General features: G+C 47.3%; 2 protein-coding genes across 2 annotated transcripts; one reads left to right on the top strand and one right to left on the bottom strand.

The window, feature by feature from the left end:
* The first annotated feature begins 38598 nt into the window (after nucleotides 1–38598).
* On the top strand, nucleotides 38599–40053 carry LOC134988148 (uncharacterized). Its single transcript, XM_063950526.1, has 2 exons — nucleotides 38599–39006; nucleotides 39086–40053. Exons 1-2 carry the CDS (start codon nucleotides 38599–38601, stop codon nucleotides 39674–39676), a joined length of 999 nt encoding a protein of 332 aa, XP_063806596.1. The 3' UTR covers nucleotides 39677–40053.
* A 105728-nt stretch (nucleotides 40054–145781) lies between these two features.
* Nucleotides 145782–281296, bottom strand: LOC135050308 (uncharacterized). Its single transcript, XM_063956710.1, has 6 exons — nucleotides 280881–281296; nucleotides 208187–208522; nucleotides 168797–168847; nucleotides 165865–166008; nucleotides 164711–164751; nucleotides 145782–148601 (listed from the first exon to the last, which is right to left on the bottom strand). The coding sequence occupies exons 1-6, from the start codon at nucleotides 280966–280968 to the stop codon at nucleotides 148326–148328; spliced, it is 936 nt and encodes a 311-aa protein (XP_063812780.1). The 5' UTR covers nucleotides 280969–281296; the 3' UTR covers nucleotides 145782–148325.
* Between the last annotated feature and the right edge of the window lie 7062 nt (nucleotides 281297–288358).

Raw genomic sequence — 288358 nt, 5'->3', positions numbered from 1 at the left:
ACCTCCATCACTATCCCATGTAAAGAAGGCGGCACTCAGAGACTTGAAGGCGCAAAAGAATATTTAGTAAGCTGCAGAGTTACATCAACGTTTTGGGTCGCGCAGCCCCTTCATCAGGATGATGAAGGGGCTGCGCGCCCCGAAACGTTGATGTAACTCTGCAGCTTGTTTACTAAATATTCTTTTGCACCTTCAAGTCTCTGAGTGCCGCCTTCTTTACATGGGATAGTGATGGAGGTGGAAACCTCATAGGATGGCACCTGAGCCAGAAAGCCCACGGAGGCCAGAGCCGGCTCGAAGGTTTTGAGCGCCCCGGGCAGGTGATGGGGGCGTGGCTTCATACAGGGGGCGTTGTCACTTACGCCCCCTGTACAGTAGTAGCGCCGATGAAATGATATGCGGTGCGCGATGATGTCGTGTCTAGTTCCCTTCGTGGAGAGGACCTTTGCTGTGCGGTGCGCGATGACGTCATCGCGCACCGCACAGTAAACGTCCTCTCCACGAAGGGAAGCGTCTAGTTCCCTTTACGGCAGGGGACAGCGGCAGCAGGCAGCGGGGGGCGCACGGCACATCAGCAGCGGATCTTGCCATGGTGCGGCGCCCTCCGGAAGGCAGCGCCTCGGGCAAAAGTCCTGCTTGCCTGTGGCAAGATCCGCTACTGACGGAGGCCTTCCAAGTGCCGGCTACTACAAGGGTATCTATCTATCTATCTATCTATCTATCTATCTATCTATCTATCTATCTATATATATACACACACACATACATAAACACATATACATAGCATATTAAACATGCATACATACATACATATATATATATATATATATATATATACACATACAGTACACATATATATACTAGAGATGAGCGCCTGAAATTTTTCGGGTTTTGTGTTTTGGTTTTGGGTTCGGTTCCGCGGCCGTGTTTTGGGTTCGAACGCGTTTTGGCAAAACCTCACCGAATTTTTTTTGTCGGATTCGGGTGTGTTTTGGATTCGGGTGTTTTTTTCAAAAAACACTAAAAAACAGCTTAAATCATAGAATTTGGGGGTCATTTTGATCCCAAAGTATTATTAACCTCAAAAACCATAATTTACACTCATTTTCAGTCTATTCTGAATACCTCACACCTCACAATATTATTTTTAGTCCTAAAATTTGCACCGAGGTCGCTGTGTGAGTAAGATTAGCGACCCTAGTGGCCGACACAAACACCGGGCCCATCTAGGAGTGGCACTGCAGTGTCACACAGGATGGCCCTTCCAAAAAACCCTCCCCAAACAGCACATGACGCAAAGAAAAAAAGAGGCGCAATGAGGTAGCTGTGTGAGTAAGATTAGCGACCCTAGTGGCCGACACAAACACCGGGCCCATCTAGGAGTGGCACTGCAGTGTCACGCAGGATGTCCCTTCCAAAAAACCCTCCCCAAACAGCACATGACGCAAAGAAAAAAAGAGGCTTTTTACTGATATTTGGTGTTTTGGATTTGACATGCTCTGTACTATGACATTGGGCATCGGCCTTGGCAGACGACGTTGCTGGCATTTCATCGTCTCGGCCATGACTAGTGGCAGCAGCTTCAGCACGAGGTGGAAGTGGATCTTGATCTTTCCCTAATTTTGGAACCTCAACATTTTTGTTCTCCATATTTTAATAGGCACAACTAAAAGGCACCTCAGGTAAACAATGGAGATGGATGGATTGGATACTAGTATACAATTATGGACGGGCTGCCGAGTGCCGACACAGAGGTAGCCACAGCCGTGAACTACCGCACTGTACTGTGTCTGCTGCTAATATATAGACTGGTTGATAAAGAGATAGTATACTCGTAACTAGTATGTATGTATAAAGAAAGAAAAAAAAACCACGGTTAGGTCACTGGTATATACAATTATGGACGGGCTGCCGAGTGCCGACACAGAGGTAGCCACAGCCGTGAACTACCGCACTGTACTGTGTCTGCTGCTAATATATAGACTGGTTGATAAAGAGATAGTATACTCGTAACTAGTATGTATGTATAAAGAAAGAAAAAAAAACCACGGTTAGGTGGTATATACAATTATGGACGGGCTGCCGAGTGCCGACACAGAGGTAGCCACAGCCGTGAACTACCGCACTGTACTGTGTCTGCTGCTAATATATAGACTGGTTGATAAAGAGATAGTATACTCGTAACTAGTATGTATGTATAAAGAAAGAAAAAAAAACCACGGTTAGGTGGTATATACAATTATGGACGGGCTGCCGAGTGCCGACACAGAGGTAGCCACAGCCGTGAACTACCGCACTGTACTGTGTCTGCTGCTAATATATAGACTGGTTGATAAAGAGATAGTATACTCGTAACTAGTATGTATGTATAAAGAAAGAAAAAAAAACCACGGTTAGGTGGTATATACAATTATGGACGGGCTGCCGAGTGCCGACACAGAGGTAGCCACAGCCGTGAACTACCGCACTGTACTGTGTCTGCTGCTAATATATAGACTGGTTGATAAAGAGATAGTATACTCGTAACTAGTATGTATGTATAAAGAAAGAAAAAAAAACCACGGTTAGGTGGTATATACAATTATGGACGGGCTGCCGAGTGCCGACACAGAGGTAGCCACAGCCGTGAACTACCGCACTGAACTGTGTCTGCTGCTAATATATAGACTGGTTGATAAAGAGATAGTATACTCGTAACTAGTATGTATGTATAAAGAAAGAAAAAAAAACCACGGTTAGGTGGTATATACAATTATGGACGGGCTGCCGAGTGCCGACACAGAGGTAGCCACAGCCGTGAACTACCGCACTGTACTGTGTCTGCTGCTAATATATAGACTGGTTGATAAAGAGATAGTATACTCGTAACTAGTATGTATGTATAAAGAAAGAAAAAAAAACCACGGTTAGGTCACTGGTATATACAATTATGGACGGGCTGCCGAGTGCCGACACAGAGGTAGCCACAGCCGTGAACTACCGCACTGTACTGTGTCTGCTGCTAATATAGACTGGTTGATAAAGAGATAGTATACTACTAATATTATATACTGGTGGTCAGGTCACTGGTCACTAGTCACACTGGCAGTGGCACTCCTGCAGCAAAAGTGTGCACTGTTTAATTTTAATATAATATTATGTACTCCTGGCTCCTGCTATAACCTATAACTGGCACTGCAGTAGTGCTCCCCAGTCTCCCCCACAATTATAAGCTGTGTGAGCTGAGCAGTCAGACAGATATATAATATATATAGATGATGCAGCACACTGGCCTGAGCCTGAGCAGTGCACACAGATATGGTATGTGACTGAGTCACTGTGTGCTGTGTATCGCTTTTTTCAGGCAGAGAACGGATTATAAATAAAAGTGGTGGTCACTGGTCACTATCAGCAAAACTCTGCACTGTACACTACTGAGTACTCCTAATGCTCCCCAAAATTAGTAAATCAAGTGTCTCTCTAATCTATTCTAATTCTAAACGGAGAGGACGCCAGCCACGTCCTCTCCCTATCAATCTCAATGCACGTGTGAAAATGGCGGCGACGCGCGGCTCCTTATATAGAATCCGAGTCTCGCGATAGAATCCGAGCCTCGCGAGAATCCGACAGCGTCATGATGACGTTCGGGCGCGCTCGGGTTAACCGAGCAAGGCGGGAAGATCCGAGTCGCTCGGACCCGTGAAAAAAAACATGAAGTTCTGGCGGGTTCGGATTCAGAGAAACCGAACCCACTCATCTCTAATATATACACATGTATATATCATATGTGTGTGTGTGTTTATATGTATGCATGTATATACATGTGTATATATGTATGCACATGGATTTATATGTACTATAATTAAAATAAAGTAAACTTTTACAGCACTTACAAGTGCCACCAGGAAGACAGCAGGCTGCAGAGGACGCTAGACAGCCATTAATAATACTTATGCAGCTAAGGGGAGGGGGGTTTCTGGGTGCTCGGAAACCCCCCTGGGTGCGCCACTGCTCATCCTTTGAAGAATGTTTCCCTCCTGAACTTTGTTAAAACTCTTGGTATATTTGAAATTTTCAATCATGTTCCCCCTTTCCCTTCTCTCCTCCAAACTATACATGTTATGATCTTTTAGCCTTTCTGGGTAAGTTTTGTGATGTAGGCCATGCCTCATTTTAGTTGTTCTTCTTTGTACACTCTCTAATGTATTTATATCCTTCTGGAGATATGGTCTCCAGAACTGGACACAGTAGTCAAGATGAGGCCGTACCAATGACGTATACAGTGGCATTATTACTTCTTTTTTCCTGCTACTCAGAGCCGGCCCTAAACAATATGATGACCTAGGCAAGATTTTGGCTGGTGCCCCCTAGCACCACCGCTGGTTCTGCCTCTGACCTTGCACCTCTTTCCCAGCACCATTACCCTTCACCCATAGCAGTCTTTGTACCCCCTATATTTTAAATAGGAACAGTTCGCACATTTGACGCACAGCCCAAAAAGGGGCTTCTTCTTGCTGGGAAGGGGCATGGCCACACAATAGTAACCCCACTTCCAATTCCACACAGTAATGCCCCTTACACATATGAAACACATTAATGTCCTTATAAACATAATGCACCTTACACATTATGACAACCTTTATTAATGCCCTTTTACACATAATGTCCCTTACACATATGTCGCACATTATTAATGCCCTTATACACAAAATGACACACATAGTGCCCCCTACACATTTGCTGCACATTACTAGTGTCCCTATACACATAATGACACACATACAGTAGTACCCTGTTACACATATGCTGCACATTATTAATGCCCTTATACACATAATGACACACATAGTGGCCCTTTACACATATGTTGCACATTATTAATGCATTTTTACATGACACACATAATGCTCCTTACACATATTCCGAACACTACTGCACAACCAACCCACTCACATGCACACAGCACTCACACTTCCACTAACACTGTGACCACTGCCTCTGCTTGGATACAGATGTGTCCTCACAAATCTTGCATTAATGCTAACGTTGGGCACCTTTTTTTTAATGAAAATGCATCTTATTTGCATTGCTATGTGGATAGGATGCACAAGCAGCTTCTGCTGATTAAACTGATATGCAGCATGCCTATATACTGTGTGAGACTGTTGCTGTATCTGCATGTGAAATGCTACATACAGAATATAGGCATACTGCATATCATTTTAATCAGCAGAATCTGCTGATGCCCCTAGGCATATCAAATGCCCTAGGCAATTGCCTAGTTGCCTATGCCCGGCTCTGCTGCTACTGATTCCTCTCCCAATGCAGCCAAGCATCTGACTTGCCTTTCTCATTGCTTTGTTACATTGCTTTCCTGCCTTTAAGTCACTTGAAATAGTGACTCCTAAATCCCTTTCCTCCTCAGTAGTTTCCATTATAGTACCCTTGATACTATATTTAGCCTTTGGGTTTTTGAGACCCAAGTGCATGATTTTGCATTTTTTAGCATTAAACTGTAGTTGCCACGTTCTTGACCATTTCTCAAGCCTAGCTAGGTCATCAATCATTTGTTTTACCTAGTGATGAGCGGGTTCGGTTCCTCGGGATCCGAACCCCTCCAAACTTCACCCATTTTACACGGTTCCGAGGCAGACATGAATCTTCCCGCCTTGCTCGGTTAATCCAAGCACGCCCGAACGTCATCATCCCGCTGTCGGATTCTCGCGAGATTGGTATTCTATATAAGGAGCCGAGTGCCGCCGCCATTTTCACTCATGCTTTGGAGATGATAGCGAGAGGACGTGGCTGCGTTCTCTCAGTTTCTGTGTTCAGTGTACTGCAAATATCTGTGTTCAGTGTGCTGCAAATATCTGTGCTCAGTGTGCTGCAAATATCTGTGCTCAGTGTGCTGAAAATATCTACGTTCTCTGCCTGAAAAACGCTCCATATCTGTGCTGCACTGTAGTATATAGTAGGAGGACAGTGCAGAATGTTGCTGTGACCACCAGTATATATGTAGCAGTACGGTACAGTAGTCCACTGCTCTACCTCTGTGTCATCAAGTATACTATGCATCCATACCTATGCTGCATTTTAGTTGTGCGCAGTATATAGTAGGAGGGGACAGTGCAGAATGTTGCTGTGATCACCAGTATATATATATAGAAGTACGGTACAGTAGTCCACTGCTGTACCTCTGTGTCGTCAAGTATACTATGCATCCATACCTGTGCTGCATTTTAGTTGTGCGCAGTATATAGTAGGAGGGGACAGTGCAGAATGTTGCTGTGACCACCAGTATATATATAGCAGTACGGTACAGTAGTCCATTGCTCTACCTCTATGTCGTCAAGTATACTTCAAAAGTTCAGTAAAATTACCCAAAAATTAAAATTAAAAACGTCTGATGAGAAGCGTAAACTTGCCAATATGCCATTTACGACACGGAGTGGCAAGGAACGGCTGAGACCCTGGCCTATGTTCATGGCTAGTGGTTCAGATTCACATGAGGATGGTAGCACTCATCCTCTCTCTAGAAAACTGCAGTGCCACTCCTAGATGGGCCAGGTGTTTGTATCGGCCACTTGGGTCGCTTAGCTTAGCCACACAGCTACCTCATTGCACCTCTTTTTTTGTTTGCATCATGTGCTGTTTGGGGACTATTTTTTAAATCTGCCATCCTGTCTGACACTGCAGTGCCACTCCTAGATGGGCCAGGTGTTTGTGTCGGCCACTTGGGTTGCTTAGCTTAGTCACACAGCTACCTCATTGCACCTCTTTTTTTCTTTGCATCATGTGCTATTTGGAGACAATTTTTTAAATCTGCCATCCTGTCTGACACTGCAGTGCCACTCTTAGATGGGCCAGGTGTTTGTGTCGGCCACTTGTGTCGCTTAGCTTAGTCACACAGCCACCTCATTGCACCTCTTTTTTTGTTTGCATCATGTGCTGTTTGGGGACTATTTTTTAAATCTGCCATCCAGTCTGACACTACAGTGCCACTCCTAGATGGGCCAGGTGTTTGTGTCGGCCACTTGGGTCGCTTAGCTTAGTCACAAAGCTACCTCATTGCACCTCTTTTTTTCTTTGCATCATGTGCTGTTTGGTGACTATTATTTAAATCTGCCATCCTGTCTGACACTGCAGTGCCACTCCTAGATGGGCCAGGTATTTGTGTCGGCCACTTGGGTTGCTTAGCTTAGTCACACAGCTACCTCATTGCACCTCTTTTATTCTTTGCATCATGTGCTGTTTGGGGACTATTATTTAAATCTGCCATCCTGTCTGACACTGCAGTGCCACTCCTAGATGGGCCAGGTGTTTTTGTCGGCCACTTGGGTCGCTTAGCTTAGTCACACAGCTACCTCATTGCACCTCTTTTTTTGTTTGGATCATGTGCTGTTTGGGGACTATTTTTTAAATCTGCCATCCAGTCTGACACTGCAGTGCCACTCCTAGATGGGCCAGGTGTTTGTGTCGGCCACTTGGGTCGCTTAGCTTAGTCACACAGCTACCTCATTGCACCTCTTTTTTTGTTTGGATCATGTGCTGTTTGGGGACTATTTTTTAAATCTGCCATCCAGTCTGACACTGCAGTGCCACTCCTAGATGGGCCAGGTGTTTGTGTCGGCCACTTGGGTCGCTTAGCTTAGTCACACAGCTACCTCATTGCACCTCTTTTTTTGTTTGGATCATGTGCTGTTTGGGGACTATTTTTTAAATCTGCCATCCAGTCTGACACTGCAGTGCCACTCCTAGATGGGCCAGGTGTTTGTGTCGGCCACTTGGGTCGCTTAGCTTAGCCATCCAGATTTAAGATATTCCACAACTCTTTCTTTTAATACTTTTTCCATTACTTTCCCTACTACTGAGGTAAGGCTTACTGGTCTGTAGTTACTTGCTTCTTCCTTGCTTCCACTTTTGTACAGTGGAACTACTTTCGCTCTTTTCCAGTCCTCTGGAATGGCACCTGTATTTAGTGACTGGTTAAATAATTCTGTTAAAGGTGCCACCAGCACATTTTTTAGCTCTTTTAGTATCCTTGGGTGTATCCCATCTGGCCCCATTGATTTTTCCACTTTTAGTTTTGAAAGTTTTGTTGTGTCGGGGTGGGATCCTACAAATCCCTCTCCTGGAACTTTTTGCAATATGTAGCCCATAGGCTACAATGGCTAATGCCATCTTTGGGTGGATTTAGCTACCCTAATTCATCATACTAATAAATGCAATCAATCCTCCAAAAACTGTTTTCAGAGGCTGCTGCATTTTATAGTACATCAGGACCATTTACCTCTTAGCGATTGCAAAATCAGTCCCCATGCGGTGTAAAAGGTCTATTTAGCAAGCTACAAAAAGCTTTGATTTGAATGTCTAAGCCTTTGTAGCCTGTGAGGTAGAGCAGGCATTCCCAAGCACGGTCCTCAAGGCACACCAACAGTGCAGGTTTTAGTGATATCCAGGCTGCAGCACAGATGGTTACATCAAACTGAGCTACTAATTAAGTGACCTGTGCTGAAGCCTGGATATCACTAAAACCTGCACCGTTGGTGTGCCTTGAGGACCGTGGTTGGGAATGCCTGAGGTAGAGTATGGCAACTTCACATTCCTCTCTGGCAAATTCCGTTTGCCCATGCATTGTAGCCATGACGTCACATGTCATGGCCGGCCCTGGCTGGGCAAATTATCACCCTGCTATGGCTCTGACACGATATGTATTTTGCTATGAGCGGAAGATGTTGTGGAGATGGGATAACCCTAAAGGGTAAATTTACTAAAGCATCTAAAGCTGTTTTCCTTAGCAACCAATCAGATGCTGTCTGGTTGGTTGCTCATGGTTGGTCAATTTCTAAAACGCAATAGACAGCATCTGATTGGTTGGTTGCTATGGGCAACATCACCAATTCTCTATTTTAGAAGCTTTAGTAAATGGTCCCTATTTTTTACTGTGGTGGGTGGATTTTCACCAAGCAAATGGCCTTGGTTTCACTTGCCTGAAGGTCACACTAACCCCTGTTATGGTTGCACTTTCCATATCTCCTGCCAGCTGACATATCACGCCCTTATGAAAAGAAACATTTAGGTAATTGTCTTCAATATTAGCATAAAGTATATGCAGGGCCAGATTAAGGTTTGTGACGTGCCAGGGGCAAAGCTAGAGAGGAGGAGGCCCGTGTGCAGATTCCGTCAGGGACCCCTACTCTCTTGCCGGCAGCGATGTAGACTCTGGGCACTAGAGTCACTAGGGGACCCTAGCGCTGTCCCAGAGTCTAGTGCGCATGTACAGATCTCTGGGAAAATGGCGCTTGGCTATTTTCTAAGTGACTTCCATAGTGCACATGCATGAAACGGTGGGAAAACGTCCATCGCGCCTTTTCTTGGCGATTTCTGTAGCACTGCTACTGCCGACACAGGACTCCGGATGGTAAGTATTGAAAAAAATGGGTGCAGTATGTGCGGTGTGGGTCCCCCCTGCACTGCACATACTGCACCCATTATATATACGCCACTGCGGGACACTGCTGATGCGGCTATGGCACTGAGCATACACTGAGCCCCTCACTACATCTGCCGGTCAGGTGAGGCTGAGGTTACAACAGCGACTGAAATCTGTATAAGACTTATCACTGTTACGGGTATGGATTAGTAATTCTCATACATTACCTCACATGCAGAACCATCAGTGCACATTTGGGTGTGGTTGTGACCGCGCGCTGGGTGTAACGGATGTAGATAAGGGCAGAATGTGAGGTCATTCATTTGGGGACATTTGCCTGTCGGTGACACCCCATTGGGCACTGGAACAGACGTTATGTGATAAAGTGTGATCATTACAGGGTTCTTTATATTACGATTGATGTTCTTATGTTTATCATCAGCCGCAGAACAATGGCTTATCAGTCGCCCGCAGCCAGGAAGGTGTAAATCCACTTCTGAATATAAAGATACCCTATCCCTAACCTAATAGTTTATACAACCTGTGCCCGCTTTCCGGAAATCACAGAACAAAGGACGTGAAGCATGTGAGGACCTGATAGAAGAAAACTGTACGGTTGGCGCTAGCAGGAATGGAAAAGAAAATACCCAACTGGATATCCCAACCTACAATATACCAGCTGTACAATGATGGGGACGGGAAATAAAATCACATTAGGAATGTCAGTGGAATGAAGGGCTGTGACCAAGGGGCCTGATCTTTTGATATTGGGGGTCATTCTGAGTTGATCGCTAGCTGAATTTGTTCGCAGAACAGCGTTCAGGCTAAAAATCGGCAGTTCTGCGCATGCGTATGCGGCGCAATGCGCACGCGTGACGTACGGGCACAACGAACGATGTAGTTTCACACAGGGTCTAGCAAAGCATTTCAGTCGCACTGGTGGCCGCAGAGTGATTGGCAGGAAGAGGACGTTTCTGGGTGACAACTGACCGTTTTCAGGGAGTGTGCGGAAAAACGCAGGCGTGCCAGGAAAAACGCAGGCGTGGCTTGGCAAACGCTGGGCGGGTTTGTGATGTCAAATCCGGAACTGAATAGTCTGAAATGATCGCAAGCGCTGAGTAGGTTTTGAGCTACTCTGAAACTACAGAAAAATATTTTGTAGCCGCTCTGCGATCCTTTCGTTCGCACTTCTGCTAAGCTAAAATACACTCCCAGTGGGCGGCGGCATAGCGTTTACACGGCTGCTAAAACCAGCTAGCGAGCGATCAACTCTGAATGACCACCATTATACGCAGTGGAGCCTTTTCTGCCCTTGCGTATGTGCCGCAATGGTCTTGTGACTGCGGATTTATTTGCAAAGTGATTGACAGTCAGGGACCATTTGTGGAGGTAATGGGGGAATGGCGACTCAAACGCAGGCGTGTTGCGACCATTTTCAGGGGCGTGTCACAGCTTGCAACTGCAATCCTGTACGCAGTTACAATGGCAGGGGCAGATTACTGCCAGTGCCGTGTTGCGCAAACATACAGCTACTCACAAGGTGGATGTTTGAATGATGTGTGATGTGCGTCCGATAGTTGCATCTTTGTAGCAGATCAGAGACGCGGCCAGTGAGCTTCTCAATACAAATCCTACGACACAGTATACTGTACATATATTCTCACAGCCGCAGCGTACACACGCATAGGTGTGATGGCAGTATCGTACAGCTCTGAATAAGGCCAAAGTTCCATTTATCTGTCACAAGTTGCATAGAGCACAAAAAGGCTCAAACTATTAAAAAGACTTCAAAAAATGATCTGCTATCTAAATGAGGTGTCATTCGTCAGCGCAGTATTCTCCCCACGGCCTTTTTGAAGGGCCAGCTGGGGATGCCATGGACAGCGGATTTGCTCACTGCAGTGGCGGATCTAGACTTAACTTTTAGGGGGGGCGGTTTAAGAATGATGACAACCCCCTAATCATAGCCCCTCCCACTTAGTAATGCCCTTCCCGTTCGCTTCTAAAATTTCCTATTGTTGCCATTACTAATAAAATGTTGCCAGTTAGTGGAGAGAACCCTGCGCACTGGTGATACAGACTGGCGAATCGCCATTCCTTCCATCAGGGGTGGTAGAGGCTAAGACAGTGGAGCAATTTAAACATGCATGGGATAGACATAAGGATCTCCTTACAAAGAAATAAGGATCAAATAAGGTTAGAGATAAAAATAATGTAAAAAAAAAAGGGGCAGACTAGATGGGCCAAGTGGTTCTTATCTGCCGACAAATTCTATGTTTCTATAGCACACAGAATGAGCCGAAATTCACATTATAGCACACTGAATGAGCCGAAATTCACATTGTAGTACACTGAATGAGCCAAAATTCACATTGTAGCACACTGAAAAAGCCGAAATTCACATTAAAGCACACTGAATGAGCCGAAATTCACATTATAGCACACTGTATGAGCCGAAATTCACATTATAGCACGCAGAATGAGCCGAAATTCACATTACAGCACGCAGAATGAGCCGAAATTCACATTATAGCACACTGTATGAGCTAAAATAATGCAGGCACTGGGGGCAAGGGGAAACCTACCCCCTTATTAACTTACACTGGGGCAGCGAGGAAAAAAAACACAGGGGGGAGGGAGGGAAACGTGGCACACACACACTTTAGCTAGGAGGGGGGACATATCATACACTTTAGTTAGGAGAAGAGGGGGGAGAAATGGCACACAGACACTTTAGTTAGGAGGGGAGACATGGCACACACACTTTAGCTAGGAGGAGAAGGGGGTGGAAGATATGGCACACACACACACACACACTTTAGCTTGGAGGGGAGGAGACATGGCATACATTGACACCTACTCGAATTTTGGAGTCCGACTCTGCAGCAGCATGAGGAGTCGGGATGGATGCCGGGTCCGGTGTTGGGAACGGGGTGGAGAGCGGTCCAGCGCGGCGGGGGAAGGGGAGAGAGAGAGCGTCCTGACGCGCGTACAGGGAGGAGGGGGCGTGGTCAGAATTTCGGCTCATTCAGTGTGCTATAATGTGAATTTCGGCTCATTCAGTGTGCTACAATGTGAATTTTGGCTCATTCAGTGTGCTATAATGTGAATTTTGGCTCATTCAGTGTGCTATAATGTGAATTTTGGCTCATTCGGTGTGCTATAATGTGAATTTCGGCTCATTCAGTGTGCTACAATGTGAATTTCAGCTCATACAGTGTGCTACAATGTGAATTTTGGCTCATTCAGTGTGCTACAATGTGAATTTCAGCTCATACAGTGTGCTATAATGTGAATTTCGGCTCATACAGTGTGCTATAATGTGAATTTCGGCTCATACAGTGTGCTATAATGTGAATTTCGGCTCATACAGTGTGCTATAATGTGAATTTCAGCTCATACAGTGTGCTATAATGTGAATTTCGGCTCATACAGTGTGCTATAATGTGAATTTCGGCTCATACAGTGTGCTATAATGTGAATTTCGGCTCATACAGTGTGCTATAATGTGAATTTCGGCTCATACAGTGTGCTATAATGTGAATTTCGGCTCATTCAGTGTGCTATAATGTGAATTTCGGCTCATACAGTGTGCTATAATGTGAACTCTCTCTGCACATGTTATATATGCCTCCCCTGCAGTGCACATGGGCCCTCATTCCGAGTTGTTCGCTCTGTAATTTTCTTCGCATCGCAGCTATTTTCCGCAAATTGCGCATGCGCAATGTTCGCACTGCGCCAAGTAAATTTGCTAAGAAGTTTGGTATTTTACTCACGGCATTACGAGGTTTTTTCATCGTTCTGGTGATCGTAGTGTGATTGACAGGAAGTGGGTGTTTCTGGGCGGAAACTGACCGTTTTATTGGAGTGTGTGAAAAAACGCTACCGTTTCTGGGAAAAACACGGGAGTGGCTGGAGAAACGGGGGAGTGTCTGGGCGAACGCTGGGTGTGTTTGTGACGTCAAACCAGGAACGACAAGCACTGAACTGATCGCACTGGAAGAGTAAGTCTCGAGCTACTCAGAAACTGCACAGAGAAGTCTTTTCGCAATATTGCGAATCTTTCGTTCGCAATTCTGCTAAGCTAAGATACACTCCCAGAGGGCGGCGGCTTAGCGTGTGCAATGCTGCTAAAAGCAGCTTGCGAGCGAACAACTCAGAATGAGGGCCATGGTTTTGCCCAACTGCTAAAAAAAATCCTGCTGCGATCAACTCAGAATTACCCCCATAGTCCTGTGCAGTCTAATGTAACATATGTACAATTCAAGTGCACAGTCTTGAACCTGATCCCTATAGGAGGAGGTGGGACCCCAGGCAGTGGGGCCTACCGGGGCTTTCCCCTGTACCCCGGTGGGCCAGTCCAACTCTGCCCTTACCTAACTAACTGACACCCTGTAGATGAGACAGACCCGTTACTTGGGGGCAGGAACAGACAGCCTTGGCTTTACCCACTATTTACACCCCCTTAACTTGTCAGCCACAACTAGGGAACGGAGGAGCCTGTGACTACTGCAACCCTCCATAGCCTATCCCTATACGAAGGCATTAGCCCCAAGCAGTAGCTAGCAGCACTGATAGTCAGACACTAGTTTCAGCAAGTCTGACCCGATAAGACTTATGCCAGATAATGACAGACTGATTCCTGGTTATTCAGTTTCCAGTCAGCTAGTCACTGAGGCACCATCGTCAGCCAGTCACTGAGGCATCATCGTCAGCCAGTCACTGAGGCATCATCGTCAGCCAGTCACTGAGGCATCATCGTCAGTCACACAGCCCGCTGCCTCGTAGAGAGACATTACTGAGGGCTGACTGAAGTGCTCAGTCGAGTCATATTAGTATTAAGGTGTGTACACACGGTGAGATATTGACTATCTCCAATTTTGACTATGCGAGTTCCCTTGAACTCCCCCAGAGCCCAGAAGCACCGATTATGACTATCTGTACTTTCCATTTTGACTATGTGCAATTTTGACTCTACTTAGTACTACACAGAACACTATATCGTCAAGACTGACTTGCCTGCACAGTGTATCTAGCCTTGCGATACCGACCCCGCAGGAGTGCGCATCGCTATCACATCGGAATCGCAGCTGGCTAAAGACAGTGCGATTTGCACTAACTTTCTGTTATGCACACCAGTGCCTGCAGGAATGTACTGGTGTCAGAACTGTTATGCACTCCAGTGCCTGCAGGAATGTACTGGTGTTTGAACTGTTATGCACACCAGTGCCTGCAGGAATGTACTGGTGTCTGAACGGATAGGTATGCAAAACAAATGAACTCACAGACAGACTGGGGAATATGACATTACGTACACAGAAGGTGATAGGGTAACAAAATACACACAAAGTGAACAGAGAAGCCCAGAGGCTAAGGAACTGGGTGTCTCCCTAGTATTAGTAATGCTCAGATGGGAAAAGCAAGATGTTGTGTTTTAATACGTAGAGAACCCGAAATGCTGTTGCTAAGGGCAACAGCAAAACCCTAAAGGGTTACCAACGGGTGTGGCAGTAAACTCCTTGGTCAGAGATGGAATGATAGACACAAGGAGAGTCTCCACAATCCTAATTCTCACTTGCAGTGCACAGGTTCAGCTTACTGCCACTAAACTGACACCTGACACCTTGCACAGTGAGACAGGATTTAGGCAGGCAAGTCTTAGAATACAGCCGCAAACTTGCTAAGTTCACAGAGTAGTAAAAGAACCCCAGCAAGCTAAATGACTGACTCCAGTCTTACTGCTAGGTCTGGATTGGCAGAGTGTAGTACCAAATCCCCAGGCCTATTTGCAGTAAGCAACAACAAATACAAAGCTACACAGTACTGGCTAACTTTCAGGAACTGACTAACCAACAAAGATTCAGCAGCATCTGCTTAACCTGAGAAGAGGCCTTATAAAGCAGGTGCTGTCCACGCCCCACTCAGACCTCACAGACTGTGAGCACAAAAACCAGCACCGGATCCCCTGCCGTGCACAGAGCCTGTAACCACTGCACAGCAAAAGACCCGAACCGGAGTATCAGCTGCGCTCAGGTTACTCCGCTAGCACTTGTCTCCCGGTTGCCATGACGACGTGGCAGCACAGGGCAGGAGACCCTAACAGTACCCCCCCTCTGACGAGGGGTCAAAGAACCCCTACCACCGGGTTTATCGGGGAACTGCGAGAAGAAAGAGCGTATCAGTCTGGGGGCATGAAGATCACAACTGCGCACCCACGACCGCTCCTCCGGGCCATACCCCTTCCAGTGCACCAAAAATGACAGCCGACCCCGAACCATCTTGGAGTCAAGAATCCTTTCAACAACAAACTCCCTCTGGCCACGTATCAGAAGAGGGGAAGGTCTTCCACTGGAAGAAGGATTACTAATCGCCCGTTTTAAAAGGGAACAATTAAATGTTTTATTGATACCCCAAGAACGGGGCAGATCTAACTGAAATGCCACCGGATTGATAACCCTGGTGATCTTATAAGGGCCGATGAACCGGGGGCCTAACTTATGAGATGGCTGTCTCAACTTCAAATTCTTGGTAGACAACCAGACGAAGTCTCCTAATTTGAAGCTGCAGGGTCTTTTCCGCTTATCAAAAACCCTTTTGGTCACTAATGACACAGACACAAGGGCTTTCTTCACTTTCCGCCAAATACCTCTAAGGACCGAAACCACAGAGGAACCACCAGGCGTGGAGTCCAGGGGGTCAAAAGAATTGGCCTTAGGATGATGCCCATACACACAAAGGAAGGGAGAGATCCCTGTAGCTGAGTGAGCCGCGTTGTTATAGGCAAACTCCGCCATGGACAGATGAGCAACCCAGTCAGTCTGACACTTGGAGACATAACACCTGAGGAACTGCTCCAAGGACTGGTTCACCCTTTCAGTCTGCCCATTAGACTGCGGATGGTAGCCTGACGACAAGCTGACAGAAATCTGGAGATCGGAACAAAATGCCCTCCAGAATTTGGCCACAAACTGGGATCCGCGGTCAGAGACCACATCAAGTGGCCACCCGTGGAGACGCACAACATGCAGCATAAATAATTCAGACAGGCGTCTGGCCGATGGCAGCCCAACCAGTGGAACGAAGTGCGCCATCTTCGAAAACCTATCAACGACAACCCAGATGGCTGTCATCCCCGAGGATTTGGGCAAGTCCACCACAAAATCCATTGAAGTGTGGGTCCATGACTTAGATGGGATAGAGAGTGGATGTAATGGGCCAACAGGAACCCCTCTAGGAGTCTTATTTCGGGCACAGATGTCACATGCCCGAACCCACTGATCCACATCCTTAGCCACCGAGGGCCACCACACCGCCCTAGATAGCAACTCCCGAGTTCTGGCAATACCCGGGTGACCTGCCGACTTCTTGGCATGGAATTCCAGGAACACTCGCTGTCTTAACCTAGGAGGCACAAACAAAAGACCTACCGGAAGGTCTGGAGGAGCCTGCTCCTGTGCTCTAAGGACTAATGATAAGAGGTCCTGGGTAATGCCCACTTTAATACATGATGGGGACACAATGGGCAACGGCTCCTCGGTGGTCTCCTGGATTGGAGCAAAACTCCGCGAGAGCGCATCAGCCTTGATGTTTTTTGACCCAGGGCGATATGTTATCAAAAAATTAAAGCGAGCAAAAAACATAGCCCATCGTGCCTGCCTGGCATTGAGACGCTTCGCTGACTCTAAATATGCCAGATTCTTATGGTCGGTGAGAATTGAGACCACAAACTTAGCCCCCTCAAGCCAGTGTCTCCACTCCTCGAGTGCATCCTTAATAGCCAACAATTCCCGGTTACCCACGTCATAATTCATCTCGGCAGGCGAAAATTTACGGGAAAAGTAAGCACAGGGATGAAGGCGATTATCAGACACTCTCATCTGAGAAAGCACTGCCCCAATACCCATCTCAGAGGCATCCACCTCCACCACAAAAGGACGCTCTGGATCTGGGTGTCGCAGCACCTTGGCCGATACAAATGCCCTTTTGAGACGGGCAAAAGCAGCTTTAGCCTCACAAGACCAGTGAGCAACATCCGCCCCTTTCTTAGTGAGTGCCACCAAGGGCGCCACTATAGACGAAAATCCAGCGATAAATCGTCTATAAAAATTCGCAAAGCCCAGGAAACGCTGAAGCGCCTTCAAACTAGTGGGCTGCACCCAATCCAGGACTGCCTGTACCTTGGAACCCTCCATTTGGAAACCTTCTGGGGAGATAATATATCCTAGAAATGCGATTTGCTGAACTTCAAATTCGCACTTCTCCAGCTTCGCCCCAAGCCGGTGGTCTCTGAGTTTCTGGAGGACTAAGCGTACATGCTTCCGATGTTCCTCCAGGAAATGGGAGAAGATTAGGATGTCATCTAAGTATACAACTAAGAATCTATCCAAATATTCCCTGAGCACATCATTCATGAAATCCTGGAAGACTGCCGGGGCATTACAGAGCCCAAAAGGCATCACCAAATATTCATAATGCCCTGAGTGGGTATTAAAGGCAGTCTTCCATTCATCCCCCTCTCTTATTCGGATTAGATTGTACGCACCGCGTAGGTCAATCTTAGAAAAAATGGTGGCAGTACGAAGCTGGTCAAACAAGACCGAAATGAGAGGCAGTGGGTATGAGTTTTTAATCGTGATACGGTTCAATTCCCTGAAGTCGATGCAGCAACACCAATGGGGCAAAAGTACAGACAGTCACATAAAAGGACAATTTTTCAGAGTGTGTGGCTCCAATAAACAAAGAAATCTGGCTAGTGCAAGAGGTAATTTTACCTTGGGATAATGGTTCCCCGTTTAACCCACAAATCTCAATTTCCGATGCCAAGGGTACTAAGGGAACAGAGTGTTTCAGGGCGAATTGGCGGTCCATAAAAACCCCGTCGGCCCCACTGTCCACAAAGGCCTCAGTCTTGACAGTTTGACCGAGGATCTTCAAGGTCACCGGAATGATAAAAGTCTTCTTGGGAAATTCTGACTTCTGGTCTGACAGGATATTTCCCATCACCCTCAGGCCCTGAAGTTTTCCGGCTTTTCTGGGCATGATACTACCACATGACCTTTATTCCCACAGTACAAACACAACCCCTGCTGTCTCCTCCGCGTCTTCTCACGCGAGGAGAGGCGGGTAGCCCCAATCTGCATAGGCTACTCGGAAAATTCCTCAGAGTCTGAGGTTCCCTTGGGAAAGAAGGAAACCTCAGTCTCCCTTTCAAGCCTACGCTCTCTCAGCCGTCTATCCACCCGGATGGATAACTGCATGAGCTGATCCAAGCTATCAGGCAAGGGATATTGTACCAGTTGGTCCTTTATCTGGTTAGAAAGACCTCTTCGGTACTGGTGTCTCAGGGCTGGGTCATTCCACTGGGTATCATGGGCCAACCTCCGAAACTCCGTACAGTAAACCTCAACTGGCCTTCGCCCTTGCTTTAAGGATCGAAATCTGAGCCTCGGCTGAGGCCGTCTTGTCAGGGTCATCATACAACATGCCCAGTGCCGTAAAAAAAGCATCAACACTTTTAAGCGACGGACAGTCAGGCTGCAACCCATATGCCCAGACCTGTGGGTCTCCTTGTAGCAAGGAAATCACTATGCCCACCCGCTGAATCTCCGACCCAGAAGACTGAGGCCTAAGCCGGAAGTATAGCTTGCAGCTCTCCTTGAAACAAAAGAACTGCGAGCGATCTCCAGAAAAACGATCCGGGAGATTTACTTTCGGCTCCTTAACCCCTGAAGGTGCTGCTGCTTCGGGAGCTCCGCCAGCGGCCTGGGAGGTGTGCATTTTAATGGACAAATCATTAAATTGTCGAGTCAGGACCTGCACCTGATCGACCACCTGTTGCAACTTATTTTGAGGGGTATGCTCCATATTCCCACAAAATTTCAACAGGAGTATTTGGCTGCTGAATATGTTATGCACACCAGTGCCTGCAGGAATGTACTGGTGTCAGAACTGTTATGCACTCCAGTGCCTGCAGGAATGTACTGGTGTTTGAACTGTTATGCACACCAGTGCCTGCAGGAATGTATTGGTGTCTGAACGGATAGGTATGCAAAACAAATGAACTCACAGACAGACTGGGGAATATGACATTACGTACACAGAAGGTGATAGGGTAACAAAATACACACAAAGTGAACAGAGAAGCCCAGAGGCTAAGGAACTGGGTGTCTCCCTAGTATTAGTAATGCTCAGATGGGAAAAGCAAGATGTTGTGTTTTAATACGTAGAGAACCCGAAATGCTGTTGCTAAGGGCAACAGCAAAACCCTAAAGGGTTACCAACGGGTGTGGCAGTAAACTCCTTGGTCAGAGATGGAATGATAGACACAAGGAGAGTCTCCACAATCCTAATTCTCACTTGCAGTGCACAGGTTCAGTTTACTGCCACTAAACTGACACCTGACACCTTGCACAGTGAGACAGGATTTAGGCAGGCAAGTCTTAGAATACAGCCGCAAACTTGCTAAGTTCACAGAGCAGTAAAAGAACCCCAGCAAGCTAAACGACTGACTCCAGTCTTACTGCTAGGTCTGGATTGGCAGAGTGTAGTACCAAATCCCCAGGCCTATTTGCAGTAAGCAACAACAAATACAAAGCTACACAGTACTGGCTAACTTTCAGGAACTGACTAACCAACAAAGATTCAGCAGCATCTGCTTAACCTGAGAAGAGGCCTTATAAAGCAGGTGCTGTCCACGCCCCACTCAGACCTCACAGACTGTGAGCACAAAAACCAGCACCGGATCCCCTGCCGTGCACAGAGCCTGTAACCACTGCACAGCAAAAGACCCGAACCGGAGTATCAGCTGCGCTCAGGTTACTCCGCTAGCACTTGTCTCCCGGTTGCCATGATGACGTGGCAGCACAGGGCAGGAGACCCTAACACTTTCCTTGCGATTTTGACTATCGGGACAGCCCGAGACAGTGACCCATGAGCCGCGTCTGTTGATGGTGTGGTGGTGTGGCAGCACGCTGTCACTGTCCATGCTGCAGCGTCCAGGTAAGACGCTGTGGTGCAGTGTGTGTGTGTGCTCATGAATTACTATCACTAGTACTAGTGGGGGCCCCCACAAATTCATTGCCCCTGGGCCCCCACCAGACTTAATCCAGCCCTGCGTATAGATGCTGCACTGCTGGCCTGCCATCGGTGTACTGCTTCTATTTGTAGAAATTACTCAGTAGTCACTGGTCAGTAGACTGCTAGTAGGCAACACTGTCCTGGTAACGGTTCCACTGCTGTGCTGCCTCAGGGGCGGGGTGTCTGCAGCAGTGCTGTGCTGCCTCAGGGGTGTGGTGTCGGCAGCAGTGCTGTGCTGGCTCAGGGGTGGGGTCTCTGCAGTAGTGCTGTGCTGCCTCAGGGGTGGGATGTCTGCAGGAGTGCTGTGCTGCCTCAGGGGTGGGGTGTCGGCAGCAGTGCTGTGCTGGCTCAGGGGTGGGGTCTCTGCAGCAGTGCTGTGCTGCCTCAGGGGCGGGGTGTCTGCAGGAGTGCTGTGCTGCCTCAGGGGTGGGGTGTCTGCAGCAGTGCTGTGCTGCCTCAGGGGTGGGGTGTCTGCAGCAGTGCTGTGCTGCTTCAGGGGCAGGGTGTTTGCAGCAGTGCTGTGCTGCCTCAGGGGCGGAGTGTCTGCAGCAGTGCTGTGCTGCCTCAGGGATGGGGTGTCTGCAGCAGTGCTGTGCTGCCTCAGGGGCGGGGTGTCTGCAGGAGTGCTGTGCTGCCTCAGGGGTGGGGTGTCTGCAGCAGTGCTGTGCTGCCTCAGGGGTGGGGTGTCTGCAGCAGTGCTGTGCTGCTTCAGGGGCCGGGTGTTTGCAGCAGTGTTGTGCTGCCTCAGGGGCGGAGTGTCTGCAGCAGTGCTGTGCTGCCTCAGGGATGGGGTGTCTGCAGCAGTGCTGTGCTGCCTCAGGGGCGGGGTGTCTGCAGGAGTGCTGTGCTGCCTCAGGGGTGGGGTGTCTGCAGCAGTGCTGTGCTGCCTCAGGGATGGGGTGTCTGCAGCAGTGCTGTTCTGCCTCAGGGGTGGGGTGTCTGCAGCAGTGCTGTGCTGCCTCAGGGTGGGGTGTCTGCAGCAGTGCTGTGCCTCCTCAGGGGTGGGGTATCTGCAGCAGTACTGTGCTGCCTCAAGAACGGGGTGTCTGCAGCAGTGCTGTGCTACCTCAGGGGAGGGGTGTCTGCAGCAGTGCTGTGCTGCCCCAGGGGTGGGGTGTCTGCAGCAGTGTTGTGCAAGCTGCACAGAGCAGTCAGGGGCAAAGCATGGGTGGAGCTCATTCTCCGGGTGCTCGCACTGACGGAGGGCGCCAACTGCAGTGATTTTAAATTATTTCCATAGCTTTACATAGGATGCTAGGCTATGCCCCAATGGAACAGCACAAAAATTACGGGGACATCTTTCTGTCCCTGTCTCTTTCTGTCCCATCATAATGCTTCCCACTCTGTTGCACTGCGCTGTAGTTCCTCCAGAAACACTTCTCACTGGACCACTGCATCGGGATTAGTATAAAATACGGTACCTACAATCAAAATCCCGACGGTCAAAATACTGACAACAATTGACCGACGGTCAAAATGCAGACATTTAAAATACAGACAAGGTCAAAATACTGACATTTAAAAAGTCGACATGTCAAAAAAAGTCGACATAGGGTTTTACATTTTTGTGTATGTCGACATAGGTCGACATGGACACCGTATAAGTGTACCGCGTCCCCTCGCATGGTTCGCTGCGCTCGGCATGCTTTGGGCACTCTATTATATTCCTCCTTTAGGTCCACTGGGATGGTAGAGTATGAACAAGTCACTTTCAATGAAAAAAACATGAAAAACTCATGTCGACTTTTTGACCTGTTGACATTTTAAATGTCGGCATTTTGACCTTGTCTGTATTTTAAATGTTAGTATTTTGACCATGTCTGGATTTTGACCTTCTCGGGACTTTGACCGTCAGTCAATGGTTGTCGGGATTTTGACCGTCGGGATTTTGATTGTAGGTAAATTGACCGCATCCGCACTGCACCATATACAGCTGGTTGTGAGCTGCAGCATCTTTGAACTCTGCATGGCTTTGTTTTCCTGGGCTGCCAGGAGACTTCCTTCCCGCCAGCCAGAAATGAATGTGTGCAGGAGTGGAGCAGAGCATTGTGGGAGATGGGGGAGCTGGGAGGGGGCGGAGCATACAGTTGGCGGCGGTGCATAGACAGTAAATTGCGGGTTGATGCGGATGGTTCTCTGGCCCTGTTGTTGCCCTATAGAAGCCTATGGACTTGTTTTCATGTTTCCCCCCTGAGAGGGATCCAGTCAGGTCCCTTCCAGCACCCCAAGCGGTGTGTGCATCACTTGACGTATGCACAGTACTCCCAGGTCATAAACCTGATGGTCCGTCTATCGCCAAGACAGCTCTTACCGGCACAGCTGTCCTTTGCAATTTTCTTCAAGCGTACAGCGTTAATAAACGCCATTATACTTGGGATGACGCATGCAAAATGCAATGCGTCATGCGTCCTGCCCCTAGAGTCTAAAAAAAGAGAGTAGTAACAAGACAGGAAAGGTCAGATCAGGAGGGAACATTAGAGTGAGACATCGGCAGAAGTATAAAATGCGTACATTGCAAAATGGAAAAATGAAGAGGAAGAAGAGATAGCATCAGGAAAACAAGAGTAAAAAAAAGTTTAGAAAAATAAGAAAATGAATGAGAAATAGAAAGTGAGAAAATTAAGTAAAAATAAAATGAAAAAGAAGAAAGAAAAACGAAAGTGAAAAAAAGTAAAGAAACTAACAGCAAGAAAAACAGAGTGAAAAGCAGAGAACTGTATAAAAAATGGAGAGATAATGAAAGTAATAGAAAAAGAGGGGGGGGGGGGTAAAAAACTAAAATTACCCCCCCCCCCCCCCCCCCCCCTTCCCATGCACACTTTCACTTTCTCAAATATGCCCATTTCCCTCGGATTGGGAAGGGAGTTTGGCACTGAATGACGTGTCATTGGGAGACGTTGGGGGAGCAGCCAGAGCCGTCTTAACAGCAGTGTAGGCCCCTGGGCACAGCAATGCACTGGGCCCCTACCCACCCATCAGCGGTAGGGGTGGGGGGTGCTATCAGTGGCAGCTTTGATATTACGCGGGCGGTAGGGGGGGGGTTCTATCTTTCGCTCAGCATGTAGGACCTGGAGAAATAATTTCTGCTAATTACTCCTTTACTGCACAGATGGGGCAGGAAGGAGAAAGCTAAACTGTAGAAGGGGGCATTGTGCTGAATGAAGGGGCCCTAGTACATGACTTCCAGGGTGGTAGGGGGTGTTTAATACACAAGGGAGGGGTGAATAGTGGAGTGGGCTTAATATTCACCATTTTCTGGGGTCAGGGCAGCTTGCTTTACTGCAGATATCTCCAGTTCCTGGAAATAGATATCTTAGCTTCAATGGGATAACAAAAACTAGAGAGTCCCACCTTTCAGGAGGTGCTGGGGACTTGGGGATCAGAGTTCAGGAGCCAGAGCAATCCACCAACAAATATATAAAACTACATATTAGGCGTGTGGAGCTGGAGCAGGGACCAGCTGCTTGAAGGCTGATATCTCTGGTTCTGGGCATAGTAGAGACAAGCTGCCAGTGTCAACTGAAAGGAGAGAGTCCCAGCTTTTGGAGTATACCCTCAGAAAAACTATAAGTCAGACAGAACCCGAGATATCTGGCTGGTAAAAACAATTAACAGGCTTGGATGGGGACCACTGCTTTGAATTCGGATATCTCCAGTTCCCCAGGTCCGATTTTAAAGAATCTGGTACCCCTGGAAAGAGGGGACCCTCAGCTATCAGCCTATGGCCCTTTTACTCCTGGGGCCCTTGGGCAAGAGCCCATTGAGACCATACTAAAAGACGGCTCTGGGAGCAGCTTCTGCCGCAGTCTCGTCCGATGTCTGTACTGGTGCTTGGAGCGGCGCTGACAGCCTGTGTTACCAGTTCAGGTGTTCTGAAGGCTGATTCACAACAACAGGCTGTAGCAAGGTGCGGACTGGGGGAGATTTGCCTGCACCGGCCTCATCCGCTTTAATTGCTGTATCTGGAATCACATCCTAAATTCATCAATCCCCATTTCCTTATTGTGTCTACTCCTGTTACTTCCACATATAGAACCTTTTGCTTCAACATCCTGTCACACTTGTTCTTCACTTGTGCGTCTGTTGCGCCATCTAGTGGCCGCATCCTTCTTCATTCTAAATACCCTGCTAGAATTTTCATTGTCACGGTTTGGTTTAGTTTACATGGTGCTGATGGGGGTGAGGGAGGACCTCTGTGAGTGTGGGTATAATGAATGGGGAGAAAAATCAAATCTATAAACTGATCCATTAACATCATCATCATCATCACCATCATCTGTTTTCTGATCTTTACCCAAACGTCAATAAGCACCTTCTGTCCTGTCTCCCCGTTCACTGACGTGGGAGATGGATTTCCGCTACGACAGCTGAATGTAACAGATAAGGAGCCGCAACAACTGGAGTTTGATTGCAACACTTTTATTTTATTTTTATCAATAATGTCTCTCAGCAGTTATTTTATTGGTGTCTGTATTTAATCACACATGGGGCTAAATGTAATAGCCTGTGAGGAGCCACAGGTGCTGGACTTTGTGTAAGAATATCTGTGTTTTTAAAGCGCCAATCACTGACAAGACAAAAACAAACTGGTAAAGGATTGCCGCTTTAAAAATACAGGCATTCTCGCACAAAGGTGGTCATTCCGAGTTGTTCGCTCGCAAGCTGCTTTTAGCAGCATTGCACACGCTAAGCCACCGCCTGCTGGGAGTGAATCTTAGCTTAGCAAAATTGCGAACGAAAGATACGCAATATTGCGAAAAGATTTATCTATGCAGTTTCTGAGTAGCTCGAGACTTACTCTTCCAGTGCGATCAGTTCAGTGCTTGTCGTTCCTGGTTTGACGTCACAAACACACCAAGCGTTCGCCCAGACACTCCTCCGTTTCTCCGGCCACTCCCGCGTTTTTCCCAGAAACGGTAGCATTTTTTTGCACACACCCATAAAACGCCCAGTTTCCGCCCAGAAACACCCACTTCCTGTCAATCACACTCCGATCACCAGAACGAAGAAAAAACCTTGTAATGCCGTGAGTAAAATACCTAACTGCATAGCAAATTTACTTGGCGCAGCCGCAGTGCGAACATTGCGCATGCGCATTAGCGACTAATCGCTCCGTTGTGAAAAAAAATAAAGAGCGATCAACTCGGAATGACCACCAAAGTCCCAAACTTCCGGCTTCTCGCAGGCTATTACCTTTAGGGCCTAATTCAGACCTGATCGCTATGCTGTAATTTTGCAGAGGGCTGCGTTCAGATAGCCGTCGTCCAGACAGAGTAAAAACCCACCCCGTGCAAGTGTGCGAATGCATGTGTACGCCGTGCAAAACTTTCGCCAGTCAGTTACTCCTACAGTGCGATAGAAACAGACTGATCGGGGCTGAAGCTGACGTTGCACACCCTCCCTGAAAACGCTTGGGAACGCCTGCATTTTTCCTTACACTCACAGTTTTTCCTCCCAGAAAACGGACAGTTACCACCCATAAACGTCCGCTTGCTGTCAGTCAACTTGCGTACGCCTAGTGATCTAAAATTTACGCAAAATTCTATTGCTGTTTGGGCTCGTGCATGCGCATTGCGGTCTGTACGCATGCGCAGTCGATCGACAATCGTCCGTCATGCGAAAACGCACAACAGTGATTGGGTCGGAATTGGGCCCTTAGCCCACTGTCTCAGTTTTAGAATATTTATTTAATATTTTATTATTTGCTAACACAGCAAACCAGAGCACTGCATTGCACAAGTACTCATTTCTGATCCTTAGGAGATGCCGCAAAACAAGTATATGGTATTGGCACAGTATACAATAGGTGTGAATAATAACCAGCATAGTGTAGTAACTCCATTCTAGTACTGTACATTAAATAAAGGTCACATTGTATGACTTGCAGATTAGAGATGAGCGGGTTCGGTTCCTCGGGATCCGAACCCCCCTGAACTTCACCCATTTTACACGGTTCCGAGGCAGCCTCGGATCTTCCCGCCTTGCTCGGTTAACCAGAACGCGCCCGAACGTCATCATCCCGCTGTCAGATTCTCACGAGATTCGTATTCTATATAAGGAGTCGTGCGTCGTCGCTATTTTCACTCATGCATTGGAGATTGAACAGAGAGGACGTGGCAGCGTTCTCTCCCTGAAAAGCTCTGTAATCTGTGCTCAGTGTGCTGCAAATATCTGTGCTCAGTGTGCTGCAAAAATCTGTGCTCAGTGTGCTTCAAACATCTGTGCTCAGTGTGCTGAAAATATCTACGTTCTCTGCCTGAAAACGCTCCATATCTGTGCTCAATGTGCTGCAAAGATTTGTGCTCAGTGTGCTGCATACTGGGGACCACCAGTATTATAGTAGTACAGTACAGTAGGCCATTGCTGTGTATCTTGTATCTCTGTGTCAAGTATACTATCTCTGTGCTGCATTATTGTGACCAGTATGTAGTATACTGTACTGTGCGACGTGTGTTTTACACCTGGTGATTTTATACATCCTGTAATCTGTACTGAGCGATAATGAGACATACACCTGGGGATAATACAACCTACATTATTATTATTTATTTATATGGCACCACAAGGGTTCCACAGCGCCCAATTACAGAGTACATAAATAATCAAACAGGAAAACAGCAATTTACAGTTGATGACAGTATAGGAAAAGTACAGGGTAAATAAACATAGTTATAAACATAGTTATCAGCAGATGACACTGGAATAAGTATCAGGTGGCAGAAGGCTGCTGGATGTGGTACAGTTGAAGATTAGGACATGAGGTAAGAGGGCCCTGCTCGTGAGAGCTTACAATCTAAAGGAGAGGGGTAGACAGACATGGGTGACACAGACGGGGTACATAGAGAACGTGGAACAGAGGGTTAGGAATCAGGATGAGATTTGGCTGGGTTTGGTGAAGAAGTGGACCCCCAGAAGGCACAAGTCAATACTTAACATTGCAACATTTCACTGGGCTATGCAGGAGAAAATTAAAAATAGGGGGGGGGGGGAAGAATCGATAACTTCTACCGCTTTCAAAAAGGTCAATGGAAGCTGAAATAATGGACAACTACCTCATGGAAGCCAGATACAGTATACCAAACAGTACTTAGCAGAGTTAGGAATGAGTGCTTATGAAATACAGTAACATTTTGCCATAATATTTCAGAAACTGCATGGCTGATCTCTTGCACTCTTTTGCTCTAATACACCACCTGCTTTAGGATTTATATTCAAAAACATTATGTCTCCATAATCCCAAAAACGTCAGTCTTCTTGGAAAGTGGTTTGTTCCTTTGTAAGGGAAAGAGAACAAACGTTCTCAAACAACGGTTTCTCAATTTCTTTTCCCTCTGGGAAGGGATTGTGGATTCGCAGGAATATCTGAGCATTTCTGTTATCAGAAAGCAGGCACTTTCTACAAATGTGACTAAGCTAAGCGACCCAAGTGGCCGACACAAACACCTGGCCCATCTAGGAGTGGCACTGCAGTGTCAGGAAGGATGGCACTTCAAAAAAATTGTCCCCAAACAGCACATGATGCAAAGAAAAATGAAAGAAAAACGAGGTGCAAGATGGAATTGTCCTTGGGCCCTCCCACCCACCCTTATGTTGTATAAACAGGACATGCACACTTTAACCAACCCTTAATTTCAGCGACAGGGTCTGCCACACGACTGTGACTGAAATGACTGGTTGGTTTGGGCCCCCACCAAAAAAAGAAGCAATCAATCTCTCCTTGCACAAATTGGCTCTACAGAGGCAAGATGTCCACCTCATCATCATCCTCCGATTCCTCACCCCTTTCACTGTGTACATCCCCCTCCTCACAGATTATTAATTCATCCCCACTGGAATCCACCATCTCAGGTCCCTGTGTACTTTCTGGAGGCAATTGCTGCTGGAGGAATTGATTATAATTCATTTTAATGAACATCATATTCTCCACATTTTCTGGAAGTAACCTCGTACGCCGATTGCTGACAAGGTGAGCGGCGGCACTAAACACTCTTTCGGAGTACACACTGGAGGGAGGGCAACTTAGGTAGAATAAAGCCAGTTTCTGCAAGGGCCTCCAAATTGCCTCTTTTTCCTGCCAGTATACGTACGGACTGTCTGACGTGCCTACTTGGATGCGGTCACTCATATAATCCTCCACCATTCTTTCAATGGTGAGAGAATCATATGCAGTGACAGTAGACGACATGTCATTAATCGTTGGCAGGTCCTTCAGTCCGGACCAGATGTCAGCACTCACTCCAGACTGCCCTGCATCACCGCAAGCGGGTCGGCTTGGAATTCTTAGCCTTTTCCTCGCACCCCCAGTTGCGGGAGAATGAGAAGGAGGAGATGTTGACGGGTCACGTTCCGCTTGACTTGACAATTTTCTCACCAGCAGGTCTTTGAACCTCTGCAGACTTGTGTCTGCCGGAAAGAGAGATACAACGTAGGTTTTAAATCTAGGATCGAGCACGGTGGCCAAAATGTAGTGCTTTGATTTCAACAGATTGACCACCCGTGAATCCTGGTTAAGCGAATTAAGGGCTCCATCCAAAAGTCCCACATACCTAACGGAATCGCTCTGTTTTAGCTCCTTCTTCAATGTCTCCAGCTTCTTCTGCAAAAGCCTGATGAGGGGAATGACCTGACTCAGGCTGGCAGTGTCTGAACTGACTTCACGTGTGGAAAGTTCAAAGGGTTGCAGAACCTTGCACAACGTTGAAATCATTCTCCACTGCGCTTGAGTCAGGTGAATTCCCCCTCCTTTGCCTATATCGTGGGCAGATGTATAGGCTTGAATGGCCTTTTGCTGCTCCTCCATCCTCTGAAGCATATAGAGGGTTGAATTCCACCTCGTTACCACCTCTTGCTTCAGATGATGGCAGGGCAGGTTCAGGAATGTTTGGTGGTGCTCCAGTCTTCGGCACGCGGTGGCTGAATGCCGAAAGTGGCCCGCAATTCTTCGGGCCACCGACAGCATCTCTTGCACACCCCTGACGTTTTTTAAATAATTCTGCACCACCAAATTCAATGTATGTGCAAAACATGGGACGTACTGGAATTTGCCCAGATGTAATGCACGCACAATATTGGTGGCGTTGTCCGATGTCACATATCCCCAGTAGAGTCCAATTGGGGTACGCCATTTTGCGATGATGTTCCTCAGTTTCCGTAAGAGGTTGTCAGCTGTGTGCCTCTTCTGGAAAGCGGTGATACAAAGCGTAGCCTGCCTAGGAACGAGTTGGCGTTTGCGAGATGCTGCTACTGGTGCCACCGCTGCTGTTCTTGCTGCGGGAGGCAATACATCTACCCAGAATCCTCCTTGTCAATTTCCTCTTCAACAGTGACATCTTCAATTTGACTATCAGGAACTGGACTGCAGGTGCTCCTTCCAGCACTTGCAGGGGCGTGCAAATGGTGGAAGGCGCAAGCTCTTCCCGTCTAGTGTTGGGAAGGTCAGGCATCGCAACCGACACAATTGGACTCTCCTTGGGGATTTGTGATTTAGAAGAACGCACAGTTCTTTGCTGTGCTTTTGCCAGCTTAAGTCTTTTCATTTTTCTAGCGAGAGGATGAGTGCTTCCATCCTCATGTGAATCTGAACCACTAGCCATGAACATAGGCCAGGGCCTCAGCCGTTCCTTGTCACTTCGTGTCGTAAATGGCATATTGGCAAGTTTATGCTTCTCATCAGACGCTTTCAATTTAGATTTTTGGGTCATTTTACTGAACTTTTGTGTTTTGGATTTTACATGCTCTCTACTATGACATTGGGCATCGGCCTTGGCAGACGACGTTGATGGCATTTCATTGTCTCGGCCATGACTAGTGGCAGCAGCTTCAGCACGAGGTGGAAGTGGATCTTGATCTTTCCCTATTTTAACCTCCACATTTTTGTTCTCCATTTTTTAATGTGTGGAATTATATGCCAGTATCAATAGCAATGGCCTACTACTATATATACTGCGCACAACTGAAATGCACCACAGGTATGGATGGATAGTATACTTGACGACACAGAGGTAGGTACAGCAGTGGCCTACTGTACCGTAATGCTATATATTATATACTGGTGGTCAGCAAACTGTGCAAAAATGAAATGCACCACAGGTACGGATGGATAGTATACTTGACGACACAGAGGTAGGTAGAGCAGTGGCCTACTGTACCGTAATGCTATATATTATATACTGGTGGTCAGAAAACTGTGCAAAAATGAAATACACCACAGGTATGGATGGATAGTATACTTGACGACACAGAGGAAGGTACAGCAGTGGCCTACTGTACCGTAATGCTATATATTATATACTGGTGGTCAGCAAACTGTGCAAAAATGAAATGTACCACAGGTATGGATGGATAGTATACTTGACGACACAATGGTAGGTACAGCAGTGGCCTACTGTACCGTAATGCTATATATTATATACTGGTGGTCAGCAAACTGTGCAAAAATGAAATGCACCACAGGTATGGATGGATAGTATACTTGACGACACAGAGGTAGGTACAGCAGTTGCCTACGGTACCGTAATGCTATATATTATATACTGGTGGTCAGCAAACTGTGCAAAACTGAAATGCACCACAGGTATGGATGGATAGTATACTTGACGACACAGAGGTAGGTACAGCAGTGGCTTTCTGTACCGTACTCCCATATATTATATAATGGTGGTCAGCAAAATTATGCACTGTACTCCTACTACATACCTCCCAACTTTGGCCGCCTCGAAAAAAGGGGCATGGCCTATGAAAGGGGCGTGGCTTCTGAGAAGACCCGCTATCGCGAGCCACGCCCCGATTTCGTCACTGAGGGGGCATGCCCAGCGCTCCGTGAGCCCTCTCCCTCTGTCTACAATGAATAGATGCTGTGCGCATGCGCACAGCGTCTATTCACCGCTGCTCTGCTAAGCAGGGCAGCGAGAGACTGAGCCTCCCAACTGCCCCCCCACCGCGGGACACTACGGCCCGCGGGTGGGACAGCGGGACAGACCCAAAAAAACGGGACTGTCCCGCGAAAATCGGGACAGTTGGGAGGTATGCTACTATATACTGTCTACAATGCAGCACAGATATGCAGTGTTTTTCAGGCAGACAACGTATACTGATGGTCACTGGTCAGCAAAACTCTCCACTGTACTCCTCCTATATATATATTGTACTGGTGGTTCCCAGTCCCCACAATAAAGCAGCACACTGAGCACAGATATGGAGTGTTTTTCAGGCAGACAACGTATACTGGTGGTCACTGTCAGCAAAACTCTGCACTGTACTCCTGCTATATAATACAGCTGCTCCCCAGTCCCCACAATTAAGCAGTGTGAGCACAGATATATGCAGCACACTGAGCACAGATATGGAGTGTTTTTCAGGCAGACAACGTGTAATACTGGTGGTCACTGGTCAGCAAAACTCTGCACTGTACTCCTCCTATATTATACAGCTGCTCCCCAGTCCTCCCCACAATTAAGCAATAAAGCACAATCAAGTTCAACAATAAACGGAGAGGACGCCAGCCACGTCCTCTCCCTAACATTTCCAATGCACGAGTGAAAATGGCGGCGACGCGCGGCTGCTTATATAGAATCCGAATCTCGTGAGAATCTAACAGCGGGATGATGACGTTTGGGCGCGCTCGGGTTAACCGAGCCATACGGGAGAATCCGAGTATGCCTCGGACCCGTGTAAAATGGGTGAAGTTCGGGTGGGTTCGGTTTCCGAGGAACCGAACCCGCTCATCACTAGTTGTAATGAACATCCTCCTACAATGGAGACAAGATCTGGAAGAGATGAAAACACTGTATTATGTACATTAGTCATTTGTTTGCTTAACAAGGTAACATAAGTAGTCATATCTCCATAATTACATCACTACTGCTGGGGAAAATGACATCCTGTCTTAGATGCAGTCTTGAATAACACTTCATATGGTGTCAGTTTGTGTTTCTTATTGGGTGTGGTTCTAACTGAGTATAGGGCTATAGGTAGACACTATAACCATATTTTCTTTGGTTCTGCCATTATTTCCTCTATCTTTTTTAATTTAAGGGGGTGCTGTTTCAGGTGTTCTACCCTGCCACTCACCTCCGACCTGTGGAGGGGGTGTGTGAAATGCCTAACTGATACCAAAGGCCTACATTATGTGTTGCATTAGTTCTCCTATAAAATGAGTTCCTCTGTCTGATCAATTGTTTCTGGAACGCCATATCTGCAGACCACATCTTCCATCAGTTTCTTAGCTGTTTGGTTTTCCACTATTATACATGCTGTTTAAAGTGCATTTAGTTCAGCTTCTTGCGCAGAAAAGTGTGGTTGGAGTTCTTGGACCAGGACTTCATCCATTGTTGTTACTGCATAAACTGTACATGGTGACCATTCATGATAATACCTGGATCCATCCACAAACAGGGTAAGGTCTGCATTGTCCAATACCATTTCAATAACATTATCAAGAGGATACGTCTCTGATCTCATAAGTTCAAAACAAACATGATGAAAAAAAATTGTTTTGTTGTGTATTTCCAGAGTTTGCTGTATCTTCTTCTGTCATCATATAGTTCATCAGATAATGTGTACTTTCTCCCCTCTTTTGAATCCTCTACTGGTAACAATGTAGCAGGATTCAATACCGTACAACGTGAAATGGTGACATTCGTAGGAATCAACAGCACTACTTCGTATTTGGTTACTCTAGCTGCTGACAGATGCTTGGTTCTTGCTTGATTCAGAATTTCTATAACTGCATGCAGTACCTGTATTGTTAAGGGGTGGTTAATCACAATATCTGAAGTCTTCTCTTTAAGTTTCAGGTGGACAGGTTGTACTGTCAATAATCCAACATCTGTCTTTCCTTTGGACTAGAGTTTATGGTACCTGGTTTAGCCATTCTGGAAATTGATCACCTTGAGGCTTCTGTGCTTCCATCAACATTATAGCAGCTAGTACAGCTTGTTGAAGCTTGTCGCTTGTTATTGTGGATAATATTATTTCTTCATTTGTATGCTGTATTGTGGCTTGAATAGCTGATAACACATTGGTTTCAAATAAATTGACTTGACAGTCTTCAGAGATGAGGAACTGCCCAGGTACTAAAATGACTTCTTGTCCCACACTGATTTTGCAGGATTGCTTTTCTTTAGAGGGACCGTTGTACTTGCCATTCCTGTTCCCAATATAGTTTATTTTGCTTGCAGTTTTGTTGGTACCTCCTGTTATCTTAATATAGTTCATCTTGCTCTGGTATCTATAATACAGTCCAATTGTTCCCCTCCCGGTAGGGTAATTGTGGTTGTAACTTTGGGTCCAGGAGAGTCAATTACTTGGACCGAAAGGTACAGTTCTGGAGCGCCTGTTTCCTATGGGCTGGCCTCAGAGGCCGCCCTGTTCTGAGCCCATGTCTTGTATTTGGAACATTCCTTCCTCGTATGTCCTTGTTCATTACTGAAGAAACACAAACCCTTCATCTTAGCTTCTTTTAAAGAGACTTTCCTTTGGGGCTTCTTTCCTGTGTTTCTGGACATCTGTTACTTGGATCTTGTTCCTGTTTCTTGCATTACATGGACAGTTATTCTGGGTACAGAGCTCTTTTCTTTCTGTTTTCTTTTCTTCTCTTCTTGCCTTTCTTCTATGGCCTCTAAGACTTGTAGGAGTGATTCCATGGTTAAGGTAGAGGCTTCTGGTCTAACCTGGAACAATTCCCTCAGGGCTTCTGTGAGACCATTTAAGAAATGTGTTTTCAAAAGCCTTTCATGTTGGGCATTGGCCACATCAAATCCTCCATCTATATGTCCTTGATGCACCATATCATGGTACTGTCTGACAGTCTGACCACTCTTCTGTTTAACATCTGGAAATGCAGGTACTCTGTCTCTTTGCTGGTTACACCAGTGTTCTAATCTGTGCATGTACTGTTCCCCGCTTATCTTTGTCTTTTGAGCATCTTCTGCTGGTGGAGCTTCTATGTTTGCAGCTGCTCCTGCTGGATATCCTCTTTTATTCATGGGCAAATTTAACACCAGTGATACCCAAATAATGCCTTGTAATTTCTTTAGGTAATTGTGGTCTGATGCGTGTGTTCCCTGACTAATATGGTCAGTGCATGTTGTGACTTTTTTATGTGGTTCTCTAATGTACACCCCTGGAGTTGTTCCTAGAAGCAGGATCCCCCGTAAGTGTGGGTATGGGATCTCCCTCTGTTTGGAATACTAAAACTCCTATACAATACACACAACTAAGATCACTAGACCCTTATTCCACCATTCAGTATTTTCCTAACACCTTGTACCCCCTGCCTAAGTTATCAAAGACAGTATAATATGACTAACAGCGCTTAGAGACACACTAAATTAATTATCCCAATTTCTGTGCCCTCATCCATCTAAAATCATAAAAAGAATGGGGAAATTGGAAACACTCTGCACCAGCTAACAATTCCTTTTATCATATCTATAAAAAGACCCTGACTAATATCCATCAATAAGTTATGAATCTACTACTGGATATTCGGGGGTGCATACAAAGACAAAATTAGTTGAACAGTAGAAGAGAAAATAATGTCTCTTTGTTGGTGCACGTATAATAGTTAAAAAATGTCCGATAACGAAATAAAAAATAATATAACAAGAATATATTTGTCATACATACTTGTCAGTGAATAAAGTGCTTAATAAAGTGAAATTTAAAAAAATCAAGGCTCGCTACCTGTATCATGTATTTATTCATTAAATAGTTTGAATATATTACTGTAGATCGGAGTCCAAATATCAATCTCTGATTGAACCGTTATGTGTGGAGAAAGAGGGTATTAACAACCATCACCTAAAGGTGTGTACACACGGTAAGATATTTTCTTCCGATTCTGACTATATAGTCAGAATCGGAAGAAAATATAGTGCAGATCGCAAGGTGACAGTCACCTTGCGATCTGTATCCGATCCCGATGCGCGTCCCCGCGCGGTCGGCATCGCAAGAAAAGATAGACCGAGCTGGCAAGTCAATCCTTGCTAGATCGGTGTCCTATCTAGTTCATATCGCAAGTGTTTCTAGTACCTTGCGATATGAGCTTGCGATGCCGATCAGCGTCATGTGGCCACTCCCCGCCGGTCTATTCTCTTCACAGCGCGGAGGAAGGAAGAAAGAAGAAGCAGCAGCAGCGGCAGCACGTGGAGGAGAAAATCCAAGGACACGTAAGTATATCCAGCGGGGTTGGGGGGCAGCACTGGGGACTGTGGGGCACTGGCACTGTGGGGCAATGTAACCTGGCACTGAGGGGCATATCTGGCACCGTGGGGCAATGTAACCTGGCACTGGGGGTCATATCTGGCACTGTGGGGCAAAACTGGCACTGAGGGGCATATCTGGCACCGTGGGGCAATGTAACCTGGCACTGGGGGTCATATCTGGCACTGTGGGGAAAACTGGCACTGAGGGGCATATCTGGCACCGTGGGGCAATGTAACCTGGCACTGGGGGTCATATCTGGCACTGTGGGTCAAAACTGGCACTGAGGGGCATATCTGGCACAGTGGGGCAATGTAACCTGGCACTGGGGGTCATATCTGGCACTGTGGGGCAAAACTGGCACTGGGGGGGCATATCTGGCACCGTGGGGCAATGTAACCTGGCACTGGGGGTCATATCTGGCACTGTGGGGCAAAACTGGCACTGGGGGGGCATATCTGGCACTGTGGGGCAATGTAACCTGGCACTGGGGGTCATATCTGGCACTGTGGGGCAAAACTGGCACTGGGGGGGCATATCTGGCACTGTGGGGCAATGTAACCTGGCACTGGGGGTCATATCTGGCACTGTGGGGCAAAACTGGCACTGGGGGGGCATATCTGGCACTGTGGGGCAATGTAACCTGGCACTGGGGGTCATATCTGGCACTGTGGGGCAAAACTGGCACTGGGGGGGCATATCTGGCACTGTGGGGCAATGTAACCTGGCACTGGGGGTCATATCTGGCACTGTGGGGCAAAACTGGCACTGAGGGGCATATCTGGCACTGTGGGGCAATTTTTCTGGCACTAGGGGGGCACCGTATCTGGCACTGGGGGGGCACCGTATCTGGCACCGTGGGGCAATGTATCTGGCACTGTGGGGGCTCTCCCACATGCGGCTCTCCCCCCTCCTCCGCCGGCTCCGTCCTCCCACTGACAGGAGCAGCGGCATGGCCCTGCAGTGTATGCGGCTCTCCCCAGCAGCAGCAGGTTAGTCTCTCTCTCTCTCTCTCTCTCTCTCTCTCTCTCCTGTGGATGTGTGATGTGTTAAGTTTTTTTTTGGATTTTTTTACAGGTACCCCTACCCTATTGGATTCTACTGGACAAGTGGACGTGACCGGCGTGGGATGTAGGTAAGTAATCTGTCTCTCATTTTTACAGGTACCCTATTGGATTCTACTGGACAAGTGGACGTGACCGGCGTGGGATGTAGGTAAGTATGTGTGACTGTGTAAGTGTGTTTTAATAAATTTTTACTGTCACGGTGTGCGAGTTGTGTTTTTATTTGGGTATTTTTTTTGTTGTAGACCTACAGGTACCAGCGAACCCGTTATTTCCCTGCATGCTGGTACTTGAGGTTCTCCAAGTACCAGCGAGCGGGGGAGGCTTGCTGGGCCTTGTAGTTCCACAACAAAAGACAATATTCTCTTCTTTAAACACATGACTATCAGCCTCCCATCCACCGCCCACGGATGGGGGGGACAGCCTCGGGCTTCACCCCTGGTCCTTGGGTGCCTGGAGGGGGGGTGACCCCTTGATTTAAGGGGTCCCCACTCCTCCAGGGAACCCCGGCCAGGGGTGACTAGTTGGGGGGGTAATGCCACGGCCGCAGGGACCTCCATAAATGTGTCCCCCGGCTGTGGCATTATGTCCCTGGCTAGTGGAGCCCGGTGCTGGTTTTAAAAATACGGGGGACCCCGACATCTTTTGTCCCCCGTATTTTTGGAACCAGGCCCGGACTAAGAGCCCGGTGCTGGTTGTCGAAATACGGGGAACCTCTGTCCATTTTTTCCCCAGTATTTTAACAACCAGGACTGGCTCAAAGAGCCCGAGGCTGGTTATACTTAGGAGGGGGGACCCCACGCATTTTTTTTTGAACTTTTTTAACACATTCAGACCCTTCTCCATTAAGTTAATGGAATCCCTGGACAACAAAATTGCATTCATGTCCTCCTCCCACTCCCTTCCAATACAGTAATTGTTATTGTTTCTATAAAAATGTACAATATATTACAAGTATGATGAGCAGGCAGGCCTGGAGATGCAAATTAGTGGCGGAGGGCTGGGTCAGTTGATGGTGGGCGACTTCGTAAGCCATTGGTGGTGGCAGCAGGCATTGGCTCATAGGCAGTAGTGGGCATTGGCTCGGCGGCGGTAGGGGTCATCTGCAGGATTCGTCGAACATTATGGCTGTAGTGCCTCACCAGCCACTGACCTCACCGCACGCCACTGGTAAAAAGTGGACTCTTGCCTGCCGTGATGTATAAAATGGGGACAATTGCCTGCAGTAATGTATAAAATGGGCATTCTGCCCTGATGTATAAAATGGGGACACGTGCCTGCCATAATGTGTAAAAAGGGGGACACTTGCCTGCAGTAATGTATAAAATGTGGACTCTTGCCTGCCATAATGTGTAAAATGCGGACTCTTGCCTGCCGTAATGTGGGGATTTCATGTATCAAGGGCATTGCGGAGTGTGGCTTAATATGGTGCAGGGGGCATTACTGTGTGGGGCTTAAGATGGTTGAATTTTTATTTCCCTATGGTGGGCGTGATCTGTTGGTACACGGTCAAATACTGGGGTTTGAGGTAGTTTTTTCAGATGAGGCACGCCCATTAAAATGAGGCCAGCACATTCAAATAATGAGGACACGAACCCTTGCCGGGGGGATGCTGGCGACACATTAAGGGATGCATTTTTGGGGTAGATAGATACATATATATATATATATATATATATATATAGAGAGAGAGAGAGAGAGCGAGAGAGATAGATATAGATATATAGAGATAGATATATAGAGATAGATAGATAGATAGATATATAAATAGTATTTTTAGGCTTTTTGTATGTGACGGTTGTATTTTGTCGGCTAATTGTGTTATTTTATTTTCAACCAGCAATGTCATCTGCGGAGTACCGCCAATTCTGGTCAGGATTCATTGATCTGTACCGTCAGAACGAGTGCCTGTGGCGTGTCAGGAGCCCGGACTATGCCAACAGAATCAAGCGGAATCGGGCATATCAGCAGCTTATTGAGTACAGTAGAGGCAAAAACTCTGATGTTGATGTCGATTGGGTGAAGAAAAAAATTTCAAATTTCCGAACAGTGTTCGTGAAGGAACGCAAGAAGGTGCAAGATTCACAGCGATCCGGAGCCGGGACTGATGAGGTCTATAAACCGACGCTGTGGTACTATGACCAAATTCAGTTCATTATAGAGCAAGAGGCGCGGGTAAGGTCACGGGACGCTCTAGATCCAGAGTCTCCAGTTCTTGTCGAAGAGGAGGCCCAGGAGAGTCTGGATCTGGTAAGTACACACACATTTGTTTCATATGCCACCCACCAATTTTGACATAGACCTAATTTTTGTTTTTCTTATATTGCAGGATGCTACCCCGGAGCTGGAGGTGGAGCCTACCACAGGCCAAGGGGCAGAAGTGGAGGAGCCGGTAGCGGAGCCGGTAGCGGAGCCGGTAGCACCCCCACAGGCGCGCCCAGGAAGACCGAGGCGCACGGCAAGGAGGACCACTTCTGCAGCCTATAGCACCCCCTCTGGCTCCAAGCAGTTTTTTCAACGCGCTGAGGAGGTTTTGCATAGGCCCCCGGATGCCGAACAACAATTTGGCAATTTTATTGCATCGGAAATGCGCCTGATGACGGATGATCAAAAATTCATCGTCCAACGGTTAGTCAATGAGATTGTCTCACGTGGCAGGCGCCAAACACTGGTGTCGGCGTGTGAGATAGTGCCAACTGACCCTTGGTATCACCCAAATTTGTCCCATCCCCCCTTCCCAAACAACCCCCCCATGGAGCATGCGCCGGTAAACCCCCCTCAGCAACCGTATTTTTTTCCGTCGGGAGCCACACAGCCCAGCTCCTCCCTCCAATCTAGCACCTCGTCCAGTGGCATGTACTCTGACATGCAGAGTACACAGTCCTCTGTGCTGGGCGACCCACGCTTTTTTCATTTATAATTAGTTTTTTGGACCCGGTTTTTTAGTTTTGTTAGAAAAATCTGCTGGTGACCTTATCCTACGCTCTTGCTCAAAGTGAACTGTATTGAGGTCATTAGTACTGCAGCGTCGGTTTTGTGTCCTCACTGTCCCGGACTACGGATCGTTGTAAAGACTGCACTTCTTGTGTTCCTTCCAGACTGTTTGGAAATTTGATGATGTTCTTCACCCAAGGCAAAATTGCACTGTTTACCTCTACTGTACTCGGATATGCCCGTTTCCTGTTCTGTTGGCATAGTCCCTGTCCAAAGGCACTCGTTCTCATGGTACAGCTTATGAATCCTGGCCAGAGTTGGCGTTGGCATTTAATATTTTTATAAATTTTACGAAAAAACAAACTGTGTGGTGTATTTTTTTTAAAAAAGGTAAAGGGGTTTATATTGTGTTATCGGCAGGTAGTAAAAACTACATGTCCCAGCAAGCCTCCCCACATGCTGGTACTTGGAGAACCACAAGTACCAGCATGTAGAGAATTAAAAGGCCTGCTGGTACCTATAGTTCCACAACAAAAGAAATACCCCAAGAAAGACAAAACACACACACCGTGAAGGTAAAAGTTTATTGACACACACACTAACACACTCGCACATACTTACCTAGTGTCCCACGCAGCCCCTCGGTCCTCTTGTCCATGTAGAATCCATAGGTTCACTGGAAAAAAATGTCAACAAAAATCAGCCACAGAGCAGAAATGCACTGTTTTAAAAATGGCTGACAGTCGAAAAAGACACTCCCCCCAACCCTGTAATGCCATCCCACTATTATAATGAGATAGTCAAAATCTCACATAAGCCGAAATCTCACATAAGCCAAAATCTTAAGCACACAAACACAGATCTCAAGAAAAGTTAGTCAAAATCTGTCCTATCTGGCCTCCGGGGAGTTCAAGGGAAATCTCAAGAAAAAATAGGACATAGCAAGGATCTCACCGTGTGTACACACCTTAAGTGTTCCATAATCACACCAAGAATAAATATTCAATGTTCACATATAATGTGTCAATATATATTGTAGTCTGCCTGGTGATTATTTACCTCCATTATACTGAGCTCATACATACATACATACATACATACATACATACATATAGATTGTTCATACTATATTGATCACATTCATGTAATCTCTAAATATGTCTGATGGTTTTATTATAAGGTATTTGACAGCTTCCCTCATTAATATAGTGAGAAAACCTTTCAATAGTGCAGCCTTATAAGTTCTCTACTGAATTCATACACATAAGTCATTCATGTTCAAAGAGTCTGTGCGTCTACTATTTCTGATACTCTGAACTTCAGGGTATCCTCTTAAAAAACAATGATTCCTACATACAGATGTATGTATATCTGATGTAACAGGTATATAGGGCTGGACTATAGGACACATACTATGTATCTATACAGAAATAAAACTTACTGAATAGTATGTGATCACCTTACACCAATCTTATCCTACAACTTGTGACAGATATTTTCTACTGAGATGTGTTCCTACAATTATTGATGCTGCAAAGACTGAACATTTAAGCAAAAACAAACAAATGCAGTTCTAACATAAATCTGTCAATCTAGACATATAACACAAATGTCATACAAGACACCCTCCAGCCTTAGGAGCCCCGTAGGGTCACCTAGAGGAACCGTGAAGGACCCTGACCTGGAATCGCGGGTACGTATCCGGACACCTTACATAAGAATGTCCACGTATCACTTCTTTCTCATGAGAGCCAAGGTCTATATGCAGAAAAGATCTCTGGACCCAGGGGCACCTATTCCCAAGAAGACAGGACAAGCCTTTAGGTTGCATTCAGGAAGGGGTAATCTTTGGTCCTCTGATTAATTTTGCCAGCCTTTTATATACATCTCATGTACCACTCATACAACACACTCATATCATGCAGTCATACACTGATAACGAGACAACTTATACTTTAAAGACAGAAGGTTACTGGATTCTTGGATCCTGCTAACCCGTCCCCACTGAGCCCCACCATACCTCAGGAAGAGCTGAAAGAGAGTAAGAAGGTGCCAAAGCACTTGTCTTTGCTTACCCCACTGTACAGATTTATTTCAGCTGGTTCCTGGGCATCAGCAGTTGGTCTGGTCAGTGACGGCAGGAATGTAGGGGAATCCCGGACAAGACCCCCAGGAAATGTTAGGGTAATAGGCTTACACCTCAACTATCAACGCCTTAGTAGCCCTTCTGTCTTGGAGATTCAAAGTACTGGATACAGCCGGCTGGAGAGCAAGAAGTCACACTACACAGTTGTATGTATAACACTGCTCTGTCCTGTGACAGAGAGAGCTTTTATTTATACCAAAAGAGAAGTGGGCTTTTACATGCCCTCCAATCACAGTGAAGTATAAAGTTAGCTAATCATATATATATATATAACAAGTTTCAGTGACATAGAAGGTAATATTCAGAAGACACAGTCCCAAACTATTCCTGGAGTCTGTCTTGTCAAAGAATGAGGCGATTGCTGAAGATCTCTATTTCTGTAATTCTCTGTCTCCTGGCTTCGCATTCTTATCTTGTAAAGTATTTTAAGGAAACCACCTGTTGTCTCACACATACAATACAAGCAACGATGACCTTATAATATATGTAAATGGACATATATACAGTCTTTAGAATATAGTGAAACATTAATACAGCAAAAGCAATTTAATCAATATTACTCTTACAGTTGTAATAGTACGCCGCACGAGCGCTTTGCGCTGCATACGCATGCGCAGAAGTGCAGAGTTTTTGCCTGATCGCTGCACAGCGAACTAATGCAGCTAGCAATCAACTGGGAATGACCCCCATAGGACTATGCTGTAAAAGGATGTTTTTTCCCCTATGTACAGCACAGAGACTTTCTGCAGATGTAGTGGCACACCCTCCAGATGGACCTTTTTGGCAGGTACAGTCCCTTTTTTATGGTCTTTACTGTTTTTTGACTCTCCAAGCTTCCATTGAAAGTATATGAAAAGGGGCGTGGCTACGGCGCTGTACCCGTGGCCATGCCCCCTTTTAGAATTTGCATCAATGTTTAAGTGTAAATTGTTGGAGGGTATGTTGCTGCAGATGCAGTGGACCTATTTTGGGGTGTGGGGGCTGGAGCTGGAGCTCCATCAGTCCCATTGCTAATCCTGCTCTGTGAAAACACAGCAGGCAAAGGGCAGAGCCTCCCATTGGATGTAACCTGTGTGGGAGGGCGATTCTCGCCCAATCAGCTGTGGACTGGGTGTGATAGACCTGCCACTAACCCAATGAGAGCTCCTAGCCACGCCCAGCATTAGAGCTCCAGGCACAGAGTCACAGGGCTATTATATAGGAGATATTAGCTATATTAGGCTCCATGTGCAGAGACGCATTATCACCGGTCACCAGGCTGTGTAGAACAGCTCGGAGCAGACATGCAGCGGGTACAGGTATATGAGGTCCCGTAGTCTGAGAGACTGATGCTGATCTGCTTGACAGCTCCGGAACAAGTCACCATAGAAGCAGAGAACATATATTAGTCTCCATGTAATACAATACTAAACATTAATATTTAGCAGAATATACTTTTAAATACAGGGTGATTCAAAAGTTGCAGTACAACCTATTGTTTCAAAAACGGTGCAGGAAATGGGAAACTGAATACTCCAGTAAGGTATGGGTGAAGTGGGCTATCTTTTAGGGTATGTACCGAACATGGGCGCCATCTTGAAATCGGCCATCTTGAATCTAAGTCAGTTTTTTTCAAATGGAAAGGGGGTCGTGTAACATATCAAACAACATCAGAATTTGCTAAAACGTTTATTACTGGAAACTGATTTCAAATCGCAGTTATGGTTCAAAAGTTACAACACTTTTTTTGTAGAATGTAACTGAAGATGGCTTTGACAAAAGAAGAGAGAATTGAGGTCATTTTGATGTCTGGAGAACAAAGTTCCCATGTCATAGCTGCAGATTTTAACAACCGGCACCCAGAAAGACCTCCAATTTCACATAGCACTGTCAGGAGCCTAATTTTCAAATTCCATGAAACTGGGACTGTGGCTGACAAGTCACGGAGTGGTGGACCAAAAAGTGCTACTAACGAGACAACCTCAACAATGGTTTTGGCATGACGATTGGATACAGTACCTTCAAATTTGTGTTGACCAAGAGGGACAAAATGTTTAACACATTAAATTATTGTCCTTTATGGAGTTCAGTTCAGCCTGTAATTCCAACAAAAAAAGTGTTGGAACGTTTGAACCATAACTGTGATTTGAAATCTGTTTGCAGCAACAAAGTTTTTGGAAAATTCTGATGTTGTTTGACATGTTATACGACCCTCTTTCTATTTGAAAAAACTGACTAAGATTCAAGATGGCCGATTTCAAGATGGCACCCATGTTCGGTACATACCCTAAAAGATAGCCCACCACACCCATACCTTACTGGAGTATTCAGTTTTCCCATTTCCTGCACAGTTTTTGAAACAAAAGGGTGTACTGCGACTTTTGAATCACCCTGTATATAAATTTAAATGTAAAATGAATATTGCTTTAAGACGGATGAAATAGCAAGAGAACAGCTGTAATCTCAAACTGGTTTTGTGTGGACACCGAGTAACTGGTGCTGAGCCAGAAGCTTAGTAAAGTGGAGTGTGGGAGAAATAAGCAGTGTGACATGGGAAGCAGCCGGGGCATGAGAGAGAGCGTGTTACTGCAGTACATATCAGTGTATTACAGCAGGACCCTCCCTGCTTCACATAAATATCTTACTCTGCTTTGTCCTTAATCAGAGAATTATTTTATCCGCAATGGGGATATATGCACGGCTGGATGTGTTTCGTGTAAATGGCACAGGCATGAAATGCTTTGTAAAACGCAGTTATTTGTGTACACGTCGTATAGGACGCATCTCAGCATGGGATTATAATCCCGGGGGGGGGGGGGGGGGGGGGGCTACGGCTACCCCCCGCTACCCTAGTGCCTAACCTTCCCTAGTGCCTAACCCCCCCTGGTGCCTAACCCCCTCCAACCGGGCCCTAACCCTAAGGCGAACTGCGATACTTATCTTCGGGATGTCGGCGTTTCGCCACCGGTCTCCTTAGTATTATCGGGATTCCGGCGTTGGTCACATGACTGCTGGCATCCCAACCGCTAGGATGCTAAACGCATCCCATCTATATATATGCCTATGGTGAGACTGCACAGCGTGGTAAAAAGTTCATGCACCTGTGTCTATGACCACTCTCCAAGTAATAACTTTTTACAGTTTTGGTCTCCTCCCCTGTCCCTTCCTCTATATAATGCAGCCTCCTGTACCCCTCCGCTCCATATGCACATCAAATAGGCAATTATCTGTTTAATCGTTACAGGATGACAGCTGCTGCCCCCTTGTGGTGGATACAGGAAAAGTGGCCACACAGTAATATCACGGGGGCCAATATTTACTAATATTCGTGTTTTGGCCGTTTTGAAGGGTGTTTGAACTCGAATGGTATCGGGTGCATTTTACTGCAACTTTTTGAATCCTGATACGATCATTCACTAAGCTGCCGAGTTTTGCACATTCGTAGTGTCTGTCAGGCAGCACACGGCAGTGATGCAATGTAGCGCCTATGCGCTCCATTATTCCCACCATTGGCTACAATGGAGCGCATAGGCTGACAGACACTACAGGAGCACACAGCCAATCAGGAGGGTGCCACGACGTGGCACCCCTAGGTACCCCTAGGATTCTACATGGAGAAGAGGACCGAGCCTCGTGGGAACATAGGTAAGTATGTGTGTATGTTGGTGTGCATGTATGTAATAAAGTTGTACTGTCACGGTGTGTGAGTCCTGTTTTTATTTGGGTATTTTTTTAGTAGTAGTACTACAGGTACCAGCGGGCCCGGTTTTCCACCGCATGCTGGTACTTGTGGTTCTACAAGTACCAGCTTTCGGGGGGAGGCTTGCTGGGACTTGTAGTACTGCTACTAAAAACAATATTCACAATTTCACACTCGGCTATCAGCCCCCCATCCGCCGCCCTTGGATGGGGGGACAGCCTCGGGCTTCACCCCTGGCCCTTGGGTGGCTGTAGGGGGGGACCCCTTGATTGAAGGAGTCCCCACTCCTCCAGGGTACCCCGGCCAGGGGTGACTAGTTGGGGTTTTAATGGCACGGCCGCAGGGACCGATATCAAAGTGTCCCCCGGCTGTGGCATTATCTCCCCAGCTAGTGGAGCCCGGTGCTGGTTTCAGAAATATGGGGGACCCCTACGCTTTTTGTCCCCCCATATTTTTGGAACCAGGACCAGGCGCGGAGCCCGGTGCTGGTTGATTAAATATGGGGGGACCCCTGTCATTTTCCCCCCCATATTTTTTCAACCAGGACCGGCTCAAAGACACCGAGGCTGGTTATGCTTAGGAGGGGGGACCCCACGCAATTTTTTTTCCCGTTTTTACCCTAAACAGACACTTTCCCATAGATAACCATGCACAGATCTCACTGATCCGTGCATGGTTATCCAAACTCGACTGGAAAAAGCAGGTCTATTTTATTGCTGCTTTTTTTAACTAATCGAAAAAAAACAGACCCGCACTTGAGCACTCAGAAACTAACACCCAAATATGAATGAATAGTGAATGCCCGTATTCTATGAAATAACAGCCGCGTTTGACCGATGGTCTATTCATTCGTATTTGTGAACGTTGTCATTCAAACCATTACAAATAGTCCAAACACTGCCGAGATTGGTGCTTAGTGAATTCCCGGATTGGGACCTAGAAAAAACCCCACAAATACTGGCCGGGGTGTAGTATGGTATGCCGGCGGCCGGGCTCCCGGCGACCAGCATACCGGCGCCGGGAGCCCGACCACCGGCACACCGACAGTGTGGCGAGCACAAAGGAGCCCCTTGCGGGCACGGTCGTGCGCTACGCATGCCACACTATTTATTCTCCCTCCAGGGGGGTCGTGGACCCCCACGAGGGAGAATAGCTGTCGGTATGCCGGGTGTCGGGATCCCGGCGCCGGTATACTGTGCGCCGGGATCCCGACATTCGGAATACTGAAGACCACCGATATCACGTTCACACATACATTTTTCAAAATCCAGACTTTTTTCCCAGTCCCAGCCAGACCCCCTTTCACACACAAAAGCAAATTACCAGGCCAAGCAACACAGGAATTAGGTGGCTGATTCGGATTTGGGAGCAAATAATTAGTGCCGTTTCTTGCGGCGGGCGAGGCGTGCCGTCGCGCGGGGCGCCCGCTGTGGCACTTTTGGCGGCTCCTGGTGCTTCCCCTCCTCCCCCTCATTACTACTCCGCTTTGGGGGCGCTGTTTCACGTAACTACGCATTTGCTTTGTGACACCACGACGCAACATGTCATTACGCTAAACTCTGCCCCCGAGCGGAGTACTAATGACGGGGAGGAGGGGGAGCACCAGGACTCAGGAACAACTGGCAGGCGGGAGGGAGGGGGGGTAGGAGGGAGATGCTGGCGGGCTGGCAGACTGGCGGGTGCTGTAAACACCCCTGACAATGAGTACTACACAGCCCTGGCAACTGGCATTACACAGCCCTGGCAACTGGCATTACACACCCCTGGCAACTGGCATTACACAGCCCTGGCAACTAGCATTACACAGCCCTGGCAACTATCAGTACACAGCCCTGGCAACTGGCATTACACAGCCATGGCAACTAGCATTACACAGCCCTGGCAACTAGCATTACACAGCCCTGGCAACTAGCATTACACACCCCTGGCAACTGGCATTACACAGACCTGGCAACTATCAGTACACAGCCCTGGCAACTGGCATTACACAGCCCTGGCAACTAGCATTACACAGCCCTGGCAACTAGCATTACACAGCCCTGGCAACTAGCATTACACACCCCTGGCAACTGGCATTACACAGCCCTGGCAACTAGCATTACACAGCCCTGGCAACTGGCATTACACAGCCCTGGCAACTGGCATTACACAGCCCTGGCAACTGGCATTACACAGCCTTGGCAACTAGCATTACACAGCCCTGGCAACTGGAATTACACAGCCCTGGCAACTGGCATTACACAGCCCTCGCAACTATCAGTACACAGCCCTGGCAACTGGCATTACACAGCCCTGGCAACTGGCATTACACAGCCCTGGCAACTGGCATTACACAGCCCTGGCAACTGGCATTACACAGCCCTGGCAACTGGAATTACACACCTCTGGCAACTAGCATTACACAGACCTGGCAACTGGCATTACACAGCCCTGGCAACTATCAGTACACAGCCCTGGCAACTAGCATTACACAGCCCTGGCAACTGGCATTACACAGCCCTGGCAACTGGCATTACACAGCCCTGGCAACTGGAATTACACAGCCCTGGCAACTGGCATTACACAGCCCTGGCAACTATCATTACACAGCCCTGGCAACTGGAATTACACACCTCTGGCAACTAGCATTACACACCTCTGGCAACTAGCATTACACAGACCTGGCAACTGGCATTACACAGCCCTGGCAACTAGCATTACACAGCCCTGGCAACTGGCATTACACAGCCCTGGCAACTGGAATTACACACCTCTGGCAACTACCATTACACAGCCCTGGCAACTGGAATTACACAGCCCTGGCAACTAGCATTACACACCTCTGGCAACTAGCATTACACAGCCCTGGCAACTGGCATTACACAGCCATGGCAACTAGCATTACACGCCCCTGACAACTGGCATTACAAAGCCCTGGCAACTATCAGTACACACCTCTGGCAACTAGCATTACACAGCCCTGGCAACTAGCATTACACACCTCTGGCAACTAGCATTACAAAGCCCTGGCAACTGGCATTACACAGCCCTGGCAACTAGCATTACACAGCCCTGGCAACTGGAATTACATACCTCTGGCAACTAGCATTACACAGCCCTGGCAACTAGCATTACACAGCCCTGGCAACTAGCATTACACAGCCCTGGCAACTGGAATTACATACCTCTGGCAACTAGCATTACACAGCCCTGGCAACTGGCATTACACAGCCCTGGCAACTGGCATTACACAGCCCTGGCAACTGGAATTACATACCTCTGGCAACTAGCATTACACAGCCCTGGCAACTGGCATTACACAGCCCTGGCAACTAGCATTACACAGCCCTGGCAACTGGAATTACATACCTCTGGCAACTAGCATTACACAGCTCTGGACACTAGCATTACACAGCCCTGGCAACTGGCATTACACAGCCCTGGCAACTAGCATTACACAGCCCTGGCAACTGGCATTACACAGCCCTGGCAACTAGCATTACACAGCCCTGGCAACTGGAATTACATACCTCTGGCAACTAGCATTACACAGCTCTGGACACTAGCATTACACAGCCCTGGCAACTGGCATTACACAGCTCTGGCAACTAGCATTACACAGCCCTGGCAACTGGCATTACACAGCCCTGGCAACTGGCATTACACAGCCCTGGCAACTAGCATTACACAGCCCTGGCAACTGGAATTACATACCTCTGGCAACTAGCATTACACACCACTGGCAACTATCAGTACACAGCCCTGGCAACTGGCATTATACAGCCCTGGCAACTAGCATTACACGCCCCTGACAACTAGCATTACACAGCCCTGGCAACTAGCATTACACAGCCCTGGCAACTATCAGTACACAGCCCTGGCAACTAGCATTACACAGCCCTGGCAACTGGAATTACACACCTCTGGCAACTGGAATTACTCAGCCCTGGCAACTATCATTACACAGACCTGGCAACTGGCATTACACAGACCTGGCAACTATCAGTACACAGCCCTGGCAACTGGCATTACACAGCCCTGGCAACTGGCATTACACAGCCCTGGCAACTAGCATTACACAGCCCTGGCAACTAGCATTACACAGCCCTGGCAACTAGCATTACACACCCCTGGCAACTGGCATTACACAGCCCTGGCAACTAGCATTACACGCCCCTGCCAACGAGCATTACAAAGCCCTGGCAACTATCAGTACACAGCCCTGGCAACTAGCATTACACAGCCCTGGCAACTGGCATTACACAGCCCTGGCAACTAGCATTACACACCCCTGGCAACTGGCATTACACAGCCCTGGCAACAAGCATTACACGCCCCTGCCAACGAGCATTACAAAGCCCTGGCAACTATCAGTACACAGCCCTGGCAACTAGCATTACACAGCCCTGGCAACTGGCATTACACAGCCCTGGCAACTGGAATTACACACCTCTGGCAACTGGCATTACACAGCTCTGGCAACTAGCATTACACGCCCCTGACAACTAGCATTACACAGCCCTGGCAACTATCAGTACACAGCCCTGGCAACTAGCATTACACAGCCCTGGCAACTGGAATTACACAGCCCTGGCAACTAGCATTACACAGCCCTGGCAACTGGAATTACACACCTCTGGCAACTAGCATTACACAGCCCTGGCAACTGGCATTACACAGCTCTGGCAACTGGCATTACACAGCCCTGGCAACTAGCATTACACGGCCCTGGAAACTAGCATTACACAGCCCTGGCAACTGGCATTACACAGCCCTGGCAACTGGAATTACACACCTCTGGCAACTAGCATTACACAGACCTGGCAACTAGCATTACACAGCCCTGGCAACTGGCATTACACAGCCCTGACAACTAGCATTACACAGCCCTGGCAACTGGAATTACATACCTCTGGCAACTAGCATTACACAGCCCTGGCAACTGGCATTACACAGCCCTGGCAACTGGCATTACACAGCCCTGGCAACTGGAATTACATACCTCTGGCAACTAGCATTACACAGCCCTGGCAACTGGCATTACACAGCCCTGGCAACTAGCATTACACAGCCCTGGCAACTGGAATTACATACCTCTGGCAACTAGCATTACACAGCTCTGGACACTAGCATTACACAGCCCTGGCAACTGGCATTACACAGCCCTGGCAACTAGCATTACACAGCCCTGGCAACTGGCATTACACAGCCCTGGCAACTAGCATTACACAGCCCTGGCAACTGGAATTACATACCTCTGGCAACTAGCATTACACAGCTCTGGACACTAGCATTACACAGCCCTGGCAACTGGCATTACACAGCTCTGGCAACTAGCATTACACAGCCCTGGCAACTGGCATTACACAGCCCTGGCAACTGGCATTACACAGCCCTGGCAACTAGCATTACACAGCCCTGGCAACTGGAATTACATACCTCTGGCAACTAGCATTACACACCACTGGCAACTATCAGTACACAGCCCTGGCAACTGGCATTATACAGCCCTGGCAACTAGCATTACACGCCCCTGACAACTAGCATTACACAGCCCTGGCAACTAGCATTACACAGCCCTGGCAACTAGCATTACACGGCCCTGGCAACTATCAGTACACAGCCCTGGCAACTAGCATTACACAGCCCTGGCAACTGGAATTACACACCTCTGGCAACTGGAATTACTCAGCCCTGGCAACTATCATTACACAGACCTGGCAACTGGCATTACACAGACCTGGCAACTATCAGTACACAGCCCTGGCAACTGGCATTACACAGCCCTGGCAACTGGCATTACACAGCCCTGGCAACTAGCATTACACAGCCCTGGCAACTAGCATTACACAGCCCTGGCAACTAGCATTACACACCCCTGGCAACTGGCATTACACAGCCCTGGCAACTAGCATTACACGCCCCTGCCAACGAGCATTACAAAGCCCTGGCAACTATCAGTACACAGCCCTGGCAACTAGCATTACACAGCCCTGGCAACTGGCATTACACAGCCCTGGCAACTAGCATTACACACCCCTGGAAACTGGCATTACACAGCCCTGGCAACTAGCATTACACACCCCTGCCAACGAGCATTACAAAGCCCTGGCAACTATCAGTACACAGCCCTGGCAACTAGCATTACACAGCCCTGGCAACTGGCATTACACAGCCCTGGCAACTGGAATTACACACCTCTGGCAACTGGCATTACACAGCTCTGGCAACTAGCATTACACGCCCCTGACAACTAGCATTACACAGCCCTGGCAACTATCAGTACACAGCCCTGGCAACTAGCATTACACAGCCCTGGCAACTGGCATTACACAGCTCTGGCAACTGGCATTACACAGCCCTGGCAACTAGCATTACACGCCCCTGACAACTAGCATTACACAGCCCTGGCAACTAGCATTACACAGCCCTGGCAACTGGAATTACACACCTCTGGCAACTAGCATTACACAGCCCTGGCAACTGGCATTACACAGCTCTGGCAACTGGCATTACACAGCCCTGGCAACTAGCATTACACGACCCTGGAAACTAGCATTACACAGCCCTGGCAACTGGCATTACACAGCCCTGGCAACTGGAATTACACACCTCTGGCAACTAGCATTACACAGACCTGGCAACTAGCATTACACAGCCCTGGCAACTGGCATTACACAGCCCTGACAACTAGCATTACACAGCCCTGGCAACTGGAATTACATACCTCTGGCAACTAGCATTACACAGCCCTGGCAACTGGCATTACACAGCCCTGGCAACTGGCATTACACAGCCCTGGCAACTAGCATTACACAGCCCTGGCAACTGGCATTACACAGCCCTGGCAACTGGCATTACACACAGCCCTGGAAACTGGAATTACACAGCCCTGGCAACTGGCATTACACAGCCCTGGCAACTGGCATTACACAGCCCTGGCAACTGGCATTACACAGCCCTGGAAACTGGAATTACATACCTCTGGCAACTGGCATTACACACCTCTGGCAACTAGCATTACACAGCCCTGGCAACTGGCATTACACAGCCCTGGCAATTGGAATTACATACCTCTGGCAACTAGCATTACACACCCCTGGCAACTATCAGTACACAGCCCTGGCAACTGGCATTACACAGCCCTGGCAACTGGAATTACACACCTCTGGCAATTAGCATTACACAGACCTGGCAACTGGAATTACACAGCTCTGGCAACTAGCATTACACGGCCCTGGCAACTAGCATTACACGGCCCTGGCAACTGGCATTACACAGCCCTGGCAACTAGCATTACACAGCCCTGGCAACTGGCATTACACGGCCCTGGCAACTAGCATTACACAGCCCTGGCAACTGGCATTACACAGCCCTGGCAACTGGCATTACACAGCCCTGGCAACTGGAATTACACAGCTCTGGCAACTAGCATTACACGGCCCTGGCAACTAGCATTACACAGCCCTGGCAACTGGCATTACACAGCCCTGGCAACTGGAATTACATACCTCTGGCAACTAGCATTACACAGCCCTGGCAACTAGCATTACACAGCCCTGGCAACTATTATTACACAGCCCTGGAAACTGGAATTACATACCTCTGGCAACTAGCATTACACAGCCCTGGCAATTGGCATTACACAGCCCTGGCAACTGGCATTACACAGCCCTGGCAACTGGAATTACACAGCCCTGGCAACTGGCATTACACGGCCCTGGCAACTAGCATTACACAGCCCTGGCAACTGGCATTACACAGCCCTGGCAACTGGCATTACACAGCCCTGGCAACTGGAATTACACAGCTCTGGCAACTAGCATTACACGGCCCTGGCAACTAGCATTACACAGCCCTGGCAACTGGCATTACACAGCCCTGGCAACTGGAATTACACACCTCTGGCAACTAGCATTACACAGACCTGGCAACTAGCATTACACAGCCCTGGCAACTGGCATTACACAGCCCTGACAACTAGCATTACACAGCCCTGGCAACTGGAATTACATACCTCTGGCAACTAGCATTACACAGACCTGGCAACTAGCATTACACAGCCCTGGCAACTGGCATTACACAGCCCTGGCAACTAGCATTACACAGCCCTGGCAACTGGCATTACACAGCTCTGGACACTAGCATTACACAGCCCTGGCAACTGGCATTACACAGCTCTGGCAACTAGCATTACACAGCCCTGGCAACTGGCATTACACAGCCCTGGCAACTGGCATTACACAGCCCTGGCAACTATTATTACACAGCCCTGGAAACTGGAATTACATACCTCTGGCAACTAGCATTACACAGCCCTGGCAACTGGCATTACACAGCCCTGGCAACTGGCATTACACAGCCCTGGCAACTATTATTACACAGCCCTGGAAACTGGAATTACATACCTCTGGCAACTGGCATTACACAGCCCTGGCAACTATTATTACAAAGCCCTGGAAACTGGAATTACATACCTCTGGCAACTATCAGTACACAGCCCTGGCAACTGGCATTATACAGCCCTGGCAACTGGCATTACACAGCCATGGCAACTGGCATTACACAGCCATGGCAACTAGCATTACACGCCCCTGACAACTAGCATTACAAAAACCTGGCAGCTAGCATTACACAGCCCTGGCAACTGGAATTACACCATACTTGCCCACTCTCCCGGAATGGCCGGGAGGCTCCCGAAAATCGTGTGTCCCTCCCGGCCCCACGGAAGAGCAGGCAAGTCTCCCGGAATCGGGGGTCCCCCTGCCCGTCCGCCCACTTTGTATGTAAAGTGGGCGGTCCGGGCTGTTGATGACGCGATTCTTGCAGAATCGCGTCATCAATCATAGCCACGCCCCATGCAGTGTAATGCAGGAGATCGCGGCATTACAGAGCGGGGGGCGTGGCTTAAAGCGGGCGTCAGCGAGACCCCGCCCTTGCTCCGCACCCGTCCCGCCCTTGCTCCGCCTCCGTCCCGCCTCCGGGCCACCTCCTCACCACATCCAGCCCTCCCCTGCCCACTTGCTGTGCTGACCTGGCTGCTCTCTCCCGCAGAGAGCAGCCAGAATGTCGGCAACTCTGGATTACACACCTCTGGCAACTAGCATTACACAGCCCTGGCAACTGGCATTACACAGCCCTGGCAACTAGCATTACAAATCCCTGGCAACTGGCATTACACAGCCCTGGCAACTGCCATTACACAGCCCTGGCAACTGGCATTACACAGCCCTGGCAACTGGCATTACACAGCCCTGGCAACTAGCATTACACATCCCTGGCAACTAGCATTACACGGCCCTGGCAACTAGCATTACACATCCCTGGCAACTGGCATTACACAGCCCTGGCAACTGGCATTACACAGCCCTGGCAACTGGCATTACACAGCCCTGGCAACTAGCATTACACAGCCCTGGCAACTGGAATTACATACCTCTGGCAACTAGCATTACACAGCCCTGGCAACTGGCATTATACAGCCCTGGCAAATGGCATTACACAGCACCGGCAACTGGCATTACACAGCCCTGGCAACTAGCATTACACGCCCCTGACAACTAGCATTACAAAGCCCTGGCAACTATCAGTACACAGCCCTGGCAACTAGCATTACACAGCCCTGACAACTGGCATTACACAGCCCTGGCAACTGGAATTACACACCTCTGGCAACTAGCATTACACAGACCTGGCAACTGGCATTACACAGCCCTGGCAACTAGCATTACACGGCCCTGGCAACTAGCATTACACAGCCCTGGCAACTGGCATTACACAGCCCTGGCAACTGGCATTACACAGCCCTGGCAACTGGCATTACACAGCCATGGCAACTAGCATTACACGCCCCTGACAACTAGCATTTCAAAGCCCTGGCAACTATCAGTACACAGCCCTGGCAGCTAGCATTACACAGCCCTGGCAACTGGCATTACACAGCCCTGGCAACTGGAATTACACACCTCTGGCAACTAGCATTACACAGCCCTGGCAACTGGCATTACAGAGCCCTGGCAACTAGCATTACTCAGCCCTGGCAACTGGCATTACACAGCCCTGGCAACTAGCATTACACAGCTCTGGCAACTGGCATTACACAGCCCTGGCAACTAGCATTACACAGCCCTGGCAACTGGCATTACACAGCCCTGGCAACTAGCATTACACATCCCTGGCAACTGGCATTACACAGCCCTGGCAACTGGCATTACACAGCCCTGGCAACTGGCATTACACAGCCCTGGCAACTGGCATTACACAGCCCTGGCAACTAGCATTACACATCCCTGGCAACTAGCATTACACGGCCCTGGCAACTAGCATTACACATCCCTGGCAACTGGCATTACACAGCCCTGGCAACTGGCATTACACAGCCCTGGCAACTGGCATTACACAGCCATGGCAACTGGCATTACACGCCCCTGACAACTAGCATTTCAAAGCCCTGGCAACTATCAGTACACAGCCCTGGCAGCTAGCATTACACAGCCCTGGCAACTGGCATTACACAGCCCTGGCAACTGGAATTACACACCTCTGGCAACTAGCATTACACAGCCCTGGCAACTGGCATTACAGAGCCCTGGCAACTAGCATTACTCAGCCCTGGCAACTGGCATTACACAGCCCTGGCAACTAGCATTACACAGCTCTGGCAACTGGCATTACACAGCCCTGGCAACTAGCATTACACAGCCCTGGCAACTGGCATTACACAGCTCTGGCAACTGGCATTACACAGCCCTGGCAACTGGCATTACACAGCCCTGGCAACTGGAATTACATACCTCTGGCAACTAGCATTACACAGCTCTGGCAACTGGCATTACACAGCCCTGGCAACTAGCATTACACAGCCCTGGCAACTGGCATTACACAGCCCTGGCAACTGGCATTACACAGCCCTGGCAACTGGCGTTACACAGCCCTGGCAACTAGCATTACACAGCCCTGGCAACTGGAATTACATACCTCTGGCAACTAGCATTACACAGCCCTGGCAACTGGCATTACACAGCCCTGGCCACTGGAATTACATACCTCTGGCAACTAGCATTACACAGCCGTGGCAACTAGCATTACACAGCCCTGGCAACTAGCATTACACAGCCCTGGCAACTGGCATTACACAGCCCTGGCAACTATCAGTACAAAGCCCTGGCAACTAGCATTACACACATCTAGCAACTAGCATTACACACCTCTGGCAACTAGCATTACAAAGCCCTGGCAACTATCAGTACACAGCCCTGGCAACTGGCATTACACAGCCCTGGCAACTGGAATTACACACCTCTGGCAACTAGCATTACACAGCCCTGGCAACTGGCATTACTCAGCCCTGGCAACTGGCATTACACAGCCCTGGCAACTAGCATTACACAGCCCTGGCAACTGGAATTACATACCTCTGGCAACTAGCATTACACAGCTCTGGCAACTGGCATTACACAGCCCTGGCAACTAGCATTACACAGCCCTGGCAACTGGCATTACACAGCCCTGGCAACTGGCATTACACAGCCCTGGCAACTGGCGTTACACAGCCCTGGCAACTAGCATTACACAGCCCTGGCAACTGGAATTACATACCTCTGGCAACTAGCATTACACAGCCCTGGCAACTGGCATTACACAGCCCTGGCAACTGGAATTACATACCTCTGGCAACTAGCATTACACAGCCGTGGCAACTAGCATTACACAGCCCTGGCAACTGTCATTACACAGCTCTGGCAACTAGCATTACACAGCCCTGGCAACTATCAGTACACAGCCCTGGCAACTAGCATTACACACATCTAGCAACTAGCATTACACACCTCTGGCAACTAGCATTACACACCTCTGGCAACTAGCACTACAAAGCCCTGGCAACTATCAGTACACAGCCCTGGCAACTAGCATTACACAGCCCTGGCAACTGGCATTACACAGCCCTGACAACTGGCATTACACAGCCCTGGCAACTGGAATTACACACCTCTGGCAACTAGCATTACACAGCCCTGGCAACTGGCATTAGACAGCCCTGGCAACTGGCATTACACAGCCATGGCAACTAGCATTACACAGCCCTGGCAACTGGCATTACACACCCCTGACAACTAGCATTACACAGCCCTGACAACTGGAATTACACACCTCTGGCAACTAGCATTACACAGCCCTGGCAACTGGCATTACACAGCCCTGACAACTGGAATTACACACCTCTGGCAACTAGCATTACACAGCCCTGGCAACTAGCATTACACAGCCCTGGCAACTATCAGTACACAGCCCTGGCAACTGGCATTACACAGCCCTGGCAACTGGCATTACACAGCCGTGGCAACTGGAATTACACACCTCTGGCAACTAGCATTACACAGCCCTGGCAACTGGCATTACACAGCCCTGGCAACTGGCATTACACAGCCCTGGCAACTGGCATTACACAGCCCTGGCAACTAGCATTACACAGCCCTGGCAACTGGCATTACACAGCCCTGGCAACTGGCATTACACAGCCATGGCAACTAGCATTACACGCCCCTGACAACTAGCATTACAAAACCCTGGCAACTATCAGTACACAGCCCTGGCAGCTAGCATTACACAGCCCTGGCAACTGGCATTACACAGCCCTGGCAACTGGCATTACACAGCCCTGGCAACTGGCATTACACAGCCATGGCAACTAGCATTACACAGCCCTGGCAACTGGAATTACACAGCCATGGCAACTAGCATTACACAGCCCTGACAACTAGAATTACAAAACCCTGGCAACTATCAGTACACAGCCCTGGCAGCTAGCATTACACAGCCCTGGCAACTGGCATTACACAGCCCTGGCAACTGGCATTACACAGCCCTGGCAACTGGCATTACACAGCCATGGCAACTGGCATTACACAGCCCTGGCAACTGGAATTACACAGCCATGGCAACTAGCATTACACGCCCCTGACAACTAGCATTACAAAGCCCCGGCAACTATCAGTACACAGCCCTGGCGACTGGCATTACACAGCCCTGGCAACTGGAATTACACACTTCTGGCAACTAGCATTACACAGCCCTGGCAACTAGCATTACACTCCCCTGACAACTAGCATTACAAAGCCCAGGCAACTATCAGTACACAGCCCTGGCGACTGGCATTACACAGCCCTGGCAACTGGAATTACACACTTCTGGCAACTAGCATTACACAGCCCTGGCAACTATCAGTACACAGCCCTGGCAACTAGCATTACACAGCCCTGGCAACTGGCATTACACAGCCCTGGCAACTGGAATTACACAGCTCTGGCAACTAGCATTACACAGCCCTGGCGACTGGCATTACACAGCTCTGGCCACTGGAATTACACACCTCTGGCAACTAGCATTACACAGCCCTGGCAACTATCAGTACACAGCCCTGGCAACTAGCATTACACAGCCCTGGCAACTGGCATTACACAGCCCTGGCAACTGGAATTACACAGCTCTGGCAACTAGCATTACACAGCCCTGGCAACTAGCATTACACAGCCCTGGCAACTGGCATTACACAGCCCTGGCAACTAGCACTACACAGCCCTGGCAACTATCAGTACACACCTCTGGCAACTAGCATTACACAGCCCTGGCAACTGGCATTACACAGCCCTGGCAACTGGCATTACACAGCTCTGGCAACTAGCATTACACGGCCCTGACAACTAGCATTACACAGCCCTGGCAACTAGCACTACACAGCCCTGGCAACTATCAGTACACACCTCTGGCAACTAGCATTACACAGCCCTGGCAACTGGCATTACACAGCCCTGGCAACTGGAATTACACACCTCTGGCAACTAGCATTACACAGCCCTGGCAACTAACATTACACAGCCCTGGCAACTGGAATTACACACCTCTGGCAACTAGCATTACACAGCCCTGGCAACTAGCATTACACAGCCCTGGCAACTGGCATTACACCATACCCTCCAACATGACCCGCCCCACTAGGTACAAAATGCTCTGTTTCTGGACTTCCCTCTTAATTTATTATTGCCATCACCTGTGTAGATACAGCTTTCTTATCATTTAACTAGTTCAACACAGGTGATGGAAATCATAAATTAAGAGGGAAGTCCAGGAACAGAGCATTTTGTACCCAGTGGGGCGGGTCATGTTGGAGGGTCTGTTACACAGCCCTGGCAACTAACATTACACAGCCCTGGCAACTAGCATTACACAGCCCTGGCAACTAGCATTACACGCCCCTGACAACTAGCATTACACAGCCCTGGCAACCAGCATTACACAGCCCTGGCAACTAGCATTACACAGCCCTGGCAACTGGCATTACACAGCCCTGGCAACCAGCATTACACAGCCCTGGCAACTAGAGATGAGCGCCGGAAATTTTTCGGGTTTTGTGTTTTGGTTTTGGGTTCGGTTCCGCGGCCGTGTTTTGGGTTCGACCGCGTTTTGGCAAAACCTCACCGAATTTTTTTTGTCGGATTCGGGTGTGTTTTGGATTCGGGTGTTTTTTTCAAAAAACCCTAAAAAACAGCTTAAATCATAGAATTTGGGGGTAATTTTGATCCCAAAGTATTATTAACCTCAAAAAACATAATTTACACTCATTTTCAGCCTATTCTGAACACATCACACCTCACAATATTATTTTTAGTCCTAAAATTTGCACCGAGGTCGCTGTGTGAGTAAGATAAGCGACCCTAGTGGCCGACACAAACACCGGGCCCATCTAGGAGTGGCACTGCAGTGTCACGCAGGATGTCCCTTCCAAAAAACCCTCCCCAAACAGCACATGACGCAAAGAAAAAAAGAGGCGCAATGAGGTAGCTGTGTGAGTAAGATTAGCGACCCTAGTGGCCGACACAAACACCGGGCCCATCTAGGAGTGGCACTGCAGTGTCACGCAGGATGTCCCTTCCAAAAAACCCTCCCCAATCAGCACATGATGCAAAGAAAAAGAAAAGAAAAAAGAGGTGCAAGATGGAATTATCCTTGGGCCCTCCCACCCACCCTTATGTTGTATAAACAAAACAGGACATGCACACTTTAACCAACCCATCATTTCAGTGACAGGGTCTGCCACACGACTGTGACTGATATGACGGGTTGGTTTGGACCCCCCCCAAAAAAGAAGCAATTAATCTCTCCTTGCACAAACTGGCTCTACAGAGGCAAGATGTCCACCTCATCTTCACCCTCCGATATATCACCGTGTACATCCCCCTCCTCACAGATTATCAATTCGTCCCCACTGGAATCCACCATCTCAGCTCCCTGTGTACTTTGTGGAGGCAATTGCTGCTGGTCAATGTCTCCGCGGAGGAATTGATTATAATTCATTTTAATGAACATCATCTTCTCCACATTTTCTGGATGTAACCTCGTACGCCGATTGCTGACAAGGTGAGCGGCGGCACTAAACACTCTTTCGGAGTACACACTTGTGGGAGGGCAACTTAGGTAGAATAAAGCCAGTTTGTGCAAGGGCCTCCAAATTGCCTCTTTTTCCTGCCAGTATAAGTACGGACTGTGTGACGTGCCTACTTGGATGCGGTCACTCATATAATCCTCCACCATTCTATCAATGTTGAGAGAATCATATGCAGTGACAGTAGACGACATGTCCGTAATCGTTGTCAGGTCCTTCAGTCCGGACCAGATGTCAGCATCAGCAGTCGCTCCAGACTGCCCTGCATCACCGCCAGCGGGTGGGCTCGGAATTCTGAGCCTTTTCCTCGCACCCCCAGTTGCGGGAGAATGTGAAGGAGGAGATGTTGACAGGTCGCGTTCCGCTTGACTTGACAATTTTGTCACCAGCAGGTCTTTCAACCCCAGCAGACCTGTGTCTGCCGGAAAGAGAGATCCAAGGTAGGCTTTAAATCTAGGATCGAGCACGGTGGCCAAAATGTAGTGCTCTGATTTCAACAGATTGACCACCCGTGAATCCTTGTTAAGCGAATTAAGGGCTGCATCCACAAGTCCCACATGCCTAGCGGAATCGCTCCGTGTTAGCTCCTTCTTCAATGCCTCCAGCTTCTTCTGCAAAAGCCTGATGAGGGGAATGACCTGACTCAGGCTGGCAGTGTCTGAACTGACTTCACGTGTGGCAAGTTCAAAGGGCATCAGAACCTTGCACAACGTTGAAATCATTCTCCACTGCACTTGAGACAGGTGCATTCCATCTCCTATATCGTGCTCAATTGTATAGGCTTGAATGGCCTTTTGCTGCTCCTCCAACCTCTGAAGCATATAGAGGGTTGAATTCCACCTCGTTACCACTTCTTGCTTCAGATGATGGCAGGGCAGGTTCAGTAGTTTTTGGTGGTGCTCCAGTCTTCTGTACGTGGTGCCTGTACGCCGAAAGTGTCCCGCAATTTTTCTGGCCACCGACAGCATCTCTTGCACGCCCCTGTCGTTTTTTAAAAAATTCTGCACCACCAAATTCAAGGTATGTGCAAAACATGGGACGTGCTGGAATTTGCCCATATTTAATGCACACACAATATTGCTGGCGTTGTCCGATGCCACAAATCCACAGGAGAGTCCAATTGGGGTAAGCCATTCCGCGATGATCTTCCTCAGTTGCCGTAAGAGGTTTTCAGCTGTGTGCGTATTCTGGAAAGCGGTGATACAAAGCGTAGCCTGCCTAGGAAAGAGTTGGCGTTTGCGAGATGCTGCTACTGGTGCCGCCGCTGCTGTTCTTGCGGCGGGAGTCCATACATCTACCCAGTGGGCTGTCACAGTCATATAGTCCTGACCCTGCCCTGCTCCACTTGTCCACATGTCCGTGGTTAAGTGGACATTGGGTACAACTGCATTTTTTAGGACACTTGTGAGTCTTTTTCTGACGTCCGTGTACATTCTCGGTATCGCCTGCCTAGAGAAGTGGAACCTAGATGGTATTTGGTAACGGGGGCACACTGCCTCAATAAATTGTCTAGTTCCCTGTGAACTAACGGCGGATACCGGACGCACGTCTAACACCAACATAGTTGTCAAGGACTCAGTTATCCGCTTTGCAGTAGGATGACTGCTGTGATATTTCATCTTCCTCGCAAAGGACTGTTGAACAGTCAATTGCTTACTGGAAGTAGTACAAGTGGGCTTACGACTTCCCCTCTGGGATGACCATCGACTCCCAGCGGCAACAACAGCAGCGCCAGCAGCAGTAGGCGTTACACGCAAGGATGCATCGGAGGAATCCCAGGCAGGAGAGGACTCGTCAGACTTGCCAGTGACATGGCCTGCAGGACTATTGGCATTCCTGGGGAAGGAGGAAATTGACACTGAGGGAGTTGGTGGGGTGGTTTGCGTGAGCTTGGTTACAAGAGGAAGGGATTTACTGGTCAGTGGACTGCTTCCGCTGTCACCCAAAGTTTTTGAACTTGTCACTGACTTATTATGAATGCGCTGCAGGTGACGTATAAGGGAGGATGTTCCGAGGTGGTTAACGTCCTTACCCCTACTTATTACAGCTTGACAAAGGGAACACACGGCTTGACACCTGTTGTCCGCATTTCTGGTGAAATACCTCCACACCGAAGAGCTGATTTTTTTGGTATTTTCACCTGGCATGTCAACGGCCATATTCCTCCCACGGACAACAGGTGTCTCCCCGGGTGCCTGACTTAAACAAACCACCTCACCATCAGAATCCTCCTGGTCAATTTCCTCCCCAGCGCCAGCAACACCCATATCCTCCTCATCCTGGTGTACTTCAACACTGACATCTTCAATCTGACTATCAGGAACTGGACTGCGGGTGCTCCTTCCAGCACTTGCAGGGGGCATGCAAATAGTGGAAGGCGCATGCTCTTCACGTCCAGTGTTGGGAAGGTCAGGCATCGCAAACGACACAATTGGACTCTCCTTGTGGATTTGGGATTTCAAAGAACGCACAGTTCTTTGCGGTGCTTTTGCCAGCTTGAGTCTTTTCAGTTTTCTAGCGAGAGGCTGAGTGCTTCCATCCTCATGTGAAGCTGAACCACTAGCCATGAACATAGGCCAGGGCCTCAGCCGTTCCTTGCCACTCCGTGTGGTAAATGGCATATTGGCAAGTTTACGCTTCTCCTACGACAATTTTATTTTAGGTTTTGGAGTCCTTTTTTTTCTGATATTTGGTGTTTTGGATTTGACATGCTCTGTACTATGACATTGGGCATCGGCCTTGGCAGACGACGTTGCTGGCATTTCATCGTCTCGGCCATGACTAGTGGCAGCAGCTTCAGCACGAGGTGGAAGTGGATCTTGATCTTTCCCTAATTTTGGAACCTCAACTTTTTTGTTCTCCATATTTTATAGGCAGAACTAAAAGGCACCTCAGGTAAACAATGGAGATGGATGGATTGGATACTAGTATACAATTATGGACGGACTGCCACGGTTAGGTGGTATAAAAAAACCACGGTTAGGTGGTATATATTATAATAATAATACAATTATGGATGGACGGACTGCCTGCCGACTGCCGACACAGAGGTAGCCACAGCCGTGAACTACCGCACTGTACACTGGTTGATAAAGAGATAGTAGTATACTCGTAACAACTAGTATGACACTATGACGACGGTATAAAGAATGAAAAAAAAACCACGGTTAGGTGGTATATATTATAATAATAATACAATTATGGATGGACGGACTGCCTGCCGACTGCCGACACAGAGGTAGCCACAGCCGTGAACTACCGCACTGTACACTGGTTGATAAAGAGATAGTAGTATACTCGTAACAACTAGTATGACACTATGACGACGGTATAAAGAATGAAAAAAAAACCACGGTTAGGTGGTATATATTATAATAATAATACAATTATGGATGGACGGACTGCCTGCCGACTGCCGACACAGAGGTAGCCACAGCCGTGAACTACCGCACTGTACACTGGTTGATAAAGAGATAGTAGTATACTCGTAACAACTAGTATGACACTATGACGACGGTATAAAGAATGAAAAAAAAACCACGGTTAGGTGGTATATATTATAATAATAATACAATTATGGATGGACGGACTGCCTGCCGACTGCCGACACAGAGGTAGCCACAGCCGTGAACTACCGCACTGTACACTGGTTGATAAAGAGATAGTAGTATACTCGTAACAACTAGTATGACACTATGACGACGGTATAAAGAATGAAAAAAAAACCACGGTTAGGTGGTATATATTATAATAATAATACAATTATGGATGGACGGACTGCCTGCCGACTGCCGACACAGAGGTAGCCACAGCCGTGAACTACCGCACTGTACACTGGTTGATAAAGAGATAGTAGTATACTCGTAACAACTAGTATGACACTATGACGACGGTATAAAGAATGAAAAAAAAACCACGGTTAGGTGGTATATATTATAATAATAATACAATTATGGATGGACGGACTGCCTGCCGACTGCCGACACAGAGGTAGCCACAGCCGTGAACTACCGCACTGTACACTGGTTGATAAAGAGATAGTAGTATACTCGTAACAACTAGTATGACACTATGACGACGGTATAAAGAAAGAAAAAAAAATACCACAGTTAGGTGGTATATATTATAATAATAATACAATTATGGATGGACGGACTGCCTGCCGACTGCCGACACAGAGGTAGCCACAGCCGTGAACTACCGCACTGTACACTGGTTGATAAAGAGATAGTAGTATACTCGTAACAACTAGTATGACACTATGACGACGGTATAAAGAATGAAAAAAAAACCACGGTTAGGTGGTATATATTATAATAATAATACAATTATGGATGGACGGACTGCCTGCCGACTGCCGACACAGAGGTAGCCACAGCCGTGAACTACCGCACTGTACACTGGTTGATAAAGAGATAGTAGTATACTCGTAACAACTAGTATGACACTATGACGACGGTATAAAGAATGAAAAAAAAACCACGGTTAGGTGGTATATATTATAATAATAATACAATTATGGATGGACGGACTGCCTGCCGACTGCCGACACAGAGGTAGCCACAGCCGTGAACTACCGCACTGTACACTGGTTGATAAAGAGATAGTAGTATACTCGTAACAACTAGTATGACACTATGACGACGGTATAAAGAAAGAAAAAAAAATACCACAGTTAGGTGGTATATATTATAATAATAATACAATTATGGATGGACGGACTGCCTGCCGACTGCCGACACAGAGGTAGCCACAGCCGTGAACTACCGCACTGTACACTGGTTGATAAAGAGATAGTAGTATACTCGTAACAACTAGTATGACACTATGACGACGGTATAAAGAAAGAAAAAAAAATACCACAGTTAGGTGGTATATATTATAATAATAATACAATTATGGATGGACGGACTGCCTGCCGACTGCCGACACAGAGGTAGCCACAGCCGTGAACTACCGCACTGTACACTGGTTGATAAAGAGATAGTAGTATACTCGTAACAACTAGTATGACACTATGACGACGGTATAAAGAATGAAAAAAAAACCACGGTTAGGTGGTATATATTATAATAATAATACAATTATGGATGGACGGACTGCCTGCCGACTGCCGACACAGAGGTAGCCACAGCCGTGAACTACCGCACTGTACACTGGTTGATAAAGAGATAGTAGTATACTCGTAACAACTAGTATGACACTATGACGACGGTATAAAGAATGAAAAAAAAACCACGGTTAGGTGGTATATATTATAATAATAATACAATTATGGATGGACGGACTGCCTGCCGACTGCCGACACAGAGGTAGCCACAGCCGTGAACTACCGCACTGTACACTGGTTGATAAAGAGATAGTAGTATACTCGTAACAACTAGTATGACACTATGACGACGGTATAAAGAATGAAAAAAAAACCACGGTTAGGTGGTATATATTATAATAATAATACAATTATGGATGGACGGACTGCCTGCCGACTGCCGACACAGAGGTAGCCACAGCCGTGAACTACCGCACTGTACACTGGTTGATAAAGAGATAGTAGTATACTCGTAACAACTAGTATGACACTATGACGGTATAAAGAATGAAAAAAAAACCACGGTTAGGTGGTATATATTATAATAATAATACAATTATGGATGGACGGACTGCCTGCCGACTGCCGACACAGAGGTAGCCACAGCCGTGAACTACCGCACTGTACACTGGTTGATAAAGAGATAGTAGTATACTCGTAACAACTAGTATGACACTATGACGACGGTATAAAGAAAGAAAAAAAAATACCACGGTTAGGTGGTATATATTGTAATACAATTATGGATGGACGGACTGCCTGCCGAGTTCCGACTGCCGACACAGAGGTAGCCACAGCCGTGAACTACCGCACTGTACTGTGTCTGCTGCTAATATAGACTGGTTGATAAAGAGATAGTATACAATACATACAACAATATACTACTATACTGGTGGTCAGGCACTGGTCACCACTAGTCACACTGGCAGTGGCACTCCTGCAGCAAAAGTGTGCACTGTTTAATTTTAAATTAATATAATATTATGTACTCCTGGGGGCTCCTGCTATAACAACCTGCAGTGCTCCCCAGTCTCCCCCACAATTATTATAAGCTTTGCCTTTTATACATTGATGTGCAGCACACTGGGCTGAGCTGAGTGCACACAGACTGAGTCACACTGTGTGACTGGCTGCTGCTGTGTATCGTTTTTTTTCAGGCAGAGAACGGATATAGCAGAGAACGGATATATTATATTAAAATAAATAAAAGTTAACTAACAACAACTGCACTGGTCACTGTGGTAAACTCTGTCTGACTCTGCACAATCTCTCTCTCTCTTCTAATCTAATTTCTAATGGAGAGGACGCCAGCCACGTCCTCTCCCTATCAATCTCAATGCACGTGTGAAAATGGCGGCGACGCGCGGCTCCTTATATAGAATCCGAGTCTCGCGAGAATCCGACAGCGTCATGATGACGTTCGGGCGCGCTCGGGTTAACCGAGCAAGGCGGGAAGATCCGAGTCGCTCGGACCCGTGAAAAAAAACATGAAGTTCGTGCGGGTTCGGATTCAGAGAAACCGAACCCGCTCATCTCTACTGGCAACTGGCATTACACAGCTCTGGCAACTAGCATTACACAGCCCTGGCAACCAGCATTACACAGCCCTGGCAACTGGCATTACACAGCTCTGGCAACTAGCATTACACAGCCCTGGCAACTGGAATTACACACCTCTGGCAACTAGCATTACACAGCCCTGGCAACTGGCATTACACAGCTCTGGCAACTAGCATTACACAGCCCTGGCAACTAGCATTACACGCCCCTGACAACTAGCATTACACAGCCCTGGCAACTGGCATTACACAGCCCTGGCAACTGGAATTACACAGCTCTGGCAACTAGCATTACACAGCCCTGGCAACTGGCATTACACGGCCCTGACAACTAGCATTACACAGCCCTGGCAACTAGCATTACACAGCCCTGGCAACTATCAGTACACACCTCTGGCAACTAGCATTACACAGCCCTGGCAACTGGCATTACACAGCCCTGGCAACTGGAATTACACACCTCTGGCAACTAGCATTACACAGCCCTGGCAACTGGCATTATACAGCCCTGGCAACCGGCATTACACAGCCCTGGTACTGGCATTACACAGCCATGGCTACTAGCATTACACAGCCCTGGCAACTAGCATTTCACAGCCCTGGCAACTGGCATTACACAGCCCTGGCAACTGGCATTACACAGCCCTGGCAACTGGCATTACACAGCCCTGGCAACTGGAATTACACACCTCTGGCAACTAGCATTACACAGCCCTGGCAACTGGCATTACACAGCCCTGACAACTAGCATTACACAGCCCTGGCAACTGGCATTACACAGCCCTGGCAACTGGCATTACACAGCCCTGGCAACTGGCATTACACAGCCCTGGCAACTGGAATTACACACCTCTGGCAACTAGCATTACACAGCCCTGGCAACTGGCATTACACAGCCCTGACAACTAGCATTACACAGCCCTAGCAACTAGCATTACACAGCCCTGGCAACTGGCATTACACAGCCCTGGCAACTGGCATTACACAGCCGTGGCAACTGGAATTACACACCTCTGGCAACTAGCATTACACAGCCCTGGCAACTGGCATTACACAGCCCTGACAACTAGCATTACACAGCCCTAGCAACTAGCATTACACAGCCCTGGCAACTGGCATTACACAGCCCTGCAACTAGCATTACACAGCCCTGGCAACTAGCATTACACGGCCCTGGCAACTAGCATTACACAGCCCTGGCAACTAGCATTACACAGCCCTGGCAACTAGCATTACATGCCCCTGACAACTAGCATTACACAGCCCTGGCAACTGGAATTACACCATACTTGCCTACTCTCCCGGAATGGCCGGGAGGCTCCCGAAAATCGGGTGTCCCTCCCGGCCCCACGGAAGAGCAGGCAAGTCTCCCGGAATCGGGGGTCCCCCTGACCGTCCGCCCACTTTGTGTGTAAAGTGGGCGTTCCGGGCAGTTGATGACGCGATTCTTGCAGAATCGCGTCATCATAGCTACGCCCCATGCAGTGTAATGCAGGAGATCGCGGCATTACAGAGCGGGGGGCGTGGCTTAAAGCGGGCGTCAGCGAGACCCGCCCTTGCTCCGCCCCCGTCCCGCCCTTGCTCCGCCTCCGGACCACCTCCTCACCACATTCAGCCCTCCCCTGCCCCCTTGCTGTGCTGACCTGGCTGCTCTCTCCCGCAGAGAGCAGCCAGAATGTCGGCAACTCTGGATTACACACCTCTGGCAACTAGCATTACACAGCCCTGGCAACTAGCATTACACAGCCCTGCCACCTGGCATTACACAGCCCTGGCAACTGGCATTACACAGCCCTGGCAACTGCCATTACACAGCCCTGGCAACTGCCATTACACAGCCCTGCATTACACAGCCCTGGCAACTGCCATTACACAGCCCTGCATTACACAGCCCTGGCAACTGCCATTACACAGCCCTGCATTACACAGCCCTGGCAACTGCCATTACACAGCCCTGGCAACTAGCATTACACAGCCCTGGCAACTGCCATTACACAGCCCTGGCAACTGGCATTACACAGCCCTGGCAACTGGAATTACACAGCCCTGGCAACTGGCATTACACAGCCCTGGCAACTGGCATTACACAGCTCTGGCAACTGGAATTACACACCTCTGGCAACTAGCATTACACAGCCCTGGCAACTGGCATTACACAGCTCTGGCAACTGGAATTACACAGCTCTGGCAACTGGCATTACACAGCCTTGGCAACTAGCATTACACAGCCCTGGCAACTAGCATTACACAGCCCTGGCAACTAGCATTACACAGCCCTGGCAACTGGAATTACACAGCCCTGGCAACTAACATTACACAGCCCTGGCAACTGGAATTACACACCTCTGGCAACTAGCATTACACAGCCCTGGCAACTGGCATTACACAGCCCTGGCAACTAACATTACACAGCCCTGGAAACTGGCATTACACAGCCCTGGCAACTAGCATTACACAGCCTTGGCAACTAGCATTACACAGCCCTGGCAACTGGAATTACACAGCCCTGGCAACTAACATTACACAGCCCTGGCAACTGGCATTACACAGCCCTGGCAACTAGCATTACACAGCCCTGGCAACTGGCATTACACAGCCCTGGCAACTAGCATTACACAGCCCTGGCAACTGGCATTACACAGCCCTGGCAACTAACATTACACAGCCCTGGCAACTAGCATTACACAGCCCTGGCAACTGGCATTACACAGCTCTGGCAACTAGCATTACACAGCCCTGGCAACTGGCATTACACAGCTCTGGCAACTAGCATTACACAGCCCTGGCAACTGGAATTACACACCTCTGGCAACTAGCATTACACAGCCCTGACAACTGGAATTACACACCTCTGGCAAGTGGCAACTAGCATTACACAGCCCTGGCAACTGGCATTACACAGCTCTGGCCACTGGAATTACACACCTCTGGCAACTAGCATTACACAGCCCTGACAACTAGCATTACAAAGCCCTGGCAACTATCAGTACACAGCCCTGGCAACTAGCATTACACAGCCCTGGCAACTGGCATTACACACCTCTGGCAACTAGCATTACACAGCCCTGGCAACTAGCATTACACAGCCCTGGCAACTAGCATTACACAGCCCTGGCAACTGGCATTACACAGCTCTGGCAACTAGCATTACACAGCCCTGACAACTAGCACTACACAGCCCTGGCAACTAGCATTACACAGCCCTGGCAACTGGCATTACACAGCCCTGGCAACTGGCATTACACAGCCCTGGCAACTAGCATTACACAGCCCTGGCAACTGGCATTACACAGCCCTGGCAACTGGCATTACACAGCCCTGGCAACTAGCATTACACAGCCCTGGCAACTAGCATTACACAGCCCTGGCAACTGGAATTACACAGCCCTGGCAACTAACATTACACAGCCCTGGCAACTGGCATTACACAGCTCTGGCAACTAGCATTACACAGCCCTGGCAACTGGCATTACACAGCTCTGGCAACTGGAATTACACACCTCTGGCAACTAGCATTACACAGCCCTGGCAACTGGCATTACACAGCCCTGGCAACTAACATTACACAGCCCTGGAAACTGGCATTACACAGCCCTGGCAACTAGCATTACACAGCCTTGGCAACTAGCATTACACAGCCCTGGCAACTGGAATTACACAGCCCTGGCAACTAACATTACACAGCCCTGGCAACTGGAATTACACACCTCTGGCAACTAGCATTACACAGCCCTGGCAACTGGCATTACACAGCTCTGGCAACCGGCATTATACAGCCCTGGCAACTGGAATTACACAGCCCTGGCAACTAACATTACACAGCCCTGGCAACTGGAATTACACAGCCCTGGCAACTAGCATTACACAGCCCTGGCAACTGGCATTACACAGCCCTGGCAACTAACATTACACAGCCCTGGCAACTAGCATTACACAGCTCTGGCAACTAACATTACACAGCCCTGGCAACTGGCATTACACAGCCCTGGCAACTAACATTACACAGCCCTGGCAACTGGAATTACACACCTCTGGCAACTAGTATTACACAGCCCTGGCAACTGGAATTACACACCTCTGGCAACTAGCATTACACAGCCCTGGCAACTGGCATTACACAGCTCTGGCAACTAGCATTACACAGCCCTGGCAACTAGCATTACACGCCCCTGACAACTAGCATTACACAGCCCTAGCAACTGGAATTACACACCTCTGGCAACTAGCATTACACAGCCCTGGCAACTGGCATTACACAGCTCTGGCAACTAGCATTACACAGCCCTGGCAACTAGCATTACACGCCCCTGACAACTAGCATTACAAAGCCCCGGCAACTATCAGTACACAGCCCTGGCGACTGGCATTACACAGCCCTGGCAACTGGAATTACACACTTCTGGCAACTAGCATTACACAGCCCTGACAACTGGAATTACACAGCCCTGGCAACTGGCATTACACGCCCCTGACAACTATCATTACACAGCCCTAGCAACTGGAATTACACACCTCTGGCAACTAGCATTACACAGCCCTGGCAACTGGCATTACACAGCTCTGGCAACTAGCATTACACAGCCCTGGCAACTATCAGTACACAGCGCTGGCAACTAGCATTACACAGCCCTGGCAACTGGCATTACACAGCCCTGGCAACTGGAATTACACAGCTCTGGCAACTAGCATTACACAGCCCTGGCAACTGGCATTACACAGCTCTGGCAACTAGCATTACACGGCCCTGACAACTAGCATTACAAAGCCCCGGCAACTATCAGTACACAGCCCTGGCGACTGGCATTACACAGCTCTGGCCACTGGAATTACACACCTCTGGCAACTAGCATTACACAGCCCTGGCAACTATCAGTACACAGCCCTGGCAACTAGCATTACACAGCCCTGGCAACTGGCATTACACAGCCCTGGCAACTGGAATTACACAGCTCTGGCAACTAGCATTACACAGCCCTGGCAACTGGCATTACACAGCTCTGGCAACTAGCATTACACGGCCCTGACAACTAGCATTACACAGCCCTGGCAACTAGCATTACACAGCCCTGGCAACTATCAGTACACACCTCTGGCAACTAGCATTACACAGCCCTGGCAACTGGCATTACACAGCCCTGGCAACTGGAATTACACACCTCTGGCAACTAGCATTACACAGCCCTGGCAACTGGCATTATACAGCCCTGGCAACCGGCATTTTACAGCCCTGGCAACCGGCATTACACAGCCCTGGTACTGGCATTACACAGCCATTGCTACTAGCATTACACAGCCCTGGCAACTATCAGTACACAGCCCTGGCAACTAGCATTTCACAGCCCTGGCAACTGGCATTACACAGCCCTGGCAACTGGCATTACACAGCCCTGGCAACTGGCATTACACAGCCCTGGCAACTGGAATTACACACCTCTGGCAACTAGCATTACACAGCCCTGGCAACTGGCATTACACAGCCCTGACAACTAGCATTACACAGCCCTGGCAACTAGCATTACACAGCCCTGGCAACTGGCATTACACACCTCTGGCAACTAGCATTACACAGCCCTGGCAACTAGCATTACACGCCCCTGACAACTAGCATTACACAGCCCTGGCAACTAGCATTACACGCCCCTGACAACTAGCATTACAAAACCCTGGCAACTAGCATTACACAGCCCTGGCAACTAGCATTACACGGCCCTGGCAACTAGCATTACACAGCCCTGGCAACTAGCATTACACAGCCCTGGCAACTAGCATTACACGCCCCTGACAACTAGCATTACACAGCCCTGGCAACTAGCATTACACGCCCCTGACAACTAGCATTACAAAACCCTGGCAACTATCAGTACACAGCCCTGGCAGCTAGCATTACACAGCCCTGGCAACTGGAATTACACCATACTTGCCTACTCTCCCGGAATGGCCGGGAGGCTCCCGAAAATCGGGTGTCCCTCCCGGCCCCACGGAAGAGCAGGCAAGTCTCCCGGAATCGGGGGTCCCCCTGACCGTCCGCCCACTTTGTGTGTAAAGTGGGCGTTCCGGGCAGTTGATGACGCGATTCTTGCAGAATCGCGTCATCATAGCTACGCCCCATGCAGTGTAATGCAGGAGATCGCGGCATTACAGAGCGGGGGGCGTGGCTTAAAGCGGGCGTCAGCTAGACCCGCCCTTGCTCCGCCCCCGTCCCGCCCTTGCTCCGCCTCCGGACCACCTCCTCACCACATTCAGCCCTCCCCTGCCCCCTTGCTGTGCTGACCTGGCTGCTCTCTCCCGCAGAGAGCAGCCAGAATGTCGGCAACTCTGGATTACACACCTCTGGCAACTAGCATTACACAGCCCTGGCAACTAGCATTACACAGCCCTGGCAACTGCCATTACACAGCCCTGCATTGCACAGCCCTGGCAACTGCCATTACACAGCCCTGCATTACACAGCCCTGGCAACTGCCATTACACAGCCCTGGCAACTAGCATTACACAGCCCTGGCAACTGCCATTACACAGCCCTGGCAACTGGAATTACACAGCCCTGGCAACTGCCATTACACAGCCCTGCATTACACAGCCCTGGCAACTGCCATTACACAGCCCTGCATTACACAGCCCTGGCAACTGCCATTACACAGCCCTGGCAACTAGCATTACACAGCCCTGGCAACTGCCATTACACAGCCCTGGCAACTGGAATTACACAGCCCTGGCAACTGGCATTACACAGCTCTGGCAACTGGAATTACACAGCCCTGGCAACTGCCATTACACAGCCCTGGCAACTGGAATTACACAGCCCTGGCAACTAGCATTACACAGCCCTGGCAACTGGAATTACACAGCCCTGGCAACTGGCATTACACAGCTCTGGCAACTGGAATTACACACCTCTGGCAACTAGCATTACACAGCCCTGGCAACTGGCATTACACAGCCTTGGCAACTAGCATTACACAGCCCTGGCAACTAGCATTACACAGCCCTGGCAACTGGAATTACACAGCCCTGGCAACTAACATTACACAGCCCTGGCAACTGGAATTACACACCTCTGGCAACTAGCATTACACAGCCCTGGCAACTGGCATTACACAGCCCTGGCAACTAACATTACACAGCCCTGGAAACTGGCATTACACAGCCCTGGCAACTAGCATTACACAGCCTTGGCAACTAGCATTACACAGCCCTGGCAACTGGAATTACACAGCCCTGGCAACTAACATTACACAGCCCTGGCAACTGGAATTACACACCTCTGGCAACTAGCATTACACAGCCCTGGCAATTGGCATTACACAGCCCTGGCAACTAACATTACACAGCCCTGGCAACTGGAATTACACACCTCTGGCAACTAGCATTACACAGCCCTGGCAACTGGCATTACACAGCCCTGGCAACTAGCATTACACAGCCCTGGCAACTGGCATTACACAGCCCTGGCAACTAACATTACACAGCCCTGGCAACTAGCATTACACAGCCCTGGCAACTGGCATTACACAGCTCTGGCAACTAGCATTACACAGCCCTGGCAACTGGAATTACACACCTCTGGCAACTAGCATTACACAGCCCTGACAACTGGAATTACACACCTCTGGCAACTAGCATTACACAGCCCTGACAACTGGAATTACACACCTCTGGCAACTAGCATTACACAGCCCTGGCAACTGGCATTACACAGCTCTGGCCACTGGAATTACACACCTCTGGCAACTAGCATTACACAGCCCTGACAACTAGCATTACAAAGCCCTGGCAACTATCAGTACACAGCCCTGGCAACTAGCATTACACAGCCCTGGCAACTGGCATTACACACCTCTGGCAACTAGCATTACACAGCCCTGGCAACTAGCATTACACAGCCCTGGCAACTAGCATTACACAGCCCTGGCAACTGGCATTACACAGCTCTGGCAACTAGCATTACACAGCCCTGACAACTAGCACTACACAGCCCTGGCAACTAGCATTACACAGCCCTGGCAACTGGCATTACACAGCCCTGGCAACTGGCATTACACAGCCCTGGCAACTAGCATTACACAGCCCTGGCAACTGGCATTACACAGCCCTGGCAACTGGCATTACACAGCCCTGGTACTGGAATTACACACCTCTGGCAACTAGCATTACACGGCCCTGACAACTAGCATTACACAGCCCTGGCAACTAGCACTACACAGCCCTGTCAACTATCAGTACACACCTCTGGCAACTAGCATTACACAGCCCTGGCAACTAGCATTACACAGCCCTGGCAACTGGCATTATACAGCCCTGGCAACCGGCATTATACAGCCCTGGCAACCGGCATTACACAGCCCTGGTACTGGCATTACACAGCCATGGCAACTAGCATTACACGCCCCTGACAACTAGCATTACAAAGCCCTGGCAACTATCAGTACACAGCCCTGGCAACTAGCATTTCACAGCCCTGGCAACTGGCATTACACAGCCCTGGCAACTGGCATTACACAGCCCTGGCAACTGGAATTACACACCTCTGGCAACTAGCATTACACAGCCCTGGCAACTGGCATTACACAGCCCTGCAGCTAGCATTACACAGCCCTGGCAACTAGCATTACACAGCCCTGGCAACTAGCATTACACAGCCCTGGCAACTGGCATTACACAGCCCTGCAACTAGCATTACACAGCCCTGGCAACTAGCATTACACAGCCCTGGCAACTGGCATTACACAGCCCAGGCAACTGGAATTACACACCTCTGGCAACTAGCATTACACAGCCCTGGCAACTGGCATTACACAGCCCTGGCAACTAGCATTACACAGCCCTGGCAACTGGAATTACACACCTCTGGCAACTAGCATTACACAGCCCTGGCAACTGGCATTACACAGCTCTGGCAACTAGCATTACACAGCCCTGGCAACTGGCATTACACAGCTCTGGCAACTGGCATTACACAGCTCTGGCAACTGGCATTACACAGCCCTGGCAACTTGCATTACACAGCCCTGGCAACTGGCATTACCCAGCCCTGGCAACTAGCATTACATAGCCCTGGCAACTGGAATTACACAGCCCTGGCAACTAGCATTACACGCCCCTGACAACTATCATTACACAGCTCTGGCAACTGGCATTACACAGCCCTGACACATAGTTACCTACTTTGCTGCCTCCTCCTCCGGGAGAAGGCAGCGTTGTAGGTGTAGGGGGGGCGTGGCCGGCAGCAGGATAGACGGTCCGGGGGAGTGGCCGGCAGCAGGATGGGCGGTCCGGCGGCGTTATACCAGGGTCGAGTCATCGTGACTCCGCCTCCCGCTGTGCTGTGCCGAGAAACGAGCCACTGCATAGCGGGGGGCGGAGCTACAATGACGCGATTCAGCGCGAATCGCGTCATCGGACCCCTCCGGCCGCCCGCTTGTTCTCTGCTGTGGGCGGCCGAGGGGGAAAGCGGGAGGCTTGCCCACCTTTCCGGGGGGCCGGGAGGGTCACCCGATTTTCGGGAGCCTCCCAGCCATTTCGGGAGGGTAGGCAAGTATGCCCTGGCAACTATCATTACACAGCCCTGGCAACTATCATTACACAGCCCTGGCAACTGGCATTACACAGCCCTGGCAACTGGCATTAAACAGCCCTGGCAACTGGCATTACACGCCCCTGACAACTAGCATTACACAGCCCTGGCAACTAGCATTACATAGCCCTGCAACTAGCATTACACACCCCTGGCAACTAGCATTACACAGCCCTGGCAACTGGCATTACACAGCCCTGGCAACTGGCATTACACAGCTCTGGCAACTGGCATTACACAGCCCTGGCAACTGGCATTACACAGCCCTGGCAACTAGCATTACACAGCCCTGGCAACTAGCATTACACAGCCCTGGCAACTGGCATTACACAGCCCTGGCAACTGGAATTACACAGCCCTGGCAACTATCATTACACAGCCCTGGCAACTGGAATTACACAGCCCTGGCAACTATCATTACACAGCCCTGACAACTGGAATTACTCAGCCCTGGCAACTATCATTACACAGCCCTGACAACTAGCATTACACAGCCCTGGCAACTGGAATTACATACCTCTGGCAACTAGCATTACACAGCCCTGGCAACTGGAATTACACAGCCCTGGCAACTATCATTCCACAGCCCTGACAACTAGCATTACACAGCCCTGGCAACTGGAATTACATACCTCTGGCAACTAGCATTACACAGCCCTGGCAACTGGAATTACATACCTCTGGCAACTAGCATTACACAGCCCTGGCAACTGGCATTACACAGCCCTGGCAACTGGAATTACATACCTCTGGCAACTAGCATTACACAGCCGTGGCAACTAGCATTACACAGCCCTGGCAACTAGCATTACACAGCCCTGGCAACTGGCATTACACAGCTCTGGCAACTAGCATTACACAGCCCTGGCAACTATCAGTACACAGCCCTGGCAACTAGCATTACACACCTGATGGTGTAGGAGCTTCCGCAGTATAGCAAATATATTGATTCACGCTTTTTTTGCATTGATTAAGATATTTACTGTTAATCACAAAATGAGTTCATGTTTCCTTAAAAATATTGGACAGATATATTCAGACTTTATACCTCGAATATCTTGTTCTAAAGCATGACGTGTTCAAGGACAAGGCAACGCCAGATGTATTCAAGGCTAATTGGAAAGAAGTTTATGTCCGAAAAACTGATAAACGAAGCACTAACCATTTTTCTAGAATGTTCTAATTGTTAATTATAATCTTGTATGACAATTGATGTATTACTGTTTTTGAGACATACATGGTGTATTCTGATTGGCTAAATATATTGGCACACATGAATCCTTTGTCCTCCAGCTATAAAATAAACCTTATACGGCCCCTAAGTCAGGTCAACTATGAACTGCTTAGGTTACACAATGATCCTGTGTCACCTTTTCATTCACTGATCTCCAACCGGTTGCAAAAGAAACAGAATTCTGACTGATGACTGCAGAGAGTTTATAGACCAGACCTGAATAGGTTAACATACCCTATCATTTTGGGAGCATCGTCCGGCATATTCCAGCATCTCCTCCACTGGCAATAAATCCTCTGATCTTTCAGGAACCGCTGATAACAAAAAACCGGTGAGATTTAATGTGTAGATTTCTACCTGCTCACTTGAAATCAGCGTTTCTTGAAATCTGGGGAAGTCCAGTCGGGAAGGTCAGAGAATATCTTAAAGAACCCAATGTCAGTCAGAAGAAATTTTTTAAAGGTACCATACATTTATGTTATATTGTTGAATTGTGGGTAAATATCTTCAGCTAATTTGCCACAAGTGTACAGGGGGAATTAATCAAATATCCAGAAAAATTTTACATTTTTAAAAGGTGGCGTATGGCCAAGGTGTATTCTAATGCTGATAAACAGTTTGAATTGATAAATAACCAAAGAGGTGTATGCAAATCTTGTACCTGTGTTGTTGTGTTAAGAAAATACAAAGGGTCCGTAGCACCGAGATTGGTGGCAATTACAAGCACTGAAGTCTCATTTGGTTATGTGGAAAATGATGATGAATTTTATTGTACAAAAGGTTGTCATTTTAAAAAGGGAATTGTTGGAACATTACATTGAGAATGATTGATCTAACATCATAACCTATTGGCCTAGGAACCACATAATCCCAGGTCTAAGACCCATGTGCCCGTGCAGCCTCAAACAGCTGCCGTGCACACAGATAACAGATATAGCATTTACTGTCATCCTTGTTTTTGTATCCTTGCACTGTTGTATGTACTCTGCCAATATGCTTTTGAAAAGGTGGGGGGGAGTCGGGTGTCTGCTGAATAATGAAACCAGTGTCAGTAACTAGATTCTGCTGCACACATTGTACTGTATATATTGTATGTCCCTATGCAAGACAGTTAAAGGGTAGGATTGGGTCTGTAATAAAGAACAGCTACTGTCTGAAAGAGACACAAGGTGAACGTATTCCAAGAATAGTGGGCAGTTTACCAAGAACACAAGGTACAAGCAGGAGTCTATATAGGCAGAGGGATAGACCCTTGGAGTGACTTAACAATAATATTAGGGACGCATCTCAGTGATCCAGAAGAAATAATCTATTATGCAGGTCTCACTTGGGGAGCAGTACTAACAGATTTTCCACCAACACAGGGAGGAAGGGACAACACTACAACCCCAGTCATTTGTCCACAGACGGATTTAAGGAGCTTTTTAGGTACAAGGATAGAAGAGATTCTTCAGAGTCAGCGTCTCACAAGGAGATTTTAATTCCCTCATAAGGGGTTGCTAAAATACCACATCAGGATGGGTTCAAACCCGTGGATATTGTTAGTAACAGGGAGGGTAGGAAAGCTCTAAAAGGAGACTTTAAGTCCCTCAAAAGGGGTTGCTAAAATACCACATCAGGATGGGTTCAAACCCGTGGATATTGTTAGTAACAGGGAGGGTAAGAAAAGCTTTAAAAGGAGATTTTAAGTCCCTCATAAGGAGTTACTAAAATACCACATCAGGAGGGGTTCCGCGCACGTTCACCCAGGCATGGGAGCGCGGTCTGTAAAGATGTCAGGGCCCGACAAACCCGTGGGTATTGTTAGTAACAGGGAGGGCAGGAAAGCTCTGAAAGGAATAAGTAAAATTTTCAAAAGAGCAGGTTTTCCGTCAGAAGGGACACTAGACTTAGAGAAATGGGAAAAATTTGCCTCCTGTAACAAGAGTTGGATTATTAAGCATAATAGTAGAGATCAAGCATCCATCTGGATCACTGTAGCAAAAGAATTAGGAGCAGAGAATAGAAGAAGAGATGAGGAAAATGATTTCCCCATTGTACCAGAGTACTCAATAGCACCACAACCAGCGTTAAACTCACTGCCTGTAATTTCAGCAACAGCACCTGCACACTATACCCCACCCCTATACCCAGACATGCATGCACACCAAGGTACCCATAGTATGAACAGAATTGAATCATCTGCAAGCTCACTAACAGTAAAATTGGAAAAAATATGAACCAGGAAAAGAGTGACGAATAATCAGCCCTATCTTGAAAGGATCTGTGGTTGAAAACCCGAATGATTTACCTGAGCTATGTACACAGAGTATGCCCCAGTGTCCTGATACTTTATCACAAGAAACCCCAACAAGATCAAACCAAAGAAACTGGCTACCTAAAGTTCCCCTCATGTTTAAACGAGTGGTGGACACCTGGAATCAAGCTATGAGTCCAGTAAACAATTGTCCACAATCAGGAACTATAGGCGAAAGGGTGCAAATCAGGTGAAGAGGAGAAGCAAGGGGTCAAGACACAGCCTCTACAGCTTTTCATGCCCAGGTGCATAATGTACAGAATAAACTGACATATTTTCCAGAAAGATTGTGTCCGGTATGTCAGTTTTGCGTTCCAGAAGGATATGAACATTGCCCAAATTGTGGAAACTGGATTTCACACCATGAACCACCATGCCAAGATATCTATGCGACTAGAAATACTGAAAGACGGTCATCATTGCCTGTTTCTCTGTATCCAGCACAAGTACAGAGAATACGCAACCCAGATAATGCAGCCAGGACGAACGAACCATACATCGTACAGAGCCAACACCACAAACCATGGTATGGCAATGACCTCGCAAATATAGTTGCAGAGTCCCCAGATCCTAGAAAAAACCCAACAGCAGTTTATGCCTATATGGAAAGAATTCAAACCATATGGACACCGGCATGGGTCGACTACCACCAGTTGTGTGAGGCTATACTAGGACCAGCAACTGCCCAAACAGTAAGCACCATGTTAAAAGCAGATGCAGTAGATGATTGCCCAGCCATAACGGACGTTCCGACAGAGAAAAATAGAACAACGTTTGAAAGTGGAAAGATGTACATGACAAGACTTAAGAGATGGTGTCATGCACAGACACTCAGAGCGCCAGCAGCCCCAGACTTGAAACAGGAAAAGACTGAGTCCATCAGAACTTACTATGATAAAGTCACTATACGACACACAAGATGATAGAATATGAAGGTGTGCAACTCCTGTGTCGGCAACAGTGTACTCAGTCACCACTGGCAGTTCGATAAAAGTGACTTTACCCACAGGAGACCCAAGGGTTTCAAGAGCTGTTTTTATGCACAACCAGATTCCTCTACGTTTACTTACAGATCAAGCCATTGCAACGACTGGATTGGGAGGTTAAGCCCTACCCCTGCAAGAAAGCAAAGATGTAACCTGAAATACAAGCTGCTATACAAGACTATCTCTCACAGGAAAAGTAAGACAAAGAGGAACAACAACTCCCAGCATAAACATCATTATGTTAAACACCAGCCTGGGTGGACTTGGACTAAGAAGATGACATGCCAGCAGCAGTGAGAAAGAATATGCAAGTAAAGAAAGGACAAAGTATGAAGAATAATGAATGAATCTTAAAGAGAGGTGATTGGAAAAAGAAAAGTTGAGAAACAATATGAAGGCCGCATGAAAGTTTGGAGACTAAAGGAAGTCTGCTTTAAGAAGGACAAAAAAAGACATCTGACAAGTGGTCAGTACTACATGGCAAGATTACAGAGATAATGCCATGATTTAAAGCAACAGAAGCTCCGGGGTTTAAAGCAAATAATAAGGAACAAGACAGAAAAAGTTCCAGAAGACAAATGAATGATGCTTCTTCTGCCAATATGAAGTACAAGCTTCTTCAGGTACTCCCCAGTGAACATAATGTCTCCAGAAGAAACAGCAGAAGGTGTGATTACAGTCACCTTGCCCACTGGAGAAATACGTTTGTGCCTAATGAATACTGGAGCCAGCACACGCAGAAGACAGCAGAGGGAGATACCACAAGAACTGATGATATCAGAAATTCTTAAAAGGACAGGAGATGAAAGAAATACAGTCACCAATACCAGCCCAGTTCTTGACCTTGGAGTACATGTCCAGTGACTTTGCTGAAGCACAATGTACTAAAGCTTATCCAAGGAGAATACAGTACACACCAGCAGAAGTTTAACTTTCCAGCAACTTATCAAAGGAAAGAACAAAAAAGCCATTTAGAAGCAAGTTAAAACAGAAGTTCAGTATTGGTTCATTCCCACAGTACCAGTTGTAGAAGAAAGGAAGCAATACTACTGGACCAGGATAGCCATGTGGAGGGGCTATATCACCAAGTGATTTATCCACAAAACACACAGCTAAATACAGGATGTGAATGAACTGCTGATTGCCACCACCACTACTAAAAGAAGCACCAAGAAGGGGCAGTGTCCTTAGTGAAGTTTCTGGAAGACCAAGACTGCAGAGCCTCAGAAGGAGAAATTGCAGCTAGTCAAGCAAGAGTTAATCTTCCTAGGACACTCAAGGTACCAGACATCTAACAAAAGTGAGAAGGAAAAGATTCAGACTGCAAGCTAAGATGCCATCTAGTGTCAAGCAAGTCAGATGATCATTCCTGGGCCTAGTAGGACACTACAGAACACGGATACCTCTAGCACCAGTCTACATGCAAGCATTGTATGACAACACTGAAAGGGAGGAGGGTCCGCATCCTACATACAGCAACAGATGAATTAGGCTATTGAACAGTTGGAAACAGCAGTTGCCTCATCTCAAGCCCTAGAACTACCTGACTATAAAAGAAGGAGGCCATACATAGAAGTCCTTATGCAAAATCATGGACTGAGGTGAAGACCAGTGGCCTACAACTTAAGCAAGCTTGACAGCGGTAATCAAAGAGCACCTACCGGCATCAGAGCAGTGATAGCAGCAACAGTCCTAGAAGAGTATAAGAGCACAGAGACAGTGATGAATCAGAAGTCCTAGAAGAGGACAAGAGCACAGGCATAGTGCTGAATCATGAACTTATCATCCAGGGTCCACATGCAGGTACAGAGAAGCTTCAACAAGCAAGAACCAAACACCTGTCAGTGGCAAGGCTGACCATGTATGAAGTAGCACTGCCAAAGTGCGACAAGTAACCATCAGAAGATGTATTACCCTCAACGCAGCAACCCTTTTCCAACATTAATCAATAAAGGTGTTGAATCTCAAGATTCAAAAGGAGGGAAAAACAGATTATCTACTGATGAATGGGAAAGCCAGAAGTTTCTAACATTCACTCACGAAGGTAAACAATATTGTTGGACACGATTACCCCAAGGGGGAGCAACCAGTCCATCAGATTTCTCAGAGGCAATGGCATTAATCCTGCAGAAATGGAGACCGCACTTTACAGACACCCAGTTAGTTCAATATGTGGATGATCTGCTTATTGCTGCACAGACAGAAGAAAAGTGCAAAAAGGAAACAGCATCACTACTCATCTTTTTGGCAGAAGAAGATTGCAGAGTGTCAAAAGCCAAACTACAGCTAGTACAGAAAAGAGTTATCTTTTTAGGACACTGCATATCCCAAGGAACAAGGCATCTTACTGATGAAAGAACAAAAGCAATAACTCAAGCAAAAACCCCAAGAACATTAAATGAAATCAGAGCTTTTCTGGGCCTTATTGGTTATTGCAGAGAATGGATACCCTCAGCCTCATTACTGATGCATCCCCTATATGAATTAACAAAAAAGGAGGCGTCCATCAGAAAACAGGGACTCCATTGAAGAAGCAGTAAGAAAACTAAAGCAAGCCATAATAACAGCCCCAGCATTGGGATTGCCTGATTACAAGAAGCCTTTTAACCTATTCTGCCATGAAAACAGAGGGCATTCTTTAGGGGTGCTCACCCAGAAATACGGACCAAAACAAAGACCAGTGGCATACTATTCAGCCCAGCTGGATCTGATTATCAGAGGAGCACCATCCTGTGTCCGAGCAGTGGCAGCAGCAGCAATAATGAAGGAAAAGGTGACAGACATCATTGTGCTTGATCATCCACTGTGTATACAAGTACTGCACGCTGTAACAGAAATACTAAGTCAAGAAAAAGCAAGCATCTTTCTGCAGCCAGACTTGCCAAATATGAAGTAGCACTATTAAGCGCCTCCCATGTCACCATCACAAGATGCACTGTACTAAACCCAGCTACACTCCTTCCCATCAACATTCAAAAGAGGGGAGTAGAGGGGGAAATGGTAATGATGGTAAATCGTCAGATGAGGAGGAAAATGCTGCTACAGACGCAGAAAATACAACACAAACATTTCCACATGATTGCCTAGCCCTCATGGAATTAGAGACTTTACCTCTTCCTAATGTCCAAGATACACCACTGGACAATCCAGACATGAACCTGTTCGTCGATGGATCAAGATATTATGATAATGGATCCCCAAGGACAGGATATGCAGTAACAACTGAAACTTAAGTCATAGACTCTGGACCATTGCTACCAAGAATGGCAGCACAAGAAGCAGAACTCATAGCAATGACCAGAGCCTGCATATAAGCTGAAAACATGACAGCTAATATCTATTCCCAGGATTACGCTGTTATTTGGAAAAGTAGGGACTTCAAAGGTGCAAATGGAAAACCTATCAAACATGCCAGTTTGATTATGGAACTCTTCAGAGCATTGGAACTACCTAAAAGGATTGGTATAATCAAGGTACAAGCACATACTAAGAGCCAAACCATGGAAGCTAAAGGAAATGCATTTGCAGATGCAGAAGCCAAGAGAATTGCCTTACAATCAAAAGAACTTGAGCAAGTCTTAGTAGCTCAAGATGTGAAGCCCAGTGAGAGGAGTTGATCAAAATTCAACAACAAACATCACAAGGAGAAAAGGAGAAATGGAGATGATTGGGGGCAGAAGAAGATGAACATGGACTTTGGAAGTCAAGAGAATTGAAGTACTGTCTACCAGCAGCTCTATTTCCACCTATGTTACAAGTAGCTCATGGACAAGTACATCATTCAAAGGAAGCCATGGTGAATAGAGTACAAGAGCATTGGATAGCTCCTGGCTTCAATAAAGCTGCAACAAACTTTGTAGCAGGATGCTGGATCTGTGGAATCAGCAATCCAGGACAAAGAACCAAGACACCTCTAGGAAGTATACCCAAAGCCTCTTACCCATTTGAAAGACTACAAATTGACTATATACAGTGGCCACGATGCGGTCCATATGAATATGTACTAGTAGCAAGTAGCAACGGACATGTTTAGTCACTGGTCCGAAGCCTGGCCAGTAAGCAAAGCCACAGCAAAAACCACTGCAAAGAAACTGATAGCAGAAGTAGTATGTAGATTTGGGATACCTGAGGTTATAGAATCAGATAGAGGTACACATTTCACAGGAGAAGTCATGCAGCATATAATGAAAGAATTGGGGGTACAGCAGGCCTTCCACGTGCCTTACCGCCCCCAGGCGAGTGGGAGGGGGGACATCTGAACTTTGACCTTAAGCAAAAACTACAGAAAATGATGACAGAAACCAAAAGAACGGCCAGAATGCCTACCTATAGTATTGTTCAATATTAGGATCACACCCATGAAACCTATGTCAAAGTCAAAAATATTACATAGAGAGAACATACAAACCACACACATTTAAGTCGCTATACTTACAAATATGCGCAGCGAGCACAGCAATATATGGAAACACACGCATTTGCTCGGACATGGTACGGAGATGGATTCGGCGCTTGTTTCATACAGTACATGGTTATAATAATATCAAGCACCAGACATCATGTTTGGTATTAAAGCAAGCAGAATGATGTGTGGGTTAGTTTGATGCTGGTTGTGAAGTTGTAGGACATTGCAGCGGATAGTTATGATTGAATGTATAAAAGCTAAAATCACTTTGGTAGAACAATAAATGATACAGTGAATAGGGAACTCAAGCCAACCCTTTTGGCAGTTTTAAGGGCTGAACCTGATTAGCATATACAAAGGAGAGAGAGAGAGACCCCTCCCCTAGGAACAGACACAGGAGAATAGTTCCTGTCTGGGGGGGGGTTGGGGTCAGTGTTGTTGGTTGCCTCAGAGAGCAGATGTGATGTGGCGGCACTCAGAACAGAGGTCTCAGAAGCATGGCTGGATCATCGCCAGGCATCAAAGGCTAAGTACCATAATCTCAATATCTCATGGCTGATTGGCATAGAGTAGTTTTAAATGTGTGTTTTGTGGTGGGTTAGTTGTGGAATGATGGGTAAGCATAGAGTGGTTGGTTTGGAGAAACAAATGGCTTGGGGATGGTGAGGCTTGCGCAGCTGTGTGATTGTAACTTGTTTGTGCTGAATACTCTGTGAAGTCTGTGATGAAGTGGAACATTAGACAACCTGTAGCATAGCATTTGTGGTATTTGTTTGCCTATGGAGATTTAATAAGATGGTTCTAGGAAGTTGGATTGAAATTGTGAAAGGTGATTTAGATTGTTTGGAATTGTAAAATCAGAACATATGCATTGTTTTGAGGCTTGGACATTTTGGAATAAAATTGAGTCTTGTGTTTTCTGCTATGTGATTGTGGTGTAGTAGAGAGTGCCATGTGTTTGGACCTGCAAATCTAAAATGGCTGCTGCCGGGTATTTTCCCCTCCCCCTTTCAGCCATGTGGTGTAGTCTTTGGAATCAAGTGGAGTTTTCCCAAAATGGAGTCTAGCTTCTGCCCCATGCGGCATTGTAGGGACAATTGTGTTGCTGGGTGTTGTGTATATAGGGACAGGCAGCATGGGTAAGCTCAAGTACTTTCTAAACAAAGATTCTCAGCATTGACTGACTGCGCAGCGATTGTTCCTCACATGTGTAAGCTTTCTCTGCAATCATATTTGTCTTCTTGTTATTGTGAGCCATTTCTTTCTCTCTCTCTCTTCTCCTCTTCCCCTCTTATTTTCCCTTAAACGTAATTGTATTGTATTGTATTTCCCGTGTAGTTATCTGGTTAGGTAGTCTATGTTATATTGTAGTGTATGACTTGTATTGTGTTAAATTCTTTTGCAAGTATATCATTCATAATATATATTTAGGCGTTGGACCCTGAGCACGGTATCTGTGTATTTCTTATAGTATTAAGTAATCTCAGAGCGTCGGTGACGCTCGAACAGCTTTAAAGGTAATAAGGTTATTCTGTGTTGCATCTACACTCTCCCACTACACAGAGGTTTACAGTATAAGTACATTCCTTAAGGTATAGTTAAGGGAGTACCCTTGCGGTACTTTTTACGCCAATTGCGTACTGTGTTCTTTAACCTTTAACGTGTTTTTAATAGGACAAATATTATAGACATTGTCAATTGGGGGACTCGTCCTCCGGGATTCACATATCTGCACTAGGTAACTTCAGCAGACATTATCAGGTCAGCAAAGGGCGGAGAAGGTAGAAAGTAGCATCCCTCGTTAAACCGTTTGGAGGTCGGGGATACTGCAGTGCTGACCAGTTAAGCGTCTGTTTCGCTTAGTAAAGGGTGCTGAAGGAATCCGGGAACCGGAGGTAAGAACAACACACGCAGATTGGATGGTTTATCTGTTTAAGTAGGTTTAAAAGTACATTTAAAAGTTGCTGCATAGCCTTGATATAGTTAAAAAAAAAAAAAACTCAGGCCTAGAATAACTTTAGGAGTTTGAATGATGACTTTCTTTGTGACTAGAGGCCGCATGGTCTGTCCCCCATTTTGTGTGACCCTCATGGAGGTGGAAGGGGGAGGAGCAGCGGCCATTTTGGGAAGGTCAAAAAAAAATTTTTTTCCCTAAAATGGCTGATTTTCAAGAAATAATCAGCCATCCACTGTCAAAAAGAAATCATCATTTAATGAGTTTTTTTCAATGCATTTGTTTAGTCCATATCATAGTCAATCATAAGTAGTTCAGATACAGTTTAATAACAGTTAATAATAAATTAAATATTTGATTTAAGAACGATACACAGATAAAACAAAGTTGTTGTTTTTTGTTTTTTTTTTCTTTTGGTTTCCTTACCACCCTACTCTGCTTGGTGCAGGATGGCCATTGAAATGCAGATGAACCTGTGTGACTGGTTAGGTTCCCTAGCAGTGTTGAAATAAATCGCCTTTTACAGAGTTACTGTAGTTAAAAAGCAATTCATATGCAAATTAGAAGCACTGAATAAGGTCTAAATGTCTATATGTCTGTGCTTACATCAATGTATGTTATTAGATTAAATTTAGAATTGCATTTTCATCTGTGTACTTTCACATATCTCACCTTCCTGTTTGCCATTTGCATTGATAAACGTGCTAAAAGAGATTTGCCGCTATTTTATAGTTTAAGAGTAAAGGTAACATAGTTAAAGTATAGACAAACACACAGTTTTTGCCTGGGAGATAAGGCGAAGTCAGTGTGGTGTGCGGTAGATGATCAAGGATCATCTACATTGATAAACATATAAATTGTGTTACGGTGGATCTTTATTTTGCGTACACGTGTCTCTAACAAAAACTGAGATTTGTGCACGCAAACCAAAGGCCGACGCACGCAGCGTAAATTACGCAACGGAGCGTCCGGGTACGCCCACGTAACTCAAAACACAAGTTTTTCTCCTCTCCTCTCAACGCGATAAGTAGCGCCACGCGGTAAATAACGCCAGGCGATAAATCGCACAAATCTAGTTTAACATTCCAAATTTAAATTAACAGATCCTTCTCCTAATTGGTAACACATCTGGTCTAAAGAAAAATTTCTGCGCAGAAATAGAAATAGAAACAAAAGTGTATATGCGGTGAGTGAGGGTTTGTTTTTACAATTTTTAAGGTTGAACCACAAGAAAAGTCGAGTACTCGTGAGGTACATGCGTGTAAGTGACGTACATGGTGGCTAGGGAGGCATCCCTGGTTAAATATACAATTTGAGCATTAGAGTGTAGCAGACCAGGAGGTCATACTGTAACAGACCAGGAGGTCATAACAGACCAGCAGGTTCAGGTACAGCAGACAAGGAAGTCCGCTATACAGTCCACAGGCACAACACCAAGAAAGGGTTGGTGCAACACCCATATAGGCCATACAAGCTCTTGCTGAAGGAATTCGCAGCCGCAATTTTCGATTCCACTGGTCGCTCCGTACATAAGATTAGTTGCTTATGTGCTGAACGATTGTACCGCACGTAATTGTGTACATTAGTAAACCTGACCGGTACTATTTGTGTACGAAGGTCATAAACGCTATTTGTACATTCTAACGTGATTTGTGTAATTTTTTTATTTTAAGGGAAGTTTGCTGCTCACTCAGGAACTATCCAGCAACCAATAGTTACTGGAAAGAGTAAGTGTTCTTCGGAGCACCCTCACAGGTTCCAGTAAATAGAGGTTCAGGTCGCAGGGGCCCTAGGTCGAGTACGCCAGCACCATATCGGTGTGATCAGGTCGTATTGGTCGGCGTGGGCGAGTGAGTGGGGTACTCGGTAAACCGCCACCGTTAGCCTATTTTGGACATTTGGTTTGCGTAAGGGTTGGTTGAATAAAGCAACACCTTCGAACTATGGGGGCCACTTGTTCAGGTAGGGGGCGATCAACCTCGGTTCGGGTTGATTCAGTGAACCGACCAATTGGGTCGGCAAGGTATGTAATGTGTGAGAAATACGGAAGTCACACAGAAAGTTTATGTGATGAATGGGAGAGAATGACTAGACATGACGGGGAGAAATTCCCAAGAGTAGGTAGCTTCAGCCTAGAAGTGTTAACGAATTTAAGGAGAAGGATAGGTCTCATTAAATCAGCAAAGAGACGAATCAAGCATTATGATCATTTGCAGTTATGGCAACAGGAAGGTGAATTGCAAAGAGATTTAATTGACTTATCTGACTCTTATCTTGAGAGGAGAGACATGGCAATGGAGAGGATTATGGTTGCGGAGAAAAGCACAGGGGTGAAAAAAAAAAAAAACGCTCTTAGCAACTGTAGTATAGATGATAAGAATAAGTGTAATAAATGTAACAATGATAATTGTAATACTGTTAAATGTACAACTATTAACCTATGCAAGTTGCACCCCATGTCAAACTTCCCTCAGGAATACAAACAAGAAAGTGAGCCCAGAACAATGTCGGCACCTCTTCCAGAAGCCATCCTACAAGACATCCAGGTGGACACGACCAAATCGGTAAAGGCAATGATCAAACCCCCTAACGGAGGGTCAGGTGAGGTCGTGTCCACAGGTACGTACAATGTTTTATATCACGCACAAACAAATGTACCCCATATTGTAAGACCAAAACAAGATGATGTAGTTGAGTTTGATCCGGTCAGGGTGATCACAGTCCCCAATGGGAAGACTGACGATCAGGGAATCATTCCCGTCAAGGACAGGGCAATGCGCTGTCTCTGGTCCCGGACAGAATTGAGATCAATCATGTCTGATTACCCAGATCCTAGGAAAGATCTAAGTGTATGATCAAAGATTCACAGAAGGTATATGAACCCCCTAGACAACGACATAATCATGGTATCCAAGGAATCAGGTAGGTACAGGGAAAGCGGTTAATGGCACTGAACATCCAAGCACTAGAGGAGGCATCAAGTCGACCGGAACCCCAGGCCCCTAGCACATGGAGAAAGCCAAGGATTTGTTATCATTGTAGAAGAGAAGGGCATTATGCCAGCAACTGTAATAACCCACATAAAGTCAGACCCCCTAGACCAAGAAATTAGCAAAATTATAATACACACAATTATAATCAGGGATCATATAGGAAGAATTTTGGGCCACACCCATGATATGTGGTCAGGAAAGGTGATCATTAGGACTGATGGTAAGCCTGAGGTAACGGTTAACAAATAGGGAGGTCATTCACTGAAGACACAGGAATGACCAGGTGAAACGTTGTAAATGTATTTGTGAAAATGTTTTTTTTCTTTCTCTCTCTCTCTCCCCATCTCTGACGATTATTGGTAAGAACTCAAACATTGCATATCCGCTTGGTCTTTGCAGAAGTCTACCAAACCCCAGCATGACCTATCCGCATCAATGTATCCTGGCCAGATACAGAAAGTGGAGTATGGTGCTGGGGGGAGGGACGGCGCAAAGAAACCATTGGACATGTAGATATGACAGCCTGACGATCTGACAATGTTTTAAAAAAAATGTTTGAAAAATGTTTGAAAAATGTTTTTTTTCTCTTTTCCTATTGTATTGTTGGTTATTGGAGATTTATGTAATATATATATGCATATGAAGTGTTCTCTCTCTCTTTTGTTTTTTTTTTCTCTCTCTTCTCACTCATGTTTTCATGTTTTAAAGATGGTATGTCACACATCAGTTAGACAAATGGTAATGCAAGATTTTTGCTCCTTACAGAGAGATCGCTGATTTGAAAGAATATTGCATCACCGGAATGTTCGTTTAGAAGACTGAGAGACAGCACCTTTTGAGATGACGACAGAACAAGAAGAACAACAAGACTAGAGAACTAATCATCGTAACAAGTTTCTCTCCCCCTCAAACTGATTTTCTGTACCCCATTACAAATTTCTTCTTTTCTCCTCCTGTAAGACGGACTTGCCCCAAGAGACTGTGATATGGATTTTCCTGTTGACCATGATGTTGACCAGAGCAGTCTGTTTCGGTGAGAGTATCAGTGAGGTCGTGAAAGGATCCAGAAAGGTCCTGATGATAAAGATGGAGGTGTAAATTTCCAATAGCAACCCAATCACCAAGCAAAGGCGAGTACCGGAAACGATCTAGCAGCCATGTTATTTGTAAACATTTTTCTTTTAAGGATTATTAGCTGAAGAAAACTGTATCTGTCGGCTTTGTAACAATGTCATTGAGGATGGGTGCATAAAGAAATGCCAATCCAGTTTTAATATCCATATGGACCGGCATCCATTGAGTGACTATCACTCCTTAGTGGGTAATGTGTTAAATAAAACAGATTGTTGGGTATGCTCTCAAGCACCTCAAGGTCATAGCAAATCAGGGCTAGTACCATTTCCTTTAACGGTAGGGGAGGTACTTGAGCTAAAGGGTGGGAGGCCGGTGGACAGGAGGTTTAATATCTCCAGCCCTCCTAGTTTGAAGCTCCACCAATACCATGTGGATAGGTCCCTATTAGGTTTTAACATCTCCAATCCCCGAAAGCCGGGAAATTGGGAAGTGTCATGGAGTAACCAAACCATGACCTTTTCGCATAGAGCAGATAGAAAGCCTACAGATACAGAGCTTATACGCCACATAGCCAGTAGAGGAAAATCTTTCCGATATAGGCATACCTTAGGAAATAGGATTACGAGAGTTGGAGAGGTATCACTAGGATACTGTGCACATATCGTACAAACTGATACGTGTACTAAGCAGATGGGAGAATTAGGATTAGGAGATTTCACATGGAAGATGTGTAACATGGTTATGTCCTACTCCGTCCCATATGTTCTCCCCGATGATGCATATTTCATATGCGGGAGGAAGGCGTATAAGTGGCTTGCCCCAAACTCTGAAGGATTGTGTTATATTGGAAAAGTACTACCTGAGGTAATGAGTCTAAGGAGTGAGGAAACTGTAATCCCAATGGACTTGATTTATGACCCAACGGTAGAAACAATGATGTAATGAAAATGCGATTATACGGTCCGTTTCTTTCACCTGTTTTTCCGTTTTCCTCCAAGGTAAAAAGACCAACTTGGACGAGGAATTTGATGAGCCGATATACAGACAACAGATGGATTAAAGAAGAAGTTTTGACAACCTTATACACAGATTTTTGATGAACTATGCCATGGATCCCCAGTTTCCCTAGAAATTTTAAAATTACGCTAGCCCAACACTTTTGTAAATCTATGGACATTGACAGCTTTGCTCGCACCTTATGAGCAAAAGCACAAAGAAGACTGCATTCAACAGACACCAAACAAGACCTCAATCGACAAATGTACATTAACCTGACATAGAATACCACTGCATTTACCATAAGTGTTCTTTATCTTCATTTCTACAACCCTCAGGTAGTGACACACATAGTCGATAGGGAATACAGGCACAGATATCAGCAATCACATATTCCCCCATTCATGTATCATCAACTAAAATGTGCTCCCCCATTTTGTTGCAACCAAAAGCCGAAACGAGCTCGGTAGAGTTTGACAGCCCATCCACAGACCCTTAATACGGGATAAGAAGGAATTCAAATGTATACTTCGCAATACCTCGAAGCTTGATTTAAAACACGTACGGCACGATGATACATGACCCCCCAAACATGGATTCATACATACATACTTCTGCTATCTCACTAGGTCATACCTTTTTCCCACCTTCTTCTCTCCTCCCTTACCCAATCATAGAAATGTATATACATATGACATATATTTTTCTCTTTTTGAAATGTTTTAGGAAGTGGCAGTTATTGGTGACTGCCAAAGGGTGGACTGTCAAAGTCAAAAATATTACATAGAGAGAACATACAAACCACACACATTTAAGTCGCTATACTTACAAATATGCGCAGCGAGCAAAGCAATATATGGAAACACACGCATTTGCTCGGACATGGTACGGAGATGGATTCGGCGCTTGTTTCATACAGTACATGGTTATAATAATATCAAGCACCAGACATCATGTTTGGTATTAAAGCAAGCAGAATGATGTGTGGGTTAGTTTGATGCTGGTTGTGAAGTTGTAGGACATTGCAGCGGATAGTTATGATTGAATGTATAAAAGCTAAAATCACTTTGGTAGAACAATAAATGATACAGTGAATAGGGAACTCAAGCCAACCCTTTTGGCAGTTTTAAGGGCTGAACCTGATTAGCATATACAAAGGAGAGAGAGAGAGACCCCTCCCCTAGGAACAGACACAGGAGAATAGTTCCTGTCTGGGGGGGGGTTGGGGTCAGTGTTGTTGGTTGCCTCAGAGAGCAGATGTGATGTGGCGGCACTCAGAACAGAGGTCTCAGAAGCATGGCTGGATCATCGCCAGGCATCAAAGGCTAAGTACCATAATCTCAATATCTCATGGCTGATTGGCATAGAGTAGTTTTAAATGTGTGTTTTGTGGTGGGTTAGTTGTGGAATGATGGGTAAGCATAGAGTGGTTGGTTTGGAGAAACAAATGGCTTGGGGATGGTGAGGCTTGCGCAGCTGTGTGATTGTAACTTGTTTGTGCTGAATACTCTGTGAAGTCTGTGATGAAGTGGAACATTAGACAACCTGTAGCATAGCATTTGTGGTATTTGTTTGCCTATGGAGATTTAATAAGATGGCTCTAGGAAGTTGGATTGAAATTGTGAAAGGTGATTTAGATTGTTTGGAATTGTAAAATCAGAACATATGCATTGTTTTGAGGCTTGGACATTTTGGAATAAAATGGAGTCTTGAGTTTTCTGCTATGTGATTGTGGTGTAGTAGAGAGTGCCATGTGTTTGGACCTGCAAATCTAAAATGGCTGCTGCCGGGTATTTTCCCCTCCCCCTTTCAGCCATGTGGTATAGTCTTTGGAATCAAGTGGAGTTTTCCCAAAATGGAGTCTAGCTTCTGCCCCATGCGGCATTGTAGGGACAATTGTGTTGCTGGGTGTTGTGTATATAGGGACAGGCAGCATGGGTAAGCTCAAGTACTTTCTAAACAAAGATTCTCAGCATTGACTGACTGCGCAGCGATTGTTCCTCACATGTGTAAGCTTTCTCTGCAATCATATTTGTCTTCTTGTTATTGTGAGCCATTTCTTTCTCTCTGTCTCTTCTCCTCTTCCCCTCTTATTTTCCCTTAAACGTAATTGTATTGTATTGTATTTCCCGTGTAGTTATCTGGTTAGGTAGTCTATGTTATATTGTAGTGTATGACTTGTATTGTGTTAAATTCTTTTGCAAGTATATCATTCATAATATATATTTAGGCGTTGGACCCTGAGCACGGTATCTGTGTATTTCTTATAGTATTAAGTAATCTCAGAGCGTCGGTGACGCTCGAACAGCTTTAAAGGTAATAAGGTTATTCTGTGTTGCATCTACACTCTCCCACTACACAGAGGTTTACAGTATAAGTACATTCCTTAAGGTATAGTTAAGGGAGTACCCTTGCGGTACTTTTTACGCCAATTGCGTACTGTGTTCTTTAACCTTTAACGTGTTTTTAATAGGACAAATATTATAGACATTGTCACCTAGTAAACTGACTCCATATGAAATATTGTTTGGGTCAGCTCTAAGAACAGGTTGTTATTATCCACAACAATTATCATGGTGATTTTTACAGGTTATGTACAGGAGGTCTGTAAAACATTGACTAACCTCCATTGCCGAGTGTTTTCTTCCATTTCAGACCCAGAAGGATCAGCTACGCATAAGCTAAATCCAGGAGATTGGGTCTATTTAAAGAGACATGTGAGAAAGACCTTTGAACCAAGATATGATGGTCCATATCAAGTGCTGCTAACCATGTCTACCTTAAATTAAGGTGAAAGGTCGTGGTACCTGATTACATGCATCCCACTCGAAGAAGTTGACAGTGACTCTCCAGCCAGAAGAATGAAGTTGCTTATCCTTTTGTTGTTGTTAGGGGTAATCCCCAAGGTTTGGACTATAAATCCAGGGTACTGGTTTACTGAAAGGGAATAGTTCATGCCTAGTGTAGGTAGAATAGGGAGAAAAAAAGTGTAATCAAAAAGAGGGGAAATGATGGTGTAGGAGCTTCCGCAGTATAGCAAATATATTGATTCACGCTTTTTTTGCATTGATTAAGATATTTACTGTTAATCACAAAATGAGTTCATGTTTCCTTAAAAATATTGGACAGATATATTCAGACTTTATACCTCGAATATCTTGTTCTAAAGCATGACGTGTTCAAGGACAAGGCAACGCCAGATGTTTCAAGGCTAATTGGAAAGAAGTTTATGTCCGAAAAACTGATAAACGAAGCACTAACCATTTTTCTAGAATGTTCTAATTGTTAATTATAATCTTGTATGACAATTGATGTATTACTGTTTTTGAGACATACATGGTGTATTCTGATTGGCTAAATATATTGGCACACATGAATCCTTTGTCCTCCAGCTATAAAATAAACCTTATATGGCCCCTAAGTCATGTCAACTATGAACTGCTTAGGTTACACAATGATCCTGTGTCACCTTTTCATTCACTGATCTCCAACCGGTTGCAAAAGAAACAGAATTCTGACTGATGACTGCAGAGAGTTTATAGACCAGACCTGAATAGGTTAACATACCCTATCACACCTCTAGCAACTAGCATTACACACCTCTGGCAACTAGCATTACAAAGCCCTGGCAACTATCAGTACACAGCCCTGGCAACTAGCATTACACACCTCTGGCAACTAGCATTACACACCCCTGGCAACTAGCATTACAAAGCCCTGGCAACTATCAGTACACAGCCCTGGCAACTGGTATTACACAGCCCTGGCAACTGGCATTACACAGCCCTGGCAACTGGAATTACACACCTCTGGCAACTAGCATTACACAGCCCTGGCAACTGGCATTACACAGCCCTGGCAACTGGCATTACACAGCCATGGCAACTAGCATTACACGCCCCTGACAACTAGCATTACAAAGCCACGGCAACTATCAGTACACAGCCCTGGCAACTAGCATTACACAGCTCTGGCCACTGGAATTACACACCTCTGGCAACTAGCATTACACAGCCCTGGCAACTGGCATTACACAGCCCTGACAACTGGAATTACACACCTCTGGCAACTAGCATTACACAGCCCTAGCAACTATCAGTACACAGCCCTAGCAACTAGCATTACACAGCCCTGGCAACTGGCATTACACAGCCGTGGCAACTGGAATTACACAGCCCTGCAACTAGCATTACACAGCCCTGGCAACTGGCATTACACAGCCCTGGCAACTGGAATTACACAGCCCTGCAACTAGCATTACACAGCCCTGGCAACTAGCATTACACAGCCCTGGCAACTAGCATTACACAGCCCTGCAACTAGCATAACACAGCCCTGCAACTAGCATTACACACCTCTGGCAACTAGCATTACACAGCCCTGGCAACTAGCATTACACAGCCCTGGCAACTGGCATTACACAGCCCTGGCAACTGGCATTACACAGCCCTGGCAACTGGCATTACACAGCCATGGCAACTGGCATTACACAGCCATGGCAACTAGCATTACACGCCCCTGACAACTAGCATTACAAAACCCTGGCAACTATCAGTACACAGCCCTGGCAGCTAGCATTACACAGCCCTGGCAACTGGAATTACACCATACTTGCCTACTCTCCCGGAATGGCCGGGAGGCTCCCGAAAATCGGGTGTCCCTCCCGGCCCCACGGAAGAGCAGGCAAGTGATAGGGTATGTTAACCTATTCAGGTCTGATTATGAACTCTCTTCAGTCATCAGTCAGAATGCTGTTCCCCTTAGCAACCGGTTGGAGATCAGTGAACGAATAGATGACACAGGATCATTGTGTAACCTAAGCAGTTCATAGTTGATCTGTCTTAGGGGCCATCATGGCTTTATTTTATAGCAAAAGAACAAAGGATTCATGTGTGCCAATACATTTAGCCAATCAAAATACACCATGTATGTCTGGAAGACTGAAACACGTCATTTGTCAAATAAGATTACTATTTGCAATTAAAATATATTTATTGCTTTGCGATTATCAGCTTTCCCGGAACATCCTTTCTGGAGGTCAGGACAGGTCAAAATCCTCCCCAATGTTCAGAACTTTTGGCGATATGCTTGACTGGCCTTGGAATACATCTGGTGTTATAACAATGGACAATTCATGCTTTGAAATACAATGTTGCTTATAATATATCTGTGAAGCTTCTAAGGAAACACGAACCTAAAGAAGTGAGGAGCAGTAAATATCTTAGTTAATGTGAAAAAGCTTGAATCAATATATATTTGCCATTCAAAAGGAAGCTCCCACACCATCATTTCCCCTCTTTTTGATTCCACTTTTTCTCCCTAATATCTACCTACACTATCTAGGCCTGAACTATTCTCTTTCAGTAAACCAGTCCCCTGGACTTATAGTCCAAACCTTGGGGATTACCCCTAACAACAATCAAAGGATAAACAACTTCATTCTTCTGGCTGGAGAGTCACTGTCAACTTCTTCAAGTGGGATGCATGTAATCAAGTATCACGACCTTTCACCTTAATTTAAGGTAGACATGGTTAGCAGCACTTGATATGGACCATCATATCTTGGTTCAAAGGTCTTTCTCACATGTCTCTTTAAATAGACCCAATCTCCTGGATTTAGCTTATGCGTAGCTGATCCTTCTGGGTCTGGAATGGAAGAAAACACTCGGCAATGGAGGTTAGTCAATGTTTTACAGACCTCCTGTACATAACCTGTAAAAATCATTTTAATTATGTTGTAATTGTTGTGGATAATAACAACCTGTTCTTAGAGCTGACCCAAACAATATTTCATATGGAGTCAGTTTACTAGGTTTCATGGGTGTGGTCCTAATATTAAACAAGACTATAGGTAGGCATTCTGGATAAGTTCTTTTGGTTTCTATCATTTTCTGTAGTTTTAGCTTAAGGTCAAAGTTCAGATGTCCCCCCTCCCACTCGCCTGGGGCTGGTAAGGCACATGGAAGGCCTGCTGTACCCCCAAATCTTTCATTATATGCTGCATGACTTCTCCTGTGAAATGTGTACCTCTATCTGATTCTATAACCTCAGGTATCCCAAATCTACATACTACTTCTGCTATCAGTTTCTTTGCAGTGGTTTTTGCTGTGGCTTTGCTTACTGGCCAGGCTTCGGCCCAGTGACTAAACATGTCCGTTGCTACTAGTACATATTCATATGGACTGCTTCGTCGCCACTGTATATAGTCAATTTGTAGTCTTTCAAATGGGTAAGAGGCTTTGGGTATAGTTCCTAGAGGTGTCTTGGTTCTTTGTCGTGGATTGCTGATTCCACAGATCCAGCATCCTGCTACAAAGTTTGTTGCAGCTTTATTGAAGCCTGGAGCTATCCAATGCTCTTGTACTCTATTCACCGTGGCTTCCTTTGAATGGTGTACTTGTCCATGAGCTACTTGTAACATAGGTGGAAATAGAGCTGCTGGTAGACAGTACTTCAATTCTCTTGACTTCCAAAGTCCATGTTCATCTTCTTCTGCCCCCAATCGTCTCCATTTCTCCTTTTCTCCTTGTGATGCTTGTTGTTGAATTTTGATCAGCTCCTGTTCACTAGGCATTTGCTTCACATCTTGAGCTACGAAGACTAGCTCAAGTTCTTTTGATTGTAAGGCAATTCTCTTGGCTTCTGCATCTGCAAATGCATTTCCTTTAGCTTCCATGGTTTGGCTCTTAGTATGTGCTTGTACCTTGATTATTCCAATTCTTTTAGGTAGTTCCAATGCTCTGAAGAGTTCCATAATCAAACTGGCATGTTTGATGGGTTTTCCGTTTGCACTTTTGAAGTCCCTACTTTTCCATATAACAGCGTAATCCTGGGACTAGATGTTAGCTGTCATGTTTTCAGCATGTATGCAGGCTTTGGTCATTGCTATGAGTTCTGCTTCTTGTGCTGACATGCTTGGTAGCAATGCTCCAGAGTCTATGACTTCAGTTTCAGTTGTTACTGCATATCCTGTCTTTGGGGATCCATTATCATAATATCTTGATCCATCGACGAACAGGTTCATGTCTGGATTGTCCAGTGGTGTATCTTGGACATTTAGGAAGAGGTAAAGTCTCTAATTCCATGAAGGCTAGGCAATCACTTCATATTTGGTAAGTCTGGCTGCAGAAAGATGCTTGCTATTTTCTTGACTTAATATTTCTGTTACAGCGTGCGGTACTTGTATACACAGTGGATGATCAAACACAATGATGTCTGTCACCTTTTCCTTCATTATTGCTGCTGCTGCCACTGCTCGGACACAGGATGGTGCTCCTCTGATAATCGGATCCAGCTGGGCTGAATAGTATGCCACTGGTCTTTGTTTTGGTCCGTATTTCTGGGTGAGCACCCCTAAAGAATGCCCTCTGTTTTCATGGCAGAATAGGTTAAAAGGCTTTTTGTAATCAGGCAATCCCAATGCTGGGGCTGTGATTATGGCTTGCTTTAGTTGTCTTACTGCTTCTTCAATGGTGTCCCTGTTTTCTGCTGACGCCTCCTTTTTTATTAATTCATATAGGGGTTGCATCAGTAATGAGGCCGAGGGAATCCATTCTCTGCAATAACCAATAAGGCCCAGAAAAGCTCTGATTTCATTTAATGTTCTTGGGGTTTTTGCTTGAGTTATTGCCTTTGTTCTTTCATCAGTAAGATGCCTTGTTCCTTGAGATATGCAGTGTCCTAAGAAGACAACTTTTTTCTGTACTAGCTGAAGCTTGTCTTTTGACACTCTGCAATCTTCTTCTGCCAAAAAGATGAGTAGTGATACTGTTTCCTTTTTGCACTTCTCTTCTGTCTGTGCAGCAATAAGCAGATCATCGACATATTGAACTAACTGGGTGTCTGTAAAGTGTGGTCTCCATTTCTGCAGGATTAATGCCATTGCCTCTGAGAAATCTGATGGACTGGTGGCTCCCCCTTGGGGTAATTGTGTCCAACCATATTGTTTACCTTCGTGAGTGAATATTAGAAACTTCTGGCTTTCCCATTCATCAGTAGATAATCTGATTTTCCCTCCTTTTGAATCTTGAGATTCAACACCTTTATTGATTAATGTTGGAAAAGGGTTGCTGCGTTGAGGGTAATACATCTTCTGATGGTTACTTGTCGCATTTTGGCAGTGCTACTTCATACATGGTCAGACTTGCCACTGACAGATGTTTGGTTCTTGCTTGTTGAAGCTTCTCTGTACCTGCATGTGGACCCTGGATGATAAGTTCATGATTCAGCACTATGCCTGTGCTCTTGTCCTCTTCTAGGACTTCTGATTCATCACTGTGTCTGTGCTCTTATACTCTTCTAGGGCTGTTGCTGCTATCACTGCTCTGATGCCGGTAGGTGCTCTTTGATTACCGCTGTCAAGCTTGCTTAAGTTGTAGGCCACTGGTCTTCACCTCAGTCCATGATTTTGCATAAGGACTTCTATATATGGCCTCCTTCTTTAATAGTCAGGTAGTTCTAGGGCTTGAGATTAGGCAACTGCTGTTTCCAACTGTTCAATAGCCTAATTCATCTGTTGCTGTATGTAGGATGCGGACCCTCCTCCCTTTCAGTGTTGTCATACAATGCTTGCATGTAGACTGGTGCTAGAGGTATCCGTGTTCTGTAGTGTCCTACTAGGCCCAGGAATGATCATCTGACTTGCTTGACACTAGTTGGTATCTTAGCTTGCAGTCTGAATCTTTTCCTTTTCACTTTTGTTAGATGTCTGGTACCTTGAGTGTCCTAGGAAGATTAACTCTTGCTTGACTAGCTGCAATTTCTCCTTCTGAGGCTCTGCAGTCTTGGTCTTTCAGAAACTTCACTAAGGACACTGCCCCTTCTTAGTGCTTTTTTTTTTTTTTTGTAGTGGTGGTGGCAATCAGCAGTTCATTCACATCCTGTATTTAGCTGTGTGTTTTGTGGATAAATCACTTGGTGATATAGCCCCTCCACAAAGCTATCCTGGTCCAGTAGTATTGCTTCCTTTCTTCTACAACTGGTACTGCTGGAATGAGTCAATACTGAACTTCTGTTTTAACTTGCTTCTAAATGGCTTTTTTGTTCTTTCCTTCGATAAGTTGCTGGAAAGTTAAACTTCTGCTGGTGTGTACTGTATTCTCCTTGGATAAGCTTTAGTACATTGTGCTTCAGCAAAGTCACTGGACATGTACTCCAAGGTCAAGAATTGGGCTGGTATTGGTGACTGCATTTCTCTCATCTCCTGTCCCTTTAAGAATTTCTGATATCACCAGTTCTTGTGGTATCTCCCTCTGCTGTCTTCTGCGTGTGCCGGCTCCAGCATTCATTAGGCACAAACGTATTTCTCCAGTGGGCAAGGTGACTGTAATCATACCTTCTGCTGTTTCTTCTGGAGACATTATGTTCACTGGGGAGTACCTGAATAAGCTTGTACTTCATATTGGCAGAAGAAGCATCATTCATTTGTTTTCTGGAACTTTTTCTGTCTTGTTCCTTATTATTTGCTTTAAACCCCGGAGCTTCTGTTGCTTTAAATCATGGCATTATCTCTGTAATCTTGCCAGGTAGTACTGACCACTTGTCAGATGTCTATCTTTGTCCTTCTTAAAGCAGACTTCCTTTAGTCTCCAAACTTTCATGCAACCTTCATATTGTTTCTCAACTTTTCTTTTTCCAATCACCTCTCTTTATGATTCATTCATTATTCTTCATACTTTGTCCTTTCTTCACTTGCATATTCTTTCTCACTGCTGCTGGCATGTCATTTTCTTAGTCCAAGTCCACCCAGGCTGGTGTTTAACATAATGATGTTTATGCTGGGAGTTGTTGTTCCTCTTTGTCTTACTTTTCCTGTGAGATATAGTCTTGTATAGCAGCTTGTATTTCAGGTTACATCTTTGCTTTCTTGCAGGGGTAGGGCTTAACCTCCCAATCCAGTCGTTGCAATGGCTTGATCTGTAAGTAAACGTAGAGGAATCTGGTTGTGCATAAAAACAGCTCTTGAAACCCTTGGGTCTCCTGTGGGTAAAGTCACTTTTATCGAACTGCCAGTGGTGACTGAGTACACTGTTGTCGACACAGGAGTTGCACACCTTCATATTCTATCATCTTGTGTGTCGTATAGTGACTTTATCATAGTAAGTTCTGATGGACTCAGTCTTTTCCTGTTTCAAGTCTGGGGCTGCTGGTGCCCTGAGTGTCTGTGCATGACACCATCTCTTAAGTCTTGTCATGTACATCTTTCCACTTTCAAACGTTGTTCTATTTTTCTCTGTCGGAACGTCCGTTATGGCTGGGCAATCATCTACTGCATCTGCTTTTAACATGGTGCTTACTGTTTGGGCAGTTGCTGGTCCTAGTATAGCCTCACACAACTGGTGGTAGTCGACCCATGCCGGTGTCCATATGGTTTGAATTCTTTCCATATAGGCATAAACTGCTGTTGGGAAAATATGTCAGTTTATTCTGTACATTATGCACCTGGGCATGAAAAGCTGTAGAGGCTGTGTCTTGACCCCTTGCTTCTCCTCTTCACCTGATTTGCACCCTTTCGCCTATAGTTCCTGATTGTGGACAATTGTTTACTGGACTCAGCTTGATTGCAGGTGTCTACCACTCGTTTAAACATGAGGGAAGCATTAGGTGGCTAGTTTCTTTGGTTGGTCTTGTTGGGGTTTCTTGTGATAAAGTATCAGGACACTGGGGCATACTCTGTACACATAGCTCAGGTAAATCATTCGGATTTTCAACCACAGATCCTTCTAAGATAGGGCTGATTATTCGTCACTCTTTTCCTTTCTCGTATCTTTTTAATTTCACTGTTAGTGAGCTTGTAGGTAATTGCATTCTGTTCATACTAGGGGTACCTTGGTGTCCATGCATGTCTGGGTATAGGGGTGGGGTATAGTGTGCAGGTGCTGTTGCTGCAATTACAGGCAGTGAGTTTAACGCTGGTTGTGGTGCTATTGAGTACTCTGGTACAATGGGGAAATCATTTTCCTCATCTCTTCTTCTATTCTCTGCTCCTAATTCTTTTGCTACAGTGATCCAGATGGATGCTTGATCTCTACTATTATGCTTAATTATCCAACTTTTGTTACAGGAGGCAAATTTTTCCCATTTCTCTAGGTCAAGTGTCCCTTCTGACGGAAAACCTGCTCTTTTGAAATTCCTTTCAGAGATTTTCTGCCCTCCTTGTCACTAACAATATCCACGGGTTTGTCGGGCCCTGACATCTTTACAGACCGCGCTCCCATGCCTGGGTGAACGTGCGCGGAACCCCTCCTGATGTGGTATTTTAGTAACTCCTTTTGAGGGACTTAAAATCTCCTTTTAAAGCTTTTTCTTCCCTCCTTGTTATTAACAATATCCACGGGTTTGAACCCATCCTGATGTGGTATTTTAGTAACTCCTTATGAGGGAATTAAAATCTCCTTTTAAAGAATCTCTACCTAAAGAGCTTCTTCAATCCGTCTGTGGACAAATGACTGGGGTTGTCCCATTTCTCTACTTTTGTTACAGGAGGCAAATTTTTCTAGGTCAAGTGTCCCCTCTGACGGGAAGCCTGCTCTTTTGAAATTCCTTTCAGAGATTTATTACCCTCCCTGTTATTAACAATATCCACGGGTTTGAACCCATCCTGATGTGGTATTTTAATAACTCCTTATGAGGGAATTAAAATCTCCTTTTAAAGAATCTCTAAAAGAGCTTCTTCAATCCGTCTGTGGACAAATGACTGGGGTTGTAGTGTCGCCCCTTCCTCCCTGTGTTGGTGGAGAATTTGTTAGTACTGCTCCCCAAGTGAGACCTGCATAATAGATTATTTCTTCTGGATCACTGAGATGCGTCCCTAATATTATTGTTAAGTTGCTCCAAGGGTCTATCCCCCTGCCTATATAGACCAACAGCTAACACCGGGGACTGCTTGGATGTGAGAAATACCTGTCAGTGTGTGTAGGAGAATCTAGTTGCTGGCTCTGGTTTCAGTGTTTCGCAGACAGCCAACTCCCCCCACCTTTCCAAAAGCATATCAACAGAGTACATGCAACAGTGCAAGGATCCCAAAGCAAAGGGTAACAATGCCCTTTCACTGCTACGTCTGTTATCTGTGTGTGCGGCAGCTGTTTGAGGCTGCACGGGCAAATGGGTCTTAAACCTGGGATTATGTGGTTCCTAGGCCAATAGGTTATGATGTTAAATCAATCATTCTTAATGTAATGTTCCAACAATTCTCTTTTTAAAATGACAACCTTTTGTACAATAAAATTCATCATCATTTTCCACATAACCAAATGAGACTTCAGTGCTTGTAATTGCCAGCAATCTTGGTGCTACAGACCCTTTGTATTTTCTTAACACAACAACACAGGTACAAGATTTGCATATACCTCTTTGGTTATTTATCAATTCAAACTGGTTATCAGCATTAGAACATATCTTGGCCATGCGCCACCTTTATAAAACGGCTCTATTTTCTTAATAAACATGCATTAGTACTTGCACAATTTAAAAGTTTTCTGCATACTTGATTAATTCCCCCTGTGCACTTGTGACAAATTATCTGAAATTATTTACCCACAATTCAACAATATAACATAATTCAACAATATAACATACTTCAACAATATAACATACATCATGGTACCTTAAAAAAAAATTTCATCTGACTGACGCTGGGCTCTTTAAGATATTCTCTGACCTTCTCGACTGGACTTCCCCTTGATTTACACAAGAAGCGCTGAGTTCAAGTGAGCAGGTAGAAATCTACACAATAAATCTCACTTACCGGTTTTTTTTTGTTATCAGCGGTTCCTGAAAGATCAGAGGATTTATTGCCAGTGGAGGAGATGCTGGAATATCCCGGACGATGCTCCCAAATGATAGGGTATGTTAACCTATTCAGGTCTGATTATGAACTCTCTTCAGTCATCAGTCAGAATGCTGTTCCCCTTAGCAACCGGTTGGAGATCAGTGAATGAATAGATGACACAGGATCATTGTGTAACCTAAGCAGTTCATAGTTGATCTGTCTTAGGGGCCATCATGGCTTTATTTTATAGCAAAAGAACAAAGGATTCATGTGTGCCAATACATTTAGCCAATCAAAATACACCATGTATGTCTGAAAGACTGAAACACGTCATTTGTCAAATAAGATTACTATTTGCAATTAAAATATATTTATTGCTTTGCGATTATCAGCTTTCCCGGAACATCCTTTCTGGAGGTCAGGACAGGTCAAAATCCTCCCCAATGTTCAGAACTTTTGGCGATATGCTTGACTGGCCTTGGAATACATCTGGTGTTATAACAATGGACAATTCATGCTTTGAAATACAATGTTGCTTATAATATATCTGTGAAGCTTCTAAGGAAACACGAACCTAAAGAAGTGAGGAGCAGTAAATATCTTAGTTAATGTGAAAAAGCTTGAATCAATATATATTTGCCATTCAAAAGGAAGCTCCCACACCATCACAAGTCTCCCGGAATCGGGGGTCCCCCTGCCCGTCCGCCTACTTTGTGTGTAAAGTGGGCGGTCCGGGCAGTTGATGACGCGATTCTTGCAGAATCGCGTCATCATAGCCACGCCCCATGCAGTGTAATGCAGGAGATCGCGGCATTACAGAGCGGGGGGCGTGGCTTAAAGCGGGCGTCAGCGAGACCCGCCCTTGCTCCGCCCCGTCCCACCCTTGCTCCGCCTCTGGACCACCTCCTCACCACATCCAGCCCTCCCCTGCCCCCTTGCTGTGCTGACCTGGCTGCTCTCTCCCGCAGAGAGCAGCCAGAATGTCGGCAACTCTGGATTACACACATCTGGCAACTAGCATTACACAGCCCTGGCAACTGGCATTACACAGCCCTGGCAACTAGCATTACACAGCCCTGGCAACTGGCATTACACAGCCCTGGCAACTGGCATTACACAGCCCTGGCAACTAGCATTACACAGCCCTGGCAACTAGCATTACACAGCCCTGGCAACTGGAATTACACACCTCTGGCAACTAGCATTACACAGCCCTGGCAACTGGCATTACACAGCCATGGCAACTAGCATTACACGCCCCTGACAACTAGCATTACAAAGCCCCGGCAACTATCAGTACACAGCCCTGGCAACTAGCATTACACAGCCCTGGCGACTGGCATTACACACCTCTGGCAAGTGGCAACTAGCATTACACAGCCCTGGCAACTGGCATTACACAGCTCTGGCCACTGGAATTACACACCTCTGGCAACTGGAATTACACAGCCCTGGCAACTGGAATTACACACCTCTGGCAACTAGCATTACACAGCCCTGGCAACTGGAATTACACAGCCCTGGCAACTATCAGTACACAGCCCTGGCAACTAGCATTACACAGCCCTGGCAACTGGAATTACACACCTCTGGCAACTAGCATTACACACCTCTGGCAACTGGCATTACACAGCTCTGGCCACTGGAATTACACACCTCTGGCAACTGGAATTACACAGCCCTGGCAACTATCAGTACACAGCCCTGGCAACTTGAATTACACACCTCTGGCAACTGGCATTACACAGCCCTGCAACTGGCATTACACAGCCCTGGCAACTATCAGTACACAGCCCTGGCAACTAGCATTACACAGCCCTGGCAACTGGAATTACACACCTCTGGCAACTGGCATTACACAGCCCTGGCAACTGGAATTACACACCTCTGGCAACTAGCATTACACAGCCCTGGCAACTGTCAGTACACACCTCTGGCAACTAGCATTATACAGCCCTGGCAACTGGCATTATACAGCCCTGGCAACTGGCATTACACGCCCCTGACAACTAGCATTACAAAGCCCTGGCAACTATCAGTACACAGCCCTGGCAACTGGCATTACATAGCCCTGGCAACTGGCATTACATAGCCCTGGCAACTGGCATTACACAGCCCTGGCAACTGGCATTACACAGCCCTGGCAACTGGAATTACACACCTCTGGCAACTAGCATTACACAGCCCTGGCAACTGGCATTACACAGCCCTGCAACTAGCATTACACAGTCCTGGCAACTGGCATTACACAGCCCTGGCAACTGGCATTACACAGCCCTGGCAACTAGCATTACACAGCTCTGGCAACTGGCATTACACAGCCCTGACACATAGTTACCTACTTTGCTGCCTCCTCCTCCGGGAGAAGGCAGCGTTGTAGGTGTAGGGGGGCGTGGCCGGCAGCAGGATAGACGGTCCGGGGGAGTGGCCGGCAGCAGGATGGGCGGTCCGGCGGCGTTATACCAGGGTCGAGTCATCGTGACTCCGCCTCCCGCTGTGCTGTGCCGAGAAACGAGCCACTGCATAGCGGGGGGCGGAGCTACAATGACGCGATTCAGCGCGAATCGCGTCATCGGACCCCTCCGGCCGCCCGCTTGTTCTCTGCTGTGGGCGGCCGAGGGGGAAAGCGGAAGGCTTGCCCACCTTTCCGGGGGGCCGGGAGGGTCACCCGATTTTCGGGAGCCTCCCAGCCATTTCGGGAGGGTAGGCAAGTATGCCCTGGCAACTATCATTACACAGCCCTGGCAACTATCATTACACAGCCCTGGCACACAGCCCTGGCAACTGGCATTACACAGCCCTGGCAACTGGCATTACACAGCCCTGGCAACTGGCGTTACACAGCTCTGGCAACTGGCGTTACACAGCCCTGGCAACTGGCATTACACAGCCCTGGCAACTAGCATTACACAGCCCTGGCAACTGGCATTACACAGCTCTGGCAACTGGCATTACACAGCCCTGGCAACTGGCATTACACAGCCCTGGCAACTGGCATTACACAGCCCTGGCAACTAGCATTACACAGCCCTGGCAACTGGAATTACACAGCCCTGGCAACTATCATTACACAGCCCTGGCAACTGGAATTACACAGCCCTGGCAACGATCATGACACCCCTGGCAACCAGCATGGATCCCAGAGAATGAAACCCTTGGCAACCAGCATGACACCCAGCGCGTGAAACCCTTGAGGGGGTGAACTGTGCATATGTGGTATATGGTAGTGTGCACCAGACAACACAGGCTCAGTAGATATTTTTTAAAGTATGTCTACTTGTAAAGCACAACTAAAGTATCCTTTGTAAAGTTGCATCGTATTGCTTTCATTGCTGAATCAGCTAATAAACATGGTTGTAGTATGGTATGCCGGCGGCCGGGATCCCGGCGACCAGCATACCGGCGCTGGGAGCCCGACCGCCGGCATACCGACAGTGTGGCGAGCACAAAGGAGCCCCTTGCGGGCACGGTCACGCGCTACGCGTAACACGCTATTTATTCTCCCTCCAGGGGGGTCGTGGACCCCCACGAGGGAGAATAGCTATCGGTATGCCGGGTGTCGGGATCCCGGCGTCGGTTTACTTTGCGCCGGGATCCCGACATTCGGCATACTGAAGACCATCCAATAAACATAAGTGTTATTTCTCTAACGTCCTAGTGGATGCTGGGGACTCCGTAAGGACCATGAGGATAGACGGGCTCCGCAGGAGACATGGGCACTTTAAGAAAGAATTTAGGTTCTGGTGTGCTCTGGCTCCTCCCTCTATGCCCCTCTCCAGACCTCAGTTTGATACTGTGCCCGGACGAGCTGGGTGCTGTTCAGTGAGCTCTCCTGAGCTTGCTGTAAGAAAGTATTTTGTTAGGTTTTTTATTTTCAGGGAGCTCTGCTGGCAACAGACTCCCTGCATCGTGGGACAGAGGGGAGAGAAGCAGCCCTACTCTCTGCAGATAGGTCCTGCTTCTTAGGCTACTGGACACCATTAGCTCCAGAGGGATCGTACGCAGGATCTTACCCTCGCCGTCCAATCCCAGAGCCGCACCGCCGTCCCCGTCGCAGAGCCGGAAGACAGAAGCCGGGTGAGTATGAGAAGCAAAGAAGACTTCACAGGCGGCAGAAGACTCCGTGTTCTTTACTGAGGTAACGCACAGCACTGCAGCTGTGTGCCATTGCTCCCACACTACACCCACATACTCCGGTCACTGTAAGGGTGCAGGGCGCAGGAGGGGGCGCCCTGGGCAGCATTTGGGACCTCTTTTGGCAAAAGTTAAACATATATACAGCTGGGCACTGTATATATGTATGAGCCCCTGCCAAAAATTGCATATTTAAGCGGGACAGAAGCCCGCCACCAAGGGAGGCGGGGCTTCTTCCTCAGCACTCACCAGCACCATTTTTTCTCCACAGCTCCGCTGAGAGGAAGCTCCCCAGGCTCTCCCCTGCAGATACACGGTAGAAGAGGGTAAAAAGAGAGGGGGGGGGCACATAATTAGGAGCAAAACTATATATAAACAGCAGCTACTGGGTTAACATTAAGTTACTGTGTTATTCCTGGGTTTATAGTGCTGGGGTGTGTGCTGGCATACTCTCTCTCTGTCTCTCCTAAGGGCCTTCTGGGGGAACTGTCTTTAAAAAGTGCATTCCCTGTGTGTGTGGTGTGTCGGTACGCTTGTGTCGACATGTCTGATGAGGAAGGCTATGTGGAAGCAGAGCGGGAGCAAATGAATGTGGTGTCTCCGCTGACGGCGCCGACACCTGATTGGATGGATATGTGGAAGGTTTTAAATGATAATGTTAATTTCTTGCATAAAAGGTCAGAAAAAGCTGAAGCCTCAGGACAGTCAGGGTCCCAACCCGTGCCTGATCCTATGTCGCAGAGGCCATCAGGGTCTCAGAAGCGCCCACTATCCCAAATTGTTGACACAGATACCGACATGGATTCTGACTCCAGTGTCGATTACGATGATGCAAAGTTACAGCCAAAATTGGCTAAATCCATCCGTTATATGATTACAGCAATTAAGGATGTGTTGCACATCACAGAGGAAACCCCGGTCCCTGACGAGAGGGTACATATGTATGGGGGAAAAGTAGCCGGAGGTAATCTTTCCCCCCTCACATGAGCTAAATGAGTTATGGGAAAAGGCTTGGGAATCTACAAATAAAAAACTGCAGATTTCCAAAAGGATTCTTATGGCGTATCCTTTCCCGCCAACGGACAGGTTACACTGGGAATCCTCCCCTAAGGTGGACAAAGCTTTAACACGCTTATCCAAGAAGGTAGCCCTGCCGTCACAGGATACGGCTACCCTCAAAGATGCTGCGGATTGCAAACAGGAGGTTACCCTGAAGTCCATTTATACACATTCAGGTACCTTACTGAGGTTGGCGATCACGTCGGCCTGGGTATGTAGTGCTGTAGCAGCATGGACGGATACCTTATCTGAGGAAATTGATACCTTAGACAAGGATACTATATTGTTGACCTTGGGGCATATTAAATACGCTGTCCTATATATGAGAGATGCTCAAAGAGACATTAGTCTACTGGGTTCTAGAATAAATGCTATGTCAATTTCTGCCAGAAGGGTCCTGTGGACTCGGCAATGAACAGGTGATGCTGACTCAAAAAGGCATATGGAGGTTTTACCTTACAAGGGTGAGGAATTGTTTGGGAAGGGTCTCTCGGACCTGGTCTCCACAGCTACTGCTGGAAAGTCAAATTTTTTGCCATATATTTCCTCACAGCCAAAGAGAGCACCGTATTATCAAATGTAGTCCTTTCGATCACAGAAAACCAAGAATGTCCGAGGTGCGTCCTTTCTTGCCGGAGGCAGGGGCAGAGGAAAGAAGCTGCACAACACAGCTAGTTCCCAGGAACAGAAGTCCTCCCCGTCCTCTACAAAATCAACCGCATGACGCTGGGGCTCCACAGGCGGAGCTAGGCCCGGTGGGGGCACGTCTTCGAAATTTCAGCCACAAGTGGGTTCACTCCCAGTTGGATCTCTGGGCAATAGATATTGTGTCTCAGGGATACAAGCTGGAATTCGAGGAGATGCCCCCTTACCGATACCTCAAATCGGCCCTGCCAGCTTCCCCCCACGAGAGGGAAATAGTGTTAACTGCAGTTCACAAATTGTATCTTCAACATGTGGTGGTCAAGTTTCCCCTCCTTCAACAAGGAAGGGGTTATTATTCGACCATGTTTGTAGTCCTGAAACCGGACGGTTCGGGCAGACCCATATTGAATTTAAAATCCCTGAACATATACCTGAAAAGGTTCAAGTTCAAGATGGAATCGCTGATAGCGGTTATTGCAAGCCTGGAAGGGGGGGATTTTATAGTGTCTCTGGACATAAAGGATGCATACCTTCATGTCCCCATTTATCCACCTCATCAGGCGTACCTCAGATTTGTGGTACAGGATTGTCATTACAAATTTCAGACGTTGCTGTTTGGTCTCTCCACGGCACCGAGAATATTTACCAAGATAATGGCGGAAATGATGGTAATCCTGCGGAAGCAAGGAATCACAATTATCCCATACTTGGAAAATCGAGATCAAGAGAGCAGTTGCTGATCAGCGTAGCACTTTCTCTGGAAGTGTTACGGCAACATGGCTGTATTCTAAATATTCCAAAGTCGCAGTTGGTTCCTACGACTCGTCTGCCTTTCCTGGGCATGATTCTAGACACAGACCAGAAAAGGATTTATCTCCCGATAGAGAAAGCTCAGGAACTCATGACACTGGTCAGGAACCTATTAAAACCAAAACAGGTGACAGTGCATCACTGCACTCGAGTCCTGGGAAAGATGGTGGCATCATACGAGGCCATTCCCTTCAGCAGGTTCCATGCGAGGACATTTCAACGGGACTTACTGGACAAGTGGTCCGGATCACATCTTCAGATGCATCGGCTAATCACCCTATCCCCCAGGGCCAGGGTGTCACTCCTGTGGTGGCTGCAGAGCGCTCACCTTCTCGAGAGACGCAGATTCGGCATTCAGGACTGGGTCCTGGTGACCACGGACGCAAGCCTCCGAGGTTGGGGTGCAGTCACACAGGGAAGAAATTTCCAAGGTCTGTGGTCAAGTCAAGAGACTTGCCTTCACATCAACATCCTGGAACTAAGGGCCATATACAACGCCCTACGTCAAGCGGAGAACCTGCTTCGCGACCAACCGGTTCTGATTCAGTCAGACAACATCACCGCAGTGGCTCATGTAAACCGCCAAGGCGGCACAAGGAACAGAGTGGCGATGGCGGAAGCCACCAGAATTCTTCGCTGGGCGGAGAATCACGTAAGCACACTGTCAGCAGTGTTCATCCCGGGAGTGGACAACTGGGAAGCAGACTTCCTCAGCAGACACGACCTCCACCCGGGAGAGTGGGGACTTCATCAGGAAGTCTTCGCACAGATTACAAGTCGTGGGAACTGCCACAGGTGGACATGATGGCATCCCGCCTCAACAAAAAGCTACAGAAGTATTGCGCCAGGTCAAGAGACCCTCAGGCGATAGCTGTAGACGCCCTGGTGACACCGTGGGTGTTCCAGTCGGTCTATGTATTTCCTCCTCTTCCTCTCATACCCAAGGTGCTGAGGATAATAAGAAAAAGAGGAGTGAGAACAATACTCATTGTTCCAGATTGGCCACAAAGGACTTGGTTTCCAGATCTGCAAGAAATGCTCACAGAGGACCCGTGGCCTCTTCCTCTAAGACAGGACTTGTTGCAACAGAGGCCCTGTCTGTTCCAAGACTTACCGCGGCTGCATTTGACGGCATGTTGAACGCCGGATCCTAGCAGAGAAAGGCATTCCGGATAAGGTCATTGCTACGCTGATAAAGGCTAGGAAGGACGTGACAGCTCAACATTATCACCGTATATGGCAAAAATATGTTGCTTGGTGTGAGGCCAGGAATGCTCCTACGGAGGAATTCCAGCTGGGCCGTTTCCTTCACTTCCTACAGTCCGGAGTGAATTTGGGCCTAAAATTGGGATCCATTAAGGTCCAGATTTCGTCCCTATCCATTTTCTTTCAAAAGGAGTTGGCTTCTCTACCTGAAGTTCAGATGTTTGTAAAGGGAGTGCTGCATATTCAGACCCCTTTTGTGCCTCCAGTGGCACCTTGGGATCTTAACGTGGTGTTGAGTTTCCTAAAATCCCACTGGTTTGAACCACTCAAAACGGTGGAGTTGAAATATCTCACGTGGAAGGTGGTGATGCTATTAGCCTTGGCTTCGGCTAGGCGTGTGTCAGAGTTGGGGGCTTTGTCACATAAAAGCCCCTATCTGGTTTTCCATGTGGATAGAGCAGAATTGCGGACCCGTCCACAATTTATGCCGAAAGTGGTTTCATCCTTTCATATAAACCAACCTATTGTGGTGCCTGTGGCTACTACTGACTTGGAGGATTCCGAGTTGCTTGATGTGGTCAGGGCTTTGAAGGTTTATGTAGCCAGAATGGCTAGTGTCAGGAAAACAGAGTCGTTGTTTATCCTGTATGCTTCCAACAAGCTTGGTGCTCCTGCTTCAAAGCAAACTATTGCTCGCTGGATCTGCAACACGATTCAGCAGGCTCATTCTGCGGCTGGATTGCCGCTGCCAAAATCAGTTAAGGCCCATTCCACTAGGAAGGTGGGCTCTACTTGGGCTGCTGCCCGACGGGTCTCGGCATTACAGCTTTGCCGAGCGGCTACTTGGTCAGGTTCAAACACTTTTGCAAAGATATACATGTTTGATACACTGGCTGAGGAGGACCTTGTGTTTGCTCAATCGGTGCTGCAGAGTCATCCGCACTCTCCCGCCCGTTTGGGAGCTTTGGTATAAGCCCCATGGTCCTTACGGAGTCCCCAGCATCCACTAGGACATTAGAGAAAATACGATTTTACTTACCGGTAAATCTATTTTCGTAGTCCGTAGTGGATGCTGGGCGCCCGTCCCAAGTGCGGAATTCTTCTGCAATACTTGTATATTGCTTCAATAAGGGTTATGTTATGGTTGCATCAGGGTTGACCTGATGCTCTGTTGTTTATCATACTGTTAACTGGTTGTTTTCACATGTTATACGGTGTGAGTGGTGTGGCTGGTAGGAATCTTGCCCTGGATTTCCAAAATCCTTTCCTTGTACTGTCAGCTCTTCTGGGCATAGTTTCTCTAACTGAGGTCTGGAGGAGGGGCATCGAGGGAGGAGCCAGTGCACACCAGAACCTAAATTCTTTCTTAAAGTGCCCATGTCTCCTGCGGATCCCGTCTATCCCCATGGTCCTTACGGAGTCCCCAGCATCCACTACGGACTACGAGAAATTGATTTACCGGTAAGTAAAATCTTATTTTTAAAACATTGCATTGAAAAGCTTTGCCATTTGTGGCTGCCTGTTTTTTTGTGTAAATGGAGGGACTTCCAGCTCTGTGATCTTTGTATAACATTTTGTTACATGTAAAATAAGCAGATTGTGTGACTGTGAATGGTAACTTATTGGAACATAGCTATACAGAGTCGTAACTAGGTGTGTGCCGATGGTGCCTTGCCCACAGCTCAAATGCACTGAGGGCACACCATCGGTCAGCACACCCGCACGGCCACTATTGCCGAGTCCAGTCTCACTGCTGAATGCGGCACCGCCTGTGTCCCGCTGAAGGCAGCGCTGCCTGCGTCCCTCTGAAGCAGCTGTCGCCCGCCCGTGTCCCGCTGAAGCCGCTGCCACCGCCGCTCCTGCTGTAAGGTCCTGGCAGCGCTGCGGCTGAGTTGTGTGTCAGGCTGCTCTTCTAGTTGGCCCAGCGGCAGCCCTGGCCTGAACGCCGGCTCGGTCCCCCTCCCTGCAAATCGGGAGAGACGTCACGTAATGACGTCAGAAGTCTCTCCCATACTGCCCTGCGCCCTGCCCCTACTGCTGCACAGCGAGGAGCTGCAGAGCTGGTGGTTGAGGGAGGAGAAGAGATCCAGAGCCTCTGGAAGAGCCTGTGCTGTGAACCTCCTGGTTAGTAAATGACAGTGCCGTAACTACGTGTGTGCCTGGCACACAGCGCAGTCGCACTGAGGTCGCAACAGCCCCCATTCCCTAAAGTCAGCGGCTTGTAATGAGTCAAATTGACTCATTACAAGCTGCCTGTGCCGGAGGAGGAGAGGGAGCAGCGGAGAAGGAGGAGGAAGGAGGGGGACTCGGGAGCCGCAGCAGCGCTATGTAATTGGTAGCGGCGCCGCTGCAGCAGTTCCTCTCCTTACGAATTGGCTGACCGCCGCCGCTGTGAATGCTGGGATGCACTTCCCTCATCCCAGCATTCACAGCGGTGGCAGCCAGCCAATGCGGAAGGAGAAGGACAGCTGCATGCGGCGCCGCCAGCAATTACACTGCGCTGCTGCAGCTCCCTCCTCCCCCTCCTTTTTCCCTGCCCCCGGAGCTGCCAGCACTGAGGAGCCTGACTGCCTGAGCCAGCGGAGAGATGGTAAGTATCATCTATTCTGTCTGTCTGTCTGTCTGTCTACCTAATGTGTAAAAAGGGGAATCTGTCCGCCGTAATGTGTAAGACGGGCTGTACCTGGTGTAGTGGCGCTACTGTGCGGCGTAATTTGAATAATGGAGACTACTATAATATGTAATATGAATTGGTATTATTTTGTGGCCACACCCCTTCCCCATGAAGCCATACCCCTATATTTTTTATGTGCGCCTACGGCGCGCACTGCCCCTCTTTACTTGGAGGGGGTGGGGCAGATGCCCTATCTTGCACACAGCGCTAAAATGTCTGGTTACGGCACTGTAAGCTATATATACTGCGGCTACTCATAATGAATGGCGTTGTAGCAGACTCAGGAGCACCACCATTGCGTGTGAGGACAGAAAAAAGTTTGTTACCTTTTTTTTTAAACACCCTTGAATATTGCTGTTGAAAGACTGCGTAGGTCATGTAATATGGCCGAAACAGCATAAACTCACTCTGGGAACTGGTGGCCCAGGCCCTTACAGATAGGGGGGCCAAGCCCTTGCTCCTACCGCCAATACCTGTAGAGCTGCACCAGTCTGTGATTCAGCAGCAGGCCTTCTTACCAGTTCTCTGTAAACCGTTCCTGTAGGTCCGCAACACTTAACCTATATGTAACGTCACAATGTATGACATCACATAGGGGTGGAGCAGTGCGGCAGAATTTTTTTTGGGGGGAGGGAGGGCCCTGTCTATTTTGTCAGTCCCTGGCCCCACAATTTCTGGTGGCAGCCCTGTGTACAGTATCTGCTGTCTTGTGCTATACATCATAACATATTGGGGGTCATTCCGTGTTGATCGTAGCTGGGCTAAATTTAGCACAGCTACGATCATTCACACTGACATGCGTGGGGACGCCCAGCACAGGGCTAGTCCGCCCCACATGTCAGTGCCGCCCCCCCACAGAAATGCAAAGGCATCGCACAGTAGCGATGCCTTTGCACTTCAAGAGTAGCTCCCGACCAGCGCAGCTTTAGCGTGCTGGCAGGGAGCTACTCGTCGCTCCCCGGCCCGCAGCAGCTGCGTGTGATGTCACGCAGCTGCCGCAGACCGCCCCCCCCAACGGTCTGGCCACGCTTGCGTTGGCCAGACCGCACCCCCGAAACGGTGGCTTGACGCCACCGTCCAGCCCCCTTCCGCCCAGTGACTGCCTCTGTCTCAGAGGAGATCGCTAGGCAACGATGGCTGCCATTCGTCGGCACACTGTGGCGCTGGCACATGCGCACTTCCGACCCGATCGCTGCGCTGCGAGAAACTGCAGCGAGCGATCGGGTCGGAATGACCCCCATTGTCCCTACCAGAATGGACTATTCCAGGACAATTTTAAAAATCGTGACCGGCTACCTACCTGGAAACACATGGGGCACACGGGCAGACAGAGCCGGCCCTAACCAATATGACGCCCTAGGCAAGATTTTGGCTGGTGCCCCCTAGCACCACCCCTGGTTCCGCCTCTGACCTTGCACCTCTTTCCCAGCACCATCACCCCTCATCCATAGCAGTCCTTATTTTGGCGTTTGTACCCCCTATATTTTAAATAGAAACAGTTCGCACATTTGGCGCACAGCCCAAAAAGGGGTGTGTTTTTTGCTGGCAAGGGGCATGGCCACACAATAGTAACCCCAATTCCTATTACGCCACACAGTACTGCACTTTATTCACATTTGATCATGCGATAGTTTCCATAATTCATATTACATCCCACAGTAGTATCACTTTACCTTATAAATGTTACTCCTCACAGTAGTGCTCCTTATTCACATTACATCACACTGAATTGCTCCTTATTTACATTACACCACACCCTATTTCTCTTTTTTCACATTAGATGACACAGTAGTGCCCTTTCTATACGCAACGCCACATAGTAGAGCACCTTAAACACGTAATGCCACTAACACATATGAGACACAGTATTAATGTCCTTATAAACATAATGTGCCTTACACATTATGACAATCTTTATTAATGCCCTTTTACACATAATGTTCCTTACACATATGCCGCACATTATTAATGCCCTTATACACATAATGACACACATAGTGCCCTCTACACATGTGCTGCACATTATTAGTGCCCCTATACACATAATGACACATACAGTAGTACCCTCTTACACATATGCTGCACATTATTAATGCCCTTATACACATAATGACACACATAGTGCCCTCTACACATTTGCTGCACATTATTAGTGCCCCTATACACATAATGACACGCATAGTGCCCCTTACACGTATGTTGCACATTATTAATGCATTTTTACATGACACACATAACGCTCCTTACACATATTCCGAACACTACTGCACAACCAACCCACTCACATGCACACAGCACTCACACTGTCAACTAACACTGTGACCTCTGCCCCTGCTTGGATACAGATGTGTCCTCATAAATCTTGCCTCAATGCTAACGTCGGGCACCTTTTTTATTAAAATGCATCTTAGTTGCATTGCTATGTGGCTAGGATGCACAAGAAGCTTCTGCCGATTAAAATGATATGCAGCATGCCTATATACTGTGTGAGACTGTGGCTGTATCTGCATATGAAATGCTACACACAGAATATAGGCATGCTGCATATCATTTTAATCAGCAGAAGCTGCTGATGCCCCTAAGCATATCAAATGCCCTAGCCAATTGCCTAGTTTGCCTATGGCCGGCTCTGCAGGCAGAGACCACCCAAATCTCCTACCTTAAATGACATTAAATTATCAAAGATCAATATAAAACAATTTACAGGAAGAAGAAAAAGAGAAAGTGAAAGAAAAGAATTGGTTTGTGGTGAACAAGATGACGGAGGAAAAGTGTTATCTGGAGAATTTGGCAACAAGTGTATTGATGATATCCTGTATTACCTTCTGTGGTGGGGAGAGGAGGCAGAAAGCCACTGCAGTACACTGTATTTCCATTAAAGCTACAGACGGCAATAGGGTCATTAGGTCAACATTTATTTCAGCTGAAGCATTATAGTATAAGCTATTTTATTGTATCACTCGATCCCTCTCTTCTAGTGTGGGTGGTGCATTACACTGGCCATGGTTTATTTGTGTTTGCTGGGACTTGTAGTTCCACAACAGGCAGAAAACCTCACTTGGGTCATTGCACTGCACAACACTGAACAAAAATAAAGCACACATCAGAATTGTTCCAGATTTCATTATTACTTTATTATGTTATTAAAAATAATAATGTTAAAATATGCATTACCTCCCCTCTACACAGTTCACACAAAACTTACATGTGTTCTCTTTCTATATCCACACAACACACTGGCCCCAGGCCTGCATTGCTGCGTGACTGGATCATGTAGCCCACCAACAATAAAACGCGACGGAATGTGTTGGCACTATGGGCCTATTTCAGACCTTGATCAGTGTTGTGTCAAATCGCACAGCGGACGATTATCGAATGACTGCGCATGCGTATGCACCGCAATTTCAAAATTTGGAGTCGGCCGTGAGCCAATCAAAGCTCGCAGACCGGCAGCTAATCAGGAGCTGCTGATGCTGGCGCTACTGATTGGCTTCCGGTCCGCGAGATCCAATTGGCTCGCGGCCAGAGCCAAATTCATGTAAAGCAGAAGTAGTTACATTTCTCCCTCAATAAATTCCACAGTTCCCATACTTTAATATGGAGATGTGAAATTATGCCATCCATCGAGTTCCGAAAAGGGATTTTTTTCCCCACAACTTGTGTGTGAAACCAAACGCCAGCGTGCAGCACCCGATAATATCGCAAGCTGCTGTTTACACGGCAGCTTCTGCAGCAGAAGGATCTGAAAGAGGTCTAGAGGGTAACAGCTTTAATCAGGGTGGTTACAGTCTTTGCAGCAATGATCCACTCCGTCAGGAACAAAATACTCTGTTCCCGGACTTCCCTGCCGGTGGCAGTAGCAGAGGCGGGGCTGCAGCACAGTCCAAAATTCAAAGAGAGGAGCCGCACCAACTGCCAGTGAGTCCCGGCCGGTGAGTTGGGCAGTGTTTGGGTGGCAGTTGGTGCGGCTCCCCTGTTTGAATTTTGGACTGTGCTGCAAATGCTATGGTAGCCCTTTTAGTTCAGGGTGCCAGTCACTCTGTGCAAGTCGCCGACTTGTGATCTAGCAAGTGACCCCAGACCATCACTCTTCCTCCTCCATATGTCACCGGGGTTTATTTATTAAGCCAGCAAAAATAGCAATGCTTTTAATTGCAAGCATGGGGTGTTTTGCTATTAAAAGCATTGCTGTTTTACATTTTAGGATTCCGGGATCCTGACCGCATCTCATCTGGAAAGTGATTTGGAGAGCAGAGGGTTTATGCCATTGCACAGTAGACTTTGTGGCAATGTAAGTCCTTAGCAGCTGTTATCCAATTTGATAGATTTAACCAACCCAAAAAATGACCAACAGAAAGATACACAACTATAGAAATATAACAAATAAAATAGCTTAAAAAATATTTCTTCTTCAGGGTTCATAGGTGTTCCACAGGGAACATCGGGGTTGTAGGTGGTGGATGAGAGTCTGGTCACCAAACAGTTAAAGCTTTCAGCGTATCGCAGAATGCTCGGATCCTCTCCCCTATAACCCCGCCTCCATGCTTGCTCAGGCATTTAGTTTTGTTAACCAACTCAAAGCAGGAAGAGGAAAGGTGTTCAGAAAGATGTAAGGCACATAACAACACATTCCCACAGACAGGAGAAAGGGACCAGATGCCAATGCTGTAAAAAGCCGGAGAGGCCAGGTACGTCAGGGAGGGCACCCTGTGGACCCTATCAAAAATTTTAAATTTTTACTTTTTACTGTGATTTTTCACTGGGCTGTCAGCGCTGTAAGTCTGTCAAACTTCAGCACCGCAGCCTCATCACAATCCCCCCACCCCTGCCAGTGCCGAAACTCCTGCTTGGCCATTACCTTGCTGCTGGGACCCCAGGACTGCGTGGCTGGCGGTAGGGGGCAGGTAAGAGGGTACCCTCACTGGAACCTGCGTCTACATTGCGGTCTGCCACGCATCCAGAGAGACGGACGGCAGCACTTGCGTGGACACTGTCTGTGGGCAGGGACTCCACTAGACCACCAGTGATTTATAGGACACAGGTCCAGGTGCTGAAAACAACTATTTACTAGGCCCTGCATGTACATGGGGTGGAAGACCAGCAGAGGGGAGGCGGCGCTTTACCGGCAGCCCCTCCCCCAACTCTGGACGCCAGCCTACAGCAGATTTCCTGCCCTTGAGCTGCCTAATCATCCCTCATTCCCTCAAACACCCGAGCAGCCATGTTACAGTAAGGGAGCAAGCAGGCCTCCACCAGGTTTTTACAATCATTTATATCCTAACTGCTTTCCAAACAAGCTGAGTAGTTCATGTCAACATAGGCAAACACAGGGGTGGTTTCCGGTTGCCCGGAAAACCCCCTCCTCTTGGCAAGTGGCTCAAATTATGACAACAATAGTAATGGTATATAACATGATTACTAGAGCTGGCGCCATATCATGTAGGGACAGAGCAGAGCTGCTGCACATGCCCAGTGGTGGCAGCTTCTTCTACTAAGTTTGCTGTGTGTGTGGATCTGAATCCTCAATCAGTGCACTGGACCAGAGAGTAGCTACCAGGGAGAAGAGACAGGAGCCTTACCATGAGGTGGGAGAACGTGTGCTTAGAAAGTGCAGTACTGCTTCTGTTATGTTTGTGTATTTATTTATTATGGTATTTTTAACCTTTTCCTGACCACTTATTTGTATTATTTACATATGTGTGATACAGCCTATACTATAGACCATCCATAGTGTTAAATATTAATACCTTATTCCATACAGTATCCACTGAATAAAAAGACCAATGTTTACGTTATTGTTGTTACTAGGTTCTTCTTCCGCTCCCCCAGACTCTCTCACGTGCTCCAGTGTTCTGCAGAGTGGGAGATTGTGGACTGCATTTGGAAACCCCCCTCTAGAAATCCTACGTTTGCTACTGGATGTCAAGTGTTCATTGCAGTGTTAACGTATATTTCTCTGCATTGTATGTGACTGTGTGCTAGTTCTGCCGTCTAACTTTCCTTTCAGCTATATCATATATACCTATCTCTGTTATTTCTATACCCTGTGCACAGGTGCTTTCAGGGCTATTATTCACAGCACATACTTGGCTGTGTTTAGTCACATACCACACTCTATTTATCTATACCATAATATTTCAGAGTGTAAAGGTGCCCAATTTGTTTTGCTAAAATGTCTAACAAAAAGGGACGCAAACAAGCAGAATCCCGTGTTGCTCTCATGTAGCGTTTGCCCAGCAGGCTTATCTGTGGAGGATGTTATACAGGATGGCCTCTGCGTTAACTGCTATACACATCCTAGTCAGTCTACAACTCCTGCTCCTACACAGGAGCCTCCTTGGGCGGCTTTCTCTCAACTATTAGGTACTCTGGTGGACTGACTTAGACCCAATACGGGCTCTCCTATGTCGCTACCACCCAATATAGTACCAATAGTGAATCCACCTTGGATGGATACCCTTTCTATTCAGGTTCAGCAGCTAACGCAAACTCTAACTAGACAAAAGAACCTGACAGGACATAAACTGGTTCCTCTAGACAGGCTACCTCTTCTGCTCAATCCACTGTCTTATCAGATTCTAATGTGTCATCTGAGGAAGAGGGTGAGGATCCAGCTCCCTCCGTCACAGATTCCTGTGCAGCAGAGGAGGAGGCTCCCATTCTGCTAGATGTGCCTGCTCTAGTTGATACTATTAAACAAATACCTTTCTAAAGAGGAACCCACACCTGTTGCTAAGAAAAGTGATGTGTTTAAAAAACAAAAGATAATCAAATCAGAGTTCCCACATTCTGATCATTTAATGAGAATTAGACAGGAACCCTTTAACACTCCTGGTAAAATGTTGCCTTTGTGTAAGCATGCATTATCTCGCTATCCTCTCAGCAATGTGTGCAAAGTGGGAACTCCACCTCCAGTGGATTCTCATGTCACACATCTGGTGATGGTGTCCACTTTGCCTGTCACAACCGTCTCCTCACTGAATGAACTGATGGATAGAAGAATAGAAAATTGTCTAAAATCTATTTATTCTCTCACAGGGGCTATTCATAGACCTACAGTGGCAGGTTCATGGACCGCAAAGGCTATCGAAGCATAGTTACAGGCAATTGAAGGGGAACTGCCTTCAGATATGTTTGATGAATGCAGGATGTACCTAAATCATGTTAAGACAGTGACTTCTTACATCGAGGAAGAATTATCAGAGGTTGGAGTTCTAGCAGCAAAGGGGTCTGCAACCTCTGTGCTGGCACAACGTATTATTTTGCTGCATTCTTGGAAAGTGGATTTAGATTCCAAGAAAACTTTGGAAATTCTACCCTTTATGGGAGCCACTAAGTGATTCATCGCGGCCTACGGGCGCTCTTCACACCGTCGGAAGGGGCTACACCCCGTTAACCCCTGCAGGCCTTTGAACATATGCAGGCCGGTAGATAACAGAATCAGAAACGCAGGGCAGTAAAGAGGGCATACAGAAATGGTGTCTGGTTGAGAAAAAATAGAGAGGCGTGGGGGGGGGGAGGGGGGGAGGGAATGTACAGAAACCCTGTGCGATCGGTAAAGGATAGGGAGAGGCAGCGTGGTAGGGAGAGGATAAAGAGAGGCAAGGTGTTAGAGAGAAAATACCGTTGCAAGAGGCTACGACCCATTAACCCCTGCACGGGCTTCAGCTGTGCTATAATAGTTATTATATGGAGTATTACCTGCAAAAATGTTTATGCCAGTGGGTAAATATTGCAAGGGGGAAGGGCGTGCAATTGTCAAGGAGGCGTAGCCCTTTGTGAGGGCGTGCAGAGTGACCGCAGGGCACAATGAATAACATAGTGTAGTATATACTGCTTGTGTCTGCATCATGAAGTACCAGATGACTAACAGCAATGCACTGTAGATAAGACACCAAAGTGCTGTGGCCACAGGTAGCAGAGGCGCTTATACACACAATGGCCACAGGTAGCAGAGCCGCTTATACACACATTACCCACAAGTAGCAGAGCCGCTTATACACACAATATCCACTGGTAGCAGAGGCGCTTATACACACAGTGCCCACAGGTAGCAGAGGCGCTTATACACACAGTGCCCACAGGTAGCAGAGCTGCTTATACACACAATTCCCACAGGTAGCAGAGGCGCTTATACACACAGTGGCCACAGGTAGCAGAGGCGCTTATACACACAGTGGCCACAGGTAGCAGAGGCGCTTATACACACAATGGGCACAGGTAGCAGAGCCGCGTATACACACAATACCCACAGGTAGCAGAGCCGCGTATACACACAGTGCCCACAGATAGCAGAGTTGGTTCTACACACAATGGCCACAGGTAGCAGAGCCGCTTATACACACAGTGCCCACAGGTAGCAGTGCCACTTATACACAATGGCCACATGTAGCAGTGTTGCTTAGACACATAATGGCCACAGTATTAGAGTTTCTTATTAATCCAATGTCCATTGGTAGCAACTATACTCACAGAAGTTCAGTGTGTGGGGGGGAGTTTGGAAAGGGGGTGGGTTCAGTGAGGTGCCTATCCGTGCCGCTGATCACCCCGATTCAGGGAATCACTTGTAGTGACTGCGGATGGTGTCCGAGGTGCTACGTGTGGTGGAAGGGTGGGTGTGGGAGGGGGTCCAGAGGTGTTGCGGGTGGCGGAGGTGTGGGGGCAGGGGCACGGATGGCGGAAAGGGTGCAGAGGTGCTGTGGGTGGGAGAGGGGTAGGTGTAGAGGGGGCGTGGATGGGGGAGGGGGTCTAGAGGTGCTGCTGGTAGGGGAGGGGCGGGGACAGATGGGGAGTGTAGATGCTGTTGGTGGGGGAGGGGTGGGTGCGGGGGACTGGATGAAGGAGGGGGTATGGAGGTGATGTGTGTGGGGGAGGGGCGATGTAGGGGTGTGCGTTTGAAGGTGCAGGGGGGGTGAGCTTAGGTGATGGGTTCAGAAGTGCTGTGGGTGGGGGAGGTGTGGGTGTGAGATGGCACGGATGGGGGATGTAGATGCTGTGGATGGGGGAGGGGTGGCTGCGGGGGAGCTGTGGATGGGGGAGGGAGTCCGGAAGTGCTTCGGGTGGTGGTCCAGAGGTGTTGCGGGTGGGGGAGGGGCAGGTGTGGGAGGTCCACAGATGAGGAGGGTGTCTGTAGATAATGCAGGTGGGTAGGTGCTGTGGTTGGGGGAGTGGGGGGTGCGGGAGTGTTGCTGGTGGGGTAGGTGATCTGGATGGGTAGGTGATCTGGATGTGCGATAGCCAGGGGAGGGGCGGGTGCGGGGATGGCAGGATGGGGGAGGGGGTCCGTGGGCGCTGTGGATGAGTGGGGGGTGGGTGCGGGGATACGGCGGTTGTGGTGGGCCGGGTGTGCTGCTGCGGTGGGTGGGGGAGGGTGCCGGTGCGGGGATACCGCGGTCGGGGTAGGTCCGGGAGTGCTGCTGCAGCGGGTGGGGGAGGGGCAGGGTGCGGCAGTGGGGGAGGAACAGGTGTGGGGATGCTGCAGGTGGGGTGCCAGGGGTGGGGGCGGGGGTGTGAGGGGGTGCGGATGGGGTCTGTAGATGCTGCTGGTGGTGGAGGGGCAGGTGCGGGAGGCTGTGGATGAAGGAGGGGGTCTGGAGGTGCTATGCGTGGGGAAGGGGCGATGTAGTGGGGGTGCGTAGGGGTAGGTGGGGTTGCAGGGGGGGGTGGTTGGGTGATGGGTTCTAGAAGTGCTGCTGGTGGGGGAGGATGGGGTATGTAGATGCTGCGGGTGGCTGCAGGGGAGCCGTGGATGGGGGAGGGGGTTCTGAGGTGCTGTGGGTGATGGTCCAGAGGTGCTGGGGGTGGTGGAGGGGAAAGTGTGGTAGGTCCGCGAATGGGGGAAGGTGTCTATAGATGATTGTGGGTGGGGGAGGGGCCGGAAGTGCTATGGGTGGGGGAGTGGTGGCTGCGGGGGTGTGGTGGGTTTCCGAATGCGCCGTGGTCAGGGGAGGGGCGGGGATGGGGGAGGGGATCCGAGGGCGCTGTGGGTGGGTGAGGGGCGGGTGTGGGGTTACCGCAGTTGGGGAGGGGCTGTGGTGGTGTTGCAGGTGGTGGAGGGGCAGGTGTGTGGGTGTTGGGGGGGAGGGGCGGGTGCAGATACGCGGGGTGGTAGGGAGGGGAAAGAGAGACGCAGGGCGGTAGGGAGGGGATAGAGAGACGCGGGGCGGTAGGGAGGCGATACAGAGATGCGGGGCGGTAGGGAGGCGATACAGAGACGCGGGGCGGTAGGGAGGGGATAGAGAGACGCGGGGCGGTAGGGAGGTGATACAGAGACGCGGGGCGGTAGGGAGGCGATACAGAGACGCGGGGCGGTAGGGAGGGGATAGAGAGACGCGGGGCGGCAGGGAGGGGATAGAGAGATGCGGGGCGGTAGGGAGGGGATAGAGAGACGTGGGGCGGTAGGGAGGCGATACAGAGACGCGGGGCGGTAGGGAGGGGATAGAGAGACGCGGGGCGGTAGGGAGGGGATAGAGAGACGTGGGGCGGTAGGGAGGCGATACAGAGACGCGGGGCGGTAGGGAGGGGATAGAGAGACGCGGGGCGGTAGGGAGGGGATAGAGAGACGCGGGGCGGTAGGGAGGGGATAGAGAGACGCGGGGCGGTAGGGAGGTGATACAGAGACGCGGGGCGGTAGGGAGGCGATACAGAGACGCGGGGCGGTAGGGAGGGGATAGAGAGACGCGGGGCGGCAGGGAGGGGATAGAGAGATGCGGGCGGTAGGGAGGGGATAGAGAGACGTGGGGCGGTAGGGAGGCGATACAGAGACACGGGGCGGTAGGGAGGGGATAGAGAGACGCGGGGCGGTAGGGAGGGGATAGAGAGACGTGGGGCGGTAGGGAGGCGATACAGAGACGCGGGGCGGTAGGGAGGGGATAGAGAGACGCGGGGCGGTAGGGAGGGGATAGAGAGACGCGGGGCGGTAGGGAGGGGATAGAGAGACGCGGGGCGGTAGGGAGGGGATATAGAGACGCGGGTCGGCAGGGAGGGTCCCCAGTGAGGAAGCTGATGAAGAGAGGGGGGAAAGTAGTGGAGGGGGAGGGCAGCAGAAGGGGAGACATGTGTAAAGTGGCGCCCACACATAGAATCAGTGGGTAGGATGGCCGGAGGGAATCACCGTTAAGGCTGTGGGCGGCTGCTGCAGGCTGGTAAACACTCAGTAGTGCCCAGAGGCGTCACCGGGTCAGTGTTACTGTTACACACATCTCGCAACCCCCCCCCCGTGGCCGAAAAGGAGGCGTGGCCTGCTGTGAAAGGGGCGTGGCCTCACAGGTCTTTTCTCTCTCGCTCCGGGGGTGTTTCCAGCTTGCCTGTAGATGCTGGCAGCCCCCGGAGACTGGAGTGTGTGTGGCTCTTCTCTGTGACTGGAGGCGAGTGCTGCAGGAGATGATGTCACTGCAGCACTCGGCTCCTGTCACAGCAGGAGAGCTGACAGCTAGATGTGTGCGGAGGAGGCGGCGGGTCTGTGTACGCGGCGCAGGGAGGGCTATGAAAGCCTCCTGCGCCACCTGTCCCTCATATTGTCTATCCCTGTGGCGGCAGCTGTTGTTCCCCCGGCGCTGCGGCCGGGGAGTCGGAGACGCTGGGGGGGGGGGGGAGGGGTGTGAGATGGACATGCAGCAGGAGCAGAGACTTGCTGCACATGTGGTGGGCGGGCTCTGTGACTCCGCCCACCGCTGTGACTCCGCCCAGCGTTACGGCCAGGCACAGAGTCAGATTTGGGCTAATATATAGGAGATCATTAATAAGATTAATAAGAACCTTCATTCCGATTGGACCCAGAAAAGGACAGGTAGGACCCCAATTTTTAAAAGTGAGGGGTCCCTGGGACCCACTTTTTTGGGGGGCTCAGCACGATCACTGCTCCCTGTCACCCCAGCCTTCCCTGTCACCCACTATCTCCCTGTCACCCCAGCCTCCTCAGTCACCCTCTATCTCCATCACCTCTGCGACCCAGTCACGCACTTTCTCCCTGTCATCGACAATCTCCCTGTACCCCTGGGGAAACTATTGTGTGGCCACGCCCCTTCCTTGTGAGACCACACCTCTTTTAAAATTTGATCCCATCAAGGGGCGCTAAATTCTAAATTCGCTTACCAAATTTTTTTAACTTGGGCCGGCCCTGTGGATCACACCGGCCGGTTCTCAACCTTAAATATTTAAACAGGTTTGTGAAAGTTTCCAAGCTTCGCATAGAAACCCTGCGATCCATGGAATCTGGGGACTCTATGGTTTCACTGGATATACAGGATGCATATATGCATATTCCTATTGCACTCTCTCATCAGCGATTCCTGCAGATTGCTATTTTATTTTATTATCAGTTCCAGGGACGGCCGTTTGGCCTAGCTACTGCACCCAGGATATTTACCAAGGTCGCAGCTGTCATGGCAGCATACCATCATCAGGGAATCAGCATTCTCCCATACCTGGATGACCTGCTGATCCAGGCGAACTCACACGAGGTTCTCCTCCATCATCTCCAACTTACAGTAGCCTTCCTACCACATCACGGATGGCTGATAAATTGGAAAAAGTCCCTTACACCTGGGAGCACTTCTAGACTCTCAAAGTCAGAGACTTTTCCTATCACTGCACAAGATTGTGAAATTGAGGAACAAAATATACCAGTTCCTTCACTGTCCTCATGTGTCCGTTTATTCGGCAATGCAAGTTCTTGGTCTGATAATGTCCACGTTCGATATGGTCGAATTTGCACAGTTTCACTCACACCCTCTACAGCGGCTAATTCTTTCCAAGTGGAACGGTCAGCCTCCTCGCATCAAGTCACAAATGATAACTCTGACTCTGGAGGTTGGACTTTCACTAACTTGGTGGCTCCAAGACCAGCAGCTGGACAGGGGACGACCCTTCTGGATCCGCAACTGGGTGCTGCTCACAACGGATGCCAGTCTTTGCAGCTGGGGAGCTGTAACCAAACAACACTTGTTTCAGGCGCAATGGAGCCTGGCAGAGTCTCAATTACCAATCAGTGTGTTAGAGCAGTGTACAATGCGTTGATTCTAGGCCACACTGTTCTTCAAGGCAGACCTGTTCAGGTTCAGTCAGACAACGCTACAACAGTGGGATATATCATTCATCAGGGCGGCACTCGCAGCAAAATGACGATGCAAGAAGTGACCAAGATCCTCCTGTGGACTGAACATCATCTTCCGGCTATATCAGCGGTGTTCATTCCAGGCGTACTCAACTGGGAAGCAGATTTCCTCAGTCATCAGGATATTCACGCCGGAGAATGGGCTTTTCACCCAGAGGTCTTCCAACTACTAGTGGACAGATGGGTGTCTACCAGACGTGGATCTCATGTCCTCACGCCACAACAACAAAGTTCTGGTACTCAGATCCCGGTCCAGGGATCCTCAGGGAGCATTTGTAGATGCCTTGTCAGTCCAGTGGACATTTCGTCTACTGTACATCTTCCCTCTGGTATTCCTTCTACCTTGGGTCCTTCAGAAGTTCAAACAAGAAGGAGGAAACCTCATTCGGGAAGCCCAAGCATGGCCCAGAGGGCATTGGATCTCCGATCTTCAGGGTCTCTCAGTAGGGCAACACTTTAAACTTCCTCAACGACGGGACCTTCTATCTCAGGGACCATGTCTCCATCCAGATCTAGCCCATCTGTCTTTGACGCCGTGGCTCTTGAATCATCAATTCTAAGAACAAAAGGATTTTCAAATGCTGTAATTCAAACTATGCGTAAGGCACGTAAACCTGCCTCAGCACGTATATATTATCGAGTGTGGCATGCTTACTTCACATGGTGCACTAACAAGCGTTATGATGCAATTATCTTTGAATACTTGCTTTTCTTCAATGAGGTTTGGACTTAGGTTTACGACTTACCTCTCTTAAAGTGCACATTTCTGCATTGTCTTTTTGGTTCCAACGGAGAATTGTCTCCTTGCGCACATTCCTTCAGGGTGTCATCCACATACAACCTCCTTATGTCCCTCCAGCAGTTCCATGGAATCTGCCTGTTGTGCTGGACGCTCTTCAGGAGCTCCCCTTTGAACCTTTGGAGTTGCCTCCTTTGCGTACATTCCTTCAGGGTGTCATCCACATACAACCTCCTTATGTCCCTCCAGCAGTTCCATGGGATCTGCCTGTTGTGCTGGACGCTCTTCAGGAGCCCCCCTTTGAACCTTTGGAGTCAGCCGATCTCAAATGGCTGATGGCGAATATGCTGTTTTTGCTTGCTATTGCATCGGCCAGGAGGGTGTCAGATTTAGGAGCCCTCTTCTGTCGACCCCCCTTCCTGATTTTTCATCAAGTAAGGGGGGTTCTCCGGACTAGGCCTGGCTACCTCCCTAAAGTGGTTTCTAAATTCCACCTTAATAAAGAAATTGTGGATCCAGTCTTTGTCTCACCAGACTTATCAGCAAAAGAACGTTCTTTGGATGTGGTTCATGCTCTACATGTCTATGTAGACTGTACTAGCTCCATCAGACAGTCTGATGCTCTGTTCATTCCTTTTGGATTTCACAAGCGTGGTTGGCCGGCTAATAAGCAGACGCTGGCCAGATGGATTAGAATGGTCATTGCACAAGCTTACATTCACACTGTCCTTCCTGTACCAGCTTTAATTTATGCCCATTTTACCCGGTCTGTTAGACCTTCATGGGCGGCATGCCATGGTGCGTCCACCGAACAGTTGTGCAAGGTGGCTACGTGGTCTTCAGTCTACAAGTTTCTTAGGTTTTATGTCTTTGATACATTCGCCTTCCAGGATGCTTCTTTTGGATGCCGGATTCTTTTATCCTCTCAGGCACGTCGCTTCCCTTGAAATACTGCTTTTAGACATCCCCGATGTTCCCTGTGGAACCCCTATGAACCCTGAAGACGAAAACAAGAGTTATGGTAGACTTACCTTTGTTAACTCACTTTCTTCAAAGTTCATAGGGTCCACAGGCTGCCCTCCCTGATGCACCTGGCCTCTCTGGGTTTTTACGGCATTGGCATCAGGTCCCTTTTTCCAGTCTGCGAGAATGTGTTGTTATGTGCCTAACATCTTTCTTCTCTCGTTTCCTCTTCCTGCTTTGAGCTGGTTAACAAAACTGAATGCCTGAGCATGGAGGTGGGGTTATAGGGGAGAGGAGCCGAGCATTTTGGGATATGCTGAAAGCTTTAACTGTTTGGTGCCTTGACTTTCATCCTCCACCTACAACCCCGATGTTCCCTGTGGACCATATGAACTTTGAAGAAAGAGCGTTAACAAAGGTAAGTCTCCTATAACTCATGTTTTTTTTGTTTTCTTCTTGAATCAAGTTGCGTCGTACTTATCAGAATCATTTAGTTTTCTGTGTGACACCTGTACTAACCCAATTCAATAAGCACGACATGCTGGGGACTGCAGTGCTTCCTGGGTCAGCAAAACAGTATTCAGCAGCTCAGCATATTGGGGCTAATTCAGACCTGATTGCTGCTGTTTTCGCTGCGGCGCCGGCGCATGCCAGAGATGCTATCGGAATCTCAGCTCAGCGATCGCTTCTTCCTGATTGACAGACCAAGGCGGTCGCTGGGTGGGAGGGGACGTGCCGTCGGCATTCGGAAGCCGTTTTGGGGTCGTGGTCCGGGCAACGCAGGCATGCCCGGACCGTGCAGGGGGGGCAAGCCGTGGCGGCTGCGTGACGTCACACGCAGCCGCTGCGACCCATAGAGCGATGGGTAGCTCCCTGCCAGCGCGCAGGAGTTTCGCAGGTAGGGAGCTACTCTTCAGGTACAAAAGCATCGCCACTGTGCGATGCTTTTGTGCCTGTGCGGCGAGGGGAGGGCTAGACATGTGGGGCGGACTAGTCCTGCGCTGGGCGTCCTCCCGCATGTCAGGGTGGCTGATTGTAGCGCACAACGCTACGATCAGGCGTGAATTAGGCCCATAGACAATTATACCATCCACGTGTAAGGAAGACACGAGGAAGGCTAATGACTTGTAGAGAGAAACGTGCTTTCATATCCTGGTGGGCGGCAGATGATCTCCGGTGTTGGGCCTTGATGTGGCTCGCTGCGTGCAGAAATGCTTCTTCCACCACCTATTCTACCAGGCTGGGGAGGTGCAGAATACAGGAGACAGTATCAGAATATCATGCAGGGCTCAGGTAACAGGAAGTCTGTGTGGTTCTTACATTGAGAACACCTTACACTTACAGAGTTCACATGTTATTATTGCCGCTTCTCACTTCTGTAAATGATCGTTTTGAAAAACATTTCCAGAAGTTACTCTAACTTCATCTCGTGTGTGCATCTGTACGGGGCAAACGCGGGATTTCTGGAAGGGGGTTTCCAAGTGCTTGATATTAGAGCGAAGGTGACAGCATTTTGAGAAGGGGACAATAAGCATGTAACAGGCTACAGTCTGCCTCATACACAGCGCACTGTATGTCATGCAGCAGACATAGAAACATGGGGTCTATTTACTAAGCCTTGGACGAAGGTAAAGTGGCCGGAGATAAAGTACCAGCCAATTAGCTCATTTTTCAAACATAGCATGTAACATGGCAGTTGGGAGCTGATTAGCTGGGACTTTATCTGGGATGCAGTTATGTTACCGATGGAAGGAATGGCGACGGTCGATATACCGATGTCGGGATCCCGAAGAACGCACAAGCCCGGCGTTTAGGCACATAGAACGGGAGGTTAGGGTTAGGCACCCAGCAGGGAGGGTTAGGGTTAGGCACCACATGGGAGGGTTAGGGTTAGGCACATAGAAGGGGAGGTTAGGGTTTGGCACAAAGCAGGGAGGGCTAGGAATCGGGGAAGGGAGGGTAAGGCACCACCTGGGAGGGTTTGGGTTAGGCACCACCTGGGAGGGATATAGTTAGACACCACCTGAGAGGGTTAGGGTTAGGCACCACCTGGGAGGGTTAGGCACCACCTGGGAGTGTTAGGGTTAGGCACCACCTGGCAGGGTTAGGCACCACCTGGGAGGGTTAGGGTTAGGCACTCAGCAGGGAAGGTTAGAGTTAGGCACCACCTGGGAGGGTTAGGGTTAGACACCACAAGGGAGGGTTAGGGTTAGGCACCCAGCTGGGAAGGTTAGGGTTAGGCACCACCTGGGAGGGTTAGGGTTAGACACCACCTGGGAGGATTAGGGTTAGGCACCCAGCAGGGAGGGTTAGGGTTAGGCACCACCTGGGATGGTTAGACACCACCAGGGAGGGTTAGGGGTAGGCACCACCTGGGAGGGTTAGGGTTAGGCACCACCTGAGAGGGTTTGGGTTAGGCACCCAGCAGTTAGGGTTAGGCACCACCTGGGAGTGTTAGGATTAGGCACCACCTGGGAGGGTTGGGATTAGGCACCACCTGGGAGGGTTAGGGTTAGGCACCACCTGGGAGGGTTAGATTTAGGCACCACCTGGGAGTGTTAGGATTAGGCACCACCTGAGAGTGTTAGGGTTAGACACCACCTGGGAGGGTTAGGGTTAGGCACCCAGCAGGGAGGGTTAGGGTTAGGCACCACCTGGGAGGGTTAGGGTTAGGCCCCACCTGGGAGGGTTAGGATTAGGCACTACCTGGGAGTGTTAGGGTTAGGCACCACCAGAGAGGGTTAGGCACCCAGCAGGGAGGGTTAGGGTTAGACACCACCTGGGAGGGTTAGGGTTAGACACCACCTGGGAGGGTTAGGGTTCGGCACCACCTGGGAGGGTTAGGGTTAGGCACCACCTGGGAGGGTTAGGGTTAGGCACCACCTGGGAGGGTTAGGGTTAGTTACCACCTGGGAGGGTTAGGTTTAGGTACCCACAAGGGAGGGTTAGGGTTAGACACCATCTGGGAAGGTTAGGGTTAGACACCACCTGGGAGGGTTAGGGTTAGGTACCACTTGGGAAGGTTAGGGTTAGGCACCACCTGGGTGGGTTAGGCACAACCTGGGAGGGTTAGGGTTAGGTACCACCTGGGAGGGTTAGGTTTAGGTACCCACAAGGGAGGTACTTTAAAGCAAGTAGTCAGGATTATGATGGACGGGATACCGCTGTTGGTTTTCTGACTGTAGGCATCCCGCCCATCAGCAAATCACACTGAACCCTTTATCTCCATCCAAGGCTTAGTTAATAGACCCCCTTAGAAACTTAGAATGTGACGGCAGATAAGAACCACTTGGCCCGGCATCACTGCACACACGTATACAGCCCCAGCAATCACAGTAAACGACCCCATACATTACTGATATATCGTGGCAAAGTCCCGATCCCCCGGTGGCCGAGTCGCAGAATCAAGAATATTAAACATGTTTAAAAATCTCGAGATTCTGACCGAAAATGGTTGGGATCAGCAAATCGGGAATATTAAAAGGAAGAATTTCCCCGATTCCCCCGTCGGATCGCCGATCAGCAGATCGGTGGTTCCCGTCGTGAAATCAGGGAAATGGTGATTAGATGTATGGGGTCCTTAACTAGTTATAATCCCTGCCGCAGGGGTATCGGTTAAGTGCTCTGCTGTGACGGCAGTCCTGCCCCACCTGGCTGCTGCACAGAAAAACTGTTACACTGCTTCTCCCCTTCTCCTTATACAGTATAACTGCGTGCTGGCTCCTTCCTGCGGCCGGCATGCGGCAGCTCCCCAATACTGCAGTCCCGGCTGGCAAACCCTCTTTATCAGAAGCATTAAAGCAACAGCAGGATCAGCATTACATTCAAAAATGTTCATTCACTTTCACCATAATATAATGTATTTAGATACCATATCCCTTTTATAGTGCTACCTTGTCCTGTCAGAGACCTGCAATGTAACCAATGACCTGCATTGCCAGACTTTTATAAATAATAGATATTCATATTAGAGATGAGCGGGTTCGGTTTCTCTGAATCCGAACCCGCACGAACTTCATGTTTTTTTTCACGGGTCCGAGCGACTCGGATCTTCCCGCCTTGCTCGGTTAACCCGAGCGCGCCCGAACGTCATCATGACGCTGTCGGATTCTCGCGAGGCTCGGATTCTATCGCGAGACTCGGATTCTATATAAGGAGCCGCGCGTCGCCGCCATTTTCACACGTGCATTGAGATTGATAGGGAGAGGACGTGGCTGGCGTCCTCTCCATTTAGATTAGAAGAGAGAGAGAGAGAGAGATTGACCTGATTTACTGGAGATTAGGAGTACTGTAGAACTGTGTAGAGACTGAGTGCAGAGTTTACTAGTGACTGACCACAGTGACCACCAGACAGTGCAGTTTTATTTAATATATCCGTTCTCTGCCTGAAAAAAACGATACACAGTGACTCAGTCACACACATACCATATCTGTGTGCACTGCTCAGCCCAGTGTGCTGCATCATCTATGTATATATCTGACTGTGCTCAGCTCACACATCTTATAATTGTGGGGGAGACTGGGGAGCACTGCAGTGCCAGTTATAGGTTATAGCAGGAGCCAGGAGTACATATTATTATTAAAATTAAACAGTGCACACTTTTGCTGCAGGAGTGCCACTGCCAGTGTGACTGACCAGTGACCTGACCACACTGACCACCAGTATAGTTAGTAGTATAGTATACTATATTGTGATTGCCTGAAAAAGTTAAACACTCGTCGTGTGACTTCACTTGTGTGGTGTTTTTTTTTTTATTCTATAAAAAACTCATTCTGCTGACAGACAGTGTCCAGCAGGTCCGTCATTATATAATATATACCTGTCCGGCTGCAGTAGTGATATATATATATTTTTTATATCATTATTTATCATCCAGTCGCAGCAGACACAGTACGGTAGTTCACGGCTGTAGCTACCTCTGTGTCGGCACTCGGCAGTCCGTCCATAATTGTATACCACCTACCCGTGGTTTTTTTTTCTTTCTTCTTTATACATACATACTACTACTACATCTCTTTATCAACCAGTCTATATTAGCAGCAGACACAGTACAGTACGGTAGTCCACGGCTGTAGCTACCTCTGTGTCGGCACTCGGCAGTCCATCCATAATTGTATACCACCTACCCGTGGTTTTTTTTTTCTTTCTTCTTTATACATACATACTACTACTACTACATCTCTTTATCAACCAGTCTATATTAGCAGCAGACACAGTACAGTACGGTAGTCCACGGCTGTAGCTACCTCTGTGTCGGCACTGGGCAGTCCGTCCATAATTGTATACCACCTACCCGTGGTTTTTTTTTCTTTCTTCTTTATACATACATACTACTACTACATCTCTTTATCAACCAGTCTATATTAGCAGCAGACACAGTACAGTACGGTAGTCCACGGCTGTAGCTACCTCTGTGTCGGCACTGGGCAGTCCGTCCATAATTGTATACCACCTACCCGTGGTTTTTTTTTCTTTCTTCTTTATACATACATACTACTACTACTACATCTCTTTATCAACCAGTCTATATTAGCAGCAGACACAGTACAGTACGGTAGTCCACGGCTGTAGCTACCTCTGTGTCGGCACTGGGCAGTCCGTCCATAATTGTATACCACCTACCCGTGGTTTTTTTTTCTTTCTTCTTTATACATACATACTACTACTACTACATCTCTTTATCAACCAGTCTATATTAGCAGCAGACACAGTACAGTACGGTAGTCCACGGCTGTAGCTACCTCTGTGTCGGCACTCAGCAGTCCATCCATAATTGTATACTAGTATCCATCCATCTCCATTGTTTACCTGAGGTGCCTTTTAGTTGTGCCTATTAAAATATGGAGAACAAAAATGTTGAGGTTCCAAAATTAGGGAAAGATCAAGATCCACTTCCACCTCGTGCTGAAGCTGCTGCCACTAGTCATGGCCGAGACGATGAAATGCCAGCAACGTCGTCTGCGAAGGCCGATGCCCAATGTCATAGTACAGAGCATGTCAAATCCAAAACACCAAATATCAGTAAAAAAAAGGACTCCAAAACCCAAAATAAAATTGTCGGAGGAGAAGCGTAAACTTGCCAATATGCCATTTACCACACGGAGTGGCAAGGAACGGCTGAGGCCCTGGCCTATGTTCATGGCTAGTGGTTCAGCTTCACATGAGGATGGAGGCACTCAGCCTCTCGCTAGAAAAATGAAAAGACTCAAGCTGGCAAAAGCAGTAGCACCGCAAAGAACTGTGCGTTCTTCGAAATCCCAAATCCACAAGGAGAGTCCAATTGTGTCGGTTGCGATGCCTGACCTTCCCAACACTGGACGTGAAGAGCATGCGCCTTCCACCATTTGCACGCCCCCTGCAAGTGCTGGAAGGAGCACCCGCAGTCCAGTTCCTGATAGTCAGATTGAAGATGTCAGTGTTGAAGTACACCAGGATGAGGAGGATATGGGTGTTGCTGGCGCTGGGGAGGAAATTGACCAGGAGGATTCTGATGGTGAGGTGGTTTGTTTAAGTCAGGCACCCGGGGAGACACCTGTTGTCCGTGGGAGGAATAGGGCCGTTGACATGCCTGGTGAAAATACCAAAAAAATCAGCTCTTCGGTGTGGAAGTATTTCACCAGAAATGCGGACAACAGGTGTCAAGCCGTGTGTTCCCTTTGTCAAGCTGTAATAAGTAGGGGTAAGGACGTTAACCACCTCGGAACATCCTCCCTTATACGTCACCTGCAGCGCATTCATAATAAGTCAGTGACAAGTTCAAAAACTTGGGCCGACAGCGGAAGCAGTCCACTGACCAGTAAATCCCTTCCTCTTGTAACCAAGCTCACGCAAACCACCCCACCAACTCCCTCAGTGTCAATTTCCTCCTTCCCCAGGAATGCCAATAGTCCTGCAGGCCATGTCACTGGCAATTCTGACGAGTCCTCTCCTGCCTGGGATTCCTCCGATGCATCCTTGCGTGTAACGCCTACTGCTGCTGGCGCTGCTGTTGTTGCTGCTGGGAGTCGATGGTCATCCCAGAGGGGAAGTCGTAAGCCCACTTGTACTACTTCCAGTAAGCAATTGACTGTCCAACAGTCCTTTGCGAGGAAGATGAAATATCACAGCAGTCATCCTGTTGCAAAGCGGATAACTGAGTCCTTGACAACTATGTTGGTGTTAGACGTGCGTCCGGTATCCGCCGTTAGTTCACAGGGAACTAGACAATTTATTGAGGCAGTGTGCCCCCGTTACCAAATACCATCTAGGTTCCACTTCTGTAGGCAGGCGATACCGAGAATGTACACGGACGTCAGAAAAAGACTCACCAGTGTCCTAAAAAATGCAGTTGTACCCAATGTCCACTTAACCACGGACATGTGGACAAGTGGAGCAGGGCAGGGTCAGGACTATATGACTGTGACAGCCCACTGGGTAGATGTATGGACTCCCGCCGCAAGAACAGCAGCGGCGGCACCAGTAGCAGCATCTCGCAAACGCCAACTCTTTCCTAGGCAGGCTACGCTTTGTATCACCGCTTTCCAGAATACGCACACAGCTGAAAACCTCTTACGGCAACTGAGGAAGATCATCGCAGAATGGCTTACCCCAATTGGACTCTCCTGTGGATTTTTGGCATCGGACAACGCCAGCAATATTGTGTGTGCATTAAATATGGGCAAATTCCAGCACGTCCCATGTTTTGCACATACCTTGAATTTGGTGGTGCAGAATTTTTTAAAAAACGACAGGGGCGTGCAAGAGATGCTGTCGGTGGCCAGAAGAATTGCGGGACACTTTCGGCGTACAGGCACCACGTACAGAAGACTGGAGCACCACCAAAAACTACTGAACCTGCCCTGCCATCATCTGAAGCAAGAAGTGGTAACGAGGTGGAATTCAACCCTCTATATGCTTCAGAGGTTGGAGGAGCAGCAAAAGGCCATTCAAGCCTATACAATTGAGCACGATATAGGAGGTGGAATGCACCTGTCTCAAGTGCAGTGGAGAATGATTTCAACGTTGTGCAAGGTTCTGATGCCCTTTGAACTTGCCACACGTGAAGTCAGTTCAGACACTGCCAGCCTGAGTCAGGTCATTCCCCTCATCAGGCTTTTGCAGAAGAAGCTGGAGACATTGAAGGAGGAGCTAACACGGAGCGATTCCGCTAGGCATGTGGGACTTGTGGATGGAGCCCTTAATTCGCTTAACAAGGATTCACGGGTGGTCAATCTGTTGAAATCAGAGCACTACATTTTGGCCACCGTGCTCGATCCTAGATTTAAAACCTACCTTGGATCTCTCTTTCCGGCAGACACAAGTCTGCTGGGGTTGAAAGACCTGCTGGTGAGAAAATTGTCAAGTCAAGCGGAACGCGACCTGTCAACATCTCCTCCTTCACATTCTCCCGCAACTGGGGGTGCGAGGAAAAGGCTCAGAATTCCGAGCCCACCCGCTGGCGGTGATGCAGGGCAGTCTGGAGCGACTGCTGATGCTGACATCTGGTCCGGACTGAAGGACCTGACAACGATTACGGACATGTCGTCTACTGTCACTGCATATGATTCTCTCAACATTGAAAGAATGGTGGAGGATTATATGAGTGACCGCATCCAAGTAGGCACGTCACACAGTCCGTACTTATACTGGCAGGAAAAAGAGGCAATTTGGAGGCCCTTGCACAAACTGGCTTTATTCTACCTAAGTTGCCCTCCCACAAGTGTGTACTCCGAAAGAGTGTTTAGTGCCGCCGCTCACCTTGTCAGCAATCGGCGTACGAGGTTACATCCAGAAAATGTGGAGAAGATGATGTTCATTAAAATGAATTATGACATTGACCAGCAGCAATTGCCTCCACAAAGTACACAGGGAGCTGAGATGGTGGATTCCAGTGGGGACGAATTGATAATCTGTGAGGAGGGGGATGTACACGGTGATATATCGGAGGATGATGATGAGGTGGACATCTTGCCTCTGTAGAGCCAGTTTGTGCAAGGAGAGATTAATTGCTTCTTTTTTGGGGGGGGGTCCAAACCAACCCGTCATATCAGTCACAGTCGTGTGGCAGACCCTGTCACTGAAATGATGGGTTGGTTAAAGTGTGCATGTCCTGTTTTGTTTATACAACATAAGGGTGGGTGGGAGGGCCCAAGGACAATTCCATCTTGCACCTCTTTTTTCTTTTATTTTTCTTTGCGTCATGTGCTGTTTGGGGAGGGTTTTTTGGAAGGGACATCCTGCGTGACACTGCAGTGCCACTCCTAAATGGGCCCGGTGTTTGTGTCGGCCACTAGGGTCGCTTATCTTACTCACACAGTCAGCTACCTCATTGCGCCTCTTTTTTTCTTTGCGTCATGTGCTGTTTGGGGAGGGTTTTTTGGAAGGGACATCCTGCGTGACACTGCAGTGCCACTCCTAAATGGGCCCGGTGTTTGTGTCGGCCACTACGGTCGCTAATCTTACTCACACAGCTACCTCATTGCGCCTCTTTTTTTCTTTGCGTCATGTGCTGTTTGGGGAGGGTTTTTTGGAAGGGACATCCTGCGTGACACTGCAGTGCCACTCCTAAATGGGCCCGGTGTTTGTGTCGGCCACTAGGGTCGCTTATCTTACTCACACAGTCAGCTACCTCATTGCGCCTCTTTTTTTCTTTGCGTCATGTGCTGTTTGGGGAGTGTTTTTTGGAAGGGCCATCATGCGTGACACTGCAGTGCCACTCCTAGATGGGCCCGGTGTTTGTGTCGGCCACTAGGGTCGCTAATCTTACTCACACAGCTACCTCATTGCGCCTCTTTTTTTCTTTGCGTCATGTGCTGCTTGGGGAGGGTTTTTTGGAAGGGACATCCTGCGTGACACTGCAGTGCCACTCCTAAATGGGCCCGGTGTTTGTGTCGGCCACTAGGGTCGCTAATCTTACTCACACAGCTACCTCATTGCGCCTCTTTTTTTCTTTGCGTCATGTGCTGTTTGGGGAGGGTTTTTTGGAAGGGACATCCTGCATGACACTGCAGTGCCACTCCTAAATGGGCCCGGTGTTTGTGTCGGCCACTAGGGTCGCTTATCTTACTCACACAGTCAGCTACCTCATTGCGCCTCTTTTTTTCTTTGCGTCATGTGCTGTTTGGGGAGTGTTTTTTGGAAGGGCCATCCTGCGTGACACTGCAGTGCCACTCCTAGATGGGCCCGGTGTTTGTGTCGGCCACTAGGGTCGCTAATCTTACTCACACAGCCACCTCATTGCGCCTCTTTTTTTCTTTGCGTCATGTGCTGTTTGGGGAGGGTTTTTTGGAAGGGACATCCTGCGTGACACTGCAGTGCCACTCCTAAATGGGCCCGGTGTTTGTGTCGGCCACTAGGGTCGCTAATCTTACTCACACAGCTACCTCATTGCGCCTCTTTTTTTCTTTGCGTCATGTGCTGTTTGGGGAGGGTTTTTTGGAAGGGACATCCTGCGTGACACTGCAGTGCCACTCCTAGATGGGCCAGGTGTTTGTGTCGGCCACTAGGGTCGCTTAGCTTAGTCATCCAGCGACCTCGGTGCAAATTTTAGGACTAAAAATAATATTGTGAGGTGTGAGGTATTCAGAATAGACTGAAAATGAGTGGAAATTATGGTTTTTGAGGTTAATAATAATATGGGATCAAAATGACCCCCAAATTCTATGATTTAAGCTGTTTTTTAGGGTTTTTTGAAAAAAACACCCGAATCCAAAACACACCCGAATCCGACAAAAAAAATTCGGTGAGGTTTTGCCAAAACGCGGTCGAACCCAAAACACGGCCGCGGAACCGAACCCAAAACCAAAACACAAAACCCGAAAAATTTCAGGCGCTCATCTCTAATTCATATATAAATAAGTAATAAATAGAAGGAGGAAAAGGAGGAGGACAGAGACATCAGATAAGATGAGCCCTCTACACAAACCACACAGTAATCCTCACTCTGACAAACAAAGTCACTCACCACAAAGAAAACACAATTATTATGCAAAGGCTTTCATTTTACCTTATGCTGTTTTCTATATTCATAGATGGAATTAAGGGGATGCAGTCAATTAACCGACAATCAAAATCCCGACGGTCAAAATACCGACAGCAATTGACCGACGGTCAAAATCCCGACATGGTCAAAATCCCGACATTTAAGATACAGACAAGGTCAAAATACCGACATTTTTAAAATGTCGACAGGTCAAAATGCCGACATGATTTTTTCATGATTTTTTCATTGAAACCGACTTGTTCATACTTTACCATGCCAGTGGACCTGCAGGGGGAATATAATAGTGTGCCAATCGCAGTGAGGCACCGTGCCCGAAGCATGGCGAGCACAGCGAGCCATGCGAGGGGACGCGGTACACTTATATGGTTTCCATGTCGACCTATGTCGACATACACACCAAAAACAATGGAAAACTCATGTTGGCATTTTCACCTGTCGACATTTTACATGTTGGTATTTTGACCTTGTCAATATTTTAAATGTCGGTACTTTGTCCATGCCAGGATTTTGACCTTGTCGAAATTTTGACCATCGGTCAATTGCTGACGGGATTTAGACCGTCGGAATTTTGATTGTAGGTATTTCATACCGATCCCGAATTAAGTATATTGATGCACTCATCTAACAGCCCCACTGTCCTAGAATCCTAGAGCCCAGCCGACTATATCTATCCTAGTCAAGTCTATGATTTATATTAACCTCCGCCTGAATTTTGCCCAATGGCATAGGGGTGAACCTACAGATAGTAGATTCAGAATCTCAGACATCAATAAACTCAAAGCAAATGTATTCCGTGAATATTAATCTGCAATGTATGTGAAATCGTTGAATTCCAATCGAATAATATTTATGTATGGGTAATTGTGGACGTTCAGGTTCTGAATAAACCCATTACTCACATTAAATGGATTGCAGCCATAATGACTGCGTCAAAAGCGAAACCTAAAGAGAGTGTATTTTAGAGGCTATTTTCTTTATGATGAGGCAGAATTATTTTATTTCCAGCAACAATTTTTATCTACAAATAAGGGGAACAGCTATGGGTGTAACGTTTCCCCCTAGTTATGCTACGGCTGCTCGCAACATCAGCCGCTTTGCGTGAGACTCAAAATCATTAATGTGCACGTTACAGTCGCGCCCGTCTGCTGCAAAATATAATGGCATCACCACACGGTATACAAGAGTTCTCTTCTCCCCAGAGCTATGGAAAAGAGTCATAGCCCCAACAATAAGAGGATGAGGAGGCGACGTAACAAAGGTGTATTGGGAGTGGAAACGCTCTGTTAGAAGATTGGTGAGTGACTGTGTGTATCTATTTATGGCTTCTCTTCCCCCGCAGAATGATCACTTGCACTATTTTCCACTCTAATCTCCACTGAGTGGGTCCACAGTGCAACGTTCTGTGAAATACAGTAGTATCATTTCCCTAACACTTAATATTGCTATTAGTGATACTTATTTTAAGACTTCAACAATAAGTCCATCCCCCGCACCACCACCATCCCACCAGCATAAATCCTAAAAACATGACCTGCTGGGGTTACTTGAGGACTAGGGATGAGCCTCTGCCTTTTAATATGCTTCCTAAAAAACAAATAATGTATATGTTTTATACATTCAATGGTTTATATTCTTGCTAAAGTATTTCATCCCTTTCAACCTCTAAAAATCAGGACTCTTCAATAAAAAGTGGAACCCGGGGCTGTTTCCCATAATGCATTGGTATGGCACGTCACACAGGGTACTGGAGTTCTGCGCTGTGGTTTTAGTGGCCTTGCCTATTGTCTGTTTGTTGAGCAATGATGCAAACTGGGATTTGCTAATCTTCGCTCACTTCGAGAAGCGAAGCAGTCTGATTATATAAAGGCAATTACTGGCTGATCTGTGTGTACTATGGCAGACCTATCATTGGTAATGATTCTTAATGATTCAATATAATATAATGATTCTTTGATCCGTAATTGTCTGGGGGGCTTGCTATTAGATACACACACACAATCCCTGCTGTAATGACTTAATCCCCGGCTGTATTGTTCTCTCTGTATTGTATTGCAGATGAGAACAATAGATGAAAGGCGTATGCTAATAAGCCTTGGTGCACCTAGGCACAGCAGAGAAGCCAAGATGAGCGAGGCTCCATCTGTATGTACTACGCCTTAAAAAGTGATAAAGTCGAGAGTGATAAAGATAAAGTGCCAACCAATCAGCTCCTAACTGCCATGTCACTTGCCCTGTTTGAAAAATGACAGTTAGAAGCTGGTTGGCTGGTAGTTTATCACTCTCCACTTTATCCCTTTTCAAGGCTTAGTACATCTGGCCCTTAAACTTGCACTCTGGTCATCTCTGGCTGTCTCAGGCTCTATTCGGTCAGCCAAAAGCCAGTCATCAACACCTTTCCACACCCTAACATCAGTGCCGTTTTTTGTGGCGGGCGAGCCGTGCAACGGCACGGGGCGCCCACCGCGGCACTTTACGGGTCCCTGATTCCCTCCTCCTCCCTCTTCCCGAGTACTCCTGCTCAGGGAGTGGAGTTTCGCGGAATGATGCGGTTGCGTCGTGACGTCATGACGCAACCACGTCAATCCGCAAAACTCCACCCCCTGAGCAGGAGTACCCGGGACGAGGAGGGGGAGCCAAGCTGGAAAGAGGAGGCGCCGGCGGCCGGTGCGAGGAAGGAGAGGCGGCCCGCCCTGAGGAGCAGGAAGATCGTCTTGATATGTAAGTTGTATATCTCCCCCCCCCTCCCTCTACCTTCCTCTCCCCCCCACTTGACACTTGCCTGCCGTGCTGTATAGAATGGAGACACTTTCCTGCCGCAATGTGTAAAATGGGGAAACGTGCCTGCCGCAATGTGTAAAATGGGGAAACGTGCCTGCCGCAATGTGTAAAATGAAGACACGTGCCTGCCGCAATGTGTAAAATTGGGACATGTCCCTGCCGTAATGTGTAAAATGGGGACATGTGTAAAATGGGGACACGTGCCTGCCGCAATGTGTAAAATGGGGACTCTTGCCTGCCGTAATGTGTAAAATGGGGACTCTTGCCTGCCGTAATGTGTAAAATGGGGACTTTTTTTTTATCCTGTGGTGGCCGTGATGATGAGATCAGATGAGACCACGCCCATTTTAACAAAGTCACGCCCGTTTTAACGAGGCCACGCCCCCTTGCCGGGAGCACGCACATACTTTTCCTCTTTATATCTATGGGGGGGGGGGGCACATTTTTTTTTCTGCGAATGGGGGGGGGAGGCGCATTTTGAAATCTAGCACTGGGAGCCAAATTAGCTAGAAATGGCCCTGACTAACATGAAAGCAAGAAGCTGATCGGGCAACTACTCCACTTTATCTCTCCCCAAGAATCGATACACCACCCCCTCAAGGATGACATTTATCAAACCTTCTACAAAGGAACCTTGGATCAAATGTACTAGAATAATGCTAAATAGAATCTGATTGGTTGTAAGGGGCAACATCCCCACTTGCTCTCTTTTGACTGTTTGATAAATCTCCTGATTAAATCAGTGCTCATTCTTCTTAGGTCTATACAGGCTTACACATTAATACGCAAAAGACCATTTCTAATGTTTCCATATGTAAGTTACAATCATCAGTTTTTTATTAGTATTTTAAATTACAATCATTTATTCATTTGCTCATTAGCATTGATCAAAGGAAAAGATAACTTGTGTTATTCTCCATAAATATAAATATACTGTAACTAGAAAACATTGCAGGTCTATTCTCAGGATACATACAGGTAATCAAGTACCTGGGGAGCTCACCATTACTGCAGTATTGTAGTACAGAGAAGTCGGCTACAAATCAGCATATGGCACAGTTCTTCTACTACCAGTAAAAGGTTTGAGAGTGCAGCACAGTTTTTTTACTACTATACAGAGCACACAGTGTTGCACCAATGCCCATAATAACTACGGGGCATCCCCTGTTCTGTCATGCAGTAAATGAGATGTTTGTGTAGCCGCAGCTGAATCGAGGTAAGTCTTAGTCGTGTCCAGTCAGGGAAACTAATCCAGTGCAAAGGAAATGACTTGCCAACAAATGCAGCCATAGCTGTAGCCGGTGGTCCACAAGTGCCCCCTATGCTCCATGTGGGCTTCTCTGGGAGTCATTTGCAAAGAGTCGAATCAGCTTTGGTCCCGCCAGGCATCTCAGTTTGTGGAAATGCATCCAAATGTCCACCAGGGTGTGTAGGTTCATTGGGCAAGATGGCAGTAACAGTGCACGCACGCACACACTTAATGACAGTCCGCTCATTCATACGATGCATTCCTAGTAAGCAAATGAGGCCCTCTGCCAGTCAGCACTACGTAATACATGTGTATTCCTGTCACTTTAAAATCTCAGTGCTGACTTGTTTCTGGATGTGTCTTGCAGTTACTATGAATGTATGGACACCCCCTGATCGCTGATAAGATCATTGGCACACTATTATTGTTGGTTTTTTTGCTGCCTTGTACTTGATATAAAGCACTTACACATACTGTTTCTCACCTCTTGCTTAAGATTATTCCAGCCTGTAATATACAGTAAGTGCCCGTGTGTGTGTGTGTGTGTGTGTGTGTGTGTGTATGTATGTGGCATGTGTAGGCTTCTAATGAGTGATGTCCATATTTGACTGTTAATATACTGTTTATTTTCTGCCCTAAGTATCCAGTGCAGGAGGTTAAATTGCTACGGTAAAGTCTAAATTTGCCACGCGATGCCACGAAGGAAGTAGCATTATGTAGCAGACAATTCAAACCACGCCGTACGCTAACCACATGTTCCGCTGTTACCTTCTAAGACACTTAACTAATTGGGAAGGGGGAGAGAGAGAGAGAGAGAGAGAGAGAGAGAGAGAAAAGTGGGTAACTGTCAGATATGCTATCCCAGGATTTGACCATGCCAGCCTCCGTACCCGGGCCCGTGGCTGCTCATGGTGGGCCCTGCATGCGTCCTGATTGAGACTCAGGACGAATTTGGATGCAGGGAGAGTGGATTTTGGCCCTCATTCCGAGTTGATCGTAGCTGTGCATGTCAGGCCACCACTCCCCGCACAAGTACAAAAGCATCGCCCAGCGGCCATGTTTTTGTACTTGTTGAGTAGCTCCCAGCCAGCGTAGCTCCTGCAGCTGGCCGGGAGTTACTTGTTGCTGCCCGGGTCCCAGCGGCTGCGCGTGACATCACGCAGCCGCTGCGGCCCCCCCCCCCCCCCGGGCTGTCCTGCCACGCATGCGTCGGCCGGACTGCACCCTGAAAATGGCGGCCAAACGCCGCCATGTTGCACCCTCCCACTCAGCGACCGCCTCTGCCTGATCGCTAAGCAACGACGGCCGTCGTCCATCTGGCATGTGCCTGCCGCTGAACACTGCGCTGCAAAGAACTGCAGCGTGCGATCAGGTGGTGGATAGCTAGATGTGGGCATGTCAAAGGCATGTCACATACAGCGACTACACCCAGAGATGCAGAACCGTTCACACAGGACTCTATGTTCAGATGGAGAACCTGCGTCTGCCACTGTCCATTATCACTGTCCATTATACACAATTCTTACATTCAATATTTGTAATATTTCTTAACGATAAAGAACCTATGTCTCCAACATTAGCAAATGTTCCATTACCCGGAATTATAATATACTGTGAGGGAGATGCACTCAGCCTTCAACTGTGATAAAGTGAAGAGAGATAAAGTACCAACCAACCAGCTCCTGTTATTTTTCAAACACAGCCTGCAACATGGCAGCTAGGAGCTGATTGGCTGGTACTTTATCTCTTTATATGTTGTCACTGTTAAAGGCTAAGTACATCTGCCCCTGTTTATAACAACAACCGTTAAAGGGAAACTCCAGCAACACTCGGGTTTATCTTCCATTCAAATCTGCTGTTTGGCTCAAGGGACATTGGGGACAATGCATCTACACAGCAGATCTGTTGTCCTTTTCACTGCAAAAAAGATACTGTTAGTAAATCAGCCTGGACGGCAGTGTTTCTGTAAATGCGGAGTTCTCCTTTAGGATTCAGCAGAGTCGCTTACCAAACCCACCCTTGGCGCACTTTGATATTCAAACACAGCAGGCCTCCGCCCTGAACGCCACACATACAATGAATGCAACCAATGTTTTTTGCTTTCTCACAGTCAACGCCACGTACTGTACTCAACATCACAGCCATCCTCACACTGAAAAGTCTTCCTTTTGGCTTCATGGTTTAGATCCGCATAGACAATGGACTCCTCATTTGTTGGCGTCTCGGGAGCATTAAGCGTGGTGGACCTGCTGTAACCCAGGTGAGCATTGTCATAGGTGACTTCAGTGGACACGGCAGTAAATTCAGCCTCCAATGGACTTGAGCACACTACGTCAGTCTGGTGTGGGCAGTTCTTGGGATTTTCTGGTTCAGCTATAAACACGACCTGCAGAAAAACGTACAAGAATTTACTTATTTCCAGAATTCAGTTTTTAGGGAGAAACTCAAGCAAAGTAAAGAAGACAGGGATATTTATGTAGTGGGGCAAAAGGGCACTTTGCCACAGACAATGTCTGTTTCAGGGCCGTAACTAGATGTGTGCCGATGGTGCCTTGCCCACAGCGCAAATGCACTGAGAGCACACACCCCTCCCCCCCCCCACGACCCACATGTCCAGTGAGTCAGTACTCAGTAGTACTGGAAACCTCACCGCCGCCGCTGTGCAAGGGACGGGGAGCGGTGCCGCAGGTGCTATGTGGCAGTACACCATCCCCTCCCGTTATCCGTCACTGAGACCCGCCGCCATCGCCTGTGCAAGGCAGTGGGAGCACTAACGCAGGTTGCAGGCCTCAGAAATTAGTACAATTTAAGCACAGCAGCGATCAAGTCTGAATTAGCACCGGGGACCGGTGCTGCATGCACTATGTGGCAGCACACACCCCGTCCCGTTATTCCGTCAGTGAGACCCGCCGCCTGTGCATGGGAGAGGGAGTGCCAGGCGGCAGTTCCTGGTGTGTGCCCCTGTGGAAGCCCTGGATGCCCCCCACCCAGATGAGAGAGACACACACACACACACACACACACACACACACACACACACACACACACACACACACACACACACACACACACACTCTGCTGTAATGTGTAAATAGGGGACTCACACACCCCCATGTGTAAAAAACTGCTGCCGTAATGTGTAAAAAAGGCGGACTCTGCTGCCATAATGTGTAAAAAGGGGGACTCTGCTGCCATAATGTGTAAAAAGGGGGACTCTGCTGCCGTAATGTGTAAAAGAGGGACTCTGCCTGTCGTACTGTGTAAAAGGGGGACTCTGCCTGCCGTACTGTGTAAAAGGGGACTCTGCCTGCTGTAATGTGTAAAAGGGGATTCTGCCTGCTGTAATGTGTAAAAAGGGGGACTCTACCTGCCTAATGTGTAAAAAACGGGGACTCTGCCTGCCGTAATGTGTAAAAAAGGGGGACTCTGCTGCTGTAATGTGTAAAAAGGGGGACTTTGCCTGCCGTACTGCGTAAAAGGGGACTCTGCCTGCCGTACTGCGTAAAAGGCGGACTCTGCCTACCGTAATGCGTAAAAGGGAGCTCTGTGGTCACGCCCCTTCCCCATGAAGCCATGCCCCTATATTTTTGGCGTGCACCTGCGGCGCGCATTGGCCCTGTTTTATCTATGGTGTAGGGGGTGCCGATGCTGTTTCTTGCACACAGCGCTAAAATGTCTAGTTACGGCACTGGTCTGCTTAACCTAGGTTGGTGAAACTAAGGTGAGGAGTTTATAACAAACAGAGTAGTTTGTCCCAGTCTCTTGTGAAAGATGTGAATGCTTTCTGTGGGAGTCTGCAGTCTCATGTGTGAAGACAGGATTAATTCCGTACACACAGCACAACTGCACAGGTGCATCACATGGGTGTTATAATTAGATGGCGAGTGCTCGGGGAGGAGGTAAAAGTCGTTTTGTGTTAGGGGCGGGGCGAATGATGGTGGACTAGCTGGCCGGCCACTAGCTAGGTGACCAGTGTATAGTCAGTGACAGGGTCACAGGAATATTTAACTGGTGGGACACTGGAACCATTGCTAACACTTTATGTGCCATCCTGAAAAACCTGAATAAACTACAGCAAGCTGGTTGAGCAATAGGGATGTGGACATTCAGTTATTACTAGTGATGAGCGGGTTCGGTTCCTCGGAATCCGAACCCCCCCGAATGTCACCCATTTTACACGGGTCCGAGGCAGATTCGAATCTTCCCGCCTTGCTCGGTTAACCCGAGCGCGCCCGAACGTCATCATCCCGCTGTCGGATTCTCGCGAGATTCGTATTCTATATAAGGGGCCGCGCGTCGCCGCCATTTTCACTCATGCATTGGAGATGATCGTGAGAGGACGTGGCTGGCGTCCTCTCAGTTTCTGTGTTCAGTGTGCTGCAAATATCTGTGCTCAGTGTGCTGCAAATATCTGTGCTCAGTGTGCTGCAAATATCTACGTTCTCTGCCTGAAAAACGCTCCATATCTGTGCTCAGTGTGCTGCAAATATCTGTGCTCACATTGCTTTATTGTGGGGACTGGGGACCACCAGTATTATATAGGAGGAGTACAGTGCAGAGTTTTGCTGACCAGTGACCACCAGTATTATACGTTCTCTGCCTGAAAAACGCTCCATATCTGTGCTCAGTGTGCTGCAAATATCTGTGCTCACACTGCTTTATTGTGGGGACTGGGAACCACCAGTATTATATAGGAGGAGTACAGTGCCGAGTTTTGCTGACCAGTGACCAGTGACCACCAGTATTATACGTTCTCTGCCTGAAAAACGCTCCATATCTGTGCTGCATTGTAGTATATATAGTAGGAGTACAGTGCATAATTTTGCTGACCACCAGTATATAATATATAGCAGTACGGTACAGTAGGCCACTGCTCTACCTACCTCTGTGTCGTCAATTATACTATCCATCCATACCTGTGGTGCATTTAAGTTTTGCACAGTATATATATAGTAGGAGGACAGTGCATAATTTTGCTGACCACCTGTGTATAATATATAGCAGTACGGTACAGTAGGCCACTGCTCTACCTACCTCTGTGTCGTCAAGTATACTATCCATCCATACCTGTGGTGCATTTAAGTTGTGCGCAGTATATATTAGAGATGAGCGGGTTCGGTTTCTCTGAATCCGAACCCGCCCGAACTTCATGTTTTTTTTCACGGGTCCGAGCGACTCGGATCTTCCCGCCTTGCTCGGTTAACCCGAGCGCGCCCGAACGTCATCATGACGCTGTCGGATTCTCGCGAGGCTCGGATTCTATCGCGAGACTCGGATTCTATATAAGGAGCCGCGCGTCGCCGCCATTTTCACACGTGCATTGAGATTGATAGGGAGAGGACGTGGCTGGCGTCCTCTCCATTTAGATTATAAGAGAGAGAGATTTACTGGAGCTTAGGACTAGGAGGAGTACTGTAGAAGTGTAGAGAGTGCAGAGAGTTTACTAGTGAGTGACCACCAGACAGTGCAGTTTATTTAATATATCCGTTCTCTGCCTGAAAAAAGCGATACACACAGTGACTCAGTCACATACCATATCTGTGTGCACTGCTCAGGCTCAGCCCAGTGTGCTGCATCATCTATATATATTATATATCTGTCTGACTGCTCAGCTCACACAGCTTATAATTGTGGGGGAGACTGGGGAGCACTGCAGTGCCAGTTATAGGTTATAGCAGGAGCCAGGAGTACATAATATTATATAGTGAGTGACCACCAGACAGTGCAGTTTATTTAATATATCCGTTCTCTGCCTGAAAAAAGCGATACACACAGTGACTCAGTCACATACCATATCTGTGTGCACTGCTCAGGCTCAGCCCAGTGTGCTGCATCATCTATATATATTATATATCTGTCTGACTGCTCAGCTCACACAGCTTATAATTGTGGGGGAGACTGGGGAGCACTGCAGTGCCAGTTATAGGTTATAGCAGGAGCCAGGAGTACATAATATTATATTAAAATTAAACAGTGCACACTTTTGCTGCAGGAGTGCCACTGCCAGTGTGACTGACCAGTGACCTGACCACACTGACCACCAGTATAGTTAGTAGTATACTTATATTGTGATTGCCTGAAAAAGTTAAACACTCGTCGTGTGACTTCACTTGTGTGTTGTTGTTTTTTTTATTCTATAAAAATAAAACTCATTCTGCTGACAGACAGTGTCCAGCAGGTCCGTCATTATATAATATATAATATATACCTGTCCGGCTGCAGTAGTGATATATATATATTTTTTATATCATTTATCATCCAGTCGCAGCAGACACAGTACGGTAGTTCACGGCTGTGGCTACCTCTGTGTCTGCACTCGGCAGGCAGTCCGTCCATAATTGTATACCACCTAACCGTGGTTTTTTTTTCTTCTTTATACATACATACTACTACGACATCTCTTTATCAACCAGTCTATATTAGCAGCAGACACAGTACAGTACGGTAGTTCACGGCTGTGGCTACCTCTGTGTCTGCACTCGGCAGGCAGTCCGTCCATAATTGTATACCACCTAACCGTGGTTTTTTTTTCTTTCATCTTTATACATACATAGTTACATAGACATCTCTTTATCAACCAGTCTATATTAGCAGCAGACACAGTACAGTACGGTAGTTCACGGCTGTGGCTACCTCTGTGTCTGCACTCGGCAGGCAGTCCGTCCATAATTGTATACCACCTAACCGTGGTTTTTTTTTCTTTCTTCTTTATACATACATAGTTACATAGACATCTCTTTATCAACCAGTCTATATTAGCAGCAGACACAGTACAGTACGGTAGTTCACGGCTGTGGCTACCTCTGTGTCTGCACTCGGCAGGCAGTACATAATTGTATACTAGTATCCATCTCCATTGTTTACCTGAGGTGCCTTTTAGTTGTGCCTATTAAAATATGGAGAACAAAAATGTTGAGGTTCCAAAATTAGGGAAAGATCAAGATCCACTTCCACCTCGTGCTGAAGCTGCTGCCACTAGTCATGGCCGAGACGATGAAATGCCAGCAACGTCGTCTGCCAAGGCCGATGCCCAATGTCATAGTACAGAGCATGTCAAATCCAAAACACCAAATATAAGTAAAAAAAGGACTCCAAAACCTAAAATAAAATTGTCGGAGGAGAAGCGTAAACTTGCCAATATGCCATTTACCACACGGAGTGGCAAGGAACGGCTGAGGCCCTGGCCTATGTTCATGGCTAGTGGTTCAGCTTCACATGAGGATGGAAGCACTCAGCCTCTCGCTAGAAAACTGAAAAGACTCAAGCTGGCAAAAGCACCGCAAAGAACTGTGCGTTCTTCGAAATCCCAAATCCACAAGGAGAGTCCAATTGTGTCGGTTGCGATGCCTGACCTTCCCAACACTGGACGTGAAGAGCATGCGCCTTCCACCATTTGCACGCCCCCTGCAAGTGCTGGAAGGAGCACCCGCAGTCCAGTTCCTGATAGTCAGATTGAAGATGAAGATGTTGAAGTACACCAGGATGAGGAGGATATGGGTGTTGCTGGCGCTGGGGAGGAAATTGACCAGGAGGATTCTGATGGTGAGGTGGTTTGTTTAAGTCAGGCACCCGGGGAGACACCTGTTGTCCGTGGGAGGAATATGGCCGTTGACATGCCTGGTGAAAATACCAAAAAAATTAGCTCTTCAGTGTGGAGGTATTTCAACAGAAAAGCGGACAACAGGTGTCAAGCCGTGTGTTGCCTTTGTCAAGCTGTAATAAGTAGGGGTAAGGACGTTAACCACCTCGGAACATCCTCCCTTATACGTCACCTGCAGCGCATTCATAATAAGTCAGTGACAAGTTCAAAAACTTTGGGCGACAGCGGTAGCAGTCCACTGACCAGTAAATCCCTTCCTCTTGTAACCAAGCTCACGCAAACCACCCCACCAACTCCCTCAGTGTCAATTTCCTCCTTCCCCAGGAATGCCAATAGTCCTGCAGGCCATGTCACTGGCAATTCTGACGAGTCCTCTCCTGCCTGGGATTCCTCCAATGCATCCTTGCGTGTAACGCCTACTGCTGCTGGCGCTGCTGTTGTTGCTGCTGGGAGTCGATGGTCATCCCAGAGGGGAAGTCGTAAGCCCACTTGTACTACTTCCAGTAAGCAATTGACTGTCCAACAGTCCTTTGCGAGGAAGATGAAATATCACAGCAGTCATCCTGCTGCAAAGCGGATAACTGAGGCCTTGACAACTATGTTGGTGTTAGACGTGCGTCCGGTATCCGCCGTTAGTTCACAGGGAACTAGACAATTTATTGAGGCAGTGTGCCCCCGTTACCAAATACCATCTAGGTTCCACTTCTCTAGGCAGGCGATACCGAGAATGTACACGGACGTCAGAAAAAGACTCACCAGTGTCCTAAAAAATGCAGTTGTACCCAATGTCCACTTAACCACGGACATGTGGACAAGTGGAGCAGGGCAGGGTCAGGACTATATGACTGTGACAGCCCACTGGGTAGATGTATGGACTCCCGCCGCAAGAACAGCAGCGGCGGCACCAGTAGCAGCATCTCGCAAACGCCAACTCTTTCCTAGGCAGGCTACGCTTTGTATCACCGCTTTCCAGAATACGCACACAGCTGAAAACCTCTTACGGCAACTGAGGAAGATCATCGCGGAATGGCTTACCCCAATTGGACTCTCCTGTGGATTTGTGGCATCGGACAACGCCAGCAATATTGTGTGTGCATTAAATATGGGCAAATTCCAGCACGTCCCATGTTTTGCACATACCTTGAATTTGGTGGTGCAGAATTTTTAAAAAAACGACAGGGGCGTGCAAGAGATGCTGTCGGTGGCCAGAAGAATTGCGGGACACTTTCGGCGTACAGGCACCACGTACAGAAGACTGGAGCACCACCAAAAACTACTGAACCTGCCCTGCCATCATCTGAAGCAAGAAGTGGTAACGAGGTAGAATTCAACCCTCTATATGCTTCAGAGGTTGGAGGAGCAGCAAAAGGCCATTCAAGCCTATACAATTGAGCACGATATAGTAGGTGGAATGCACCTGTCTCAAGCGCAGTGGAGAATGATTTCAACGTTGTGCAAGGTTCTGATGCCCTTTGAACTTGCCACACGTGAAGTCAGTTCAGACACTGCCAGCCTGAGTCAGGTCATTCCCCTCATCAGGCTTTTGCAGAAGAAGCTGGAGACATTGAAGGAGGAGCTAACACGGAGCGATTCCGCTAGGCATGTGGGACTTGTGGATGAAGCCCTTAATTCGCTTAACAAGGATTCACGGGTGGTCAATCTGTTGAAATCAGAGCACTACATTTTGGCCACCGTGCTCGATCCTAGATTTAAAGCCTACCTTGGATCTCTCTTTCCGGCAGACACAAGTCTGCTGGGGTTGAAAGACCTGCTGGTGACAAAATTGTCAAGTCAAGCGGAACGCGACCTGTCAACATCTCCTCCTTCACATTCTCCCGCAACTGGGGGTGCGAGGAAAAGGCTCAGAATTCCGAGCCCACCTGCTGGCGGTGATGCAGGGCAGTCTGGAGCGACTGCTGATGCTGACATCTGGTCCGGACTGAAGGACCTGACAACGATTACGGACATGTCGTCTACTGTCACTGCATATGATTCTCTCAACATTGATAGAATGGTGGAGGATTATATGAGTGACCGCATCCAAGTAGGCACGTCACACAGTCCGTACTTATACTGGCAGGAAAAAGAGGCAATTTGGAGGCCCTTGCACAAACTGGCTTTATTCTACCTAAGTTGCCCTCCCACAAGTGTGTACTCCGAAAGAGTGTTTAGTGCCGCCGCTCACCTTGTCAGCAATCGGCGTACGAGGTTACATCCAGAAAATGTGGAGAAGATGATGTTCATTAAAATGAATTATAATCAATTCCTCCGCGGAGACATTGACCAGCAGCAATTGCCTCCACAAAGTACACAGGGAGCTGAGATGGTGGATTCCAGTGGGGACGAATTGATAATCTGTGAGGAGGGGGATGTACACGGTGATATATCGGAGGGTGATGATGAGGTGGACATCTTGCCTCTGTAGAGCCAGTTTGTGCAAGGAGAGATTAATTGCTTCTTTTTTGGGGGGGGTCCAAACCAACCCGTCATATCAGTCACAGTCGTGTGGCAGACCCTGTCACTGAAATGATGGGTTGGTTAAAGTGTGCATGTCCTGTTTTGTTTATACAACATAAGGGTGGGTGGGAGGGCCCAAGGACAATTCCATCTTGCACCTCTTTTTTCTTTTCTTTTTCTTTGCATCATGTGCTGATTGGGGAGGGTTTTTTGGAAGGGACATCCTGCGTGACACTGCAGTGCCACTCCTAAATGGGCCCGGTGTTTGTGTCGGCCACTAGGGTCGCTAATCTTACTCACACAGTCAGCTACCTCATTGCGCCTCTTTTTTTCTTTGCGTCATGTGCTGTTTGGGGAGGGTTTTTTGGAAGGGACATCCTGCGTGACACTGCAGTGCCACTCCTAGATGGGCCCGGTGTTTGTGTCGGCCACTAGGGTCGCTAATCTTACTCACACAGCTACCTCATTGCGCCTCTTTTTTTCTTTGCGTCATGTGCTGTTTGGGGAGGGTTTTTTGGAAGGGCCATCCTGCGTGACACTGCAGTGCCACTCCTAGATGGGCCCGGTGTTTGTGTCGGCCACTAGGGTCGCTAATCTTACTCACACAGCTACCTCATTGCGCCTCTTTTTTTCTTTGCGTCATGTGCTGTTTGGGGAGGGTTTTTTGGAAGGGACATCCTGCGTGACACTGCAGTGCCACTCCTAGATGGGCCCGGTGTTTGTGTCGGCCACTAGGGTCGCTTATCTTACTCACACAGCGACCTCGGTGCAAATTTTAGGACTAAAAATAATATTGTGAGGTGTGAGGTATTCAGAATAGACTGAAAATGAGTGTAAATTATGGTTTTTGAGGTTAATAATACTTTGGGATCAAAATGACCCCCAAATTCTATGATTTAAGCTGTTTTTTAGTGTTCTTTGAAAAAAACACCCGAATCCAAAACACACCCGAATCCGACAAAAAAAATTCGGTGAGGTTTTGCCAAAACGCGTTCGAACCCAAAACACGGCCGCGGAACCGAACCCAAAACCAAAACACAAAACCCGAAAAATTTCAGGCGCTCATCTCTAGTATATATATAGTAGTAAGACAGTGCATAATTTTGCTGACCACCAGTATATAATATATAGCAGTACGGTACAGTAGTCCACTGCTCTACCTCTGTGTCGTCAAGTATACTATCCATCCATACCTGTAGTGCATTTAAGTTTTTGTGCGCAGTATATATATAGTAGTAGGATAGTGCATAATTTTGCTGACCACCAGTATATAATATATAGCAGTACGGTACAGTAGGCCACTGCTCTACCTACCTCTGTGTCGTCAAGTATACTATCCATCCATACCTGTAGTGCATTTAAGTTTTTGAGTGCAGTATATATATAGTAGTAGGACAGTGCAGAATTTTGCTGACCACCAGTATATAATATATAGCAGTACGGTACAGTAGGCTACTGCTCTACCTACCTCTGTGTCGTCAAGTATACTATCCATCCATACCTGTGGTGCATTTAAGTTTTTGTGTGCTGTTTGGGGACTATTTTTTGAAGTGCCATCCTGTCTGACACTGCAGTGCCACTCCTAGATGGGCCAGGTGTTTGTTTCGGCCACTTGGGTCGCTTAGCTTAGTCACACAGCTACCTCATTGCGCCTCTTTTTTTCTTTGCATCATGTGCTGTTTGGGGACAATTTTTTTAATCTGCCATCCTCTCTGACACTGCAGTGCCACTCCTAGATGGGCCAGGTGTTTGTGTCGGCCACTTGGGTCGCTTAGCTTAGTTACACAGCCACCTCATTGCGCCTCTTTTTTTCTTTGCATCATGTGCTGTTTGGGGACAATTTTTTTAATCTGCCATCCTGTCTGACACTGCAGTGCCACTCCTAGATGGGCCAGGTGTTTGTGTCGGCCACTTGGGTCGCTTAGCTTAGTCACACAGCTACCTCATTGCGCCTCTTTTTTTCTTTGCATCATGTGCTGTTTGGAGACAATTTTTTTAATCTGCCATCCTGTCTGACACTGCAGTGCCACTCCTAGATGGGCCAGGTGTTTGTGTCGGCCACTTGGGTCGCTTAGCTTAGTCATCCAGCGACCTCGGTGCAAATTTTAGGACTAAAAATAATATTGTGAGGTGTGAGGTGTTCAGAATAGACTGGAAATGAGTGGAAATTATGGTTATTGAGGTTATTAATACTATGGCATCAAAATGACCCACAAATTCTATGATTTAAGCTGTTTTTGAGGGTTTTTTGTAAAAAAAACACCCGAATCGAAAACAGACCCGAATCCGACAAAAAAATTTCAGGGAGGTTTTGCCAAAACGCGTCCGAATCCAAAACACGGCCGCGGAACCGAACCCAAAACCAAAACAAAAAACCCGAAAAATTTCTGGTGCACATCACTAGTTATTACACAAACACCGGGCCCATCTAGAAGTGGCACTGCAGTGTCAGACAGGATGGCACTTCAAAAAAATTGTCCCCAAACAGCACATGATGCAAAGAAAAAAAGAGGCGCACCAAGGTCGCTGTGTGACTAAGCTAAGCGACACAAGTGGCCGACACAAACACCTGGCCCATCTAGGAGTGGCACTGCAGTGTCAGACAGGATGGCACTTCAAAAAAATTGTCCCCAAACAGCACATGATGCAAAGAAAAAAAGAGGCGCACCAAGGTCGCTGTGTGACTTAGCTAAGCGACACAAGTGGCCGACACAAACACCTGGCCCATCTAGGAGTGGCACTGCAGTGTCAGACAGGATGGCACTTCAATAAAATTGTCCCCAAACAGCACATGATGCAAAGAAAAAAAGAGGCGCACCAAGGTCGGTGTGTGACTAAGCTAAGCGACACAAGTGGCCGACAGAAACACCTGGCCCATCTAGGAGTGGCACTGCAGTGTCAGACAGGATGGCACTTCAAAAAAATTGTCCCCAAACAGCACATGATGCAAAGAAAAATGAAAGAAATAGAGGTACAAGATGGAATTGTCCTTGGGCCCTCCCACCCACCCTTATGTTGTATAAACAGGACATGCACACTTTAACGAACCCATCATTTCAGCGACAGGGTCTGCCACACGACTGTGACTGAAATGACTGGTTGGTTTGGGCCCCCACCAAAAAAGAAGCAATCAATCTCTCCTTGCACAAACTGGCTCTACAGAGGCAAGATGTCCTCCTCATCATCATCCTCCGATTCCTCACCCCTTTCACTGTGTACATCCCCCTCCTCACAGATTATTAATTCGTCCTCACTGGAATCCACCATCTCAGATCCCTGTGTACTTTCTGGAGGCAATTGCTGGTGAATGTCTCCACGGAGGAATTGATTATAATTCATTTTGATGAACATCATCTTCTCCACATTTTCTGGAAGTAACCTCGTACGCCGATTGCTGACAAGGTGAGCGGCTGCACTAAACACTCTTTCGGAGTACACACTGGAGGGAGGGCAACTTAGGTAGAATAAAGCCAGTTTGTGCAAGGGCCTCCAAATCGCCTCTTTTTCCTGCCAGTATACGTACGGACTGTCTGACGTGCCTACTTGGATGCGGTCACTCATATAATCCTCCACCATTCTTTCAATGGTGAGAGAATCATAAGCAGTGACAGTAGACGACATGTCAGTAATCGTTGGCAGGTCCTTCAGTTCGGACCAGATGTCAGCACTCGCCCCAGACTGCCCTGCATCACCGCCAGCGGGTGGGCTCGGAATTCTTAGCCTTTTCCTCGCACCCCCAGTTGCGGGAGAATGTGAAGGAGGAGATGTTGACGGGTCACGTTCCGCTTGACTTGACAATTTTCTCACCAGCAGGTCTTTGAACCTCTGCAGACTTGTGTCTGCCGGAAAGAGAGATCCTACGTAGGTTTTAAATCTAGGATCGAGCACGGTGGCCAAAATGTAGTGCTCTGATTTCAACAGATTGACCACCCGTGAATCCTGGTTAAGCGAATTAAGGGCTCCATCCACAAGTCCCACATGCCTAGCGGAATTGCTCTGTTTTAGCTCCTCCTTCAATGTCTCCAGCTTCTTCTGCAAAAGCCTGATGAGGGGAATGACCTGACTCAGGCTGGCAGTGTCTGAACTGACTTCACGTGTGGCAAGTTCAAAGGGTTGCAGAACCTTGCACAACGTTGAAATCATTCTCCACTGCGCTTGAGTCAGGTGCATTCCCCCTCCTTTGCCTATATCGTTGGCAGATGTATAGGCTTGAATGGCCTTTTGCTGCTCCTCCATCCTCTGAAGCATATAGAGGGTTGAATTTCACCTCGTTACCACCTCTTGCTTCAGATGATGGCAGGGCAGGTTCAGGACTGTTTGGTGGTGCTCCAGTCTTCTGTACACGGTGGCTGAATGCCGAAAGTGGCCCGCAATTCTTCGGGCCACCGACAGCATCTCTTGCACGCCCCTGTCGTTTTTTAAATAATTCTGCACCACCAAATTCAATGTATGTGCAAAACATGGGACGTGCTGGAATTTGCCCAGATGTAATGCACGCACAATATTGCTGGCGTTGTCCGATGTCACAAATCCCCAGGAGAGTCCAATTGGGGTAAGCCATTCTGCGATGATCTTCCTCAGTTTCCGTAAGAGGTTGTCAGCTGTGTGCCTCTTCTGGAAAGCGGTGATACAAAGCGTAGCCTGCCTAGGAACGAGTTGGCGTTTGCGAGATGCTGCTACTGGTGCCGCCGCTGCTGTTCTTGCTGCGGGAGGCAATACATCTACCCAGTGGGCTGTCACAGTCATATAGTCCTGAGTCTGCCCTGCTCCACTTGTCCACATGTCCGTGGTTAAGTGGACATTGGGTACAACTGCATTTTTTAGGACACTGGTGACTCTTTTTCTGAGGTCTGTGTACATTTTCGGTATCGCCTGCCTAGAGAAATGGAACCTAGATGGTATTTGGTACCGGGGACACAGTACCTCAATCAAGTCTCTAGTTGCCTCTGAATTAACGGTGGATACTGGAACCACGTTTCTCACCGCCCAGGCTGCCAAGGCCTGAGTTATCTGCTTTGCAGCAGGATGACTGCTGTGATATTTCATCTTCCTCGCAAAGGACTGTTGGACAGTCAATTGCTTACTGGAAGTAGTACAAGTGGTCTTCCGACTTCCCCTCTGGGATGACGATCGACTCCCAGCAGCTACAACAGCAGCGCCAGCAGCAGTAGGCGTTACACTCAAGGATGCATCGGAGGAATCCCAGGCAGGAGAGGTCTCGTCAGACTTGCCAGTGACATGGCCTGCAGGACTATTGGCTTTCCTGGGTAAGGAGGAAATTGACACTGAGGGAGTTGGTGGTGTGGTTTGCAGGAGCTTGGTTACAAGAGGAAGGGATTTAGTGGTCAGTGGACTGCTTCCGCTGTCACCCAAAGTTTTTGAACTTGTCACTGACTTATGATGAATGCGCTGCAGGTGACGTATACGGGAGGATGTTCCGAGGTGGTTAACGTCCTTACCCCTACTTATTACAGCTTGACAAAGGCAACACACGGCTCGACACCTGTTGTCCGCATTTGTGTTGAAATAATTCCACACCGAAGAGCTGATTTTTTTTGTATTTTGACCAGGCATGTCAATGGCCATATTCGTCCCACGGACAACAGGTGTCTCCCCGGGTGCCTGACTTAAACAAACCACCTCACCATCAGAATCCTCCTTGTCAATTTCCTCCCCAGCGCCAGCAACACCCATATCCTCATCCTGGTGTACTTCAACAGTGACATCTTCAATTTGACTATCAGGAACTGGACTGCGGGTGCTCCTTCCAGCACTTGCAGGGGGCGTGCAAATGGTGGAAGGTGCAAGCTCTTCCCGTCCAGTGTTGGGAAGGTCAGGCATCGCAACCGACCAATTGGACTCTCCTTGGGGATTTGTGATTTAGAAGAACGCACAGTTCTTTGCTGTGCTTTTGCCAGCTTAAGTCTTTTCATTTTTCTAGCGAGAGGATGAGTGCTTCCATCCTGATGTGAATCTGAACCACTAGCCATGAACATAGGCCAGGGCCTCAGCCGTTCCTTGCCACTCCGTGTGGTAAATGGCATATTGGCAAGTTTACGCTTCTCATCAGATGCTTTCAATTTTGATTTTTGGGTCATTTTACTGAACTTTTGTTTTTTGGATTTTACATGCTCTCTACTATGACATTGGGCATCGGCCTTGGCAGACGACGTTGATGGCATTTCATCGTCTCGGCCATGACTAGTGGCAGCAGCTTCAGCACGAGGTGGAAGTGGATCTTGATCTTTCCCTATTTTAACCTCCACATTTTTGTTCTCCATTTTTTAATGTGTGGAATTATATGACAGTATCAATAGCAATGGCCTACTACTATATATACTGCGCACAACTGAAATGCACCACAGGTATGGATGGATAGTATACTTGACGACACAGAGGTAGGTAGAGCAGTGGCCTTCCGTACCGTACTGCTATATATACTGGTGGTCACTGTCAGCAAACTGCAAAACTAAAATGCACCACAGGTATAGAATCTAGATGGATAGTATACTTGACGACACAGAGGTAGGTAGAGCAGTGGCCTTCCGTACCGTACTGCTATATATAGTATACTGGTGGTCACTGTGTCAGCAAACTGCAAAACTAAAATGCACCACAGGTATAGAATGTAGATGGATAGTATACTTAATGACAACACAGAGGTAGGTACAGCAGTGGCCTTCCGTACCGTACTGCTATAAATAGTATACTGGTGGTCACTGTGTCAGCAAACTGCAAAACTAAAATGCACCACAGGTATAGAATGTAGATAGATAGTATACTTAATGACGACACAGAGGTAGGTACAGCAGTGGCCTTCCGTACTGTACTGCTATATATAGTATACTGGTGGTCACTGTGTCAGCAAACTGCAAAACTAAAATGCACCACAGGTATAGAATGTAGATGGATAGTATACTTAATGACGACACAGAGGTAGGTACAGCAGTGGCCTTCCGTACCGTACTGCTATATATAGCATACTGGTGGTCACTGTGTCAGTAAACTGCAAAACTAAAATGCACCACAGGTATAGAATGTAGATGGATAGTATACTTAATGACGACACAGAGGTAGGTACAGCAGTGGCTTTCCGTACCGTACTGCTATATATACTGGTGGTCACTGTGTCAGCAAACTGCAAAACTAAAATGCACCACAGGTATAGAATGTAGATGGATAGTATACTTAATGACGACACAGAGGTAGGTACAGCAGTGGCCTTCCGTACTGTACTGCTATATATAGTATACTGGTGGTCACTGTGTCAGCAAACTGCAAAACTAAAATGCACCACAGGTATAGAATGTAGATGGATAGTATACTTAATGACGACACAGAGGTAGGTACAGCAGTAGCCTTCCGTACCGTACTGCTATATATAGTATACTGGTGGTCACTGTGTCAGCAAACTGCAAAACTAAAATGCACCACAGGTATAAAATGTAGATGGATAGTATACTTAATGACGACACAGAGGTAGGTACAGCAGTGGCCTTCCGTAACGTACTGCTATATATAGTATACTGGTGGTCACTGTGTCAGCAAACTGCAAAACTAAAATGCACCACAGGTATAGAATGTAGATGGATAGTATACTTAATGACGACACAGAGGTAGGTACAGAAGTGGCCTACTGTACCGTAATGCTATATATTATATACTGGTGGTCACTGGTCAGCAAAACTCTGCACTGTACTCCTCCTATATAATATTATACTGGTGGTCCCCAGTCCCCACAATAAAGCAGCACACTGAGCACAGATATGGAGTGTTTTTCAGGCAGACAACGTATACTGGTGGTCACTGTCAGCAAAACTCTGCACTGTACTCCTGCTATATAATACAGCTGCTCCCCAGTCCCCACAATTAAGCAGTGTGAGCACAGATATATGCAGCACACTGTGCACAGATATGGAGTGTTTTTCAGGCAGACAACGTATTACTGGTGGTCACTGTCAGCAAAACTCTGCACTGTACTCCTCCTATATTATACAGCTGCTCCCCAGTCCCCACAATTAAGTAATAAGCAAGCACAAAATATTTGCAATGCATCAACATAAACGTAGAGGACGCCAGCCACGTCCTCTCCCTAACATTTCCAATGCACGAGTGAAAATGGCGGCGACGCGCGGCTGCTTATATAGAATCCGAATCTCGCGAGAATCCGACAGCGGGATGATGACGTTCGGGCGCGCTCGGGTTAACCGAGCAATACGGTAGAATCCGAGTATGGCTCGGACCCGTGTAAAAAGGGTGAAGTTCGGGGGGGTTCGGTTTCCGAGAAACCGAACCCGCTCATCACTAGTTATTACTGTGTTGCCACAAGTGCCTATGTTTAAATGTTTTACTCGCATTTTCATCATATATATTGCAACAAAGTACTGTAGATAGCACATACAGTATATGACATACATATTTAAATGTATATACTGTACCTCCTCAGCATTCACGGGGTCTGGAGACGATCTGCTCTTCTCTGGGGATGACAAAATATATATATTGTATATATTTTCTATGCAAGTTGGCATACGTATTCGTAACATTTAGACATCAGACTGTTATATTGAATTATCTTTTTTTTTTCTAATTTATCTTTACCATCTTTTTCTTCCCAGTGAATTTAATGGAGGGGATGATGGACAGATGCCATGAGATGCGGCGTTCATATGACCGACACCGGCATCCCGATGAACAGAATCCCAACAGAGGTTGGATAAGTATGTATACCTTCCTCCCTAACCCTTCCCTCCCTCAGCCTAAACCTAATGGTATCCGTTCACATGGTCGACCATGTTATGGTCAACAGTCATTAGGTCGACCACTATTGGTCGACATTGACATGGTCGACATGGACACATGGTCGACACATGAAAATGGTCGACACATGAAAGGTCGACACATGAAAAGGTGCACTAATTGCGAGGGGACGCGGTGCACTAATTGGGGTTCCCAGTCACTTTAAGCAAAAAACGACACCAAAAAAAGTTAAAAAAACTCATGTCGACCTTTTCATATGTCGACCTTTCATGTGTCGACCATTATCATGTGTCGACCATGTGCCCCTAAATTCCTTAATGTGACAGGATTCCGGCGTCAGTATCTTGAGAGCTGGGATCCGACCGCCGGGTTCCTAACTGGAGCCCGTAGAAAGTGTCAGGAAAATTGAATGCAGTCTTGGTGTTATTGTTTGTGTGACCGTACAATGTTGCTAATCATAATTTTGCTGATAAATCCAGCTGAAAAGTATAACATTCTAGCTCACAATCCCGGTGAGAGCGCTCAGGTGAAAATCTCCGACACGGTTCTGCTAGATGGCGAAAAGGGGCTGGGAAGATGCTACACCTGGAACAATTTCATTACATTTTTGCTTTAAATGGAAATCAAAATGACTTTTTTTTATTTCATTAATTGAAATTAGTCACAGTATGTATCTTTGTTAGGGGCTAGCAGAGGAGGGCTGGAAGGACAGCACAAGTGCCTCATTTTAACATCTTGTGCACACACAGACAGCCATCTTGGCACTAAGATGACCCACAGAGATCTGAAAAATGTTATGACTGACCCCCCTGTCTTATACTAAATAAATTACCTTTTATCCTTGTCACACAGACCACCAGCAGGGAGAGAGCGATAATGAGGACGCAGAGCGCTCCCAGCGCGATTACCAAATATAAGAACAATTTATAATTATAAAGTACAGAATTCGGTGATGCGGTTGTGGAGACGGTATCGCCTGAACAAGAAAAAGAATAATAAAATGAAACATCATTTTCAATGAAACCCCCTTCAACAAGTTTAATTATCAATACAGTGGCAAACGCAGGATTTGCATGGGGGGGTTTCCAGAACTGGGCGGAGCCAATCACGGGGGTGGGGACTGAGGTGACCCAGTATATGCTGGGTCCGTAAAACTAGTGTGTCTGTGTGTGTGTGTGTGTGTGTGTGTGTGTGTGTGTGTGTATATCTACACATATATATATACACATATATATATATACATACATACATACACACATACATATACACATATACATAGCATATTAAACATGCATACATATATATATATATATATATATATGTGTACACACACATACAGTACATATATATATATATATACACATGTATATATATATATATCATATGTGTGTGTGTGTTTATATGTATGTATGTATATACATGTGTATATATGTATGCACATGGATATATTATTATTATTATTATTATCCTTTATTTATATGGCGCCACAAGGGTTCCGCAGCGCGCAATTACAGAGTACATGAATAATCAAACAGGAAAACAGCAACTTACAGTTGATGACAGTATAGGACAAGTACAGGGTAAATAAACATAGTTACATCAGCAGATGACACTGGAATAAGTATCAGGTGGCAGAAGACTGCTGGAGTTGATGCAGTTGAAGATTATTAAAGTAAGATGGATAAGCACATGAGGGAAATATATATATGTACTATAATTAAAATAAACTTTTATTGCACTTACAAGTGCCACCAGGAAGACAGCAGGCTGCAGAGGATGCTAGACAGCCATTAATAATACTCATGCAGCTAAAAAAAAAAATTTTTTTTTTTTTTTTAGTGGAGGGGGGTTTCTGGGTGCTCGGAAACCCCCCCTGGGTGCGCCACTGCAATATGCTTAATTTATTATGCAATATGTTCAGATTATATTATTGGGAGAATCTATGGGGCCTGGGTACTAAGCATGGGTGAGAGATAAAGTACCAACCAACCAGCTCCCGTCATTTTTCAAACCAAGGGTTATATGTACTAAAGCCTTGGAGAGTGATACAGTGGAGATACATGACATACAAACTAATCAGCTCCCAACTGTCATTTTTCAAACACAGCCCGTGACATGACAGGAGCTGATTGGTTGGTCGTTTATCTCTCTCCAAGGCTTAGTATATCTGCCCCTCAGCCTCTAACATGACAGGTACTTTATCTCTCTCCAAGGCTTAGTACATAGGGGGTCATTCCGAGTTGTTCGCTCGCAAGCAGTTTTTCGCTGCCGTGCAAACGCTATGCCGCCGCCCACTGGGAGTGTATATTAGCTTAGCAGAAGTGCGAACGCTTGCATCGCAGAACGGTTACAAAACTATTTTGTGCAGTTTTAGAGCAGCTCAAAACCTACTCAGCGCTTGCGATGACTTCAGACCATTCAGTTACTGATTTGACGTCACAAACACGCCCTGCGTTCGCCCAGCCACGCCTGCGTTTTTCCTGGCACGCCTGCGTTTTTTCGAACACTCCCTGAAAACGGTCAGTTGACACCCAGAAACGCCCACTTTGTGTCAATCACTCTGCGGCCAGCAGTGCGACTGAAAAGCATCACTAGACCCTGTGTGAAACTACATCAATCGTTGTAATAGTACGTCGCGCGTGTGCATTGCGCCGCATACGCATGCGCAGAAGTGTTGTTTTTTAGCCTCATCGCTGCGCAGCGAACAAATGCAGCTAGCGATCAACTCGGAATGACCCCCATAGACCCCTAAGTTGTCTACTAGCTCAAAATATCAGTGTAAAAAGTGGCGTCAGCTATTAATGGCGTCCACTGCGAGTGCAGATGGGATACATTACTAGAACATATTCCATTTTTATAAAGGGGCTTCACATTCAGGCCCTCATTCCGAGTTGTTCGCTCGCAAGCTGCTTTTAGCAGCTTTACACACGCTAAGCCGCCGCCTACTGGGAGTGAATCTTAGCTTCTTAAAATTGCGAACGAAAGATTCGCAATATAGCGAAAAGACATCTCTGTGCAGTTTCTGAGTAGCTCGAGACTTACTCGGCATCTGCGATCAGTTCAGTCAGTGTCGTTCCTGGTTTGACGTCACAAACACACCTAGCGTTCGCCCAGACACTCCTCCGTTTCTCCAGCCACTCCCGTGTTTTTCCCAGAAACGGTAGCGTTTTTTCCCACACGCCCATAAAACGGCCTGTTTCCGCCCAGAAACACCCACTTCCCGTCAATCACATTACGATCACCAGAACGAAGAAAAAGCCGTGAGTAAAATTCCTAACTGCATAGCAAATTTACTTGGCGCAGTCGCAGTGCGGACATTGCGCATGCGCACTAAGCGGAAAATCGCTGCGATGCGAAGAAATTTACCGAGCGAACAACTCGGAATGACCCCCTCAGAGGATTCAGAGTTGGTTTGATGCCCCTGGATATGGCAATAGGTTACCTCCAGTAGCTACATAGAAGATATGTTTTTACACCAAACAAAAAATAAATGGCAAATCCCTAAATCCCCTTTAACATCTTAAATCACCAGAAAGTGACAGTTAAGGGGTAAATATAAAAAATATCAGATGAATATTTTCTGTCTATGGATATTTTTGGCACCATATTTGCCCTTATTGTATCTTGTTAGAGGTGCACTCTGTAGATCAGAGATTCCCGAACCTCACAAGTAACAGATTTGCATTCATTGTTTTATGAACCTTTAAATCAGCCTGAAACACTCTACTGTAGCAATTTATTTGAGATGCTGAAAGAGAACTTACTGGACCCAGTCATGTTCCCAGCAGCAGCAGCATCATCAGTCTTACTTGTAGCTGGAACAAAAGCAGGACAGGTCAGTGCTAGCGAGAACAACGAAACATTTTTGTTTTGTCATTTTGTTGTTTATTTTATTCAGGATGTTAGATGGTGATAGAGTTAAAATTCTAAGTGATGGTTTTGTTCAAATATATGCTAACATTTAGAGATGAGGATTTCTCTTTAAGGCTCATATCCTCAGAAATTTTCTCAGGAGCTGCTTAGTTTTGATTCCCACATACTTCGTAGCAAAGTTTATGTCTATTGTTTCAATTATATAAATGTTGCAATATGCTTATAACAAGGTTAGCACCTGTATTCTCATGGATAATGAACAAAGACCTTTTAATACTTGCTAAATTCTTAGTAAATACTAGAAATTATAATTATTTGTTTATTAATAATTTAGGCAATACTGCCCTCTGCTGTTAATATGAAATTAAGATTAGAGGGTTTACGTGATATTATTATTGTGATTGGAAATAATTTACACATGCTCAGAATATGGGATGACACCTACTGAGAAAAGGTTTATAAAGCCCAGTGGTCCTAATGAACAACAGAGTACTGTCTGACACACAATTGTGTCTGTGTGTCCTTACTCTCCGGACGTGAAAATTAACTCTTTGTTTTACAGATAACCTGGCTGATTGACACTTGTCACTGTCATCAGTAATACGATATAGTCTGTAGGTCTCACTTTATCTGGAGTCCCCCTTTAGTAGAGATACAGTAAGCCTGGTTTTTTTTTTTTTTTTTTTTAATTTATTGATATTGTTGCTTATTATATTTGTTTCCGGCTGATGTATGGCAGTGGAACTGTAAGCCAGATTTCAGCCAAAGTTTAACTAATTAACAAAAAAATAAATATTGTAAAAAATATTTTAAAACCTAAAATTTTTGCCCAGAACATAAATCTCTTTGTGGCCTATTTATGAAGCTGGATAAGCACTTTCTGTTGTCTACTCACCAGACCTAAAGGTTTATTTCAGCTTCTCTCAATTTATCAAAAGGCTTCTCCGATGCTATACTAGTTTGCGCTCCTTATCATCAGAACGCTGGGAATGGTGACCACAGTCAATCTGATAAGCAGTAAAAAAAAACCTCCAGAATGGTGATAACTATTTCCGTCAATGGAGATCAGTGAAGCAGGAGAGGCTGGGGGTTCACTACGATCTGCCGGCGGCCGGCCTCCCGGCGACCAGCATACCGGCGCCGGGAGGCTGGCCGCCGGCTTACCGACAGTGTGGCGAGCGCAAATATTCTCCCTCCATGGGGGTCGTCGACCCCCACGAGGGAGAATAAGTATCGGTATGCCGGCTGTCGGGCTCCCGGCGCCGGTATGCTGGTCGCCGGGAGCCCGACCGCCGGCATACTGAAGACCACCCAGAGGCTGGTACCCTGGTAACATTAAGGCTGGTGGCCACTTGTAGAAAACCCTCAAAGATGAGCCTTGGAGTACTAAACACTGGCGAAACTGTTTATCCACCCTAACCCTAAACCAAAATCTAAAACTAAAATGATACAGTATGTCAACATTTTGACTGTGGACATAAAGAACACATTAACATTTTGTCCATGTTGAAATTTCTGTATGTGATACGTCGACATTCTGACCATATACCGGACGTTTCACAGAAATCTCCAGCAAAAGGCTTATTTGCACTGCAGACCACAATCTCATTATCAGTGGGACAGGGCCTAACCCCTATGTACTAAACTCTAAAAAGTGTAGCTTTTCAGAGTTTGGCCCTGTTAGTTAAAAGCATCCACAGATGGCGTTAACTGCTTTGTACCTATGGAGGCATTCTGATGGTCCCTGTCCAACACCCTCCATCCGCCTCCAAATCCTTTAATGCAATATTTGGTATTAAATCAGAACTGAAGATTTAAATGAGATTTATGGTAAGACTTACCATGGTTAAATCTCTTCTTTCTGCGAGGTACACTGGATTCCACAGGGAATAACATCGGGGTGTAGAGTTTTATAACTTGATCCGAGGCACCAACAGGCTAAAGCTTTGACTGTTCACAAGATGCTCAGCGCCACCTCCCCTATAGCCCCGCCTCCAGGCACTGGAGCTCAGTTTTGTTAACAAGTAACAATGCAAGTTAACAATGCAGTAGCAGGTAAAAGACGGTAGATGTTAGCCACATAGAACAACATTCTCACGACAGGAGAAGGTACCAGCGGCTAATGCCATAAAAACCCAAAGAAGCTAAGTGCGTCAGGGTGGGCGCCCTGTGGAATCCAGTGTACCTCACAGAAAGAGATTAAACCATAATAAGTTTTACCATAAATCTCCTTTTCTGCAGCGGGGTACACTGATATTCCACAGGGAATAACATCAGGGATGTCCTAAAGCAGTTCCTCATGGGAGGGGGATGCACTGTTGCGGGCACTAGAACCCAGCGTCCAAAGGAGGCATCCTGGGAGGTGAAAGTATCAAAGGCATAGAACCTGATGAACGTGTTCACTGAGGACCACGTAGCTGCCTTGCACAATTGTTCAAGGGACACGCCACGGTGGGCCGCCCAAGAAGGTCCAACAGGCCGAGTAGAATGGGCCTTAATAGCAGCAGGAGCTGGAAGTCCAGCCTGCGCATAATAATAATAATGGTGTGCAATCACCATTCTAATCCATCTGGCCAAGGTCTGCTTATTCGCAGGCCAGCCACGTTTGTGAAAACCAAAAAGGACAAAGAGAGAATCAGATCTCCTAAGGGGGGCGGTTCTCTTCACATAGCTACGGAGAGCCCGTACCACATCCAAAGATGAGGATAAATCAGGAAAGATAAAGGCCCGGAAACCACAATCTCTTGGTTAAGGTGGAAAGATGACACCACCTTAGGTAGATAACCAGGGCGAGTTCTAAGAACCGCATAGTCACGGTGTAAAATCAGATAGGGTGACCGACAAGACAAGGCACCCAAGTCTGAAACCCGTCTAGCAGAGGCAATAGCCAGCAAAAATAAGAACTTAAGCGTAAGCCATTTAAGGTCCACAGACTCAAGAGGCTCAAATGGAGACTCTTGCAGGGCATTCAACAGACAACAGACAAATCCCATTGAGCCACAGGAGGGACATAGGGAGGTTGAATAAGTAAAACACCCTGAGTGAAAGTGTGAACGTCAGGAAGAGATGCAATCTTTCTCTGAAACCACACTGACAAGGCAGATATATGAACCTTGAGGGAGGACATACGAAGGCCTAAGTCCAGGCCCTGTTGCAGAAAAGCCAAAAGTTTGGCAGTACTGAACTTGTATACATCATAATTCTTAGCCACACACCAGGTGAATTAAGAATTCCAGACCCTATAATAAATCCGAGCCGAAGCTGGTTTACGAGCTGTCAACATAGTTTGAATGATCGCCTCAGAAAATCCTTTGGCCCTCAGGAGTGAAGCTTGAAGAGCCACACCGTCAAAGCCAGTCGGGCTAAATCCTGGTAGACACAAGGGCCCTGAACGAGGAGGTCAGGGCGTTGCGAAAGCAGAAGAGGACGCTCTATTGAGAGACCCTGCAAGTCTGAGAACCAATGCCGTCTGGGCCACTCTGGAGTGATTAGAAGTAGAATTCCTCCTTTCTTATTACCCTGGGCAGGAGTGACACTGGAGGGAACACATACGGCAGCCGAAAGTTCCATGCCAGTGCATCCGTGAATGCTGCTTGAGGAACCCTTGTTCTTGCGCCAAAGACCGGAACCTTGTGATTGTGTCGAGATGCCATCAGGTCTACATCTGGTAGGCCCCACTTGTCCACTAGGAGTTGAAATACTTCTGGATGAAGGCTCCACTCTCCAGCATGTACGTCCTGACAACTGAGGAAATCCGCCTCCCAGGTGAGGACCCCCTGGAATGAACACTGATGATATGGCTGGCAGATGGCGTTCCGCCCATTGAAGAATCTTTGACACTTCCAACATTGCCATGCAGCTTCGTGTGCCGCCTTGATGATTTATGTACGCCACCATGGTGGCATTGTCCGACTGTACTTGAACAGGCCTGTTCTGTACCAGAGGCAGGGCAAGTTTCAGAGCATTGAACACTGCCCGCAACTCCAGAATATTTATAGGGAGGAGAGATTCCTCCCTGGTCCACTGACCCTGAAGAGAGTGTTGCTCCAACACAGCGCCCCAACCCTGCAGACTGGCATCTGTCGTTAGGAGGACCCAGTTGGAGGTCCAGAAGGGATGACCCCTGCTCAATTGTTGGTCCTGTAGCCACCAGCTCAGTGACAGACGAACCTCCGGAGTCAAGGAGATCATGTGAGATCTGATCTGGTGAAAGAGGCCGTCCCACCTGGCAAGGATTAGTTTCTGCAGAGGGCGAGAGTGAAATTAAGCATACGCTAACATGTCGAATGCCGACACCATGAGGCCTAGTACTTGCATCGCAGAGTGTATCGACACTCGTGGGCGAGAGAGGAAGCATCATATCCTGTCTGGAAGCTTCAGGACCTTCTCTGGAGACAAGAACAAACGTTGGTTGTGTGTGTCCAGTAATGTCCCCAGGTGCACCATGCTCTGAGCAGGGACCAGTGAGGATTTCCTCCAACTGATGAGCCCATGTGCTTGTAGGAATTGGACCGTCAGTTCCAGATAACATGTGAGAACCTCTGGGGAGTTTGCCAGGATCAGCAAGTCGTCCATATACAGCAGGATCTGACGGAGAATGGCCGTCATGACTGCGATGACCTTGGTTAAGATCTGAGGAGCTGTAGTCAGTCCAAAGGGCAAGGCTTGGAATTGATAATGTAGGTTGCCAATAGCAAACCGCAGATACTGCTGATGCGATACGGCAATAGGTATGTGTAGGTAAGCATCCAGTATGTCCAGGGATACCATATAATCCTTGGGTTCCACAGCCAGAACAATAGAGCGAAGAGTTTCCATACGGAATTTGGATACCTTCACAAATTTGTTCAAAGATTTGAGGTTGAGAATGAGCCGGGAAGATCCATTCGGCATTGGGGCTAGGAACAGCGTTGAATAGTAACCCCTGCCCCTTTGAGACAGAGGCACCGGCACTATCACTCCCGTGTCCAGGAGTGATTGTACCACCAAACATAGAGTCTTTCTCTTTAACGGATCGGAAGGGATAACCGTCGAGCAAAACCTGTGAGGGGGACATGTCTTGAAAGAAATGGCGTATCCGCGAGTGACGACTTCCCTCAGCCAGGTGTCCGAAGTGGTCTGTAACCATACCTGGGTGAACCACAGAAGTCGGCCTCCCACCCTGGGATCCCCCAGGGGGAGGCCCGCCCCATCATGAAGCAGGCTTGTCTGGTTTGGAAGCAGGCTGATGGGCAGCCCAAGAACGTTTAGGCTTGGGCTTAGAGGTTTTTGAAGTGTGAGCCTGTTTCGGGTACGCCTGACCCTTTGCTTTACTTGGAGGTCGAAAGGAACGAAAGGAGGTACTTTGAGCCTTCAGAGCCGAAGGATTAGTACTTGGTAGACATGCAGTTTTAGCAGATGCTAAATATTTCAGCAATAATCTTGTTCAAATCTTCCCCGAATAAGATGTCTCCCTTAAAAGGGATCACCTCCAAGGTCTTTTTCGAGTCCAGGTCTACTGATCAGGACTGCAACCACAGAATCCGGCAAGCCAAAATGGACATAGTAGATGCTTTGGCCACCAGAACACCGGCATCAGAGGCCGCCTCCTGAATGTAATGAGAGGCTGTGGTAATATATGAAAGATACTGTCTGGCATTATCAGAAAAATCCAGAGGTAGCTCTGCCTCAACAGCCTGAACCCAGGCTTCAATATCCTTTGCAGCCCAAGAAGCAGCTATAGTGGGTCTATGTACAGCACCCGCAAGAGTGTAAATAGACTTCAAGCATCCCTCCACGCACTTATCTGTCGTTTTTTTCAGAGAGGTGACGGTAGTGACAGGCAGAGTAGAAGACACCACAAGACGAACTAGATGTGAGTCCGCCAGTGGTGGTGTTTCCCAATTCTTACTCAATTCTGCAGAGAGGGAATAATGAGTTAGCATCTTTTTAGACAGGGAGAATTTCTTCCCTGGAGACTCCCAGGATTCCTGACGTATGTCAACCAAATGGTCAGAATGTGGCAAAACTAATTTAATAACCTTCAGATGTTTAAACTTATCAGGTTTCTTAGATGTATCTGGAGGCTCAGTTTCATCCTCAATCTTAAGAATCAGTTTGATAGCCTCCAATAGGTCAGGAACATCAACCTGTGTTGTAGATTCCTCATCAGAAGCATCTGCATCAGTGTCTGATGGGTCAGTATATACTAGTGATGAGCGGGTTCGGTTTCTCGGAATCCGAACCCGCCGAACTTCAGCTTTTTTTACACGGGGCCGAGCAGGCTCGGATCCTCCCGCCTTGCTCGGTTAACCCGAGCGCGCCCCTACGTCATCATCCCGCTGTCGGATTCTCGCGAGGCTCGGATTCAATCGCGAGACTCGGATTCTATATAAGGAGCCGCGCGTCGCCGCCATTTTCACACGTGCATTGAGATTGATAGGGAGAGGACGTGGCTGGCGTCCTCTCCGTTTATAGAGAAGAGAGTAGAGAGTTAGAGACACTATTTACTAATTTTGGGGAGCATATTAGGACTGGAGTACTACTACTTGCTGATAGTGTGACCAGTGACCATTGACCACCAGTTTAATTAATCCGTTCTCTGCCTGAAAAAAAACGATACACAGTGTGACACAGTCACATACCATATCTGTGCTAAGCCTCAGTGTGCTGCATCATCATATGTAATACTGTATATCTGACTGTGCTGAGTGCTCACTGCTCACACAGCTTAATTGTGGGGGAGACTGGGGAGCAGTTAGAGCAGGAGTACATAAATAATATATTTTAAGTACAGTGCACACTTTTGCTGCCAGAGTGCCACACTGCCAGTGTGACTGACCAGTGACCACACTGACCACCAGTATATTGTGATTGTCTGCTTAGGACGGAGTACTACTTGCTGATAGTGTGACCAGTGACCAGTGACCACCACCAGTTTAATTAATCCGTTCTCTGCCTGAAAAAAAACGATACACAGTGTGACACAGTCACATACCATATCTGTGCTCAGCCCAGTGTGCTGCATCATATGTAATACTGTATATCATTATCTGACTGTGCTGAGTGCTCACTGCTCACACAGCTTAACTGTGGGGGAGACTGGGGAGCAGTTATAGCAGGAGTACATATTTTAAGTACAGTGCACACTTTTGCTGCCAGAGTGCCACTGCCAGTGTGACTGACCAGTGACCACTGACCACCAGTATATTGTGATTGTCTGCTGACCACCAGTATATTGTGATTGTCTGCCTGAAAAAGTTAAACACTCGTCGTGTGGTGTTTTTATAAACGCATTCTGCAGACAGTGTCCAGCAGGTCCGTCATTACATAATATATACCTGTCTGGCTGCAGTACTAGTGTGATATATATATATTTTATTTTTATCTCATTATCATCCAGTCTATATTAGCAGCAGACACAGTACGGTAGTCCACGGCTGTAGCTACCTCTGTGTCGGCAGTCGCTCGTCCATCCATAATTGTATACCACCTACCCGTGTTTTTTTTTCTTTCTATCTTCTTGATACTAGTAGCTTACTTTAGGAGTCTGCAGTGCTGACAGACAGTGTCCAGCAGGTCCGTCATTACATAATATATACCTGTCCGGCTGCAGTACTAGTGTGATATATATATATATATTTTAATTTTTTCTCATTATCATCCAGTCTATATTAGCAGCAGACACAGTACGGTAGTCCACGGCTGTAGCTACCTCTGTGTCGGCAGTCGCTCGTCCATCCATAATTGTATACCACCTACCCGTGGTTTTTTTTCCCCCTATCTTCTTGATACTAGTAGCTTACTTTAGGAGTCTGCAGTGCTGACAGACAGTGTCCAGCAGGTCCGTCATTACATAATATATACCTGTCCGGCTGCAGTACTAGTGTGATATATATATATATATATTTTAATTTTATCTCATTATCATCCAGTCTATATTAGCAGCAGACACAGTACGGTAGTCCACGGCTGTAGCTACCTCTGTGTCGGCAGTCGCTCGTCCATCCATAATTGTATACCACCTACCCGTGGTTTTTTTTTTCTATCTTCTTGATACTAGTAGCTTACTTTAGGAGTCTGCAGTGCTGACAGACAGTGTCCAGCAGGTCCGTCATTACATAATATATACCTGTCCGCCTGCAGTACTAGTGTGATATATATATATATTTTAATTTTATCTCATTATCATCCAGTCTATATTAGCAGCAGACACAGTACGGTAGTCCACGGCTGTGGCTACCTCTGTGTCGGCAGTCGCTCGTCCATCCATAATTGTATACCACCTACCCGTGTTTTTTTTTCTTTCTATCTTCTTGATACTAGTAGCTTACTTTAGGAGTCTGCAGTGCTGACAGACAGTGTCCAGCAGGTCCGTCATTACATAATATATACCTGTCCGGCTGCAGTACTAGTGTGATATATATATTTTAATTTTATCTCATTATCATCCAGTCTATATTAGCAGCAGACACAGTACGGTAGTCCACGGCTGTAGCTACCTCTGTGTCGGCAGTCGCTCGTCCATCCATAATTGTATACCACCTACCCGTGGTTTTTTTTCTTTCTATCTTCTTGATACTAGTAGCTTACTTTAGGAGTCTGCAGTGCTGACAGACAGTGTCCAGCAGGTCCGTCATTACATAATATATACCTGTCCGGCTGCAGTACTAGTGTGATATATATATATATTTTAATTTTATCTCATTATCATCAAGTCTATATTAGCAGCAGACACAGTACGGTAGTCCACGGCTGTAGCTACCTCTGTGTCGGCAGTCGCTCGTCCATCCATAATTGTATACCACCTACCAGTGTTTTTTTTTTTTTTTCTATCTTCTTGATACTAGTAGCTTACTTTAGGAGTCTGCAGTGCTGACAGACAGTGTCCAGCAGGTCCGTCATTACATAATATATACCTGTCCGGCTGCAGTACTAGTGTGATATATATATATATTTTAATTTTATCTCATTATCATCCAGTCTATATTAGCAGCAGACACAGTACGGTAGTCCACGGCTGTAGCTACCTCTGTGTCGGCAGTCGCTCGTCATCCATAAGTATACTAGTATCCATCCATCTCCATTGTTTACCTGAGGTGCCTTTTAGTTGTGCCTATTAAAATATGGAGAACAAAAATGTTGAGGTTCCAAAAATAGGGAAAGATCAAGATCCACTTCCACCTCGTGCTGAAGCTGCTGCCACTAGTCATGGCCGAGACGATGAAATTCCATCAACGTCGTCTGCGAAGGCCGATGCCCAATGTCATAGTACAGAGCATGTAAAATCCAAAACACCAAATATCAGTAAAAAAAGGACTCAAAAATCTAAAATAAAATTATCGGAGGAGAAGCGTAAACTTGCCAATATGCCATTTACCACACGGAGTGGCAAGGAACGGCTGAGGCCCTGGCCTATGTTCATGGCTAGTGGTTCAGCTTCACATGAGGATGGAAGCACTCAGCCTCTCGCTAGAAAAATGAAAAGACTCAAGCTGGCAAAAGCACAGCAAAGAACTGTGCGTTCTTCGAAATCCCAAATCCACAAGGAGAGTCCAATTGTGTCGGTTGCGATGCCTGACCTTCCCAACACTGGACGTGAAGAGCATGCGCCTTCCACCATTTGCACGCCCCCTGCAAGTGCTGGAAGGAGCACCCGCAGTCCAGTTCCTGATAGTCAGATTGAAGATGTCAGTGTTGAAGTACACCAGGATGAGGAGGATATGGGTGTTGCTGGCGCTGGGGAGGAAATTGACAAGGAGGATTCTGATGGTGAGGTGGTTTGTTTAAGTCAGGCACCCGGGGAGACACCTGTTGTCCGTGGGAGGAATATGGCCATTGACATGCCTGGTGAAAATACCAAAAAAATCAGCTCTTCGGTGTGGAAGTATTTAAACAGAAATGCGGACAACATTTGTCAAGCCGTGTGTTGCCTTTGTCAAGCTGTAATAAGTAGGGGTAAGGACGTTAACCACCTCGGAACATCCTCCCTTATACGTCACCTGCAGCGCATTCATCATAAGTCAGTGACAAGTTCAAAAACTTTGGGCGACAGCGGAAGCAGTCCACTGACCAGTAAATCCCTTCCTCTTGTAACCAAGCTCACGCAAACCACCCCACCAACTCCCTCAGTGTCAATTTCCTCCTTCCCCAGGAATGCCAATAGTCCTGCAGGCCATGTCACTGGCAATTATGACGAGTCCTCTCCTGCCTGGGATTCCTCCGATGCATCCTTGCGTGTAACGCCTACTGCTGCTGGCGCTGCTGTTGTTGCTGCTGGGAGTCGATGGTCATCCCAGAGGGGAAGTCGTAAGCCCACTTTTACTACTTCCACCAAGCAATTGACTGTCCAACAGTCCTTTGCGAGGAAGATGAAATATCACAGCAGTCATCCTGCTGCAAAGCAGATAACTAAGGCCTTGGCATCCTGGGCGGTGAGAAACGTGGTTCCGGTATCCATCATTACTGCAGAGGCAACTAGAGACTTGTTGGAGGTACTGTGTCCCCGGTACCAAATACCATCTAGGTTCCATTTCTCTAGGCAGGCGATACCGAAAATGTACACAGACCTCAGAAAAAGACTCACCAGTGTCCTAAAAAATGCAGTTGTACCCAATGTCCACTTAACCACAGACATGTGGACAAGTGGAGCAGGGAAGGCTCAGGACTATATGACTGTGACAGCCCACTGGGTAGATGTATGGACTCCCGCCGCAAGAACAGCAGCGGCGGCACCAGTAGCAGCATCTCGCAAACGCCAACTCTTTCCTAGGCAGGCTACGCTTTGTATCACCGCTTTCCAGAATACGCACACAGCTAAAAACCTCTTACGGCAACTGAGGAAGATCATGAATGGCTTACCCCAATTGGACTCTCCTGTGGATTTGTGGCATCGGACAACGCCAGCAATATTGTGTGTGCATTAAATATGGGCAAATTCCAGCACGTCCCATGTTTTGCACATACCTTGAATTTGGTGGTGCAGAATTATTTAAAAAACGAGAGGGGCGTGCAAGAGATGCTGTCGGTGGCCAGAAGAATTGCGGGACACTTTCGGCGTACAGGCACCACGTACAGAAGACTGGAGCACCACCAAAAACTACTGAACCTGCCCTGCCATCATCTGAAGCAAGAAGTGGTAACGAGGTGGAATTCAACCCTCTATATGCTTCAGAGGTTGGAGGAGCAGCAAAAGGCCATTCAAGCCTATACAACTGAGCACGATATAGGAGGTGGAATGCACCTGTCTCAAGCGCAGTGGAGAATGATTTCAACGTTGTGCAAGGTTCTGCAACCTTTTGAACTTGCCACACGTGAAGTCAGTTCAGACACTGCCAGCCTGAGTCAGGTCATTCCCCTCATCAGGCTTTTGCAGAAGAAGCTGGAGACATTGAAGGAGGAGCTAACACAGAGCGATTCCGCTAGGCATGTGGGACTTGTGGATGGAGCCCTTAATTCGCTTAACAAGGATTCACGGGTGGTCAATCTGTTGAAATCAGAGCACTACATTTTGGCCACCGTGCTCGATCCTAGATTTAAAACCTACCTTGGATCTCTCTTTCCGGCAGACACAAGTCTGCTGGGGTTCAAAGAACTGCTGGTGACAAAATTGTCAAGTCAAGCGGAACGCGACCTGTCAACATCTCCTCCTTCACATTCTCCCGCAACTGGGGGTGCGAGGAAAAGGCTCAGAATTCCGAGCCCACCCGCTGGCGGTGATGCAGGGCAGTCTGGAGCGACTGCTGATGCTGACATCTGGTCCGGACTGAAGGACCTGACAACGATTACGGACATGTCGTCTACTGTCACTGCATATGATTCTCTCCCCATTGAAAGAATGGTGGAGGATTATATGAGTGACCGCATCCAAGTAGGCACAACAGACAGTCCGTACTTATACTGGCAGGAAAAAGAGGCAATTTGGAGGCCCTTGCACAAACTGGCTTTATTCTACCTAAGTTGCCCTCCCACAAGTGTGTACTCCGAAAGAGTGTTTAGTGCCGCCGCTCACCTTGTCAGCAATCGGCGTACGAGGTTACATCCAGAAAATGTGGAGAAGATGATGTTCATTAAAATGAATTATAATCAATTCCTCCGTGGAGACATTGACCGGCAGCAATTGCCTCCACAAAGTAGTACACAGGGAGCTGAGATGGTGGATTCCAGTGGGGGCGAATTGATAATCTGTGAGGAGGAGGATGTACACGGTGATATATCGGAGGATGATGATGAGGTGGACATCTTGCCTCTGTAGAGCCAGTTTGTGCAAGGAGAGATTAATTGCTTCTTTTTTGGTTGGGGTCCAAACCAACCCGTCATTTCAGTCACAGTCGTGTGGCAGACCCTGTCACTGAAATGATGGGTTGGTTAAAGTGTGCATGTCCTGTTTATACAACATAAGGGTGGGTGGGAGGGCCCAAGGACAATTCCATCTTGCACCTCTTTTTTCTTTAATTTTTCTTTGCGTCATGTGCTGTTTGGGGAGTATTTTTTTGAAGGGCCATCCTGCGTGACACTGCAGTGCCACTCCTAGATGGGCCAGGTGTTTGTGTCGGCCACTTGGGTCGTTGAGCTTAGTCACACAGCTACCTCATTGCGCCTCTTTTTTTCTTTGCGTCATGTGCTGTTTGGGGAGTGTTTTTTGGAAGGGCCATCCTGCGTGACACTGCAGTGCCACTCCTAGATGGGCCAGGTGTTTGTGTCGGCCACTTGGGTCGTTGAGCTTAGTCACACAGCTACCTCATTGCGCCTCTTTTTTTCTTTGCGTCATGTGCTGTTTGGGGAGTGTTTTTTGGAAGGGCCATCCTGCGTGACACTGCAGTGCCACTCCTAGATGGGCCAGGTGTTTGTGTCGGCCACTTGGGTCGTTGAGCTTAGTCACACAGCTACCTCATTGCGCCTCTTTTTTTCTTTGCGTCATGTGCTGTTTGGGGAGTGTTTTTTGGAAGGGCCATCCTGCGTGACACTGCAGTGCCACTCCTAGATGGGCCAGGTGTTTGTGTCGGCCACTTGGGTCGTTGAGCTTAGTCACACAGCTACCTCATTGCGCCTCTTTTTTTCTTTGCGTCATGTGCTATTTGGGGAGTGTTTTTTGGAAGGGCCATCCTGCGTGACACTGCAGTGCCACTCCTAGATGGGCCAGGTGTTTGTGTCGGCCACTTGGGTCGCTTAGCTTAGTCATCCAGCGACCTCGGTGCAAATTTTAGGACTAAAAATAATATTGTGAGGTGTGAGGTGTTCAGAATAGACTGAAAATGAGTGGAAATTATGGTTTTTGAGGTTAATAATACTTTGGGATCAAAATGACCCCCAAATTCTATGATTTAAGCTGTTTTTTAGGGTTTTTTGAAAAAAACACCCGAATCCAAAACACACCCGAATCCGACAAAAAAAATTCGGTGAGGTTTTGCCAAAACGCGTTCGAACCCAAAACACGGCCGCGGAACCGAACCCAAAACCAAAACCCGAAAAATTTCCGGTGCACATCTCTAGTATATACCCCATCTTCATCGGATGAAGTATCCGAAACATGAGTGGATTGTGAGGAAGAAATGGCCCGCTTAGATGACACCTTGGTCCTAGGAGGGAGAGGGTTAGGCTTTTGTTTAACCAAAGACTGATTTAATTGCTGTAACTGAGTAGACAGAGTATCCGCCCATGACCGATTAACTGCAGGGAGAATATGTGGCTGTAATGGCACAGGAGGTCCCACAGGGGGCGTAAGTCTCGTTACTAGCGTAGTCAGTAAATTAGAAAAAGCAGCCCAAGGTGGGTCTTGGTGTGCCACCGGTGCTGCAGACTGACTGAGGGGTACAGGACCCCCGTTACCTGAACCCTCGGCTGGAATATTTTCCTCAGATAAATCTGCGGCGTCAGCACTGCATGATGCAGGATCAGCCACGGATCTCCCGCCCTGTGTAGCAGACATTATATGGAAACGTAGCCTTAGGGCATAACAGTACAATAGAGCCAGACACAGTACCTGACAAAAAACCCCTGTGGAGTGTGACTGCAAAAGCAGAACATAAACAGAGGATTTAAGTGGTATAGGGTGACTGAAATACACAGAGAAAAGTACAAAAACAGTACAGTATATCCTGTGAAACACTATATATATATATATATATATATATATATATCACAAGGAAATGAAGCGGCACTCGCAGTCTTGTAGATCAAAAGCCAGCGTGTATTAATGCAAAACGGATTAACGTTTCGGGGACCACCTCCCCTTCATCAGGATAAAAGACAGTGGGCCAGATGTACTAAGCCTTGAAAAGTGATAAATATCACGGTGATAAAGTACCAGCCAATCGGCTCCTAACTGTCATTTTTCAAACACAGCCAGTGACATGGTAGTTAGGAGCTGATTGGCTGGCAGTTTATCACTGTGAAATTTATCACTTTTCAGGCTTAGTACATCTCCCCCAATATGTTCACAGTGTTTAAATAGCAGACAACTTACCCCCCCGTGCAAGCCTCCCCTCCAGCGTTCACCGCTGACCACGCTGTCCGTACTTCCTGTCCAGCGTCAGCTGATGTGTCAGCAGATCCGGAAGTGACGTCACGCCCCCCAGACGTGTGGCCATGGCAACGCTGACAACAAAACCACAAGTGAATTTAGAGACAACGTAGTCATAATCAAAGTGTACATTCCATGTGACTGACAATAATCTTAGTACATAGCATAAAAATCGTGGTGCATTTTCAATATAGTGTAATCCCCACATATAAAACGGCGGTCCTTATGTACATAATAAAAATAGTGTGTGTAAAATTAAATATATCAAATAATTGCATGTGTAAAACAATGAAATATATCAAAACCAATAAAGATACAATATGACACCCTAAAATATATATTTTTTACTAATCCGCTGATTACAAATAGGTTACATCTATATTGTACATAGATAGACATATTTCTCTGAGGAAGCCGCTGAGCTATTATCAGGCGGAGAAACGCGTAAGAGCTCTCACCACCTGTCCGGTACCGGCTGTGCTAAAGTTTTTTACCTGCCTAAATCTGGACCTGTGTTTTTTTGGAACTCCGGATAAGACCCACTAAAAACGGCTATTAAAAGCACCAGGAGTCGGGAGATACCAATCATCGGTCCATAACGGATCAATTCTGGATCCTTGAAGCAGGTTGTATTCATGGTTAACAACTGACTTTCTACACAAGCCTGACAGTCGATATTATAATAATATATGTCAAGCCTATTAATACTGCTCTAAATCTCTTCTACAAACAGCCGCTTAATATGTTGCAGTGTGAACTGTCAATCATTGCCTCACTTGCTGCTACTAATTGAACGGTTCACGACTAATCTATTGCTGTTCTGCAAGAGACTGTCATGCTGATTGAGTTTCTATATAAAAGATCAATTTGAATGAGTCTCCGGACTATACTTAATATCTTCAATGTTCAGAATTGCACTATACTAACTGTGCTAATTATGTCATACTTTGCACAGATAACCGGTTTCTAGGATTTAGTCATATTCATGTTTTTTTTATTATTGTTTTAATTGTGTAAAAATTAAAAGCACACTTATGTTTTAAATTAGCGCTGTTTTGGTGTGTTTGTATTTTTTGTTACATAGATGACTTACTAATATTTTGGCAAGGTGATCCACAAGATTTACAGAAACTAGTAACTGCTCACAATGTAACTGATAGTCCGGTGAAGCTCACCGTGAGTAGCAGTCAGTCTGACATCTGCTTCCTGGATCTATTGATTAAGATCCAGGATGGCAAGATGGATCAAAGGTTCTTAGCTACAGATGGGTCCACAGTTAACTTGACTAGTTTTCTGCGCCTAGGCACAACATGACTTATTAGCATAAACCCTTCATCTATGGGTCCACGGTTATCTTGACTAGTTTTCTGCGCCTAGGCACAACATGACGTATTAGCATAAACCCTTCATCTATTATTCTCAACTGCAATACAATACAGAGAAGAATACAGCAGGAGATTAAGTCATTACAGCAGGGGATTAAGTCCAATTGGCCAGTCTCAGTTAATCCTATTAAAGGTCAAGATAACTGTGGACTCATCTGTAGGGGTTATCCACCCAAATTGTTGCATACAGCTAAGCACAAGGCTCTGAACATGAGGGGAAAGGATATGTCGAAGTTTGCCAATAGGAGGGACATGTCTAAGGTAATCCTTTGGGTCTGTGAGTATGACGTTAATACCGTACGGACCAATCAGAGGGTAAAAAAGTTATGGCCTTTGTTGTCATCTGACTCTGATTTGGGGGTCTTCAGTGATAAACGCATCATGCCCAGTTACACCAGAGGCAGGAACATCAAAGACATTCTAGTCAAAACAGACATGGCCAAGCTTAAATCAGCACCTGCACAGAACCATTTTTTGACCCGAAAAAAATAGGATTTTGGCTACTTACCGGTAAATCCTTTTCTCGTAGTCCGTAGAGGATGCTGGGGTCCATATTAGTACCATGGGGTATAGACGGGTCCACCAGGAGCCATTGGCACTTTAAGAGTTTAATAGTGTGGGATGGCTCCTCCCTCTATGCCCCTCCTACTAGACTCAGTCTAGAAACTGTGCCCGAGGAGACGACATACTTCGAGAGAAGGAAATATACAGATAGTGGCGAGATTCATACCAGCTCACACAAACATGAAAATCCGGCCAACATGCCGGAACAACTCAGCAACAGCTGAAACAGTAAATAACGCAGAACTTACCTAGGAACCAGGTAACACTGAACTATAAAACCAATGCAGGAAACGAATCGCTGGGCGGGCGCCCAGCATCCTCTACGGACTACGAGAAAAGGATTTACCGGTAGGTAACCAAAAATTCTATTTTCTCTAACGTCCTAGAGGATGCTGGGATCCATATTAGTACCATGGGGATGTACCAAAGCTCCCAGTACGGGAGGGAGAGCGTGGAGGCTCCTGCAACACTGCCTGACCAAACTTGAGGTCATCAGAGGTCAAAGTATCGAACTTGTAAAACTTGGCAAACGTGTTCGACCCAGACCAAGTAGCTGCTCGGCAGAGTTGTATCGCCGAGACACCCTGGGCAGCCGCCCAGGAAGAACCCATTTTACGAGTAGAGTGGGCCTTTATGGATTTCGTACACGGCAATCCTGCCGTGGAATAAGCATGCTGGATAGTGAACCTGATCCAGCGTGAAATCGACTGCTTAGAAGCAGGACATCCAAGTTTCTTTGAATCATAGAGGACAAACAGAGAGTCACTATTCCTATGACGAGCCGTCCTCTTCACGTAAATCTTCAAAGACCTCACTACATCCAAGGCCTTTGAATTAATTGAGAAGTCAGTAGCCACTGGCACAATAGGCTGGTTGATGTGGAAAGCCGACACAACCTTAGGCAGGAACTGTGGACGAGTCCTGTCTTCATGGAAGATCAGATAGGGGCTGTCACGATCCGGGTATCTGGACGCCATTACTTACCCTTCAGATGCCTCCTAAGGCTGGCTCAGCGTTCCAGGACCGGATCCCGCTGTTCCTGAGTTTCCACATGCAGAATGTCAGAGTGGTGATTTCATCAGCCGCGGCCTCCGCTGTGCCCGCGTGGTTAAATGTGCGCTTGTCAGTCTGGCGTCTCCTGTCTCCTGTGGCCGGCGTCGCCATTACTGTTTCAATTCTCACATGGATTACAAACCAAACTTCCCTCCAAGTGTCTGCATGGGCGCAGCCATCTTGGATTTTGTCATCTGATTATTTCCACCAATCTGCTGTCTGTATTGTTGATTTGCATAATTGCCTAGCCAACCCCTTCCTTGCTGTAGGTATAAGTATGCTGTGCCTGAGCAAGGAAGGCGTCAGTGCTTTGGTTGTCTAACCTAGTTCCAGTTTGTCTCTCTCCTGTGGTTGTCTTCCAGGTTCCAGCTCCTGTCTCCAGACTTCTGCTATAGAGACCCGCACCAGCATTCCATCTGCGGTGTAGCCTGACTCTCCGATCCATTCTGGACTCACCTGTTTCCAGTTACATCAATCACCTGCTTCCAGCTCAGCTTCCAGCAGTGTACAGCTTCTCTTAAAGGGCCGGTGTCCTTTCTGCAGTTTACCACTCTCCACCGGTATTATTATTTCACCGCTCTCAAACTCCAAACTTCATCAATCACCTGCTTCCAGCTCAGCTTCCAGCAGTGTACAGCTTCTCTTAAAGGGCCGGTGTCCTTTCTGCAGTTTACCACTCTCCACCGGTATTATTATTTCACCGCTCTCAAACTCCAAACTTCATTATTATTTCATCGCTCTCAAGTTCGTTTATTATTTAACTGGTTCCAGCCAGTATCCACTCCGTACCAACAACAGTCTGGTTCCAGCCAGTATCCACAGCAGCCGTTTTATCTTCAGCAACCCAGCCTTTCCTGGAACACCAGCTGGTACGATCCTGGGTTCTCTCCATTGCTACAGTCAGGCCTGGTAAGGACTTTCCAACTAGAAGATTATAAGAACTGTCTCACTCTACCAGTGCCTGTGGCCCTTGCCACCCTGTAGTACCCAGGAATTGTATTTATCCTCTGTTGACTTTTATGTTTCCTTTACTGCTGCTGTGTTACGGAGTTTGTCTTAATAAACATCATTGACTTTTATCCTGGTTGTCGTGGTCACGCCTTCGGGCAGTTATTCTACATGTTACTTACATGTCTAGGGGTCTGATACAACCTCCCAGGTTCCGTTACATCTCAGCCCCTACAACTGAGGCTGCCTCCCGTCAGCTCAGGCCCTCAGTTGTGACAGTAAGCACTGACCTAATGAATCCAGCCGGAGACCAGGATCAAGCGGCCAGGCCGATGCAAGAACTGGCAGCCCGACTTGAACATCAGGAGGCTGCACAGGGCCACATCATCCGCTGCCTCCAGGATCTCTCTACACGGCTGGATGGGATTCAAACGACCCTCCGTGGACCTGGCACGTCCGGTGCGTCCACTACAGTGACACCAGCTGTAACCCCACCCACCTTACCCATTTCCAGTCCACATCTTCATCTTACAACGCCAGCAAAATTTGATGGATCTCCAAGGTTCTGCAGGGGATTTCTCAATCAATGTGAAATCCACTTTGAACTTCTACCTGGCAATTTCTTCAGTGACCGTACCAAAATTGCCTATATCATCTCCCTTCTCAGTGGCTCAGCCCTTGACTGGGCATCATCTTTATGGGAGAAGTCTGATCCCCTGCTATCCTCCTATACTGACTTTGTAGCTACATTCAGGCGCATCTTCGACGAGCCAGGCCGGATAACATCTGCTTCATCTGAGATTCTCCGTTTACGCCAGGGAACACGTACTGTGGGACAGTATCTTATACAGTTTAAAATCCTGGCATCCGAACTGGCATGGAACGACGAGGCCCTGTATGCTGCATTTTGGCATGGCTTATCAGAACGCATCAAGGATGAGTTAGCTACCAGAGACTTGCCCTCTAAGTTGGATGAGCTAATTTCTCTTTGCACGAAGGTTGATCTACGTTTCAGAGAGAGAGCAACCGAGCGAGGAAGATCATCTACTCCTAAATCTTCTGCTCCTCCTCCTCGTCAACCATCTCCATCCAAGGATGAGCCTATGCAAATTAGTCGTTCCCGTCTATCTCCCGCTGAGCGCCGAAGACGTCTCTCTGAGTCTCTCTGTCTCTACTGTGCAGCTCCGTCGCACACTATCAATGCCTGTCCCAAACGTCCGGGAAAACTCCAGATCCTAGCTCGCCAAGGAGAGGGCCGGCTAGGAGTAATGATCTCCTCTCCATCTCCTCATGACTGTAACCTCCCAGTGTCGCTCCAAATTGCTCAACGTTACAGGAACGTCATTGCCCTCCTTGATTCCGGAGCAGCTGGGAATTTCATAACCGAAGCTTATGTTAAACGGTGGTCCCTACCCACCGAGAGACTGTCCTCGTCCATCTCTTTGACTGCCGTGGATGGCAGCAAGATTTTTGACGCAGTCATTTCCTTAAGGACTCTTCCAGTTCGTCTGAGAGTGGGAGTTCTTCATTCTGAGTATATTTCTTTTTTAGTGATTCCAAGAGCCACACATCCAGTGGTTTTAGGCCTTCCATGGCTCCGTCTCCACAACCCATCAATTGACTGGACGACTACGCAAATACTGGCATGGGGTCCCTCCTGTGCCGAGACTTGTTTAGCCAAAGTTCTTCCTGTTTGTTCTTCCTTCCCCAGGTCATCTGATGTTCCGCCTCCTCCATATCAAGACTTCACGGACGTGTTCAGTAAAGCCTCTGCTGATATCCTTCCTCCTCATAGAGAATGGGACTGCCCAATCGACCTCATTCCAGGGAAGGTTCCACCGCGAGGCCGAACTTATCCGTTGTCTCTGCCTGAGACACACTCCATGGAAGAGTACATCAAAGAGAACCTGGCGAAGGGTTTCATCCGACCATCTTCTTCTCCAGCCGGCGCAGGCTTCTTCTTCGTTAAGAAGAAAGACGGTGGTCTGCGTCCGTGCATCGACTACAGAGGTCTGAACGACATTACCGTCAAGAACCGATACCCTTTACCCCTGATTACCGAGCTCTTTGATAGAGTTAGTGGTGCAACTATTTTCACAAAGCTGGACTTGAGGGGTGCCTACAATCTCATCCGAATCCGTGAGGGTGACGAGTGGAAGACCGCCTTTAACACCCGTGACGGACATTATGAGTACCTCGTCATGCCCTTCGGATTGAGCAACGCTCCAGCAGTCTTCCAGCACTTCGTGAATGAGATTTTCAGGGACATCTTGTACCGCCATGTCGTGGTTTATCTAGACGACATCCTCATCTTTGCTAATAATCTCGAAGATCATCGTTTCTGGGTAAAAGAGGTTCTTTCCCGTCTCCGTGTCAATCACCTCTATTGTAAATTGGAGAAGTGTGTGTTTGAAGTTAAAACCATTCCGTTTCTAGGTTACATTGTGTCCGGTTCCGGACTAGAGATGGATCCTGAGAAACTCCAAGCAATCCAGAATTGGCCTATACCCTTAAGCCTCAAAGGGGTCCAGAGGTTCTTAGGGTTCGCCAATTATTATAGAAAATTTATACGAGACTTTTCCACCATTGTGGCGCCTATCACTGCATTAACCAAGAAAGGTGCTAATCCGTCTAAGTGGTCCGAGGAAGCTACACAGGCCTTTCACCTTCTGAAGCAACGGTTCATCTCTGCACCAGTTCTGAAACAGCCCGACACCGACTCTCCTTTTATCTTAGAGGTAGATGCCTCCTCCGTTGGAGTAGGAGCAGTGTTAGCCCAGAGGGCCAAAGATGGACATCTACATCCTTGCAGTTTCTTCTCCCGGAAGTTCTCCCCAGCTGAGCGCAACTATGCCATTGGCGATCAGGAGTTGCTAGCCATCAAGCTCGCTCTGGAGGAGTGGAGATACCTGTTGGAGGGAGCTTCCCACTCAATCACCATTCTTACCGACCACAAAAATCTTTTATATCTCAAAGGCGCACAATGTCTGAATCCTCGTCAGGCCAGATGGGCACTTTTCTTCTCTAGGTTTGACTTTAAACTCCAGTTCTGTCCGGGTTCTCAGAATCGTAAGGCCGATGCCCTTTCCCGCTCATGGGAGCAAGAAAATGAGTCCGAGTCTGCAGACAAGCATCCTATTATTAATCCGTTGGCATTCTCCACGGTAGGGATGGACTCTACGCCTCCACCAGGGAAAAGTTTTGTTAAGCCAGTTCTAAGGAAGAAGCTCATGCATTGGGCCCATGCTTCCCGTTTTGCTGGACATACAGGCATTCAGAAAACCCTTGAATTTATTTCTAGGTCCTACTGGTGGCCAACTCTGAAGAAGGACGTTATGGAATTTATTGCCTCCTGCCCAAAGTGTGCCCAACACAAAGTCTCCCGCCAGTCGCCTGCGGGGCAACTGGTTCCATTATCTGTTCCCCGTCGACCTTGGACCCATTTGTCGATGGACTTTGTTTCCGATCTACCTATCTGCAACAAGTTTAATACCATCTGGGTGGTAGTTGACCGGTTCACCAAGATGGCACATTTCATCCCTCTCACCGGTCTTCCGTCAGCTTCCAAGTTGGCTCAAGTGTTTATACAAGAGATCTTCCGACTTCACGGTCTTCCTGAAGAGATTATCTCGGATCGTGGAGTACAATTTGTAGCCAAATTTTGGCGAAGTTTGTGTCAAGCCCTCCAAGTCAAGTTAAAGTTTTCCACGGCTTACCATCCTCAGACCAATGGTCAAACCGAGAGGGTGAATCAGGACTTGGAGGCCTTCCTCCGTATATATGTGTCTTCCTCTCAAGATGACTGGGTTCAACTCCTTCCTTGGGCCGAGTTCAGCCACAACAATCAATACCATTCCTCATCTTCTTCTACACCATTCTTCATTAATTATGGATTCCACCCTAAAGTCCCAGAATTCCAACCGCTTCCCGCAACTTCTGTTCCAGCAGTGGATGTCACCTTGCGTCAGTTTTCAAATAACTGGAGGAACGTCCGCGCAGCCCTGCTTAAAGCCTCATTCAGGTATAAGAAGTTTGCCGATAGGAAGCGTAGAGCGGTTCCTGCTCTCAAGGTGGGTGATCGTGTGTGGCTGTCCACGAAGAATTTGAGGTTGAGAGTTCCCAGCATGAAATTTGCACCTCGCTACATCGGACCCTTCAAGATTGAACAAGTCATCAATCCTGTTGCCTACAGGTTACAGTTACCATCCTTCTTGAAAATACCCAGGACATTTCATGTTTCTTTGTTGAAACCGCTGATCCTGAATCGGTTTCATTCCGCACTTCCTCCAGCTCCCAAAGTTCAGACTCAACGGGGAGTCGAGTACGAGGTGGCCAAGATTTTGGACTCACGTTTCCGTTACGGTCAGTTACAATACCTCATTGACTGGAAGGGCTATGGTCCTGAAGAACGCTCTTGGACCAATGCCTCAGACGTCCATGCTCCTGCCTTGGTCCGAAATTTCCACGCAAAGAAGTGTCCTGGGGCCACTCCTAAAGGGGGGGGGTGCTGTCACGATCCGGGTATCTGGACGCCATTACTTACCCTTCAGATGCCTCCTAAGGCTGGCTCAGCGTTCCAGGACCGGATCCCGCTGTTCCTGAGTTTCCACATGCAGAATGTCAGAGTGGTGATTTCATCAGCCGCGGCCTCCGCTGTGCCCGCGTGGTTAAATGTGCGCTTGTCAGTCTGGCGTCTCCTGTCTCCTGTGGCCGGCGTCGCCATTACTGTTTCAATTCTCACATGGATTACAAACCAAACTTCCCTCCAAGTGTCTGCATGGGCGCAGCCATCTTGGATTTTGTCATCTGATTATTTCCACCAATCTGCTGTCTGTATTGTTGATTTGCATAATTGCCTAGCCAACCCCTTCCTTGCTGTAGGTATAAGTATGCTGTGCCTGAGCAAGGAAGGCGTCAGTGCTTTGGTTGTCTAACCTAGTTCCAGTTTGTCTCTCTCCTGTGGTTGTCTTCCAGGTTCCAGCTCCTGTCTCCAGACTTCTGCTATAGAGACCCGCACCAGCATTCCATCTGCGGTGTAGCCTGACTCTCCGATCCATTCTGGACTCACCTGTTTCCAGTTACATCAATCACCTGCTTCCAGCTCAGCTTCCAGCAGTGTACAGCTTCTCTTAAAGGGCCGGTGTCCTTTCTGCAGTTTACCACTCTCCACCGGTATTATTATTTCACCGCTCTCAAACTCCAAACTTCATCAATCACCTGCTTCCAGCTCAGCTTCCAGCAGTGTACAGCTTCTCTTAAAGGGCCGGTGTCCTTTCTGCAGTTTACCACTCTCCACCGGTATTATTATTTCACCGCTCTCAAACTCCAAACTTCATTATTATTTCATCGCTCTCAAGTTCGTTTATTATTTAACTGGTTCCAGCCAGTATCCACTCCGTACCAACAACAGTCTGGTTCCAGCCAGTATCCACAGCAGCCGTTTTATCTTCAGCAACCCAGCCTTTCCTGGAACACCAGCTGGTACGATCCTGGGTTCTCTCTATTGCTACAGTCAGGCCTGGTAAGGACTTTCCAACTAGAAGATTATAAGAACTGTCTCACTCTACCAGTGCCTGTGGCCCTTGCCACCCTGTAGTACCCAGGAATTGTATTTATCCTCTGTTGACTTTTATGTTTCCTTTACTGCTGCTGTGTTACGGAGTTTGTCTTAATAAACATCATTGACTTTTATCCTGGTTGTCGTGGTCACGCCTTCGGGCAGTTATTCTACATGTTACTTACATGTCTAGGGGTCTGATACAACCTCCCAGGTTCCGTTACATCTCAGCCCCTACAACTGAGGCTGCCTCCCGTCAGCTCAGGCCCTCAGTTGTGACAGGGGCTTTTACAAGATAAAGCCCCCAATTCCGACACGCGTCGCACAGAAGCCAGGGCCAACAAGGTGCCCACCTTTCACGTGAGAAACTTGAGATCTGCCTCCTGTAGAGGCTCAAACCAAGCAGATTGTAGGAACTGCAACACCACATTCAGATCCCATGGAGCCGTAGGCGCCACAAAGGGAGGCTGAATGTGCAGAACCCCTTTCAAAAAGGTCTGAACCTCAGGAAGAACAGCCAATTGTTTTTGGAAGAAGATGGACAAAGCAGAGATTTGGACCTTGATGGAGCCCAGTCTCAGCCCCATATCCACCCCTGCTTGTAGAAAAAGGAGAAAACGACCAAGTTGAAACTCCACCGCCGGAAACTTCTTGGCCCCCTTCCTGGCCTGTATCAGGGTAGGAATGACCTCACTCGGGATACCCTTCCGAGCTAAGATCTGGCGTTCAACCGCCATGCCGTCAAACGAAGCCGCGGTAAGTCTTGATAAGCGAATGGCCCCTGCAGAAGAAGTAAAGGCCGTGGATCTTCCAGCAGAAGATCCAGCAGGTCCGCGTACCAAGTCCTCCTTGGCCAGTCCGGAGCAATGAGGATTGCCAGAACCTTCGTTCTCCTCACGAGTTGAAGAACTCTTGGTATCAGAGGAAGTGGAGGGAACACATACACTGACTTGAACACCCAAGGTGTCACTAGTGCATCCACCGCCACTGCCTGTGGGTCTCTTGACCTGGAACAGTACCTCCGTAGCTTCTTGTTGAGGCGGGAAGCCATCATGTCTATGTGAGGAACCCCCCACCAACCGGTTACCTCCTCGAACACCTCCGGATGGAGGCCCCACTCCCCTGGATGGAGATCATGTCTGCTGAGGAAGTCTGCTTCCCAGTTGTCTACGCCTGGAATGAAGATTGCCGACATCACCACCGCGTGCCTTTCTGCTCAGACGAGGATCTTTGACACCTCTGCCATGGCAGCTCTGCTCTTCGTTCCGCCTTCGGTTTATGTAGGCCACTGTGGTCACGTCGTCCGACTGCACCTGAACAGCCCGATCCTGTAGAAGGGGTGCTGCTTGTAGAAGGGCGTTGTAAACGGCCCTGAGTTCCTGGATGTTTATTGGGAGAAGTGACTCTTGAGCCGACCATCGTCCTTGAAAGGTTTCCTCCAGAGCGACCGCTCCCCAACCTCTTAGACTTGCATCTGTGGTCAACAGGATCCAGTCTTGAATTCCGAACCTTCTCCCTTCCAGAAGGTGTGGAAGTTGCAGCCACCAGAGGAGTGAAATCCTGACTTTCGGATACAAGCGTATCCTCTTGTGCATGTGTAGGTGAGAGCCCGACCACTGGTCCAAGAGGTCCAGTTGAAAAGGTCGAGCATGAAACCTGCCGTACTGCAGAGCCTCGTAGGCGGCAACCATCTTCCCCCCTAAGGCGTATGCATTGATGAACCGATACCCGGGTAGGCCGTAGGACATCCCGGACCATTGTTTGAATCACCAACGCTTTCTCCGCCGGGAGAAAAACCCTCTGCACTTCCATGTCGAGGATCATTCCCAGGATAGGCAGCCGCCTTGTCGGCTCCAGATGAGACTTTGGAAGATTCAGGATCCAACCGTGCTTCCTGAGCAGCTGCGTCGTGAGTGCGATGGACCGCAACAACCTCTCCCTGGATGACGCATTGATCAGGAGATCGTCCAGATATGGAATTATGTTCACCCCCTGTTTGCGGAGGAGAACCATCATCTCCGCCATCACCTTGGTGAAGATCCTTGGCGCTGTTGCGAAGCCAAACGGCAGCGCCTGAAACTGATAGTGATTGTCCATCAGCGCAAACCTGAGATAAGCCTGATGCGGCGCCCAAATTGGAATGTGGAGGTAAGCATCCTTGATGTCCAGGGACACCAGGAACTCCCCCTCTGACAGCCCTGAAATGACAGCTCTCAGAGATTCCATCTTGAACTTGAACTCCTTGAGATAAGGGTTCAAAGATTTTAAATTTAGAATAGGCCGTACCGAACCATCCGGTTTCGGTACCACAAAAATGTTTGAATAATAACCCTTGTTCCGTTGTGGAAGAGGGACCTGAACAATGACCTCTGACACCACCAATTTCCTGATGGCTTCCAGAAGAATTGTCCTGTCCGCCAGCAGAGCTGGTAAGCCTGACTTGAAGAAACGGTGAGGCGGGGGCTCTCGAAACTCCAGTCTGTACCCCCTGGACACTATATCCAGAACCCAGGGGTCCAGACCCGATGACACCCAGACGTGGCTGAACTGCCTGAGTCTCGCCCCACCTGACCTTCCTCCAGGCCTAGCTGTCCACCGTCATGCGGAGGACTTAGGGGTATCAGAAGCGGGCTTCTGGGTTTGGGAACCTGCGGTAGCGGGTTTCTTTCCTTTGGCACGACCACCTCTGAAGAAGGTGTTCGAAGGCCTATTCTTTCTAGGCCTCGCGGCCCGAAAGGACTGTGACGTGTTAGATGAAAAGGGCTTCTTCATAGCCGGTGCAGCTGAGGGGAGAAACGGAGACTTACCCGCGGTAGCCGTGGCAATCCACGCATTCAGCGCCTCCCCAAACAGTGCCTGACCTTTGCACGGAAGGCCTTCCACACACTTCCTGGATTCCGCGTCTGCGAGCCGAGACCAACATGGAGGAGATCCCCACAGCCATGGAACCCAGGTCCTTCATGGAATCCACCAGGAACCCTGCAGAATACTGAATATTACGCAAAAACAAATCAACGTCACCTTTGTCCAGCGTAGACGATTCCTCCTGCAGAGTGATCGACCACCTGGCAATAGCTTTAGCAATCCAAGCACAGGCTATAGTAGGCCGCAATATAGCCCCCGAAGCCGTGTAAATGGATTTCAGCGTAGCATCCACCTTGCGATCTGCCGGGTCCTTTAACGCGGTAGATCCCGGGACCGGTAAAACTACCTGTTTGGACAGCCTGGATACAGAGGCGTCGACTATCGGCGGGGACTCCCACCTCTTCCTATCTTCCTCTGGGAAGGGAAAAGCCACCTACACCCTCTTGGGAATCTGGAATTTCTTTTCCGGCGTTTCCCATGCCTTTTCAAAGATAGCATTTAATTCCTTGGATGCCGGGAAGGTGAGGGGGGGCTTCTTATTATCTGTAAAGAAGGCCTCCTCCACCTGTTCCGGAGCTGTGTCTGAAATGTGTAAAACATCCCTAATAGCCTCAATCATCAACTGCACCCCCTTGGATAGTGATGCCGTCCCCGCAACACATCCCCATCACCGTCTGCAGCGTCAGAGTCGGTGTCCATGTCATCCTGCATAATTGCAAGCGCACGTTTATGAGAATGTACCGCCGGGGACCCCGAGGAAGCAGAATCAGACCATACCACCATAGAGGATTGGAGGACCTGAGTGGCGTGCTCAGTCCTAGCAACTCTATCAGAAATCTGGGAAATAGTCCCCCTCAGAGAGACTAACCATTCTGGCTCTCTAGCTGGGATCTGTGCTAAAACTGTGCAATCCTGATTACATGGTATGGAGTCCTCCTGGGAGGCCAAATCCTCTGCAGCATATGACACATTGTCCCTAGACATGTTACCACACACACACACACACACACAACACCCCACAAACACACACACACACACAACACCCCACAAACACACAGGGTATTATGTAGGCAGAGTCCCCCCCCCCCCCCCAAGAAAGGCAGAGAGACACAGAGATTGGAGCCAACCCACACACAGCGCTTTTTGGGGCAAAGGGAGTCCCTTCCCAGCGCTGACTGTGTCCCTTAATAGGTGACACAGCCTATTATGCAGCCTCCCCTCCCTTCAACAGCCCGCTGGTATCGTACAGACTGCTGGAGAAAGCTCTGGAGGGACCTGGATCCAGTGGATAGCGACTGCAGGCAGAGAAAATGGCGCTGAACGCTGCTGGGTCCGCTCTGAGGAGAAGCTCCGCCCCCTTCAATGGCGCCGGCTTCCCATCATACTGGCCTGGAGGATTTGGCTGACCTGGATCCGCAGACCCCGACATGCAGGAATCGACCAGTGCAGGGTACGGTGCTGGCCCAGGGCACTCCCCCCCAGCGCTGCACAAGGTACCGCTGAGCCTTCCAGGAGCGTGCATAATACTGCGCTCCTAACCCTCTAGCCGCCCACTTCACACTGTCCCCCCACTTGCAAGGGGGGACAGTGACTCACTCGCCATCTTCAGCTCCTGAGGGGGTGGCGGCCGACTGCCGGGGCGAGCGTTCCCCTGTGGCGGGGCGCGATCGGACCCCTCTGGAGCTAGTGCCCAGTCAGCGGGAGCAGTGGCTCAAGACCCCGCGGGGCGGACACTGCTCACCCCCCTCAGTCCCACGCTGCAGGGAGGCTGTCGCCAACAGCCTCCCTGTAAAATAAAAAAAACTGAAAAAGAAATAAACTCTTTTACTAAGAGAACTCTGTAGAGCTCCCCTAGCTGTGACCGGCTCCTCCGGGCACATTTTCTAAACTGAGTCTGGTAGGAGGGGCATAGAGGGAGGAGCCAGCCCACACTATTAAACTCTTAAAGTGCCAATGGCTCCTGGTGGACCCGTCTATACCCCATGGTACTAATATGGACCCCAGCATCCTCTAGGACGTTAGAGAAATGGGTGTTTTAAGTGTACAGGTTGTACTACCTGTTCCCACATGTCTACAGGGGACAGTATTTCCCATCCGTATTCGGGTAAGAAATTTGCGATCAGGTGGCCACTCACGTGTACCACAAAATGTGTGGTTTATGCCTTCATATGCCCTTGCGTGCGTTATTATATTGGAAAGACGGAATGTCAATTTAAAATCAGGATGGCTCAGCACAGACAGGCCATAAGGAATGCTTTGGCCTCTGGTGATGGGGATCAACCAGTGGGCAAATATTTTGTTGAGTTCAGACATACGATGGACACTTTCAAGCATCGCATCATTGATCATGTACCAGCGTCACTCCGAGGGGGTAACAGAGGTAGAAAACTTCTCCAACTGGAATCCATGTGGATTCACAGACTTAATGCACTCAAACCAAGAGGACTAAATGACAATTTGGGTCTCATTCATTTTTTATAAATTCATAATTATACAAAAGGATACTTCTAAGTCTTACCATAATTGTTTGATAACAGCTGACCCTCTAATTGCTGGGTTTTGTGATTGTACAACCTTTTACATCGATACATGTGGGTTTGGATTTACATCATGTTTTATGTGACCCACTATGAGTTACAATATCTATTTAGCATAGCTAGCTAAGTTTTGACACTAGTCTCATATTTTATGCATGAGATAGGTTTAATTTTTTACAATATTTTACGGTGTCATATTGTATCTTTATTGGTTTTGATATATTTCATTGTTTTACACATGCAATTATTTGATATATTTAATTTTACACACACTATTTTTATTATGTACATAAGGACTGCCATTTTATATGTAGGGATTACACTATATTGAAAATGCACCACGATTTTTATGCTGTGTACTAAGATTATTGTCAGTCACATGGATTGTACACTTTGATTATGACTACGTTGTCTCTAAATTCACTTGTGGTTTTGTTGTCAGCGTTGCCTTGGCCACACGTCTGGGGGGGCGTGACGTCACTTCCGGATCCGCCGACGCATCAGCTGACGCTGGACAGGAAGTACGGACAGCGTGGCCAGCGGTGAACGCCGGAGGGGAGGCTTGCACGGGGGGGGGGGTGTAAGTTGTCTGCTATTTAAACACTGCGTGTACACATTGTCTTTTATCCTGATGAAGGGGAGGTGGTCCTCGAAACGTTGATCCATTTTGCACTAATGCACGTTGACTTTTGATCTACAACTGCGAGTGCCGCCTCATTTCTTTGTGCTTTATGTGTGGGGTTCATTTCCCTGGGGAAGGCACCGCAGCAAGTTGGTCCCTATTGTGGACGATCTGAGTGCCGGAGGTGCAGCAGATATATGTATATATATATATATATATATATATGACCCTGACGCACTTAGCCCCCGCAGGGTACAAAATATAGTGATAGCAAGACGTGATACACGGAATGGAACCCACACGGCAGCTATAGGCACACACAGTCACATGTACAATGCAGAAATTATTACAAACAACAATAAGACTGCACTGGACTAGTAATACTACATAAAACTATGTATGTATAATACAGATATACCAATGCACAGTAAAGACTGGATGTATATCACAGAATACTTGTACTAAATATCCCTATAGTTATGCTCTTGTTCTTAACTAACACTGTCTAAACGACATGTGGAATACTTAAGTGTCCTGTAAATGCACAGCGCTGATATGACAGGCGGCTTTACAGAGGAGACCGTGCCCAGCAGTCCCAGAATCAGCGCAGCTCTGTGTAATGGCGCCCAAACGCTGACAGGGAGTGAGGGAGAGAGATGCAGCTTGGCCTGGTGGATATAGTGGGGTCCCTGCACGGCAACAGTGTCCACGTCAGCGGTGCGGTCCGTCTCCTGGGACCGCATCCGGATCGCAATTTTGGCGGGTCCCACCTGGGGGACCCTCTTACCTCCTCCCTGTAAGTGCGGCCACGCGATCCAGGAGAGCAGCAGCGGTGATGTGTGCCTGATGAGACCGGAGCGCCACCACTGTAAGTACCCGGCAACCAGGGCGCGGGAGTATACAGCGCCACTGGGGGAGGTGATGGATCCTTAGCACGATATGTCAGTATGACATATAGCATCTAGTGCCTGTGCTGCGGCCCTTGAAGTCTCCTTTCTTCTCAGAAAAGCTCTTTTCAGGGCTGCCTAACACTGCAGGCACCAACTTACAAACTGAGCTCCACTGCCTGGAGGCAGGGATATAGAGGAGGCGGTGCAGTGCATCTTGGGAACAGTCAAAGCTTTTAGCCTGTTGGTGCCTCGGATCAAGATCCAACTCTACACCCCGATGTTATTCCCTGTGGAATACCAGTGTACCCCGCTGCAGAAATCAAACATTAACAGGTCTATTTAATAGACTCTAACAAAGGAAACCCAGAAATGATTTCCAGAAGAAAAAAGTCCCTTTGTGGAGCACTCTTTTGTGTGTATAATTAGTGATTTAATAAAACATAACTTTTATTCACTCTTGTTAAAAAACTAACTAGACATGATCATACAATACAAATACAATAAACATATATATAATGCGCTCACCAAATAATAATGGTAGTGGTGGTATTTTAAAGCATCAAACAAGTAAATACATGTAACACATCAATACACCAATCGTTAAACTTGAATTATAAAACTTTAGATGCTATTTCATAGTCATCTCCAGCTAATGGTACCCTTGAAATGAATCTTGGTGATTTTTCATACAATTCATTCATAGGCTATCTGTTTATGATAACATACATCAAGTCATAAACTATATGCCGCAGATGCTGCATTTCAAGATGATATCATGATTTACATAAAGCCACATGAATAAACCATAACTCATGCTCCCAATGATCAGAAAAAATGATCATCCTGAACATATGACTTTAAAAATTATTGTCATGCAAGCTACCCAGAAAGCCAAATATCTGCATTAATACTTATTTCTTGTAACAGTTATTGTCATAGCCTGGCTTCCATGCCCTCTCCCTTATATAAGTGTCAGGTATAAATTTCAGTGCACAAAAATAGGATAGAAAGAGACAGCGTGAAGATATGCCGCCCCTTCTGCTGCCGCCGTCTTCCGTGAGCGGACGGGGGTGAGAGCGGGACAGGCAAACGCTGATCACGAAACGGGAGATACAGTGATAAGCCCTTGCTCCTCCGTTTGCGGTGTAAGATGGCCCTGATTACACTAGGCATCACAGGGACCAAATTCGCCACCGGGAGGAGGGCAGACACCGAAATAGATAGGACAGGGACACAAATCACGTATTGAATACTATAATAATTAATTAATCTAATACTGGTTATGTCAATGGAATTAGTTCCAGACAGACCACGCTATAAGTGTCTAAACTGTATCCCAAAAATACATTTATTGTACTGGGTAAGAATACATTGAGAAATTTATTGTCTCATCTAACCTAGTGCATTGAATTGAATTAATTAATGAGCAACACAGTATCCCTAGCATGAATAGATTCAAATAAATAACCGGTAGATTGAGAGATAGGGACAGCGTGGTGATAATGTCAAATATTACCTTTAAACATGAAGCTATATACCAATTCCGTGAAGCTGTAATGGCGCTAGACCACGTGCTACGCACTTTGCACGCTATTAGCGTACAGAGTCCTGCATGTGGTACGCAGTTGGCGTACGCACGCTGCGCTGTGTGTACGGATTACACACAGCGGGCGTACACACAGTGGTTAACCTTTTAAACCTTGCTAATGAAACACAGTGAGGATATACTTATACTCTAAACCTTAATAACCAAGTACCAAAAAGATGTAATGATTAGAACCTTCTAAGCAATGTGTATGGTGTTAGAACAATTGAGTCACTAAGAAAAGCCCTTAGCAATAAACAGTGAAAACACAAGACCTGGTTTGGATTTAAAACCGCAGCAGTACTAACACTGCCGTGGATGATTTAGAGAAAAAGGGGAAACACAGTACAAGTTATACACTACAAACTAACAGAGAAATCTAAACAGAATAACAGAATATACATGAACAATAGCGAACGATCGCAAACAAGAGCGGACAGAATGAGAACACAATGAGAACAAATGGCGAACAAAATGGATAACAAAATGGCTACAGAGAATAATACATACGTGGGGATGATTCGCAAGCGCGTCCTGGATCCAGCCCTCAGCATTCACAGATAAAGCCTTCAGAGAGAGTGAGTGACTGGACAGGCAATGGTGGTCTTTATATACACAGCATACAGTAACAATACAATGGTCCCTATAATCTCATTGTTCATTGGACACAGGAATGTGTCTCTGCATTATAACAAAAGGTCATAGGTGGGTTTGAACAGGTGGGCTGTGTCTTTCTCCAACTGCTCAGGTGGGAGGTATACTCAGGATTCCCGCCGCATGGATAATGAACAGAAAATACAGTAAATGTCCATAAATTACTTTTGTACATAACTATACGCAGGAGCGAGCGATCCTTTCCTAACTAGCATCGGAATGTTACTCATAAAATACCCTACAGCTGGATACTAAACACCACCTTTCAACCTTTGTCTGACCCTTCCTATCATGCAAAGAGGAATCTCTCTGTCCAGGAACAGTTTAAACTAAACATACTTACTGACATTGTCTAGGGGAATATTTACTACAATATACGCTATTTGGCTTAAATATGTTATGATCGAGTCGCACGCTAGACGCTTACAAACTCTACCGTAAATGCGCATACACCGCGAGTGATCGCCAGAGCGATCTTACGCAAATTGCGGATATGTGCACGCACGGCAGAGCGTGTGCACGTGCAGCGGGCATGTGCATGAGGGGTTAGTACAAGGCATATGTATCAGGATATTTTTCGACTTTGACAGTAGGAATCTGCAGCCCTTTCTACTGCCTCCGTCTTCAATGAGCGGACGGAGATGAGAGCGGAGCTTGCAGCACGCTGACCGGAGAGAGAGATACGGTGTGCGGCCCCGTATCCCATGTGCGGTGTTAGGTGGCCCTGGTTACACACTGCATAGCAGGGACCAAATGCGCCGCCGGGAGAGGAGAAGACACCTGAAGGGGGAAAGACAGGGTACCTGACTGGTTAGCTGGAGGGTGTAAATGTGTGACGACTGTTCCCCCTGCAGCAGGGAATCAGCAAACGGCCAGAACGCGTTTCACCACGGAGGGCTTAATCACCTGTGAGCCTAACCGGAGTTAGGGAGTGTGTCAGTATTTGAAGGAGGTAGAACCAATCGTGGATCAGGGCCTGATTGCCCGGTGATTATTTGATAGGTTAATTGGTTGATTACCTCAATGTCTAAGAATTTAAGAATTTAACCAGATATTCAGAGCAGAGAAATTCAAATTAGAACCCTACCCAAATGGGGATACGTTTTTTATCTCAGAAAAATTAATTGAAACATAAAAGCAATCAATTAAGCACTTAAAAAGAAAAAGAAAAAAGGGAAAAAAAGGAGAATAAAAATAAAAAATTAAAACATTAAAAAATTATATAAAGAAAAATAAATACAAAGAAAGAAAAAGAAAAAGAAAGAAGAAGAAAGAGGAATTTTTATATTATATTATTCAAATAAATAAAACACCTAATAATCAGTAGTGCTGTTAATTATAATTTTCTATCACAGGGGCACTTATTAAAGTATATAATCAATCAATTATACATTCAAGAAGAAATAAGGAGATACATAATAATGATAATGTCAGGCAGAATTTTTTATCCAAGACAGTTCACACTGTACATGTCTTGGCTGTATCCTGGAAAATGATCTTTGGTACTATGTAATAATACCCTGAATAATTTATTTACTGTTTATAAGATCATAATAACTGAATGCTTGAATAGATTACCTACTAAGTGGTGGTGTTATAATTGCCACTGAGGTGGATATGTAAATCTATAGACTTATAATCAATATACCCAAAAAGAAGGGGGGGGGGATTTTTCTTCTTTATAATAATATAAATAATTCCTAAGTTATGAGAAAAAAAAAAAGGGATGTGTTCGACATGTGAACTTGGAGTGGGAGTGAGGACGGGAGGGTTGGGTGAAAGCGGGGGGGGGGGGGGGGGGGGGGGCGGTTTGGGGGGGGGGGGAAGGTTTAGAGCAGTTTAGGATGTCACCACAGTATGTGATCAAAATACAAATACAAAAAAAGGAAGAAGGTGCACATACAAACAAATGTGATGAAATCGTGAACCTGTGAAGAGAAGGGGAAAGGAAAGGGAAAAGGGGAGAGGGGAAATATATTATTCTTATATAATGTGTGTGTGCTAATAAAACGTGTCTGTGTGAGTAGGGATGTAAAAATATATATATACAAATGTGAAGTGTGTATTTATGAAAGTGTGTGACAAATTATTATGGGTACAGAAAAATTGTTTTGTGATAAATGTGCAATGTGTACAGATCCATAATTAATGGAATTAAATATAAAATGTGAAAACTTAAGAATAAATTAATATATATATATATATATATTAGTGATGAGCCGAATCCGCTCATCACTAATATATATATATATATAATCATAGACTAAATTCATTGTTTATATCCAAAAAATGTGTTCCAAAAGATATATATTATGAGATGGTTTATTATCCTACAGTTAATTAGGGGAGCCCCTAAGGGGCAAAACCAAGGCCTGAAGCAAAAAAATTTGAAACATAAATAAAAATGATGAAAGTAAAAATGAATAGATGAAAACAAACAAAAAAACAACAACAAAAAAAAAAACGTCAAGAGATAGGGTGTGTCTGTTTAGTGACTACACCTACATGGAAAGATGTTATAATTCCTGAATTCATTGAGACCATCCGGTCCCTAATTTAGATAATTACACCTTCAGAGAAAGATGTTATAATTAATGGATTCATTGAGACCATCCGGTCCCAGAGTACCTAACATGAAAGTCCACTTGCTCTCTTTTTGGAGAAGCACTTTGGTCGTGTCGCCACCCCTAATATTGGGTTTGGTCTTATCCACACAGAATACTTTCATTCTGTGTGAGGGATTATAGTAAAAATGTTTGGCAACGGATGTAATCTGTTTCATGTTCCCCAGATCTCTTGCCGCGTTCCTGATGGACCCGCAGTGTTCCATGATCCTCTGTTTTAACATCCTTGTTGTCATGCCTATGTACCTTTTGCCACAAGTGCACAAAATACAGTAGATCACATTGATTGTGGTACAGTTGCAGAAAAAACTAATTTTGTGTTTTGTACCATATTTATCAATGATCTCTTTGACTGGATCCATGTATTCATAAGCCTTGCAGGAGCCACATGGATAAGTTCCATATGTAGAAATTTGTTTGGGCGTCTTGGAGACATAGTGACTCTGTCTGAACCAGAATATCCCTCAAATTGGGAGATCTTCTCCAGCTCATGGAGACTGAATCCTCAATCTCCATAGCTAGATCTGGATCTGTTTGTAATATATGCCAGTGTTTTTGTATAGCCGATTTCAGTTCTCTCCAATCGCTGCAAAAATCGCCCACGAATCGGATGGTACTTGAGTCACTGCTCTTTTTCTCTTGAAAAATAAGGGTGCCTCTATCTATCTTCATAAGCGAGGTTCTGGCTTGTTTTATTAGCCTGTGGCTATATCCTCTTTCTCGCAAGCGAGCAGTCAATTCTTTGCTCTGCTCTGAAAATTCTTGCTTGTCCGAGCAGTTACGTTTAAGCCTTAAAAACTCACCCTTAGGTATGTTGTTAATAGTGGGTGGAAAATGTGAGCTTGAGTTATGCAGAACACTGTTTTTCTCATAACTTAGGAATTATTTATACTATTATAAAGAAGAAAAAATCCCCCCCCCCCCCCTTCTTTTTGGGTATATTGATTATAAGTCTATAGATTCACATATCCACCTCAGTGGCAATTATAACACCACCACTTAGTAGGTAATCTATTCAAGCATTCAGTTATTATGATCTTATAAACAGTTAATAAATTATTCAGTGTATTATTACATAGTACCAAAGATCATTTTCCAGGATACAGCCAAGACATGTACAGTGTGAACTGTCTTGGATAAAAAATTCTGCTCGACATTATCATTATTATGTATCTCCTTATTTCTTCTTGAATGTATAATTGATTGATTATATACTTTAATAAGTGCCCCTGTGATAGAAAATTATAATTAACAGCACTACTGATTATTAGGTGTTTTATTTATTTGAATAATATAATATAAAAAATCCTCTTTCTTCTTCTTTCTATTTCTTTTTCTTTCTTTGTATTTATTTTTCTTTATATAATTTTTTTATTTTTTTATTTTTATTTTTTATTCTCCTTTTTTACCTTTTTTCTTTTTCTTTTTAAGTGCTTAATTGATTGCTTTTATGTTTCAATTAATTTTTCTGAGATAAAAAACGTATCCCCATTTGGGTAGGGTTCTAATTTGAATTTCTCTGCTCTGAATATCGGGTTAAATTCTTAAATTCTTAGACATTGAGGTAATCAACCAATTAACCTATCAAATAATCACCGGGCAATCAGGCCCTGATCCACGATTGGTTCTACCTCCTTCAAATACTGACACACTCCCTAACTCCGGTTAGGCTCACAGGTGATTAAGCCCTCCGTGGTGAAACGCGTTCTGGCCGTTTGCTGATTCCCCGCTGCAGGGGGAACAGCCTTCACACATTTACACCCTCCAGCTAACCAGTCAGGTACCCTGTCTTTCCCCCTTCAGGTGTCTTCTCCTTTCCCGGCGGCGCATTTGGTCCCTGCTATGCAGTGTGTAACCAGGGCCACCTAACACCGCACACGGGAGACGGGGCCGCACACCGTATCTCTCTCTCCGGTCAGCGTGCTGCAAGCTCCGCTCTCACCTCCGTCCGCTCATTGAAGATGGAGGCAGTAGAAAGGGCTGCAGATTCCCACGCTGTCCCTATCTCTCAATCTACCGGTTATTTATTTGAATCTATTCATGCTAAGGATACTGTGTTGCTCATTAATTAATTCAATTCAATGTACTAGGTTAGATGAGACAGTACATTTCTTAATGTATTGTTACCCAGTACAATAAATGTATTTTTGGGATACAGTTTGGACACTTATAGCGTGGTCTGTCTGGAACTAATTCCATTGACATAACCAGTATTAGATTAATTAATTATTATAGTATTCAATACGTGATTTGTGTCCCTGTCCTATCAATTTCGGTGTCTGCCCTCCTCCCGGTGGCGAATTTGGTCCCTGCGATGCCTAGTGTAATCAGGGCCATCTAACACCGCAAACGGAGGAGCAAGGGCTTATCACTGTATCTCCCGTTTCGTGATCAGCGTTTGCCTGTCCCGCTCTCACCCCCGTCCGCTCACGGAAGACGGCGGCAGCAGAAGGGGCGGCATATCTTCACGCTGTCTCTTTCTATCCTATTTTTGTGCACTGAAATTTATACCTGACACTTATATAAGGGAGAGGGCATGGAAGCCAGGCTATGACAATAACTGTTACAAGAAATAAGTATTAATGCAGATATTTGGCTTTCTGGGTAGCTTGCATGACAATAATTTTTAAAGTCATATGTTCAGGATGATAATTTTTTCTGATCATTGGGAGCATGAGTTATGGTTGATTCATGTGGCTTTATGTAAATCATGATATCATGTTGAAATGCAGCATCTGCGGCATATAGTTTATGACTTGATGTATGTTATCATAAACAGATAGCCTATGAATGAATTGTATGAAAAATCACCAAGATTCATTTCAAGGGTACCATTAGCTGGAGATGACTATGAAATAGCATCTAAAGTTTTATAATTCAAGTTTAACGATTGGTGTATTGATGTGTTACATGTATTTACTCGTTTGATGCTTTAAAATACCACCACTACCATTATTATTTGGTGAGCGCATTATATATATGTTTATTGTATTTGTATTGTATGATCATGTCTAGTTAGTTTTTTAACAAGAGTGAATAAAAGTTATGTTTTATTAAATCACTAATTATACACACAAAAGAGTGCTCCACAAAGGGACTTTTTTCTTCTGGAAATCATTTCTGGGTTTCCTTTGTTAGAGTATGTGATATTCAGTTCCGTGGAGCACCTCCGGCGTTGATACTAAATTAATGTAAGAATATTCTTGAACAAGCTGGTTAAAATACAATTGTATCCATTCATTATTGTTTATGTTCTGTGCGGGATACACAATTTCCTTTTTATAACACTATTTAATAGACTGCCAGATAAGACTTCTTGTCCTTGTTGGAAAGCGGCGTTGCATGGTATCAGGAAAGGTGAGGTAGAATGGTCAGAGCAAGGTCCACACAGATTTTAGACTCGCCACAAGTTGGTGGCCAGTAAATCACATAGATGACATATAATTCATGTTTACAAAACATTTAATTGCACTTTAGTTGGGAAGGACAATACTCACCTGTAATGTTCACTTCTATTAGACCGCTCACTATTTGTTGCCCCCGATGCATTGCTGAACATCGATAGAATCCGGTGTCATTTACTTGCAGCGAGATAAACGTTAGAAGATAAGCAGCGCGGTTTCCTTCCTGTTCCCCCCACGCAGAGAATATCCTGTTTCCAGGTACTGCAGCATCACACAGGAGCTTTTCATCTACTCTGCACCAAGTCACCGGTGGGAATTCCTGGGAGCAGATACGCACTGGGCACTGTAGGGTGAGAGCTTCTCCTTCTGATCTACTAAACTTTACATTTCTAGGGACGTTTATAGAAGGTGTACAAGACGAGCCGTCTCCTGTAGGGACGACCAAAGACATTGTCAGTACAGTACATGCTGATCACAATACATCACTCTTTGAGTAAAAATGAATAAGTAGATAAAACATTGCAATCGATGAATCATGGAGGTGACATGCAGTCAGGGCTGCCATCAGAAACTGTGGGGCCCGGGACTGACAAAATAGGAAGCCCCCCCCCCCCACTCCCCGAAAAAAAGTTAAATAAAAATATATATTCCAAAAAAAAAAAAAAATTCTATGCAGACACGAAGCCACCCCCTCAAGTCTCAAGTCTGTGTATTTAAGGTAGGAATATTTATTTCTTTATTTATTTTAGTTGAAATTTTTAAATTCGCCATCAGACACCTTAAGATCTCACCTCATTTTTCTTTCATATATATATATATATATATATAAAATATACACATGCATACATACATGTGCCGCTGTCTGGAGGGCCCAAGATGCTCATGCTGCTGCCTGCCCGCCTCTGTCCCCGCTGTTCTGCTGCTGTCTTTCGTCCTCCTGCAGCTCTGTATTGAAAATGTCCCTCTCAAAATGGCCGCCGCCTCAAAGGAGACAGTTATTAAAGATACTAGAGGGCTCCTCTAGTATGTTAAATAACTGTCTCCTCTGTGGCGGTGGCCATTTTGGGAGAGACTTTTTCAATACAGAGCAGCTGGAGGATCGGAGGACAGCGGCAGAACTAGTCATGGGCAAAGTTATTCACTGAACTGAGATGAGACACATGACTCAGTTCAGTGAAGTGTCTGGAGTCAGTGTCTCGGCACATGAGTCATGACTCATTTGTATTTTAATGTATTGCAGAGACTGCACATGAATCAGTGAGTTGCCAGTGCTGGCAGATCAGTGCTGGACTCATGGAGGGAGTTATTCAGCTGCAGTGAATGTGCAGTGCGTCTGGGGGAGACAGCTGCTTATGCACTGATTGTTAATAATTAGTGATGAGCGGGTTCGGTTCCTCGGAAACCGAACCCCCCCGAACTTCACCCATTTTACACGGGTCCGAGGCATACTCGGATTCTCCCGTATGGCTCGGTTAACCCGAGCGCGCCCGAACGTCATCATCCCGCTGTCGGATTCTCGCGAGATGCGGATTCTATATAAGCAGCAGCGCGTCGCAGCCATTTTCACTCGTGCATTGGAAATGTTAGGGAGAGGACGTGGCTGGCGTCCTCTCCGTTTATTAATAATATTTGTGCTAATTGCTTAATTGTGGGGACTGGGGAGCAGCTGTATTATATAGGAGGAGTACAGTGCAGAGTTTTGCTGACAGTGACCACCAGTATACGTTGTCTGCCTGAAAAACACTCCATATCTGTGCTCAGTGTGCTGCATATATCTGTGCTCACACTGCTTAATTGTGGGGACTGGGGAGCAGCTGTATTACATAGGAGGAGTACAGTGCAGAGTTTTGCTGACCAGTGACCACCAGTATACGTTGTCTGCCTGAAAAACACTCCATATCTGTGCTCAGTGTGCTGCATATATCTGTGCTCACACTGCTTTATTGTGGGCACTGGGGACCACCAGTATATTATATAGGAGGAGCACAGTGCAGAGTTTTGCTGACCAGTGACCACCAGTATACATTGTCTGCCTGAAAAACACTCCATATCTGTGCTCAGTGTGCTGCATATATCTGTGCTCACACTGCTTAATTGTGGGGACTGGGGAGCAGCTGTATTATATAGGAGGAGTACAGTGCAGAGTTTTGCTGACAGTGATCACCAGTATAGGTTGTCTGCCTGAAAAACACTCCATATCTGTGCTCAGTGTGCTGCATATATCTGTGCTCACACTGCTTTATTGTGGGCACTGGGGACCACCACTATATTATATAGGAGGAGTACAGTGCACAGTTTTGCTGACCAGTGACCACCAGTCAGGGCCGGCTCCAGGCATGTTCCAGTCGAGCGGCCGCGCAGGGCGCCACCCTTAATGGGCGCCGCTATTTGGAGCTGTCATATTGTGTCCACATACCTGGAGCCGGCTCTGCCCTGATCACAGCTCTCCGCCCCGTCTCTCAGCAGAGGCCGCAATGATGGGGGAGTGTTGTGGGCGGGCCAAGGCCAGGCTCAGTGAATTTGTGTGCGGCGCCTGGCCAGTCCGAGCAGCCCTGCCTCCCTCTCGACACACCCACCGCGCACCGCCTATCACCAGCCACAGTGCTCTCCTCATCCCCCTCACCTCCCCAGAATGCCGGTGCAGGCACAACGTCATTGCGCACGGCTGTCTGGGAGAGGAAGCGTTGGTGGGAGAAGAGAGGACCGAGGAGCGGGAAGAGTGAGGAGCAGCGGCATCCCCAGTGACGGTGCATTGTGTATTGCATGAGCCCCTGGCCCCCTGGTCCAGGCATCCTGTCAGACCAGGATCCTGGAAGCAGCACAGCACACGGCCGGCATGAGCACTTCAGGGAGAGTGCTGCCCCCAGCCAGGGTAAGTCCGGATGTATACATGCCCTGGCTGACTCTCTGTCCTCACCCCCCTCTCTCTCTTTCCTTGTTCTCACCCCCTCCCCCTTCTCTTTTGTATTCACTCCCCCCTCTTTCTCTTTTGTCCTCGTATCTCTCTTTTGTACTCAGACCCTGTCTCTCTCTTATACTAACCCTCCTCTTTATCGTTACCCCCTCTCTTTGTCGTTACCCCCTCTCTCTTTATCGTTACCCCCTCTCTCTTTGTCGTTACCCCCTCTCTTTGTCGTTACCCCCTCTCTTTGTCGTTACCCTCTCTCTTTGTCGTTACCCCATCTCTTTGTCGTTACCCCCTCTCTCTTTATCGTTACCCCCTCTCTCTTTATCGTTACCCCCCCCTCTCTTTGTTGTTACCCCCTCTCTTTGTCGTTACCCCCTCTTTGTCGTTACCCCCTCTCTTTGTCGTTACCCCCTCTCTTTGTCGTTACCCCCTCTCTTTGTCGTTACCCCCTCTCTCTTTGTCGTTACCCCCTCTCTCTTTGTCGTTACCCCCTCTCTCTTTGTCGTTACCCCCTCTCTCTTTATCGTTACCCCCTCTCTTTGTCGTTACCCCCTCTCTCTTTGTCGTTACCCCCTCTCTCTTTATCGTTACCCCCTCTCTCTTTGTCGTTACCCCCTCTCTTTGTCGTTACCCCCTCTCTTTGTCGTTACCCCCTCTCTCTTTATCGTTACCCCCTCTCTTTGTCGTTACCCCCTCTCTTTGTCGTTACCCCCTCTCTCTTTGTCGTTACCCCCTCTCTCTTTGTCGTTACCCCCTCTCTTTATCGTTACCCCCTCTCTCTTTGTCGTTACCCCCTCTCTCTTTGTCGTTACCCCCTCTCTTTATCGTTACCCCCTCTCTTTATCGTTACCCCCTCTCTCTTTGTCGTTACCCCCTCTCTTTGTCGTTACCCCCTCTCTCTTTATCGTTATCCCCTCTCTCTTTGTCGTTACCCCCTCTCTTTGTCGTTACCCCCTCTCTCTTTATCGTTACCCCCTCTCTCTTTGTCGTTACCCCCTCTCTTTGTCGTTACCCCCTCTCTCTTTGTTGTTACCCCCTCTCTTTGTCGTTACCCCCTCTCTCTTTGTCGTTACCCCCTCTCTCTTTATCGTTACCCCCTCTCTCTTTGTCGTTACCCCCTCTCTTTGTCGTTACCCCCTCTCTCTTTATCGTTACCCCCTCTCTCTTTGTCGTTACCCCCTCTCTTTGTCGTTACCCCCTCTCTCTTTGTCGTTACCCCCTCTCTTTGTCGTTACCCCCTCTCTCTTTGTCGTTACCCCCTCTCTTTGTCGTTACCCCCGTCTCTTTGTCGTTCCCCCCGTCTCTTTGTCGTTACCCCCCTCTCACTCTTTTGTCCTTAACCCCTCTCTTTTGTCTTTACCTCCCTCTCTTTTATTGTTACCCCCTCTGTCTCTTTTGTCATTACCCCCCTCTGTCTCTTTTGTCATTACCCCCCTCTGTCTCTTTTGTCCTTATCCCAAACTCTCTCTTTGTCCTTATCCCACCCTCTCTCTCTTCTTCTCACCTCTCTCTCATCTTGTCCTCACCTCACCTCTATCTCTCTCTTTATCGTTACCCCCTCTCTCTTTGTCGTTACCCCCTCTCTTTGTCGTTACCCCCTCTCTCTTTGTCGTTACCCCCTCTCTTTGTCGTTACCCCCTCTCTCTTTGTCGTTACCCCCTCTCTTTGTCGTTACCCCCTCTCTCTTTGTCGTTACCCCCTCTCTCTTTATCGTTACCCCCTCTCTCTTTGTCGTTACCCCCTCTCTTTGTCGTTACCCCCTCTCTCTTTGTCGTTACCCCCTCTCTTTGTCGTTACCCCCTCTCTCTTTGTCGTTACCCCCTCTCTCTTTATCGTTACCCCCTCTCTCTTTGTCGTTACCCCCTCTCTTTGTCGTTACCCCCTCTCTCTGTCGTTACCCCCTCTCTTTGTCGTTACCCCCTCTCTCTTTGTCGTTACCCCCTCTCTCTTTATCGTTACCCCCTCTCTCTTTGTCGTTACCCCCTCTCTTTGTCGTTACCCCCTCTCTCTTTGTCGTTACCCCCTCTCTTTGTCGTTACCCCCTCTCTCTTTGTCGTTACCCCCTCTCTCTTTGTCGTTACCCCCTCTCTTTGTCGTTACCCCCTCTCTCTTTGTCGTTACCCCCTCTCTTTGTCGTTACCCCCTCTCTCTTTGTCGTTACCCCCTCTCTCTTTGTCGTTACCCCCCCTCTCTTTGTCGTTACCCCCTCTCTCTTTGTCGTTACCCCCTCTCTTTGTCGTTACCCCCTCTCTCTTTATCGTTACCCCCTCTCTCTTTGTCGTTACCCCCTCTCTTTGTCGTTACCCCCTCTCTCTTTGTCGTTACCCCCTCTCTTTATCGTTACCCCCTCTCTCTTTGTCGTTACCCCCTCTCTCTTTATCGTTACCCCCTCTCTCTTTGTCGTTACCCCCTCTCTTTGTCGTTACCCCCTCTCTCTTTATCGTTACCCCCTCTCTCTTTGTCGTTACCCCCTCTCTTTGTCGTTACCCCCTCTCTCTTTGTCGTTACCCCCTCTCTTTGTCGTTACCCCCTCTCTCTTTGTCGTTACCCCCTCTCTCTTTATCGTTACCCCCTCTCTCTTTGTCGTTACCCCCTCTCTTTGTCGTTACCCCCTCTCTCTTTGTCGTTACCCCCTCTCTTTGTCGTTACCCCCTCTCTCTTTGTCGTTACCCCCTCTCTCTTTGTCGTTACCCCCCCTCTCTTTGTCGTTACCCCCTCTCTCTTTGTCGTTACCCCCTCTCTTTGTCGTTACCCCCTCTCTCTTTATCGTTACCCCCTCTCTCTTTGTCGTTACCCCCTCTCTTTGTCGTTACCCCCTCTCTCTTTGTCGTTACCCCCTCTCTTTATCGTTACCCCCTCTCTCTTTGTCGTTACCCCCTCTCTCTTTATCGTTACCCCCTCTCTCTTTGTCGTTACCCCCTCTCTTTGTCGTTACCCCCTCTCTTTGTCGTTACCCCCTCTCTTTGTCGTTACCCCCTCTCTTTGTCGTTACCCCCTCTCTCTTTATCGTTACCCCCGTCTCTTTGTCGTTACCCCCTCTCTTTGTCGTTACCCCCTCTCTCTTTGTCGTTACCCCCTCTCTCTTTGTCGTTACCCCCTCTCTCTTTATCGTTACCCCCCCTCTCTTTGTCGTTACCCCCCCTCTCTTTGTCGTTACCCCCTCTCTTTATCGTTACCCCCTCTCTTTATCGTTACCCCCTCTCTCTTTGTCGTTACCCCCTCTCTTTGTTGTTACCCCCTCTCTCTTTGTCGTTACCCCCTCTCTCTTTGTCGTTACCCCCTCTCTTTGTCGTTACCCCCTCTCTCTTTATCGTTACCCCCTCTCTCTTTGTCGTTACCCCCTCTCTTTGTCGTTACCCCCTCTCTCTTTGTCGTTACCCCCTCTCTTTGTCGTTACCCCCTCTCTCTTTGTCGTTACCCCCTCTCTCTTTATCGTTACCCCCTCTCTCTTTGTCGTTACCCCCTCTCTTTGTCGTTACCCCCTCTCTCTTTATCGTTACCCCCGTCTCTTTGTCGTTCCCCCCGTCTCTTTGTCGTTACCCCCCTCTCACTCTTTTGTCCTTAACCCCTCTCTTTGGTCTTTACCTCCCTCTCTTTTATTGTTACCCCCTCTGTCTCTTTTGTCATTACCCCCTCTGTCTCTTTTGTCCTTATCCCAAACTCTCTCTTTGTCCTTATCCCACCCTCTCTCTCTTCTTCTCACCTCTCTCTCATCTTGTCCTCACCTCACCTCTATCTCTCTTTATCGTTACCCCCTCTCTCTTTGTCGTTACCCCCTCTCTTTGTCGTTACCCCCTCTCTCTTTATCGTTACCCCCTCTCTCTTTGTCGTTACCCCCTCTCTTTGTCGTTACCCCCTCTCTCTTTGTCGTTACCCCCTCTCTTTGTCGTTACCCCCTCTCTCTTTGTCGTTACCCCCTCTCTCTTTATCGTTACCCCCTCTCTTTGTCGTTACCCCCTCTCTTTGTCGTTACCCCCTCTCTCTTTGTCGTTACCCCCTCTCTTTGTCGTTACCCCCTCTCTCTTTGTCGTTACCCCCTCTCTCTTTGTCGTTACCCCCTCTCTCTTTGTCGTTACCCCCCCTCTCTTTGTCGTTACCCCCTCTCTCTTTGTCGTTACCCCCTCTCTTTGTCGTTACCCCCTCTCTCTTTATCGTTACCCCCTCTCTTTGTCGTTACCACCTCTCTTTGTCGTTACCCCCTTTCTCTTTGTCGTTACCCCCTCTCTTTATCGTTACCCCCTCTCTCTTTGTCGTTACCCCCTCTCTTTGTCGGTACCCCCTCTCTTTGTCGTTACCCCCTCTCTCTTTGTCGTTACCCCCTCTCTCTTTGTCGTTACCCCCTCTCTCTTTATCGTTACCCCCTTTCTCTTTGTCGTTACCCCCTCTCTATTTGTCGTTACCCCCTCTCTCTTTGTCGTTACCCCCTCTCTATTTGTCGTTACCCCCCTCTCTCTTTGTCGTTACACCCTCTCTCTTTATCGTTACCCCCTCTCTCTTTATCGTTACCCCCTCTCTCTTTGTCGTTACCCTCTCTCTTTGTCGTTACCCCCTCTCTCTTTGTCGTTACCCCCTCTCTTTATCGTTACCCCCTCTCTCTTTGTCGTTACCCCCTCTCTTTGTCATTACCCCCTCTCTCTTTGTCGTTACCCCCTCTCTCTTTGTCGTTACCCCCTCTCTCTTTATCGTTACCCCCTCTCTCTTTGTCGTTACCCCCTCTCTTTGTCGTTACCCCCTCTCTCTTTGTCGTTACCCCCTCTCTTTGTCGTTACCCCCTCTCTTTGTCGTTACCCCCTCTCTCTTTGTCGTTACCCCTTCTCTCTTTGTCGTTACCCCCTCTCTCTTTGTCGTTACCCCCTCTCTCTTTGTCGTTACCCCCTCTCTCTTTATCGTTACCCCCTCTCTCTTTGTCGTTACCCCCTCTCTCTTTATCGTTACCCCCGTCTCTTTGTCGTTACCCCCGTCTCTTTGTCGTTACCCCCCTCTCACTCTTTTGTCCTTAACCCCTCTCTTTTGTCTTTACCTCCCTCTCTTTTATTGTTACCCCCTCTGTCTCTTTTGTCCTTATCCCACCCTCTCTCTCTTCTTCTCACCTCTCTCTCATCTTGTCCTCACCTCACCTCTATCTCTCTCATCCTCACCACCCTCTCTTGATCTATCTCCCCCGCTCTCATCCTCACTCCCTCTTTTTTGTCCTCACCCTCTCTCTCTTGTCCTCACTCCCCCCCTTTTGTCCTCACCTCTGCTCTCTATTGTATTCACCTCTGTCTCTCTCTTGTCCTCACCCCACCCCCCATTTTGCCCTCACCTCCCTCTCTCTCTCTCGTCCTTACCCCTCTCTCTCTCTCTCTCTCTCATCGTAGCATTCAGCAGGGAGAGAAGTCCTAGGAGCAGCAGCACGGTGTTGAGCGATGTCGCGTGGTACTATATGCGGCTGGCCGCCCACAAGCACCCGATCTGCAGCCTGCCTGAGACCCTGGTCCTGAGGAGGAGTCTAGCCAACCATGCATTCCGGGATCCCAGCACAGCACACAGCCAGCAGCAGCACTGCAGGGAGAGTGCTGCCCCCCTAGCCAGGGTGAGTGTGGATGTATACATGCCCCGGCTGACTCTCTCTGTCTTCACGCACACTCGCTCTGTTCCTCTGTTCTCACTCCCCCTCTCTTTTTTTTTTTTGTCCTCACCTCTCTCTCTCTCTTGTCTGCATCCTTCTCCCTGATGTCCTCACATCTCTTTTTATTGTCCTCACCCCCTCTCTTCTCTCGTTTCCTAACCCCTCTCTCTTTTGTCCTCACTCCCCCTCCTTCACTCGTCCTCACCCTCTCTCTCTTGCCTCACCTCTCTTTCTTTCTCTCTCTCTCTCTTTCTGGTAATTGTCCACAATTCACAGCTACTTCCATAGCGGCTCTACTGTGGTGTATAAGGAGCTCTACTATGCCGTAATGTGTGTAAGTGACTCTATTGTGGTGTAACATGTACAGTATAAGTGGCTCTACTGTGGTGTAATGCAGGGCCGGCTCTAGGCATGTTCGAATAGAGCGGCCGTGCAGGGCGCCACCCTTAATGGGCGCCGCGCGCTGGCGCCGCCATATTCGAACATGGAGCCAGCCCTGTGCACTGCAGCATCGTGTGACTTGAGTGCGCTATACGTGCTGAGCGGCGCCGGTGTCTAACGTCAGATGCCGGCAGCGCGCACAGCGCACTCAAGCGCCTTGGACTTGGAGGCTTCCTGGCCGCCCGCCCGCACCCCCGCACACACCCCTGCACGCACCAGGACCTGCACTGCCGCACTCGGACAGCAGTACTCCTCCCCCTCCAACGCCGCAGGTATTTGGGGGGGGGGGCTGAGTGAATAATTTATGGATGGCACTGTGGGGGCATTTATCTGGCACTGTGGGGGCATTTATCTGGCACTGTGGGGGCATTTATCTGGCACTGTGGGGACATTTATCTTGCACTGTGGGCATTTATCTGGCACTGTGGGGACATTTATCTGGCACTGCGGGGACATTTATCTGGCACTGTGGCCATTTATCTGGCACTGTGGGGGCATTTATCTGGCACTGTGGCTGTGGGGGCATTTATCTGGCACTGTTGGGGCATTTATCTGGCACTGTGGGGGCATTTATCTGGCACTGTGGGGGCATTTATCTGGCACTGTGGCTATGGGGGCATTTATCTGGCACTGTGGGGACATTTATCTGGCACTGTGGGGGCATTTATGTAGCACTGTGGGGGCATTTATGTAGCACTGTGGGGTCATATCTTGCACTGGGGGCATTTATCTGGCACTGTGGGGACATTTCTCTGGCACTGTGGGGGCATTTATCTGGCACTGTGTCTATGGGGGCATTTATCTGGCACTGTGGGGACATTTATCTGGCACTGTGGGGACATTTATCTGGCACTGTGGGGGCATTTATGTAGCACTGTGGGGTCATATCTTGCACTGGGGACATTTATCTGGCACTGTGGGGACAATTATCTGGCACTGTGGGGACATTTATCTAGCACTGTGGGGGCTTTTCTGTATCTACATATCTGGCACTGTGTGGCCATTTATGTATCTGGCATTGCTGGGGGGCATGTCATGTGTTGCTGGCACTGCTGGGGGGCATGTCATGTGTAGCTGGCACGGCTGGGGAGCATATCATGTAGTGTTCCCGCTAGGCGTCTGTGGCTACGCAATGTGTCTAACGTGCTCTGCCTGGCGCAAAGTGTCTAACGTGCTCTGCCTGGCGTAAAGTGTCTAACGTGCTCTGCCTGGCGCAAAGTGTCTAACGTGCTCTGCCTGGCGCAAAGTGTGTAGGAGGTTCTACCTGGTGCAGTCTGTATTAACTGCACTACTGTGTGGTGTAATGCGAATTGCCACTATTATGTGGCCACGCACCTTCCCCACGAAGCAACGCCCCTAAATTTTTGCTGCGTGCCTTCGGCGCGCACTGTCCATGCTTTACCATGTAGGTAGATGAGCAACAAGCATTACAGTATGTACATCATTTTGCCCTCCTAACTTAAAAATGTGCCCTCCCTGCCCTAAAAAGTGAACACTATCGTGTAGCTGGCACTGCTGGGGGGCATATTGTGTGTAGCTGGCACTGCTGGGGGGCATATCATGTCTATCTGGCACTGCACATTGTGTATCTGGCACTATACTGGAGACATTATGTGTATCTGACACTATACTGGAGACATTGTGTGTAAGGAACACTACTGTGGCTGTTATGTGTAAGGCTGCTAATTGTGTGCGTAGAGGGGGTGTGAAAACATATTTATTTATAGTCTAATAATATGAAGTTATGAGGACACGCCCACTTTCCAAGAGGTCACGCCCACTTTTCCTGGGGGGTGGGGGGGGGCACTTTTACATGTTTTCGCTCAGGGTGCTAGTAGGCCTGAAGCCGGCCCTGCCACCAGTATACGTTGTCTGCCTGAAAAACACTCCATATCTGTGCTCAGTGTGCTGCATAAATCTGTGCTCACACTGCTTAATTGTGGGGACTGGGTAGCAGCTGCATTATATAGGAGGAGTACAGTGCAGAGTTTTGCTGACAGTGACCACCAGTATACGTTGTCTGCCTGAAAAACACTCCATATCTGTGCTCAGTGTGCTGCATATACATACCTCCCAACTGTCCCGATTTTCGCGGGACAGTCCCGTTTTTTGGGGACTGTCCCGCTGTCCCACCCGCGGGCCGCAGTGTCCCGCGGTGGGGGTGGGGGGGCAGTTGGGAGGCTCCGTCTCTCGCTGCTTAGCAGAGCAGCGGTGAATAGACGCTGTGCGCATGCGCACAGCGTCTATTCAGTGCAGACAGAGGGAGAGGAGGCATGCCAGCGGCTCACAGAGCGCTGGGCATGCCTCCTCAGTGACGAAAACGGGGGCGTGGCTCGCGATCGCGGGTCTTCCGCGAAGCCACGCTCCTTTTCCATAGGCCACGCCCCCTTTTCGGGAACGCAAGCGGCTTCACCGCTCGTGTGTCCCTCTTCAGGTAGGGTAAAAGTTGGGAGGTATGCATATATCTGTGCTCACACTGCTTTATTGTGGGCACTGGGGACCACCTGTATATTATATAGGAGGAGTACAGTGCAGAGTTTTGCTGACAGTGACCACCAGTATATATATATATATATATAGTAGTACGGTACGGAAGGCCACTGCTCTACCTATCTCTGTGTCGTCAAGTATACTATCCATCCATACCTGTGGTGCATTTCAGTTGTGCGCAGTATATATAGTAGTAGGCCATTGCTATTGATACTGGCATATAATTCCACACATTAAAATATGGAGAACAAAAATGTGGAGGTTAAAATAGGGAAAGATCAAGATCCACTTCCACATCGTGCTGAAGCTGCTGCCACAAGTCATGGCCGAGACGATGAAATGCCATCAACGTCGTCTGCCAAGGCCGATGCCCAATGTCATAGTAGAGAGCATGTAAAATCCAAAAAACAAAAGTTCAGTAAAATGACCCAAAAATCAAAATTGAAAGTGTCTGATGAGAAGCGTAAACTTGCCAATATGCCATTTACGACACGGAGTGGCAAGGAACGGCTGAGGCCCTGGCCTGTGTTCATGGCTAGTGGTTCAGATTCACATGAGGATGGAAGCACTCATCCTCTCGCTAGAAAAATGAAAAGACTTAAGCTGGCAAAAGCACAGCAAAGAACTGTGCGTTCTTCTAAATCACAAATCCCCAAGGAGAGTCCAATTGTGTCGGTTGCGATGCCTGACCTTCCCAACACTGGACGGGAAGAGCTTGCGCCTTCCACCATTTGCACGCCCCCTGCAAGTGCTGGAAGGAGCACCCGCAGTCCAGTTCCTGATAGTCAAATTGAAGATGTCACTGTTGAAGTACACCAGGATGAGGATATGGTTGTTGCTGGCGCTGGGGAGGAAATTGACAAGGAGGATTCTGATGGTGAGGTGGTTTGTTTAAGTCAGGCACCCGGGGAGACACCTGTTGTCCGTGGGACGAATATGGCCATTGACATGCCTGGTGAAAATACAAAAAAAAATCACCTCTTCGGTGTGGAATTATTTCAACACAAATGCGGACAACAGGTGTCAAGCCGTGTGTTGCCTTTGTCAAGCTGTAATAAGTAGGGGTAAGGACGTTAACCACCTAGGAACATCCTCCCTTATACGTCACCTGGTCCGCATTCATCAGAAGTCAGTGACAAGTTCAAAAACTTTGGATGACAGCGGAAGCAGTCCACTGACCACTAAATCCCTTCCTCTTGTAACCAAGCTCCTGCAAACCACACCACCAACTCCCTCAGTGTCAATTTCCACCTTACACAGGAAAGCCAATAGTCCTGCAGGCCATGTCACTGGCAAGTCTGACGAGTCCTCTCCTGCCTGGAATTCCTCCAATGTATCCTTGAGTGTATTGTCTACTGCTGCTGGCGCTGCTGTTGTTGCTGCTGGGAGTCGATCGGCATCCCAGAGGGGAAGTCGGAAGACCACTTGTACTACTTCCAGTAAGCAATTGACTGTCCAACAGTCCTTTGCGAGGAAGATGAAATATCACAGCAGTCATACTGCTGCAAAGCGGATAACTCAGGTCTTGTCAGCCTGGGTGGTGAGAAACGTGGTTCCGGTATCCACCGTTAATTCAGAGGAAACTAGAGACTTGATTGAGGTACTGTGTGCCCGGTACCAAATACCATCTAGGTTCCATTTCTCTAGGCAGGCGATACCGAAAATGTACACAGACGTCAGAAAAAGAGTCACCAGTGTCCTAAAAAATGCAGTTGTACCCAATGTCCACTTAACCACGGACATGTGGACAAGTGGAGCAGGGCAGACTCAGGACTATATGACTGTGACAGCCCACTGGGTAGATGTATTGCCTCCCGCAGCAAGAACAGCAGCGGCGGCACCAGTAGCAGCATCTCGCAAACGCCAACTCGTTCCTAGGCAGGCTACGCTTTGTATCACCGCTTTCCAGAAGAGGCACACAGCTGACAACCTCTTACGTAAACTGAGGAACATCATCGCAGAATGGCTTACCCCAAATGGACTCTCCTGGGGATTTGTGACATCGGTCAACGCCAGCAATATTGTGCGTGCATTACATCTGGGCAAATTCCAGCACGTCCCATGTTTTGCACATACATTGAATTTGGTGGTGCAGAATTATTTAAAAAACGACAGGGGCGTGCAAGAGATGCTGTCGGTGGCCCGAAGAATTGTGGGCCACTTTCGGCATTCAGCCACCGCGTGCCGAAGACTGGAGCACCACCAAACACTCCTGAACCTGCCCTGCCATCATCTGAAGCAAGAGGTGGTAACGAGGTGGAATTCAACCCTCTGTATGCTTCAGAGGATGGAGAAGCAGCAAAAGGCCATTCAAGCCTATACATCTGCCCACGATATAGGCAAAGGAGGGGGAATGCACCTGACTCAAGCGCAGTGGAGAATGATTTCAACGTTGTGCAAGGTTCTGCAACCCTTTGAACTTGCCACACGTGAAGTCAGTTCAGACACTGCCAGCCTGAGTCAGGTCATTCCCCTCATCAGGCTTTTGCAGAAGAAGCTGGAGACATTGAAGGAGGAGCTAAAACAGAGCGATTCTGCTAGGCATGTGGGACTTGTGGATGGAGCCCTTAATTCGCTTAACCAGGATTCATGGGTGGTCAATCTGTTGAAATCAGAGCACTAAATTTTGGCCACCGTGCTCGATCCTAGATTTAATACCTACGTTGTATCTCTCTTTCCGGCAGACACAAGTCTGCAGAGGTTCAAAGACCTGCTGGTGAGAAAATTGTCAAGTCAAGCGGAAAGTGACCCGTCAACAGCTCCTCCTTCACATTCTCCTGCAACTGGGGGTGCGAGGAAAAGGCTAAGAATTCCGAGCCCACCCGCTGGCGGTGATGCAGGGCAGTCTGGAGCGAGTGCTGAAATCTGGTCCGGACTGAAGGACCTGCCAACGATTACTGACATGTCGTCTACTGTCACTGCATATGATTCTGTCACCATTGAAAGAATGGTGGAGGATTATATGAGTGACCGCATCCAAGTAGGCACGTCAGACAGTCCGTACGTATACTGGCAGGAAAAAGAGGCAATTTGGAGGCCCTTGCACAAACTGGCTGTATTTACCTAAGTTGCCCATCCTCCAGTGTGTACTCCGAAAGAGTGTTTAGTGCAGCCGCTCACCTTGTCAGCAATCGGCGTACGAGGTTACTTCCAGAAAATGTGGAGAAGATGATGTTCATCAAAATGAATTATAATCAATTCCTCCGTGGAGACATTCACCAGCAATTGCCTCCAGAAAGTACACAGGGACCTGAGATGGTGGATTCCAGTGGGGACGAATTAATAATCTGTGAGGAGGGGGATGTACACAGTGAAAGGGGTGAGGAATCGGAGGATGATGATGAGGTGGACATCTTGCCTCTGTAGAGCCAGTTTGTGCAAGGAGAGATTGATTGCTTCTTTTTTGGTGGGGGCCCAAACCAACCAGTCATTTCAGTCACAGTCGTGTGGCAGACCCTGTCGCTGAAATGATGGGTTCGTTAAAGTGTGCATGTCCTGTTTATACAACATAAGGGTGGGTGGGAGGGCCCAAGGACAATTCCATCTTGCACCTCTTTTTTCTTTCATTTATCTTTGCATCATGTGCTGTTTGGGGACAATTTTTTTGAAGTGCCATCCTGCCTGACACTGCAGTGCCACTCTTAGATGGGCCAGGTGTTTGTGTCGGCCACTTGTGTCGCTTAGCTTAGTCACACAGCGACCTCGGTGAGCCTCTTTTTTTCTTTGCATCATGTGCTGTTTGGGGACAATTTTTTGGAAGTGCCATCCTTTCTGACACTGCAGTGCCACTCCTAGATGGGCCAGGTGTTTGTGTCGGCCACTTGTGTCGCTTAGCTTAGTCACACAGCGACCTTGGTGCGCCTCTTTTTTTCTTTGCATCATGTGCTGTTTAGGGACAATTTTTTTGAAGTGCCATCCTGCCTGACACTGCAGTGCCACTCCTAGATGGGCCAGGTGTTTGTGTCGGCCACTTGTGTCGCTTAGCTTAGCCATCCAGCGACCTCGGTGCAAATTTTAGGACTAAAAATAATATTGTGAGGTGTGAGGTGTTCAGAATAGACTGAAAATGAGTGGAAATTATGGTTATTGAGGTTAATAATACTATGGGATCAAAATGACCCCCAAATTCTATGATTTAAGCTGTTTTTGAGGGTTTTTTGTAAAAAAACACCCGAATCCAAAACACACCCGAATCCGACAAAAAATTTTCAGGGAGGTTTTGCCAAAACGCGTCCGAATCCTAAACATGGCCGCGGAACCGAATCCAAAACCAAAACCCGAAAAATTTCCGGTGCTCATCACTATTAATAATATATTAACATAGATTCAGTGTTATGTTGATATATTATTAATAACCACTTATTGAATACTAGTTACAGAATATGCACATTACTTCTGGTTGAGAGAAAGCTTAACAGCCATGAAACACATCATTCAGTCTGTAACTAAACCAAATAAAAATAAGATTTTAAACCTACCGGTAAATCTTTTTCTCCTAGTCCGTAGAGGATGCTGGGGACTCCAGAAGGACCATGTGGTATAGTCGGGCTCCGCAGGAGACATGGGCACTATAAAGAACTCTTAGTATGGGTGTGCACTGGCTCCTCCCTCTATGCACCTCCTCCAAACCTCAGTTAGAGAAACTGTGCCCAGAGGAGATGGACAATATGAAGAAAGGATTTTGTTAATCTAAGGGCAAGATTCATACCAGCCCACACCAACCATACCGTATAACCTGGAATATACGTAACCAGTAAACAGTATGAACAAAAAACAGCATCAGTCAACGACCGATCACAACTGTAACATAACCCTTATGTAAGCAACAACTATATACAAGTCTTGCAGATTTAGTCCGCACTGGGATGGGCGCCCAGCATCCTCTACGGACTAGGAGAAAAAGATTTACCGGTAGGTTTAAAATCTTATTTTCTCTTACGTCCTAGAGGATGCTGGGGACTCTGTAAGGACCATGGGGTTTATACCACAGCTCCAAACCGGGCGGGAGAGTGCGGATGACACTGCAGCACCGATTGAGCAAACGCGAGGTTCTCATCAGCTAGGGTATCAAACTTGTAGAATTTTGGAAACGTGTTTGAACCCGACCAAGTAGCCGCTCGGCACAACTGTAATGCCGAGAAGCCTCGGGCAGCCGCCCAAGAAGAGCCCACCTTCCTAGTGGAATGGGCCTTTACCAAATTTGGTAACGGCAATCCCGCCGTAGAATGAGCCTGCTGAATCGTGTGACAGATCCAGCGAGCAATAATCTGCTTTTGAAGCAGGCGCGCCAACCTTGTTGGCTGCATACAGGACAAACAGAGCCTCTGGCTACATCAATTTTTAAGGCCCTGACTACATCCAGGAACTTGGAGTCCTCCAAGTCACTCGTAGCCACAGGTACCACAATAGGTTGGTTCACATGGAATGAAGAAACCACCTTAGGTAGAAATTGAGGATGAGTTCTCAACTCTGCTCTATCCACATGAAAAATCAAGTAGGGGCTCTTGTGAGACAAGGCCGCCAACTCTGAAACCCGCCTTGCAGATGCCAAGGCTAATAACATGACCACCTTCCAGGTGAGAAATTTTAATTAAACCGTTTGAAGGGGTTCAAACCAGTGTGATTTAAGGAACTGTAACACCACGTCTGGGAGAGTAGCCAATTCTTTCTGAAAAAATATAGATAGGGCCGAAATCTGTACCTTAATGGAACCTAACTTTAGGCCCATATCCACTCCTGTCTGTAGGAAGTGGAGAAAACGACCCAGATGGAAATCTTCCGTAGGAGCATTCTTGGTTTCACACCAAGATACATACTGCTTCACCGTTATCTCCTTCCTAGCCTTTATCAGAGTAGGGATAACTTCCTCCGGAATACCTTTCTCAGCTAGGATTCAGTGTTCAACCGCCATGCCGTCAAATGCAACCGCGGTAAGTCTTGGAACGTGCAAGGCCCCTGCTGCAACAGGTCTTCCTTGAGAGGAAGAGGCCACGGATCTTCTGTTAGCATCTCCTGAAGATCCGAATACCAGGCCCTTCGAGGTCAATCTGGAACCACGAGTATTGTTTGTACTCTGTTTCGTCTTATGATTCTCAACACTTTTGAGATGAGTGGCAGAGGAGGGAACACATAGACCGACTGAAACACCCATGGTGTCACTAGGGCATCTACCGCTACTGCCTGAGGGTCCCTTGACCTGGCACAATACCTCCGAAGCTTTTTGTTGAGGCGTGATGCCATCATGTCTATTTGAGGAAGTCCCCAAAGACTTGTTATCTCTGCAAAGACCTCTTGATGAAGTCCCCACTCTCCTGGATGGAGATCGTGCCTGCTGAGGAAGTCTGCTTCCCAGTTGTCCACTCCCGGAATGAAGACTGCTGACAGAACGCTTACGTGGTTTTCCGCCCAGCGCAGAATTCTGGTGGCTTCCGCCATTGCCACTCTGCTCCTTGTCCCGCCTTGGCGGTTTACATGAGCCACGGCTGTGACGTTGTCTGATAGGTCGCGAAGAAGATACTCCGCTTGTCGTAGGCCGTTGTATATGGCCCTCAATTCCAGCACGTTGATGTGTAGACAAGCCTTCTGGCTTGACCACAGTCCCTGAAAATTTCTTCCTTTTGTGACTGCTCCCCATCCTCGGAGGCTCGCGTCCGTGGTCACCAGAACCCAGTCTTGGATGCCGAACCTGCGACCCTCTAGAAGGTGAGCACTCTGCAGCCACCACAGGAGAGACACCCTGGCCCTGGGGGACAGGCTTATCTTTTGATGTAGGTGCAGATGGGACCCTGACTATTTGTCCAGAAGGTCCCACTGAAACGTCCTCGCATGGAACCGGCCGAAGGGGATGGCCTCGTAGGCTGCCACCATTTTTCCCAAAACTCGAGTGCATTGATGAACTGACACTCTTTTTGGTTTTAACAGGTCCCTGACCATGTTCTGGAGGTCCCGGGATTTTTCCATTGGTAGAAAATTGAGAATCCAACCGTGTTGTTGTAACACTCTCAGGGAGAGCGACACGTTTTTCAGCAATTGATCTCTCGATCTCGCCTTTATCAGGAGATCGTCCAAGTACGGGATAATTGTGACTCCCTGCCTGCGCGGGAGCACCATCATTTCCGCCATTACCTTGGTGAAAATTTTCGGGGCCGTGGAAAGCCCAAACGGCAACGTCTGAAACTGGTAATGACAGTCCTGTACCGCGAATCGCAGGTACTCCTGATGAGGAGGAAATATGGGGAGATGAAGGTAGGCATCCTTCACGTCCAGAGACACCATAAAATCCCCTGCTTCCAGACTGGATATCACAGCCCGGAGTGATTCCATCTTGAATTTGAACTTTTTCAAGTAAAGGTTTAGGGATTTTAGATTTAAAATGGGTCTGACCGAACCATCCGGCTTCGGGACCACAAACAAGGTTGAATAGTATCCTTTTCCCTGTTGGACCAGGGGAACCTTGACAATCACTTGCTGTTGACACAGCTTTTGCACTGCATCTAATACCACTTCCCTCTCTGGGGAAGAGGCTGGCAAGGCCGACTTGAAAAATCGGCGAGGGGGCACCTCTTCGAACTCCAGTTTGTAACCTTGGGATACAATTTCCAACGCCCAGGGATCCACGTCAGATAGAACCCAGACTTGGCTGAAGAGTCAAAGACGTGCCCCTACCAGTGCGGACTCCCTCACTGGAGCCCAAGCGTCATGCGGTGGATTTAGCAGAAGCCGGGGAGGACTTCTGCTCCTGGGAACTAGCCGAAGCAGGTGTTCTCTTACCTCTACCCTTACCTCTGGCGAGGAAAGAGGAGCCCCGACCTCTTCTGGACTTATGCGACCAAAAGGACTGCATCTGATATTGTGGGGTTTTCTTTTGCTGTGGGGGAACAAAAGGCAAAAATGTAGATTTACCCGCAGTAGCTGTGAAAACCAGGTCCGCGAGACCATCCCCAAACAAAACTTCACCCTTGTAAGGTAAAACCTCCATATGTTTCTTTGAGTCGGCATCACCCGACCATTGGCGGGTCCACAGAGCTCATCTCGCCGAAACTGCCATGGCGTTGGCTCTGGAACCAAGCAGCCCAACGTCTCTTTGAGCGTCTCTCATATATAAGACTGCGTCTTTAATGTGACCTAAAGTCAGTAAAATGGTATCCTTGTCCAGGGTATCAATGTCAGCTAACAAGGTATCTGTCCACGCTACAACTGCACTACAAACCCATGCCGATGCTATTGCCGGTCTGAGCAAAGCACCCGTATGTGTATAAATAGATTTTAAGGTAGTTTCCTGTCTACGATCCGCAGGATCCTTGAGGGCTGCGGTGTCTGGAGACGGTAGCGCCACCTTCTTGGATAGACGCGTTAAAGCCTTGTCCACCCTGGGCGAAGATTCCCACCGTACCCTGTCCTTTGCAGGGAAAGGATACGCCATAAGGATCCTCTTGGGAATCTGCAGTTTTTTGTCTGGAGTTTCCCAAACTTTTTCAAATAATTCATTCAGTTCATGAGATGGAGGAAAGGTTACCTCAGGTTTCTTTTCCTTATATATGCGCACCCTCGTGTCAGGGACAGAGGGGTCATCTGTGATATGCAAAACATCTTTTATTGCCATAATCATATAATGAATACTTTTGGTCTCCTTTGGGTGTAACCTTGCCTCATCATAGTCGACACTGGAGTCAGAATCCGTGTCGGTATCAGTGTCTGCTATTTGTGATAGGGGACGCTTTTGAGACCCTGACGGCCCCTGTGACCCTGCTGTTTCCCTGGACTCAGTTTGTCCATTCTCTTATGTAATAAGGTCACATTTGCATTTAAAATATTCCACATATCATACCAATCATGAGTCGGCGTTGCCGACGGCGACACCACAATCATCTGCTCCACCTCCTCCTTGGATGAGCCTTCCGCTTCAGACATGCCGACACACGCGTACCGACACCCCCACACACACAGGGATATATCTACAAGGGGACAGTTCCCCAACAAGGCCCTTTGGAGAGACAGAGAGAGTATGCCAGCACACACCCAGCGCCAATTGACACTGGAAACAATACCCAGCTAAAGCGCTTTTATATATATATACTTTGATATACACTCACTGCGCCTACATGTTCCCCCCCCCCCCCCCCCCCCCTCTTTTTCAGCCCTGTGTCACCGTTCAGCAGGGGAGAGTCCGGGGAGCCAGCTTCTCTTCAGATCACTGTGGAGAAAATGGTGCTGGTTAGTGCTGTGAGACAAAGCTCCGCCCCCTCCAGTGGCGGGCTTCGGTCCCGCTCAAATGTACAAATAATGGCGGGGGATGTATATATCTACTGCCTCCGCAGCCCATATATTGAAAAAATGCCAGTCCAGAGGTTTATCTGCTGCCCAGGGCGCCCCCCCCTGCGCCCTGCACCCATCAGTGCCTGTCAGTGTGTGTAACGTGTGGGAGCAATGGCGCGCAGCGTTACTGCTGCGCGCTTACCTCAGTGAAGATCTGAAGTCTTCTGCCGCCTTTGAAGTCTTCTTTCTTCACATACTCACCCGGCTTCTATCTTCCGTCTCTGTAAGGAGGACAGCGGCGTGGCTCTGGGACAAACGGCGGGGGGAGACCTGCGTTCCGATTCCTCTGGAGCTAATGGTGTCCAGTAGCCTAAGAAGCAGAGCCTATCACTCAAGTAGGTCTGCTTCTCTCCCCTCAGTCCCACGATGCAGGGAGCCTGTTGCCAGCAGGTCTCCCTGAAAATAAAAAACCTAACAAAATTCTTTTATCAGAGAAACTCAGTAGAGCTCCCCTGTAGTGCACCCATTCTCCTCTGGGCAAAGAATCTAACTGAGGTCTGGAGGAGGGGCATAGAGGGAGGAGCCAGTGCACACCCATACTAAAAGTTCTTTATAGTGCCCATGTCTCCTGCGGAGCCCGTCTATACCCCATGGTCCTTACGGAGTCCCCAGCATCCTCTAGGACGTAAGAGAAAAATAAGATTTTACTCACCGGTAAATCTATTTCTCGTAGTCCGTAGTGGATGCTGGGAACTCCGAAAGGACCATGGGGAATAGCGGCTCCGCAGGAGTCTGGGCACAACTAAAAGAAAGCTTTTAGACTACCTGGTGTGCACTGGCTCCTCCCACTATGACCCTCCTCCAAGCCTCAGTTAGGATACTGTGCCCGGAAGAGCTGACACAATAAGGAAGGATTTTGAATCCCGGGTAAGACTCATACCAGCCACACCAATCACACCGTACAACACGTGATACCATATCCAGTTAACAGTATGAAACAAAACTGAGCCTCTCAACAGATGGCTCATAACAATAACCCGTTATTAAACAATAACTATGTACAATTATTGCAGACAATCCGCACTAGGGACGGGCGCCCAGCATCCACTACGGACTACGAGAAATAGATTTACCGGTGAGTAAAATCTTATTTTCTCTAACGTCCTAGTGGATGCTGGGAACTCCGAAAGGACCATGGGGATTATACCAAAGCTCCCAAACGGGCGGGAGAGTGCGGATGACTCTGCAGCACCGAATGAGAGAACTCAAGGTCCTCCTCAGCCAGGGTATCAAATTTGTAGAATTTTGCAAACGTGTTTGCCCCTGACCAAGTAGCAGCTCGGCAAAGTTGTAAAGCCGAGACCCCTCGGGCAGCCTCCCAAGTTGAGCCCACCTTCCTTGTAGAATGGGCTTTAACTGATTTAGGACGCGGCAGTCCAACCGCAGAATGCGCCAGCTGAATTGTGCTACAAATCCAGCGAGTAATAGTCTGCTTAGAAGCAGGAGCACCCAGTTTGTTGGGTGCATACAGGATAAATAGCGAGTCAGTTTTCCTGACTCCAGCCGTCCTGGAAACATACATTTTCAAGGCCCTGACTACGTCCAGCAACTTGGAATCCTCCACGTTACTAGTAGCCGCAGGCACTACAATAGGTTGGTTCAAGTGAAAAGCTGATACCACCTTAGGGAGAAACTGGGGACGAGTCCTCAATTCTGCCCTATCCATATGGAAAATCAGATAAGGGCTTTAGCATGACAAAGCCGCCAATTCTGAAACACGCCTGGCCGAAGCCAAGGCCAATAACATGACCACTTTCCACGTGAGATATTTAAGATCCACGGTCTTCAGTGGTTCAAACCAATGTGATTTTAGGAAATTCAACACCACGTTGAGATCCCAGGGTGCCACTGGAGGCACAAAAGGGGGCTGAATATGCAGCACTCCTTTTACAAATGTCTGAACTTCAGGTAGCGAAGCTAGTTCTTTTTGGAAGAAAATCGACAGAGCCGATATCTGCACCTTAATGGAGCCTAATTTTAGGCCCATAGACACTCCTGCCTGTAGGAAGTGCAGAAATCGACCCAGCTGAAATTCCTCTGTTGGGGCCTTATTGGCCTCACACCAAGCAACATATTTCCGCCATATGCGGTGATAATGTTTTACAGTTACATCTTTCCTGGCTTTAATCAGCGTAGGAATGACATCCTCCGGAATGCCTTTCTCCTTTAGGATCCGGTGTTCAACCGCCAAGACGTCAAACGCAGCCGCGGTAAGTCTTGGAACAGACAGGGCCCCTGCTGCAGCAGGTCCTGTCTGAGCGGCAGAGGCCATGGGTCCTCTGAGATCATCTCTTGAAGTTCCGGGTACCACGCTCTTCTTGGCCAATCCGGAACCACGAGTATTGTCCTTACTCCTCGTTTTCTTATTATTCTCAGTACCTTTGGTATGAGAGGCAGAGGAGGGAACACATAAACCGACTGGTACACCCACGGTGTCACTAGAGCGTCCACCGCTATCGCCTGAGGGTCCCTTGACCTGGCGCAATATCTCTCTAGTTTTCTGTTTAGGCGGGACGCCATCATGTCCACCTGTGGCCGTTCCCAACGATTTACAATCAGTGTGAAGACTTCTGGATGAAGTCCCCACTCTCCCGGGTGGAGATCGTGTCTGCTGAGGAAGTCTGCTTCCCAGTTGTCCACTCCCGGAATGAACACTGCTGACAGTGCTAACACGTGATTTTCCGCCCATCGGAGAATCCTTGTGGCTTCTGCCATCGCCGTCCTGCTTCTTGTGCCGCCCTGTCGGTTTACATGGGCGACTGCCGTGATGTTGTCTGATTGGATCAGTACCGGCTGGTTTTGAAGCAGGGATATTGCCTGACTTAGGGCATTGTAAATGGCCCTCAGTTCTAGAATATTTATGTGAAGGGAAGTCTCCTGACTCGACCATAGTCCTTGGAAGTTTCTTCCCTGTGTGACTGCCCCCCAGCCTCGAAGGCTGGCATCCGTAGTCACCAGGACCCAGTCCTGTATGCCGAATCTGCGGCCCTCTAGAAGATGAGCACTCTGCAGCCACCACAGTAGAGACACCCTGGTTCTTGGAGACAGGGTTATTAGCCGATGCATCTGAAGATGTGATCCGGACCATTGGTCCAACAGGTCCCACTGAAAGATTCTGGCATGGAACCTGCCGAAAGGAATTGCTTCGTAAGAAGCCACCATCTTTCCCAGGACTCGCGTGCAGTGATGCACCGACACCTGTTTTGGTTTCAGGAGGTTTCTGACTAGAGACGACAGCTCCATGGCTTTTTCCTCTGGGAGAAACACTTTTTTCTGGACTGTGTCCAGAATCATTCCCAGGAACAGTAGACGTGTCGTCGGAACCAGCTGTGACTTTGGAATATTTAGAATCCAACCGTGCTGGTGTAGCACCTCCTGAGATAGTGCTACTCCTACCAACAACTGCTCCTTGGATCTCGCCTTTATTAGGAGATCGTCCAAGTATGGGATAATTAAAACTCCCTTTTTTCGAAGGAGTATCATCATTTCCGCCATTACCTTGGTAAACACCCTCGGTGCCGTGGACAGACCAAACGGCAGCGTCTGGAATTGGTAATGGCAATTCTGTACCGCAAATCTGAGGTACTCCTGGTGAGGATGGTAAATGGGGACATGCAGGTAAGCATCCTTGATGTCCAGGGATACCATGTAATCCCCCTCGTCTAGACTTGCAATAACCGCCCTGAGCGATTCCATCTTGAACTTGAATTTTTTTATGTATGTGTTCAAGGATTTCAAATTTAAAATGGGTCTCACCGAACCGTCCGGTTTCGGTACCACAAACAGTGTGGAATAGTAACCCCGTCCTTGTTGAAGTAGGGGCACCTTGACTATCACGCGCTGGGAATACAGCTTGTGAATTGCCTCTAGCACAGCCTCCCTGTCCGAGGGAGTTGCTGGCAAGGCTGATTTGAGGAAACGGTGGGGGGGAGACGCCTCGAATTCCAGCTTGTACCCCTGAGATACTACTTGAAAGATCCAGGGATCCACCTGTGAGCGAGCCCACTGATCGCTGAAATTTTTGAGGCGGCCCCCCACCGTACCTGGCTCCGCCTGTGGAGCCCCACCGTCATGCAGCGGACTTGGAAGAAGCGGGGGAGGACTTTTGCTCCTGGGAACTAGCTGTTTGTTGCAGCCTTTTTCCCCTACCTCTGCCTCTGGACAGAAAAGACCCGCCTTTTCCTCGCCTGTTTTTCTGGGTCCGAAAGGACTGTATCTGATAAAACGGCGCTTTTTTAGGCTGTGAGGGAACATGGGGTAAAAATGCTGACTTCCCAGCTGTCGCTGTGGAAACGAGGTCCGAGAGACCATCCCCGAATAACTCCTCAGCCTTATAAGGCAAAACTTCCATGTGCCTTTTGGAATCTGCATCCCCTGTCCACTGCCGGGTCCATAAGCCTCTCCTAGCAGAAATGGACAATGCACTTATTTTAGATGCCAGCCGGCAGATCTCCCTCTGTGCATCTCTCATGTATAAGACTGAGTCTTTTATATGCTCTATGGTTAGCAGAATAGTGTCCCTGTCTAGGGTGTCAATATTTTCTGACAGGGAATCTGACCACGCAGCGGCAGCACTGCACATCCATGCTGACGCAATAGCTGGTCTAAGTATAATGCCTGTGTGTGTATATATAGACTTCAGGATTGCCTCCTGTTTTCTATCCGCAGGCTCCTTCAGGGCGGCCGTATCCGGAGACGGAAGTGCCACCTTTTTAGACAAACGTGTGAGCGCTTTATCCACCCTAGGAGGTGTTTCCCAATGTGCCCTATCCACTGGCGGGAAAGGGAACGCCATTAGTAATTTTTTTGAGATTATCAATCTTTTATCAGGGAAAGCCCACGCTTCTTCACACACTTCATTTAATTCTTCAGATGGGGGAAAAACTACGGGTAGTTTTTTCTCCCCAAACATAATACCCTTTTTTGTGGTACCTGGGTTTAAATCTGAAATGTGTAACACCTCTTTCATTGCCTCAATCATGCAGCGAATGGCCTTAGTGGACATTAGATTAGACTCATCGTCGTCGACACTGGTATCAGTATCCGTGTCGACATCTGGGTCTGCCATCTGAGGTAGCGGGCGTTTTAGAGCCCCTGATGGCCTTTGAGACACCTGGGCAGGCACAAGCTGAGAAGCCGGCTGTCCCGCATTTGGCATGTCGTCAAATTTTTTGTGTAAGGAGTCGACACTTGCACGTAATTCCTTCCATAAAACCATCCACTCAGGTGTCTGCCCCGCAGGGGGTGACATCACTTCTACAGGCATCTGCTCCGCCTCCACATAATTTTCCTCCTCAAACATGTCGACACAGCCGTACCGACACACCGCACACACACCGGGAATGCTCTAAACAGAGGACAGGACCCCACAGAAGCCCTTTGGGGAGACAGAGAGAGAGTATGCCAGCACACACCAGAGCGCTATATACTGCAGGGACTAACTGAATTATGTCCCCTATAGCTGCTATAATATTTACTGCGCCTAAATTTAGTGCCCCCCCTCTCTTTTTTACCCTTTTTCTGTAGTGTAGACTGCAGGGGAGAGCCAGGGAGCTTCCTTCCAGCGGAACTGTGAGGGAAAAATGGCGCCAGTGTGCTGAGGGGGATAGCTCCGCCCCTTTTTCGCGGACTATTCTCCCGCTTTTTTAAGGATTCTGGCAGGGGTAATTATCACATATATAGCCTCTGGGGCTATATATTGTGATTGTTTTGCCAGCCAAGGTGTTTTTATTGCTGCTCAGGGCGCCCCCCCCAGCGCCCTGCACCCTCAGTGACCGGAGTGTGAAGTGTGTATGAGAAGCAATGGCGCACAGCTGCAGTGCTGTGCGCTACTTTGGAGAAGACAGAAGTCTTCATGCCGCCGATTTTCCGGACTTCTTCTTGCTTCTGGCTCTGTAAGGGGGACGGCGGCGCGGCTCCGGGACCGAACACCAAGGCCAGTTCCATGCGGTCGGTCCCTCTGGAGCTAATGGTGTCCAGTAGCCTAAGAAGCCCAAGCTAGCTGCAAGCAGGTAGGTTCGCTTCTTCTCCCCTTAGTCCCTCGTTGCAGTGAGCCTGTTGCCAGCAGGTCTCACTGTAAAATAAAAAACCTAAAATATACTTTCTTCTAAGAGCTCAGGAGAGCCCCTAGTGTGCATCCAGCTCGGCCGGGCACTAAAATCTAACTGAGGCTTGGAGGAGGGTCATAGCGGGAGGAGCCAGTGCACACCAGGTAGTCTAAAAGCTTTCTTTTAGTTGTGCCCAGACTCCTGCGGAGCCGCTATTCCCCATGGTCCTTTCGGAGTTCCCAGCATCCACTAGGACGTTAGAGAAACTTTTTTTTTTTTACTTTGCATACTTTGCTAATTTGATGATTTTAGGTGGGCTTGTATTTATTATATTATCCACTATCTAGCCTCCAGGGAGTTTGCCACCCACAATCACACTGAGCAGGAACAGTGAGTTGAGAACACTGTACCACAGGGGCTCCACCTCCTGCAGGCTTATGCTGCATGAATCAGATCCATCCACTAAGTCAGTCTACACAGTGTACAACTGTCTCACCTCACTGGCAGACTCAGGATGAATCATGATTCATGACATGACTCAGGCACAGCAGCACAGCACTCACTCACTGACTGGTGAGTCGTGACTGCTCCCTCCCCCCTCCCACTGGGTGTCACCTGGTATAGCCTCTGGCCAATCACAGCTAAAGACACTCAGCAGAAGACACTGACTGAAGGACACACTGAGTTTCCTCCCTCTGGTTGAGAGAGGCTGCTGCTGCAGCTGTCTCCACTCATTAAACAGTGAGTGACTCGAATCATTCACACTTCCTGATGATTCCAGTCACTGTGTTGAGACAGTGGGGTATATTTACTAACATTCGTAATTTTCGGAAAAAGGTCAAAGTTCAATCACGAATGACATCGACAGTGTAAAATTGCAACTTTTTGAATTTATTACGACTAATTTACTAAGCTGCCGTATTTTGCCTTTTCGGGTTTTCCGATGTCGATGTCATTCGTTTTTTTTCTTCTGTTTTTTACGGCAGTGTTTAGCAAAACACTGCCGACTTTTTCAAAATGAATCTCGGCCGGATCTGTGTGATCCGTGCTGGGGTTCATTTTTTTTTATTTTTTTTTTAAATAAACACTGTAAAACTTAAAAAAAAATTGCGTGGGGTCCCCCCTCCTAAGCATAACCAGCCTCGGGCTCTTTGAGCCGATCCTGGTTGCAGAAATATGGGGGAAAAAATGACATGGGTTCCCACATATTTAAGCAACCAGCATCGGGCTATGCGCCTGGTCCTGGTTCCAAAAATACGGGGGACAAAAAGGAGTAGGGGTCCCCCGTATTTCTAAAACCAGCACCGGGCTCCACTAGCTGGACAGATAATGCCACAGCCGGGGGTCACTTTTATATAGTGCCCTGCGGCCGTGGCATCAAAAATCCAACTAGTCACCCCTGGCAGGGTACCTTCAATCAAGGGGTCCCCCCCCCCAGCCACCCAAGGGCCAGGGGTGAAGCCCGAGGCTGTCCCCCCCATCCAATTGGCTGCGGATGGGGGGCTGATAGCCTTTTGTGAAAATGAAAATATATTGTTTTTAGTAGCAGTACTACAAGGCCCAGCAAGCCTCCCCCGCATGCTGGTACTTGGAGAACCACAAGTACCAGCATGCGGCGGAAAAACGGGCCCGCTGGTACCTGTAGTACTACTACTAAAAAAATACCCAAAAAAAGACAAGACACACACACCTTGAAAGTAAAGATTTATTACATACATCCACACAAACATATACACATACTTACCTTATGTTCACACGAGGGTCGGTCCTCTTCTCCAGTAGAATCCATGGGGTACCTGTTGAAAAAATTATACTCACAAAATCCAGTGTAGATCGGTCCTCTTCAAATCCATTTGTAATCCACGTACTTGAGAAAAAAAAAAAACGGAGTCCCGACCACGAACTGAAAGGGGCCCCATATTTTCACATGGGACCCCTTTCCCCGAATGCCAGAAACCCACTCTGACTTCTGTCTAAGTGGGTTTCTTCAGCCAATCAGGGAGCGCCACGTTGTAGCACCCTCCTGATCGGCTGTGTGCTCCTGTACTGACTGACAGGCGGCACACGGCAGTGTTACAATGTAGCGCCTATGCGCTCCATTGTAACCAATGGTGGGAACTTTCTGCCCTGCGGTTGACCGAAAGTGACCTCACCGCTGAGCAGAAAGTTCCCACCATTGGTTACAATGGAGCGCATAGGCGCTACATTGTAACACTGCCGTGTGCCGCCTGTCAGTCAGTACAGGAGCACACAGCCGATCAGGAGGGTGCTACAACGTGGCGCTCCCTGATTGGCTGAAGAAACCCACTTAGACAGAAGTCAGAGTGGGTTTCTGGCATTCGGGGAAAGGGGTCCCATGTGAAAATATGGGGCCCCTTTCAGTTCGTGGTCGGGACTCCGTTTTTTTTTTTTCTCAAGTACGTGGATTACAAATGGATTTGAAGAGGACCGATCTACACTGGATTTTCTGAGTATAATTTTTTCAACAGGTACCCCTTGGATTCTACTGGACAAGAGGACCGACCTGCGTGTGAACATAAGGTAAGTATGTGTATATGTTTGTGTGGATGTATGTAATAAATCTTTACTTTCAAGGTGTGTGTGTCTTGTCTTTTTTTGGGTATTTTTTTAGTAGTAGTACTGCAGGTACCAGCGGGCCCGTTTTTCCGCCGCATGCTGGTACTTGTGGTTCTCCAAGTACCAGCATGCGGGGGAGGCTTGCTGGGCCTTGTAGTACTGCTACTAAAAACAATATCTTTTCATTTTCACAAAAGGCTATCAGCCCCCCATCCGCAGCCAATTGGATGGGGGGGACAGCCTCGGGCTTCACCCCTGGCCCTTGGGTGGCTGGGGGGGGGACCCCTTGATTGAAGGGGTCCCCACTCCCCCAGGGTACCCCGGCCAGGGGTGACTAGTTGGATTTTTGATGCCACGGCCGCAGGGCACTATATAAAAGTGACCCCCGGCTGTGGCATTATCTGTCCAGCTAGTGGAGCCCGGTGCTGGTTTTAAAAATACGGGGGACCCCTACGCTTTTTGTCCCCCGTATTTTTGGAACCAGGACCAGGCGCAGAGCCCGATGCTGGTTGCTTAAATATGGGGGAACCCATGTCATTTTTTTCCCCATATTTCTGCAACCAGGATCGGCTCAAAGAGCCCGAGGCTGGTTATGCTTAGGAAGGGGGACCCCACGCAATTTTTTTTTAGAAAATAACCACTTTCCCACCCCTTCTCACTGATATACATGCACGGATCTCATGGATCCCTGCATGCCTATACAATCACGGATTAAAAAAGCAGGTCTGTTTTTTTTTAGCACTTTTTTACGAGTTGTAATTTTTCACGGCAGTGTTTTATTTTTTTTTGCTTTGCACTTCTTAGTAAATGACCGAGATTCATACTTAAACAGCCGCGTTTTGACCGATGGTGTATTCATTCGTAATTATTTTCAGGGACTACCCAAAATTTACGAATGCCCTCATCACTGCCGTGATTTGAGTTTAGTAAATTACCGAGATGACACTTTGATGAAAAAACGGCATCTCGGTCAAAATCGGGACCTTAGTAAATATACCCCAGTGAGTCAGTAGCCATCTCTAGGCAGAACAGCGGGGATGACGGCGGGGAAGGCGGGAGGGCAGGCGGCTGCATGAGCATTCCGAGCCCTCCTCTTCCTTAAGAGAGGCCGAGTCCGGGACAGCTATGGCCCCAGCACCCCCCCTGATGGCGGGCCTGCATGCAGTCATAGCCGGATCATCAACTAAACAACACATACCCTCCAACATTTTACACACAAAAATCGGTACAAATCATAGTTACCGACATTCTGGCTGCTCTCTGCGGGAGAGAGCAGCCAGGTCGGCTCACAGGGCGGGCAGGGAGGCTGTGATGAAGAGGAGGGGGCGGGCCAGAGGCGGAGCAAGGGTGGTGGGGGCGGAGCAAGGGTGGGGTCACGATGACACCTCCTTTAAGCCACACCCCCCACTCTAATGCCGCGATCACCGGCATTACACTGCAGGGGGCGTGGCTATGATGCAAGAATCGCGTCATCGACTGCACGGACCGCCCACTTTACACACTAAGTGGCCGGATGGGCAGGGGGGACCCCCGCGAATTGGGAGACTTGCCTGCTCTTCCGGGGGGCCGGGAGGGTCACCCGATTTTCGGGAGCCTCCCGGCCATTCCGGGAGAGTAGGCAAGTATGGTACAAATTAGAAAAAAGGGCGTGGCCACAGACAAAAGGGGGCGTGGCCACGCCCATTTTCCTATACTTTCAATGGAAGTTTGGAGAGCCAAAAATAGGTACAGACCATAAAAAAAAGGTACTGTACCTATTAAAAAGGTACAGTTGGAGGGTATGACAACATAGGCTCTAGCCTAGGGCTCAGCAGGCAACATAACCCTGACCTGTTTTAATATTATTCTTTTTTTTGTTTTTTGCATAGGGTGTTAATCCAGCTATTTGCACAGAGTTCCGATTTACATCACATTGATCTACAGTAGAACACATTCCACATCTCATTATGGTCCACGTACAACCAGACAGCCCTGTGAAGGGCTGTGGAACAACATGTCAACATTTAGAAGGCCGACACTAGAATGGCAACATCGTCGATATGTGACATGTCAACATGCACGTTGACTTTGTCATCATGTCAGCATTGTGCTTGTTGACTGTCGGCGTGTCAACACAGCATGTTTACAGTATTTAAGCCCTAACCACAGCCTGACCCTTAACGTAACCCTAACCCATACTTGCCCTGACCCTTGACATTCTGTATGTTGATATAATGACTACATACCCTATGGACAGCTACAGCATAATTGAGAAAACCATGAAATGAATGGGATTAAATCTATAAAACTCCACCCTTGCTTTCATCTGAGTGCCAGTAACAATGTATCAATTATTTGTGTTTGTTGCCTATATTGAAAATCTCCGGGGCACAGAGCAACTTTTATCCAACCAGAGGATTGGAATGTTCACATACTGTACCTGGTACAACCTGGAGCCAATCAGGGCACAATAAATCCACAGGGCCAGATTAACACGTAGCCAATCAGTGCAATGGGAAAATACCAACACAAAATGTAACTAAACTCACTGCGGCAAAGGGTTGTTCATTAATTGAACATGAAAAATCATTGCTTGTTGCGGGAGGATTGATGCTTTTCGAGGCTCCATTCAATGCCTGGTCAAACATTAGGCTGATTAGGCTTCAGCCTAGGGCACTGGAAGATTGGGGCGCCACCCGGAGAGGAGATGCGACCTGGAGACGCGGCCAGGGGAGCGACCAAAATAGCAATAGGGTTACAGCTATTTTGTTTGTCGGACTTCAGGACATTTTTCTTTACCACTGTAATAAAGAGTCATTTTTCATACACAGCCTGTAAAATGACAGAAGCTGATTGGTTAGTACTTTACCACTTCAGTGATGTCACAAGGGGGGTGAGGGCTGCACCAGGGTGTCACCCAGAGTCTCTGGGGCCAGCCGGCACTCCCCCGGAGTGAGGTAATCAAGGACTTTCCACGAGGCCAAGCCCAGTTTAGTGACATCAGCTGGGCTCTCGCTAGGTCACTCCCCCTGTCTATGATGCCACGCCCCCTTCTACAGCAGCTTGCCATCATCACTTTTCCACTTTATCTTGTTCCAAGCTTTGCTAAATCTTCAGCAGCTGATAGGTGGGTGCTTTATCCCTTTCCTTTTTATCTCTCTCCAAGCTTTGACAAATCTCCCCTTAAGTGTGTCAGAAATCCATGCAACTCTGTTGACAAATTATGATTATTTATCTTTTTATTGTAATTTAGTCACATATTCTGGCTATGCCCACTTTGGCTGTAGTGTAGACATGTTCCAGGTGCCATAAGCTCTGTCCCTGTGATGCCAATCTGCTGCCAAATTTGGATATTATTCATGAAAAATACCCCTGATTATGTGCTGCACATGCGCCGCTGCCCGACATCGGCGTCGCTACCGCCGGCAGCTGCTCTCCCTCCCCATCGTGACAAACCCCCCTCCTGTGCCATGACCCCGCTCCCCTCCCCCCACTGCAGCTCATGCTTACCAGGCGGGGATTGGTGATCCTGTAGGGCTTCCGGTCATCTGGGCTCCCCCACACCATAGCCTAGATCACTGATCCCAGGGTAGGTGAGTATGATATTTATTTTTTACAGTACCTTTTTTTCACAGTGATCAGCTTGTGTGTCCATTGGACACGCAGAGCTGATTACACTGCCGGCTCCCCGCACAGCTTTCTCTGTCTAGTAGCAGGGTGTGATGTGGCCCAGTAGCGAATCTTGCCACGGGCAAGCAATGCTTTTTACCTGGGGCGCCGGTGTGATGAGGGCGCTGCCGCCACCTGACCCTCCCACTGGTGCCGTGTGGTGCGCCTGACATCATTGCGCACCACATGGCATTGTGGGAGCGGCCGCAGATGCTAGAAGTCATAATTGACCTGTAGTGTCTGTGCAGTGTGCGGCGCTATGGGAAAGACGTCATGGCGTCTCTCCCATAGATCCGAGGAGCGGCGGCCGGAGATGGAGGACAGCAGCAGCGGTCGGGAAGCAGGAGCCGGGCTGGTGAGTAATTTTTTTTTTGTAAGCGCCGCTACTAGGGGCACAACTACTGAGGGCACAGCTACAAGGGGCAAAACTACTGGGGGCACAGCTACTGAGGGCAAAACTACTGGGGGCACAGCTACTGAGGGCAAAACTACTGGGGGCAAAACTACAGGGGCACAGCTACAGGGGGAAAAACTACTGAGGGCACAGCTACAGAGAACAAAAATACAGGGGGCAAAACTACAGGGGGCACAGCTACAGGGAGCACAGCTACTGAGGGCACAGCTACTGAGGGCACAGCTACAGGGGGCACAGCTGCTGAGGGCACAGCTACAGGGGTCAAAACTACTGGGGGGCACAGCTACTGAGGGCAGAAATACTGGGGGCAAAACTACAGGGGGCAAAACTACCGAGGGCACAGCTACAGGGGGCACAACTACTGAGGGCACAGCTACAGTCGGCAAAACTACAGGGGACAAATCTACTGGGGGCACAACTCTACTGGGGCACAGCTACAGGGGGCACAACAACAGGGGGCATAACTGTGGCCACGCCCCTTCCCTATGAAGTCATGCCCCTATTTTTTGCAGAGCGTCTATGGCGCGCACTAACCCTGTTTTGCCTATTGGGGGGGGGGGGGGGGGCACCAAAGGAAAGTGTTGCCCTGGGCGCCACAAGGTCTAGAACCGGCCCTGATGTGGCCACAACACTGTAGATCCCTCATCCAGTACTAATATCAAAACTCTAAAAGTTAGGAGATATGTCACTGAGCAGCCTACAGTAACAGGTGATCCATCTCATCAGCTCGTTAGCCTCATTAGAGCACAGATGGAGGAATTATAAATGTAGTAGTGGGATGATAATAAACCACGATAAAGTATGTGCAGTGGGGGCCACAGACTGAGCCCTTCCTAGACTGTGGGTTGCTGAGCTAATATGTTTACACAGCGATAAATGTGGATGCTATGTAAAATACATTACTTTTAGAAGTAAGAACATTTGGAAAGGTTCCATCTAAGCTGTATTTTTAATTTTATATTATTTTATTGGTGAGGGAGACGGATTTGAAAAGACAAATGTATCACTTAATTTATCAAGTCATAAATCGTTTTATTTCTATGTTGTGTTTTTGACACAAAAATAAGTTTTGCTGTTATTCGCTGTGATTGTTTTATTTTATTTTTTGCATACTGGTGAGAAGGGATTTTTTATTTTCTTTTTGCGTGTAAACCACTAAACTAGAATAGATTTTCTATTTCCTCCTGACACAAAACAGGACATCACACCTTCTGTGGTGAGAACAGATGGTCGTGGTGTTTAATATATAATGCTGTAAATACACGCAGAAGATTTGTTTTCACTCAAGCTGTAGAAAAACATATTCAGACAGAAGACAAGGTGAAGGAGAACGGTCTGACGATGTGGAGGTTGTTTCAGAATCATCGCCGCCTCTATCAGAATCATCGCCGCCTCTATCAGAATCATCGCCGCCTCTATCAGAATCATCGCCACCTCTTTCAGAATCATCGCCGCCTCTTTCAGAATCATCGCCTTCTCTATCAGAATCATCTCCGCCTCTTTCAGAATCATCGCCGCCTCTTTCAGAATCATCGCCTTCTCTATCAGAATCATCTCCGCCTCTTTCAGAATCATCGCCGCCTCTTTCAGAATCATCTCCGCCTCTTTCAGAATCATTGCCGCCTCTTTCAGAATCATCGCCTTCTCTATCAGAATCATCTCCGCCTCTTTCAGAATCATCGCCTTCTCTATCAGAATCATCTCCGCCTCTTTCAGAATCATCGCCTTCTCTATCAGAATCATCTCCGCCTCTTTCAGAATCATTGCCGCCTCTTTCAGAATCATTGCCGCCTCTTTCAGAATCATCGCCTTCTCTATCAGAATCATCGCCGCCTCTTTCAGAATCATCGCCGCCTCTATCAGAATCATCGCCGCCTCTTTCAGAATCATCGCCGCCTCTTTCAGAATCATCGCCTTCTCTATCAGAATCATCGCCGCCTCTTTCAGAATCATCGACGCCTCTTTCAGAATCATCTCCGCCTCTTTCAGAATCATCGCCTTCTCTATCAGAATCATCGCCGCCTCTTTCAGAATCATCGACGCCTCTTTCAGAATCATCTCCGCCTCTTTCAGAATCATCGCCGCCTCTTTCAGAATCATCGCTGCCTCTTTCAGAATCATCACCGCCTCTTTCAGAATCATCTCCGCCTCTTTCAGAATCATCGCCGCCTCTTTCAGAATCATCGCCTTCTCTATCAGAATCATCGCCGCCTCTTTCAGAATCATTGACGCCTCTTTCAGAATCATCTCCGCCTCTTTCAGAATCATCTCCGCCTCTTTCAGAATCATCGCCGCCTCTTTCAGAATCATCTCCGCCTCTTTCAGAATCATCGCCGCCTCTTTCAGAATCATCGCCGCCTCTTTCAGAATCATCGCCTTCTCTATCAGAATCATCGCCGCCTCTTTCAGAATCATCACCGCCTCTTTCAGAATCATCTCCGCCTCTTTCAGAATCATCGCCGCCTCTTTCAGAATCATCGCCTTCTCTATCAGAATCATCGCCGCCTCTTTCAGAATCATTGACGCCTCTTTCAGAATCATCTCCGCCTCTTTCAGAATCATCTCCGCCTCTTTCAGAATCATCGCCGCCTCTTTCAGAATCATCTCCGCCTCTTTCAGAATCATCGCCGCCTCTTTCAGAATCATCGCCGCCTCTTTCAGAATCATCACCGCCTCTTTCAGAATCATCTCCGCCTCTTTCAGAATCATCGCCGCCTCTTTCAGAATCATCGCCTTCTCTATCAGAATCATCGCCGCCTCTTTCAGAATCATCTCCGCCTCTTTCAGAATCATCGCCGCCTCTATCAGAATCATCGCCACCTCTTTCAGAATCATCGCCGCCTCTTTCAGAATCATCTCCGCCTCTTTCAGAATCATCGCCACCTCTTTCAGAATCATCGCCGCCTCTATCAGAATCATCTCCGCCTCTTTCAGAATCATCGCCACCTCTTTCAGAATCATCGCCGCCTCTTTCAGAATCATCTCCGCCTCTTTCAGAATCATCGCCGCCTCTATCAGAATCATCGCCACCTCTTTCAGAATCATCGCCGCCTCTTTCAGAATCATCTCCGCCTCTTTCAGAATCATCGCCGCCTCTTTTAGAATCACCGCCGCCTGTTTAAGTGTTTTGTAATTATCCAGCAGATTTTTGTGCCTCTCCGGAGATAAGAGCCTCTCGCGGTTCCAAGCGTCCAGGAGTGCTGGCTGTTATGTGGACCCAGGTTATAGCCTTAATCAATCAGAGTCTGTCCAGTCCGTGAGGGACTACAAGTGCTGTAATTCTCTGACAAGTCATAGGCATGATGGGACTTGTAGTTCCAAAACAGAAATAGAGCTTGCTTTCTTTCCAAGTGTGGGAAGTAGTTAGTTTGTCGGCGGTTACAACGTCGACCATTACTATGTAGACTGCATAATGCTGTAGGCACAATGCCGGCACAATATTAATTCTAAAGTACTTTAATAGGGTCGGCATTATAGCTTTAACAAACACAGTGTTTTGCTATCATCAGGGCCGTAAGTAGGGGTGAGCGAGCGGTGCCGTCACACAGAGTGCCAGCAGTGTCGTTTCTATAATGGGTGCAAAGTGTGCGGTGCACACAGGCTCCTGGGTCCATGGGGGACCACACCACACACTGCACCCATATTTTAATATTCACCTTTCCAAAGACCAGCATCGGACGCTGCTCTTGCTGTGAAAATCGCATCCAGAATGGCTGCGATTGGCTATGGTGTGGTCCCCCATAGCCAAATTGGTCTCCGGAACATGGTGGGCGCCATGTTTTCGGAGACCTGTGCATGCGCAGTAGACTCCAGCACATTGCCGGAGACTACTGCGCCGTGCAGATGAGGAGGCCCAACCGGAGGTACACATGGGCCCACTCCTCTGTTAAAGCGCCTCTGGGTGCCAGGCTCTGTGGGCAGCTTCATCACTGCCTGATGGCCCTTGCTTATGGCTAGCAGGATGTCTGCTGTAATGCAGCAGGAGCCTCCTCAGGACGTTCCTGTCAGCTTCTGCACTTAACGGTGCCACCGTCCCCCTGCAGCCAGGATCATTGCTGCAATGCCACAAGGAGCTTCCTCGGGATGTTCCTGAGAGCGCTGCACTTACCGGTGCTGCCAGCCTCCTGCAGCCAGGATCACTGCTGCAATGCCACAAGGAGCTTCCTCAGGATGTTCCTGAGAGCGCTGCACTTACCGGTGCTGCCAGCCTCCTGCAACCAGGATCACTGCTGCAATGCCACAAGGAGCTTCCTCAGGATGTTCCTGAGAGCGCTGCACTTACCGGTGCTGCCAGCCTCCTGCAGCCAGGATCACTGCTGCAATGCCACAAGGAGCTTCCTCAGGATGTTCCTGAGAGCGCTGCACTTACCGGTGCTGCCAGCCTCCTGCAGCCAGGATCACTGCTGCAATGCCACAAGGAGCTTCCTCAGGATGTTCCTGAGAGCGCTGCACTTACCGGTGCTGCCAGCCTCCTGCAGCCAGGATCACTGCTGCAATGCCACAAGGAGCTTCCTCAGGATGTTCCTGAGAGCGCTGCACTTACCGGTGCTGCCAGCCTCCTGCAGCCAGGATCACTGCTGCAATGCCACAAGGAGCTTCCTCAGGATGTTCCTGAGAGCGCTGCACTTACCGGTGCTGCCAGCCTCCTGCAGCCAGGATCACTGCTGCAATGCCACAAGGAGCTTCCTCAGGATGTTCCTGACAGCGCTACCCTTATCTGTGCTGCCAGCCTCACCCCCTCTGCACATTTGAGCCCTGTAATGATGCTGACTATAATATTTAAAGCTAAAATGATGACACTGTTAAGTTGCTTCGATAAGCATTAGTACCACACATTCATATGTCGTTGGCATTTAGCTGGTTACACAGAAAACATCACTTGGCTCGCCATGCTCTGGGTACGGTGCCCCGCTCTGCTACCAATCATAGTCAACGTGGATGGTAAAGTATAAAAAAAGTTTAAAATATAAAGTTAAAAAAACGTATGTCGACCATACAGTATGTGTGTCGACCATTGTCCTGTCGACCTTTTGACCCTGCTGACCTTTTGACCTAAAGCATGTCAACCATTAGTGGTCGACCTATTGACTGTAGACCTTTTTAGTGTAGATCTATAGACCGGATACCGTACACTTCATAACTACACATTAAATCTACACCTACAAATCACAACTGCACATCGCAACTACCCCTACACATCACAATTACCCCTGATGCTGGCTGTGACCTTGAAAGTGGCTGCTACAAATCATTTCACCCCTTTGTTGCACATTTATACACATTTTTGTACGTTTGGCACCTTTGTGTCACCCTTACATACAATGCATCTGACCTACTTTTTACTTTGTAGTCTATTTTTACTTGGGCAATTTCCTACCCGCAGTATCCTACTATCGTGTCAGTACCTGCAGGTTCATGACAGCAGCTCGTGAACGGTTATTCATTGCAGTGTACAGTATGTAGTTACACAACCCACATAAAACACTGCACTCCCCTATTATATAAAACAATGACCTGATGAAACTTTATCTGAGTCATCAAAATACTCACACAGATTTTCATGTAAACACCGGAGGCCAGCGCAGCATTATTCAGCGGGGTAGCCCAAATGTGATTGTAACCAAAAGACACACTCTCCGTGAAATAGGGGCATCTGGGCAGTAACTGGGTGGCAACATGCGATGGCGCGAAACTGATCAGTGTTGTGGGATTGGCTGATTTAGGTGCTCAATAGCAGCGTACAGACAGAGACGGCACGCCTGTATCAGTTAGAACTTTAGCACCCAGCACGGAACTGGTGTAAGCCCAGAGGCGGAACTACCGCCAGTGCAACCAGTGCGTTGTACTGGGGCCCGCCACTGTCCAGGGGCCCAAAGCATGTAATGAGTCAAACTGACTCATTACATGCCGCTGTGTGCTGCGGGCAACCGCTGCCCGCAGCGCACAGCCACCCGGAGAGGAGAGGAGCAGCGGTACGGGGGAGAAGGAGGAGGAGGGAGGTGGAGGAGGGAGCCGCAGCAGCGCTTTACGACTGGTTGAGGCGCTGCTGCTGCTGGCCTCTGCTTCACTATAGGCTGTCTTCCGAGAACAGCCTATAGTGAAGCAGAGGGGCAGCAGCAGCAGCGCCTCCACCAATAACACAGCGCTGCTGCGGCTCCCTCCTCCACCTCCCTCCTCCTCCTTCTCTCCTGCCCGGGAATCGTGAGTGACCAGAAGCTGCACCGAGGAGCCTGAGCCAGCGGAGAGGGTAAGTATAATTCTCTTTCTTTCTTTCTTTCTTTCTTTCTTTCTTTCTTTCTTTCTTTCTTTCCATGTACAAAAAGGGGGACTGTCTGCCGCAATGTGTAAAAACGGGGAATCTGCCTGCCGCAATGTGTAAAAAGGGGGAATCTGCTTGCCGCAATGTGTAAAAAGGGGGAATCTGCTTGCCGCAATGTGTAAAAAGGGGGAATCTGCCTGACGCAATGTGTAAAAAGGGGGAATCTGCTTGCCGCAATGTGTAAAAAGGGGGAATCTGCCTGACGCAAGGTGTAAAAAGGGGGAATCTGCCTGACGTAATGTGTAAAGAGGGGACTCTGCCTGACGCAATGTGTAAAAAGGGGGAATCTGCTTGCCGCAATGTGTAAAAAGGGGGAATCTGCCTGCCGTAATGTGTAAAAAGGGGGAATCTTTGCCGCAATATGTAAAAAGGGGGAATCTGCCTGCCGTAATGTGCAAAAAGGGGGAATCTGCCTGACGTAATGTGTAAAAAGGGGGAATCTGCCTGACGTGATGTGTAAAAAGGGGGAATCTGCCTGACATGATGTGCAAAAAGGGGGTATCTGTCTGCCGTGATGTGTAAAAAGGGGACGCTGTCTGCCGCAATGTGTAAAAAGGGGGAATCTGCCTGCCGTAATGTGTAAAAAGAGGGATGCTGTCTGCCGTAATGTGTAACAAGGGCACGCTGTCTGCCGTAATGTGTAAAAAGGGGACGCTGTCTGCCGTTATGTGTAAAAAGGGCACGCTGCCTGCCGTTATGTGTAAAAAGTGTACGCTGTCTGCCGCTATGTTTAACAAGGGCACGCTGTCTGCCGTTATGTGTAAAAAGTGTACGCTGTCTGCCGCTATGTGTAACAAGGGCACACTGTCTGCCGTTATGTGTAAAAAGGGTACGCTGTCTGCCGCTATGTTTAACAAGGGCACTCTGTCTGCCGTTATGTGTAAAAAGTGTACGCTGTCTGCCGCTATGTGTAACAAGGGCACGCTGTCTGCCGTTATGTGTAAAAAGGGCACGCTGTCTGCCGTTATGTGTAAAAAGGGCACGCTGTCTGCCGCTATGTGTAAAAAGGGCACGCTGTCTGCCGTAATGTGTAAAAAGGGGGACGCTGTCTGCCGTAATGTGTAAAAAGGGGACGCTGTCTGCTGTAATGTGTAAAAAGAGGAATCTGTCCACCGTAAGGTGTAAAAGGGTCTCTACCTGGTGTAGTGGTGCTACTGTGCAGCGTAATTTGAATAATGGAGACTACTGTGCACCGTTTTATGAATTGGTATTATTTTGTGGTCACACCCCTTCCCCACGAAGCCACGCCACTATGTATTTTTGCGCGCGCCTACGGCGCGCACTGCCCTTGTTTTGCATGCAGGGGTGGGGCTCCGATACCGTTTCTTGCACACAGTGCTAAAATGTCTAGTTACGGCACTGTTGCTAGATATCCATTTCTCTGGCCCTGAGCAGGTCCCCCTCACCAGATCCTCTCCAGGGGTCCAGGGGTGAGGGGGCGAACTTGGATGGGATGGGGGGCCCAAAACATTTTGTTGCACCTGGAACCACCGCTCGCTAGTTCCGCCACTGTGTAAGCCCCAATACTAATGCAGCTGCAGACGGAAAAATGCGTCCGACTCAAAATAAGCCCCTCAGTGCCATGCTACATGCATGCCCTTGGCAGTGATCAAATTGCACTTGCTCCCAGCTTCATATAAGGCCCTCAGGATATACTGTATCACAAACATTATATACACACACCTCCGAACTGTCCTGATTTTTGTGGGAAAGCCCCGATGCTCGGGCAGGACAGTAGAAAGCTTTCCTGGGCCCCTGTAATGAAAGAGGGGTGTGGCCTAATCATGGCGGTGTGACCACGCCCCTGTAAAAAAATAACTTTAGAAATTACTTTTTTAGACACTGCGAAGTGGCGTCGACTTGCTCGAGTAGGTGGCATGAACCCCTCAGCCAGGGTCAAGTCCAGGGGGGCACAATCAGTGCAAATCCCCCCCTTCCTGCAGGCAGAAGAGACTCAGTGGTAGCAGCCTCTCTGGATCTACTGCAGCCCAGAACACAGCGATGTGTGCTTATTATATCCGCCCGGGTGTCGCTGTGTTCATCTATTTAGATGCCTTACTCCAACCTTGTGTACAAGCCAAATCTACCTATTTGAAAGAAACTTACTCTCTTTTGCAGAAGTTACAGGTATTGATACCATCAAATTGCCTATTAGCAACCATTAATGTAAAGAGCTTGTACACATGCATCCCGCATGAGAATGGGATACATTCTATACGAAAGTTGATCACACATAATCCTTTGTACAAAGAGCCTGATGTTGATTTGTTTTTGCAGTTGTTGACTCTTACTTTAACTCGCAATTACTTAACGTTAAATGGCTCTATTTGCAACTCTGAGGTTGTGCCATGGGGTCAAACGTGGCCCTGTCATTTTCAAACTGCTTTATGTATGAGGTTGAGGAAAAGATGTTGTTTAACCCTGAAATGGTTTGGTCTAATATACTGATGTACACACGCTATATAGACAATCTATTGTTGATGTGGACAGGGTCACATGAATCATTAGTTTTTGTAGAGTCAGATAAAATTTCAGACTCCCTAGTCAAATTTACGTATACCACTGACCCCCATGTAATTTATTAATTAGATGTGAAAATCGAGATTCATTATAATCATATCACAACCTTCATGTTTATGAAACCAACTGATCGCAACAGCATTTTGTTAGCCTCCAGCCACCACCCCGTCACTTTGAGAAAGGTACTTCCCTATTCCCAAATACTTTGGGTAAGAAGTATTGCTAGTGACAGCACTCAGTTGGAGATAGAATTAAATATTATGGTATCGACTTATGCGGACGCCGCTATGTTGGCAAAATTGACTGGGCTTCTAAGAAAAGAATGTTGGCCTATAAATACACCATCTGGGCTGCAGTTCCGTCTCACCACAGTGGACATCCTGTGCCCAGACATTTTTGTGTAGCACCTCATAGCCTAGCCTCATTAAGGTATAGGATCATCAATCATGTTGCACCCCTTAAAAGAGGAGGTGATCGATCACTAGCACTATTAAAAAAGGAGAGCCATAGGATTGATACATTGTCTCTCAAGGGATATAAGAGAGAATATGGGGCTATCATGCTTTATTTGATGATGAGGCTGTCAGATGTCATGTCCTCACATCGATATATAGCGATTCATAATTATGACACACTTTGACAAGTGCTACAGTGACTGATAGGGCGCTGATAAAAAGTTACAAAACTTTCTAAACTCTGTCAGCCCAGCACAGAGCGCGATCATGGAAATAAAACAAAAACACCAGAAGCCACATTCTGTTGAAAGCAAAGATTGAGAAAAAAAGCCACTTTCTGTTACCCTGTATCTCTCAAAAATAAAAAAGATTTTTTTGAATTCATTTTTTATCTTTCTTAAATTGTGTTAGAAAGGTTTTAAACACAGTCATAAAAATTTTTATGACAATTTATGTGCATTTTTGGAAAAAATATTAGCAAGTGGTAAAAATTGCACTTATATCTAGAAGAAGAGAGGTGTTACAGTATACAGGTTGAGTATGCCATATCCAAATATTCCAAAATACGGAATAGTCCGAAATACGGAATTTTTTGAGTAAGAATGAGATAGTGAAATCTTTGTTTTCTGATGGCTCAGTGTACACAAACTTTGCTTAATACACAAAGTTATTAAAAATATTGCATTGAATGACCTTCAGGCTGTGTGTATAAGGTGTATATGAAACATAAATATATTCTGTGCTTAGACTTGGGTCCCATAGCTATGATATCTCATTATGGTATGCAATTATTCCAAAATACGGAAAAATCCGATATCCAAAAAAAATACTTCTGGTCCCAAGCATTTGGATATGGGATACTCAACCTGTATATGAATAAAGGAACTGGTAATTCCGTATAAAGACGGTGCTGCTACTAATTTCAATTCTCCACCAGCTCACTGAATGACCTGTGGCCAGGTAAGTGTCTCACTGGTCTACAGAGTAGTTGGAATGGACTAAGTTGGTGATACATTCCGATAGAAGTATACCAGCATGGACGGCTGGTATATAGGAATACAGGGGATTCAAGGATGTATGTAATAAGCACAAAAAATGTGAATTCCCAAACTAGTCACAAACTCATCTACTGACCGCGTCCAATCAGACACTGGATGTTTTGGAACTGGTTTAAATTTAGGAGCAAATTCAGGTACAGATTCTACACAATATTGGACGCAGTTGAGCCATGTCTTCCTATAGGGGGTCATTCCAAGTTGTTCGCTCGTTAGTTTTTTTCGCAACGGAGCGATTAGTTGCAAACTGCGCATGCGCAATGTTCGCAGTGCGCCTGCGCCAAGTAAATTAGCACAAAAGTTTGGTATTTTACTCACGGCCTAACGAAGATTTATCATCGTTCTGGTGATCGTAGTGTGATTGACAGGAAGTGGGTGTTTCTGGGCGGAAACTGGCCGTTTTATGGCTGTGTGCGAAAAAACGCAGGCGTGTCAGGGAAAAACGCAGGAGTGTCTGGAGAAATGGGGGAGTGTCTGGGCGAACGCTGGGTGTGTTTGTGACGTCAAACCAGGAACGAAACTGACTGAACTGATCGCAGTATAGGAGTAAGTCTCGAGCTACTCAAACTGCTAAGAAATTTCTATTTGCAATTCTGCTAACCTTTCGTTCGCAATTCTGCTATGCTAAGATACACTCCCAGAGGGCGGCGGCCTAGCGTGTGCAATGCTGCTAAAAGCAGCTAACGAGCGAACAACTCGGAATGAGGGCCATAGTCTTTTCCCGCAGTACAGTGAGTGAGTATACATTTTAATTCTATGATCAGGAATGCCTGGGAATACAAGTTTGCTAGATATGAGATCTTATGTTAACCTGAGCAGCATACATAAAATATATGAAAATACATTTAAACATGTTCCTCTGTTTCCCCACTTTGTCCCTGGTATAGTCCCCTCATTAATCTGTTTAGCAGTGCTCCTCACAGTGACACATGGAGGAAGCATTTAGTGGCCATGTCTGGGTGTTTGACGTTGTCACTGAGTAGCCGTAACAATGTCTCTTATTTTCTTTCGGCATAACGCGTTTCACAGTACAGTATATTGTCTTGCCCTCTCGCTAACGCTAGCAAAATAAAAGGTTTTGTGCTCCAATTTGCTTCAGGGTCAGTAATTCACAGGTACTCATATCATTGGGAGTACTCGTGACTACATTTATACAAATTATTTTTTGGACTACTGATTGTACCATAATCATGACATACACTATAAGGTTTTTTAAAGACAAATCAAATCTTTTTGGGAATATGTGTGATGGAAAGATCATATGTAACTTCAGAAATATATATTCAGTGACTGATATATATATATATATATATATATTTGGGAACAAAGCCAACAAAAGGGGCAACTTTGCTCTTGAATAAACTGCAAAGGGTGTAAATGCATTTATTTATTTGCTTGGAAGTTTGGGGGGGGGGTTTGCTGCTGCATGCAGGGTAAATACGGCTGCTATTGCATGTATTGAAGCATTTTATTTCTACACTGCAAATTACAGTTCCAACTAACATGCAGCTCCTAACGCTAACCCTCTCTGCACATTTTACATCTGCCCCACCTGCTGCATAAACAGTGTAAATATTTCAAAGTCACAGACTACAAGTTAGATGTATTCTTGCAATTATCTAGGTTTCTAGGTAATTGATATCTTCTTCAAAAGACATTTTGTATTAATAACCTCCCTTACATACAGTATTACCAAATGAAGTTGCCACTTTAAAAAAGGGACTTTTTACCCTTGAATTTTTTTATTTTTTTTTGGAAACTGATACCCCTCCCCGATTTGTTTGAAAGACCCCCTTAGAAAGAGATATGAAACAAATGTAAAAATTCCCATCTAAAATGTTACAGAGCAGCGAGCTGTGAAATTTCCCTACCTCTGTGATGTTGTACAGTAAAGTGTGAGTCACTGAGGTGCGCACAGTGACAGGAAGCTATTGTGTAACTGCTGCCGGGCGCAGGTATTGTGTATTCGCTGCTTAGCCTGTTATATGCAGATGCAGAAATGATTTATGTATTGTGATTGCTGTGTAACCTATAGTATACTCTGCCAGGCACCACAACAACGATTATGTGAGTATAGAAAAATGGTTATTGCATCTTAAACAGTCTGGTCAGTGTCCTCTGATCAATACTATGTAAAAATGAATAAAATAATGCAATTACCTTATCAGGAAAAGGAAGGCATACAGTAGGACAACCATGTAACACTACTGCCAAGAGAGGGAGAGAGAAACACAGAGCGAGAGAGAAAGAGGTGAGAGAGACAGAGGGAGAAAGAGAGGGAGAGGGAAAGATAGAGAGAGAGGGGGAAGGGGAGAAGGTGACAGAGAGAGGGTGGAAGGGAGGGATAAAGAGACAGAAAGAGAGAGAAAGAGCGATAGAGAGTGAGTGAAAAAAAGGAAGAGAGAGAATGTTAGTGAGTACAAAACAGAGAAAGAGGGGGAGAGAGAGAGGAAGACTGAAATAAAAGAGAGGGAGAAAGATGCTGAGAAAGAGAAATTGAGTGTAAACAAGACACAAAAAAAGAGAGTATAAAGTATTTAAAATGGGTGCAGAGCAGTGGTGCAAGTAGAAAAAATGTCTTATACTGTAGGTACCGTGTGCGCGCGCCCAAAAAATGGGTGTGGCCAAATGCCACATGGGGCATGGCCAATGAAAATGGGGGAGTGATACACATACGGGGGGAGGGGCAGATACACATATGACCCCAATAGTACCAGTTACATGTTGCCCCACAGTGCCAGATATACATTGCCCCACAGTGCCAGATATATATTGCCCCACAGTGCCAGATACACATTGCCCCATAGTGCCAGATACACAAATGCCCCCAGAGTGCCAGATATACATAGCCTCACAGTGCCAGATACACATTGCCCCACAGTGCCAGATACACATTGCCCCACAGTGTCAGATACACATTGCCCCACAGTGCCAGATACACATTGCCCCACAGTGCCAGATACACATTGCCCCATAGTGCCAGATACACAAATGCCCCCAGAGTGCCAGATATACATTGCCTCACAGTGCCAGATACACAAATTCCCCCACTGTGTCAAATATACATAGCCCCCCAATGCCAGATATAGAAATGCCCTCACAGTGCCAGATATGCCCCCAGTGCCAGATACAGATATACATGTCCCCCCAGTGCCAGATATACCCCCAGTGCCAGATATGCCCCCAGTGCCAGATACACATGTCCCCGCAGTTCCAGATATGCCCTCAATGCCAGATACACATGTCCCCCCCAGTGCCAGATATGCCCCCAGTGCTAGATACACATGTCCCCCCAGTGCCAGATATGCCCCCAGTACCAGATATGCTCACAGTGCCAGATACACATGTCTCCGCCAGTGCCAGATTTGCCCCCAGTGCCAGATACACATGTCCCACCCAGTGCCAGATATGCCCCCAGTGCCAGATATGCTCACAGTGCCAGATACACATGTCCCCCGCAGTGCCAGATATGCCCCCAGTGCCAGATATGCTCACAGTGCCAGATACACATGACCCCCAGTGCCAGATATGCCCCCAGTGCCAGGTATACATGCCCCCCCAGTGCCAGATATGCCCCCAGTGCCAGATATGCCCCCAGTGCCAGGTATACATGCCCCCCCTCCCTTCCCCTGCTGCTCACCATTGCTGCTGCTGCTGTCGTGTGTGTGTGTGTGTGTGTGTGTGTGTGTGTGTGTGTGTGTGTGTGTGTGTGTGTGGGGAGGAGAGCGCAGCGTGCACCTCTCCTGCCCCTCAGTCAGTGCGGGTGTCTTTCTTCAATTCAGCGTCGATCCGTGAGCCAATCAAAGATTGGCTGCCGGTCCGCGAGCTCTGATTGGCTCACCGGCTGGAGCTGAATTGAAGGAAGACACTGAAGGGCAGGAGAGCGTACGCTGCGCTCTCCTCCCCTCGCAGCAGCAGCGGTGATCAGCGGAGGGAGGGAGCGAGCGGCGAGTAGCGTCGGCCCGTCTGCGTGGGTACGGCGTACCCACAGCTAAATTCTTAAGGGTACGCCGCACCCACCCGTACCAGCCCACTTGCACCGCTGGTGCAGACTCGAGTATGATGTGCACTTGGGCCCCTGCATTGCACACCCTGCATGCAGATTATACTTAGCTTGTACGCTGGCAAATTGGATCCTACTCCGTGTCGCCATCTTCCCAGTGACATCTTTGGGAAGATAATGCCACAGAGGTGGAGGGACCTGCTTGCCAGCACAAGGTGAGATGTGTGTCTCGCGGAAGGGGGCTGCATAGAGTAGGGGGCCTACAGGATATGGGAGTTAATACATACCTAAGAGAGAGACAGAGGCATTGGCGTTTCTATAATGGGTGCAGGGTGTGCGGTGCACACGGGCCCTGGGTCATAGGGGGGCCACACCGCACACACTGCACCCATTTAATATACTTACCATTCCGGAGTCCCGCGGCAAGTGCCCTCTAGTGCAGGCATAAATCACTTGGATAATGGCCGCCGTGGCCATTTCCGAGTGATTTACGCATGCGCCCTGGAGATGCCACCGGGAACAAGGCGTGGGTGCCATGTTCCCGGAGACCTGCGCATGCGCAGTAGACTCTGGCACTTTGCCAGAGTCTACTGCTGCCGGAGAGGAGGGGGCCCCGCGACGGAGGCTGCACGCGGGTCCCCTGCTCTCTTAAAACGCCCGTGTACAGAGGGTGTGTGTGTGAGAGAGAGGGATAGAGACAGAGATAGAGACAGAGGGGGGGATGTATTAAACCTTGGAGAAAGAGATAAGTACCAACCAATAGGCTTCTAACTGATATTTTACAGGCTGAGTTTAGAAAATGACAGAAGCTGATTGGTTGATACTTTATCTCTCTCCATTGCACGATACTGCGAGATGGAGAGGGAGAAAGTGAGGGAGAAAGAAAGAGGTAGAGTGAAGACAGCACAGTGAGAGGAAGAGGATGTGAGACGGAGTGCACCAGAGAGAGCTATAGTATCATACAGTAGCGGATCTTGCCACGGGCAAGCAGGACTTTTGCCCGGGGCGCCGCCTTCCGGAGGGCGCCGGCGCCATCCGGAGGGCGCCGCACCATGGCAAGATCCGCCACTGTGCCCCCCGCAGTGCCCCGCTGTTCCCCCCGCTTTGAAGGGAACTAGACGCGTAGCGTCTAGTTTCCCTTCATGGAGAGGACCTTTGTTGTGTGGTGTGCGATGACGTCATCGCGCACCGCACAGCATAGTGGCACAGACACTAGGGGTCATAATTGACCTCTAGTGTCTATGCTGTTCTATGGGAGAGACGTAATAACGTCTCTCCCATAGATCGAGGAGAGGAGAGGAGAAGAGTGGCGCCGGCGGAGGAGGTCTGCAGCGGTCTGGATCAGGAACGGGGATAGTAAGTATACTTTTTTTTATTTTCTATTTTCTTTCAGCGGCGCTACAGAGGGCACAAATGGGGGCGTAACTGACCACGCCCCCATTTGAAGCCACGCCCCTATGCTTTGCCCGGGGCGCCACAAGGCCAAGAACCGGCCCTGGTATCATAGACACATATCTTGTACTGTAACTGAGCCACGGCATCCAATCAGCGATTAGCTGGTATCTGTCAAGTTCAGGACAGGTTACATAATGAAAGGCAACTTCTGATCCTAAATGCATTGTTAGGAATTAGAAAATGACAGCTGGTGAGTAGTATGTGAGGAGAAAGTGACTGCACCTAGGATAAAGATGCTGTCTGCAGTATGATAATATAATAAATACTAGAAAGGACAAAGGTAGAGATGAGCGGGTTCGGTTCGCCGAGAACCGAACCCCCCCGATTTCCACGTGTCAAACACGGGTACGAGCCAGGCTCGGTTGTTCCCGCCTGACTCGGAAAACCTGACGAGGCAAAACGTCATCATCCCGCTGTCGGATTCTCGCGAGATTCGGATTCCATATAAAGAGCCGCGCGTCGCCGCCATTTTCACTCGGGCATTGTAGAGGGTACAGAGAGGACATGGCTACGTGTCAGTTCTCAGTATCAGTGCTCAGTATCAGTGCTTATTGCTGCTCAGTAATACTAGTACAGTGTCTCTCTTGTGCTGCATCTTGCTGCTGTAGGGTGCTGTGGTAGTAGTGTCCTGTGACTGTGCATCGGTCATCATCATTCCAGTCACAGTGGTATCTGTGGGGTGACAATTCCAGAGTGCTTTTGTGCTGCTCACTAATACTAGTACAGGGTCTTGTGCTGCATCGTGCTGCTCAGTGTCAGTTCTCAGTACTATCATCAGTGCTCAGTATCATCAGTGTTCAGTATCAGTGCTCAGTATCATCAATGCTCAGTATCATCAGTGCTCAGTATCAGTGCTCAGTATCATCAATGCTCAGTATCATCAGTGCTCAGTATCACTGCTCAGTATCATCAATGCTCAGTATCATCAGTGCTCAGTATCACTGCTCAGTATCATCAGTGCTCAGTATCAGTGCTCAGTATCATCAGTGCTCAGTATCATCAGTGCTCAGTATCAGTGCTCAGTATCATCAGTGCTCAGTATCAGTGCTCAGTATCATCAGTGCTCAGTATCATCAGTGCTCAGTATCACTGCTCATTGTCTTGTGGTGCTCAGTAATATTACATTACTAATACTAGTACAGTGTCTTGTGCTGCATCATGCTGCTCAGTGTCAGTTCTCAGTATCACTGCTCAGTAGTATGATCAGTGCTCAGTGTCTTGTGCTGCATCGTGCTGCTCAGTGTCTGCCAATTGATATAATTCCCATGATACTGGCTTTTAATTCTAGTAAATTTGTAATTTTCTTCCAGTGATTTGGACCAATAATTCCATTGATTAGAACGAATAATTCCAGTGATATTGCCTTATAATTCACACGATACTGGAGTCTAATTTTAGATGGGCCAGGTATTTGTGTCGCTTAGCTTAGCCATCCAGTGACCTTGGTGCACCTCTTTTTTTCTTTGCATCATGTGCTGTTTGTAGACTATTTTTTTAAGTGCCATCCTGTCTGACTCTGCAGTGCCACTGCTAGATGGGCCAGGTGTTTATGCCGCCCACATGGGTCGCTTAGCTTAGTCATCCAGTGACCTTGGTGCAAATTTTAGGACTAAAAATAATATTGTGAGGTGTTCAGAAAAGTGGAAATGAGTGGAAATTATTGTTATTGAGTTTAATAATACTATAGGATCAAAATTAACCCCAAATTCTATGATTTTAGCTGTTTTTGAGGTTTATAAAAAAAATCACCCGAATCCAAAACGCATCCGAATCCAAAACCCGAAAGGGTGGTTTTGCCAAAACACGTGCGAATCTAAAACACGACCACGGACCCGGATCCAAAACCAAAACACAGAACACGAAAAATGCCCGCTGCACATCTCTAGACAAAGGGTAATATGGTTGATACTTCAGGAGCAGGTCAGTTAGAAGCAATGGCTTAGAAGTGTCGGAGAATCGGAAAGAACGACGGCAACTTATGGCCAGAAAGGCCGCTAATTTTCCACCACGCCATGAGATGTGCAGGAAGATGTGCAATTTTAGGGTACCGTAATTTAATCGTCCCCCTCAGACGTCCAGCCACCCCCCACCCCCTTCACTCTGTATAGTACCATCTCCTATCAAAATACTTCTGGTTCTTATCAACATCAAAGTGAACCTTAATGACTAGTAACATAGTAAATGAGGTTGAATAAAGACAAATTGCCCATTGAGTTCAACTTGTATTATAATTCTTACACTATTCTGTATTTAGCTAAAGTTTACTATAATGACCCTGTTGAAGTAATGTTTTAAGTATACTAACAACTAAATTTGAGCTATTCCTAAAATATATTTATTTTAAATGCTATATCCTCCTTATGTATCTTTTTCAATTAGAAATTAATCTAATCCATTTTTAAACATAGTTACTCTGTCCACCATTACTACCTTCTCTGGCAGAGAGATCCAAATCCTTACAGCCCTTACTGTGAAGAACCCTTTCCTTCGTTGGGTACAACCAGAACCGGCCTTAGCCAATTTGATGCCCTAGGCAAAATTTTGTCTGGTGCCCCCTTGCACCGCCACTAGTTCTGCATCTGTACCCGCAACACTCAGGCAGTGAGGCCCACCGGGGGTTACCCTGTGGGCCAGTTCAACCCTGCATAATGCCATATAGTAATGCCCATAATACACATAATTCCGCACAGTAATGCACCTTACACATATGCACCCACATTAGTAATGCCCATAATACACATAATGCCACACAGTAATGCACCTGACACATATGCACCCACATTAGTAAGGCCCATAATACACATAATGCCACACAGTAATGCACCTTACACATATGCCCCACATTAGTAATGCCCATAATACACATAATGCCACACAGTAATGCACCTGACACATATGCCCCACATTAGTAATGCCCATAATACACATTCCACACAGTAATGCACCTGACACATATGCCCCACATTAGTATTGCCCATAATACACATAATGCCACACAGTAATGCACCTTACACATATGCACCCACATTTGTAATACCCATAATACACACAATGCCACACAGTAATGCACCTGACACATATGCACCCACATTATTAATGCCCATAATACACATAATGCCACACAGTAATGCACCTTACACATATGCCCCCCATTAGTAATGCCCATAATACACATTCCACACAGTAATGCACCTGACACATATGCCCCACATTAGTAAGGCCCATAATACACATAATGCCACACAGTAATGCACCTTGCACATATGCCCCATATTAGTAATGCCCATGATACACATAATGCCACACAGTAATGCACCTTACACATATGCCCAACATTAGTAATACCCATAATACACATAATGCCACACAGTAATGCACCTTGCACATATGCCCCACATTAGTAATACCCATAATACACATAATGCCACACAGTAATGCACCTTACACATATGCCACACATTAGTAATGCCCATAATACACATAATGCCACATAGTAATGCACCTTACACATATGCCCCACATTAGTAATGCCCATAATACACATAATGCCACACAGTAATGCACCTTGCACATATGCCCCACATTAGTAAGGCCCATAATACACATAATGCCACACAGTAATGCACCTTGCACATATGCCCACATTAGTAATACCCATAATACACATAATGCCACACAGTAATGCACCTTGCACATATGCCCCATATTAGTAATGCCCATAATACACATAATGCCACACAGTAATGCACCTTACACATATGCCCAACATTAGTAATACCCATAATACACATAATGCCACACAGTAATGCACCTTGCACATATGCCCCACATTAGTAATACCCATAATACCCATAATGCCACACAGTAATGCACCTTACACATATGCCACACATTAGTAATGCCCATAATACACATAATGCCACATAGTAATGCACCTTACACATATGCCCCACATTAGTAATGCCCATAATACACATAATGCCACACAGTAATGCACCTTGCACATATGCCCCACATTAGTAATACCCATAATACACATAATGCCACACAGTAATGCACCTTGCACATATGCCCCACATTAGTAATACCCATAATACACATAAAGCCACACAGTAATGCACCTTGCACATATGCCCCATATTAGTAATGCCCATAATACACATAATGCCACACAGTAATGCACCTTACACATATGCCACACATTAGTAATGCCCACAATACACATAATGCCACATAGTAATGCACCTTACACATATGGCCCCCATTAGTAATGCCCATAATACACATTCCACACAGTAATGCACCTGACACATATGCCCCACATTAGTAAGGCCCATAATACACATAATGCCACACAGTAATGCACCTTGCACATATGCCCCACATTAGTAATACCCATAATACACATAATGCCACACAGTAATGCACCTTGCACATATGCCCCATATTAGTAATGCCCATAATACACATAATGCCACACAGTAATGCACCTTACACATATGCCCAACATTAGTAATACCCATAATACACATAATGCCACATAGTAATGCACCTTACACATATGCCACACATTAGTAATTCCCATAATACACATAATGCCACACAGTAATGCACCTTGCACATATGCCCCACATTAGTAATACCCATAATACACATAATGCCACACAGTAATGCACCTTACATATATGCCACACATTAGTAATGCCCATAATACACATAATGCCACAAAGTAATGCACCTTACACATATGCCCCACATTAGTAATGCCCATAATACACATAATGCCACACAGTAATGCACCTTGCACATATGCCCCACATTAGTAATGCCCATAATACACATAATGCCACACAGTAATGCACCTTGCACATATGCCCCACATTAGTAATACCCATAATACACATAATTCCACACAGTAATGCACCTTACACATATGCCACACATTAGTAATGCCCATAATACACATAATGCCACATAGTAATGCACCTTACACATATGCCACACATAAGTAATACCCATAATACACATAATGCCACACAGTAATGCACCTTACACATATGCCACACATTAGTAATACCCATAATACACATAATGCCACACAGTAACGCACCTTACACATATGCCACACATTAGTAATACCCATAATACACATAATGCCACACAGTAATGCACCTTACACATATGCCCCACATTAGTAATACCCATAATACACATAATGCCACACAGTAATGCACTTTACACATATGCCACACATTAGTAATGCCCATAATACACATAATGCCACACAGTAATGCACCTTACACATATGCCACACATTAGTAATGCCCATAATACACATAATGCCATACAGTAATGCACCTTACACATATGCCACACATTAGTAATACCCATAATACGCATAATGCCACATAGTAATGCACCTTACACATATGCCACACATTAGTAATGCCCATAATACACATAATGCCACATAGTAATGCACCTTACACATATGCCACACATTAGTAATACCCATAATACACACAATGCCACACAGTAATGCACCTTACACATATGCCCCACATTAGTAATACCCATTATACACATAATGCCACACAGTAATGCACCTTACACATTAGTAATGCTAGTAGCTTTTTTTAATAAAACTTACTTTTGCTTGCTGGTGTGCTTGTAGTCAGTGTGTGCACCCATGCAGCTCCCTGGATCTGTGACTGCGTTTTGTGAGATGGGGGTGGCAGGATGGGTGGGTGGGTCTGTGCTTGCGCTCGCACCCATTAAAGGGGCACCCATACAAGGGATGTGACCTCACAGGGTATACTGTCCTTTGCAAACCTCACCCTTTATTTTCGCTTGCTCGTTGGAAACAGATGGCAGCAAAGTCCAGATACTGCCACACTTGCTGGTTATACAAAAAACCAGTATCAAACAAGTAGCAACTGTTCATTCTCTTCACTGTTCAGTGTGTTTGCTGGTGTCTGTTACTCCCGGCAACTGCATGCCCTTTATTTTATACTGTTGGAGCGATATGCTCTGCCCTCCTGTCTGACGAGTCCGAATGTCACGCTGCACTGATGTTTCATATAGAAATAGCACAACGCAACTTACTGACCACGTTACAGTGCTGGATGGCAGGGGAATTTTACAGCATAGACTGACTAGGAAATAAAGTATGGTGAGAACACTGCCCATGTTATGTCCCTGCAGACACCTGGGGATTGCACAGGGATAAGGGACACACACAGGGTGGCAGGGTCGGTTCCGGTATGAAAGATAGATAATGTCTAGTTAGACAGTCAATAGATAGACACCATATATTAGACAGACATTAGGTCGACAGGGTCAATAGGACAACAGGGTCAAAAGGTCGACATGAAAAAGGTCGACAGGTCAAAAGGTCGACAGGTCAAAAGGTCAACATGAAAATGGTCGACATGAAAAAGGTAGACACCATGTTTTTTGCATTTTTGTGGTTTGTGTGGATAGTTTTGTCATCTGGGACCCCCAATTGTAGAAAGGCATACCCTCGCGGGGCTCGCTTCGCTCGCCACGCTTCGGGCACGGTGGCTCGCTGCGCTCGCCACAAGGTTTATAACCAACTCTATGCCGACATGGATAGAGAAAGTATGAAATAGTCCAAAAACATGTTACATTTTAAAAAAAACAACATTTGTCTACCTTTTTTATGTCGACCTTTTGACCATGTCGACCTTTTGACCTGTCGACCTTTTTCATGTCGACCTTTTGACCCTGTCGACCTAATGTCTGTCTAACATATGGTGTCTATCTATTGACTGTCTAACTAGACACTGTCTTTCAAATGGATACCGGCAGGGTCCCCGACCCCCATGTGCACAAGCAGTATAGGTGATGTCAGGTTTATGTGAAGCAGTCTTCCAAAATACACATGTGGTATCATAAGGAGCCATCCAGTAATAACCTTATATAGTCAGTGAATATGTCACTGGTCCAGGAATTGCAGTTACTGGGCTTCTGCTGTCTGTCTGAGGTCTCACAAGTCAGGGGCATTCAAGCATGTCGGAGGTAGTTTAAGGGACAGTGTGCATTTTATTTGACAAATGTAAACAGCAGTGTATACAAGTACTGATTGAATACATTTGGAAAGTAACAGTTAGTTTGCAGACTGTCCCTCCCAGCATGAGATACTGCAGGGGCATGCTTGGATGCCCCTAGACATGCTTGGATACCCCTAGATATGCTTGGTTGCCCTAGGCAAATGCCAAGACTGCCTATAGCTAAGGCCGGCTCTGGGTACAACATGTTCTCTCCTCTAGCAGAAAGCAATATTTGTCTTCTGGTAAGACACATCATGAGCTAGTCCAACACCAAATGCTAAACGTAATAGGGTGCGATTTTTTAGGTTTCTAAAAAATCGCACATTTGTAACTTGCGATTTTGTACTAAAAATAGCAAATGTAATAGGGTGCGAATTTTAAGGTTAAAACAGAATTCGCATGATATTATTGGCGATTTTTAGTAAAGAAAACATGCAATTTTTGGTAATAAAAACATGCAGTTTTTAGGTCCTGTTTTTATAACTTAGGGCCTAATTCAGACCTGATCGCTGCTGCAAATTTGTTAGCAGTTGGTCAAAACCATGGGGGTCTTTCCGAGTTTTTAGCAGCCGTACAAACGCTATGCCGCCGCCCACTGGGAGTGTATTTTAGCTTAGCAGAAGTGCGAACGAAAGGATCGCAGAGTGGCTACAAAAGAAATTTGTGCAGTTTCAGAGTAGCTTCAGACCTACTCAGCGCTTGCGATCACTTCAGACTGTTCAGTTCCTGTTTTGACATCACGAACACGCCCTGCGTTCACCCAGCCATGCCTGCGTTTTTCCTGGCACGCCTGCGTTTTTTCAAACACTCCCTGAAAACGGTCAGTTGACGCCCAGAAACGCCCTCTTCCTGTCAATCACTCTGCGGCCAGCAGTGCGACTGAAAAGCTTCACTAGACCCTGTGTGAAACTACATCGTTCGTTGTAATAGTATGCACATGGGGGGTAATTCCAAGTTGATCGCAGCAGGATTTTTGTTTGCAAATGGGCAAAACCATGTGCACTGCAGGGGAGGCAGATATAACATGTGCAGAAAGATTTAGATTTGGGAGGGTTATTTTGTTTCTGTGCAGGGTAAATACTGGCTGCTTTATTTTTACACTGCAAATTAGATTGCAGATTGAACACACCCCACCCAAATCTAACTCTCTCTGCACATGTTAAATCTGCCTCCCCTGCAGTGCACATGGGCCCTCATTCCGAGTTGATCGCAGCAGTTCATCGCATCGCAAACGGCGAAAATCCGCCAACTGCGCATGCGCAACAGCTGGACTGCGCATGCGCAAAGGGAGCGATACGACGCTTGAGCAAAATTACTAACTGAAAATCTGCTCGTACTACACCAACGAAAACAGGGAGTGACGGAGGCGTGACAGAGGCTCGGCTTCGCTATCTAACGAAATGGGCGTGAAAGTGGGCGGCTAATGTGGGAGTATGCAACCAGCAGTAGGCGTGTTTTGAGCAGAAATGCGTATACGATGGTAAAATGTACACAACAAATGTTCGCTATCCTGTCGCAGCCGAGGAGTAAGTCTGCAGTTACTCTGCACTTGCGAAGTACTGTTACAAGTGTGTCTGCCCTAATTAGCAATTATGTTGCCAATGAATTCACCTGTTGTCCAATTACTTAGCAAACACTGCTCAGCCAAAATACTACAAACAGCAATTGTCTGGACACATAACATTTTTATTGTTAGCACCTATAAATCTGACACGCTCCCAAATAATCTTGTTTTTATTTTTATTTGCAAAATAAACATTGATGTTAAATGCATGTTGTAATTATTTATTTAATAGTAGCAAATGCAATCAAGTGTGAATAAACCAACTTATAAACTACATCAGCTAAATCTTATCGACATAGGCATATTCCTTTGTACATACCAAATAACATGAACCACATAATGCAGGCTACACTTAATGTTACTTAATAAAATTAATTTAAAATTTGTTGGGAATATGTGTCCATATCTAATATTATGTAATGTTGCCCCTAGTAACCCAAGGTCCTATTTTTTAATTTTTAATTATATGCCCAGTTAAGTGTTGTGCAAGGCATACATGTTTACATTTATAATATGCAATGTTTGTCTAAATATTCTGATTGTTCCCTTGTTCCACAAATGTCTATATGCCATGCTAAAGTTTACATGGCTAAGTTTTCCAGAGTGCATAACCTTTAATAAAACACACAAACAATTTTTGAAACAATATTTTTTTACTTCAAAAAATATATTAAATCAGAAACACAACATGGCTACAGATGAGCATCACATACAAAAATGGACATAGCAACAAGCAGATGCCACTGACAAAATTCACATAGCAGAACCCAGTACTGTGGTAACGGGTCTGGGACTGAGGGTCGACAGCACAAAGGTCGACACACCTTAGGTCGACGCCAATTTGTCGACACACCTTAGGTCGACATGGACAAAAGGTCGACATGGACAAAAGGTCGACAGGAACAATGTCGACATGGAAAAAGGTCGACATGAGTTTTTTATGGGTTTTTTTGTGTCGTTTTCTCCGTAGAGTGACCGGGAACCCCAATTAGTGCACCGCGTCCCCTCGCATGGCTCGTTTCGCTCGCCATGCTTCGGGCATGGTGCCTTCGCTTCGCTCGGCACACTTTACCGTTCCAATCGTAGTCCACGTGGATCGTTAAGTATGAAAAGGTTCAAAAAAAAGAAAAAAATTGTGAAAAACTCATGTCGACCTTTTTCCATGTCGACCTTGTTCCTGTCGACCTTTTGTCCATGTCGACCTTTTGTCCATGTCGACCTAAGGTGTGTCGACCAATTGGCGTCGACCTTTGTGCTGTCGACCTGGAGTCCGGATACCGTGGTAACACCATCTTCTGACAAAATATGATGTTTAATATTTACTAAGTATATGTTGTGAACCCCCAGCCAGACGAAACTTTTAGGGGAACTGAGCTCGATTCTGGAACCAACACACAAACACAACCATACACAGCACGCTAGGAAGAGGAAGATGGCTCAGGTGTACACGAAAATAACTCACAGGCTGCAATTTAAATAAGCACAAAAATACCCTTTCACTTTGAGGGAATTCTACATTTTTACTGATTATGAGGCTCAAGCCCATGAAGTCAGCTTATCTTTCCTAGAGAGAGGTTATCCGAAACCTCTCATTGATTCAGCAATGGAAAAGGTTAGAGAATTAAATAGGGATGATCTGTTGATATATAAGACAAAAGATTCTTTTTCTAATAAAGGTAATCCACACTTTGTGTGTAAATATAACATGGCTGCTAAAAAAATAAAAAGAATAATGTCTAATAACTTTCCAATTCTCCTATCAGACAAAATCCTTAGAACTGAGATTGGAGATGTACCATCTGTGATTTTCAAGAAATCTGAGAATCTACAGCAATATATCTCACCTAGTTTCTTTACGGATAAAAGAGGGGGGGAAACTGGAATCCAACAACAGTTGACACACTGGCTCCCCTCAAAACCTATGGGTTGCTATAGATGTGGACAGAACAAATGCACCACCTGTTCCTTCATTAAAAATAAAACACATACTTTTGAGTCATCAACACATGAAGAATTCAGCATAAAATCATTTATTAACTGTAATAGCACATATATTATATATATTCTGATCTGTACTTGCGGGCTTATCTATGTGGGGAGGACAACGCGAAAACTGAGGATAAGATTTTTGGAACACAAACGGAACATCACAAATGGTTTTTTATTCCACAGTGTCTCCAGACATTTCTTAGAACACCATGACAAAAATGCAAAAGATATAACAGTGATAGGCATTGAACACATTAAACCCACTAAAAGAGGGGGAGATAGACACAGGAATCTGTGTATAAGAGAGAACTACTGGATACATAAATTAAAAACTCTGGCTCCTGAAGGTCTTAACGAGACCATAGAGATAGATCTTTAGATCTTGTGTTCCGTTTTCCTTCCCCCTCCGTTCATTTATCTTGCTTCATTTATTTATTCTCTTTAGTTATGTTTGGGTTTATAATTATAATCTCCTGTTCTAACAATATGGTACTACGATTAGGGTCATTTATAAGCTTCTGAGACTTGTGAATAAGTCTCAGTCTAAGATTGAAACATATAATAATAATATCTTTTTACTGTGGCTAATGGCCTCATTATTAGAAAGAAGTGGGTCAGCTTTCTTTTTGGTCAAATTGGATCGTATGATATGTGAGTAATACCATATATCTATTGGGCAATAGGTGTATTTTATTATTAAAAGAAGTAGTTGCAGCTGCCCATTCTGGTCCGCAATATGATTTTTCATTTCTTTCTTTTTTTTATTCTCTCTTTTTTATTATTATTCCTTTATGATTATTATTTTTCATATGCACATAGTAATTTTATTTATTTATTTTTCATTAATTGTATGTGTATTTTTCGGGATATACATACAGATTAATATTTTTTATTTATTTTTTCACAGTATTAACAAACTCTGTTATATATATTTTTCTTTTATTATTATTATTACTTTATCATTTATTTTCTTTCTACATCATTTTTTTGATCAGCCATTAAATGTTCCTGTTAAATGTCTCAGGTTTATTATTGATTGAAATTAGAAATAATTTTTTAGATAATGTATATTAGACAACATCAGATAAATCCTTTTACAGAGCCGGTAAAAATCCCTGGGTAATCAGGTGTTTTAATCCTTTGTTAAATTTCACAGCTGAGGACACTAATTAATCTTTTTAAAAGTAACTCCGTTTGGGTGAGGAGGTATCACTTTGAAAAAGTCACGTGATTTCGTGACGAAACGCGTCAGTCTCCGCCCATTTTTTTGAAGCTGCAGCAGTGCTCACCATCAACTTACAGGTGTATCTTGCAGCAGAGCGGGAGTCGGCACGGGACCTTGCAATCCGCCCAACCCGCTGCCAATTACCAGCACGACCGCCGAAGCAGGCTCCAGCATTACAAGTCCGATACAGTATTTCCCCCTGTGCTTGTGAAGGAAGTCACAGCCGGTGACACAAGAGGCACCCCCCGTGCACAATCCAACAACCGAGGACGCTCGGTTTACCGGGGGCAGGACCACACCGGGATTTCCATCAGGGAGGTAATCGGACACATTATTATAAGCTGACATCTGCTGCTACACCTTTATTATTTCAGCGTGCTTCAGTTGCAATCTGACTGTTACAATCTAACACACGCTGATGTCTCTACAGGACATTTTCTTTTAGCGGAATTATCCTTTATGCAACAGCTACTATCACAGATTTATACAAAGTTACTTTATGCTGACACTTATTTTTCAGTGTACAGATCCCCTACTAGGGATGTTTTAGCAGTATTGGTGATAGTTATAAACTGCTGGCCAGCACGTTATTTTATTTATCTATATTGTTATTAGTTAAATACAATTGGTATAATTATTATTGAATAAATCATTTTTAATTATTTACCGGCTCTGTATAAATTCATCAGGTATCTATCATGAACACATGAGCGCTCCTCTCTCCTCAATTTATATCAATGCCTTTGGATGTTGGTGCCCTGGATGTGGTGAAGTGGCAATTTCAGGAAGGTGGTAGTCGCTTCCCACACGTTATTGGGGTTGTGTATGGCACACATGTAGCTATTGTAGCACCAAGACATAATGAAGAAATTTATAGAAACAGGAAACTGTTTCATTCTCTGAATGTAATGGTTGTTTGTGGGCCATCCCTCCAGATCCTGTCCCTGAATGCTAAGTTCCCAGGGAACTCCCATGATGCACATGTCATTAGACAATCAGGGATATGGCAGAGATTAAGATCGATGGAAGGCCAAGACATGTGGTTATTGGGTGAGTTTTTATTTTAAAATATTTTGAACAGTCAATATTTTGGTATAACATTATGTTTTGTACTATTTAACTTTTGCTATTTTCATATTATCAAACAGGAGACCGTGCATATCCTTGCACCCCCTGGCTCATGACTCCTTGCAGTAAACCCAGGCCAGGACCACAGACGGCATTTAACTCCGCGCTTACTGCCACTAGACAGCTGGTGGAGTGCACTATTGGTGTCCTTAAAGGGCGCTTTCGTGTGCTCCACCGCACTGGTGGCGACATCATGTATTCGCCGGAGATGGTAAGTAAAATTGTGGTCCTGTGCGCTATCCTACATAACATCGCTGTAAGGAGTCGTGTAGAGCTTCCTCAAACGGAGGAATTGCCTGATGACGAGCCAGGGGTTGGCCGGACAATTGGTGGGGGGAGTGTGTCCCGGCGGGGTAATGAAGAAAGGGCAAGAATTGTGCGTGATTATTTCAGGTATTTTTTTTCCCTTACTTTATTTTGTTTTTCCAAAGCTCTCTGTATTTTGTATTTCATTTTGGCCTGATGTCATTTAGTTAGCTTGGTAAAGTTGATAGTGTGTTGGTTTTCTTTGTTAATTTTTTGTGTGCTTTTTAATAAAAATCAGAAATGTTCTCCTTATCATGTTTTTTTAGTAATATTGTTGTTGACAATGTTTATTCTTGTTTTTGAATTATATTTAATTTTATTTAGGTTTATTGTGTTAATGACCATTTTAATTTTAATTTTTTTTTGTTATGTTTGGATTGTGCATCTGTTTACATTACAAATGACACAACATATGATACTAAATGTCGTACCCTTTATGACTTTGTGTAGCTGATTGTTCCCGCATAATGTGGTGAGTAAATTTTTTTTTAATTTTTGGTTATTTGTATTTCGTTTTTTTGGGGTTTTTTCTCGCTTTCTCTCTCTCTATCACTCTCTCTCTCTCTCTCTATATATATATATATATATATATATATATATATATATATATATTTGTTAAATATTATTTTAAAGTTAAATATATATATAAAGTAGGTTTTTGATATAAAATTTAATGAAATAATAAAATATATATATATATATATAGAGAGAGAGAGAGAGAGAGAGACACACAGAGAGAGAGAGAGAAAGAGAGACGTATATGTTTATGATTAACAAACCAAAGAAACAGGTATGTGTGTGTGTGTGTGTGTGTGTGTGTGTGTGTGTGTGTGTGTGTATATATCTAACTCTATAGAGGCATATTTATAAACCTACTTTATTTTTCTTTTTTTCTTTTATCATACAAATCTACAATGCTAGTAATTTTACATCCTGTATGTGGACACCAAATTTGCACCAAGAAGTGTGTGTGTGAGTGTGATTGCGATTGAGTTTGTGTGTGAATATTTTATTTCCATTTTTTTATAACACTAAATGTACGCAGATGCGAATTTCCGCTGATGCTAAATGTACACACTGTCCTGAACATTAATGTACACATATCAATAAAGTTTAATATAGATGACACCATCCCATCTCAACCAATCAAAATGCACCCCACACACTATAAATATATGTCCATGTATAGAAAACTCCATTGGCACCATGCGCGCAGCTGCCTTCTCACGCCGGGAGCTGCGCGTGCTTGTGGCCGTGGTGGACCGCCACGTAGGCTGCGCAGGGCCCATTATCCCTAATAGGGTTAAGCGCGAGGCCTACGCGGAGGTCCGCCGCATACTGCGGAGGAACACCCGCACTCGCCGCACCATCATCCAATTGGAGAGGCGGTGGAGCGACCTCTGCCGTCGCACTCCTGAGCTGTTGGCGGAGCTACGCCAACAAGTACGCATACGGCATAGACGCAGTAAGTTGAACACTACATAAATTTTGATTACACTGAGATTATTTGCTGCAGTTTTGTCACATTTACACTAAGAGGACCTATACTTATACATTTTGTAGACTGTGTAATGACACTATTGTGGGACCAAACTTACACAAGTTTCTACATTGTGTGTGTTTATGGTTTGCAGTACTGAGTGTGTATCAAAGTGCTTGTGAAACTGTTAATGGCGTAGTACAGAGTTGGTACACATGCTATCGGCTCTACAAAATAACTTTATATGTGTATTTAACATGGTAACTAACAATGTTTTTTAAACATGATGTTTTGTAAACAATAAAAGACACAACCTAATTATTACATATGTCATTCTAGGGCAAGCACAACGGCGAGCATTGGCTCGCAGAAGAATCCCTCCAGCACAAGCCCCTTCTCCAGAAACCTCCCCTTCTGTGGCCCACTCCCTCTCTCCGGCCCCCTCCCCCTCTCCAGCCCCCTCCCCCACTCCGGCCCCCTCCCCCTCTCCAGTCACCTCCGCCTCTCCTGCCCACTCCCCCTCTCTGGCCCCCTCCCCCTCTCCAGCCCCCCCCCCTCTCCAGCCCCCTCCCCCTCTCCAGCCACCTCCCCCTCTCCGGCCCACACCCCCTCTCCGGCCACCTCACCCTCTCCGGACACCTCCCCCTCTCCGGACACCTCCCCCTCTCCGGCCCAATCCCACTCTCTTTCCCAATCCTCCTCTCCGGCCCAATCCCACTCTCTTTCCCAATCCCCCTCTCCCGCCCAATCACCCTCTCCGGCCCAATACCCCTCTCTTTCCCAATTCCCCTCTCTGCCCCCCTCCCCCTCTGTGTCCCAAACCACCTTTCCACCACCCTCACCCTATTTTTCTCAACCACCCTCTTTAATCTACTCCCCCTTCCATCCTCTTTCCCAAATGGACCCTCCATCCCCCATCCTGACTCCTTCCCCCATCCAGCTACCATCCCCCATGCAGGCAACCTCACCCATCCAGTCTCCATCCCCCAGCCAAACACCTTCGCCCCCATCAAAATGGGCAGCAGAGGCCCCGGAGCCAATTGAGGGAGGTGGGCAAGTGGCAGAGGAGAGTAAGTTCACACACAATGTTTTTATCAAAAAGTATTTTACGACACATTCAAATAAATGCAGTGTTGTACTGTGGCCAATCTTTTGTCAAGGTTAAATGCTTGTCTTCTTCATCATGGTATGGATGATGCATTTACATTTGTGTGAGGCACATTATATGTACAGTGTCTACATCTGCAATGTTGAGGATGGCCACTCTGGGTCGCCAAACACTATGTCGACAGGTTTGCCTGCACAACAGGGTTTGTATGTGAAACATTATATGCCAAACATTTAGACCTGAGTGGTACTTTTTGTGTGGTTTTACTTTTACAATTGTGCCTGTTTATTGCAATATTTGCACATTAAATTCACAGGATTCACTTTGTTAGGCAGGCTAAGGACACAGTAATTTGGGTTGTGAAAGTTACACTCCTACTATTTATGCATTTTACTTTTTGTAAGCTTTTAGACCTTATGTTGTAAGGCAGGCTTTCATGGAGGGTGGGCATGCTATGATATGTGGTCCTTCTGAAGATGTGGATATGTAGTGTGATGAGGCCAGACCAAAAAAAAAACAAAGAAAAGACTGCTTCACTCCAGATGTGAATGAATCCCTGCATGAGGCTACATTTACTAAGATGGTATTAATATTTAAGTTGGGATGTTGCCCATAGCAACCAAGCAGATCATACTTTTCATTTTTTTTGCACCTTCTACAAGATAATATGTTGAATTTGATGGGTTGCTATGGGTAACGTCCCATATAAAATATAACTCCCATATAAGTGTATGTACCCCATGGTGTCGTACACTTTGTTTAAAGAAAAAAAAAACCTTGCTGAGCAGGCTTGTGTGTTGTTCTGCTAATGTTTTATCATTCAAACATCCATGATGTAGTCACTTTGCCATTAAAGTGTGCTTTGTGCATTGCTTGTATAATAGGTAATGTGAGTAAGTTTGTAATGTTTATTTTGCCTCTTCATTCAGATGTTGCAGTTGGAGATCCCACAACTTTGCCAGGAATAGTGGCCAGGATGAAGTCACATTTGCGGGCCGTGCTGGCTGATTTGGAACAATTAGAATCCTTTTTCTAATTATAAAAAAAAAAAAATTGTTTTATATCAAAACTAGTACTTTTCGTTAAAAAAAAAACAAAATACAATAAATAAAAAAAATTGTTGTTCAAGTTAAGCGAGTGTTGTGTTTATTAATGCTATAAAAGAACAGCAGATTGGCGTGCAGAAATTGTTTACGTAAAACAGCTCACACATCTTACTTAATAATAGTTTTTAAAAATACACCAAAACAAAAAAAAATGACAGTTAGGAGCTTATTGATTAGAAAAACATGTAAACACATTTATTCACATACTACACCTCCACACCAAGAAAAACAAATTAGCATTAGACCAGGAACATTTACATCTCTTTCTTTTAAATTACAAGAAAAAATGTTGATGGACAATTATGCCTACAAAGTGTTGTGCAGGTATTCTTTAAAGACTTAATTGGTCATGAGCATTATCAGTCATTACACTAATTGGAATCGTAATTGAGGAAGGCTTGTTGAGTTTGAACTGAAAGGTCTAATTTAACTTAAAAAAAACACATTGCTGTGCATTTTTTAGCAAAAGCGTGTGCAATTTTAAGAAGAATGTGTAAATATACGATAAATTAGGATTTTTACGATGATGTTAGTGGTAATGCGATGGGTTCGCATTAGTGCGATGTATTTTGGCATACGCCTACTTTGTGTAGTACTGCGTACGAAATAGCAAAAATACTTTGGGGGCGGATATTCGCTATTGTGCAACGTATTCGCAATTTTGCGAATATGTTGTGCGAACGAAAAAATTAGCGAGCAACTCGGAATCACCCCCATGGTTTTGCCCATTTGCTAACAAAAATCCTGCTGCAATCAACTTGGAATTACCCCCATGTTCAGCCGAGCGGTACAAAAAAGTTTTGTGCAGTTTCTGAGTTGCCCAGGACTTACTGCGATCACTTCAGCCTGTCCGGGTCTGGAATTGACGTCAGACACCCACCCTGCAAACGCTTGGACACGTCAGTTGCCACCCACAAACGCCCTCTTCCTGTCAATCTCCTTGCGATCAGCTGTGCGAATGGATTCTTCGTTAAATCCATCGCTCAGGAACGATCCGCTTTGTACCCATACGACGCGCATGCGCATTGCGGTGCATATGCATGCGCAGTTCTGACCTGATCGCAGCGCAGCAATAAAACCTAGCGTGCAATCAGATCTGAATGACCCCCCTAGAATCCTGTGTAGATCGGTCCTCTTCTGTCCAAGTAGGCATCCACAGGGTTAAAAATAACAAAATGAAAAAAAATCCGAACCTCGCCACTAAAGGGGATGGGACCAGCTCAAAGAGCCCGGGGCTGGATATGCTTTTGGGGGGGACCTGCACATCACTTTAACACTTTCTTTACTTTTACAGACAGAAGCAAGCGCGGATCTCACTGATCTATGCACACTTCTCCAAAAATCGCCAGTCTAAACCTGGTCTATTATTCTGGCGATTTTTGGAAAGGTAAGTGAAAATATCGCATCCTATTACATTTGCGATTTTCATTGTTTTCAATGGGAAAACATCTGGATGCAATATTTGGTATATATGTTTAAAACTTGCAATTTTTAACAAAATCGCAAGCTATTACATTTGCGATTTTCGGAAAACGTGTGAATTTGCGGTAAAAATCGCACGTTTTCTGAAATCGCACCCTATTACATTTAGGCCCTCATTCCGAGTTGATCGCTTGCTACGGATTTTCGCAGCGCAGCGATTATGGCAGAACGGGCCTAATCTGCGCATGCGTATGCACCGCAATGCGCAGGCGCGTCGTACAAGTACAAAGACCTTTGTGGTTTTGCACAGGTTCTAGCGACACTTTCAGCTGCACTGGCGGACGCAAGGAGATTGACAGGAAGTGGGAGTTTCTGGGTGGCAACTGACCGTTTTCTGGGAGTGTTTGGAAAAACGCAAGCGTGGCCGGGCGGGTATCTGACGTCATTACCGGGTCCTTCGTCGCAGCAATCATCGCACAGAATAAGTAACTACAGGGCTGGTCTTGTTCTGCACAAACTGTGTTTGCTGCTGCTCTGCTGCACAGGCGTTCGCTTCGCACTCTTGCAAAGCGAAAATACACTCAGCGACTGTATGTGTACTGACTACCCCAAGGTTCACTCATTTTCCCACCGCTCTGTATGTGCGTGTTAAAGCCAATGAAATGGCCTAAGAACCTGCAGCACAACACGCAGAGATCCCAGACGCTCAGTCTGCATCTGTAAACAAAATAAGTGGAATCTCAGATACTGACGTCAGTAAAGTGACAGAATTTTCCCACAGAACCTCCTATTTATAACACATGCATTAGTCTATGTGTCTCACGAGGCCGGGGTGAGCCTAATCCTACTGTACTGCTGCCCAAATCTTCTCATCACTGGCATAAACTACTATTCTTTCCATATAAATAAGACAAAAGGCAAATTCTCAGATGTACACAAGTGCACATACCAACGCATCTTGCATATATCTGCAAATCGGAGCAATTTGTTTGCAACTGTGCATGCACAAAAAGTCCATGTATCCCTTAATGCGGGCGAGTGAACCCAAGTGTCCTCTGCCGTTCACAATTTAGACCTGATCAGGTCTGAACTGCGCATGCTCCGGCTCCGCAGTGCGCCAGCGCGTGCCAGAGATACTACCGGCATCTCAGCCCAGCGATCGCCTCACCCTGGGCGGGAGGGGGCGGGCCGGCGGCGTTTGGCCGCCATTTTGGGGGGCACGGTCCAGGCAACGCAGCCACTGCGACCCGGACAGCGACGGATAGCTCCCTGCCAGCGCACAGGAGCTGCGCTGGCCGTGAGTTACTCCTCAGGTACAAAAGCATTGCCGCCGTGCAATGATTTTGTATTTGTGCGGGGGGGGGGGGGGTCCGGCACTGACATGCGGGGCGGACTAGCCCTGTGCTGGGCATCCCCCCGCATGTCTGAGTAACTGATCAGGTCTGAATTAGGCCCTGTGTCTGTGAGTGGAAGCGCACTGGAGACAGGGATAGTGCAGAGAGAAAACAAGAGGATGGAGGGCCCTGCTCGTGAGAGCTTACGGACCATTAGGGTCATGAAATAAGTGGGAGGGGATCTGGGAAGAAATGAGGCAGTAGGGCAGGAAGGTAATAATGTGAGTAGAGCTGATGGGCTTTGATGAACAGTTGTGCTTTCCGGGAATGTGTGAAGCAGAGCAAGCTGATAGATAATCTGGGAGCCTGATTCATATTTGTACGCAAATTTGATGGTTTGCACTTTGCATACATATACAATGTTGGGAGTCTGCGCATGTGCAGAACTGACATTGCGATGTCGCTCGCAATCCCCTGTCAGCCACAGCATGGTTGACATGATGCAGTGCTTGGGGGCTGCACCTGGCACCATTCTTCAAATCGGAGGGGAAGTCACCCCCATTTTGAAGGCGTGATGGGGTCCAGGGTCTGCGTCGTTGGATGCAGACTTCCTGGACCCTGGTTTCTGGATCCTATGGCCAGCCTGAGTAAGTTTCAGCTGAAGCAGGTATCATGACTCGCCACCATTGTGATCCTCAGCTGCAATTCCATACAAACAGGAATCGGGCCCAGTGTTGGGGAGGGAGTTTCACAGGAAAGGAGCAGTCGGGAGAAGTCCTGATGGGTGAATGGGACAGCACAGAGGAAAGGTGACAGTCAGAGGATGAGCAGATAGGCAAAGTGTGAACTGAGATGAGGTCAGATACCTAGCAAGGAGAAGAGTGAATGTTACGGTGTGCAGATTAAACTGGATTCTGTAGGGGAATGGAAGAAAGTGAAGGATTTGTAGAAAAAGAGGGGTAAAATCAGCAGGGCAGTCTTTTCGTATGGGCAGTAGTCCAATGGCCCCAGGAGTATAAGGGCCCTATGCTGATAGTTGAGGGTCCCCTTTTTCCAGCCTGTTACTTGCTCTTCCCAGTCAGATATCTCGGGTTCTGTCTGACTTAGAGTTTTTCTGAGGGTATACTCCAAAACCTGTGACGCTCCCCTTTCTGTGGACAATGGCAGCTTGTCCCTACTATGCCCAGAACCAGAGTTATCCACCTTCCAGCAGCTGGTCCCTGCTCCAGCTCCACACGCCTGGTATGCAGTTTTATATGCTTGTCGGTGGATTGCTCTAGCTCCTGAACTCTGATCCCCAAGTCCCCAGTATCTCATGAAAGGTGGGACTCTCTAGTGTTTTATCCCATTGAAGGGCTAAGAAATCTATTTCCAGGAACTTGTGATATCTGCAGTCAAGCAAGCTGCCCTCCCACCAGAAAATTCTGAATATTAAGCCCACTCCACTATCCACCCCTCCCCTGCGTATTAAACACCCCCTGCCACCCTGGAAGTCATGTACCAGGGTTTCTTCATTCAGCCCCTCCAGCCCCATCTCCTACCATCTGTGCAGTAAAGGAGTAATTAGCAGAAATTACTGCTACAGATCCTACATGCTGAGCGGTAGACTGAACACCCCCTACCACCATCACAGCTGCCGCTGATAGCACCCCCCAACTCTACCGCTGAGGATGGGTAGGGGCCCCAGTGCATTGCTTTGCACAGGGGCCTACACTGCTGCTGTTTAGGCAGCCCTGCAAATCAGAGCATCAGGACAGGAAGATAAGCAGCGGCACTGGAGATCAGAGGCGTATCTAGGGTAGGGCGAGTGAGGCACGTGCCCTGGGCGCCCTGGCAGGCCCAGGAGAGGGGGGCGCCGCCGGCGTCCAGGGCATCATGCCCCACTCGCCCCCGTTAACCCTAAATGTGAGGGGAGGAGAGAGCGCAGCGTCTCTCCCTCCCCTCACCGCCGCTGGGAGCACTAGCAGCGCTGTCAGTAGCGCTGCCGTGTCCGGTCTCCAGCGCTAGCCAATCAGAGCTTGCGGACCGGCTCCTGATTGGCTGCCGGTCCGCGAGCTCTGATTGGCTAGCGAACCGGCGCCAGACAGCCGCCGGAGACCTGGAGCGGCGAGGGGAAGGAGAGGCGCTGCGCGGCGCTGCGCTCTCCTCCCCTCACAAGAACGAAGCCAGCGGGCGGTGAGGTGAGTAACGGGGGATGGGGGGTCCGGCGGCACGGGGGGGCAAGTATCTGGCACCAAGTGGGGCCTAGCACTGTGGGGCATGTAACTGGCACTGTGGGGCATGTATCTGGCACTGAGTGGGGCAATGTAACTGGCACTGTGGGGCATGTAACTGGCACTGTGGGGCATGTAACTGGCACTGTGGGGCATTGTACCCGGCACTGTGGGGCAATGTAACTGGCACTGAGTGGGGCAATGTATCTGGCACTGTGGGGCATGTATCCGGCACTGTGGGGCATTGTATCCGGCACTGTGGGGCAATGTAACTGGCACTGAGTGGGGCAATGTATCTGGCACTGTGGGGCATGTATCCGGCACTGTGGGGCATTGTATCCGGCACTGTGGGGCAATGTAACTGGCACTGAGTGGGGCAATGTATCTGGCACTGTGGGGCATGTATCCGGCACTGTGGGGCATTGTATCCGGCACTGTGGGGCAATGTATCTGGCACTGAGTGGGGCATGTATCTGGCACTGTGGGGCATGTATCTGGCACCGTGGGGCAATGTATCCGGCACCATGGGGCATGTATCCGGCACCGTGGGGCATGTATCCGGCACCGTGGGGCATGTATCCGGCACTGTGGGGCAATGTAACTGGCACTGTGGGGCAATGTAACTGGCACTGTGGGGCAATGTATCTGGCACTGAGTGGGGCATGTATCCGGCACCGTGGGACATGTATCCGGCACTGTGGGGCATGTATCCGGCACTGTGGGGCAATGTAACTGGCACTGTGGGGCAATGTAACTGGCACTGTGGGGCATGTATCCGGCACCGTGGGCATGTATCCGGCACTGTGGGGCATGTATCCGGCACTGTGGGCCATTTTCAGTGGCCACACCCCTTCTGGAGCGTAGCCACACCCCTTCTGGTGTGTGGCCATGCCCATTTTTTCGGCGCGCGCGCCTTCGGCACGCGCACATGCTTCTTTTGGTGTGGTTTTGTTTTTGGGGGGGGGTGGGCGCCATTTTCCATCTTGCCCTGGGCTCTGAAAACCCTAGTTACGCCTCTGCTGGAGATAGATGTACAGTATGAGGGATGAGTCGGGAGAGAGGAAGACTGGAGAATATGATGTTGCAATAGTCCAAGTGGGAGATGACAAGAGCATACCCAGGCACGGTAAAAGGAAAGATGGCTTGTTAGATAAAAGTTTTGTGTATTCTTCTGTTATTCAACAATAAGAATGATCATTTTTTATCACCGCTCATGGCGACAATAACAAATTAAGTATTGCCCAAACTCATAAAAATACACGTGCCAGAACAAGGACTCCGATAGAAGCCCCTCCTTCCAATGTGTCACACATGAAGTGATCATTAATTCACTTTTTCATCGGGACCCTGAGCTGACCGCACATGTGCATGCAGTCATTGCTGGGGAGGAATCCCTAGAATCCCCCTCCCGGAAAATACTGCAGACAACATGACTAATGCCATCAGGAGATGGCAATAGCTACCGAGGCCAAGCTCTATATTCACCAATTAAGCAGCCCCCACCCCCCATAGATACACTTACTAATTTGGGGTATATTCACGTCACAGTCACTAAAAACAAAATGTGAGTATGTACTCACCATCCACAGGGCTGAGCCACAGAGTCACAGCAAGCACCAAGTACAATAGGACCCAGTCCCTGCCAGGGGCCGGAACGCAGACATCCATGGTGGTTATGTTGTTGTCTCGCAGTAGTCAGTAGTGTTGCACAGTTTCATCCTTTCGCCAAACAAAATTGTGTCCTTGTGCGAGCAAAAGAGTAAAATTCAGATGATCAGATTGCAGTTCTTATAGAAGACAATAATGTTCTCCTAGTGGTTTGTGCCAAATAATGTGGCTGGTAGCTGATGTCTGGCACAGGTAGCGGCTACAGGACGTGTTTCAGCTTTCTGCGTTTACAAGCAGCGAGTGCATTAACCCTTGTCACACATGGTTCTCTTCACTACTGACAGCGCTCACTATATGGCGTATCACTGCCTTATCTGGGACGCATCATGTTCTGCTTCCTGTTCTTTTTCAGACTTCTCGTCTCTGGCTGACAGACAAGTGAATTTCTTCTTACCAAATGTCACCGCTGACTTCCTCAGAACTAAGGCTGCACCGATATGTCGGCACACAGCGTGTCGCTCAGGAGGCAGTAGCCAGAGAGAGTTATGCTGATTTTAGTTGCTTTTAACTCATTTTCTTTTCACGTAATTTTGCCTCTTGGGGGTCTACTTAAAACCCTTTGCATTTTGATCCCCCAAAAAGCTTATCATCGCCCAATGCAGCAATACGCAATGATATTTTAGGGCTATTTATGAACCTTCTGACTGGGACAAGGTTTATCTTTATAAGGGATGTGTTATGCTTCGTCGACAGTTATGTCTACAGTCGGAATGCATACAATTTATAGGCGAGCGGGATGCCGGCTGTCCATATCTCTACAGCAGCATTCCAACCACCTGAATGCCGCCAGCACTCACCACACTGCGAGCTCGGTGGCTCGCCACAGGCTCTATTCCCACTCTGTGAGTGTCGTGGACACCCACGAGTGGGAATAGTCCTGTTTTGCCGGGATTCCAGCTGGCGGCAAATTGAAAGGATCCCCTGCAGTCGTCAGGTTGACGTGAGAATTTGGACTCGGTCGAACTGTTAACATGCAGCAATAAGGTAGTATGTGAACATTCATCATGTCTACCCGGATGATATGTCGATAGTGAAATTTCATCAAACCGTCCCTGGTGGTAAGGTGGTCTTTTTACTTTTCCCAGGGACAGCGGCGGCTCCAACATCTTCTTCCAGGTCCCGGTGCTGCTGTGACAGTCACTTCCAGTGCAGACATGTGATGCTCCTGTGTTTCAATAAGTATTTTTTCCCCTATTCCTAACCTCTCCCCTCCCCCCTTACAGACCTACCCTAACCTTCCCCTCACCCCTTGCAACCTAACTCTAACCTCCCGAGCCCCCACACAGCCTATCCATAGCCTCCCCTCCACAACCTAATCTCCCCCCCCTGCAGCCTAACCTTAACCTCCCCCATGCAGCCTAACCCTAACCTCCCCCCGCAACCTAACCCTAACCAACCCCTGCAGCCTAACCCTTACATTCCCCCCTGCAGCCTAACCCTAACCTTCCCCACACAGCCCAACCCTGACCTCCTCCCGCAGCCTAACCCTAACCCCCCACAGCCTAACCCTAACTCCCACCCCACAGCCTAACCCTAACCTCCCCCCACAGCCTAATCCTAACCTCTCCCCTGCAGCCTAACCTTCCCCCTGCAGCCTAACCCTAACCTTCCCCCACAGCATAACCCTAACCTTCTCCCCACAGCTTAACCTTCCCCTGCAGCCTAACCCTAACGTTCCCCTCACAGCCCAACCCTGACCTCCTCCCGCAGCCTAACCCTAACCCCCTACAGCCTAACCCTAACTCCCACTCCACAGCCTAACCCTAACCTCCCCCCACAGCCTAATCCTAACCTCTCTCCTGCAGCCTAACCTTCCCCCTGCAGCCTAACCCTAACCTTCCCCCACAGCATAACCCTAACCTTCTCCCCACAGCCTAACCTTCCCCCAAAGCATAACCCTAATTTTCCCCCCACAGCCTAACCCTAACCTCCCCCCACAGCCTAATCCTAACCTCTCCCCTGCAGCCTAACCTTCCCCCTGCAGCCTAACCCTAACCTTCCCCCACAGCATAACCCTAACCTTCTCCCCACAGCCTAACCTTCCCCCAAAGCATAACTCTAACCTCCCCCCACAGCCTAACCCTAACTTCCTCCCCCAAAGCATAACCCTAACCTCCCCCCACAGCCTAACCCTAATCTTCCCCCACAGCCTAACCCTAATCTTCCCCCACAGCCTAACCCTAACCTCCCCCACAGCCTAACCCTAATCTTCCCCCACAGCCTAACCCTAACCTTCCTTCACATCATAACCCTACCCCCCCCCACCCCCTCACCACAGCCTAACCCTATCCTCGCCCCATAGTTGGCCAAATATCTGGGACCACTGTGTTATTTAATCAAGTTCATCTACAGATAGAGCCTCTGTTATCTTGGCTGGCTGAGACGTTAGTCGCGATCGGGCATACGCAGCGTGCCTGGGCGCAAGGAGGCGCGCCTAGCTGTAGGGAGGCACGCCTAGTTGTAGGGAGGCGCGCAGAGCATTTGGCGTTACCTTTAAGTGTAATACCTGCGATCATCCACCAGACGTCGCTTTTTAAAATCACCATTGCACATGCGTGTGGTCTCCATTAAAATACAATACCGAAATACATAGTAAGAACTATTTTACTAGTGCGTCTCATTACGCTACAATATGCTACAGTATGATGTCATACAGTATATTACAGTGTACAGATGTAAATACAGTAGTACAGTTCATACAGACGCAAACGAACGTGATAAAGCCACAATATAATCTATTGACATTAGGAATATGTGAGCGTCCAAGTCCCGCAGATAATTAAAATAAAACCAGTAGTGTATACAGACGCAAAAGAATGTGTTACAGGTACAGTACGGTCTATTGATGTTAGGGATATGTTAGCGTCCAAATCCCGTAGCCATAATCAAAACCAATGGGCTTATGCATCTGTCTGCGGTGACGTGTCCGAGTGGTGAAGTATACCTCTTCCCATACATTGAGTCCCGGGTTCGATTCCCAAAGTGCGGATGCATGTTAATTTTTTCCTGACACTTTATTAATTTTTAATTTTTTGTATCTATTGTACTGTACTATACTTTCACATTCAATAGAAGTGTGCACACAAGTTTTACATAAAGCAGGGCAAAGCTGCAGGAGCGTTTCTACTGTAAAATACACAGCGGCTACGAGGATAAGGTTCTATGCACCGTATCGTACACATACAATTCTGTAGCAGGCCAGACTCGATTGAAATGGCTACCACCCATGACCCCTTTGCTTCGTGGAAGCCCTTAGCTATCGAGCCAGTGACTGCATAGGTTTTGCAAGTTACAGGTCAATGCTGAAGGAGCGTCACAATACCCTAGCTAAAATACACAGGGGCGATAGGGATAAGCGAGCTCTATGCACATTACGATACACTGGACTCGATCGCATCGCAAGTTGACAAAATGGCCGCTGCCCGTGACCCCCCTCCCCACCTTGTGATAGCGCTCAGCTATGGAGCGAGCGACGGCATAGGTTTTGCAGGCTACAGGGCAATGCTGAAGGAGCGTCTGAATACCCTAGCCAAAATACACAGGGGCGATAGGGATAGGCGAGCTCTATGCACATTACGATGCACCGGACTCGATTGCATAGCAAGTTGACAAAATGGCTGCCGCCCGTTATCCCTTGCCCCATGGAAGCCCTCAGCTACGGAGCGAGCGTCGGCACAGGTTTTGCAGGCTACTGGGCAAAGCTGAAGGAGCGTCTGAATACCCTAGCTAAAATACACAGGGTTGATAGGGATAGGCGAGCTTTATGCACATTACGATACTGTACCATACCCTCCAACATTTTACACATGAAAACCGGTTCAAATTAGGAAAGGGGGTGTGGCCACGGGTAAAAGGGGTGTGGCGACGCCCCATTTCCTGTACTTTCAAAGTTAATTTGGAGAGTCAAAAATCGGTATATCAGTGCCATTGGCCTTCTGGTATTTGTTCGTCATGAGCGCCCACCATTTGGACTTGTCACAAATACTGTATGTGCAAGATTAGTAAAACAGGGAAGAAACTTTGCTCTGTTATATCCGGCTCATATGAGAGTCTTCGAGGATAAAATATCATAAAGATTTCTCCAGAGTTGATGACGGCAGGGCGTTGGTGAATGAGGAACAAGAAGAAACCAACAGCATGAGCTCTGACACCTGTGATGCTTGTAGAGGGAGATACCCTGATCATTAACCAAGTCCTGTCCAGAGATGGGTTTAAACAGATGCTTTTTATATATATATATATATATATATATATATATATATATATATATATATATATATATATATACATACATTGCTTATGCATGGTTGTCACAAGTTCATATGTAAATAATGCCATTATATAGTGGCTTCACATTTACACAATCGAGTCACATTATTGTGACCACCTCCTACATGTGACGTCGGCAGTAGCCCATGAAGTGCGTCTCACGTCGTCCGCTGGCTTGGTGGGTATATAAGGTGTGTGATAGGTCGTCTGCACAAATATCACTCGTTGCTGTCATGGGTAAAAGGGGCGATTTATCAGAGTTGCAGGAAGGTGTGATTTTGGGCCAAGGGTGGCGGTATGTCTGACACAGCGCAGTGTGTGAACTGTCCGCGTGCTGCTGCGATGAAGGTGTATTGTAACTGTACAAATGGCACCATTTTGAATAACCGACGTGGAAACTGCGGAGCACCACGCGCCATTGTTGTGAGAGGTGAACGTTGGCTATGAAGGTGCATGAGGGCTGACCAGCACGCTACAGTGGAGCATCTCACCGTCAAAATGAACCTGGGGGCTACCAGACGTGCATCTAAAATGACAGTTCAGCCCATCTAGCTGCTGTCCGTGCTGCACGCAGCGGTTACTCTGGCTATTAGCTGGTGGCAGTGCCGCTTCTTGATCATACGGGGCACCCGCCGCAGCACTTTGTGGCTCCATTGTGCTTCCCCTCCTCCCTCTTCCCTAATACTCCGCTCGGGGGGCGGAGTTTCGCGGAATGACATGGTCGCATCGTTGAGTCATGACACAACCGGGTCATTCCGCAAAACACCCGCCCCCCCCCCCTCCCCGAGTGGAGTACTAGGGAGGAGGGGGAGTGGGGTGTGTATAATCACCCGCCAGCGATTATACAGCCCCTTGGCAACAAGAATTCCCCTTGGCAACATAGAATGTGACGGCAGATAAGAACCACTTGGCCCATCTAGTCTGCCCCTTTTTTTTTTACCATATTTTTACCTCAAACCTTATTTGATCCTTATTTCTTTGTAAGGATATCCTTATGTCTATCCCGTGCATGTTTAAATTGCTCTACTGTCTTAGCCTCTACCACCTCTGATGGGAGGCTATTCCACTTGTCCACTACCCTTTCTGTGAAGTAATTTTTCCTCAAATTTCCACTGAACCTCCCCCCCTCCAGTCTCAGTGCATGTCCTCATGTCCTATTTCTTCTCTTCATCTGGAGAATGTTTCCCTCCTGGACTTTGTTAAAACCCTTTATATATATGAAAGTTTCTATCATGTCCCCCATTTCCCTTCTCTGTGCCAAACTATACATATTGAGATGTTTTAGTCTTTCCGGGTAAGTTTTGTGATGTAGGCCATGCACCATTTTAGTTGCCCTTCTTTGTACACTCTCTAATGTATTAATATCCTTCTGGAAATATGGTCTCCAGAATTGAACACAGTATTCTAGATGAGGCCGTACCAATGACCTATACAGTGGCATTATTACTTCTTTCTGTTGCTGATTCCACAATGAGCATCCCCCTTGGCAACGAGCATGGATCCCAGAGCATGAAACCCCTTTGAAACAAGCATGACACCCAGCGCAGGAAACCCCTGGCAACGAGCATGACACCCAGCACATGAAACCCCTGGCAACGAGCATGACACCCAGCACGTGAAACCCCTGGCAACAAGCGTGACACCCAGAGCCAGGGCTTGCTGGAGGGGCATGTCCTAGGCGCGGGTCAGCTGCTAAGCGGGACATTGTCCTCCTGTGAAATTGCAACAGCATCCTCTGCGGGAGAGCTGTTCTTCCATTATTTTTAAGGTAGGCGTGGCCACGCCTCTCCAGATGCTCCCACACCCCCTTCAGTACACAGGCCCATGGCCATTCATGGTGGCCCTGGTCAGGCCTGCACTGTTGGTAAACTTTCCTCTTGCCCTAAACATTCCTATTTCTGCTATGAAACTAAGGGGCTGATTCAGACTGGATCGCTGCAGCGTCCGCAGTCTGAATCCTTTTGTGGAGTGCAAATGCGCAGCGGCCGCACTGCGCGTGTGCACCCTGGGAGCCCAGTGAGATGCTAAAAGCACCACAGGGCTGCGATCGCCTCTGACTGATTGACAGGCAGAGGCGGTCGCGGGGCAGGAAGGGGCGTGCCAATGGCATTAGATGTTATGATTCCAGTACTTCTGACCAGAGGAGATCTTATGACAAAGGCCAGAGTACTGGAAGGGAATGCTGGTTACGGGAGCAGGAAAGCCTAGTAACCCCTGGCGCCCTAACTCCGTTGTCTCGCCCGTGTTATCAGAAATCCCCTGCGAGACTATGGTTGCTTGAGCCCATGGCAGCCGCGTTTGAAGGGCGGATTATGTCTGCCCAACTCCGATGCCCCCTCAGGTCTTAATGGGAGACAAAGGGTAATCCGAGACAGGGTGATAACAAGGGGCCCTCTGACTAAACAACCAGGCCAGGGGCTACAAGCTGACTAAACTTAAACCAGAAGTATGTGCGGACAAACCGCCAGGGAAAAGGACAACCAAAATCCACTAATCCGTTACACCTACCCAGCACCGCTGGATACCAGAGTGGATTTGTGGGAGCGGAATCCTCCGCAAAAGCTCCGAGACGCAATATAACAAATAATAAATAGTAAGCGGTCAAGCCGCAACACACGGCTACGCCGCGACTCACGAACACCACAGGATGTTAAAAGGTGCTCGGTCAGGACTCCAGGAACAGATGACAACTTCCGAGTACTGGACCACTGAGGACAGGAACGACCGGAAAGAGCAGGACTGGAAACACTCTCTGCAACAGATACAGCAAACAGGAAGCTATTACCGGCGTCTGTGAGAAGTCCTGAGAGTGCCTTTAAATGGAAGCCCTCCAATCAGGTGCCAGACAGGGCTAATTACAAACATGCCGTGCAGCTGCCATACTGCACGGCCAGGAAACAAGTGTGGTAATTAACTTTGGACCCAGCAACGGGGAACGCGGTCCGACAGTGGCGTCCCCGTTGCTAGGGTCTGTGCGGCTCCGTGCGCCCGGCGTCTAGCATTGCCAGGGAGCCGGCGGCTGTCCGCGTACGGCGTCCCTGGTTGCTAGGCGCCGGGCCGCACTGACGAGCGGACCCTCGGCGCCTAACAGTACCCCCCCCTTGAGGAGGGGTCAAGGAAC

The sequence above is a fragment of the Pseudophryne corroboree genome, chromosome 2, assembly GCF_028390025.1.
Source record: "Pseudophryne corroboree isolate aPseCor3 chromosome 2, aPseCor3.hap2, whole genome shotgun sequence".
Taxonomy (NCBI): domain Eukaryota; kingdom Metazoa; phylum Chordata; class Amphibia; order Anura; family Myobatrachidae; genus Pseudophryne; species Pseudophryne corroboree.
Note: the sequence above shows the minus strand (reverse complement) of the source record. Positions and strands in the feature narration are given on the sequence as shown.

Bases quoted from the DNA above. Each gene is read 5' to 3' on its own strand.
- LOC134988148 (XM_063950526.1), top strand. From the start codon at position 38,599: ATGTCATCTGCGGAGTACCGCCAATTCTGGTCAGGATTCATTGATCTG. The intron at 39,007-39,085 runs GTAAGTACACAC...CTTATATTGCAG, and splicing joins CCCAGGAGAGTCTGGATCTG to GATGCTACCCCGGAGCTGGA.
- LOC135050308 (XM_063956710.1), bottom strand. From the start codon at position 280,968: ATGGATGTCTGCGTTCCGGCCCCTGGCAGGGACTGGGTCCTATTGTAC. The intron at 166,009-168,796 runs GTAAGTTCTCTT...TTTCTTGTTCAG, and splicing joins TGGGAACATGACTGGGTCCA to GCGATACCGTCTCCACAACC. The intron at 164,752-165,864 runs GTAATTTATTTA...TGTCATCCCCAG, and splicing joins CTGTGTGACAAGGATAAAAG to AGAAGAGCAGATCGTCTCCA.